General features: G+C 54.5%; 5 protein-coding genes and 1 pseudogene across 11 annotated transcripts; 3 read left to right on the forward strand and 3 right to left on the reverse strand.

Moving 5' to 3' along the window:
- Nucleotides 1–21,799: 21,799 nt before the first annotated feature.
- MICOS10 (mitochondrial contact site and cristae organizing system subunit 10) lies at nucleotides 21,800–60,588 on the forward strand. The gene is made up of 4 exons (XM_062190540.1): nucleotides 21,800–21,941; nucleotides 57,202–57,249; nucleotides 58,228–58,337; nucleotides 60,363–60,588. Exons 1-4 carry the CDS (start codon nucleotides 21,857–21,859, stop codon nucleotides 60,375–60,377), a joined length of 258 nt encoding a protein of 85 aa, XP_062046524.1. The 5' UTR covers nucleotides 21,800–21,856; the 3' UTR covers nucleotides 60,378–60,588.
- A 30,224-nt stretch (nucleotides 60,589–90,812) lies between these two features.
- Nucleotides 90,813–94,333, forward strand: NBL1 (NBL1, DAN family BMP antagonist). The gene is made up of 4 exons (XM_062190541.1): nucleotides 90,813–91,414; nucleotides 91,556–91,743; nucleotides 91,836–91,947; nucleotides 93,006–94,333. The coding sequence occupies exons 1-4, from the start codon at nucleotides 91,274–91,276 to the stop codon at nucleotides 93,231–93,233; spliced, it is 669 nt and encodes a 222-aa protein (XP_062046525.1). The 5' UTR covers nucleotides 90,813–91,273; the 3' UTR covers nucleotides 93,234–94,333.
- Nucleotides 94,334–101,138: 6,805 nt separating this feature from the next.
- HTR6 (5-hydroxytryptamine receptor 6) lies at nucleotides 101,139–115,879 on the forward strand. The gene is made up of 3 exons (XM_062193127.1): nucleotides 101,139–101,858; nucleotides 114,514–114,672; nucleotides 114,821–115,879. The coding sequence occupies exons 1-3, from the start codon at nucleotides 101,139–101,141 to the stop codon at nucleotides 115,262–115,264; spliced, it is 1,323 nt and encodes a 440-aa protein (XP_062049111.1). The 3' UTR covers nucleotides 115,265–115,879.
- A 1,128-nt stretch (nucleotides 115,880–117,007) lies between these two features.
- On the reverse strand, nucleotides 117,008–217,870 carry TMCO4 (transmembrane and coiled-coil domains 4). Of its 7 annotated transcripts, none has more exons than XM_062190543.1 (15): nucleotides 217,825–217,870; nucleotides 209,549–209,696; nucleotides 202,128–202,305; nucleotides 188,557–188,731; nucleotides 187,221–187,248; nucleotides 173,703–173,835; nucleotides 164,306–164,403; nucleotides 163,923–164,066; nucleotides 162,563–162,682; nucleotides 158,874–159,038; nucleotides 157,999–158,135; nucleotides 151,538–151,622; nucleotides 128,194–128,311; nucleotides 121,383–121,500; nucleotides 117,008–118,087 (listed from the first exon to the last, which is right to left on the reverse strand). In XM_062190543.1, exons 3-15 carry the CDS (start codon nucleotides 202,295–202,297, stop codon nucleotides 117,725–117,727), a joined length of 1,854 nt encoding a protein of 617 aa, XP_062046527.1. In that variant the 5' UTR covers nucleotides 202,298–202,305; nucleotides 209,549–209,696; nucleotides 217,825–217,870; the 3' UTR covers nucleotides 117,008–117,724. The 7 variants fall into 7 exon arrangements, with proteins under 7 accessions (XP_062046527.1, XP_062046528.1, XP_062046529.1 ...); XM_062190544.1 differs by lacking the exon at nucleotides 217,825–217,870 and adding an exon at nucleotides 215,427–215,466; XM_062190545.1 differs by lacking the exon at nucleotides 121,383–121,500 and having other exon boundaries at nucleotides 117,950–118,087.
- On the reverse strand, nucleotides 124,780–124,861 carry LOC133761225 (U2 spliceosomal RNA; annotated as a pseudogene).
- A 17,860-nt stretch (nucleotides 217,871–235,730) lies between the features above and the next one.
- Nucleotides 235,731–236,946, reverse strand: RNF186 (ring finger protein 186). Its single transcript, XM_062193129.1, has one exon. The coding sequence runs from the start codon at nucleotides 236,781–236,783 to the stop codon at nucleotides 236,109–236,111; it is 675 nt and encodes a 224-aa protein (XP_062049113.1). The 5' UTR covers nucleotides 236,784–236,946; the 3' UTR covers nucleotides 235,731–236,108.
- Between the last annotated feature and the right edge of the window lie 44,330 nt (nucleotides 236,947–281,276).

Raw genomic sequence — 281,276 nt, forward strand, 5'->3', positions numbered from 1 at the left:
CGCACGGAGTCCATGCACTGAGAACGAACTGCACAGGTTCACAGGGGGTGGGGCGTGGGGGGGCTAGGGGAAAGCGAGGAAGAAGCCGAGGAGCAGCGAGGGGACCGCTGTCGCTGCCGTGGAGTGGCCCGTGTGGCTGAGAGCAGGCCGGGAGCAGGGGAGCGGCGGGGGCGTCAGGATCCGGTTGGCTTTGGAAGCAGGCAGCAGAGTTTCCTGGCCCATCAGCGTGGGGAACTTCTGGGCAACTCAGAGGTTTTTGCTGGGCCGTGGGGAGGAGGGAGGCCTTGGGGACGGGGCAGGAAAGACCTGGAATTTGGTTTGGGGCAAATCCGAGATGGGTGACTGCTCTCCCCGCACTGCTGGAGAAGTAGCATTGGAACGGCCAGCTGGGCAGACGCACGGAGGCTGAGCAGCCCCCAGGGCACCTGGGCAGGCCGGGAGCTTCCTCTCCACAGCCTCCCACCCACCGAGGGGTCGGTGGACGTGGGTAGAAAAAAATTCCACGTTGCGTCTTCACTGGCCTTGAGCTGGAACTTAGTGCTTCCTTTCATTGCAAGCGAGAGCAACCAACCCCAGCGACCCGACAGCACCGGCCTCGCCACCGAGGGCACCTCCGGCAGCGTCACTTGGTGCCACCGGAGCTGCGGGGCACCCGCATTGTCTTTCACCCTCGCCGAGTCTTTCAATTTAGGGGAGCTACTGGACCTGCTGCTCAGCCTTCTGGTCTCGTGCACGCACAGCTCGTCTATTGCCGTAGCAGAAACCGGAGTTTAAAGCCTTCCTGAAAGGGGCTGGCGTGAGGGCGCACAGGTTAAGCTGCTGCTAGCAGCGCTGGCATCCCATATCGGAGCGCTGATTCAAGTCCCAGCTGCTCTACTTCTGACGAGCCTGGGAAAGCAGCAGAAGATGGCTCCTGCCATATTCCTGACATGGATGGAGTTCTGGAGTCCTGGCTTCGTCTTGGCCCAGCCCTGGCTGTTGTGGCCTTTGGAATGAACCAGTGGATGGAAGATCTCTCTCTCTCTCTCTCTCTCTCTCTCCTCCTCTTCTACCCTTCAAGTAATTAAAAAAATTAATCTTTAAAAAAATTCTGAAAAAGTACGTCACTATATTTGGCTTCCTTTTCATGCTATGTATTTTATTGTTTGTATCTAAAATCAGTATTTTGGGAAAGGATTTATCAGCTCCCACAGACTGTCAAAAGGGGGTTCATAGGGGCTGGTGTTATGGTGTAGCCGGTAATGTCGCTTTCTCTGTCACCAGCATTCCATTTGGGCACCAGTTCGGGTCCCGGCTGTTCCACTTCCTTTCCAGCTCCCTGCTATGGCCTGGGAAAGCAGTAGAAGATGGCCCACGCGCTTGGGCCCCTGCCCTCACAGGGAGACCTGGAAGAAGCTCCTGGCTCCTGGCTTCGTCCTGGCTTCGTCCTGCCCATGGTGGCCACCTGAGGAGTGAGGCAGAGGATAAAGATCTCCCCGTCTCGGCCTATCTCTCTGTAATTCTGATTTTAAAGCAAACAAATATTTTAAAAACGTTTAAAAGGAGGGGTCCATAGCACCCCTGAGCTAAGCTAAGAATCCTCAGCAAGATGGGAGGGAAGAAGAGCGTTGCTAAAATGTCTTAGTCCGTGCCCGGAACTCGGCCAGGAATGTTTCGCGCCTCACTCACTCCCCGTGTTGCAAGGTGGACATTATTCTCATTTGATGGCTGAGGCATCGAGCCCCAGACCGGGGAAAGTTACCTGACCAGTCCGTGGAAAATAGGTGCTCAAACTCGGGGCTGTCTGATTTTTTTTTTTTTTTTTTAAGATTTATTTATTGGGGCAAGCGTTGTGATGTACCGGGTAAACCAGCGGATGGAAAATCTCTCTCTGTCTCTGTCTCTCCCTCTTTCTTTGTAAATTCTTTAAAAAAAAAAAAGACTTATTTATTTGAAAGTCAGAGCTAGAGAGAGAGAGAGAGAGAGAGAGCTTCCATCCATTGGTTCAAGCCCCAGTTGCCCACAGCAAGCCAGGGACGGACCAAGCTGAAGCCGGAACTTGGAGGTCAGTTGTGGGCAGCAGGGACCCAAGCACCCAAGCACTTGAGCCGTCACCTGCTGCCTCCCAGAGTGCAAAACAGCAGGAAGCTGGACTTGGAAGTGGAGCTTGGACTTGAACCCTAGCCTCTGACACAGGTTGAGGACTTCCCATGTGGTGTCCTAACCGTTGTGCCAAATGCCTGCCCCTTCTCATACATTTGTGACATTAACCTCTTTTTTTTTAAGGTTTTATTTATTTATTTGAGAGGTAGAGTTGCAGGGAGAGGGAGAGACAGAGAGAGAGGTCGTCTATCTGCAGGCTCACTCCCCAGATGGCTGCAATGGCTTGAGGTGAGCTGATCTGAAGCCAGGAGCCAGGAGCCTCTTCTGGGTCTCCCACGTGGATGCAGGGGCCCAAGCGCTCGGGCCATCTTCCACTGCTTTTCCAGGCCGCAGCAGAGTGCTGAATTGGAAGAGGAGCAGCTGGACTAGAACCGGCATCCACATGGGATGCTGGCACTGTGGGTGGAAGATTAACCTACTGTACCACAGCACCAGCCCCGTAACCTCTTGCCAATTTTAGGCATTACCGGTTAACTTGCAGTGTCATTAGTTAGGCAGAATTCCTTAAGTTTGATGTAAACAAATTCACGAAGCTCCGTCCTTAGGAATTTGTGCTTTGGGGCCGGCACACAGTGCAGCAGGTTGAAGCCCGGCCTGAAGCGCCAGCATCCCATATAGGCGCCGGGTCTAATCCCACTGCTCCTCTTCCGATCCAGCTCTCTGCTGTGGCCTGGGAAAGCAGCAGAAGATGGCCCCAGTCCTTGGGCCCCTGCACCCACGTGGGAGACCTGGAAGAACCCCTGGCTCCCGGCTTCAGATCGGCCATTTGGGGAGAGAACCAGCGGATGGAAGACCCCCCCACCGTGATCCTCACCTAGGCGACCTCCTGCATTTTGTTCCTCTGCTGAGTGTGTCTTCTCCCTTCGTAGCTTTTCTCCTTCTGGTGCCTGCTTGGAATATGGGTGCTCTGTGGGCACCCAGTCTCTCCCTCGCTCCTCTGCATAAGGAGCCAGTCCCCCTGCCCCCGGTGTTCTGCCCTCTGGCTGCCGCCTGCACCACTGGCCCGAGGATGCCACCTTTGTGGAGTCACTGACTGCTCGATATTCTTTCTCCATAGCTTTGCAAGAATTCTCAGGGTGGGCGTTTAGCCTACAGTTCGGATGCCCACGTCCCCATTGGGGTAGCTGGGTTTGATGCTCAGCTCAGGCTCTTGGTTTATTTTGCAAGGCACAGTTACAGAGACTGATGAAGAAACAGAGAGAGAGAGAGAGAGAGAGAGAGAGAGAGATCTTCCATCTGCTGGTTTGGTTCACTGCCTAATTGGCCACAACAGCTGGGTGTGGGCCAGGCCGAAGCCATGAGCCAGGATCTCCATCCAAATCTCCCCTTTGGGCAGCAGGGACCCAAGTTTGCAATCACCTGCTGTCCCCCAGGCACATTAACAGGCAACTGGAGTGGAAGCAGAGACGCCAGGACTCAAACCAGCATCCAGATACAGAATATGGATGTTTCAAGCAGTGGCTCAACCTGCCTTGCCGTGATATTGGGCCCCTATAACTTCCCAGTTTGTTTGTTTGTTTGTTTGTTTCTTAAGATAGAGTTAGAGAGAGAGAGAGAGAGAGAGAGAGAGAGAGATAGGATCTTCCATCTGCTGGTTCACTCCCCAAATGACTGAAATGGCTGGGCCCAATCCAAAGCTAGAAGCCAAGAGTTTCATCTGGGTTTCCCACGCTGGTGCAGGGCCCAAGCACTTGGGCCATCTTCTACTGCTTTCCCAGGCGCATTAGCAAGGAGTTGGATTGGAAGTGGAGCAGCCAGGACTTGAACTGGTGCCCATATCGATGCCTGTGCTGCAGCCACAGCACAGGGTCTTACCCAAGGCTCCAGGGTTTTATCCACGTTGGGTTCTGCAGCCCTGGAGCTTCCGCCCAGCTCTTGGGGCTGTCATGGGCGGAGAGATCATCACCCTCTCCCCCAGTAATGGAGCGGCTTTACCTGTGACACCTCAGCACCAGCTCCAACTTTCCGGTTTATAAAGGCAGGTGAGCTCAGGCCCTCACGAAGGGAGCTTACTCTTAACTTTTGGGATGGGCAGTGGGGGAGATAGTGCCAGCTCTCCATCCACCATGATCCCCTTAAAGGCCCAGGGCGGCATATCCAGGCCGGTGCAGGGATGAGTTAGGTCAGCACAGCATCCCCAGTTTGTCTCTGGAATCCTTCCAGACCACCTCCTGTTTTTCCACCCTCCTACTCCTTGTTCGTCAATTTCTTGGTTCTCGGTTCTCTTTGTCTTGGCTTCATACGATGGTTTCTCTCCTCCGCCCGCTGCCTTGCTGGACGATCCTCCCGGCTTACTCACACTTCTGGCTCTCCACACATGGACGGAGCCGAACCATGGATTCAGGGTTTGTCCGGTCTCCCACAGGGCTCCCGAGGGAGGAGGCTGCCCGTGTGTGGGATCCGCAGGACGTGGCCCATCTCTCGCCAGGACCGCGAGGGTAGTGGCGGTGGCCTTCCGATTTCAAGATGGCAGAATGAAGCCACTTCTGCCCCATCTTTAGAAATCACCCCCAAGGGACCAGCGCTGTGGTGTAGCAGGTAAAGCTTCCACTGTGGCACCAGCACCCCATACGGGTGCCAGTTGGAGCCCTGGGTGCTCTACTTCCGATCCAGCTCCCTGCCGGTGGCCTGGGAAAGCAGTGAAGGATGGCCCAAATGCTTGGGCCTCTGCACCCACGTGCGAGACCCAGAAGAAGCTCCTGGCTCCTGGCTTCGGCCTGGCCCAGCCATGATCGTTGTAGCCATTTGGGGAGTGAAACCAGCAGATGAAAGACCTCTCTCTCTGTCTGCAACTCTGCCTCTCAAATAAATAAATAAATCTTTAAAAAATGAAAACAGAAGCGTGACTTAGGAGACCAGGAGACAGCCGTGGCCCCTGAGAGAGCAGTCAGTGGACAAGAGGAGGGCCTTTGACTCCATGTGGTTCTAGTGGCTGTGGGCTTTAGGGTCCTCGCCCAGAGACCCCGGACCAGAACTTGAAGTCAGTTCCTCTCGAGTGTTTCTTCATCCTCATTGCTTAGCACGAGACTTGGCCAAACCAAGCCCTCGGGGAGCAGTAGGATGAATGACATCCCTTTGTCTTCCATTCTTTCTGTTGGGGAGAGGGCTCTCGCACCCGTGGGCCGAGGAAGGGAGTTGTGAGCCACACCTTTGCCCCAGTGCCCAGCAACTCATTGCTGCAGAAATGTAGAGTTTTGTGAATTCACAGAATCTGTTCTTTCACTGGGTCAGGTTTAGTATTTCATTAGTGTAAAGTGAACTTGGTTCCTCTGGCGTTCGGGACATGATAATTACAGTCAGCCTTCGGTAATTCTCGGTGAGGCACCAGGTAACAGCACCAGCATCCACTATTTAATTGGTTTTGATCGGCATTAATTAGTCACAGATGCACACCAGATTCCTGTTTAATTCAATACTCTTGGGAGCACACTGTGGGCTCAGGGATTCTAACCACATCAAAAAGTCAATGTTCAGCTTTAAACGCTGGGCCCTGGAGACCCAGGCATCCACGGAGAGGAAATGCCAGATGTCGAGCAGTCTCCTCTCCTCAGAAATAAACCTCCTACGCCTCGGTCCCTGGAATCTAAAACCTTAGCCCTTCTGGAAACTTCCAGGCTGCAGTCAGCGGCTCCCTCTTGAATCATCAGCTTTGCTCTCACTGAATCATTCCCTTCCCGTCCACATGCAAACGTGAGTAATTTCCCCCATCCTAAAAAACCTGCCGTGGACCCCACCTCTCCTCAAGCTATTGTTCCTCTTCGCTGTCCCTGTTGAGAGAAAAATGCCTGAAAACCACAGTGCAGGGGCGGCCTTGGGTGAGCTGTCACTCGCCAGGCCGGCATCCCGTACTGGAGCACCGGTTCCAGGCCCAGCGGCTGCACCGCTTCTGATCCAGCTTCCTGTTAACGAGCCTGGGAAAATAGCAGAAGATGTGGGAGGCCCGGTGGAGTTCCTGGCTCCTGGCTCCTGGCTCCTGGCTCCTGGCTCCTGGCTCCTGGCTCCTGGCTCTGGCTCTGGCCAGGCCTGGATCTGGCTGGTGTGGCCATTTGGGGAGTGAAACGATGAATAGATTTCTCTTTCTGTCTCTCTCTCTGTCACAATGCTTTTCAATGGAATAAATAAATAAATCTTGATGGGGGGGGCAGAGAGATGGAGAGAGAGAGGGAGAGATGGAGAGAGAGAGAGAGATGGAGAGAGACTGGTGCACTTGCTGTTGACAGTCTCTCCCACTCCAAGTGTCTTCAGGCTTCATGCCAACCACTCCAGGGAAACCATCCTCGTCGGTATCACCAACACCGCCTCCTGGATTTCAACTCCAGTGGCCGCTTCTTTTTTATTTCCTCTAGTTAATCTTGTCCTCCTTCTTGCAATGTTTTCTTCATTCTTTCCCCATCCAAAGTCATCCCTTCTCATTCCCCCTTCACTGATTCTCCCTTGGGTCCCCAGCCCCTACATACTGGAGGCCCCCATGGCAGAGCCCCCTGACCTCTGCGTTCCCTCCCCCTCTGCCTAGGCTCACCCCTCAGCGATCCCAGCCTAGCAGACCTGTGCGTTTAACTCTTCTGGTTTCACATCCAGCCTTGACCTTCCCTGCTTACTCGGCATTTCCACTTGGATGTTGACTTAGCCTGGGTTCCTTAGAAATCAGAGCCTGAGGCCAAGCTCACACACTCAGGCTCTGTTGAAGAAGAGGGAGGGGGAGAGGAAATGAGGCAGGGAGGGAGGGAAAGCAAACATAGGGAGGTGCATTAGGGAGCGAGCTTCAGATGGGGCTCTTCCAAAAGTTCATGAAAAATGGAATTAAAAGATAAGTTTATCTTGATGCCAACAAAATTTTAGATCCATGCATATGAGGAGTCTTTGAAAAAGTTCTTGAAAAATCCCTGTTATGAGAAAAACTATGCTTGGATCTCATTACATTTTTTTGCACCAAAATAAACATATCCTTGGATTCCATTTTTCCACAAACTCTTTGACATACCCCTGTATTCACAAGAAAACATTGCTGGGTGCTTAGTCACATGGGGGCATCTCCAGAGACCCAGGGCCTCTCGGGAAACACAAGTTGTATTTCTGGCCTGCAGAAGGAAATAGAATTTATCTGTTGACCCCTGGGGCGGTAGAAATTGATCTCTGCACTTCTGAGTTGTGTTCCTGGGCTCTTTGGGTTCCACTGGGGGTGCCAGCTTCCCCAGCCCCAACTCAATTTAAACTGAAGGGGCCGGCGCTGTGGTGCAGTGGGGAAAGCCGGCGTCTGAACACCAGGTGGATGCCAGGTTGAGTCCCAGCTGCTCCACTTCTAATCCAGCTCCCTGCTAATGCACCTGAGAAAGCAGCGGAGGATGCCCCAAGTGCCTGGGCCCTTGCACCCACATGGGAGACCCGGAAGAAGCTCCTGGCTTCTGGCTTCGACATGGCCCAGCTCCAGCCATTGCGGCCATTTGGGGAGTGAACCAATGAATGGAAGACCCCTCTCTCTCTGTGTAACTCTGCCTTTCAAATAAATCAAATAGACCTTTAAAAAGAGAAAAGGAGTTAATCTGGGTTTAGGAGCCTCATGACCCAGTCATTTGGGCCTGGCCTTGGGATCAATGTTTTAAAATTATTACTTTTATTTATTTGGCAGGCAGAGAGGGGAAGAGAGAGAGAGAGAGAGGTCCCACCCATTGGCCAACTCCTCCAATGTGCCAGGAATTCAGTCCAGGTCTCCCACGTGGGTGGCAGGACCCCCACTGCTTGGGCTACACTGCTGCCTTCCAGAGTCCGCATTAACAGAAAACTGGAGTCAGGAGGCAGAGCTGGGCATCCAACCCAGGCACCCAATGTGGAACACGGGTATCTTGACTGATGTCCTGTTAGGCCAAACGCCTGCCCAGGTCCTGGGACCTGTTACAGGTCCTGTAGCAGTGGGCATGAAGGGACCCTGCTGGAGCCTGGCACATATCCTGGCAGAGCGGGAAATCGCCTATGTGACCAGGACCCTTCTTTGAGTGAGTAGTCATTGAGTTGGGACAAGGAGAAGAGGGCTGAGCAAATGCAGAATAGGACATAGGGGTTGGTGCTGTGGCCACCACCTGCAGTGCTGGTGTCCCGTATGGATGCCGGTTCAAGTCCCAGCTGCTCTGCTTGAGATCCGGCTCATGCTATGGCCTGGGAAAGCAGTAGAAGATGGTCCAAGTGCTTGGGCCCCTGCACCCACATGGGAGACCTGGAAGAAGCTCCTGGCTCCTGGCTCCTGGCTTCGGGCTGGCCTAGCCCCAGCCATTGCTGCCATTTGGGAGTGAAACAGCCGATGGGAGATTGCACTCTTTCTCCTTCTCTCTGTGTAATTTTGCCTTTCAAATAAATAAATAAATCTTTAAAAAATGGGGCGGGACATAAAGTAAGTCGAGCAGACATCTCCAAACTTAACCTCACCAAAATGGAATTCATGGGTCTGCAAGCCACCCCCTCCACTGAACTTCTTTCTCCCGGCTTTTCCCATGTCACTGTCAATTTTATGTTTCCCTTTGTTCCCAGCAGAAATCTTAGGGCCATTTTTAACTCCTTTCTCCCCCCACCCATCTCGACATCTACGAGCAAATCCCAACAGCTCTGCCTTGCAAGGATACCCAGACTCTAGTCGCTTCTTCGTGCTAACTTTTCCGTCATTCTTGGCTGACTAACAGTCTGGCTCTCTGCTTCCGCCCTTGCCCCAGGCAGTCTCTCCTCTGTGCGGTGGTCAGAGGGGTCCCTGTCAAACATAAGCAGGGGCAGGCGCTCTGCTCGGCAGCTGAGATGCTATTTGGAACACTTGGTGCCCATATCAGAGCGTCTGCCTTGTTTGAGTCCTGGCTCCTCTGCTTCTGACCCAGGTTTCTACTAATGTGCACTCTGGGAGGCACCAGATGATGGCCCAGGTACTTGGGTCCCTGACGCCTATGTAGGAGACCCAGATGGAGTTCAGGGCTCCTGGCTTCGATCTGGCCTTGCCCTGGCTGTTGTGGGCATTTGGAGAGCAAACCAGCAGATGGAAGATCTCTGTCTCTGTGCCTTTCATAAAGGTGAAATAAGTGAGATGGTATCACGTATCCCTTCCAAATCCTCTAATGTCTTCCCATCCTACTCGGAGGCAAAGCAAACTCTTTCCCAGGATCTGTACAGCCCTGTGCCACGTGTTTCTACTGCCTCTCTGGTCCTCTCTGCTCCAGCCACCCTGGGCCTCTGGCAGCCAAGCCAACTCCCACCCCTATGGTCTTTGCCCTGCTCCTCCCTGTGCCTGCAGGACCCTCTCAGTTATCTGCATGGCTCTCGTCCTTGGTCCTTCCAAGCCGTCAGCCTCCACGCCCACTGCTCGTTCTCAGCCCGAGAAGGCTCCGTGGAGGAAGAAGGGACTGAAGGCTGGGAAAGATAAGGAAAACAGGAAGGATCAATGACTTCTTCAAGAACTGATTGGAAAGTCCGTTAGGCGTTTGGCCTAACGGTTAGGACATCAGTCAAGAGACCCGTGTTCCACATTGGGTGCCTGGGTTGGATGCCCAGCTCTGCCTCCTGACTCCAGTTTTCTGCTAATGCGGACTCTGGAAGGCAGCAGTGTAGCTCAAGCAGTGGGGGTCCTGCCACCCACGTGGGAGACCTGGACTGAATTCCTGGCACATTGGAGGAGTTGGCCAATGGGTGGGACCTCTCTCTCTCTCTCTCTCTGCAGGAATAGTTTAGCCAAGAAGGAGAGCTTGTGTGTGGAATAGCACAATTGTTGAAGGGAGGCTAGAACCATCCTCAGTTAAGGAGCCAGATATTTACTCCACAGGCATGGAATTAAAGTCCATTCAAGTTTTCATGGAAAAATGTCTTCCTAGGGCCCGTGCTATGGCACAGTGGGTTAAGCCGCTGTCTGCAATGCCAGCATCCCATGTTAGAGTACTGGTTCGAGTCCCAACGGCTCTGTTTCCAACCCAGCTCCCTGCTAAGGTACCTGGAAAGGCAGCAGAGGGTAGCCCGGATACTTGGGCCCCTGCCACCCATGTAGGAGACCTGGATGGAGCCCTGAGCTACTACTGGCATTGGCCTGGCCCAGCGCTGGCTGTAGTGGTCATTTGAGAACTGTACCAGTGAATAGAGGATCTCTTCCTCTGTCTCTCCCCCTCTCTGTCATTCTTTCAAATAAATAAATATATCTTTAAAAAAAAAAAAAAAAGAAAGGAAAGAAAAACATCTTCTGGCCAGGACATCTGAATGAATGTTTATTCTGGCAACCTAAAAATGTCCGTGAAGGAAGCGAGGGAAGCCAGCACTGACAAGGGAGCAAGCACAGCTTGGAAAAACACGTGTTCCTCGGAGCCTCTTCCAGGCCTTGCACAAAGCTGATGGGGCCACTGCTTGAGAGCTTCTGCAGCCCCTGGTGTGACCCCAGGGGCTGGAGGTCCAACCGGAAGAGCAGGAGAAGGCCGCGGTGCTCCTTTGGTGCCCCCTGGGGCCAGGGCTACCCCTGGCTCTACCTCCTGAGTCTTGGTAACCAGTGCCTTGAGGTCAAGGAGGTCAGTGACCATAGGCACCACTGCCCTCTGCTGGAGGGACTGGCATGCTCCCCAAGACTTGCACTTGGTCCCAGGTCAACAGGTCTTAACCTTCTTAACCTCCTGGGTCCCTTTGAGAATCTGAAGAAAGCTGTGGACTTGTATATTAAGAATTCCAGAGGGGCTGGCATTGTGGTGTGGTGGGTAAAGCATCCTGTATGGGCGCCGGTTTGAATCTTGGCTGCTCCACTTCCAATCCAGCTCCCTGCTGATGGCCTGGGAAAAGCAGCAGAAGATGGCCCAAGTGTTTGGGCCCCTGCCACTCGCGTGGGAGACCTGGATGAAGCTCCTGGCTCCTGGCTTCAGCCTGGCCCAGCAGCCATTTGGGGAGCTAACAAGCAGAAGAAAGCTCTCTCTCTTTTGTTAACGTTAATTTTCAAATAAATAAATACATCTGAGAGAGAGAGAGAGAGAGATCCAGGGATGTATGGACAGGCTCTCTGAAAGATTATCATCTTCCCAAGCAAAGATATGACTTTGGAGATGATCAAGGCTCACTGCTCTTTGAGGAGCGCAATGTCCACCTTGCTAGGTGTGAGACAGGAGAGAAAGCAAGAGGCGACCCAAGCTGCTTCCTGCCAAGAGTGGCTTTTCCCTCCTTGGGGTCTATGTTTTATAATTATCTCCTCTACCAAACAGATTACATTAGCTAAGAAAGCAATTGGGGCCGGCGCCGTGGCTCATTAGGCTAATCCTCCGCCTTGCGGCGCCGGCACATCGGGCTCTAGTCCCCGTCGGGGCACCGATCCTGTCCTGGTTGCCCCTCTTCCAGGCCAGCTCTCTGCTGTGGCCCGGGAGTGCAGTGGAGGATGGCCCAAGTGGTTGGGCCCTGCACCCCATGGGAGACCAGGAGAAGCACCTGGCTCCTGCCATCGGATCAGCGCGGTGCGCCGCCCGCAGCGCGCCGGCCACTGCAGCCATTGGAGGGTGAACCAACGGCAAAGGAAGACCTTTCTCTCTGTCTCTCTCTCACTGTCCACTCTGCCTGTCAAAAAAAAAAAAAAAGAAAAAAGAAAAAAAAAAGAAAGAAAGCAATTGGGTGTATCCTAATTTTTTTTTTATTAACCAGGTAGAACAGGTAAGTGACAGCCAGTTACCCTATCATGGCTGAATTCATATAACGCAGGCCAAAAACAAAGCTAACTTGAGGGGTGGGTGTTGTGGCACAGCGGGTTAAGCCGCCACTTGGGGCGCCCACATCCCATTCTGGAGCGCTGGGGTTGGAGTCCCACTCACTTCTGACCCAGCTTCCTGCTGCTGCACTCCCTGGAAGGCAGCAGGTAATGGCTGCCACCCTCATGGGAGACCCGGATGGAGTTTCTGGCTCCAGGCATCAGCCTGGCCCAGCCCCAGCTGTTACAGACATTTCTGGAGTGAACTAGCGGATGAAAGATCCTGCTGTGCCTTTCAAGTAAAAAAAATAAAACTTTTTTTTTTTTTTTTTAAAAAGCTAACTTGCCATTAACTGAGCCTGGGGAGCTCTGTTGTGGACAAATCTATGATTTGGGTTGGCCTTTGAGATACAGAACATGCAAGCTATGATATTTAAACTCACATTGACTCATTCTAATGCCCAAGTAATTCAGGGCTGCTATAGGTTCCAATCTCATGCCATCTTCCAAATGTATTTCTATGCAGCTTGAGTGCTTTAGCTGGAAGTAAATGCAGAAATTCCACCTTCACGCATACTTTTCTAAACCTTTCCTCATTTTCAAGCTCCATGATCAAATGAGGATATTCACTGACCACAAAGCCACAGTTAAACCCTTCTGGATCTTATGCTTTAAAAAGGAGTGATTTATTTATTTATTCGAAAGATAGAGCAACACACACAGACATACACACAGACACACACAGCGAGAGAGAGAGAGAGAGAGAGAGAGAGAGAGAGAGAGAGAGACTGACTCACGTCTTCTATCTGCTAGCTCATTCCACAACACCAGATTTGGAACAGGCCAAATCTAGGATCCAGAAACTCCATCTATGTTTCCCACATGGGTGGTTGGGGCCCAAGTTCCTGGGACTTCTTCTGTTGCCTTCCCAGGTTCATTAGCAGGGAGCTGGTGGGAAGCCTGGTAGCCAGGATTCCAATGGGCACTCTGATATAAGATACTGGCACAGTGAGCATCAGCTTAACCTGCTGCACCTCAGTGCCAGCCCCTAGTTCTTGCTCTTACAAGCGTGTCCCACACTGCACTCCTCTGGCTTTAGAAGTAGGGCTGTGTGAGAACACGGAACATCAACTGAGCACCCCTGAGTACCTGGCACGCCCAGTGCTGCAGACCTAAAAGAGCAAAATGGCATCATTGCTGTGTCTCATTCATCCACCATCCATCCATCCATCCATTCATTAAGAAATGTTGTCTCCACTGTACTGGACACTGCGGGAGACACTGGGAAGGGAGAGGTCCCTGTCTTCATGGGGCCTCCAGACTGGTTGGAGAAACAGGACGAGGAAGAAGCAAGCAAAGATGCCTGCAGTCCGTGGTACGAAGCATGAAGGAAACCGGGGCGTGTGGCTGGAGAGGGTGGGGTTGGGGCAAGGGCCTCCCCAGGCTTCAGCAGCCAGGCAGCGGCACACTCAACCTGGGACGTGGAGGGGAGTTCGACAGAAGGGCTGCTCACAAAGCAAGAGGAAAGAACGGCCCATAACCCTGCAGCTGCTACCAGCGGGCTGAAGCCCGAAGGCACAAGAGGAGGCGGCAAACACTGCTGGAGCCACCAGTTAGTGGCAGAGGAGGGCTGGGATCCTGTGGTGGTGAGTTTCCAGCCCGGGACGCTCCAGGGGGCATTCCCTAGGCGGTCATAACCAAGTACCCGCCCAGTGGGTTTACAACCAGAGGAATGTGGTCTCTCTCAGGTGTGAAGGCTAGAAACCCAAAACCCAGGTGTCAGCAGGGTTGGTTCCTCTCCAGGGGCTTGTGGGCGGCATCGGTTGCACACCTTTCCCCAGCCTCTGGGGATTGCTGGCCGTCCTTGCTGGACCTTGGCTTGCAGCTGTGACAGTCAAATCCACCTCCCTCTCTCGCCTTGGCCATTTTCCCTCTGTGTCCGTGTCTCTTCTCTTCACACGGGGACACGGGTCATTTTGTTTATCAGTGTGATCTGGTTGTAACTAGTCTGCAACCACCCTGATGCCCAGTGAGGTCACATTCTGAAGTTCTGGAAGGGACACAGATTGTGGAGGACAATTTTCAACCCCGTACACCTGCTTCAAGTGAGTAGGGCATGGAGATAGTGAAGTGTCTGTCAGCTTCTCCTCTCCTCTTTCAGACTCTGATTCAGCGGGGATCCCCACTCCTGCTACATTATGTATTTGAAGTTCAGGGTCTGGTAACTTAATCCCATGGGAGAGCAAGGACTGCCCCCGTGAGATACCACGACACACCTACCAGATTGGTGACAATATTCAAGTATAATTAAAAGCCAACGGTTGGGACAGGCTTTTGACTCAGGTAAGATGCCTCTAGGGTTGCATCCTTCATCCGGGTGCCCAGGTTCAAAGCCAGGCTCTGCTTCCAGTTTCAGTTTCTTGCCAAAGAGCACCCTGAGAGGCAGCAGTGATGGCCCAAGCACTTGGGTCCCTGCCACCCATGTGGTAAAGACCTGGGTTGAGTTTCTGGGCTCCTAGCTTTAGCTTGGTCCAGCCCTGACTGCTGTGGGCATTTGGGGAGTGAACCAGTGGGTGGACGATCTCTTTCTCTCTCTCTCTCTCTGCCTTTCAAATAAAATGAAAATACCTTTAAAAATTTAAAAACCTTCTTTATGAAAAACAAGAATAAACCCCTAACTGTTGGCGAAGATGTGTAGTAAGAGAAATGGCCTTACACCACTGATGAGGAGTTAAGCTGGTGCCATCACTTGGGGATAGTCGGGCAATCTTGAGCAAAGAGCACCACTATTGTCCCCTTGGTTACAGTCATATGTCCTATGGAAGTATGTGACAGCGTGTGCCAGGGTACACGTACTGTGGGCCACAGTCCCAAACTGGAAACAACCCAAATGCAACTCAAGGTCAGAAGAATAAGCAGACTGTGGATAGAATATAGTGGAGTACAATACAACAATGGAATAAACTAGAGCCACACACATCACGGATGATTCTGAAAACATCTATTATTATAACCAAAAAGAAGTCGAATGCCCGAGACTGTGGGTCGTGTGATTCTGTTTCTATAAAGTTCAAAGCCACACAATTTCATCACAATTAAACCACACCAGTTAAGGATGTATACTCAGCCGTAAGAAAGCGGTGATGCCGGCAGGGAGGGAGTCGCTGCGATCTGGCGACAGACAGACAGACAGACAGGGAGAGAGCTGCTCAGGCACTGGGAAATCTCCACCTGACAGCAGGCTGTCCGAGCCACACTTGCGTTGTCAGCACCTGTCCGTGTGCCTGCTCTATTTCACACTTCCATCCCTGTAAAAGAGGGGAGTGGCCCCTGGGCATGGGAACCAAACAAATAAAACAACAAATGTGACTCAGCTATTAAGAAAGGAATTGGTTTTTAATTGAGGGGAAAGTATGAAAAAAATCACCTGCATCTGAAAGAGCTTTGTTCTTGCAGGTGCTGTGCTATAAAACACTCTGCTCGGTGCTGGCAGCCAGGCTCAGTTTACAACCTGGTAAACTGAACAGGGGCTCAGGCTGAGCGGACGAACCAGTTGAGGCCAAAGCTGGTGTTAAGCGGCAGCTTGCTTGCTTGCTTGCTTTTCACTCCAGTGTCAAGAGGCAGGCCCTCCTGTGATTGTTCTTGGTTTTCGCCTTTGGAAACGCAAACTTCTATCTTTGTGCAACTTGGTCCAGACTTCTGAGAGGAGTGGCACAGCGGGTAAAGCCACACCTGCTCTGGCATCCCATAGGGCACCAGTTCAAGTCCCGGCTGCTCCGCGTCGGATCCGGCTCCCTGCTAACGCTCCTGAGAAAGCAGCAGAAGATGGCCAAGTGCTTGGGCCCCTGCACCCACTTGGGAGGCCCTGAAGAAGCTCCTGGCTCCTGGCTTCAGATCAGCCCAGTTCTGGCCATTGCAAGAGTGAACCAGCAGATGGAAGATCTTTCTCTCTGTCTCTGTCTGTCTGTCTCTCTGTAGCTCTTTCAAATAAATAAATAAATCTTAAAATAAAAAGAGATAACTACTTACACCAAGTTCCAGTTAGGAGCCAAGCACTATTTTAGGCAGTGTGTATTTATTAAAACATTTCAACATCACTGTCGCCCTTTGGGACGTCCTTACTTTGTGACTTGGATCTTTCCTCTGCCCCAGCCCTGGTCCTTTAAAAGAGAATGGTACTTAGAAGCCAAGAGCTAAGATCTAGACTTGCTTATTGCTAAAGGTGTGTCATTACTTTCAGGCCATCACAGCAGCCAGGATCAGGAAATGTCCACACTCACACACATGCACGCACCCCTGTGTGCACCTGCATCCATTGTTTTTTCTAAGAATTTTTAAAAAAGATTTCTTTATTCATTTATTTGAAAGAGTTACACAGGGGAGAGGAGAGAGAGAGAGAGAGCGAGAGCGAGCTATCTTCCATCCCCTGGTTCACTCCCCAAATGGCTACAAAGGCAGGGGTTGGGCCAGGCTGAAGCCAGGAGCCTGGGACTCAGAGTCTCCCATGTGGGTGGCAGAGACCCACCAATCTGAGCCGTCACCTGCTGGCCCCAGGATTTGCACAATCAGGAAGCTAGAATGGAGATCCAACCTGAGACTTGAACCCAGGCATCCCAAGTGGCAGCTTACCTGCTGTGCCAAAATTCCTCTGTATCTACTTTTTTTTAAAACAAAAGAGTTATTTTTATCTATTTGAAAGGCAGAGTTACAGAGAGAAGGGGGGATAGAGAGAGAGAGAGAGAGAGAGAGAGAGAGAGAGAGAGATAGTTCTTCCTTTTCCAGAGGCATTAGCAGGGAGCTGGATTGGAAGTGGAGCAGCCGGATCTAGAACCAGTGCCTATATGGGATGTCAGTGTTGCAGGTGGAGGCTTAACCTGCTGTGTCACAGTGCTGGCCTCTGTATTGTTATAAGTTTATTAAACACCATGAGGTCATTCTGACTCCTTCCATTCTACTTCTACAGCACAGAACCCTTTCAAGCTTCTCCCTCCCCGTGGTAACAGCTTCAAGCTTGAGAAGCCCATTTATTTAAGGCAGAGAAACAGAGCTCCCAGCAACTGGTCCATTTGCTAGGCCCTCCGTGGCCTGGCTGCTGGGAGGGGAGCGGCTGGTGCTGGGAGCTAGGAACCAGTAGGTCACACATCCACCCTGAGGAATCTATTTTTTAATAATATTGACTGTAACTAATTTTATAATGGATGTATTGCTGTTGTGTTTTTAAAAAACACACACACATTTTTCTCCACTTGTATTGATCTTTGTTCTCCAAGAACTATAAAAACTCCAGAGTGTGTGTTCATTTTATTCAGTCAACCAGTAAATATTTTTGAGGCACACCTGATGTGTGAGATAATGTTCTAGGGCTGTGGATGCATCAGTCGGCGAAACACCACACTGGGGAAGGAACGGTGGAAAGAACGAAAGACGCATGGCTAGGAAACGGTAAGGCTGGGGTCTGCGGCCAGACAGCCTGGCTCCGGAGTTCATGCTGCGTCTGCCTCGATCGCTTTTGTAATCTGCTCTCCACCTTCTACAAGAGTTTACGACTCTTGTGAATCCAATAAAACTGCCTCTGTCGGTTTCCAGATCCGCACCACGCAGGGCTTTCTGCGTCTTCCACGTTAAGTTCCCTGAAATTCGATTTCCAAAGCTGTGAGTTGGTGAAGACACCAACCTCAACCTGCGCTGAGGATAAATGAAATCACATGAGGGGCCTGGTGCCTCCTGACCCATCATAGGTCTCCAGAGACATCAACTTCTCTGTTCTTTTCCAACTCAGACTACATTGTGGTTTTCCCAGAACAGACTTTTTCCCCTCTGATTATTTCAATCGTTCATTTATTAATTTTTCCACCCATTCGACAAGCATTTATCCTGCATCCATTCAATGAATATATTATTTTTGTTTTTTGACAGGCAGAGTGGACAGTGAGAGACAGAGAGGCAGAGAGAAAGGTCTTCCTTCTGTTGGTTCACCCTCCAATGGCCACCGCGCTGCGGCCGGCGCATCGCGCTGATCCGAAGCCAGGAGCCAGGTGCTTCTCCTGGTCTCCCATGCGGGTGCAGGGCCCAAGCACTTGGGCCATCCTCCACTGCACTCCTGGGCCACAGCAGAGAGCTGGCCTGGAAGAGGGGCAACTGGGACAGAATCCGGCGCCACAACGGGACTAGAACCTGGTGTGCCAGCGCCGCAGGCAGAGGATTAGCCTAGTGAGCCATGGCGCCGGCCTCAATGAACATATTATCCAGTGTACACCAGGCCCTCTGCTAAGCACTGGGGACACAGAAATGGCACAGCCTCCATTTGCTCTTTATCAAATCAAACCCAAGGACACACAAATAATCCAGTACAACCTAATAGGTCAGGCGAGAACTAGACAGGTGGGCGCTGGAGGCTCCCTGAAGGAAGGGACACTGTGGTGGTGACGTAGGCAAGGAGGCAGCCAACAAGGAAGGAGCCGAGTCCACAGCGCCTCCCTAGGACGGTGCCTGCTCTCCCAATTACCCTCCCTCTCCCTTTGTGCTGTGTCCTCCATCCAACGTCCCGCTAATGCACAACCTGGGAGGTGCCAGGTGGTGGCCCAAGTCCCTGGGTTCCTGTTGGACCTGAGTTCCCCACTCTTCCCTCTGGCCCGCCCCAGGCCAGGCTCTTACAGGCGTTTGGAGAGTGAGCCAGCAGACGGGGGATCTTTCTCTGTTTCTCTGCCTTTTAAATAAAATAAGTAAAAATTATTTTAAGACTTCTACTGACTGTGGGCGGCATTGTGGCACAGTGGTTGAAGCCCTTGCTGGCAAAGCCAGCATCCCATACAGGAGCCTGGGCAGCTCCGCTTCTTATGTAGCTTCCTGCTAACGTTCCTGGGATGGCAGCAGGTCCCTGCTACCCACATAGGAGACCGGGACGGAGTTCCAGGCTCTCAGCTTTGGCCTGATCCAACCCTGGCCGTTGTGGCCATTTGGGGAGTGAAACAACAGATGGAAGATTTCTTTCTTTGCTCCTCTCCTTTTCTGTCACTCTGCCTCTCAAATAAGTAAGTAACTCTTTAAAGACTTACTGATGTAGCCGGCGCCGCGGCTCACTAGGCTAATCCTCCACCTTGCAGTGCTGGTACTCAGGGTTCTAAGTCCCAGTTGGGGCGTCGGATTCTGTCCCGGTTGCTCCTCTTCCAGGCCAGCTCTCTGCTGTGGCCCGGGAGTGCAGTGGAGGATGGCCCAAGTGCTTGGGCCCTGCACCCCATGGGAGACCAGGAGAAGCACCTGGCTCCTGGCTTCGGATTAGTGCAGTGCGCCGGCCACGGCAGCCATTGGAGGGTGAACCAACGGCAAAGGAAGACCTTTCTCTGTCTCTCTCTCTCTCACTGTTCACTCTACCTGTCAAAAAAAAAAAAAAAAAAAAAAAACCCAAAAAAATGCTAAAAAAAAAAAAAAGACTTACTGATGTTGTATGTATAGCACACACCTTACTAATAATAATACATACTGTTTGGGGCAAATTCCATGTAGTCAATTGGTTCTCACAAAATGCTTTCCTTGATTTCACCAAATTCAAATATATTTGTAGCCAGCCTAATGTTGTAATTGAAGAGCAAGTGTAGCTCTGATGTGAATGTTGGCTGATGTCACTCACATTAACCAGACAAAAATAATACGAGGAACAGATATGTCATGACTTCACTTGTTAACGAGTGACTGATTCAATCAGAAAATAGCTTTCAACCATTTTCTCAATTGTTGAGACTGCTTTGTCAATTTCCGTGCTAGTCAGAACATAATGGCTACAGATAAGACAAGCTTCTAAAGCTAACCTGTGTTACTTTTCTATCACTTTCTTGTGTAGGCAAGAAAACAGGCAGGTCCTGGTCTGTGGTATAAACGCCCAGGGCGCAGCTCTAAGCCGTCAGAGCAAGCTTCCCGCAGCGAGCGCGGGTTGGAGTTTGGATGGATCCAGGATACGGAGGCGGAGGCCAGTCACCGCCAGTCACCCACAGTCCCTAGTCAGGAGTAACACGGTCAGAGCGTTACACACACACACACACACCCTGCACTCTCTCTCCACACACACAACACCCTGATCTCTCTGCACACACACACACACACACACCCTGCACTCTCTCTCCACACACACACACACCTTGCACTCTCTCTCCACACACACACACACCCTGCACTCTCTCTCCACACACACAACAGCCTGATCTCTCTGCACACACACACACACACACACACCCCGTACTCTCTCTCCACACACACACACACACACCCCACACTCTCTCCACACACACACACACACCCTGCACTCTCTCTCCACACACACACACACCCTGCACTCTCTCTCCACACACACACACACACACACACACCCTGCACTCTCTCTCCACACACACACACACACACCCTGCACTCTCTCTCCACACACACACACACACACCCTGCACTCTCTCTCCACACACACACACACACACACCCTGCACTCTATCTCCACACACACACACACACACCCTGCACTCTATCTCCACACACACACACACACACCCCGCACTGTCTCTCCACACACACACACACACCCTGCACTCTCTCCACACACACACACACCCCGCACTGTCTCTACACAGACACACACACACCCTGCACTCTCTCTCCACACACACACACACACCCTGCACTCTCTCTCCACACACACACACCCTGCACTCTATCTCCACACACACACACACACACCCTGCACTCTCTCTCCACACACACACACACACACCCTGCACTCTATCTCCACACACACACACACACCCTGCACTCTCTCTCCACACACACACACACACACCCTGCACTCTATCTCCACACACACACACACACCCTGCACTCTATCTCCACACACACACACACACACACCCCGCACTGTCTCTCCACACACACACACACACACACCCTGCACTCTCTCCACACACACACACACCCCGCACTGTCTCTACACAGACACACACACACCCTGCACTCTCTCTCCACACACACACACACACACCCTGCACTCTCTCTCCACACACACACACACACCCTGCACTCTATCTCCACACACACACACACACACACCCTGCACTCTCTCTCCACACACACACACACACACCCTGCACTCTATCTCCACACACACACACACACCCTGCACTCTATCTCCACACACACACACACCCCGCACTGTCTCTCCACACACACACACACACACACACCCTGCACTCTCTCCACACACACACACACCCCGCACTGTCTCTACACAGACACACACACACCCTGCACTCTCTCTCCACACACACACACACCCCGTGCTCTCTCCACACACACACACACACACCCCGCACTGTCTCTCCACACACACACACACACACACACCCCGCACTGTCTCTCCACACACACACACACACACACCCCGCACTGTCTCTACACACACACACACACACACACTGGCCGGAGTTTCTCTCTCCACACACACACACACACACCCCGCACTCTCTGCACACACACACACGCACACGGCAGAGCGCAGGGAGCCTTAGGAGCCCACATTCCTCCATCAGCTGCAGGAGGAAACGCAGGCCCGGAGGAGCCAGAGGAGGAAGGGAGCTGGGGGGCGGCCAGGGGAGGAACAGCTGCGTCGAATGCTGCTGGGGTCACGAACGCGTCCGTCTGCCTTGGCAAGGCCGTAGCCGAGCAGTGTCGGCCGGGGAGGGAACTCATCTAGCACGCGGACACGGCGAAGGTGAGCGAACGCCTCTCGCGCGCGTCCAGGGACTTCCGGGGACGACGCCGTCCAGACAGGGTTCTGGCTGCCACTCGGGAGACCTCGCAACCTTTAGGCGGAGCTCCAAGGTCAGGGTCACCTCCGGCCTCCAAGCAAACCGTCACCTTGACGACCGACGACGAAAACCGGAAGCGACGGAAGCCGTCGGATCATCTCGCGATATCTGGAGCGCCGGCGCCGGCCTGCCAGGCCGGGACCCGCGACCGACTCTCGCGAGACTTGCCGGAGTCAGAGAGTCTGGGGGCCGGCCGCAAGGGAAGATGGAGCCGCGGGTGGGGAACATGTCCGAGTCAGACATCGGCAGGAAGTGGGACCGGTGCATGGCGGATACGGTCGTGAAGATAGGTAAGGGGCTTCTCGCCCCTGGCAGGCCCGGGCCGGAACGGAGCGGGGCAGCCAGCTCCAGGCCCGGTGGCAGGAGCGCGGGAAGTCGGGCCGCCCGGCCTGGCCCAGCCCCTCCGGCCAGGCCGACCTGCCTGAACCCGCGCGACCGGAGGTCACTCGGGCGGCGGCGGGGTGGCGCGGGCCGGACGACCCAGGTGGAGACCTGGGGTTGCACCCGGAGGAGGGGTCGCCGAGGTCTCCAGGGGGAAGCTTCGCTGGCGCTTTCCTGCGCGCGCCTGGGCATTGCCCCGGGGGCTCGGGGCGCGGCGGGGCCCCGGCGGTGACCCTGCTGGCCCGCTGGTGCAGCAGTGCCCTTCGGAGGAGGCCCTCGCCTTGGGGACCCCGCGGGGCCCCGGCATGGCTCGCGGTGTTTCCCGACTCGGCAGCCCGGTGCGCTCAGCGTGGCCCAGGGCCCGGGGCCGGCGGGGATCTGAAGTGCGAATTGCCCTGGAGAGAGCGAGCGAGCTCGGTCGCCGTGCAGCTCCGACTGCACCCCGAGTGGCCTTTCCACACGTGCTCAGCCAGTGACGACACCAACTGGGGACCTCGCCGCGTGGGACGGGGGGCGGAGGCCGGGGGACCGCGCTGGGCGGCGGGGCAGCGCTCCGTGCCGGTCGCCCAGCCCGATGCCTCCTCCACGAACAACCCTACAGGTCATGAAATGCAGAGCCGGGCCCCCCAGCTGACGCGCCCAGCGTGGGGGAAGTTAACCCCGCTGCGGTCCAGGCCCGGGCTCTTTTTTTTTTTTTTATACTAATCTTTATTATGCAGATGTGGCGTTTGTGCCTGGACTTTCCTGGGGTATGCGGGAGGATTGAGGGTCGTGTCCTGGAATGAAAATGTTGGGAAATAAAATTGAGAGCAAAGGTGTTTTCTGGCTTATGCACTGCCCTGACCTCGCTGCCCCCGCGGGGCTCTGCCAAGGGCCATTTGGAAACTTTCAGTGTCATGTGTGGGCCGTACAGAATTATCAACCTAAAAAGTAGCCTGCCATAGATCTGTTGAATTTAGAGCCCTGCCTGTGTTTGCCTTGGCGGGCTGCACGGTCCCTGGCCCTGCGGAAGAATGTTTAATAAAAACTGCTGAGAATGAGCGAGTCAATGAAGTGGTTTGTCGCAGGTGCCACAGCGTCCCCGAATCCAGTACTTACCCTGTGCGGTGTGGACGAGCTGTGTGTAACCTCTGCCTGTGTTCATTGGTAAACAGCGGCAATACTAGCTCACAGGGTCGTCGGGAGGCTTGAATGAGTCCAGGCCAGTCTTTGGGAACCGGCTGTTCTACACCTGACCTCTCCCCTCCCCCACTACAGAGTTTGTTACTGTTAACAGCTTGTGTTTAAGAGAGAAAGTTCTAACGCATAGATGTGATATGGCCAGAGTGACACTAAACCATGATGCAGTGGTGGTGCGTGGGTTTTAGGGGTGGACAGAGCCGAGTTGGAGTTACCCCGACTGGGTCTTTTTTTTTTTTTTTTTTTTTTGACAGGCAGAGTGGACAGAGACAGAGAGAAAGGTCTTCCTTTGCCGTTGGTTCACCCTCCAATGGCTGCCACGGCTGGCGCGCTGCGGCCGGCGCACCGCGTTGATCCAAAGGCAGGAGCCAGGTGCTTATCCTGATCTCCCATGGGGTGCAGGGCCCAAGCACCTGGGCCATCCTCCACTGCACTCCCTGGCCATAGCAGAGAGCTGGCCTGGAAGAGGGGCAACTGGGACTAGAACCCCGTGTGCTGGCGCCGCTAGGTGGAGGATTAGCCTGTTGAGCCGCGGCACTGGTTTTGTAGCTCTCTCAGTGATGAAGTGGGGATAAAGAGAGATATCTACAGGGATTAAGAAAACTAAGGACAGAAATATATGCAAGCTGCTTAGCATGGTGCTGCCTGGCCTTTGTTGTGTAGTCAGGAGATGGTGGTTGTGGTTGTTGATGTCGATGTTGTACCATGGTTGACTGCCTGGGTCACTCTCATGAGTGGGCCTACACAGGTGGAATAATTAAATGGAGCAAGTTCATGTATGATCACAGGTGGAAGTTAAAACATTTCAGACTCTGGCTGGCGCCGCGGCTCACTAGGCTAATCCTCCGCCTTGCGGCGCCGGCACACCGGGTTCTAGTCCCGGTCGGGGCACCGATCCTGTCCCGGTTGCCCCTCTTCCAGGCCAGCTCTCTGCTGTGGCCCGGGAGTGCGGTGGAGGATGGCCCAAGTGCTTGGGCCCTGCACCCCATGGGAGACCAGGAGAAGCACCTGGCTCCTGCCATCGGAACAGCGCGGTGCGCCGGCCGCAGCGCGCTACCGCGGCGGCCATTGGAGGGTGAACCAACGGCAAAAGGAAGACCTTTCTCTCTGTCTCTCTCTCTCACTGTCCACTCTGCCTGTCAAAAAAATTAAAAAAACAAACAAACAAACAAAAAAAAAACATTTCAGACTCTGCTGTAGAACATCTCTCTCTCTCTCTCTTTTTTTTTTTTTTTTAAGATTTATTTTATTTTACTTGAAAGAGTGAGAGAGAGAAAGATCTTCCATTCACTGGTTCATTTCCCAGGTGACTGCAGCAGTCAGTTCTGGGCAGGTTGAAGCCAGGAGCTGCATCCGGGTGTTCCATGTGGGTGCAGGGGCCCACACAGCCCATCTTCTGCTGCTTTCCCCAGGCCATTAGCAGGATTGGAAATGGAGCAGCCAGGCCACGAACCACCACCTAGATGGGATGTTGATGTCACGGGCCACAGTTTTAAAGATTGATTTTATTGGGCCAGTGCTGTGGCATAGCAGGTAAAACTGCCACCTGCAGTGCTGGCATCCCATATGGGCCCCGGTTCCAGTCCTGGCAGCTCTACTTCAGATCAGCTCTCTGCTATGGCCTGGGAAAGCAGTGGAAGATGGCCTAAGACCTTGGGCCCCTGCACCTGCGTGGGAAGACCCAGAGGAAGCTCCTGGCTCCTGGTTTTGGATTGGCATAGCTCCGGCCATTGCGGCCAATTGGGGAGTGATCCAGCGGATGGAAGACCTCTCTCTCTCTGCCTTTCCTTCTCTCTCTGTGTAACTCTGACTTTCAAATAAATAAAATAAATCTTTTTTTTTTAATTAATTTTATTTGAAAGGCAGAACAATACACATGGATCTTCCAGCCACTAGTTCACTCCCCAAGTGCCTACAACAGTCCCGGCTGGACCAGGCCAAAGCCAGAAGCCTGGAACTCCTTCTGGGCCTAATGCATGGGTGGCAGGGACCAGAGGACTTGGAAGCAGAGCAGCTGGGGTTGAGCTAGCCCTCTGATATGGGATGCCAGCGTCTGGCATCAGAGGCGGGGCTTAACCCTCTGTAGGACAACTGCCAACCCCCAAGTTGAAGTTTTAGGAGGAAGAAATTGTAGCACAGAGAGGTTAAGTAACCAGAAACGGGGCTTGGGTTAGAACTGACTCTCTGATGCTACAGAACAGGGAGTAGGGTGGGGTCAGACTTGTGAGATGTCTTTAGAGAGGTTCCTTTTTGTCTCGAAGGTGGTTGAGTTGCCTTGGACTTTTTCACATGTGTTCTGCATACTCAGCACCTCTGTCTAATCTATTGCTTCCAGGGCTCACTGTGCCTAGGCTGGGTGGGGGGAATCGAATGTTTACTGAGCTTGAGCCAGTCAGTGGGCAAATAGAGACGCACAGGCGTTTCATTGCCCAACAGGGAACTGATGGGAGGCGAATGGCTTCTTGGTCTGATTGTTCTGGCACTGTGTTGTACAGAACGGCTTGGTAGGAGAGGAAGCTAACAGCACTATGAATATAGAGATAAAAGTCTCAACTGTTGGGCTGGAAAGCAGTGTTTACATTTGAGACGCTTCAAACATTTCCCGCATTTATAGTAATGTCCGTCTCCTAGGCCAGCACAGCGCCAGGTCCAGGGTCAGAACTCAGCAGCTGCCATTTTCTTTACCTTCTCCCAGTCGGTTACTTTGCCACCTCGTTATTTCTCACAAAGCCCACCCCAGGGTTAGAACGTGGTCGTGCCGACGCCGTTGCTCAGCGTTTGGATGTGAAGCAGAAGGGGCTGTTGTGATCCTCCTTCATGCCAGCCAGCGTGCAGGACTTAGTAACTGTCTGTGTTAGGTGGGAGGGAGGGAGAGTATAGTGGGGAAAAAGGGGCACGTCTGGTCACTTTTCTTCGCATGTTGAGTTTGAGAATGATGACGGAGAAGTTGCCGGGAGGGAGAGGAGTTCAGATGTTGAGGGGGCTGCCCCGTTAGTCTGAGTGGTGTGTGAGACACCCTCTGGTAGTGTGTGGCTTCCTGTTGCCACCGGTAGTGAACACCTGGCACTCTACCTCCGTGGCTGTTTGCTTCTCTGGTGTTTCGTGAGATAGGTGTGGTGATGGTGAAGGCAGGGAAGGAAGGGCCCTCGCCAGCTCCCAGCTCCATCTCCATTGTTTCGGCCTCTGCCTCTGCAGAAACGGAAGCCATGGCCAGCGGACAGCAACCGTCTCTGCTTGCCTGTCTTACCCCTGAAGTGCTCTTGTCTTTTTCCCCCTGGTTTGCTGAAAGATGACTTTCAATTTTTATTTTATTTATTTGAAAGGCAGAGAAATCTTCCATCTGCTTGTTCACTCCTTAAATGCCTGCAACAGCCAAGACTGGGCCAGGCCAAAGCCAGAGGCGCAGAACTCAATCCAGGTCTCTTGCGTGGGTGGCAGGGACCAGGTACCTGAGCCTTCCAGGGCACACGTCACCAGGAAGCTGGACTGGAAATGGAGTAGCTGAGGCTGGGCCAGGCACATCCAGTATAGGGAGCAGGCGTCCCAAGCAGCAGCTTAACCTGCTCCGCCAGAATGCCTGCCCCGGATGGCTGTTGTAACTGCTCATGTTTAGCGTAGACGTTGTACCGCTGAGTTAAATACCTGGCATAGCATGTACTTAAGGCAGTGATTTGCTGACGTGTTCATCATGGATCTTCTTACTCTGGGTAATATCTTAATAGAAAGTTCTCATATGATTTGTTCTATAGGCAGAGATGCATTTATGAAATATCTTTTCCCCCATTGCTATATTAAGAAGAACAGTTCTTGGGATGGTCATTCAGCCAGTGGCTGACTTACCAATTGGCATGCCCACGTCCCATGTCCGAGTACCCGGCTCAAGTCTGGGCTCAGCTTCAGCTCCAGCTCCCTGCTAATGTGCAGGGAAGGCAGTAGGTAATGACTCATGTACTTGGGTCCCGCCACCCATGTGGGAGTCCCAGGATGAGTCTGGGCTCCTGGCTTTGGCCTGGCCCAGTCTAGCTGTTGCAGATATTTAGGGAGTAAACCAGCAGATAAAAAAGTCTCTGCTGGGGCTGGCATTGTGGTGCAGCAGATAAAGCTGCCACCTGTAATGCTGGCATCTCATATGGGTGCTGGTTGGTGTTCTGGCTGCTCCACTTTCTATCCAAGTCCCAGTTAATGTCCTGGGAAAAGCAGCAGAAGATGGCCCAAATGTTTGGGCCCCCACCACCCACGTGGGAGACCTGGATAAAGCTCCAGGCTACTGCCTGGCCCAACCCTGGCCATTGCAGCCATCTAGGGAGTGAACCAGTGGGTGGACAGTCTCTCCCCCTTTCTGAAATTCTGACTTTCAAATAAATAAATTGAATCATTTTTTAAAAAGACCAAAGTCGGCAACTGGGCAACCAGTTCAGGTCTCCCTGCGGTGTCAGGTGGCCACTGTCCGAGCCCTCACTGCTGCCTCCCAGGGTCTGCGTTAGCAGGAAGCTGGAGCTGCAGTTGCCGGTCAGACCATGTAGCCCAGTGTGCATGAGGACCTCTTAGTAGACAACTTTTAACTGCTGGGCCACACATGCACCCCTTGAAGCATCTATTTATTTTGTGTCAAATACTGTGATAGGACACATGATTTCTGATGTGGTTTGATCTGATAAATCAAGCTTGTGCCTCAAAAAAAAAAAAAAAAAAAAAACCACAGCAGTTCTTGATCTCAGGGAGCTGCTGGGTGTTCTGCACACAGGCCTCTGTCGGTTCCTGTCTGCTTTTCTCTCTTGTTCCTTCTCCCCCTCACAGTTTTCTTTCTTTCTTTTTTTTTTTTTTTTAAAGATTTATTTATTTTATTTGAAAGGCAGAGTTACAGAGAGGCAGAGGCAGAGAGAGAGGGGTCTTCCATCTGCTGGTTCACTCCCCAAATGGCTGCAATGGCCAGAGCTGCGCCAGTCTGAAGCCAGGAGTTTCCTCTGTGTCTCCCACATGGGTGCAGGAGCCATCTTCTACTGCTTTCCCAGGCCATAGCAGAGAGCTGGATTGGAAGTGGAGCAGCCTGGACTCGAACCAGTGCCCATATGGGATGCCAGCACTGCAGGCGGCAGCTTTACCTGGTGCGCTACAGCGCTGGCCCTGCCCTCACAGTTTTTTACTCTTCCCTTCGGCCTTGTTATTAGTGTTACCACTGCTAGCATGTGCGCTGCCCAGGTCATTGACAAAGTTTTGAGATTAACATAGTTTTTATCCGCGCGCCCCCCCCCCCCCCGAAACTCTATTAGCAGTTAACACATCCCCAGATGTCCTTTTTATACTCTGTCAAATCATTCATTTTTTATTTATTTTTTTTTAAGAAAGCAGAGTTAGAGAGAGAGGTCTTCCTTCTGATGGTTCACTCCCCAAATGGTCACAATGACCATGGCAGGATCAGGCCGAAGTCAGGAGCCAGGAGCTTCTACCGAATCTCCCACATGGGTGAAGGGGCCCAAGCTCTTGAGCCATCTTCCGCTGGTTTCCCAGACCATTAGCAGGAAGCTGAAACGAAGTGGAGCAACCGGGATTTGAACTGGCACCCATATGGGATGTGGCGTCATAGACAGTGGCTTTACCCGCTATGGCGCAACGCCAGCCCCTCAGCATTCATTTTTGTTAATCACACATATCATCATCTGAAATTTGCAGTTTGTTTCTTTATTAAATTTTTCCTTCCAGCTAGAATTTAAACTTTGCAAGAATCAGAGACTGTTTTGTTTACTGTTGATCTCAGCCCTGGTGAAGAGAATAATGTGGTTATTGTGCAGTGAGTGACATGCATTGCGATTGTGTAGACTGTTCTCTGCCCGTATTTGCTACTCTGTATGTTTGTTTGCTGAAAGAATTAGCATTTAAGAGAAAAAGCTCAAGTAAAGTAGCTCTTATATGAATTCCTGCCAGCTCGCATGTTTGACCTTGTGTCCTGTACATTTGGGACTTTTACCAACTTCTTAATTTCATCCAGGGATGTAAATTAATGTCAGTAAATCTTAATAACAAAATAGTATTAGAAATGTTTAGGAGTAGTCAAGCAAGTAACAGAAACCAGAGAGTACTTTTGTATTTAAACAAGCAGAGGTGTTGTTGGTTTAAGCGGTAGTGCCAAAACCTCATTGCAGGAAATTAAAAAGGAGTGAAGAATATTACATTTTATGAATGGCATGTTCCGGTAGTTTTATGTGAATGCGTCAATAATGTTTTTTGCTAATTTTAAGTTTTACTGGATTTATTGACTGCTCTGGGGTTCTTTCTCCATTTAGTTCACGAGCTGTGCCATTTATTTCCCTTGCATGCACTGAATAATTTGTCTTGTATGCACCCGCGAGCATGAGTAAGTCACACATTTCCTGTTAATGAGGATAGAAGGCCTAGTATCTTGTTACCGCAGGAGGCTTAATAGTTCTGGTCTCTGCAGAGCTGATGCCCCTAACTTGGGCTTAACACTCTGGACTGGATCAAGCTTGTGTCTTTTTTGTCTGTTTCCTGTGGGAAATAAGATTTTAGAGGATGAGAAAAATCACAGTTGGGAGGCTTCCAGAAGCTGCTTCCCTGTGGTTTCAGAGTTTCTGGGCCCTGCCTGTGTGGGTCATGGAAGCACTGTCCTTGCCCTCAGAGGCCTGTCACCACTCTTTTTTTTTTTTTTTTTTTTTTTTTTTTTTAAGGATTACTTACTTATTTGAGAGGTAGAGTTATAGAGAGAGGGAGAGACAGAGAGGTCTTCCATCTGTTGGTTCATTACCCAAATGTCTGCAACAGCTGGAGCTGGGCCGAGCTGAAGCCAGGAGCCTGGAGCTTCTTCCAGGTTTCCCACATGGGTGCAGGGGTCTAACTCTTGGTCCATCCTCCGCTGCTTTCCCAGGCTCATTAGCAGGGAACTGGATCGAAAGTGAAACAGGTGGGACTCAAACCGGTGCCCATATGGGATGCCAGTGCTGCAGGCACAGAGGCTTAGCCTACTACGCCACAGTTGTCTGTGTGACAGTGCCAGGACAGGTTTGCCAGAGGACTCTGTGGAACATGAGATTCCAGTACTGAGACAGAGGCCTGGGAATCCCTAATATGACTTGGGAGGCTTTAAAATTGGCTGTGTCCATTTTCCCTTCATTTGCTCCCATTGTGAGATCAGAGTAAGAAATGCCTAGTTTTTTTTTTTTTTTTTTTTTTTTTTTTTATTTTTTGACAGGCAGAGTGGACAGTGAGAGAGAGAGACAGAGAGAAAGGTCTTCCTTTTGCCGTTGGTTCACCCTCCAATGGCCGCCGCGGTAGCGCGCTGCGGCCGGCGCACCGCGCTGTTCCGATGGCAGGAGCCAGGTGCTTATCCTGGTCTCCCATGGGGTGCAGAGCCCAAACACTTGGGCCATCCTCCACTGCACTCCCTGGCCACAGCAGAGAGCTGGCCTGGAAGAGGGGCAACCGGGACAGGATCGGTGCCCCAGAAATGCCTAGTTTTAATAACCCACATGTTGGACTGAAATGAGGAACCAGGGACCCAGTCACCTGTGCTACCACCGTTGCCTCCCAGACTCATAAGCAGGAAGCTGGATCAGGAGCTGAGCCTGGAATGGAGTCTGGGTACCCCACTGTGGGATGTGGGTGCCTCAGCCAGCAGCCCAGCTGCTGGCCAGACGTTCCTCTGAGGTCCTTCTTTCATTTTTTCTTAAAGATTTATTTATTTGAAAGGGAGAGTGACAGAGAAGGGGAGAAAGGGGGACAGAAAGAGAGAGAGAACGAGAGATTGATCTTCCATCCGCTGGTTTACTCCCCAGTGGGGTGAGAGCTGGACCAGGCTGAAACCAGGAGCCTGGAACTCCATCTGGGTCTTCCAAGTGTGTGGCAGACCGCAAGTACGTGGGCCGTTAACAGGGAGCTGGGACAGAAGTGGAGCAGCTGGAGCTCAAACCTGCACTTGGATATGGGATGCTGGTGTCGCAAGCCCCACAATGCTAGTTCCTCACAACCTTTTTAAAATAACTGCTGTATTGAGATATATTTCACATACATAAATTCTCCTATTAAAGTGTGTAATTTTAGTGTGTTGACAGATCTGTGAGCAATCATTGTATTCTAATTTTAGAGTACATTCAGTTTCCCCCAAAGAAATGCCAGGCACCTTCTTTCCATTCCTGAACCCCACCCTACGCAAGCCCCCAACACCCACTAATCTGCTTTCTGTCTCTGCGGGATTTCCTTTTCTGGACGCCCCGCGCAGGTGGGAGTTTGCATTGTCTGTGTGTCAGGCCTCTCACATAATGCTTGTAAGGCTCCTCCATGTGGTGGTGTGTATCAGTGCTTCGTGCTTTTTTGTTGACAAATACTAGTCTGTGGTATGGCCGGCCCCACATTTTGCTTATTCATATGTTGGCAGTGGACATATAGATTGTCAACACTTTTTTTTAAAGATTTTAATTTATTTACCTCAATATACTCAAAATATTGTTTCAATTGGTAATTAAGGTGCAATTATTAATGTGCTATTTCATATGGCTTCCATACTAAGTCTACAAAATATGGTGTGTATTTTGCACTTACAGAACATCTCAATTTGTGCTGACCACATTCCAAGCCCTCAATTATCAAAATGGTTAGTGGCTCCCATATTAAGCAATGCAAATCTATGTAAAATTGTTCACACTTTTGACCATTATGAATAGTGCCACTGTGGTCAAGTGTACAAGTTTTCATGTAGAGCCATTTTCAGTTTTCTGGAATGTGTGCATAGGAGGAAAACAGTTGAGGTATGGGGCATTTTTCTTTAGCATTTAAGGAAATTCATTGCGTATTAATTAAGCTGAAGAGTGACATAGTTGAATTTCTGATTTCAGCAAGATCATTAGAGTGGATAAGAATGAATCACAGGGAGCAGGGAGATAGTTCAGTGCATTTTACAAAGTCATGTCCAAAACGAGATGATCAGATGGGGGGAAGCCAGAGCTAAGACAGGCGCAGACGGGGTAGAAAGGAGGCAGGTGTCCTGGCGCCAGGGCAGAGGTGGTGTTCACAGAACTCGAGTGTAGACTCAGGAGCAGTTGCGTGAGGCCAGCCCCTCGTAAATGGGAGGTCTGTGCCTGTGCCCCTGCATCTACATGGGAGACCCAGAAGAGGCTGGCTTTGGCCTGGCCCAGCCCCAGCTGTGGTAGCTATCTGGGGAGTGAACCAGTGGATGGAAGACCTCTCTCTCTCTCTCTCTCTCTCTCTCTAATTCTGACTTTCAAATAAGTAAATAAGCCAATCTTGAAAAAAAAAAAAAGTAAATCTTTTAGAAAAAAAGTTTTAACTAGCAGATATCGTGTGTTCATCTAAAGAATTAAGTATAGTTAAATTGTTTAAAGCCATTTTAACGTTAAAAAATATTTTACTGTAAGAAGCTATTGAGTAAAGTCATGAGGAAAAAAACCCAAATTATTATGTTTCTTTAAGTATCAGTTCATTTGATAAGTGTGGGTTACCACAAGCAAGGGCGGCTCACCCAGTGGTTGTCTTATGGTGGTCTGTGTTTGCAGGCTGATGTCTCTATTTTGTGGGGCAATATCACTTGGCTAAGCTGAAATACTTCCGAGGTTTTGGGTTGTGTGTTAGTTTGGGTTTCAGATTAGTACATATTAATTGTTGAGTTGGTGGCCATGATGTGCTTGTTTTATGTGTTTTTAACAATGTGAGCAAAAATGCTTTTTCCATCTGTGGTGGCACTATGAATAATGGGCCGCTGGGATCTGGCTGGAGGAGCGCTTTTTGCTGGTGTTACAGAAGAACAGCATTAGGCGCTATATGGACGTTGAAAGCGTTTAAATTTTTGTTCTGCCTGTGGTTTTATGCTTCCCTCAAATGTGGCTGAAGCCGTTTATTAGTAAATATGCTGAATTGCTTTCTTTGGCAACTGTATTTTAGTATTGACTCCAAGTAAAAACACAAATATTTACTTACAAAAGTCGTCTGGTGTGCTAATATTTTTACTATGTCCATTGACCCACTAATGAAATATTAGGGCATCGCTAGATTGGCTCCTGTTTATTTAAAGGCAAAGAGGAAAAGAGAGTAAGCAAACATTGATTGACTAGCTGTTAATATGCCACTGTATTCGGCACACTAATACGTTATCCTTTTTTTATTTTCCTCGCCAGTCAGTGAGGAAGTTTATATTGTTTCTGTTTTTCCAACAAGAAGAAAAATGCTCAAACAAGTTTATACAAATTGAGAAACTGATTTTTAAGTGAAAATGTAAACAACCAAGAGTAGCCAAAGCGATTTTTTAAAGAACAAAGTTGGGAAACTTACATTACCTGTTTCAAGACTTACTGCAGGGAAGTGTGGTGTTGGAAAAAGTAGATGATGCTATGAAACCTCAGAAAGCATAGGAGAAAAAGCTTTGTGACTTCAGGGTCAGAAAAGATTTTTTAAGATTCCAAAAGTAAAATTATAAGGAAAAATTTAATTCACTATTGGATTAAAAAAAATCGCTCTTTAAAAGACACCATTACGGGGCCAGTGCCGTGGCATAGAGGGTTAAGCTGCCACCTGCACTGCTGGCATCCCTTATAGGTGCCAGTTCGAGTCCCAGCTGCTCCAATTCTGATCTGGCTCCTTGCTGATGCACCTGGGAAAGAGCTGAGGATGGCCCAGGTCCTTGGGCATCTGCACCCATGTGGGAGGCCGGGAGGAAGCTTTGGCTTCCCCCAGCCCTGGCCTCTGGCCATTTGGTGAGTCAACCAGTGGATGGGGAATCAATCTTTCTGTCTCTGTCTCTGCCTTTCTCTCTCCTTCTCTCTCTCCTTCTCCCTCTCTGTGTCTCTGCCTTTGAAATAAATAAATAAATCTTTAAGAAAAAAAAAAAAACACCATTAAGAGAACATAAAAGCAAACTGTGGATGGAAGAAAATATTTACAATACAAATATCTGACAAAGGACTTGCTTCCAGAATATATTAAAGAGCAGTGGGCATTGTGGCACAGTAGATCAAGCCGCTGCTGGCAATACCGCATCACATGTCAGAGTGCCAGTTCAAGTCCCAGCTGCTCTGCTTCCCATCCAGATTCCTGCTAACGCACCTGGGAGGCAGCAGTTGCTGGCTCAAGTGCTTGGACCCTTGCGACCCATGTGGGAGACACAAATGGAGTTCTAGGTTCCCGGCTTTGGCCTGGCCCAGATGGGACGACGGCAGACATTTTGTGAGTGATCCAGCAGATGGAAGATCTCCCTCTGACTCTTTGTCTCTTGCTCTTGCTATGACTTTCAAGTAGATGAAAATAAAGAAAAAAAAATAAACATTAAAAATATATTAAAGAATTCTTAAATTTAATAAGATGATTCATGGATAACATGTTTAAAATGACTTAACAAAAGAAAATGTGAAAAGACGGTCATGAGGGAAGTGCAGATCAGGTTCATGATACCCATTCACACCCATTAGAATCATTAAATCAGGGGCTGGCGTCCTGAGTTAGGCTGCCCCGGCAACACTGGCAGCCCACATGGGTGCCAGGATGAGACCTGGCTGCTCTGCTTCCCATCCCGCTCCCTGATAACGCACCTGGGAAAGCAGCAGAAGATTGGCCCAAGAGCTTGGGCTCTGCACCCTCGTGGGAGACCTGGAAAAAGTTCCTGGCTCCTGGCTTCGGCCTGGAACAGCCCTGGCTGGAGAGTGAATCAGCAAATGGCAGATCTCGCTCTCGCTTGCTCGATCTCTCTCTCTCTCTCTCTCTCTGTGTGTGTGTGTGTCTGTCTGTCTGTCTCCCTATCTCTCTGTAACTCTGCCTTTCAAATAAAAAAAAAAAAAACTAAATCTTGGAAAAAATAGTTAAAATTAAAAGACAGTAGTTAGCATTAAGTAAAATGCAGAGCAATGGGAGCGGTTGGTAGGGATGTAGAATGTTAGAACCACTTGGGAAAACCGCCAGTTTCTTACAGAGTTAATCGTAGATGGGCCGGCGTTGTGGTACGGCAGGTTAAGAGCCGTCATCTGCGGTGCCAGCATGCTATAGGAGCACTGGTTTCAGTTCTGGTTGCTCCACTTCAGGCTCCCTGCCAATGTGGCTGGGAAGCCCTGCAACCCACTTGGGAGATCCAGATGGAGTTCCAGACTCCTGGCTTGATGTGGTCATTAGGGGAGTGAACCAGTGGATGGAAGATCTCTCTTTCTCTCTCTCTCTCTCTCTCTCTCTCTGTCTCTCTGTTTTTCTCTCATGGCCTTTCAAAAATATCAATAAATCTTTTTTTTTTTTTTTTTAAGATTTATTTGAAAGAGTTACACAGAGAGAAGGAGAGGCAGAGAAAGAGAGGTCTTCCATCCACTGGTTCTCTCCCTAATTGGCCACAATGACTAGAGCAGCCAGGAGCTTTTTCTGGGTCTCCCTTGCAGGTGCAGGGGCCCAAAGGTTTGGGCCATCCGCTATTGCTTTTCCAGGCCTTAGCGGAGAGCTGGATTGGAAGTGGAGCAGCCAGGACTTGAACCTGTGCTCATATGGGATGCAGGCACTTCAGGCAGCGGCTTTACCTGCTACACCACAGCACCAGCTCCATAAATAAATCTTTTTTAAAACAAGAGCAGGAACAAAGTTAAACACACATTTTAGCCATTCTAATTTTAGGTAAGTACCTAAAGAAAAAAACCCAAGAGAAATGAAAATGGGTCCACACAAAGACTTGTGTGTGAATGTTTGTAGCAGCTTTATTCACAATATCCCCCAAACTGAAAACAACCCCAATGTCTATTGACTGGCAAATGGATAAACAAAATGTGAACTGTCCTTAGAATGTAATATTCAGTAATAAAAAGGAACTGGCTACTGATAGATACAACAGCATGGATACATTTCAGAATCATTTTGTTGAATGAGAGAAGGTAGACATAAAAGAGTACGTACTGTGTTTCATTTATGCATAACATGCTAGAAAATACAAGCCAATCACTAACGACAGAAAAGAGGTAAGGGGTTGTTGGGAGCGAAGGGTGGAGGGTGGAATGGACTGCGGAGTGGCACAGGGGGATTTGAGAGTGATGGCAGTATTCTGTTTCTTGATTTTGTTGGTGGTTTCACAGGTATGGACATGTGTCAGAATTCATTGATTTGTATAATTTAAGTGGATAGAGTTTATTCTACATGAATTATACCTTTAAAAGTTACTTAAAACCAGTATATCTGGGGCTGGCGTTGTGGCATTGCAGGTAAAGCTGACACCTGTGATGCTGGTATCCCATATGGGTGCTGGTTCGAGTCCCAGCTGCTCCACTTCCAATCCACCTCCTTGCTAATGTGCCTGGGAGAGCAGCGAGGGATATGCTTGGGCCCCTGCCAACCATGTGAGAGACCAGCTGAAGCTCATGGCTGCTGGCTTCAGCATGGCTCAGCCATGGCCATTGTGGCCACTTGGGAAGTGAACCAGCAGATGGAAAACCTCACTTTGTCTCTCTCTGTCTCTCTCAAATAAATAAGTAAATCTTTAAATATTATATATGCATATATAATATCTGCCAGAAAGTATATATAAAAAATGAACAATGACATGGAAACAGGCCGGCACTGTTGCGTAGCAGGTAAAGCCTCTGCCTGCGGTGCTGGCATCCCATATGGGTGCTGGTTCGAGACCCGGCTGCTCCACTTCTGATCCAGCTCTCTGCTATGCTATGGCCTGGGAAAGCAGTGGAAGATGGCCCAAGTTCTTGGCTCCTACACCTGCATGGGAAGACCCGGAAGAAGCTCCTGGCTTCTGGCTTCAGATTGTCACAGCTCCGGCTGTTGAGACCATTTGGAGAGTGAACCAGTGGATGGAAGACCTCTCTCTCTCTCTCTCTGCCTCTCCTCTCTCTGTGTAACTCTGACTTTCAAATAAATAAATCTTTTTTTTTTTTTTTTAATTTTTAAAATTTTTGACAGGCAGAGTGGACAGTGAGAGAGAGAGAGACAGAGAGAAAGGTCTTCCTTTTTTGCCGTTGGTTCACCCTCCAATGGCCGCTGCAGCCAGCGCACCGTGGTAATCCGAAGCCAGGAGCCAGGTGCTTCTCCTGGTCTCCCATGCGGGTGCAGGGCCCAAGCACTTGGGCCATCCTCCACTGCCTTCCCGGGCCACAGCAGAGAGGTGGCCTGGAAGAGGGGCAACCGGGACAGAATCCGGTGCCCTGACCAGGACTAGAACCCGGTGTGCCGGCGCCACAGGCGGAGGATTAGCCTATTGAGCCGCGGCGCTGGCCTCAAATAAATAAATCTTAAAAAAATAAAAAAGATGAAAGATAGGAAGTACTAGTGAAGATACAGAACAACTGCAGTTCAAACACTGCTTATGGAGCTATGAATTGGTGCAACCTCTTTTGTTTGTAGATTTATTTAGTTATTTATTTGAAAGGCAGAGTTAAGGTGAAGTGGGGAGAGATTCTTCCACCTACTGGTTCACTCCCCAAATGGCTGTAACTGCTAGAGCTGGATCAGTCCAAAGCCAGGAACTTCCTCCCGGTCTCCCATGTGGATGCAGGGGCCCAGGCGCTTGGAGCATCTTCTGCTAGTTTCCCAGGTGCATTAGCAGGGAGCTGGATCAGAAGTGGAGCAGCTGGGACTCAAACCGGCATCCATATGGGATTCTGGCATCAAAGGTGGTGGCTTTACCTGCTATACCACAGTGCCAGCCCCAGTACAACCACTTTTGAAAACTGGCAGTATCTACTAAAGCAACCATATGTGTGCCCTGTTACCCAGGGATCTATGCCTAAATATATAGCCAAGAGAAATGCATATACCTGTTCACCAAATGGCTTACACTAAAACATTTAAAGATGTATTTATTTGAAAGAGTTACAGAGAGGCAGAGAGTGAGAGAGAGAGAGAGGTCTTCCACCCATTGGTTCACTCCCCAGATCAGCCATGCTGATCAGGAGCTAGGAGCTTCTTTCGGGTCTCCCACATGGGTGCAGGGGCCCAAACATTTGGGCCATCTTTTTCTTTTTTTTCTTTTTTTTTTTTTTAAAGATTTTATTTATTTATTTGAGAGACAGAGTTACAGTCAGTGAGAGGGAGAGACAGAGAGAAAGGTCTTCCTTCCGTTGGTTCACTCCCCAAATGGCTGCAATGGCCGCAGCTGCACCGATCCGAAGCCAGGAGCCAGGTGCTTCTTCCCTGTCTCCCATGTGGGTGCAGGGGCCCAAGGACTTAGGCCATCTTCTACTGCTTTCCCAGGCCATAGCAGACAACTGGATTGGAAGTGGAGGAGCTGGGACGCAAACTGGTGCCCATATGGGATGCTGGCGCTGCAGGCGGCAGCAAATAAAGTTTTAAAAACAGGAGAGACTGCTTTATGTTTTCAGAAGTCAGAACATGATTATACTTGGGTGGAGGGCTTTGCCCAGGGGGCCCAAAGCCATCCTCCAGGGGTATTGGTAATCTGCTGCTGCTTGAGCTGGGTGCTGTGTTTAGTCTGTGAAAATTCACAGAGCTGTACACTTGACTGTGCACCTTTGTGTGGGCAGGTGATATTCCCAGTAAAGTTGTCAGAGGACATGTTCTGTCACAGGAAGGTATTCAAGTTGTAGAAGGTCTTGTGTGATACATGATCCCCTCGATGTAAATGCAGTAATCAATAGTAACTTAATCCAGATTACCCCCAGGGAGTGATGACAGTGCTTGGTGGGGAGGATTATTAGCTTTGCTACTTTTATAATTCAAGAAAATACACAAATGAGAACTAATTCTGTTAAAAAAATTATTTCCTGAGTTCATTCGGTTCCTCTAGCTAAAGATTATGAATGATCCTAAATAAGTAAGTCTAGTTTTGTGATTTAGTGAGTTGGTAAAGCAAAAAGTTTTTGCCAACTGTGAAATTACGTTGGCACCCATTAATGAAGTTTCTTACAGGTTAATGGAATTTGCCCTTGGTGGAATATGATGTTCTATTGATGAATAACCTCTGTAAATTCAGACTCAGGATAATAGAGTATCAGGGCTGGAAGGAACCTTAGGGATTGATTTGGTCTGGTGGTTTTATAATGTCTTCAGAGTACCCGAGGGGTTGGCGCTGGGTTTGGGGAGGTAGCGGAGGAAGGTGAGAGGTGGCAGGGAGGTGGGTTCCTCTTTCCTCCTGCTCCCAGCAGAGCAGCCCCACTTTGATCTGTTATGTATCTGTTTGCTGTGTAGGATTTTATTTGGAAAATAACATTTCACTGCTTTGGGGAAGCAAACAAATGCATAATTACCACTGTTTCCCTCTCGTTTCACAGATTAGAAAATTGATCCCTGAGGGTGGGATCCATGCAGGGCTGTCTGTGAGACCATCTCTTGAGTCCTAGATGGTGGATGGTTTTATCTCTGCTGCTCTTCCCATCCCAGCTGATACTCCTCCTGAATTTCTCCAGCCCTTGGCGTCCACACTCTCCGCATACACGCATACACCCTCTCACCCTCTCTGTTCCTACCTGCCCCCATTTGCAGCTTGGTTTAAGATACCATTTCTACTGAGTGTGGTTGGTTTCCATTTTAGTCCTTATGGTTGTAACAGAGACCATCTCTGACAAAGATGGCTGCTGGGGCAGATTTTGGGCATAGCAGTTAAGACAGCTTGGGCAGAGTGGGGCCCCTGGTTTGAGTCCTGGCTCAGCTTCCTGCTAGTGCACACCCTGGGAGGCAGTGGGTGATGGCTCAAGTGGCTCGGTTCCTGCTAACCACGCAGGAGACCTGGACTGAGTTCTGGCCCTTGGCTTCAGCCTGGCCCAGTCTGGCTGTTGTTAGCATTTGGGGAGTGAAGCAGTGGATGGGAGATCTGCATCGTCTGTGTCTCTGTCTCTTAAATTAAAAAGAAAAAAGAAGAGTTGGCTCTTTGAAATCATGTAACTTGAGGGAGGTCATGAAGCCCATGTGTCCAGTCAGTGGAGTCCTAGAGCTGGTAGGGCCCTGTGGGGCACGGATGGTTCCCGAGGTACGGCCGGGATCCTGCCTGGCCTCTTCCAACAGCAGCTTAGGTTATGTCCGTTGGTACGCACGGAGCTTCCGCTGAAAGGAAGGAAGGGAGCTGTGACCCGCTGACTTGATCGAGCCTCTCTTGAATTTGAGGAACCTGGAGTTCCACCCTTACATCCTTTAGCTGGAGAAGCCTTGTGGGACAGTGAGAGAAAGGGCCTGGAGCCCAGGAAGCCTAGGGCAGCTGTTTGCCTTTGAGCTCCATTTCTTCTGTTAATTTGGGGTCCTCATCTCTGTAGTTTTGAAGAGGCCCAGGACGAGATAATGAACACGAAAGCATTTTGTAAACCATAGACTGGTGATTCTCAGTTGGAGCTGATCTGCACTCTGCCGCCCCTCCCTCCCACCAAGTTTGGAAATGTGTTTGGTTCTGGGCATCGGGGCATTGTGGGGGTGCCACGGACATCTAGTGGATGGAGACCAGGGATGCACAGGGCGGTGTCTCCCGCAGAAGGAATGATCTTACCTCAAATATCAATTGTGCTGCGCTTGGGCAACCCTGCCCTGGACAAATGGGACTGCCCACATCTCGAGTGAACACAGCCCTCGCAGACAAGCACAGCACTGGGGCACGTGTGCTCTCAGCAGTGAAAAGCAAAATGAAGAAGAAAAGAAAAAGGCAAAAAAAAAAAAAGCCCATGATAATTAGAATGATTTTAAAGAATGCAGATCCCATAATTCTTTAAAAAAAAAAAAAGTATGCTTGTAAAAAAAAAAAAAGACCCAAAAAGAACTTTTTCAAAAAGTGACAGTCTGTTGGAATATAGATGCTGTTAGCAGTTAACAACTGAACTTGTCATTTTTAGAAGTAAGAAGAGAAAGTTAATTTAAAATGCTCTTTAGATAGCATGAAAGGAACAAAATAAAGGATAAACAAGTACAGACCAGAAGGGCTGTTGGAAGTCTGTCGGTTGTTAAGTGAGACTCTTGGCAGGTGGGAAGGTGGTCTTAGACAAGAGCTAAAGGTAGTGGTGGAGATACAGTGGTTGGACTGAGGGACAGAGCAGGCAACAGGCAGATCACAGAGTGGCTGAGGTGCTTGTTGAGAATGGTGTAGACTTTCCAAGATGCTGCTCTTATGTATCAGCAGGTGGACTGTTAAAGCTGTTTGATAAATAAGGAGCAGTGTATTTGGGAAGAATTAAAATCCATTGCTTTCACTTCAGTTCTCTTTATCCAACCTAAACCGTGCACAGGATGGTTGGAATGCCTCTGATAATTCATAATTATTGTACCACTCTGACATAATTGGTGACAGATTAGTACTTTGACAAATGTTTGCGAGTTAGAACAAATGTTTCTGATTGTTTGTCAGAACCTGCACATATAAACCACTCAAAATTCCTGTTGGATAGATTTTCACATGATTAACTGAAGCCACATAATTCACCTTTCACTAGGAAGGTAGTTCTGAGAAAGCTGCTGGTTCCTTGGCATCATTTCAGATGACTCCACGGAAATCCATTAGTTGTAGAATTTTTTTAAACCACTGCAGAATAGGCCTGTTGTGACAAACCCTGAGCTTGTGAGCTCATAAATACCCCATTCTGATTAGAAGTAAAAATATACCACTGCTCCAATCATGTATTTTGTCTCAGCACTACGGTAAATGCTGCTAATCTCACATGCTCCCAGGAGACGTGTTCTGTGACCATTGAAAAGTCACAACCGATTTTTCTCTTTATTCCAGCTGCAACCTGAAATTTATTTCAGTCCATAATTTCTACTTTAGGAGACCTTTCCCCCCTTCATTTAGTTTATGAAAAATTAAATTCCTGGTTTCTTAGTGCATGCTAGTCTGGTGGTTTGGAGAGGTTTGTTACGGGGCTTGATAGAGTGGCGGTCTCTAAGGAGGACAGTCAGCCCAGTGCTGTTGCCCGCCTTAGAGTTCACCCTATCAGAGCCAGATTTAACGGCAATGAAAAGCGGCTTCTCGCAGCAGGCAGGCAGTGTGCAGATGCTGGCTTGGGAAATACTCATCATTTGCATCTACATTATCTTAAGTTCAAGGAAGTTGACTACTTGAAAAATATTTGGCCTCCTTTTCCACCCCCATTTCTCTTTGTCTATGAGACTCCCTTTTCTACCTTTACCTATTGATCCCATAGCTGGAGCCATCACTAAGGGTGGTTCCTTCCACCCCTCGGAAGTTTCCAGTCCTGGTCAAAGCCTTGTTGAAACCTGTACTGCCTGTGTTTAATGCCGTCTCTTTGGGATACAGGAGAGGTGGAGGGAGGGCTGTTGAGGAGTATGTGAGGTGGCATTTCCTGTCCTGGCTGGGCCTTGCCCTGACGCGGGCCACGGCAGTGGCTTCCTTCCATGGTGCCTTCATCTCTGATAGAGGACTCTTCAAATCCATCCCCACGGCGCCACAGGGAGCTCTGCTGAGTGCACATCTGATGTGTGGCTTCCCCCTCCTTTCTGTTATTTTCCTGTCACTTGTAGGATCAAGGCCAGGTATTTCACTTTGTCTCCCATCTCACAATAATTTAGCCAACAAAGAGAAATTATAGCCCATTTCTCTGCCACCTTCCTTCCCCATTGCTTCTCTAACCCTCCATGGGGATTTGCTGTCTGTAGTTCCCAAGACATGTTGGCTCCAGCAATAGAGAGGGGACTTAATTCAGAACTTAGAATTCTCCAGGGCTTAGCATAGTGCCTGCACACAGCAGGAGCTCAGGGCATGTGATTGAGGAGATGCCCACACATAGCAGTTTCCAGAATGAGCCTTAGAGGTGTTTAGTCTCCTTTCTGTACCAGCTGGGAGGCTACACTGGAAGCAGGGCAGTGTGGCCGTGACGGACCAGGCCTCTGGAATCTGGCTGCCTGGGTTCCAGTCCCAGGTGTGTGCCCCGAGGGAAGTTACTTGCCTTTTCTGTGCCCTGGTTTCTTCATCTGCAGAACTGGGTACATAAATGATCAGATGAGAACATTTAATCCTGGAGCCTTAGTGCCTAGTGAGTGCTTTTCACTTTACTTACTGGTATTTTACTGGTACTTTACTTATGGTATTTCCTGAAACAATGTAGATTTTTTTAATCAACTTATATTTTAGATTGATTAAAGGAATTTCACATTCAAAGGTCTTTGTGTGTCATGTAAATAGCACCCACGTTTCCCTAGTCACCCGTGCAGAAGTTCTCCGCAGGTTCCCTGACAGCCTTCCCTCAGTGCCCCCCCCCCCACCCCCAACCCAGCCGCTGATCCACGCACTCAATCAGGATCTTGTCCGGAAGTTCTGCCAGCAGAATGTCTCTTCCCAAGTCATGGCGTCAGTGTCACGTCCTCCCAAATTCTCTTCCGGGAAGCCCACTGCTGACCAAACAACACACTGCGTGCACCCCTTGGCCCGGTGTCTGGTGCCTTTTGCAGACTGCCCCGGTGGCTTCTAGCCTCACCCCTTGCTGTCCTCCTGGACGTGCCTAGTGCTCCAGGCAGACAGGCCGCTCCGTGTCCTGGTGCTCCAGGCAGACAGGCCGCTCCGTGTCCTGGTGCTCCAGGCAGACAGGCCGCTCCGTGTCCTGGTGCTCCAGGCAGACAGGCCGCTCCATTTCCCGGCACAGCCCTGTTCCTCTGCCACTGCGCCAGCGTGTTCGCCGCACCGTGGCTGGTGAAAATCAGCCCTTCCTCTCAGCAGCCCCGCACTCTCTCTGTGAACAGGCATCGCAGCCAGATGTATTTCTGTCCTGCTCCCTACGCCTGCAGCGCCGCCATCCCTCTCCTGGCACGGAGGCTCTGCGTGGCTTGGTTTTCTGGGTGCCCCATTTCTTGTCTTCCCTGCTGGCTCTTACCCACCCCTGACCCTTGTTGATGCCAGCACCCTCCTTCAGTGCTCAGTAGCTTTCAGTTTGTTGTTGTTGTTGTTGTTGTTGTTGTTTTTGACAGGTAGAGTCATAGAGAGAGAGAGACAGAGAGAAAGGTCTTCCTTTCTGTTGGTTCACTCCCCAAATGGCTGCCACAGCCGGCGCTGCGCCGATCCAAAGCCAGGAGCCAGGTGCTTCTCCTGGTCTCTCATGCGGGTGCAGGGCCCAAGCACTTGGGCCATCCTCCACTGCCCTCCCAGGCCGCAGCAGAGAGCTGGACTGGAAGAGGAGCAACCGGGACTAGAACCCGGCACCCATATAGGATGCCTGCGCCGCAGGCGGAGGATTAATCAAGTGAGCCACGGCACCAGCCCTCAGTTTGTTTTTGAGATGCTGTTTGTGAGGATGAAGGCCAGTCATCGTGACTGTGCAGTGCCTGTGTTCTTGGTGGTCTACACATCTTATTCTCACTGTTCCCCAGTCAAGGATGGACACTGTGAGGATTTCTTCTTTCCATATATGAAACTGTACCTAGAGAAGTTATCTCAAGTTGTCCAAGGGCTGAGACACACCACAATAAGTAACCTCACCAGCGTTCTGCCAGATCCATACAACCTCATGACTGGAATATAACCACGCTGCAATACTTACCGTTTTTCAAAGAATAAGCACTATATACTTGACTGAAGTGCTCCAAAAGAAAAGAAAATTTTCCCCAGTGCCTTTCTTTTTTTATAAAGTTAACCATTGACTATATTTTTTTAAAGATTTATTTATTTGAAAGTCAAGAGTTACAGAGAGAGAGAAGGAGAGGCAGAGAGAGAGAGAGAGAGAGAGAGAGAGAGAGAGAGAGAAAGTCTTCCATTTACTGGTTCACTCCCCAATTGGCCACAGTGGAGAGAGAGAGAGAGAGAGAAAGAGAAAGTCTTCCATTTACTGGTTCACTCCCCAATTGGCCACAGTGGCCAGAGCTGTGCTGATCAGGAACCAGGAGCCAAGAGCTTCTTCTGGGTCTCCCATGCGGTTGCAGGGACCCAAGGACTTGGCCATCCTCCACTGCTTTCCCAGGCCATAGCAGAGAGCTGGATCGGAAGTGAAGCAGCCAGGACTCGAACTGGCGCCCATATGGGATGCCAGCACTGCAGGCGGCGGCTTTACCCGCTGTGCCACAGTGCTGGCCCCTCCCCAGTGCCTTTTAGTCAATGCTAATAAGTGTTCATCAAGTCAGTGTGTGTAAGGAAAAGAAATGATTGGCATATTTGAAACATATGACTAAAGTATACTGTAGCAGCTATAGTGATGTTTGAATATGGTATAGTGATTTTTTTTAAAAAAAAATAGATTTATTTTTTTTGAAAGGCAGAGTTATAGACAAGCAGAGGCAGAGAGATGGGGGAGTCTTCCATCTGCTGGTTCACTCCAAGATGGCCACAATGGCCAGAGCTGCACCAATCTGATGTCAGGAGCCAGGAGCTTCCTCCAGGTCTCCCATGCGGGCGCAGGGGCCCAAACACTTGGGCCACCTTCTACAGCTTTCCCAGGCCATAGCAGAGAGCTGGATTGGAAGTAGAGCAGCTGGAACTTGACCCAGCGCCCATATGGGATGCTGACACTGCAGGCTGTGGCTTTACCTGCTACGCTACAGAGCCAGCCCCCGAGTGTAGTGATTCTTCTCTGCTTTCACAAGGGTGAGAATCCCGTTGGGGGAGAGGGGAGGAGGCGTGAGCGAAGCTGGAGATGCTTTGTGCAGTTTATGTGCCTGACCGGTGTGGCTTCATTTGATGTCTAGCCAAGGCACAAAGGGAAGCACTTCCTGGCTTGATTTGTTGCTGATTTCTCTTTGAATCTAAGAAATTTCAGGTTTTTGTTGTCATTCCTCATAAGCCAAACATCTGTGGTTTCAGTTCTTTCCTTGAGGGACTGAAGAGTGGCACAGTCCTGAAGTGTCCACGTGCAGTGTTACAGTTCTGAGAAGTGTTTTGTTGTGGTAGGTAATGGTAGTCATTATTCTTTTTACATAATAATTAATGGGCTGAGGGGGGGAGGGCGGGAGAGTGCTCTTGCATCCGCTGGTTCACTCTGCAAATACCTCAGTAGGCAAGGCTGAGCCAGGCAGAAGCCCCGAGCTGGGGGAACTCAATCCAGGTTTCCCACAGGAGTGACAGGGAGCCATCACCTGCTGCCTCCCAGCTCAACCCTGGCACTCCAATATGGAATACGGGAGTCCCCAGAGGCATGGTGAGCACTGCACCAAGTGGCTGCCCTACCAGGCAGCCTTCTGCTGTGCTGACCCCTCCAGAAGATCTCAAGTCCTTTGTGTGGCTGAGAGTCCTGGCTTTGGTGTCAGCCAGCCTGGGTTTGAATTCCACATTTGTAGTTGTGTATTCTTGGGTCAGTCACCTAACTTCTCTGAATTGTTTCCTGTTCAATAAGGTGGGATTCTAAAGAGCCTCAGAGGTGCTCCAGTGCCTAACACTGTGACAATTAGTGTCTTGAAGCACCCCCCATAAATGTTATGTGGATCTTTCATTGTTTATCTAAACTGAATAATTTGGCATCTTTTTTTCCAGTCTCCCTTTAATAACTTCAGAGCTGCTTGTTTTCCTGCACACTATGCCCACATGTGAATTAACTAGCTCTATTTCAGTAAAATGTCTGCAGCCATGTTTCTTGTTTCATGCATTCTTGAAAGTTGTACGGCTGTCAGGATTCTGAAAGTTGAGTCAGTGCTGTTACGTACTCGTTAAAAGGACCCTTTTGTGAGCTTGGCTTTTCCGGAGGCAGAGCACGACATAATGACTTCCACATTTACCTTCCGCATCTTCCTCCTGCTGTCTGGTTTGCTTGTTCCCACCGGAGTCCTGGTCGTTGATGTCCACCCGAGAAATTCCTACAGGTGTTCCAGCCTCTGTCTTGCCCGGATAGCCACAGAAACGTTAAGGTCTTGTAAAATAGCCTCCTTCTTACTCTATTTCCTGTGCACCCTGCAGCAGTATTGACTTTTGAGAAGCCGATGAGCACAGACTAAATGTACCGTCTCTGGGTCTTGGGTCTGGCACCCTGCCGTGGTCTGTTCACGTGGCTTGGCGTTCACACACGGACACCTGGGACACTCTGTCTTTACCTCAGAGGAGTAAGTAACCCAGTTTGGAGCTGACTTAAACTGATTGTTTTCCTCATAAATTAGGCCCTGAGCACCTTTCATAGATCAAGAATGTTTCTGGGGAGCATAATTCCCACTAAACTCAGTCCCAAGTGCTCTTCTGTGGAAGCGTCTGGTTCCTGCTGTCATAATGAATGCATTCGATGGTTGTAGTAGCGCTGATAGAAACGCGATTGAACAGGGAGGCTTCCTGGTACAGATTGGCCAGTTTGATATTCACCCAGGTTTGGAATATAAATATAGCTTTGTCAAGCATAAGACAACTCTAGGAAAACCTTTATGATGTTTTAAAGCAAAATAGTGGTTCAACAATAAGTCTAAAGGAATCCCCTATTTAAAAATAAATTCATATTTATGGTATATTTATATAAACAATTGCTAATGCTGGTGAAATATAGTTACAAAGAACAATAAAAAAAAGTTTCTGATTTTCAGCTGTGGCTCACCCACAGTGTGATCCTACACCTAGCTAGTGAGCTGTATTTTATTTTATTTTTAAAAATTATTTATTTGAAAGGCAGAGAGAGACAGGGAGATATCTTCTGTCTACTGCTTTACTCCCCAAATGCCCATAGCAGCCAGGGCTGCACCAGGCTGAAGCCTTGGAGCCTGGAACTCAATCCTGGTCTCCCACTTGGGTGGCAGGGGCTCGGCATTTGTACCATCATCTGCTGATAACCCAGGCAAGTTAGCAGGGCACTGGATAGGAAGTGGAGCTCATATGGGATGCTGGCATTGCAGGCAGTGGCTGCATTTATGCTACAATGCCAGCCCCGTGAGTTGTTTCTTAATAGAAATATTAGATTTTCATTTTCGCTGCACCGTGACCCTGTAAGATTGTTTTTGCTCTACAATGAGCAGGTTGAAGCTGCATGAAGTAAAGTAATTGACCTGAGGTCAGAGAGCTGGCTGCGAAGCACAGGGAATCAGGCCTAAGGTCTTACTGCAACTTCAGTGCCCCCCCCCCCCCCTTTTAAGACTTACTTGTTTGAAAACAGAGAGAGGGAGAGAGTCTCCCATCTGCTGGTTCACACACACACACACACACCCCCCCCCCATGGCTGCAACGGCCTGGACTGTACCAGGAGCCAGGAGCTTCTGGGTCTCCCACCTGGGTGCAGGGGTCCAGGGACTTGTGCTGTATTCTGTGACTTTCTCAGGTGCATTAGCAGGGGGGTTGGATTGGAAATGGAGCAGCGCCCATATGGGATTCTGCACCGCAGGCCATAGCTTAACCTGCTGCAGGATAGCCACGGTCCCAGCCTCAGTACTCTTGTTTGTCCACTGAGCAGGAAGGCACACTGCTCATTTTCCAAAGCCATATCCTTTCTTTCAGGCATTTAAGGATGAAGAAGTCCTAGGATCTTCTGGATTTGCTGGAAATTCCTGTAGCTTCTCATTTTTGTAAACTGCTAATTAAGTATGGAACTTGGGGTTTTGCTCATACATTTTTAAAATCTATTTTTTTTATTATTTCATTTGAGAGTCAGGGGAGAGAAAGGGAGATGCAGAAAGATCTTTGATCCACTAGTCCACTCCCTAAATGTCCACAATAGCACATACCAGGCCAGGCTGAAGCCAGGAGCCAGAAATTCAATCCAAGTCTCTCACATACATGTCAGGGACCCAACTACTTGGACCATCACCTGCTACCTCCAAAGGTGTGTGCCAGCAAGAAGCCAGAGTCCAGCAGAGCCAAGGCTCTGATACGGGGTGCCAGCATACCTAGTGTGTCCTAACTGCTGTGCCAAATGCCCACCTTGGTGTAACTTACGCAAAATAAAATGGGTTGATTTTTGCATAGTTAACTTTAGATGTGGATTAAAATTTAGCATTGATAACCCTTCTTTAGGCTTATGATATAAGTCTTGTTTAAAATGTGAAATGTAATCTGGAGTGAGATATGCGTAGCTATCCTATAATGCATTAGTGATCCATGAAATGGATCTGCAGCCTTTTCCCCCACTCTGATCCTTTATAGAAATGTCTCAGAATGAGTTTCTGCATGATTTTGTTTTCTGTTCCTCTCCAAATAATGAGTTGTTCCTCCTGATTGAGAGGCCATTGGCAGTTGCAGCTTTTGCCAAGTTGATTCTGCAGGAGCGTGTATTGCTTCAACTTGTTCTGTTTAGGGCCTAATATCCAAAATACATTTCCACCCTAAGACCACAATCAGATTATATAGCCTGCTTGTTAATTCCTGCTGATTATGTTTGCTTCTAATTATTTGCAGTGAAGTAAAGTTTTATGACCTGTGGCCTGGTGAAAGCAAAGATTTTTCTAAGTGTAAAATAAAGTTGTATTGGCCGGTGCCGCGGCTCACTAAGCTAATCCTCTGCCTGCGGCGCCGGCACCCTGGGTTCTAGTCCCGGTTGGGGCGCCGGATTCTGTCCCGGTTGCTCCTCTTCCAGTCCAGCTCTCTGCTGTAGCCTGGGAAGGCAGTGGAAGATGGCCCAAGTGCTTGGGCACCTGCACCCGCATGGGAGACCAGGAGGAAGTATCTGGCTCCTGGCTTCCGATCGGCGTAGCGCGCCAGCCGTGGCAGCCATTTGGGGGGTAAACCAACGGAAGGAAGACCTTTCTCTCTGTCTCTCTCTCTCACTGTCTAACTCTGCCTGTCAAAAATAAATAAATAAATAAATAAAGTTGTATTAACTAGAAATTGTCCATAACTGTAACTGCCATCAACATATATTTTGTCCCCCTTTCTTACCAAAAGGAGGCTTAAGGTGTACACTTCTGCTGAGTGTAATCTTTTTAAATTTATTTTGAAGCCCTCAAATTAAGGCAATGTTGTATATGCAGTTGGGGGAGCAGAGTTCTCTGGTTTTTTGTTATTAAAATAGTGTCACCTGAACTGTTAAGGGATTGTGCCTTCACTCATTAAAAATATGTGTTTATCTACTAGCCAGTTTTATAATGTCCTTTTGGGCACTAAGCATGCATTAAATTGCATGGTTAGATTGATTTGGAATCATTTCTTTTTAAAGAATTTGTGCCAATTCTTTTTCCTCTCCAAAAGAGTTGGTTTCAGAGCACGGGCTCTGTGCCTAATGTCAGTTCCATCAGGCGCCTCGTGTGTGTGTGTGTGTGTGTGTTTCCTTTCCTCTGCTCCCCCCACCCCACCCCACTGGACTTTGCCATGAGGAAGATATGTACCTATAATCAGGCGTTTCTTTACTTTAGAGTTATTTGTCATTTCAGACAACACGGACTTTTGAGAAGGAGTTTGAGGTGGGGGAGGTGGAGTTATGTAAACCGTATTCATAGTTAAATATTTGCTTCCAGGGAAGGTGAAAAATGCTCTGTACTTCTCCCGTTGGCTTTTTTCTTCCCAAAGAGCTTGTCATGCAGCAACAAGAAAAAGTGGCCAAAGGCAGAGAAAACTCTTCTCTTTTCCATGTTGGTTTGTTTTTATTGTAAGACAAACCTTTCATGTTTTATTGTTGCAAAGTTTAAACCTGGCCTAGAGGTGCCAATCTTTAGTGGAAACAGCTGCAGAGCTGGTGTCCCCTGATCAGGTGGGACTTTCTTTGAAGCAACATGTTTCCTTTTAAAAGAGAATTGAGCTTGTGAGAACTTGAATCTGTAAAACTCATCAGCAGTCTCACCATTGTTTATCTCTTAAATAACCAAGATAGCCAACTTTTGGTAAAATGTTACAGTTAAAAATCATTTTCTGAACTCTTTCCTTTCTAAAGAGAATAGTCTTGTGTCTTAAAAATATCAAAATGGTGGGAAGAAAATTGCCCTTGCCGACTGAGTGCAGCCCAGCTTAACTAAGACCCTAGCGTGCACTCCTAGGTGTAACTCCTTTTGGTTACCCAGAACGGTGATTTTGAGCTCATATTTCTAAGTGCAGATAAACGCCTTCAATAGGAGCACATGTAGGGTTTGGCATAAATTCTGGAGATTAAGAATTTTCTGCTCTGTATTGATATTGGAATGTTGATGGACCAATACTGGTGGTAGTGGACTTCACATCACTTTTGGTGTCTTTGCTAGGAAAAGTTGAGCATCAGAGAGCTTTCTTTCCTTGGGGAAAAATAGAAGAGACAGACATGGAGTCAGAGGAACCAGAAAAATTCTGAAATATTTTCCTTTTGGGCTTTTGATTTCTTTGCCAAAAAATTGCCTCCAGATGGAGAGGGGGAAGGCTCTGATTGTACACCATTATGTTTTTACTGGCCTCCTCCCCACCCCGTTGCCTGGTTTGGAATCTGTAAGCCAGTCCAAATCATGTACCTCATTTTCTAGTACCAATTTACTGTCTTACTCATCTTCCAGCTGCAAAGGGTGAGGCAAGTGACCTTGAAATTGAACACTGTGCCATTTTACAAACCAGGAAACAGCAGATTCTTGGCCAAAGATCATCAATATCAGTGGTTGCTATTTTCTCTGAAGTTCTTGAATCACACCCACCAGGTAGATTTGGGTCTGTCTGTGACCTGTGTGGTAGGATTAGTCTGCGAATGAATCTGAACAAGCCCTTTGGGCGTTGTGTAGACTTGTTCTATCCTGGTCGCCTAGCATTCTGAGCTGTTGCATGGGGAGCACAGTTTGTTTTTTGACTGTATCTTCCTCCACTGGCAGTCGGCATCTTGGCACTCAGATGGAGTCTGGCCGAGTTGAGCCGACTCCACTGCTCTAATTCCTTGGACAAGTTACTTTCTGTGCCTGGGAAATGGAGGCTGATACCATGTCACAATGTTCAGTTTAAATGTGAATGCTGGAGGGGATGTTGGGTCCTCAGGGGAAATACTCAAAGGTTAGTTCTTTTTCTGTTTTCATTATGCCAGCCTTGGTTGTGATCTGGGAACTGGCCACTTTTTTGCCATTTTACTACATGGAGAGGGGATGATATAAATGATTAAGTTGGGCACTAACATTGTACCTAACAGGGTAAATAGGATAGGGCAAAGTGGATCATTTGTTATTAAAATTCATAATTGTACAGGGTATAGTCATATGCGCAACCATGCATTGCTTAGTGGTAAGAGTTAAGTTCTGAGAAGTGCATCGTTAGGCTGTTTTGTCACTGTGCAAATGCCTCGGGCTGCCCTGATGGAAACCCAGCTGATTTGGGCTACAGGTCTGTAGTATTGCGTGTTACTGTGCCGACTGCAGTAGACAGTTCTAACATCTGAACATATCTGAACGTAGAAAAGGTATAGTAAAAAAGATAGCATAAGGGGTTTAAAATTGGTCCCTATGTTTAGGGACTTATCCTGAGTAGAGCTGGCAGGACTGGAAGTTGCCCCGGGTGAGGGCGGGAGTGAGCAGGAGTGAAGGTGAAGGCCTGCGACGCTAGTGTCCACCCTGCACGCTCAGAGACGCTGCACACTGGGGCCTCACTGAAGTTTTAAATCCTGGTTTCTTTCTTCAGTAATCATCAGCCTTAGCTTACTGTCACTTCTTTACTTTATAAACTTTTTAATTTTTGAAAATTTTTGGCTCTTTTTTTTTTTTTTTCTAAGATTTTATTTGTTTTGAAAGAGAGGGAAAGAGAGATATGTCTTCCATCCTCTGGCTCACTCCCCAGATGGCCACAATGCCCAGTGCTGGGCTGGACCGAAGCTGGAAGCCAGTAGCTTCATCCAGATCTCCCACAGGCTCAAGCACTTGGGCCATCCTCTTTTGCATTTTCCAGGCCATGAGCAGGGAGCTGGATTGGAAGTGCAGCATCAGGGACATGAACCGGTACTCACATGGGATGCTGGCCATAGCAGGTAGCAGTGGACTTACCTGCCATGCCACAATGCCGGTCCCAGACTTTTGGCTCTTATAACACTTAGCTTAAACACATTAAATAGCTGTGCAGAAGTTTTTCTTTAAACCTTTAATCTGTAAGCTTTTTTGTATATTAAAAAATTATCTTCAGTTTTTTAGCTTTTTCATTAAAAACTAAGACACAAACACACACATTAGCCTAGGCCCACACAGGGTCAAGATCATCAGTATCACTGTCTTCCATCTCTCCCTCTTGTCCCACCGGAAGGACGTGAGGCCCGGTGACACCTGGGAATCAGTGCCGGCCTCCTGCAGGACCTGCCTTGGGCTTTGCCTGAGGAGATGCCTCTCCTTCAAATCCATGTCCGTGGTGGTTTGCTTGCTTTGTTTCTTTATAGCATCATAGATTTGCTTGTAGGCAGATAATGTACCATGAACATTCCTCTCTGTTAATGAAAACCTTTTGCTGTTGGGAGTCATGTTTTCAAACTTTCTAAAGAACCCATTGAGGTCTGCAGAAACTTCTGCTAAACCCGCACTGTGGATTTTCTTCGGAGTTCTCTTCTGTTTCTTTGGCAGTTTCCTTTCTTTGAAAACAACAACGATGACAACTTTTATTTTATTTCGTTGAAAGGCAGAGAGGAGAGAGCACACGAGCGAGCGTGTGCACACAACAGCCAGGGCTGGGTCAGGCTGAAGCCAGGAGCTGAGAATTCACATCTCCCATATGAGTGGCAAGGACCCAATGAATTGAGCGGTCACCTGCTGCCTCCCAGGGTGTGCATCAACAGGAAGCGGGGGTGGAGAGTGGAGCTGGGCCTGGAACCCAGGCTGTCTGCTGATGGGACCGCTGCACCGCACGCCTGCCCCTCCTGCTGCTGCGTTAGCCATGCCTCCCGTTCTAGCTCCATTGTGAGCTGAGGGTACCACCGTCGTATGTGCGGCCCGTGGTTGACTGGAACACTGTTATGTGGTGTGTGGCTGTATGGGTGTGTATGAGAGGAGCGTGTCCGCACGCGTGTGGCAGGAGAGAACGATCAGAAGCCATTCTGTGGGAAGGGCGTCCGCAGCTTTCTCCAGGCCAGCATCGCCTGAATTGTGCAGAGCTGCAAGGATTACTTTGATGGAAGAAGATAGAGAACAGCTTGCTTGCTCATGACACAGGTTTCTGTGTTTGGAATGGAAAGTTCAGCTTGGCTGACTGAGAAGTATTTTGAATTTTTACACTGCATTAGCCTGAAATCATGATTAGACAAAGGAGAAACTCTTGGAATTCCATCAGCACAAATTTTGAAACTATTAAGGCAAATGAGAACTTTTATGTGTGGTGCTTAAATCAGATTTTGGCTCTCTTCTTTGACATGTATAATTTTTTTTTTTCCAAAGATTTATTTATTTGAAAGGCAGACTTAGAGAGGGGGAAAGAGAGAGCTCTTCCATCCACTGGTTCACTCACCAAATGGTCACAACAGCCAGGGCTGGGCCAGGCTGAAGCTGGGAGCCAGGAGCTTCATCTGGGCCGAGGGTGGCAGGGGCCCCAGTACTGGACCATCTTCCACTGCATGCCTGGGCACTCCTGCATTGCAGGGAGCTGGGCTGGAAGTAGAGCCACTAGACTCGAACTGGTGCCCATATGGGATCACAGGCAGTGGCCCAACCTGTTAGACCAAAACACTGGCTCCTAGGTTTGTGTGTGTGTGTGTGTGTGTGTTTAAAGAATGACAGAGAAATGAAGGGGGATAAACAGATCTTCAATCTACTGGCTCACTCCCCAGATAGCCGCAAAGCCAGGAGCCAAAAACTCCATTTAGTTCTTGCACTTGGGTGGCAGAGGCCCAAGCACTTGGGCCATCATTTGCTGCCTCCCAGGTACATTAGCAAGGAGCTGGATTAGAAGCGGTGACAATTCAAAACCCATGCTCCAATATGGAATGCCAGTACCACAAGCAGTGGCTAACTCATGGCACCACAGTGCCTGCCCTGGTTGGTTGGTTTGTTTATTTTATTATGGAAAACTAAGTTTATCTTAAAGTGCATGACAATTTTTGAAGTGACACTAAAGATATTTTCAATAAACTTTGGGAAAAAATAGCCTAGACTTACATCTATGATTATACCAATGTTATTGTTTAAGTTAAGGCATCAGGGCAAAATGTATTAAATTCATGCTTTGATTGTTTAGTTAAGTGAGTCCCTGCTACCCACATGAGAGACCTGGATGGACTTCCAGGCTCTTAGCTTTGGCCTGGCGCAGCTCCAGTCATTGCAGACGTTGGGGAATGAACCAGCAATTGGGAGCTCTCTGTCAGTCTGCCTCTCAAGTAAATATAAGTAAATAAATAAATAAGGGAAAAGTGATTATGTAAACAAACTTGCAGGTGATACTTAGGTTTGGAAATTCCAAAGGTGGCACCAGAATGACCAGGGTTTGAGAAACACTTGACAAAAATGAGGATCTGGGTTTTTGTTGTTGTTGTTTTTAAAGATGTATTTATTTATTTGAAAGTCAGAGTTACACAGATAGAGAAGGAGAGGCAGAGAGAGAGAGAGGGGGGTGGGGGGAGGTCTTCCATCCGCTGGTTCACTCCCCAATTGGCCACAACGGCCAGAGCTGCATTGATTTGAAGCCAGGAGCTTCTTCTTGTTCTCGAATGTAGGTGCAGGGGCCCAAGGACTTGGGCCATCTTCCACTGCTTTCCCAGGCCACAGCAGAGAGCTAGATCAGAGGTGGAACAATCAAGACTTGAACTGGCGCCTGTATGGGATGCGCTGCAGGCGGCGGCTTTACCTCCTACGCCACAGAGCTGACCCCTGTTTTTTTTTTAAAGATTTATTTATTTTTATTTGAAAGTCAGAGTTACACAGAGAAAAGGAGAGGCAGAGAGAGAGGGAGGGAGAGAGGGGTCTTCCATCCGATGGTTCACTCCCCAATTGGCCGCAACAGCTGGAGCTGCACCGATCCAAAGCCAGGAGTCAGGAGCTTCTTCCAGGTCTCCCATGTAGGTGCAGGGGCCCAAAGACCTGGGTCATCTTCTACTTTCCCAGGCCATAGCAGAGAGCTGGATTGGAAGTAGAGCAGCCAAGACTCGAACTGGCGTCCATATAGGATGCCAGCATGCAGGCGGCGGCCCCACCTGCTACGCCACAGCACTGGCCCCCCCTGGTTTTTTTTTTTTTTTAAACTGAACCTTCGTGCATCCTGTATCAGAGGACCAGGGTCCAATAACTGGCTCTAGTTCCTGACTCTGGGTTCCTGTTGCCAACACGAGGGTCCTGAATTGACTTCCCAGCTCCTGGCTCTGGCCTGTTGAGGGCATTTGGGAGGGAAATCTATGGAGGGAGGTACTGGCTCTGTGGCATAGTGGGTAAAGCCACCGCCTGCAGTGCCAGCATCCCATATGGGCGCCGGTTCGAGAACCGTCTGCTCCACTTCCAATCCAGCTCCCTGCTAATGCTCCTGGGAAAGCAGCAAAAGATGGCCCAAATTCTTGGGCCCCTTCACCCACGTCAGAGACCCTGAAGAATCTCCTGGCTTCCACTTGGCCCAGATGTGGCTGTTGTGGCCATTTGGCGAGTGAGCAAAGGATGGACAATCTATATATCTCTCCTTCTTTCTCTCTGTAACTGACTTCCAAATAAATATAGTAAATCTTTTTTTTTTTTTTTTTAAATCTGGTGGCTGCCCTCTTGTGTGCTTGCTTTCTCTCAAATTTTTAAAAAATAATTTTAAATTAAACCCAGAACCTTCATTTTTACAAGTTAGGTTGCTTAGGTTCCTATGAAGTATGATTTAAAACTGGGCATTTCCATGTTTTCCCCTCCCAGAACACAGAAATTAGGCTTGTGTTTCTCTGATTCCGAAAGGTGGGCCACCCCTGTGGAGTGAAGGCCAGGACTCTGCGCCACACTGGGGCTCCGGGCAGTGTGCGTCTGCTGTCTGGACTCTGCCCTGGGAGGACGCAGCCTTGTGATTGTCCTGGGTTCCTTCTTCCTGTCTTGCTCAGAGTTCTCGGCACTCAGGTGCTGACGTGGCCGCTTCCTGCTGCCACTGTTGTCCCTCCTGTAAGATGGGCAGGGCCCCGAAGAGCGTGTACTCTACAGCAGTCTTGTGGCTGTTCCCCCGCACACTGGCTGCCCCCTGCCGAGAACAGATGACGCGGGACCCACTGTTGGTGTCCTGTTGTGGGCACTGAGACCAGCGGCATCTAGAAATCTCTGGTGATTAAACCAACTCTGGGCCGAATTGTGGGGAGAAGGTCTGTTTTAATGATACTCACATTTGCAAAATGTTGATATCGTCTTTGTCAGGTTGCTGTTAACCTATTGTTTTCTCCTTTGCAGGTACTGGTTTTGGATTAGGAGTCGTTTTCTCACTTACCTTCTTTAAAAGTGAGTGTGCCTGCTTACCTCTCAACACAGTGTCGTCGTGTACACACACACGGGACACTGGCAGATGCGTCTGTTTGTGGGGCTAGGCAGGCCATCAGAAAATGAGCTAGACAAAGAATGTGTCCTGGAAAGGGGTCAAAATGGGTTGGGCACCTCCGGCATTCCCCTGGGGCATTGCGTCAGGGTGCCTGATATGGTCACTGTGATATCATTTCCAAAGCCTGCACTTCATGCCAGTGACTCCACTCAGCCAGATCATGCTCACATATTTCTAATTAATTATAATTTTTTCTAAAGGAACTTGAAAATGAGATTCCTGCTGGTTATAAGAGCAAGCGGGCCAGAAACACACATGCTTCTTGGCCAAAAATTCTCCTGAGCAAAGGGCAGGCAAGATCCCTTTTCAGTCAGTGGAAGGACTTCTGAAGTTTGGGTGTTGAGTAGAAGCCCGGAGGGTCCCTTTGGCCACTCTCCCTGGAGAAATGTCAGGGAACACGTGAGAACCGTGACCAACCCGCGCTGCTGATGGGAATGGGTCATTTGTAGGTTGGCTTCTGGGAACCCCGTGGCTGATTGTAATAAGTCCGTGGATATGGGTGAACTTCTTACATGTTTTAAAAAAACCCTAGCTCCTTACTGAAAGGTAGTATTACTGTCTGTCTTCTGATAAGGTTAAGAAGCTAGTTAAACTGAGCAGACGATGTATATAGAGCTGAGCTGTAGAAAGATGTTAAAAAGGTTGACAGTGTCTACTGTTTTCGTATTGTACCAGTGGAAGTGCTTAATACATTTGCTAAGTGAATGGATTTGCTGATTAACTCCCTTGGTGATGAAACACTGACAGTAATGGCTGCATTGCAGTCATTGGTGTGTTGTCTGTCGGGTGCTTGTTGAACCCTGAGCGGGTCTGGTTAAGGGGGTTGGAGGCTTTCTCTTCTCTTACTCATTCCCTTTTGGGACTTTCCTTTTTGCTCATAGGAAAATCGTGGCCTTTAGCCTTCGGTTCTGGCATGGGCCTGGGCATGGCCTATTCCAACTGTCAGCACGACTTCCAGGCGCCCTACCTTCTGCATGGGAAATACGTCAAAGTACGTATGTATGGCAGGGAATTGAGAGCTCTCAGAAGAGGAAAAGGTTGCTCCTGAGCCCCTGAGTCATTCTGGAGAGTGTTTACCACCGTAAGCTGTGTCATTGTGGGCCTCAGGGATGCTGGCTGCTCCTGCCTTTCGTGGTGTTGACATTGCTCTGGTGCCGGAGGTCTCACTGTGCCTTCAGGTGGACAGGCGTGTGTTAGGTAACTGTACTTGATGGACCTGCCTGAAAGGCTATCATCAGGTGGATTTGTGTTAACGTGCCGTGTCACCCAGAGGGCCCTGTGAGCGTCTAACGCATGCTCAGGCTAAACCTGAGACCTCTGGGATGTAGCCATTATTCTGCTTTGTGGTCATTAATTTTTAAATTATGTTTTATTTATTCAAGAGAGAGCTCCCATCCACTCCCCACGTACCTGCAGTGGCTGGGGCTGGTTGGGGCCAGGCCAGAGCCAGGAGCCAGGAATGTACTCCAGGTCTCCTGTGGGTGCCAGGGACCCAGTCACTTGAGCCATCACTGCAGCCTCCCAGGGTCTGCACGCACAGGAAGCTGGCACTCCAGTGTGGACATGGGGGTTGGAACTGCCAGGCCTGGCCCCTCCTCCCTGGGGCATGGGGGCTGGAACTGCCAGGCCTGGCCCCTCCTCCCTGGGGCATTTCCCCTGAGGGAAGCAGGCCGGAAAGTGGATAGGCACCTGCGAAGGGAAGAGGGCGGCCTGCTCCCCACGGCTTTCTGGTGCAGCGGCCTTTCCCTGGGTGCTGGGCGATCTTCTGTTGTTGGCTGCCACTTTCCACTCCCGCAGTGCGGGCCATCAGGCCATCACTTCTCCCTAGAGGGTGATGTAAGGGTTGAGTGTGAACATGTTTGGAAGCTACGTAAATAGACACATCGCTTATTGTAGCTGAGGCCAGCCAGAGGGGTGATTGACTTGTCCATTGTTCTGCCATAGAAACAAGTAGAGTGGAAAACGTGGCACAACCCCGTGTCCTGACTCTGGTCAGGAGCTGTGGCCACAAGAATCATCCGACCTCAGATGCCCGTGTCCCCCACAGCTCAGCAGGCCGCATTTAGAGCTGCCCAGGCTGTCAGCCGCCCTTTCCCCAGCCGAGCTACGAGAATGGAGCGTGGATGGCTGGTGCTCGGAACCATCTCAGAAGCAGGGCGAGGGCGAGGTCAGCAGAGGGGCAGTGCGAGGGGAGGCACAGCTGCAGGCACCAGGGCTGACCACAGGCCGTTTCCCCTGTGCCCTGACGCTCCACTTTCCTGGCACCGCAACCAGAGTTTGGGGGGATCCAAAAGCAGGAGGGAGAAGAGCTCCAGGTCTTCTCGTTGTTTAAAATGTTTCCATTGTTGGGAACTGAGTGGTGGATAATGGCTCAGGGGTGATTCTGTGTATGCACAGTATGTGTTTAATGGCTGGGAGGTACTGTGGAAAATATTGTTACATTTTTTACAACCTGGCGTGTCCTGCTCCAAAATGGCCCTGTAACTCTATCTGAACTTGAGCCTGTGCCTCAGTGTTGTCATCCTCCACTCTCAGAAAAGAGGAGCAAAATCCCACTTGGGCCTCGTCCACTGCAGTCCGCAGGCAGCTGCTTGCAGAGGGCCAGGCGTGCCTGTGGACCGTGCCCGGTGCTAATGGCCATCTCTGCAGACCGCTCTGTGGATGTCAGAGAGCCTGATCGGCCTCCTCCGGCCGCTGGGAGAGCAGCACCTCACTGCGGGGTGGAGACTTGCCCTGGCATTTCGTTGGGAGGCTGTAGGTTCAGCCGTGCTCTCTCCACTCGCCTGTGAACAGGGGGACAGGGACCCACATCCCTGTCTGCTGCCTCTGAGATGGGCCCGCTCTGGGCCGGGTGGGCTTGTCCAGTCTTCTTGCAGGGTGGTTTCACGGCACGTGGTGCGGTGAGGTTCCGGCTGCACGCGTCCCTCCGTGTGACCTCACGGGGGCTGCAGCGGCGCCTCGGAGCGTCGTGGCGCTGCCATCGCACTGTGCTGAGCGGCGTGCCCTTGCCTTGCAGGAGCAGGAGCAGTGAGGCACACCGAGAACGCCCCGGAGGGAGGAAGGGAGGAACCCGCTCGCTCCTCAGGAACACCGCGGTCCCCAGAGTCGCAGCGGTGCGCCGCGGCGCTTCCAACTCCAGCGCTCTGCTGTGTCCGAAACCAGCCTGTTTCTTGTTTTGTATTTTCTCTCTGGAAATTGTAAGGAGATGGTCTTAAGAGAAATAAATTAAACACAAATAGGAAGCCTGGTGCTTGGCCGTCGTCTCTGTACCTTTGGTCTTTAAGCACGAGGAGGATGGCTGGGCACACGCGTTCTACCCCCTCCCAGTGTCCTCTCAGCCAGAGCCAGCGCGCCAGCCTCCCCGCACGCCCCTCCAGCTCACTCGTGGTCTGACGCAGCTGCGCCTGCACAGCGGCTGGACGTGGTGGGGAGGGCACCTTGGCTGAAGTGAGCACCTGGCTCACTGCACTGGTGTCAGAGCCTGCAGCTCCCTGGAACCTGGTGCGGTCCAGCCGTGGCCCTGGGGGCTTCTCATGGGATTACCTCTCACAACAAAATGGAAATGGGGAGCCTTGGTCTCGTGTGCCCCTTTATCCTGGAAATGTAGGATTCGTGTCTGTTTGAGAGGCAGGGTGACAGCACCCATCCACTGGTTCACTCCCTGTGTGACCGCCACACCGGGCTGAAGCTGGGGGGTGGACACTTGACCCATCACTGCTGTGCCCCAGGGTCTGTTAGCAGGAAGCTGGTGTCAGAACCAGAGCTGGACATCGGAGTCAGACTCTGGGATGTGGGCGTCCTCGCTGCTAGGCTAATGCCCACCCCATCCTGTAAGCGCTGACAGCGTCTGCACTGAGCCAGCTGAGGTACAGGCCCTGCCTTGAAGGAGCTTAGCGTCTGATGGGAAGACAGACACGCAAAGGGGAATTGTTAGGCCAGGGAGGAAGTGCGGGGAGAACCAAGGAGAAGGAGCAGCCAGGTCTGCGGCGGTCAGGGTGAGGTGAGAAGGAAGGTGGCTTCCGAGAAGGCCCAGAGCTGTGTGAGTGCTGCCCCAGCTGGGAACTGCTGGTCGTGCAGTGTGCCCAGCGTGTGCCGGTGAGGGAGTGGGCACCAGGGCGGAGCCAGTGTCTGACCTTCGTTCCTGCAGGCACTGTAAGAGTAGATTCAGAGTTGCGAGTTCCCTCCCCCCTCCGTTCTCCCTCCTTCATCCTTCACCCCGCTCCTCTTCCAGACAGGTGTGCCGGCTCTGGATCTGAGCAGGCCGCAGTGCCGCCCTGCCCCGCAGCTGTCCCGGCTGCTCTGCTCTCTGGGCTCGTTGGTGCCTTTGGATCCTCTTGAGGCCCAGGATGGGCCAAGCCAGGACCTCAAGGCCTGTCCATGGCTTGCCACAGCCTTTCAGCTGTCTTTTTTTTTTTTTTTTGACAGGCAGAGTTAAAGAGAAAGGTCTTCCTTCCGTTGGTTCACCCCCCAAATGGCTGCTACGGCCGGCATGCTGTGGCAATCCAAAGCCAGGAGCCAGGTGCTTCCTCCTGGTCTCCCATGCGGGTGCAGGGCCCAAGGACTTGGGCCATCCTCCACTGCACTCCCGGGCCACAGCAGAGAGCTGGCCTGGAAGAGGAGCAGCCGGGACAGAATCCGGCGCCCTGACTGGGACTAGAACCCGGGGGTGCCGGCACCGCAGGCGGAGGATTAGACAAGTGAGTCCCAGCGCCGGTCCTCAGCTGTCTCTTTCGTTTGGCTCTCCTCATTCCATGATGAAGGCAACCCATGTAATTAAGAGAACAATAACCATGCAACCTGTTTCAGCCCTTCTTCTCCATATTTTAGTAACCCCGGGGGGTAGGCACTGTGGTGCCGCAGGTGAAGCTGCTTGCAATACTGGCATCCCATAGCAGAGTGCCCGGTTCAAGTCTCAATGCTGAAGAACCCCACACTTCTTCTTGGGCCCCTGCCATTGCCATGGGAGACCAGGATGGGGTTCCTGGCACCTTGCCTTGCCCTAGATTTGCTGGATTTTGGGAGAGTGAACTAACAGATGGAAGATCTCTATTCATATATTCATTCTCTCTCTCTCTCCCTCTCTCTCTCTCTCTATCCCCCCCCTCACTTTCACTCTGCCTTTCAGATAAATAAACAAAAAACAAAAAAAGTGTCCTTCCCACCCTAATTTTTCCATTTTCAGGCCGAGAGAATAACAGGTGTCCCTTCTAAAACAGAGAAGAAATGGACCCACTGGTTTCTAGATATAGAAAAACGTGGAGCAGAGAGCAGCTGGGAGTCAGGCGCCTGTCTCATGAGCAGTCCGGTCTCGGGCATTTATGGGGCTGGATCCTGGGCCCCACAGAGCAGCCCCAGCGCACGGCTGCGGTCCTTTGAGAGCCGGGGCAGCTCTGTCAGGGAAGAGTTCCAGGCCAAGGCCGGCTGAGGGAGCGCTGCTAATTCCAGAGTCCGTGGTGGTCCTGCCTCGTAGCCCTTAGCATCACTGCCCAAAGCACAGCGCTTGATCTTGTCCCCGCCTCCCTGCCCCTCTCCGGCCTTCAGACTGGCAGCTTGCTGGCAAACACACGCCTTCTGTTCTTTAAGTTTCATTCGAAATTCAAGTCCTCTGGGGCCCGGTTCCCTCGGGGTTGTGAAATGTCGCTCTTGTCTGCCCTTCTGGAGCCGAATACAAGGGAATCTTGGGTCTGGGGAGAGAATGGTGGGAACCCAGCTGGGCACAGGATCCTGGGGAAAGGCTGTGGCTCCCCGAAAGCAGCTTGCTCTGCCAATGTACATAAATGCTGACAGTCTGAGCTGGACGCCATGGGAGTTGACCCAGAACAATATGTATTTTGAACTCATTTAGGCAAATGACTTTGGCATTCCCAGTGCGCACAGGGGGAGCCTCCTCAGGCTGCCTGTGGCTGGTTCAGCACCACGCTTTGTTCTGAGATGGCCGCGGGGCTCACTGCTGGGCTGTCGCCTCTCGTGAGCTTCATGCCCTTGTCCGTTTCTAAAGACCAAGGAGGCTCCGGGAAATGCGATCCGGGACGAAGGAGATGGCCATGGCGCTTTGAGTGTTCCCAAACATCACTGTTTACAGCTTGTTATTTTTATGTAACCGCCCATAATTGCATTTTACTTGTCACGGTTCAATCGGATTGCATTGTTGAACTATTTTTGAAGCTGTCCAAATAAACTCTGTAAAGTACTTCCACAAGGATGCCCGGGGCTGGGCCAGCCTTTGTCCCGAAGGGCACCGGGACACAAACGGGTTCCTGTGGCATGCTTGCTGCTTACAAAAACGCAAAAGGGTGGAAGGGAGAAAGTGGAAATTCTAAGTACCAAAAGGAATGTTACATTTAGAATAATAAGCTCATCTGGAAGCGATCACCACTCCGCGTGCTGCAAGCACCAGGTCACTCAGGACTGGAGGATGGGGTTGGGGTCCGTGCAGACCTGGACAGGCGCAGGGAGCAGCCGCCATGCGGAAGGAGCGGGAGAGGGGTGACTGTTGGAGCAGCAAAGGCCTTGAAGGGAGGGGACGGGGCAGGGGAGCAGGGGAGGTGGGTGTCAAGTTCCTGCTCCACCACTGACTTGCCCGGGGGGGGCTCGTGGGGGCTTCCTCAACCTCTCCAAGTTTCAGTTTCCTTACCTGTAAAGAAGGAAGACAAAACTTCTACCCTACAGACTTTGAGGTCCAAATATATGTGCTTGCATTCGGGTTTTGCTGTTTTCTTAAAAAAAAAAAAAAATATTGGGACCAGTACTGTGGGGTAGTGGGCTAAGTCTCCGCCTGTGATGCCGGCATCCCATCTGGGCCGAAGGAGGAAGCTCCTGGCTCCTGGCTTCAGATCGGCTCAGCTCCAGCTGTTGTGGCCATTTGGGGAGTGAACTGGCAGGCAGAAGACCTTTCTCTCTGTCTTCCTCTGTCTGTAACTCTACCTCTCAAACAAATACAATCTTTAAAATTTTTTTTAAATTTATTTTGAAATCAGAGTTACAGAGAGAGGAGAGACTGGTGCCCATATGGGATGCTTAACCCACTACGCCACAATACCAGCCCCATAAACTTTGCTAGCACACCTGGGAAGGCAGCAGAAGATGGCCCAAGTACTTGGATCACTGCACACATGCGAGAGACTTGAATGGAGTTCCTGGCTCTTGGCATCAGCCTGTACCAGCCAGGCCATTGCAGCCACTTGGGGGGTGAGGCAGCAGATGGAAGATCTCCCCTCCATTGTCTCTCCTCTATCACTCTGTCTTTCAAATAAATAAATCAAAGATTTATTTATTTATTTGAAAGTTACACAGAGAGAAGGAGAGGCAGAGAGAGAGAGAGAGGTCTTCCATCCATTGGTTCACTCCCCAGATGGCCGCAATGGCCGGAGCTGCGCTGATCCGAAGCCAGGAGCCAGGAGCTTCTTCCAGGTCCCCCACACAGGTGCAGTGGCCCAAGGACTTGGGCCATCTTCTGCTTTCCCAGGCCATAGCAGAGAGCTGGAGCAGAAGTGGAGCAGCCAGGGCGTTAACCTGCTGTGCCACAGCACCGGCCCCCAAATAAATAAACCTTTAAAAAGAAAATTTGCTGCTGGAATGAAAACGGCGCGTGGTGTTGATGGTCGTGATGGGGACCATTTCAGAGCACGGAAGGTGTAACCGTGGGCTCGGGGAGGCGGCTGTTAGGGGTGAGGCCAGCCAGATCTGGGGAAGCAGGGGTGTCAAACGCGTTCCTGGTGGTAAAGCCTCCGCATTCTTGGGGAAGTGCATCTTCATAAATATTAGTGTCATTCATTTTCCCTCTGCTCCACCGAGATCTGAGAAAGGCCACAGTGGCTTCTGTGCTGAAAACCACCTAGTGTTTTAGTTTTTTTTTTTTTAAGATTTACTTATTGATTATTTATTTGAAAGGCAGAGTTACAGGGTGGAGGTGGTGGTCTTCTATCCGCTGGTTCACTCCCCAAATAGCTGCAACTGCAGGGGCTGGGCCAGGCTGAAGCCAAGAGCCTAGAGCTCCATCCAGGTCTCCCACATGGGTGCAGGAACCCAAGCACTTGGGCCATCTCCTGCTTTCCCAGGCAAATTAGCAGGGAGCTGGATCAGAAGCGCAGCAGCCAGGACTTGAAGCCGTGTCCACATGGGATGCTGGCGCTGCAGGTTGCTGCTTAACCTGAGGCACCACAGCTACAGCCCCCTCTAGTCAGCGTCTTAGCCACTGGACCAAATGCCCACCCTTAGGACTGACCCTTATCACTTTAGCTGAATCAGTAAGAACAGTTCGTATTTATTGGGCACATACTGTGTGCTAGTTCCTCTTCCAGGCTTCACATGTGTCATGACACCTAACTTTTGCTACACCTTCATTTTATAGATGAAGAAATGGATCGGACAGGCAGGTAGGAGGTGATGCGGACGGGGCCTGCAACCTGGCCCAGACTCTGCCCTCCTCCCTATGCTGGTCAAAGCTGTTTAAACTGGGAGGGTTATTTCACAGTGGTTTGACTCAATTTAAACCTGATTTGACACCCTTAAACTAGCTGAATTGATCAGAACCAGTGTCACTGAGTTCAATTTGATACATTGATTCTGTATTTATAAACTGTAAAATTTACCCATCACTAGGGACAAATAGAAAACCCTTTTCAGGGACCGGTGTTGTGGCACAACAGTTTAGGCCCTGGCTTGTGACCCTGGCATCCCATATTGGTTCAAGTCCCTGCTGCACCACTTCTGATCCAGCTTCCTGTAGCAGAAGGTGGCCCAAGGACTTGGGTCCCTGCCAACCACATGGGGAGACCTGGATGGAGTTCCTGGCTCTTGGCCTCAGCCTGGCTCAGCCATGACTGTTACAGTCATTTGGGGAGTGAACCTGTAGATTAAAAAAAAAAATCTCTCTTTCACTCGCTTGCTCTCTGTTGCTCTGCCTTCAAATAAATAAACAAAAGAATAAATCTTAAAAAATTGAGAAAATGCTTTTTTTATAATACATACTGGTAGTATGAGAGTACTTCAGAAAGTTTATAGAAAATCAAAAGCTAAGTTTATTTTGGTGCAACAAATTGTTTAGGTTCAGGCATGGTTCTTATAGTATGCAGTTTCCTTGAACTTTTTGAAGGCCCCTCATATTTGCTACCTTTATATTTTATTTTAATGGATTAAATATGTTGTAGTTTTTTTTTTTTTTTAAAGGATTTATTGTATTTATTTGAAAGAGTTACGGAAAGAGGTAGAACCTCAGAGAGAGAGGTCTTCCATCTGCTGGTTCACTCCCCAGATGACTGCAATGGCTGGAGCTGCATGGATCCGAAGCCAGGAGCCAGGAGCTTCTTCAGGGTCTCCCACGTGGGTGCAGGGGCCCAAGGACTTGGGCCATCTTCTACTGCTTTCCCAGGCCACAGCAGGGAGCCGGAGTGGAAGAGGAGCAGCCAGAACACAAACCAGTGCCCATATGCGAATGCTGGCCCTGCGGGTGGAGGCTTAGCCCACTACGCCACAGTGCCGGGCCCTGTTGTAGCTTTTGATGTTGACATAAGTTTACCCTTACAGACAAGTTGTCGAATTCCTTTGTACCTTCTGTGTGTGTTCTCCAGCTGTTCACACCCCCTCCTGTTTTCTGTATCCTTTTGCACATCACATAAGAGATGAGGCCATCACTCCCATTTACCCCATGTCCCCGATATTTATTATCTAGGAATATGGACAGACACAATACCTGTTGTGCACTGTTGGAGAATTTTATCCTTTCTTTCTCCCTCCAGTTCAGGATTATGCATTGTAGTTAATTGTTAGGTCTCTTTAATCTTTTTTTTTTTTTTTTAAGATTTATTTTATTTGGCCGGTGCAGTGGTGTAGCGGGTAACGCTGCTGCTGTGGTGCCAGAATGCCATACGGGCCCCGGCTCGTGTCCCGGCTGCTCCTCTTCCAATCCAGCTCCTTTCTAATGGCCTGGGAAAGCAGTAGAGATGGCCCAAGTGCTTGGACCCCTGTACCCGTGTGGGAGACCTGGAAGAAGCTCCTGGCTCCTGGCTTCGGATCGACTCAGCTGTCTGCTGTGGCCATTTGGGAATTGAACCAGCAGATGGAAGACCGATCTCTCTCTCTCTCCCTCTCTCTCTCTCTCTTTCTCTCTCTCCCTCTGCCTCTCCTCTGTAACTCAAGTAAATAAATAATCTTTAAAAAGGATTTATCTTGGCTGGCGTCATGGTTCACTAGGCTAATCCTCTGCCTGCGGCGCCAGCACCCCAGGTTCTAGTCCCGGTGGGGGCGCCGGGTTCTGTCCCGGTTGCTCCTCTTCCAATCCAGCTCTCTGCTATGGCCCGGGAGTGCAGTGGAGGATGGCCCAAGTGCTTGGGCCCTGCACCCGCATGGGAGACCAGGAGAAGCACCTGGCTTCTGGCTTCGGATTGGCATGGTGCGCTGGCCGCAACGGAAAAAGGAAGACCTCTCTCTGTGTCTGTCTCTCTCACTGTATAACTCTGCCTGTCCAAAAAAAAAAAAAAAAGATTTATCTTATGTATTTGAAAAGCCAGACTGACAGAGAGAGAAAGGGAGGTATCTTCCATCTTCCATCTACAAACGGCTTCAACGACCCAGGGCCGGGCCAGGCCAAAACCAGGAACTGGGTCTCCCACGTGGATGGCAAGGGCCTAAGGACTTAGGTCATCTGCTGTTGCTTTCCCAGGTACCTTAGCAGGGGACTGGATTGGAAGTAAAGCAGCCAGGACTCGAACCAGTGCTCCCAAATGAGATGCCAATGTTGCAGGTGCAGCTCAACCTAGTGTGCCACACACTGGCCCCCTCTTGAATCTTGAAAAGCTCTTTGGCCTTTCTCTTCTTTTTTTCAAATATTCTAAGTTTACTTGCAATCTTGGCTAGTAGGCTGTGAGTTCAGAAGTTTGATCCGTGTGTCCGAGAGCCTGCACCTCTTCCCTTCTGTGCAGTGGGTGGGCTACGACGTCCTTGGGGGTCTTGGGATGCACAAAGGCGCGGCTCATCCAGACACAAAGCGCAAAGTCATCGTCACGAGTAACCACCGAAGATGGCAAGGTCTTGCCTGGCTCCTGCCGGCCGAAGCAGCTGGGAGCCTTGGTGCTGCGCTCAGTATGGACGGGGCTGCTGGCAGCTCTGCACAGGTGCAGAGACAGAGGTGAAAGAGAGCCCCTTCCTGGCCCCCCACCTTGACATTTCTGAAGAGTCCAAGCGGGCTGGTCTGTAGAGCATCTCTCGGGTGCTCCGCTTGGGCCGGTCGGGGTTTCCTGAGATGCGATTCAGTCTTTGCCATCTGGGCTGCGGTGGTGACTTGGCAGCGCCTCCTGTTGGGAGGTGCCCGACCTCCGTCTGTCCCAGCGTCAGTGACGTCACCTTGGGCCTCTGGGTGAGGGTGCTGTTGGCCTGGCTTCGGCGTTGTAAATGTGCTGGTTTTGTCTTGGCGATTAATAAGTAAATTACAGGGAGCTACTTCCGGCACTGTAAGCACCCCACTCCTCACCCACTGACGACTTTCTAAGTCCATTACTCTGTATTTCACTTATTGTCCATGAGGAAGAACTTTGCTTCCTCCCCCACTTACCGCAGTATCGATGCATAGATTCTTTTAGCCCATTGATTTTACTATTGGTTATCGATTGCTCACATCATCCAGGCTTGTCCAGTGGGAGCTGTTTCGAGCTCACACCTGTACCTTTTTTGACTTATCCACTTCATTCCAGACACTTCTATTTGCTGTGCCCGGGCCTTAGAAACAGCTCTGACACAGGTCACAACATAGAAGCTTGAAAATACTGTGTTGGGGCCGGTGCTGTGGTGTAGTGGGTAAAGCCGCTGTCTGCAATGCCAGCATCCCATATGGGTGTAGGTTCAAAATGTGGCTGCTCCACTTCCAATCCAGCTCTCTGCTATGGTCTGGGAAAACAGTAGAAGATGGCCCAAGTGCATTGCATAGGAGACCTGGAAGAAGCTCCTGGCTTCAGATTGGCCCGGGTATGTCTGTTGTGGCCATTTGGGAAGTGAACCAGTGGATGGAAGACTTCTCTCTCTCTCTCTCTCTCTCTCTCTCTCTCTCTGCTCTGCCTCTCTGCAACTCTGACTTTCAAGTAAATAAATAACATCTTAAAAACGATGTTTAAAAATAAATTAGATGGGCGGGCTCCTGTGCGAATGCACAGTGACGTAGGCTCTGTCCACGTGCATGTTCTCCGGTCTCGGACGCTGTCTCTCTGCACACACCCCCTGGTATCCGTCCCCCCACCCTCAGCCTTTTCTGCCACCAGGGGCTCTGACGGCCATCGAGACCCAGAGTACGTTGTTACTACAGTATTTGTGTGATAGCTTCAGCCTTACGACTTTTCCGGGCAGAGGGTGAGCTCAGTGCTGTCTATATTTTTAAGCCCCCTAAATCTACTTGCTCTTTTAGCGGTGGTGCCATGGGTCAGTGACTTGCAGTCGGAGGAAGGCTCCCCCGATTCCTGCCGTAGAGCATCCCCTGTTCTGCAGGCTTCCCCGGGTCACCGTGTAATCATGAGACCGTCGCCGGGGCTCTCTGGGTCTCACTGTACCACCATTGCTGTGGTCCCTCTTCCTGTTACGCAGTGCACACGTGAGGTCAGACGCTGAGTTGTGAGGAGGAAGGTGAACTGTGTCTCGCTTATAGTATAACCAATGGTGTAAGGAGTCATGATCAAACGGACCCTCCCCCATCGGAACTGGAAGTTTATCAGTCGTGATATCGTGATATCAGGAGACAGAGTCTATCGCAGAAATGAGGGGCCACTCTGCTCCAGACTTGACTTCCTTCTGCCTCCATGGAGTTCATGGATGGAACCCAGGTTCGACTTGGTTTACCAGGAAGATGTTTCCTTAACCCACTTAGAAGACTGGGAGAAAGGGGCCAGCGTCATGGCACAGGGGGTTAAACCGTTACTTGCAATACCAGCATCCCATACGAAACTGGTTCAAGTCCTGGCTGCTCCACTTCCGATCCAGCTCCCTGCGAATATGCCTGGCAAAGCAGCAGAAGATGGCCCAAGGGCTTGGTTCCCTGTGCCCGTGTGGGGGACCCGGATGGAGTTCCAGTCTCCTGGCTTCGGCTTGGCCCTTACCCTGGGTGTTGCAGGCATTCGCAGTGAATCAGTGGATGGAAGATGTCTCTCCTGCTCTGTGTCTCTCTGCCTTTCAAATGAATAAATTTTCTTTTAGATTATTTATTTGAAAGGCAGAGAGAGAGAGAGAGAGAGAGAGCAAGCTTCCATCTGCTGGTCCACTCCTCAAATGGCTGCAACGGTCAGAGCTGGGCCAATCCAAAGCTTCTTCCAGGTCTCCCTGGTGGGTGCAGGGGCTCAAGCACGTGGGCCATCTTCCGCTGCTTTCCCAGGCACATTAACAGGGAGCAGGATCGGAAGTGGAGCAGCCAGGACTCGAACTGGTGGCCATATGGGATGCCGGCACTGCAGGTGAAGATACCATAGCGCCGGCCCTAATAAATAAATCTCTGAAAAACCATTAGACTGGGAGACAGAGTGCTAGCAGGCAAAGAACACAAGACTTTGATCAGCAGCCACATCAATCATGATTTCTCCACTCCTCCCCGGCCCCAACACCAGCTGTAAAACTGCTTGGCCTGCAACGCCCCAGGTCGGTGGCGAACGGGGAAGCCGGGGGGCCGGCATCAGCCGCCACGGGGCGCTCTCCCTCTGCCCGACATGTCCCAGGCCCCTTCCCCTCGGAGGGCAGCTCGCCCTGCGCCGGACACACGCTCCCGCGGGCGGACACAGCAGCTCCTGCCCCGGCCCCAGTTCTCCGCAATCCCGCCCTGCGTGGGAGTCGGCCGCTCTGCTTCTCAGTTTGATTGGCCCGGCCCGGGTCACGTGTCAACCTGGGCCCAATCCCCTTTGGCCAGGAGGGCGGGTTCATGGAGAACAAAGATGGCGGCGGGGTGCCCTGGCCAGTGGCTGGTTGTCTAGGAAGAGGACCGGGCAGACACACACGCGTGAAATGACTTCACGCCCTCTTTCCCTTGCAACTCCCACGTTCCTAAAGGGGAATTTCCCCAATGAATGTATCTGGAACGGGAGAAGATGCTGTTCAGTGGGCTCTTCAGCAATCACACAAGGCAAATTCTCTCTGTGGTGTGTGGGGGCGCTGCAGAAACAAAGCGAGTGGAACCCCGCAGGCAGCATGAAGGGCTCCATTGGCCCAACTTCCAGCCCGAGTGCTTTTGCTCCTATCCCGCCCACAGCAGCCTGGTTCTTGGGCTTCACCCCACAGCGTGGCCATGGGTTCCTGAGGGATCTGGGCCCCTGAGGGTGTCACCTGGCCGACCCCAGTGGAAAGAAGCAGAGACTTCAGCCCCGTGGGGCAGGGAGAGGAGTGGGGGAGAGGGAAGCAGGCCAGTGCGGGGGCAGGGCGAGTGGTTGGGGACGGGCCGCCTCCCTCTCCAGCCCGTAGCGCCCCATCGCTGTCACTGTGTGGCAGTGTGTGTGTGGTCATTTTTACAGGAGAGGGAATTGCCACAATTGTCGCCCTCCACTGTCTCTTGCAGCAGAAGGGCTGGTCAGCTGTCCACCTGGCTCTTCCTGTAGCTCCCCGCTTCCTAGAGAGGGGAATCTTCACCAGCCAGCACGGGACCAGACCAAGACCAGGGCCTGAGAATCCAGTGCGGTTCTGCCACGTGGGGGGCAGGGACGCAGGTACTCGAGCCATCACCCGCTGCCTCTCAGGGTGTGCATTTGCAGGAAGCTGGATTGGAAGCTGGGATGAGGACCCAGGCGCCCCATTAAGGGGGGGGTGACCCCGTCCCAAGCAGCAAATGCGCACAGCACCACCCGCCCCTTTCTCAGCACTTGACCCCTCATCTTGAGTGTTGGTCTCCTAGCCCTTAGGGCCTCCTTACTGCCTTCCAGTCCAGGCCAAGTCCTCGCTCCCCGCGCCCTGCACAGCCCTGGAGCTGGGAGGATGGGGTGGTTGCTTTCTCCTCCTGCTTCCTCCGAGCCCATCAGGAGGAAGAAGCAGGAGGCCACAGGGGAGGTGGATGGGCTTCGAGTCAGCACATCTGGTGTTGGTCCCGGGTCTGCTACTAACTTGCTGAGTGAACTTGGGCAAATCCTTTTCCTCTGTGGGAAAGAACACAGTTCAACAATAGTAGCTACCATCTCCGAGAGCCAGAGCCCGCGCCAGGCTCTGCTCCAAGCGCACGTCTCTGTGACTTCCCACAGCAACCCTGGCGGGCCTGGGGTGGGGTGGGGGTGTGTGTCCACTAAAACTCCTGCCTTCCAGATGAGGAAACCCAGGCGCAGCCAGTGCATGCGCGAGCAAGGTGAGCACGTTCTGTGCTGCGGCCTGGATTCGACCCAGGGACTCTGACTCCAGTGCCTCTCCTGTGCTGGGTGCACAGCCTTCATACACGTGAAGCCTACCCAGCACGTGCTGCTACCCAGCAAGTGTGCAGAGCACCTGGGGAGACAGGGAGCTTAAAGGGCTCTGCCAATAATGTAAAAGGCTGCATGGATCCAGTCCAGAAACAAGCCTTGTCATGCCAAAGGCTTTATCTGTTCATGGGGAAGACAGGTTCGGACGCCAAGGTTGACACAGACGGCCAGGTGGCCACTTTATGGTGGTCAAATGCCCGTGACCAGCTTTGGGACTGTGGTGCAGAGAAGCAACTCCCTGGCCAGGCCGTAAGATAAGGGCCTTCTCTGTCCCAGAGAACTTTCTGTCCTACAGAGAGCCCCACTACCAGGCTCCACTGCAATCCTTCCCCCTCCTGGTTAGCAGGAGTTCCTGTCTAGATAGATATTATCTAGATAGTTACTGCTCTTGCAGTAAACTTTGCTGTTTAATTTTTTTAAAGATTATTTATTTGAAAGGCAGAGTTACACAGAGAGGAAGAGAGAGAGAGAGAGAGTGCTTCCATCTGCTGGCTCACTCCCCCAAATGGCCAGGGCAGGGCCAGGCTGAAGCTAGGAGCCAGGAGCTTCTTCTGGGTCTCCCAGGCGGGTGGCAGAGGCCATCTTCCCCTGCATATTAGCAGGGAGCTGAATTGGAAGCAGAGCAGCCAGGACACAAACCGGCACCCCTGTGGATGGCTTAGCCCACTCTGTTAGCTTTGCTGAGATCGCCCCGTCTACTCGTTCATCGGCCTCACACTTCATTCGTCGCGAGAACACGTCCCCGGGGTTCACATCAGATGCAACACCTGCACCCATTTATCTCCTTGGATCCTGGCTCCTCCTGAAAGTTCCCTCTTTGAGACGTCTCCAAGGCTCCTCAATCAATCTGTCCCCTCCCCATCACATCACCCACTTGGGCTTAATGCCTAACACATTTTTTTTTGTTTTGTTTTGTTTTTTACTTGAAAGGCAGAGAATCAGAGACAGATGGTGGCAGATAGAGACAGAGATCTGCCGCCTGCTGGTTCTTGCCCCGAATGTCTGCAACGGCTTGGGTTGGTCCAAGCAGAAGCCAGCAGCTGAGAACTCCGTCCTGGCCTCCCGCCTGGGCGGCAGGGACCCAGGTACTTGAGCCAGCGTCTGCTGCCTCTCGGGGTGGGCATTAGCAGGAGGCTGGGTCAGAAGTGGATTTGGGACTGGAACTCAGGACTCTGAGATGGGATCCAGGCATCCCAAGTGGCATCTGAAGTGCTGTGCCAATACCAGCCCCCAACACTTTTATTTTTAGAGATTCATTTATTTGAAAGCAGAGAGACCTTTTTCTCTCTCTCTATCTCTCACTGTCCACTCTGCCTGTCAAAAAAAAAAAAAAAAAAAAAAAAAAAAAGGCCGGCGCCGGGGCTCAATAGGCTAATCTTCCGCCTAGCGGCACCGGCACACCAGGTTCTAGTTCTGGTTGGGGCGCCGGATTCTGTCCCGGTTGCCCCTCTTCCAGGCCAGCTCTCTGCTGTGGCCAGGGAAGGCAGTGGAGGATGGCCCAAGTGCTTGGGCCCTGCACCCCATGGGAGACCAGGAGAAGCACCTGGCTCCTGCCTTCGGATCAGTGCGGTGCGCCGGCCGCGGCGGCCATTGGAGGGTAAACCAACGGAAAAGGAAGACCTTTCTTTCTGTCTCTCTCACTGTCCACTCTGCCTGTAAAAAAAAAAAAAAAAAAAAAAAAAAAAAAAAAAAAAAAAGAGAAAAAGAAAGCAGAGAGAGGGAGTTCTGTCTTCCATTCCCTGGCTCACTCCCAAAATGGCTGTAACAGCAGGGGCTGGTCCAGGCCTAAGCTAGGAGCCTAGAACTCCATCCAGGTCTCCCATGTGGATAGCTGGGGCCCAAGCACCTGGGCCATCTTCACAGTCACATCCCCACTGGGATGCACCGTGAAGAATCGGAGCTCTTTCCGCAAGCCCTCCAGGAGAAGCCCCTGGTCCTTCTGTGCCGGTGGGACTGGCCGGAATGTCCATTAGAAGTTGGGGAAGAGTGGCTACCAGAGGGAAGTAGAAACTAGAACAGCATCTTACAATTGGATCTGTTTTGTAGAAGGGAGGGCAAATGGTGTGAAATCCCCCACGTTCAGAACTTTGCATTGAGGGATAATCCTCACAGGCGTCAGAAATGTTGGCTAAGTCCCCAGCTACTGGCAGCTGTCACTTCTGGTCCCGCTGTGGGAACGCATCAAAGGGGACAACCACAATTCTAGAGGCTGGCCCTCCTGCCTGTCCACCTGGCCCGGAAAGACCACAGGCCCAGGAGAGGAGAAGGCTTGCCCTCCTGCTGCTGCTTGGAGAAGCCCTCTCAGGGGAGGGGGCCCTTCTCCTCCCCCTCTGCTTGTCCCCTCTACCCAGAGCTGCCTCGGGCTCCCTTCCCTCCTTGGCCTCCTCCCCCGCAGAGGAGAGTGGACCCGAGACGATGTCCCTTACAGGAAAGGCCAAATGGGGAGTTTGGACCGATTCAAGTGCGGGTCCCTTTTTCCCTTCAGGATTTAGAACCGATTAAGGCAAAACTAGGTAAATCTCTGATGTCCCGGACAAATACATTGGGGCCTTTTCAAACTCGACACAGGTATTTGAGTTAACCTGGAACAATGCATTTTTGCTCTTAAATCAGACTTCAACTCACAATGAAAGGGAGGTGGTCTTCGCGGCTGCTGTGGAGCTTGGGGATACCCTGTATGCTTCCTGGGGGGCCACTCATTTGGATGATAGCGGCGCCCGGCTCGTTATGCCAACCGGCAAGCAATTCCCCGTGAGGATCCAAAGCGAGAGACTGTGCCAGTCCCTGGGGAACGTGAGGGTGTGGCATCTGCAGACTTGCAGACTCAGAGGGTTAAGGAGGACGAGGATCACGTGAAGTTCTCCACTCTGGCCCACACAAAGGAGGAGAGCCCCTCGGCTGTCTTAGAGAGGCTCAGGGAAGCCCTGGGCAAGCACGCTCCCCTCCGCCCAGCATCAGTGGAAGGGATCTTGCTTATGAAAGATAAATGTATTTATCAGTCTGTTCTGGATAATGTGGTAGAAGCTGCGGAAGCAGGCCCTGAGACTTACCAAGACCCTGCAGGAACTGTTAAAGGTGCAGCCTCAGCCCTGTACGGTCGGGATCAGGAGGAGGCTAAGGAAAAGGCATAGCTGCCCCCTCCCCGGGAACCCTAAGGGTGCTCCATTAGGCTGCTGTTATTCCCGAGAGCACAGGGGCCCTAAGAAGACCACCCCAGGGAACCTGTCCTACATAGCAAGAAAGACACTCGAAGGCACCGGAAGGCAGATTGCCCCCAGGAACAAAGGCCCCAGGGACCAGCCCCACCCACTACCATGGCCCAACAGAACCTGGAAGACCAGGACTGAAGGGCCCTGGGCGTGGGCGCCTGTGCGATGACCCTCCAGCAGCCCCGGGTAGCTGACAGTGGAGGGCAAGGGGATGGGTTTTCTCCTGGACACAGGAGCTTCTTTGTCCTTCACTGCAATCCAACACTGCCCCCCACCCCAAAAGTGCAACTGGTATGATAGGGAAACCCATGGTCCTGCATTTCAGCAGTAGACTGAGCTGTAGCTGGGGACCCTGCCCTTTTTATTTTTTTAAGATTTATTTTATTTCTTTGAAAGACAGAGTTACAGAGAGAGAGAAGGAGAGAGAGAGAAAGAGAGAGAGAGAGAGAGATCCTCCATCTTCTGGTTCACTCCCCAAATGACTGCAATTGCCAGAGCTGAGCTGATCTGAAGGCAGGATCCAGGAGATTCTTCTGGGTCTCCCATGCTGGTGCAGGGGCCCAAGGACTTGGGCCATCTTCTACTGCTTTCCCAGGCCATAGCAGGGAGCTGGACAGGAAGTGGAGCGGCTGGGACTTGAACTGGGGCCCATATGGGATACCGAGGCTGCAGGCTGGGGCTTTAACCTGCTGCGCCAGAGTGCCAGCCCGACCCTGCCTCTTTACTTGTGCTTTCTTGGTTATGCCTGAAGGCCCCAGGCCCCTCCTTTTATCCTGAATGAGTACCACTGTCCTCATAGCTCCAGGACAATTTCCTGTCCTAGCTTTCACGCGACTGAGATTGAGCCCAGGTACAGGGCACAGAAGGGAAGACAGGTCAGGCTTCTACTGCTGCTCTGTAAAGATTACCTTAAAGACCCTACCTCTTTTCCGTGCCAGCGACCATACCCTTTAAGGCCTGGACGCCATAACCTCAGATCTCAGGGCCTTTGAAAGCCCTGTAGCAGCCCCTATAACACCCCTGTTCTAAGAGCTCAAAAACCTAACGGGGAATGGAGGTTAGTCCAAGACCTCTACTCATAAATGAGCCAGTGTTTCCCGTCCATTCAGTAGCCCCCATCCCTGCTCCTTGCTAACGCAAATCCCTGAGGATGCTGAACACAGTATCAGACTCAGCGGATGCCTTCTTTGGTACCCTGCACCCTGCACCCTGCATCCTGCATCCTGCACCCTGCACCCTGCATCCTGCACCCTGCATCCCAACACTCGATTCGCATGATAAGGGTTGAAGTTGAAGTGCTTCAGTCGGTCACAGTAATTACTGGACAGTCTCTCACCTGTTACACTATCATTGCCCAGAGACAGAAGGACCAATAGCATAAATACAAAATGAAAATGAGATAGACCAAGGGACCAAACGTTTATCTGCCTGGTAAAATCTAACTGACTGGACTCAAAACATAATAAAGATTTCAGCATTGGCAAATTACAAGCCACTGTAACAGATGCCTGAACGTACAGCTGCACGAAGGGGCAAGCGTGCCACTGGCGGCATCTTACCAGTGGGCGGTGCATCCGTAGCCGTAGACACTGGGTTAATTCTTTAGCCTCCTCGGAAAACCTATGGGTTCATCTAGCCACCAATGTACAAAATACAAGTAAAACCTCCCTCTGTGTTTGAGAACGATTGGATGCCTCACTTAGTCACTTCACAGCTGTCACTCAGCACAGTATTTTCTCTCTGTCGCCTTCCAAAACACCACTTAGGGTTTTCTATGCCTATCGTATTTACTCTATATGATGACTGCACTTATGGACACCCGAAGCATAGTTGTATTTCCATGACACCAGTAAATTACTCTAGTGTCAAAAATTATTCCTAAGGATTGGATCTTCCTTTGGGTGACATCTCACATACTGTTCTCCCAAAATCTTTTTTTTTCCCCTGTAAAATTTATTAATTTATTTGAAAGGCAGAGTTATGGGGTGGGGAGGATATCTTCCATCTATTCGTTCACTCCCCAAATGGCTGCAATGGCCAGGGCTAGACCAGGAGCCAGGAACTCCATCCGGGTCTCCCATGTGGGTACAGGAGCCCAAACACTTGGGCCACCTTCAGCTGGTTTTCCTGGTGCATGAGCAGGGAGCTGATCAGAAGTGGAGCAGCCGGGACTCAAGTTGGTGCTCATATGGGACACTGGCATTGCAGGGAGTGGCCTAACTCGCTTCGTCACAACACCAGCCCTGTCCCCCCCAATCTTACTCTGGCCTGTGTTCAGTGGGACGGGTTGTTCCTCTCATAGGCTCGCCCCTCACCAGTACTCAAACCCAGTGGAGCAGGCATTCCCTGTCACTTCCCCAGATTGGGACCACCATCTATCCCTGTGGGGCGTGACTAAAGCGGCAGCCTTGGCGGCCCTTGTTTTTCCCAGCCTTGGATGAACAGCACAGACTTCTAAGGGGGTCCATGCACGGCCTGTGTACATGCTAAGGCGACCGAAGCCACCACTATGGCTTTATCATAGATAGACGGCGAGTCAGGCCAGGTCCCACGAGGAGTCTTACAAAACTGAGCTCAAAAACAAGGTGGGGTGCTGGGAGCTAGCAGGAAGGAGTTGTTTCAATCTTGCTGCTAATTCCAATTTAATTCCAGAGGAGACTGATAAGGTACCTGAAGAAATAAACTCAGGGGTCAGTGTTGTGGCTTAATGTGGTAAGCTGCCGTCTATAAAGCTGGCATCCCACGTGGGCACCGGTTCGAGTCCTGGCTGCTCCACTTCCCATCCAGCTCCCTGCTAATGTGCCTGGGAAAGTAGCCGCAGATGCCTCAAGTGCTTGGGCTCCTGCACCTGCATGGGAGACCAGGAAGAAGCTCCTGCTTCCTGGCTTCGGATCCACCCAGCTCTGGGCATTGCAGCCATTTGGGGAGTGAACCAACAGATGGAAGACCTCTCTTTCTGTCTGTGACTCTGCCTCTCAAACAAATAAATCTTAAAAAAAAAAAAAGAAAAGAAATGCATGGAAAATTTATATAATGGAAAAGCTATGCATGCATGGATTTAAAAGTTTTTTTTTTTTGCATTAGAATAAACTTATTTTTAATCACATTTTCCTTGGGCTTTCGGAAATACCCTCAAGGTAGGCACAATAAATATTTGTTATAGGAATGAACAAGTCCTGGCATCAGCTCTCGGGTCCACACACCTTCACCAACCGCATTTCGCAGGTACAGAAACCAAGGCTCGGACGTGAAATGCAGAGTTCTGAGCCGCTAGGTGAGGGAGCAAGGGGTCAGCCCCAAGCCGCGAGCCCAAGAACCCTGCCTGCCGAGCCCCGAGAGCCACTCCCAGCTCCAGACCTGGCCATGGGGATGCTCTTGGCCGGATGGAGGGACCGGCCCACCGCGGGCTCCCGGGCTGGCCTGGGAAGGGAGGCCTTTTGCTTGTTTTTACTCTTTCTCCAGCGAGAGTGCAGAGGCTTGGACCCCTGTCGAGGCCAGACTGACGGGATTAGAGGAAGCAGCTGGCCGCAGCCTGTGCCCTGCGGGAGGGCCTCCAGCGCGGGGCAGCTCCCCACAGCCCCGTCGCATTCCAGGTCAGTCATTTTCCCGAGCCCAGATGTTCGCTAATGAGCTGGAGAGAGGGGCTTTCAGCCCTCAGCCCCAGCTCTGGGCCCCACATTACCTTGGCCCCAAGAGGCTGGCCCAGGGCCAGTAGGCTCTGGCCTGAGGCCCGTGCCCTGTGCCAGCCAGGCCTGTCGGGGCAGCTGGAAGAGTGCTGCCAGCCAGGTGCATCTCCTCGAGCCTGGAGACTCTGACACAGCAGGTCTGCCTTCCCCGCTGGGCCCCACCACTCTGGACCCACTGGCATGCCATCCCCACGGCAGCCCCATGGGCAGGGCACTGAGGTAGCCAAGAGGGCGCCGTGGGTGCAGGAGCCCAGGTTTGGGAGTGGATAGGTCTGAGAGTTCAAGTCCAGGTTTTGTCCGTCACTACCTATGTGATCCTGGGCAGGGCACTGGACTTTCTGGAGCCTTGATTTTTCTTGCCTGTAAAATGGGAACAAGGATGGGATTGTGATACGGGTTAAAGGAACACAGCAGACATGGTGCTTAGCATGACTCCTGCCACAAAGTGGTAGCTGTGGCCGGCACAGCAGATCCCTTGGATAATCCTCCGCCTGCGGTGCCGGCATCCCAGGTTCTAGTCCCAGTCGGGGCGCCAGATTCTGTCCTTGTTGCTCCTCTTCCAGTCCAGCTCTCTGCTGTGGCCCGGGAGTGCAGTGGAGGATGGCCCAAGTGCTTGAACCCTGCACCCCATGGAAGACCAGGAGAAGCACCTGGCTCCTGGCTTCAGATCAGCACGATGCGCCAGCCACAGCGTGCCGGCTGCAGCGGCCATTGGAGGGTGAACCAACGGAAAAAGGAAGACCTTTCTCTCTGTCTCTCTTTCTCTCATTGTCTAACTCTGCCTGCCAAAAAAAAAAAAAAAAAAAAAAAAAAAGGTAGCTGTGGCTTAGGTATGGTCAGAGTCACCTTCCAGGCCACCTGCCCACACTGGGGCACTCGCCAGGTAGATGTGACTCAACTCCTAACCCCAAGTTCTTGACTAGGCGGTTTTGGGTTGTTCTAGAACCTTCCTATGAGTGGTGGCTCCCTGTGCCATCTGACAAGCTTACTGGGCTCCGCAGCTGGCTTCCTGACTGTGGGAATGGGCCCAGGGGCTGCGCCGAGAGTGGGGGTGGCGAGCCTTAGCTGCAAAGACATCAATATTTTTTTTAAATGTTGGTCCAAGCAATTTATTATTTTTGTTAAGATTTGTTTATTTATTTGAAAGTCAGAGTTATACAGAGAGAGAAGGAGAGGCAGAGAGAGAGAGAGAGAGAGAGGTCTTCCATCCTTCCATCCACTGGTTCACTCCCCAGTTGGTCGCAATGGCTGCGGCTGTGCTGATCCGAAGCCAGGAGCCAGGAGCTTCTCCCAGGTCTCCCACGCGGGTGCAGGGGCCCGGAGACTTAGGCCATCTTCTACTGCTTTCCCAGGCCATAGCAGAGAGCTGGATCGGAAGTAGAGCAGCTGGGACTTGAACTGGCACCCATATGGGATGCTGGCACTGCAGGCGGTGGCTTTACCCACTACGCCACACATCTGCCCCAAAGCCATCAGTACTTCCCACGTGCTCACCGTGGCCCACGAGGCTGGTTTCTGTGGCACGTAGTTCTCTGCCAGACGTCAGCCGGCACCCTGTGTGACTTCAGGCAGGCCACGTAGCCTCTCCCTCTGGGCCTGAACTGTCTCATGGAACGGGGACAGCGCTACTGTTCGTCGGCAGGTTTATCACGAGTGGGAAGTGCTCTGACGGGACGAGGCACACGGGAAGTGCTTGCGTGCCCGTGCGCTGTGTGACAGCTCGTGGGAAGACTTTGAGGGCGGGACCTCGGTGCTGTGCTGGAGACGCCCCATCCCACATCAGAGTCCCGCCTCTGCTCTCTCATCCAGCTTCCTGCCGATGTGCATGCCGGGAGCAGCAGGTGATGGCTCGAATTCTTGGCCTCTGCCATCCACTTTGGAGACTTGGATTGAGTTCTGGGCTCCTGACTTTGGCCTGGCCCAGCCCCAACTGTTGCAGGCATTTGGGGGAATGAACCAGTGGATGGGAGCTTTCTCTCTCTCTCTCTCAAATAAATGAAAATCAACCAATAAAAAGAAGGTATTGATCTGTGCTACAACGGTGGGGGACAGTCATTACCTCACTCAACCTAACGCACTGTGCACCTTGCCTGGTCCCACCGTGAGCCCCGAGCACTGGGCAATAAGCGCCCCCCCCCCCCCCGTGCCTTCTAGGAGCCCAGGCCGGATGGGAGAGCGGCACACTTCCGGGGGGCAGGGACCCCTGCCCCAGGACCACTCCAGACTTCCCAACCCGGTGCTTGCAGAGGGGGTTCCTCGGGTGGGAGGGAAGCGCAGGCAGAGGGAACAGCGTGTAGACAACAGCTTGGAGGCCTCGCGATGCCGGCTGAGTTGGAGAGGGCCCAGCGGAGGGAGTCACCTGCAGGCCACCAAAGGAGCCAACCATGGTGCTCAGCAACCTCGCGACACCGGCCGAGCAGGGCTGCGCCCACCAAGCCGGGTGAAACACATGGACACGGCTCAACCGTGCCACGAAAACAACCCCTCCCCCCAGGCCCCACAGACGGGGCCCACGCGGTGTCCCTGCGCTGCCACCGTCACGGGGCAGAGCTGGTGTCTCGCCGGGTTGGGATCACAGCACACACGGCCCCTTCGCTCTTCTGCGAGCCCCGGAGGAGGTGAGTCTGCTTCCTGGCGTTCCGAATAGCATCGTGCCTCCCGGGGCTCCCAGATCCTTCTCCTGTCTTGGCACGGCTAAGCCAGCGCCTGGAGCCCATCGGAAGCCCAGTGACAGACTCCGGCGGAGGCCAGGCGGCCCTGGGGTACAACGGGGCGCGCGCTGGGGGGAGCGGGCAGGACGGGCGCGCCGCAGGACTCCCCCTCTCCCCCTCCGGTAGGCCGCGTTCCCAGCGCCCGGAACTCGGAGGGCCGCGGCTCGGGCCAAGACTGGGGTGCCCAGTGCCCCTTAAAGGGGCATCTTGGTCACCACGAGGCCTGGCACGACGCACTCGGGAGAGGCCGGGCGGAGGGAGGCCGCGGCGCAGACACACTCGGGAGGCAGCCTCGGCACCGGCCGCGGCGCCCCGCTCGCTGCCCCGGCCCTGGGGCGCTCCTCCGCGCCGTCGGACCGCGCCGGAGCCGGGCCGGGGCCACGGCGGCCGCGCGGGCCCCTCCTGCGCCGCAGCCCGGAGGGAGCGGCCGCGCGCGGGGCCCGCCCGCCCTTTCTCCTCCGCGTCCCTCCCCTCGCTGCCCCCGCCCTCGCTCCCTATTTGGAGCCGAGACTCCCTGACGTCGGAGCCGCTCGGCTCGCAGCTCCCCCGCACCGCGCGCCCGCCCGGGCCGCAGACGGCGCGCAGCGCAGCCCAGCCGAGCCTCGCGGGGCCGCCGCCAGCTCCGCCGGCCGCCTCGCCCAGCCTCCCGGGGGCGCCCGGGCCTGCGACCCCGCGGCCCGCACCCGCTGCGCAGGACCCGGCGGGCGCACCCGCGCTCCTCCTCCGCCGCCGCCGCCGCCGCCGCTGCCGCGCGCGGTAAGTCCCGCCCGGGCCGGCACGCGGGCGCCCGGCTTCCAGAGGCTTCGGCCGCGCCCCCGGCCGCGAGCTGCGCACCCCCGCGCGTCGGGCGGCCGCGGGCACCGTGCGGAGGCGCCGCCGCCGCCGAGCTCGGGAGCCCGGGGCCCGCCGGGCGCGGGGGCCGGGGGCGCGGGGGTGGCCGGGGGGCAGCGCTGCGCCCGGAGCCCGTCCCCAGACTCGCCTCGGGGTCCGGTTTCTCGGTCGGAGTTCCCGCGGCCCGAGAGGAGCACGGAGGGAGATGCGGAGCCGGGCGGGCCGCGCGGGCGCCGGGGGCAGCGCCCGGGGCTCGGCCGCTGGGCTCGCGCGTCCCCCGGCGCTGCTCGGGCCTCCGGGCTCGTGGACGGCTCGGCCTCGCTCTGCGCCCCTCTCCCCTCCCGTGGTTCCCGTCGCCCCGTTTCCGCCCCTCTTTCCGCGCCCCCCCACCTCCGTGTTCTGCTCCCCGGGGCTTGTGGCTCTGCCTTTATGTCTCCTCCTCCCCGTCCCCCCGCGCCGCTCCCCCGTGCTCCCGGGCCCCCGCCCTCCAGTGCAGGCATCCCACGGTGTTGGAGGCGCCCCCCCCCCAAGTCGGGCTGCTAGATTGTTTCCCGGGGCCGGGCCAAAGAGCAAAACCCTCTGCCCGCGCCCGGGGCCTGGCCTGGGTCGTCCCCACCTGGAATTGAGTCTGGGGCCGGGAGATCCCGCCTTTCCGGGGGCTGGTTGTTGTTTTTTTTTATATGAATTCCACCCCCGCGACGCTGTCTGGACAGCAGGGCCCTGCTGCCGGCCACCTGCCCGCCCGCTCGCAGGGCGGGGCTGTCGCTGAGCCTACCCCAGCCGCGGTGGAGGGCAGCTGCCTGCCTTGGCGTGGCCAGGGGCTTGGCGGACCTCAGAGGTCCAGGCCGCGTTTGCAGGCTTTGGGAGACCCTCGCCCAGCTGTGGACCCCCAGCCTGTAAGTGGGGGCGCCCCAGGGAAAGAGGGACCAGGCCCTGGCTGGGTGGGGGTGGAGGAGCCCCTCACCCTTTGTGGCTGTCTAAGCTGTGACCTCCTGAGCCTCCCCCAGGGCTGGGGCTGCTCGGGTGTGGTTTGCCTCAAGAATGGGGGCCACAGATGAGCGGCCCCTTGTTCGCCCACCCCTGCAGGCTGCTGCCTCTTCCCGCTGTCCCCCGGGACCTGTGTGCTGCAGGCCAAGACAGGGGTGTGGGTGCCCCGTGTTAGCCAGCGATGCGGCCTCATGGTTTTACAGGGAAGTTTCAGACTGAATTTGGCTTCTTCCCCTGCTCCGTCCGGCCTGCAGCCCCAAGGGTTGGAGGCTCCTGCGGCGGGCAGGGCTGCGGTGGGGTGTGCGAGGGGCTTCTGCCCAGCAGATGTGCAGGCCGGCCCTGCGGCAGCTCGGCAGCTCGTTAGCGTGCATTTGTTTCTTCCGAGGCTGTTTTTGGCCTGTGGCAGGAGGGCTGTGGCCCTGGGCTGGGGGGCTGGCACCGTGGTTAGTCACAGCCGGAAGCCGGAGCTGCCTGGCAGAGTGGCATGGGCTTGGCCCTGCGTGTCCGCCCGCTGGACACTTGCTCATCTCTGCCTGTCCCAGAGCCTCCCCCGGGGCCAGGGGAAAGGCGCCCTGGGGTGAGTGAGCCTCAGGTCCTGGAATCGCCACAGCCTTGAGCAACGCTGGAGCCAGACTCTGCCCCGGGTGGGTGTGCTGGAATGGACGGTCCCAGGCAGGATGCTGACGCTGCAGGTGGCAGACGCGGGGGCTGTGACCCTTAGACTGTCCTGTCTCTGGGCACACGTCGAGCTCTGCCCAGACCTCATCCTCAGAGCCCGAAGTGCGCTGGCGGGGCTGGGGCCTGGCCTGGGGGCTGGGGATCCACAAGCTTGACCCTGCCTTGCCGAGTCCCAGAGGGACATACTGTCAGTTGCGCCAGTCGAGGAAGTCCCTGTCCTCATTCCAAGACCTAGAGGGTCACCCCCACCCTGCTGACCTGCAGGCCTAGGGCTGCGGCCACAAACGCCACGCCCTCGGTGCCCTGCGGCCACTCAGCCTGGTGCCCGGCTCTGCCTGACCGCTCATGGTGGATTGTGTGTAGGCGGGGCTGGTCTCCCCGGGACCCTGCCTTCTTGGTGTCCCCCCGCCAGGTTGGAGTCGGTGTGGACCTCCTCTGGGCTCCTGCCCTGGCAAGCCCACGTGCCGGGCAGTACTTAGCAGTTGCTAAAACCCTTTCCCAGCCATCGTCTCTGCTTGGGTTTCCCCTACATCCAGCGTCATCAGGGCGGGAGGCGCGCTGGGGACCGCCCAGCTTGTGGTGGGAGGGAGGAGCAGAGGGGAGTGGCCGAGGACAGGGAGGGTCTGAGCCCAGGGCTCTTAAACTCGGGACTCGACCCCCAGCGGGCAGCTCTCCGGAGGTCTCAGTGCCGCTTCAGCTGCCCTGGAGGTAGGTGCCCCAGAGGCACTGAAAGGTGCCAAGTGGCTGAACCTGGATTTGAACCCAGGTCTATCATAGATGCAGAGAATGGGGACAGGGCCAGACAGGGTCCTGGCTCTGTGTGTGTGTGTGTGTGTTCCCAGGCGCACAGCTGGGTTTGGGTTACCTGCATGTGTGTGTGTGCATGTGCCGGGGCAGGGTGTCTCCCCTGTACCTTGAAATTCCTGGTGTGTTTGATTTGGGGCCCCCGCATGTTCAGATTTCCCCCAAGAGGATGTGGGAAGCGATTGTCCCCTTGTTAGGCAGAATTCCTGGTGGATGGCAGCGGTGCTCCAGGAGGGGACCTGTGCAGCCCCTGTCAGCCGGGCCGTTGTGGGGTCCCCTTTCCTGGGGTGCTTCAGCCCCTGAGTCGGCCTCAGAATCCTGTGAGTGGGAGGCGCACGTAGTACAGAAGCCAGGGCTGCAGCCGGGGGTCGGACCGGGCCTCTCGGGGAAGGCGCTGGTTCTGGTAGGGGGCGGAGGACCCCAAAGCCTGACCCCTGAAGCCTTCCTGGCCTTCCCCCCAGGGACCCTCTGGACCCAGGCCCCCCAGCCAACCTCCAGGGCAGGTGAGCTGGCTGGCCTGTTGCCCATGTGGGAGAGATGGGCCGGACACTTCCTGAGCTTCACGCTCCACGAACCAGAGGAGCTTCCTTTTCCGTGTGAGTGGCAGCTCCCAGGGAGCCACGGAGCCGCCGCGGAGCGAGGCCTTGGACATGGGGGTGGGCGGTGGGTGGGAGTGGTAAAAGGACACCATGTTCCACCGCCCTGTGCCCAGGGACTGGGTACAGCGTTTGCTGGGCTGCCATGGCCACAAGCTCGGCTACAGGAGCTGAGTGGGGCATCAGCTCTGCTCCGCGGGGACCCCAGGTCCTGCCCAGGGAGGGCGGGACTCCAGAGCCAGCGGCGCGGTCCACGGGGGCAGCTCAGGCCTCTCCCCAGCGCCACGTGTCACCCCTGGCTTCCCTGGGCGCGTCGCCCTCCACTCCTTGCTTCTTTCTCTTCTCTGACCTTTTTCACCGGCAAGCGTCCCTGTGGCTCCCCGGCCACTGCCCAGGTGCAAGTTCTGGGTTCCCCTGTGGGCTGTGCGTTCTCAAAATCTCATCCCTCCGGGGCCTCAGTGTTCTCGCCCGTGATGTGGGACAGCAGACAGGATCTGTGTTGCCGGGTTGTTGTGAGTTCCGGAGAAAGAGAGAGAGAGAGCGAGCGAGAGAGCCAGTCTGGTTCCTGGGAGATAGGGCACTCCCGGCCTGGGCTCCTGCAGCTCCCCGACTGGGACCGCCTTTCCCCTAGCCATCCTGTGTCCAGTCCAGAGTTAACCTCCGCTCCCCAACCGCCCCTGATCCCGCCCTCCAGGCTGTGAGCTCTGGAGTGGCAGGAGTAGGGTCTGGGGCCCCTGATCCCTGGCCTGCTCGAAGGCGCTGGGCCGGTGATGTCCACGTGCCGTTACTGCGTGGCCGGCGAAGGGCGCTGCTGGGCCTGACAGGCGGGGGGCGGCAGAGGGGGCTTGCCGGGGGATGGGGTGTCTGCGGCTCCCGTCCTTGCCCTGGTGTTCTGGGAGCCCTGGGCCGTCCCGAGGACAGGAGGAAGACGAGCGAAGAATCTGGGTGAGGCACTGAGGCTCAGGAAGGGAGGTCCAGCTTCTGGGCCACTCGCACAGGGAGCAGAAAGGCCACCTGCCGGCGGAGAGCCCACCCGCGGGCAGCGTGGGTTATCAGGGCCGGGCTGGGTGTGTCCTGGTGCGGGAGAGACTCCGGTTCCAGCCCAGCCTTTCCCATGAGCCCCTGGTGGACAAGAGCCGGGCTGGGCTGGCGCCTGCTGGGTACTGGGCGCCGTCACCGACCTCCGGAACCTGTCCCAGGGAGACGCGGGTTCCCTGTTTTCGGGTTGCTGGAGGGAGGTTCTGAGGGGTGAGCTTTGTTTCTGGGGGTCTCACCGCTCTGGGGGGAGCCTGGGAAATGTGCAGGAGCCCTGCCCGGGGAAGCTCCGCGTGCCTCCCACGCCCTGCTCCCCGAGCTACCTGGGCTGGGCTACAGCGCCCCCCGGCGGGCGTGGCGGGCACTGCACAGGGCAGTGGTCTTCTGCCTCAGTTGCTCTCATTTCTCCCCCGCCTCCCTGTTTCGCTGGCTCCCAGTAGACCAGGGTCTGAACCTCAGCCGGCACCGTCGTGACTGCTGGTGTCAGCTCTCAGGTGCACATGCAGGCTCCCAATTCCGAATCCTGTGTGACCCCCCCGTGCCACGCCCTGCGACGGTTACCTCCCTGGCTCCAGCTGGCCCGTCCAAGGGCGGCAGGGTCAGGTATAGGACGAGAGTCCCCGGGCCCTGTGTGGGCGGCAGCAGCCGGCACAGCCCAGGGGCCCTGGCGGTGAACAGGCCTCCCGGCCCTGTCTGGTGCACAGTGGTCAGCCCCTGACTCAGGCCGGGCCCCGCGCGAGGGCAGAGCCTTGTTGGCGCGAGGCGGGTCCCTGGAAGCTGAGCCTGCTGGGGAATTGTCAGGTTGCTGTTCTGATAGGATGTGGTGACTGCGGGAAGCATGGCTCTGCCCTGGCGCTCAAGGGCAGGGCTGGGAACAGGTGGGTAAGGGCCTGGATCGCCCACTCCCCCTGCCCGCTGGGCCAGGAGCAGGGCCCGTGCAGCCCACTGGGGTCCAGGAGCTGGGGAGCTGCAGAGGGGAAGACAGGAGCTGGGGAGGCACCCACAGCCCCGCGGGTGGCCACTGGTCACTGCCCCCCACCACACACACAGGCCCTCCAGCCAGCCCATCTAGCCTTTCACTGCGGGAGCAGGCAAGACCCCCCTTGCAGACAGAGTCCCCACATCACTGTCCCTCCCTGCACCCGAAGACCCCCAGCACCCCCTCCCTGCACCCGAAGACCCCCCAGCACCTCCTTCCCTGTACCCGAAGACCCCCCCAGCACTGCCCCTCCCTGCACCCGAAGACCCCCCCAGCACTGCCCCTCCCTGCACCCAAAGACCCCCCCAGCACCCCCTTCCCTGTACCCGAAGACCCCCCCAGCACTGCCCCTCCCTGCACCCAAAGACCCCCCAGCATCTCCTTCCCTGTACCCGAAGACCCCCCCCAGCACCCCCCTCCCTGCACCCAAAGACCCCCCAGCACCTCCTTCCCTGTACCCGAAGACCCCCCCAGCACTGCCCCTCCCTGCACCCAAAGACCCCCCAGCACCCCCCTCCCTGCACCCGAAGACCCCCCTAGCACCCCCTCCCTGCACCCAAAGACCTGAAGCACCCCCTCCCTGCACCCAAAGACCCCCCAGCACCCCCTTCCCTGTACCCGAAGACCCCCCCCAGCACTGCCCCTCTCTGTAAAGCCCCCCCAGCACTGCCCCTCCCTGCACACAAAGACCCCCCCCCAACAGTGCCCATCCCTGCACAGAAGGGCCGCCTCTGCAGACAGTCCTGGGTAGGATGTTCTGGGCGGGAGGCCCAGACCCAGCCATCCCCACCGCTGGCGCCAGGCTTCTGGGGAGCAGTGGGAGCTGTGCCTGACCCCTCCTGACTCAGCGCCCCCAGGCCCCTCCGGGGAATGTCCCAAGACCCAGAATCCCAGCTTGTTAAAAGTGTGGACTCACATCCCGCCCAGGACGCGCTGTCCTCCAAGCGCCCCCACTGAGAATCCGGAGGATCTCAGGTTTGGGGACCACCCATCTCGGTCACCTTCACAAGTCGGGAAACAGGCCTGAGTTGCCTGGACAGCACGTGTGGGTCCTGTGCTTTCTCCCAGTCCACTCATTTCCAGATCTTTCTGGAGCCTCCCTCCCCTGTGTTGTTGAGGTGTGGGAGTTGGTGAAACTTGCAGAAGATAAAGTTGGGGACTGTGCCAGGGTCCCCGCTGAGCCGACTCTGGCACACCCAGGCTCTATCCTGCAGCGCCATCTACTGGCCGGTTCTGGTACTGTTGTGGTGTCTCGCCATATCCTGCCATGCCTGGGAACTTAAAAGGAGTCAAGTGCTTGGCTTCGACTGTCTTCTTCTGCCCCCAGGGGTCACGATGTGCACAGAGAGCCCCGGTGGGCTTGAGGCATTGATGGGAAGTCCTATAAAGGAAAAACTGACTGGTCCAGGTGTCCAGGTTCATTATTTTGCCTGAGGTCTGGCCAGCCCGGTGGCACAGGAGTTCACCAGGCCATGCAGGTGGAGGTTGGCTCTCGCCAGGTCAGAACCCTGACCACTGTGGCTTTCCAGGGGCATGGTGATGGCCAGCCCCTTGAGGGCTGTGTGGACAGTGTTTTTTTTATTTCCCTGGAGGACACAAGGTGTCCAAGTGAGACGGGAGCTGGTGACTGCGGGGCACCCGTGAGGACTTGGATGCTTCTTGTTTAGCTTAGTCATGGCACTGATGCTTTGCCAGGCCGTGTTTTTTATTTTTTAAAGATTTATTTACTTATTTACTTGAAAATCAGAGTTACAGAGGTGGGGGCGGGGAGAGAGCATGCGTACTTCCATCTGCTGGTTCACTCCCCAAATGGCTGCAACAGCTGGGCCAGACTGAAGCCAGCAGCCAGGCGCTTCTTCAGGGTCTCCCAAGTAGGTGACAGGGGCCCAGGGACTTGGGCCATCTTCTTCTGTTTTCCCAGGAGCACTGGCAGGGTGCTGGATTGGAAGTGGAGCAGCTGGGACACAAACGGGAGCCCACGTGGGAACGGGATGCCAGTGTCGCGGGCAGCGGCTTAACCCATCACGCCACAGTGCCAGCCCCACCCCGCCTCCCTTTCTTCGATGAAGAAATCTAGGCAGAGATAAGAAGGAACTTGCTCAGGGACTGGTGTTTTTGTTTTTAAGATTTATTTATTATTTATTTGAAAGAGTTACACAGGAGGAGAGAGAGAGAGAGAGAGAGAGAGAGAGAGAGAGAGAGAGAGAGAGAGGTCTTCCACCCGCTGGTTCACTCCCCAATTGGCCGCAACCATCCAGAGCTGAGCCGATCTGAAGCCAGGAGCCAGGAGCTTCTTCCGGGTCTCCCACGTGGGTGCAGGGGCCCACGGGCTTGGGCCATCTTCTACTACTTTCCCAGACCACAGCAGAGAGCTGGATCAGAAGTGGAGCAGCCAGGACTCGAACCGGTGCCCATATGGGGTGCCGGCACTGCAGGCGGCAGCTTTACCCGCTACGCCACATGCTGGCCCTGGCTGGTGTGGTCTTGCAGCAGGTTAAGCCCCTGCTCAGGGTGCCCGTGTCCTGTGTCAGAGTGCCCGTTCAAGTCCTGGTTGTTTGAACTTCTGATCTAGCTTTGAGAGGCAGTGTACGGTGGCCCAGTCTTTCCCCTTCTGTCACTCTGCCTTTCATATAAACAAAGAGTTTTTTTAAAGTAACTTGCTCAGAGCTATGTAGGATGGGGGTGGCGTTGTGGTGCAGTGAGCTAAGTGGCTGCCTGCAGTGCCAGCGCCACCCCCTGTGCCAGAACATGGGGTTCAAGTCCTGGCTGCTCTGCTTCCAACCCAGCTGCTTACTAATGTGCCTGGGGTGGCAACAGAGGACAGCGAACGTGCTTGGGCCCCTGCCACCCACATGGGAGACCTGGATGGAGCTCCAAGCTTCTGGCTTCAGCCTGGACCAGCCTGAGCCGTTATGGCCATTTGGGGAATGAACCAGCAGAAGAAAGATCTCTCTGCGTCTCATTCTGCCTTTCACATCAAGAACCCTTTATTTTAAAAAAGCTACCTGGGATGGTAGAAATGGAGTGTGCTTTCTGTGCTAGGCTCACCGAACGCCTCACTTCATCTTCCCGATGGCCACCTGGTGCAGGTGCCATTAACGGCCCCATCTGCGAGCTTCAGAGAGAAGTGGAGCGAGCAGGGTTCTGTTGGGTTAGTGAGTGGCAGAGCTGGGATTCCAACCCAGGCGTCAGATGCCAGGAGCCACGCTCTGACGTCCCCGCCCCCCACCATGCCCCCGGGCCCTGCCGCCCCTCGCCTGCTCCCTCACCAGCCTCCTGTGCTTGCCTCCAGGGCTCCGAGGCCACGGGCACAATGCTCAGGGTCCTGGTGGGGGCCGTCCTCCCTGCCATGCTGCTGGCCGCCCCCCCGCCCATTAACAAGCTGGCGCTGTTCCCGGACAAGAGCGCCTGGTGCGAGGCCAAGAACATCACCCAGATTGTGGGCCACAGCGGCTGCGAGGCCAAGTCCATCCAGAACAGGTGGGAGCTGGGGGCCCTGGGAGGGAGGGGAGGAGGACCAGGGTGCGCCCCGCCCCTCTGTGACCCCGGCGCGGTGCCGTCTCCTCCCGCAGGGCCTGCCTGGGACAGTGCTTCAGCTACAGCGTCCCCAACACCTTCCCACAGTCCACAGAGTCCCTGGTGCACTGTGACTCCTGCATGCCCGCCCAGTCCATGTGGGAGATTGTGAGTACTGCTGCCCCTCCCCGCCCCCCCCTGCGCAGGGCGCAGGGCGCAGGGCGCAGGGCGCAGGGCTTGTCCTGGGGAGGTGGACAGGGCTGCCCTGGGTCCGACCCCAGCTTGTTCAGGACGCAGGGTCTGCCTGAGCTCTGCCCCAGTGCCACTCCTGTGCTCTCCGCGTCCCCACAGTCAGAGGCCGGGAGCAAGCCTTGGCCTTGCCCGGTGCTGCCCGCCGTCCAGCGTGGTCTTTACTGCTGTGCCCCCACCTTCCCTCCGAGCTTGGCACCCGGCACCAGCTCGCCTGCCACCTGCTCTGCTCGGGGCCCTTCCCTGCTGGGCAAACCTGGTCAAGTGCTGTTCACTCTGCCCTTGGCTTAAGCACCGCACTCTGGGGCCCCTCCCTGGACACCCCCGCCCCCACCCTGCGCGCGGGTGGCTCTCGGAGCCCCGAGGGCCTCCCTGGAGCTTGTGGTGCAGCCGCAGGCTTGCACCTGCACCTGGTGGGCTCTGCAGGCTGTGTGCCCCACCAGACTCTGCGTTCCCTGAGGGCGTGGAGCAGGTGTTCTGGGGCAGGAAGGGGGAAAGACGGGCAGGCAAACAGCAGGCTCGTCAGGAGGGCGAGGGCAGGAGGCCCACGGGTCTCCTGCGGGGTGAACCCCAGCAGGCTGGGGCCTTGGCCCGGGTCCCCTTTGAGGAAGGAAGTGGCATCTGGGCAGGGCCAAGGCTGAGGGAATCAGCTGGGCAGAGCTGGGGCAGTGGCTGGGCCAGAACCTTCCTGGCAGACGGAGCAGCACGTGGAGTCTGGGGGGAGGGCCGGGCAGGAGGTGGCGGTGGGGAGATCAGCTGGCTCAGCCCGGAGCCCTTCCCTTTCCTGGGGGCCCTGTGGCTGCTGTGGGGGGATGGACAGGGAGGGGGGCAGGGCCGGGAGTGAGGAGACAAGTCCTATGGCCCCTGCAGCGGGCTCAGACCCCTCCCGGATGGGCCCCCAGAGCTGCCTCGGGTGTCTGGTCCCACGCGGAGGTGTGGCCCGGCCTCACACACACCCCTGCCCCCGCTCTCCGCAGGTGACCTTGGAGTGTCCTGGCCACGAGGAGGTGCCCCGGGTGGACAAGCTGGTGGAGAAGATCTTGCACTGCAGCTGCCAGGCCTGTGGCAAGGAGCCCAGTCCCGAGGGGCTGAGCGTCTACGTGCAGGGCGAGGACGGGCCCGGCGCCCAGCCTGGCGGGCAGACCCCCGAGCCCGAGGAGCCCCCAGGCGCCCCCCACACTGAGGAGGAGGGGGCGGAGGACTGAGGCCCCCGACTCTCCCTCCCCTCCCCACCGGGACCCCCTGTGGAATGCTGGATCTCACCCCCTCCTGGGGAAGAGTGAGGGCAGAGGCTGAAGCCCCCCTTTGGCACTGGATGGACTTGGATTCGGACTTGGACTTGGACTGCTGCCTGGTTGCTGTGGAGATCTGCAGGGGAGGGGTGGAGCCAGGCTGCACAATTTAATATATTCACGGGTGGGGGGAGGAAGCAAGGTCCTGTGGGGTCTTTATTTGCGGGGGGGTCCTCTTGCTTTCTGCCTTCTAGAGGTGTGCTCCTGGGAGGGGGAGGAGGGGGTCCCCAAGATGGAGCACAGGCTAAGGCCCAAGCTCTCGGTGGGCAGGGTCCTGGGGGTGCAGATGGTGTAACGGGGGTGGGGTAGGGCCCCTGAACGAGGGTGGGCACTGTGCCCGCATCTACCCTGACTTTGGAAGCTCCAGCCCTGCCCCCGGGTTTCCTGAGCCCTGTGGCTCCCTTCACCCCCGGGGAAGTCCCTCCCATGTGCGCAGGTGCCTCCCTCGCTGGGGGGTTTGGGAGTCAGGCCCGGGCAGGGCCCAGCTGACTCAGCGGCCCCAGAACCGGGCACCAGGCTTTCTGGCCTTTCTCCGGCTTCCTGGGTTGGCCTGGTGCTCGGGGTGGGGAGAGCAGGCAAAGATGGACCCTCCCTGGGCCAGGGAGGAGCGCACCCCACCCTCTTCACCTTGGGGATCTGGCCCCTCCCACTGCCCTCCAAGTCCGAAGGCCTCGGGAAGCTCCATCCTCTCCGGGAGGCAGGTGGGGGGCAGAGGGTGGCCTGCCTTGGGTTGGGGAGGGGCGAGCCTGGCTGAGCCTGAGGCACTGCAGTGTGGGTGCTGGGGCTGACGTCTCTGCAACCCCCACCCCGCCACCCCTGGCTCCCAGCTGCACTTTAACCTCCGGAGTGGGGTGGGACCCGGGGCCAGGAAGAAAGTGCCTTTGTCCCAGCACTGCGTGTGCCCAGGGCGATGCTGGTCGCCGCCCCCGCCCCGTGCTGGACCTTGTAGCCAGTAGATAGACGCCACCTGACAGCTCTGCGCCTCCTTGGCAATAAACCCCTTCCACACCTGCCTTCTCGTTGTCGTCCTCGTCGGCTGCGCTGGGGGAGGGAGGGAGCTGTGTGGAGCTGCAGGTGCCGAGGGCTCCCTGCATCCTCCTGTGACCCGCCCACTTTCCCATGGCGGGAGGGGGGGGAAGCCATCCCTCCTGCTGTCCCCCACCCACCGTCTCCATGGTTGCCACCCCCTCCCATGGCCGCTCCTCTTTGGCATCAGGTACACCCAGGGTGGGCTTCTAGAACCACACCCGGCAGATGTCCCGCCCTCGGTGCCCTGGGCTGGCCTCAGGCCATCTCCTTTTGCCTTCACGGTGACTCCTACATCAGCCCTGGCTGGACCCCAGCCTGGCCTGGGCCTTGGGACAGGGGAAACAGAGAGAACCCAGGCCACCAGCAGCGAATGAATGCAGCCCGCCCGCCTGGTGCCTCCTCTGCTTGCAGCCAGCTGCTGGCCAGGGTATTTGAACAGGCACAGGGAGTGTGTGCACAGCGCCCCCCGCGACTCCAAGGCACACACTCCGTACGGGGAGTTGTGGATGCGGTGCTAAGGGGTCAGCAGTTGTCCCAGGGTCGTGCAGGTGAGGAATGTCACCGACAAGACTGAACGTCGTGGCGTAGCAGGTAAAGCTGCCACCTGTGACACCTGCAGCCTGTGTGGGTGCCAGCTGCAGTCCCGGCTGCTCCACTGCTGGTGCAGCTCGCTGCGAAGGCGGCTGGGAAGGCAGTGGAGGAGTAGCACCTACATGGGGGAAGAAGCGCCTGGGTCCTGGCTCCAGCCTGGTCCTGCCTTGGTTGATGCAGCCCCTTGGGGAGTGAACCAGAGGATGGAAGAGCTCTCCTCTCTCTCTGTCTCTCTTTCTCTCTCCTCTTTCAAATTAAAAAAAAAAAATTAAAAAAAAGGACCAGAACCCAGTCTGGCCCAAAGCCCATAGTGAGCTGGAGGAGACCAACGCCCAGGGCCATCCGATAGTGCACGGGGGCCGCTTTTCATGAGCAGGAAGCCCAGACTCTGGCACAGGGGACTCCCCACGTCCGCTGACGTCACACCCGGACACTGAAGCCTGGCGGTCAGGACCCCAGCAGTAGGGTTGGGTGCTTGGCACGGCGGTTAAGGCACCACGTGGGGTTTCTGCATCCTACATCGGAGTGCCTGGGTTCCAGTCCCAGCCCTGCTTCTGATCCCAGCTTCCTGCTCATGCACACCCCGGGGAAGCAGCAGGTGATGGCTCAAGTCCTTTGGTCCCTGGCACCCTCTTGGGAGACCTGCACTGGGTTCCCCACCCCTGGCTTCAGCCTGGCCCAACCCTGGCTGTTGTAGGCATTTGGAGAGTTACCCAGTGGGTGAGAGATCTCTGTCTCTCTTTGCCTTTCAAATAAATATTAAAATAGATAGAGCAGCGCAGATGTGTGGTCCCAGTGGATTTGGTGCCCAGCACTGTCTTGGTCAGGGGCTGTCTCTGGAGCAAGGCAGGGTATAAAGTCACAGCTGCATGTAGAAAAGAGCGAGGGACTGTTTGGGAATGAAGCACGTGGGACTGGGGCTGGCGCTGTGGCACATAGACTGAGCCTCCACCTTCGGTGCAAGCATCCCATATGGTCGCCGGTTCGAGTCCCGGCTGCTCCTCTTCCGATCCAGCTCTCTGCTATGGCCTGGGAAAGCAGTAGAAGATGGCCCAGGTGCTTGGGCCCCTGCACCTGTGTGGGAGACCTGAAAGAAGCTCCTGGCTCATAGTGACCATTTGGGGAGTGAACCAGCAGATGGAATCTCTCTGTCTCTCCCTCTGTCTGTAACTCTACCTTTCAGATGAATAAATAAAATCTTAAAAAACAAACAAAAAGCAGATGGGAGTGTCGGCGTGGCTGCTGGAAGGCCCGGGGAGGCTGCCAGAGTTCTGACGTCATTCTCCGTCAGCAAGGAGCCCTGGAGCGGACAAGGCCACACAGAGCTGCATCTCAGCGATGCTAAGATGGGTGGAGGTAGGGGGAGGCTGGAGACCATCGGGGGTCACAGCCATGGTCCAGACATGAGATGGTGGGCGCCAGAGTTGGGTGAGAGCAATGGGGTTGGAGAGGCTGGACCAGGTCAGAGAGGCAGGGCTGTGTCACGGAGGCAGGGCCATGCGGGAGGTGTTCTGTCCTCTGATGAGGGAGCCCAGTGAAAGGGATCTGAGGGGCTGGCGCTGTGGAGGAGCAGGTAAAGCTGCTGCCCTCAGTGCTGGCACCCCATATGGGCGCCGGTTCGAGTCCTGGCCTCTCCACTTCCAATCCAGCTCTCTGCTATGGCCTGGGAAAGCAGTGGAAGATGGCCCAGGTCCTTGGGCCCCTGCACCTGCATGGGAAATCTGGAGGAGGCTCCTAGCTCCTGGCTTTGGATTGGCACAGTTTGGGCCATTGTGGCCAGTTGGGGAGTGAACAAGCGGACGGATGACCTCTCTCTCTGCCTTTCCTTCTCTCTCTGTGTAACTCTGACTTTCAAATAAATAATTTTTTTTTAAAGAAAGGGATTTGAGAGATGACAGGTTCAGGGGCATTGTTAGCTGTGCCAGGATGCTGGTGGTGGTGATGGGTGTGTGTGTATGTGTGTGTGTATGTGTATATGTGTATGTGTGTATATGTGTATGTATGTATATGTGTGTATGTGTGTGTATATGTGTGTATGGATATGTGTGTGTATGTGTGTGTATGTGTGTGTATATGTGTGTATGGATATGTGTGTGTATGTATGTGTGTGTGTATGTGTGGGGGGTGACTTCTGAACTTTTGTTTTGGCCGAACTCAAACTGAGCCACCCTGAGAGCCTAGGGGACGCGTTGCAGCCCCCTGCCCCCTTCCACGAGGGTGGATGGCCTTGGGATGTTCCCAAGGGATCGATGCTGACACCAGCGGGGTGCACACAGCCATGCTCTGGGTGGCCGGGTACTTCGCCCCAGCTTCCCTGCCTAGTGTGCCTACGTGGAGCCAGCTCGCCACACCTCGGGGTGCCCAGTCTGCTGGACCGGGCCACTCCTAACTGGAATCTTGAGCAAGTCATAGGTTCGTGAGGCTCAGTTTGCCCAGGTGTGAAATGGGCAGTAAGGGATGAGCCCAGGCACAGCGAGCTCTGGCCAGAGCCTGGCGTTTAGCAAAACCCTGGGGAACAGCAGCCACAGCTGCGGGGGCTTTTGCTCCTCCCCTGCTGACCAGCTGTTCATTGAGCACCTACTACGTGCCAGAGACACAGCCGTGAACGAGACAGAGAGCCCCACGCGCCACGCAGCCTTCTCCTTGTCCTCAGCCTGCTGGCAGGTGCGCGGGCCAGGGTGCAGGGCCTCAGCTGCCCCTGGCGCATCAGCTGTCTCCTCCAGAGGGGAGCTCGCCTAGGCTGGAAGTCTGGGACTCAAGTTCAAGATAACATGTACGACCACAAGGTGGCACCACCACCCTGGCCCCGATTTTTTTTTTTTAAATTAAAATTCTAGCGCAGTACCGATGGCAGTGTTGCACTTGTGACTTGATTACCCAGAATGAACACGCGGTAGCATGATTGTCAGGGCCGGGCTGTGCTGCAGTGGGTTAGGCCACTGCTCGCAGCCCGTGTGGTATGTGGGAGTGCCCGGGACAGAGTCCTGGAAACTCCTCCTGCAAGGCAGCGCCGTCCCAGTGCAGCCTGGCTCCAGTGCTCCGGCTCCTGCTGCCCCCATGTAAGACCCACAGGGAGCCCCTGGCTCCTGGGCTCAGCCCGGCCCAGCCCTGGCTGCCGCAGGCATTTGGGGAGTGAAGCAACAGAGGATCTTTGTCTTCCCTCTCTCCCCTCTCTCTGTTGTGCTACCTTTCAAAGAAGTAAACAGATACATAAATCTTTAAAGTTCATCATCATGTTTTCTTTGCAGAGAGAGAGAGAGAGAAAGAGAGAGAGAGAGAGAGAGAGAGAGAGAGGTCTTCTATCCGCTGGAAGTGGCCGCAATGGCTGGAGCTGTGCTGATCCAAAGCCAGGAGCCAGGAGCTTCCTCTGGGTCTCCCATGTGGGTGCAGGGCCCAAAGACCTGGGTCATCTTCTGCTGCTTTCCCAGGCCATAGCAGAAAGCTGGATCAGAAGAGGAGCAGCTGGGACTCGAACCGGCATCCATATGGGATGCTGGCACTGCAGGCGGTGGCTTTACCCGCTACGCCACAAGAGGAGCCCCTGGAATGCTTTCAACATTCATTCTCTTCATGTCTCCACCACCCAAACTTCAGAACAGCAGAAAACTTTGTTTTAAAAATTGTATTCTTAGTCTTTTTTTTTTTGACAGGCAGAGTGGATAGTGAGAGAGAGAGAGACAGAGAGAAAGGTCTTCCTTTTTGCCGTTGGTTCACCCTCCAATGGCCGCTGCAGCCGGCGCATCTCGCTGATCCGAAGCCAGGAGCCAGGTGCTTCTCCTGGTCTCCCATGCGGGTGCAGGCCCCAAGGACTTGGGCCATCCTCCACTGCCTTCCCGGGCCATAGCAGAGAGCTGGCCTGGAAGAGGGGCAACCGGGATAGAATCCGGCGTCCCAACCGGGACTAGAACCCGGTGTGCCGGCGCCGCAAGGCGGAGGATTAGCCTGTTAAGCCATGGCGCCGGCCTGTTTTTTTTTTTTTTAAAGATTTATTTTTATTTATTTATTTGAGAAGTAGAGTTCAGATAGAAGCAGAGACAGAAAGAAAGGTCTTCCGTCCACTTGTTCACTCCCTAAATGGCTGCAGCAGCCAGAGCTGGACTGATCTGAATCCAGGAGCCAGGAGCTTCTTCCGGGTCTCTCGCGTGGGTGCAGGGGCCCAAGCACTTGGGCCGTCCTCTGCTACTTTCCCAGGCACTTTAGCAGGGAGCTGGGTCAGAGTGGAGCGGCTGGAACTCATCCCAGTGATCAGATGGAATGCTGGTGCCGCAGGCAGCAGCTTTACCCACTGAGCCACAGCACTGGCTCCCCAGGGCTGCCGGCCTGAAGTCCTCAGGGTGCTAAGCAGTGGAGCAGGGAAACCCGGGGCAGGGCTCTCTGGCTCTCAGTCTGGACTTGGGCCTGGGGCATTGCAGCAATCTCCCAGGGGTGGGGTCTGGTGTCTGGGGGTGGGATAGCAGCTTGGGGTGGGGGTGGGGCCTGTAGGGTTAGTTAGAGAGAGAGAGAGAGAGAGAGAGCAAGCGAGCGAGCATTTTCCATCTGCTGGTTCACTTCCCCAAATGGCTGCAACGGCCAGAGCTGGGCCAATCCGAAGCCAGGAGCTTCTTCCAGGTCTCCCACACAGGTGCAGGGGCCCCAGCACTTGGGCCATCTTCTACTGCTTTCCCAGGCCACAGCAGAGAGCTGGATTGGAAGAGGAGCAGCTGGGACGCCAACCAGTGCCAGCATTGCAGGCGGCGGCTTCACCTCCTGGGCCACAGCACCGTCCCGAATTTTTGCCTTTGTTGCTGCCGTGTCCTTACGGGGCCTGCCACGCAGCAGGTGCTCAGTACGGCTTTGTGGAGGGGATGCAATGCATAGAATTGGTCTGGCAGGAGGGTAGGTGCCCTTCTCAGCAAGAGGGAGAGAGATACATGATGGTGACACCCAGGGGAGCACATCCCACTTCAAACAGACCAGGAGACACCCAGGCCCCCGGTTGGGAGCCCACAAGTCAGGCACCTCCTCCTGAGTGCCCGGAATGTTTCTGCTCACAAGACCTGGGGTGGGTGAGGAACTATTAACCCATTTTGTAGATCAGCAACTGAGGCCCAGATGGTGTTAAGTGTTTTGCCCAGTATTTCCCAACTGGCTCCTCGTGACCCTGCGCGAGTGGGAAGACTCCTGCTGGGGAGCAGTCTTGGTGAGAACCAGGTCTCCTGTGCGGTTCTCACGTAGGGCTTGGGGAGGGGCGTACGGGGGTGTGGCAGCTGCCACCGCCAGGGAGGCGACCCGGTGCAGCTGGGGCGCTCCGATCTCCCGATCTCCCGTTCTCGGGCCTGGGGTTTGGGACCCCCGCTAGCAGGCGAAGCTGGGGTTCGGCTCTCCCCGCCCACCGAGGGGCGGGGCGCACGCTCCGCGCCGGGGACCGCGCGCTCCGGGCAGCACCGCCAGCTCCTCCGCGCCCCCTCGCAGCGCCTCCCGGGCTCCGCTGCCCCCGGCCAGCCGGCCCGCGCCGCGGCTTCCTCTCGCAGCCCCGCGGCGCCTGCCGCAGTCGCCGGCCGCGGAGCAGTGCGGAGCGCCCAGGTACGGAGCGCGGGCGGGAGGCGCGCCGGCGGCCGGGCGGCCGGGCGGGAGGGGTGCCCTTCTAGCCCCACGGGGCCTGCCCGGCCCGGCGCCCTCCCGCGCGCTGCAGGGGCCGCGTGCGCCCGATCCCGGGGGTGCCTCTGCGCCCTCCACGCCGGGGACCTCGCTTCCACCCCCAGGCCATCACCTAGCGGCCCCGAGCGCTCCAGCTCTCCACCCGGTGCCTCCCACGCCCGCCCACCGCGTTCCCCTCCTGCTTCCACCCCCCACCCCGGGCTCTGCCCCAGGCCAGGCGCCCCCTCCTCCATCTCCCGTCCACGGCATCCGGGGGTCTCTGCTGCAACCGATGGAGCCCCTCCAACCTCCTAACTTTCCGCCTCTCCCCTTAGAGGGGACGTGGCTTATCAGGTGCCCCTCCCCAAACTTCCCATCCTTTGCTCCAGGTGTTCCTGCCCCCACCCCGAAGGCGTCCCCGGGATCCCTCTCAGTCTTCCTCTGGTCGCTGCCCTTTGACCTAGCGCCCCACCCCCACCCCATCCCACCTGCTAACCTGGTGTGTGTGGGGTGGTGGTGTCTGTGCCCATCCCGCCTCTGCTCTGCACCCTGACACGTCCTCGTCCCCTCAGCCGCGTCCCCATGGTCCCAGAGCCCGGCCCTGCCAACAGCAGCACCCCGGTGTGGGGGTCGGGGCCGCCGGCGGCCGCGGCGGGCAGCGGCTGGGCGGCGGCCGCGCTGTGCGTGGTCATCGCGCTGACGGCGGCGGCCAATTCGCTGCTGATCGCGCTCATCTGCACGCAGCCGGCGCTGCGCAACACGTCCAACTTCTTCCTGGTGTCGCTGTTCACGTCGGACCTGATGGTGGGGCTGGTGGTGATGCCGCCCGCCATGCTGAACGCGCTGTACGGGCGCTGGGTGCTGGCGCGCAGCCTCTGCCTGCTCTGGGCCGCCTTCGACGTGATGTGCTGCAGCGCCTCCATCCTCAACCTCGGCCTCATCAGCCTGGACCGCTACCTACTCATCCTGTCGCCGCTGCGCTACAAGCTGCGCATGACGCCGGCGCGCGCCCTGGCCCTCGTGCTGGGCGCCTGGAGCCTCGCCGCGCTCGCCTCCTTCCTGCCCCTGCTGCTGGGCTGGCACGAGCTGGGCCACGTGCGCGCGCCTGCCCCGGGCCAGTGCCGCTTCTTGGCCAGCCTGCCCTTCGTCCTCGTGGCGTCGGGCCTCACCTTCTTCCTGCCGTCCGGTGCCATCTGCTTCACCTACTGCAGGATCCTGCTGGCTGCCCGCAGGCAGGCCCTGCAGGTGGCCTGCCTCACCACGGGCACCGGCACCGCGGGCCACGCCTCGGAGACACTGCAGGTACCCGGGGAGGGCTTGTGGGCGGGACAGGAATGAGCAGCCAGCCGCCGGGCGACCCCCTGGGCATCCCCTACTTAGTAAACTCTGGGCCGGCGCCGTGGCTTAACAGGCTAATCCTCCGCCTTGCGGCGCCGGCACACCAGGTTCTAGTCCCGGTTGGGGCGCCGGATTCTATCCCGGTTGCCCCTCTTCCAGGCCAGCTCTCTGCTATGGCCCGGGAAGGCAGTGGAGGATGGCTCAAGTCCTTGGGCCCTGCACCCCATGGGAGATCAGGAGAAGCACCTGGCTCCTGGCTTCGGATCAGCGCGATGCGCCGGCCGCAGCGGCCATTGGAGGGTGAACCAACGGCAAAAAGGAAGACCTTCCTCTCTGTCTCTCTCACTATCCAAACTCTGGCCGTGTCTGGCACTGCCCCGCCCTTCTGAAGCCCTGACTCATTGCCTCTCTGCCCACAGGACAGCTCCATCAGGGCGGGGTGGGGGGTGGCCCGGCTTCTCCTACATTAACAGGTGCAGCGGAATTAGAGCGGGCTCCTCCCCCGTGTGCTCCTCCCCTAGCATCCCCCTCACGGTCAATGGCACTGGCAGGCGCTCCAGAGTTTTCTCCCTCACGCTGGTGCTGCTCATTAGCCAGGCCTGCTGGTGCCACCGCCTAAGTGGGTGCTGTCTCCATTACCACCTCCTCATTAAGCCATGTGCATTTCGTACCTGGGGGTCTTGCATAGACTTCTGCTGGCTCCCTGCTTCCGCTTCAGATCCACTGCTCTCTGATTTCTGAACGGGAGCCAGAGCAATTATGAAAAAAAAAAAAAAAAAAAAGGTGGTGGTAGGGGGTTGTGTTGTTCCAGCTTCAGACCCTACAGGGGCTGGAGATAAGCAGCAGGCCTGTGGGGGTCCAGCCCCGCCAACCTCCCCCACTTCACCTCCCTTCTCGCCCCTCTTCCTGTGGCCCTAAGACAGTTCCTGGAGGGCACGCGGCTCGCTTCTGTGCGGGGGTCTTTGCACCTGCTCTCCTCTCTGCCTGGCGCGCTGTGCCCCACAGCTGCACTTGACTCCTTCCCGGCTCACCTGTCTTCCCAGAGGCTGTCCCTGAGCACCTGCAGACCCCTGCACACCCACTTCCCTGTTGTTCTTCATCTAATTTGTTTTTAAAAAGCTTCATTTATTTATCTGAAAGGCAGAGTTACAGACAGAGAGGGAGAGGCAAAGAGAGAGATCTTTCATCTGCTGGTTCGTTCCCCAAGTGGCAGCCATGGCTGGGGCTGGGCCAGGCTGAAGCCAGGAGCCTGGAGCTTCTTCTGGGTCTCCCACATGGGTGCAGGGACCTAGGCATCTGGGCCATCTTCTGCTGATTTCCCAGGAGCATTAGCAGGGAGCTGGATGGGAAGTGGAGCAGCAGGGACTCAAACTGGCGCCCACAGACATGCTGGCATCACAAGCTTAACCCACTGCGCCACAGCGCTGGCCCCTCCATCTGATTTGTTGCCTTGTTCATTCTGTCTCCCCGACTTGACCATAAACTCTAGGTGTATCTAGGCCAGTTTTGATGCCCACTGTGTGCAGTAGGTACCTGGTGCTTACTCGTGAATGGGCGGGTGCTCTTGGCCCAAGGCCTTGGCGTGTCTGTAAGAGGAGTGGCTGCCCTTGCCACCAGGCTGAGCTGGGCTTGTGTCCTGTTGTCCGCCCCGAGGGGTGGGGGTGTGGGCTGATGGCAACTGGGCCCCGCAGGCTTGGGTCACAGGCCACGGGGAAGGTCCCAGCTGGGCTCTCCAGGCTCGTTTGGGTCGGGGAGGCTCCTGAGGGCTAAGGGGTGACTGGTGACCCAGGGGAAAAAGGCTCATGGCCCTCTCACAGCCCCTCAGAGTAGCAGCTTGTGGCAGCCCGGCTGGAGGCCCAGAGCTGCACCTGGTCCCCCAGTGAGGAGGGCGCAGGTGGCTCTACTGCCCAGCCTGTGCTCCCCCCAGCCCAGACATTCTTGAGTCTCAGGGGGTGGCTGTGTCCCTGGCTTGCTTCTCTAGTGGTGGGATGGCTGCCATGGCTGTCTGCACACTCTCTGGGGGACTTATAAGAGACTTTACGTAGTCTGGAACCCCTGGGGATGCCTGCCGTACCACCTCTCCACCCCTAGGCCCATGCATCCCTCAAATGTATGAAGGCACTTCCAAAGTTACTGGAAAATGTGATTTAAAGATAAGTTGTTTTTGGTGCAAAAACATTTTATTTATTTAAAAGGCAGTGATGGCTGGCGCCGTGGCTCACTAGGCTAATCCTCTGCCTACGGTGCCGGCACACCGGGTTCTAGTCCCGGTGGGGGCGCCGGATTCTGTCCCGGTTGCTCCTCTTCCAGTCCAGCTCTCTGCTATGGCCCGGGAAGGCAGTGGAGGATGGCCCAGGTCCTTGGGCCCTGCACCTGCATGGGAGACCAGGAGAAGCACCTGGCTCCTGGCTTCGGATCAGCATGATGCGCCGGCCGCAGTGGCCATTTTGGGGTGAACCAATGGTAAAGGAAGACCTTTCTCTCTGTCTCTCTGTCTCTCACTGTCCACTCTGCCTGTTTAAAAAAAAGCAGTGACGGAAAAAAGCAGTGACGGAGAAGGACAGGTAGAGAGGGAAGGAGAGCTTCTATCCACTGATTCAATCAATCCCCAAATGGCCTCAAAGGCCGGGGCTGGGCCAGGCCAAAGCCAGGAGCCAGGAGCTCCATCTGAGTCCCCCACATGGGTGGCAGGTGTGTCCGTCCCGCAATCGAAGGCCACCACGAACCCAGCCTCAGTTATCAGGGAGCTGGATTGGCAGGGGAGTGGTTGGGACTTGGACCTGTCCTCCAAGGTCGGATGCCGGCATCGCAGGCGGTGGATTAACCCGCTCTGCCACATACGAGCTCCACAGAAACATTTCACCTTTTTTTAAAAAAATTATTTTCATTTTATTTGAAAGAGAGACAGAGATCTTCCATCCTCTGGGTTGCTGCCCATATGCCTGCAACAGCCAGGGCCAGGCCAGGCCAAGACCAGAAGCCCAGAACTCAATCCAGGTCTCCCTCGTGGGTGGCGGGGACTGAAATTCTTGAGCTAAGACTTGCTGCCTCCCGGGGTTTGCATTAGCGGGAAGCTGTGTTGGCAGTGGAGAGCCGGGACTCGAATCCCGTGCTCCGCCCACGTGGGGTGCAGACATCTCAAGTGGTGATGGCAGCTGCTTTGCCCAACGCCCATCCCACACGAAGCATTTTGGAATCTGTGCTCAGTTTCTTCATAATACACAGCTTCCACGGACTTGTTGAAGATCCCCACGCTCAGCCTTCGTGAAAGATCCCGTCACTGGGAAATCCGTGTCCTTAGCACAAAGGCCACCACAAACCGGCTTCGATGCAGGTGGAGACAGCGCGGCCGCAGTGCTGCTCCGGGTGGCCGCAGTGCCGGAGCCTGGGGTCTGCTTGCTCTGGGCGGGGCATAGGGGACGGCAAAGGCTCGGTTGCATCCATGGCAGACTTCCTGTTGACATCAGCGGATCTAGAAGAGAACTGTCCAGACCCCCGTCCTCACTCTGTGACTCCCTGCTTTTGCGGTTTGTCTGTTTAGCTCCCACAGTCTCGAGGGACTAGGATGTGAGTCGGCTGGTCTGGGTGAGGTCAGAGTGGCACAGGGCAGGGTCCCCAGGGTCTGAGTCTAGTCAGCTCCTACTGCCTGGGACGTGGCCTCAGAACCTGGGGAGGGGTCTCCCGGGCCCCACACTCCTTGAGTGCTCCCTGTGCACCAGGCATCACACTAAGCTCACTCCTGCAAACAGCTGTCAAGGCGAGCACTGCCATCGTCCCATTCGGTGGCCAGGGAAGCAGAGGTTCAGCAAGAAGGGAGGTAGTTTGCCCAGGGTTCCGTTCAGTGCCTTGGTCTGAGCTGGTGCTGCCTGTGCCTGGGGACGCCGCGTGGCCCTGTACTTCTGAGCCGCTGTCCTTGGAACTCCCCTCTTGTTTTCCACAGGCGCTCCCTTCGTGATCTCATCTTGGGTTACTGAGGTCACTGCCCACACCCAGCTGATGGCTTCCAGCCTGCCGCTCACCAAACGCGCCCCAGCCCCAGCCCCCTGCAGGCTTCCCTGTGGGCAGCCTGGAGGCCTCTCTTTTTTTTCCCACACTCCCCAACCCACCTTCTGGTCTCCACCTTCAGAACCTCTCATCTTTCTACAGTGACCCTCAGGGCTGAGCCCCACGGCAGGCAGCCGAGCCTCGTGTATTGCAGTCACACCCCGACTCTCAACTTTGCACACGAGTGGCAGGTGCGGGGGCGACCGCTGTAGAGTGTGAGTCCAGTCGCTTCCTGCCTCCCTTGCTCTTCATTTCCCTGCTACTCCTGGAACAGACCGGGCGCACTGCAACCCCAGGACTTTGGCACGTGCTGCACCTGCTCCCTGGAGTGTCTTCCTCACATCTCTACCCCTGCTCCCTCTTGCCCACATCGCTTCCTTCTCTCCATCCAGAGTAGCAGCTGCCGCCCCTCCCCAGCGCCTCCAGTCCTCCTCTCCTGAGTTATTTTTTCAGCAACACTTATGTTAGGCATAGCCACTTAAGCATTTGTTGATTGAGCACTTACTTCCTGCTGGTCAGAGGTTACAGGGTCTGTGATGGGCAGAACTTGTCTTTTTGTTTACTGCTATCTGAAGTAGTGCCTGGCAGGTGGCAGGTGCTCCCTGCGTTGTTGTGGGAGGAGTGAAATGAACACAGCGCTCCAGAGAGCCTGGGGTCCCCCCGACCCCGTTCACATGGCCGCCCCCCCTTCAGGGCTCCTGCTAGTGAGTGGTGGGTCCCAAGTGTTCTATTGCATGAATGTATTTGCTCTGTTCAGTGCTGAGTGCCTACTGTGTGCAGGAGCTGTGGACATGGTGATGAACCAGACGGGCCAGGTCCTGCCCTCTCGGCACCTGTTGTCATCAGGGGCACTAAGACGTCATGAGCCTAAGACGCCGTTGTCATGAGGGTTACAGAGCCTAATGAGAGAAGCCTCGCTAGTGCCCGTTCAGAATCTACGGTTTACTATGCATGTGTTTAAGCAGAGAGTCGCAGTGAGCCCTAAAAGCAGCAGGGAGTGGGCTTGGCAGGAGGGCCTGGGGCCTCTCAAGCCAGCAGTGCAGCTTGCATTGTCCGGCTTTGTGGTTGGATGTGGCGGTGTCAGGCCCACCCCAGGCCCAGCCCCCACAGCACCTGGCTGGGATGCAGGCCTTCTGCGCACCTGTGCCCTGGGGCCTGCAGTGCGCCCTGCATTTGGGGAATTGGCCTCTGCTCCCGTCACCTGGGTCAGGACCGCTACCCTCCACCCCAGCCTAGGGCGCTCTCTGCTCCCCTCAGGACCTGAACAACCGCAGGGGAATGAGTAGCACAGGAGAGGGGGGTCTCAGCCCCCTTGCTCCGGTGCAGTCTCCCCAGGGTGGGAACAGGGCCCTTCTGGGTTCTGGGAGGCACTGGGATCCAGGAGGCACTGGGATTCGGGGGGCACTGGGGTCCGGGGGCACTGGGATCCAGGAGGCACTGGGATCCAGAGGGCACTGGGATCTGGAGGACACTGGGATCCAGGAAGCACTGGGTTCCGGGAGGCACTGGGTTCTGGGAGGCACTGGGATCTGGGAGGCACTGGGTTCTGGGAGGCACTAGGTTCCGGGAAACACTGGGTTCCGGGGGCACTGGGATCTGGGGGGCACTAGGTTCTGGGAAACACTGGGTTCCGGGGGCACTGGGATCTGGGGGGCACTAGGTTCTGGGAAGCACTGGGATCTGGGAAGCACTGGGTTCTGGGGGCACTGGGATCTGGGGGGCACTGGGATCTGGGGGGCACTGGGATCTGGGGGGCACTAGGTTCTGGGAAACACTGGGTTCCGGGGGCACTGGGATCTGGGGGGCACTAGGTTCCGGGAAGCACTGGGATCTGGGAAGCACTGGGTTCTGGGGGCACTGGGATCTGGGGGGCACTGGGATCCGGGGGGCACTGGGATCCGGGGGGCACTGGGATCTGGGGGCACTGTGTTCCATGAGGCACTGGGTTCTGGGAGGCACTGTTCCTCTGGCGTTGAGCGCATGGGAGCTGGTGAGCTGTGAGCATTTCCACCGTCCTGCTGTCCCCTCCATGTTCCGGGGCTTGAAAACTGGCCCTCTGGCTGACTCCATGGTGTCCAGCAGGCCTTCCCGGCAGCCCCGGGGGCTGGGAGAAAGGGTTCCTGCTTGGAGAGCTGGCAGGGGCTGCAGGGAGGGCCAGGGGCAGGCGGTGTGTGTGTGTCCATGTGTGTGCACACATGTGTCCATGTGTGTGTCCATGTGTGCACGCGTGTGCATGTGTGTGTGTGTGTGGAAGGCAGGTGCCCAGACTGCAGTGGTGCTCAGCCTTGAGTGATTCTGGAGGGCCCAGGGCCGTGTTGGGCAGCACTGGAGACCGTGTTGGCGCCCCAGGGCGCTCAGCTTAACTCAGGGACGAGGGACCCCGCTGGGTGACCCCCTGCCTCCTCGGCCTCTCCCCTGCTCCCCAGCATCGCTGTGTCTCTGTGGGCCGCAGTCTTGGCCTTCCTCTCCCCTCTCCCCCTCCTCTTTCCCCTCCTCCACTTCCTCTCCCTGCCTGTTCTCTTCTTCAGCAACCCCCCTCCCCCTCTCCCGCCTCACCTCTTTCCCCCTTGCACCCCAGCAAGGCATGCATCCATCTGTCATCCACCTTCCCCTCCATCTCTGCCCCCTCCCCCAGGCTGTGATTCCAGAAATACCTGCGAGGGGGTGGAGGGGGCAGAGCTGGGAGGGGCTGGCGGGGGCCGTGCGGAGCAGGCACTGGGGCTGCTGCTCCCAGAGGGTGGCCTGGGGTGCAGCCAGGGTTGGGGCGGGCCCCTGGGGATGCACTGGCCGTGGTTCAGATCTTGCCTGTTTTCTGTCCCAGCTGGACGACCTGCATAAATCATTTCACCTCCCTGTGCCCTGGGGTAATATTTGTTTAGAGCCCATGAGATGAGACACAGAGTGCAGGCACATAGCAGGTGCTCAACACAAGCCCTGCCTGTCACCTTCCCTGTCGGTGGTCAGTGTGCGCTTCTGGGGCGCTCATTCATTTGCACCTTTCCTTTCCAGGGGAACATCTCATCATGGTGGCCGGCGCCATCGTCGCCATCAGAGGCAGAGCCAGCGGCTGGTGCTGTGGCACAGCGGGGCTGAGCTTCCCCTTGGGAGGCCCACAGCCCATGCTGGAGTGCTGGGCTCGAGTCCTGGCTCTTCCGCTTCTGACCCGGCTTCCTGCTGAAGCACCCGGGAGGCAGCAGATGGGCTCAGCTGCTTGGCCTCTGCCACCCATGGGAGGCCTGGATGGAGGTCCTGGCCCCTGGCTTCTGCGTGCTTCATCCTTGTCTGTCTTGAGATCATTTGAGGAGTGCATCAGTGGATGGAAGAGTCTCTCTCTCGCTCTCGCTCTCTGGCTCTGCCTTTAGAGGAAATAAAAATAAACATTAAAAATAGCAGAAGACACTGCAAACACAAAGCAGCACCCCAATGGCTAAGACTGAGGCGGTATTTCCTGTGCCTAGGCACTGTTCTTATCGCTCCTTGCATATTATCTCATTTAATCCTCTATACCATCCTGTGCGGGAGATGTTAACTTTGATTGCCATTTCTCAGAAGGGAACACTGAGGTACAGAGCCAGGACTCAAAACCAGGCAGTCTGGTTCCAGGGTTTGTCTTATAACTTTCACACTATGATTGAGTGATTGAAAAATTGTGAGTTACACATGGGAATACATGAGCAGCCTTTAACATCAAAATCCAGGGGCCAGCGCTGTGGTATAGTGGGTAATGCTGCCTCCTGCAATGCTAGCATCGCATACGGGTGCTGGTTCACATCCTGACTGTTCCACTTCCAATCCAGTTCCCTGCTGGTGGCCTGGGGAAGGCAGCAGAGGATGGCCCAAGTGTTTGGGCCCCTGCTCCCATGTGGGGGACCCAGATGAAGCTCCTGGCTCCTGGCTTCAGCCTGGCCCGGCTCTGCCCATTGAAGCCACTGGGGAGTGAATCAGCAGATAGATCTCTCTTCTCTGTTTCTCCCTGTCTCTCTGTGGCTCTGACTTTCAAATAGATAGAAAAATTTTAAAAATAAATAAATAAAATTAAAAATCCACAAATAAGGTAAAAGACCTCCTGGGTTCTGTCGTGGCACCTTCTGTTCCCAGGACTAAGCATGAAGTTGGAGTATGTCTTCAGTCCTTTTTATTTTTTTAAGTTTAAAAAATGATGATGATGAGAGAGAGAGAGAGAGAGAATGAGAGAGAGAGAGAGAGAGAGAGAGAGGAGCGAGCTTATCTGCTGCAGGGCTGGGCTGAAGCCAGGAGCCTGGAACTCCATCTGGGTCTCCCATGTGGGTGACAGGGACCCGAGTACTTGAGCCATCACCTGCCACCTCCCAGGGACTGCGTTACCAGGAAACTGGCACAGAGCTGGGACTCAAACCCAGGCACTCCGATCTTAGATGCAGTTGTCCCAAGTGGCATTTAAACTGTTAGGACAAACTCCATCCCTCCCAGTCCTCTTTTCTACGTGTTTACACGTTTGTGTCGACATGGAAGGGAGCGCAGGTGCGATGCGTCTTTGGCTTTGCAGCCGTCACCGCCCCTTGGTAATAGGTCCTGGCGCTCTTTCCATCCAACCCGATGTTCTTTCAGAATCTCTGTGTGGTTCATGGACATTCAGGCTGTTGTTGTCTGTACCACCAGGGCCCCTTGGTGAGAGGGGTGGGCTTTCTATAACAACTCCCCCCCCCCTTAACTGTGACCCATGGGTGCCATCCCTGAACATGAAAGCTGCTTGGTGAAGTGGGAAAATGCAGTGTCTGGGGCCAGAAAGGACTGAATCTCCAGTCTGGCGCTTCCCTACTGTGTGGCTCATTGTCCCTCTCCGAGCCTCGGTCACCTCCTCTGTAAAATGGGGCTAATAACACCTACCTCCCTGAGGGCTCGAGGGGCTTAGTGAAGACCGAGTGCTGATGCGTAGTAGTTCAGTAATGGGGGTGATCGTGCCGACAGAGGATTTGGTAAGGGGCCCTGTGCTGGGACGGGGGAAGGTCCTGCCCCTCTCTGAGCCCCAGGCTCCTTTTTACTTTCTTTTTTGTAAAGATTTTACTATTTATTTGAGAGGCAGAGTTAGAGAGAGAGAGAGAGAGAGAGAGAGAGAGAGGGAGGTCTTCCATCCTCTGGTTCACTCCCCAAATGGACACAATGGCCGAAGCTGGGCTGATCTGAAGTCAGGAGCCAGAAGCTTCCTCTGGGTCTCCCATGCAGGTGCAGGGGCCCAAGGACTTGGGCCATCTCCTACTGCTTTCCCAGATGCATTAGCAGAGAGCTGGATCGGAAGAGGAGCAACTGGGACATGAACTGGTGCCCAAATGGGACACCGGCGCCGTGGAGGCTCAGCCCACTATGCCACAGCGCCGGCCTCTTGACTGTGTTCTTGACAGCTCTTTGGAAGAGAAGAGAAAAGGAGACCCAGGGCTGTACCAGGGAACACTAGAGGGGTACAGCTCCGCTTTGCTCCTCCTCTGTCCCCAAGATCTCTGCTCACGAGCTTCAGCTCCCCCACGCCCCAGAGCTCTGACGAGAGCAGGACTGACGCCTGCCTCCCCTGCCGAGGTCACAGGGGTCGGGGGTTGCTGTGTGTCTCTCCCTCCTCACACTGCCTGTCCCCATCAGATGGCAGCAGTCTAAGGCCCTGCAGGTCACAGGAGCCTCCTCCTCCAGGCTGACCACAGGGGCTGCAGATGCCATGCAGAGTCCACTCTGGAGGAGAGAGAAGTAGAAGAGGAGAGAGAAGAGCGAGCGAGTCCCCTCCCTCTCCCCTACTGGCTCGGGCCAGACTTCAGCAGACTCTTGTCTGGTGGGTGTGGAGAGGGAGACAGCATGGCAGACCTGGGCTACTGCAAGGTCAGGCAGGCGTCTGTCCTGCAGTCGGTGCTACTCTGGGCAGGCCGGAGCTGCTGGCAGGAGCACAGGGCCCCGGGGTGCTCAGCCACCACAGCGGCACACACACATCACGGAGTCAGTGTTACGGTTGCCAAGGGTTCAGCACCTGCTCCAGGCCCTGCACCTTGCAGTCTACCCATGGCCTCACTGCGACTGTAAACTGTGTTCATTCCTCCCATTTTACAGACAGGGAAACAGAGGCTCTGTTAAGACTACAGAGTGGGCTGGTGGTAAAGCATGATCTGAAGCCAGAGCACCTGTCTTCAAAGCCCAGCTTTCGCCTTGGTACCAAGCTGCCCCACCAAGATGGGGAGACAGCAAGGTCCTCTTCTAGGTTTCTCTTGTGTGACTTTCTTCTTGATATTTGGGTTTTTTTTTAAAAAAAGATCTATTTATTTGACAAGTAGAGTGACAGAGAGGGGAGACAGAGAAAGATCTTCTATCTGCAGGTTCACTCCCCAAATGGCTGCAATGCCAGAGCTGGGCCAAGTTGAAGCCAGGAGCCAGGAACTCCATCCTGGTCTGCCATGTGGGTGGCAGGGACCTGAGCACTTGGGTCATCTGCTGCAGCTTTCCCAGGTGCATTGGCAGGGAGCTGGATGGGAAAGTGGAGTAGCTGGTTATGGGATGCCTGCATCCCAAGCAACAGCCTCACTCACTGTGCTGCAGAGCTGGCCCCCTGTTCTTGAGACTTCAGATTTCATCTGGGTGAACACATTGAGGGGTAGGAGTTACCACGTGCTCCGGGCACCCCCACTCCTGTGTGGACAGATAACAGGTAGCCGGGTTTCAGCACCATGGACAAGACACTGACTCTGGAAGCTGGGAGGAGGCAGGGAGGGAGAAGTGGGCTTGGAAAGAGGCCCGTGTGCAAGAGCAGGGTGGGGGCCGCTGGCTTCAGTGCTCCCTGGGGCTGACACATCTTGTTTTTGCCTCCTCCACCCTCTTTCCATCTGTGAAAGGTTGCCTGGGAGTCTGATTGCCTCCCTCTGACTTCATCTCCTTGTACCCAGCCCACCTCTGGCTGCTTCAAGAACTAAGCTGGGCTGTCTTGCAGTTTAGCAGGTGCAAGGCAGATCCCTGGCTCCAAGGCCCAGGCACGTGCCCAGGCAGCACACACCCCCTTTGCTTAGTTCGTGAAGAACTATGCACACCATTGCACACTGGCAATACATAAATTCTAAGTGCAGGCGGGTCTCCCTCTGTGTGAATCCGACCCGTGAAAACCTGATTGATCACAGCACACAGCTTGGAGCCATCAGGGACCCCTCGAGCTTCCCGAGTGGAAACCTGGACGTTTCCAGGGGTCTTGGAACCCTCTGAAAATATATGAAAAAAATTATTTTTCCTTTTGTATGTTACATGCTTCTATTTCCTGGTAAGAGATTTTTGTAGGTTTCATTACATTTTCAAAGGACTCATAAAGTGAAAAACAATAAAAAAAAAACACTGGGCTACAGGATGGTCCAGTGCAGAAGGCCTTTGAATGTTTGAGCCTATTGGTTGTTGGCTTCAAGGTCAAGCCTTACCTCGCTGTGCCCATGACCCTTGGTGGCTGCTGGGGAGCAATCTCTTTCTTTTCCTTCCCCCTCCGCCCTCCCCTCTTGCACCCTATGCTGAGAATGGAGGTGCTTGCCAGGCCACGGCGTAACAGAGTTGTAAAATGCAGAAGCCACTTGCACTCCTAGTAATCTATAAGAGCTTTAATTGCAAACATTTGCTTTGCTCACACATTCTCAAGAAAAGCGCTTCTGTTTTGTGGAGGAGGAGGAGGTAATTGAACAGGCAAAAAACCATTATCCCCAAACGGGAAGAGAAGTCACTAAGCCCTGGACAGCAGCTGCCCTCAATCTTGAGTGCCATTCAGCGGTAACTGATTCCTGTGTTGCAGGTGACAGAAGCGGCGGGGCTCCTTGTGATGTGTGCTGGCTTGTGTTGGGGGTGGTTTTTCCAGGGATGGAGGTCTTTTCTTGAGATTTACTTATTTAAGAGGCACAGGGTGGGGGAGAGGAGGGAGGAAGGGAGGGAGAGAAATCTGCTACCTGCTGCTTCACTTCCCAGATGACTGCAATGTCCAGGGCTGGCCAGGCCAAAGCCAAGCTTCTGGAGCTCTATCTGGTCTCCCACGTGGGTAGCAGGGGCCCAAGCACCTGGGCCATTATCCACTGCCTTCCTAGGTGCATTGGCCGGGAGCTGTATTGGAAGTGGAGCAGCTGGGGCATGAACCAGCACTGATACGGGATGCCGGTGCCCCAAGGAAGGCCCACCTGGTTGTGTGTGGGTAGAGCGCCTCTGCTCCACTGTGTCCCTGGAGCATCTTGTGAGACTCTGGGTGAGACTCAGGATCAGGGCACGGTCTCTCTGGGGTAAGGGCTTAGCATGGACCAGGATCAGGGCTCCATCTGGGTTCCAGACCTTGGCTGCGGAGGGCTCTCTGGTAAATGTCAGGGTTCAGTCTGGGACCACGGTCAGGGCTTAGTTTATTGTCAATGTCAGGGCTTGGTCTGCAGCCGGGGTCTGGAGTCGGGGCCAGGCCGCAGTCTAGGACTCCAGCTGGGGCTCACTCAGGGATGCAGGATCCGTTTATTGCAGGTACGAGGGCTCAGCCTAGAACCAGGGTCGAGGCACAGCCTGTGGCCGGGCTCAGGGTCCAAGTGGGGCTCCTCAGCCGGCTCCCACAGCTTTCCTTCCGCAGGTACCCAGGACCCCACGCTCGGGGGTGGAGTCAGCTGACAGCAGGCGTCTGGCCACCAAGCACAGCAGGAAGGCGCTGAAGGCCAGCCTGACGCTGGGCGTCCTGCTGGGCATGTTCTTTGTGACCTGGCTGCCCTTCTTCATGGCCAACATCGTCCAGGTAACGCCAGAGCAGGGGCAGGTAGGGGAGGGAGCCGGCTGCGCTGGCTCTCACGGGACACGGATTTGCGTCTGTTCCATGGGGGCAGTCTGCGTCCCTGGCCCTGGCCTGGCCTGGGCATGACATGTCCCTCCTCCCCTCCCCCCAGGCTGTGTGTGACTGCATCTCTGCCAGCCTCTTCGACACCCTCACGTGGCTGGGTTACTGTAACAGCACCATGAACCCCATCATCTACCCGCTCTTCATGCAGGACTTCAAGCGGGCCCTGGGCAGGTTCCTGCCTTGCCCGCGCTGTCCGCGGGAGCAACAGGCCAGCCGCGCCTCCCCGTCCATGCGCACCTCCCACAGCGGTGCGCGGCCAGGCTTGAGCCTGCAGCACGTGGTACCGCTGCCGCTGCCGCGAGACTCGGACTCAGACTCCGACTTGGGTTCCGGTGGCTCCGCGGGCCTGCGGCTCAGGGCGCAGCTGCTGCTACCCGGAGAGGCCACCAGGGACGCGCTACCGCCTGCCAGGCCCGCTGCCGTCAATGTCTCCGATACTGATCCCACGGAGCCAGAGCGGCGGCATCCACTTGGCACCCCCACGAACTGACCGCGGCTTTCTGCTGGCCGGCAGGGAGCTGGAGCCGGCGGGACCAAGCTTTGAGGCCTTGCACCAGCTCTTGGCTAAGACCAGGAGGCTCCAGGTCTCCTGGGAGCCCTCTGAGCTCCAGGCCCTCTGCCCAGAGGGAGGAGAGCTGGCTTGGATGGAGGTATCTGCAGAGGGTTCCATTGTTGTGGTTGGTGTTGAGGATTGTGAAAAGGCTCTGGGGGTTGGGCAGAAGGACCTCTGGGCTCCGAATAGGATGACACGCCCGTCCTTTGCCCATTTGGAGGCTGCATGGGAGGGGGGCCCCTCCATATGTGGACAGGGGTCAGTGCTGGGCCTGTTCTTATTCAGCCCGTGGGCCACTGACATCATTGTCACCTCCAGGGAGTTTGTTAAAAACCTGCACACCTGCTGGACCAGCATGCTTGTTCACAAGGCCCCCGGTGAGCTGTGCACACGTCCAGCCTGGGATGTGCTGGCTTAGAGGCCCCTTAGCCTGGAAAAGGACCTGCAGCAGTTTGGTGTGAGATCTGCCAGCTCCCAGGATGTGCGTGGCAGCCCGGGAGCCAGGCAGGCGCACGGCTGAGCCTCTGCATTGCCGCGTACCAGCTCCGGGGCCTGGCTCGGGTTCCATCGCCGGAGTCCCAGTTATCACATGTGTAAAACAGGGTGATGCTGCCTACCTCGTCGGGTTGACCGGGGATTAGGACCACGCATGCAGAGTGCTCAGTGGTCAGCGATAGGTTGTTCTCCACCCAGGGCTCCCTTGGACTTGGAAAGGGATCAAACCAGCCCCTGGCCCCCTGCCTCCTGGCCTCCGCTGGCGTCAAGTGTGGGACCAGGGGCGGGGGCTGCAGAGGCGCAGGCCCTGGTGTGGAGCGGGCCGCAGGCAGGCAGGTGGAGTCTGGCACAGGGGCCTCATTCCTTTTGGAGGGGACAGAGCCCTCTTGCTCCCCATGATTCATCCACAATAAGTTTCTTTTCAGCCCAAACTTTTTCTGGAAGCTCCCCAACCAGATCCCACCGACTCCGTCCTAGGGCTCCCTGGCCCTGGCCCGGCACTCTCCTTGGTGCTGATCAGATTTAACCCCGGCTCTGGCCGCTGGCTGCAGTGGAGCCACGGTGCTTGCTGGGGTCCCCTGTGCCCCCAGGCCTTCTCAAGGGCACTCTCAATAAACAGGAGCTGACACGGTGAGTGCGGTGTGCACTGGATTCGACCCAAGGCCACTCAGGGCTCAAGAAAGCAGCTGGTGGGTGGGAACAGACCCTGGCACAGGCGTCCTGGTTCCGACTCTGCCCCCATTGGCTTTCGGGAGCCCCGCAAAAGCACTTCCTTTCTCAGGGCCCCTTGTCCCCCACGTGACGTGAGCCGCCTGGGGCCAACAGCAGCAGGAGTTGTGCAGCTGTTGAATGAACAAACACACACAGCAGCCCAGTTCCTGTCCTGCGCGACTCTGCTGCTGTGCCCCCCTCCACCCCCGCCCCGTCTGTACTTCTGCCTGGCCTCGGTTTCCCCATCTGCACAACGGGGGAGGTGTGTGGGGGACAGTGGGAGGAAGGCTCCCGTGGCTGCGCCTGCTGAGAACCCGGGCTCCGGAGCCCCGGTGACTGCGGTTCAGTCGGCTCTGCCCTGACCAGCTTATGACCTGTACTCAGCAGCTCCCCTGAGCCTCAGAGCTTCCAAGGGAGAAGAAAAGGTCAAATAAGGTTGTGAAGGTCAAGTGGAAGGCTAAGTCCTCAGGCCCTGCTAGATACACAGCTTTATTGTGATTCACTGTGGTTATCATCCTTGTCCCTGTCTCCTGTGTAACCCACTGTTGTCCCCGGGCCCAGGTCCCAGCCACATTGAGCGCTGACCCAGCATTTCTTCGCCATGCTCTGTTTCACCGATAGCTGGGGCCACCGTGTCGCACAACTTCGGAGGGTACCATTCGCATCTGTGTGACTGCTGTTCATGTAGTTGTGCAGTGCACAGGCTGTGCATGGCAGATCAGATCGGATCTTCTAAGAGCAGAGAGGGGAAGCTGTCTCTTTTGCACTTGCCCTGCTCTGCAGGTGCCATCAGCAGGGCCCAGGCTGGTGGCAGCCCTGGAGTGTGAGTGGGAGGATACACAGACAGCTGGCTTCCCCGAGGCCAGGGACAGGCAGCGTGGGCGTCTCCCAGATGGTCCTCCGGCCCGCCCGATGGGACCTGTTGGACAGGGAGCCTCAGGCAGGGTTGGAGGCCCGGAGCTCTGCACTGCGCTGGGCTCACCACGCAGGTCCCAGGCCTTGCTGCCCCCGGGAGGGAATGTTGGCTCCCAAAGCTCCCTTCCCCCCAATTCCAGTTCCTTCCTTCAACCTAGGGAAGGTACGTGCGGGAATCTGCACTGTCACAGCTCCCAGTGGGGTGGGGGGATGGGAACAAGTGGTTAAGAAACAGCTGCTGTAGCAATCCGCGAGGGCGTCTCAGGTGTGCCGGGGTCAGTGCAGCCCTGGGCAGGGCCCCTGGGTCTCCTGGGCACAGTTGGGACAGCCCAGTGGGTTGCTTTCCACGCCGTGGCTGCAGATACAGGGGCTGGCGGCAGCAGGCAGGGAGTCCCCTCCAGACTGGTGCAGGCCCACTGGCGCCGGTGCTTGGCTGGGGTCACTGGGAGTGTCTCCAGCTTCAGGACCCTTTGATTTTCCATCCTGGTGGCTGATCCCACTGGCCGAGGCAGTGGCAGAGTGGGGCAGGCTGCTGGGGGCCAGCAAGAGCCCCTTCTCACCCCAGCCCGGCCTGGTGCGCACGCCCACGGCCTTCAGGATGTCGTCCATCTGCTTGGCATAGTCCAGGTGGCCGCTGACCTGCAGGAGCACAGTGGGTGAGGCCCAGGGCCCGTGGACGGAGCCAGCCCTCCCCGGGGCTCCTGCCTCTCTGCAGCCCAGCCAACAGCCACCAGTTCCATCGCTCAACCCTTCCTGTGTCCCACAGGCAGAGCGGGCTGCAAGGTGCCAGGAGCTCAGAAGCACCCACCCATCCTCAAAGACAAGGACACCCCATGTTTTTGTGGGGGTGCACAGGTACGCGAGAAGCAGGGGCCTGACTGGATACCCTGGGCCTCACTGTAATAGAGACAATGCCCCGCACACAGTAGGTCCTGTGAACACAGTAGCCAAGGGGCTTTGGGGCCACACTCCACTGACAGGTGGGGGCTGCTAACCACCGAGAGGTCAAGTGACTGGGACAAGGCCACACAGGCAGAACCCATCAGCGGATCCGAATCCAGGGCTGCTCCTAAAGTCTGTTCTCTACATGGAAAACCATTAGCACTTTTCAGAAGAGGAACTCGGGCACCCAGCCCTGGGAGAGCTCGGCCTCGGGTGGTGCCTGAGGGGCCCCTGGGCTCAGACCTCTCTCCCCAGCACAGGCAGGTGCAGACAGGCGCAGGGCGGAAGGCGAAGGTTTCATTGCAAAGGAGGACAGGAGAGCCCCGGGGAGGCTGCCCCATGGTGGCAGGGAGGTGGCCGGCGAGCTTCAGGGACAGCTGCACCGGCTCAAGTTCTGGTCTCAGCTCATCTGTGCTGGAATGCCCCCGTGTGCCCATCAGTCAAGTCTCCGGGCTGGTGCTGGTGCTGGGGGCGGGTCGTGGGGCCCAGGTTCATCTGCCATCCAGTGCACTGATGGGGGGTGGGGGTGGGGCAGGGCCCCCCAGAGCGCAGGAGTCTTAACAGGCATCGGGGGATGGCTCGGGTCTATCTGCTGTCACGCAGGATGGTGCCACTCAAAGTGTCACACGGAAATCGGGTGCCAGTACTTGAAAGACAGCAGCTGACAAGGTAGCAACTGGCCACCAAAGTGGGCGTGGTCCCAGGCCCCTGGCACGGCCAGGGTTTCCCTGGCTGCAGTGTGCCTGTGGCCCTCCCCGACCTGGGGATCTACCGGAGCCGGGGCTATGTCCCTTGGCTTCAGATCTAGCTTTGAGTCCCGCTCTGCCAGATCCCAGGGGTGTGGTGTGATCCTGGCAAGCCCCCCCCCCCCCCGCCCCCGCATCCTGCAGCCTTGGTTTCTCATCTGTGCAATGGGGATATGGAGGACTGTAAAAGGCTTAGGGCAGAGCCGGGCACAGACAACACCACGCCCGAACCTCCCCGTGAGAGGCCTGGGGCCGGTGGACAGGCATCTTTAGGGGATCCAGAAACTCAGACTGGGTTGGCGGAAGCTGTCCAGGCAGGCCCCGTCTCCCTCCATCCCCAGTGAAAATCTTTTTAAGTGCGTGCCTTTTAGCCCCACCTCCTGTCAGCGAGGAGGCGTGTAGGGGCAGGTGCAGCTGGTTAAGCCACTGCTTACAATGCCAGCATCCGCTACTGGAGCTCTGGTTCCAGTCCCCGCTGCTCTGCTTCGGATCCAGCTCCCTGCTAATGCACCTGGGAAGGCAGTGGACGATGGCCCAAGTGCTTGGGTCCCTGCACTCATGTGGGAGACTCGGACGGGGCCATCCTAGGAGTAGACCAGCAGATGGAAGATCTCTGTCTCTCCCTTTCTTTTTAACTCTTTCAAATAAAACAAAATAAACTCTTTAAAGAAATAAAATGCAGGGACCGGAGCTGTGGTGCAGTGGGTTGACGCCCTGGCCTGTAGCGCCGGCATCCCATAAGGGCGCTGGTTTGAGTCCCTGCTGCTCCACTTCCGATCCAGCTCTCTGCTGTGGCCTGGGAAAGCAGTGGAGGATGGGCCAAGTCCTTGGGCCCCTGCACCCCTGTGGGAGATCCAGAAGGAGCTCCTGGCCCCTGGCTTTGGATCGGCACAGCTCCAGCCGTTGTGGCCAATTGGGGAGTGAACCAGCAGATGGAAGACCTCTCTCTCTCTCTCTCTCTCTCTCTCTTCTGCCTCTCCTCTCTCTGTTTAACTCTGACTTTCAAATAAAGTAAATAAATCTTAAAAAAAAGAAGAGATAAGATGCAGACTCAGGCGTGCACCGGCTGGGCAGTTCAGACGCTGCCTGCGGCCGGGCCCCGCTCCGCGTCAGAGTGCCCGGGCTTGGGCCCAGCTCCAGCTCCCGATTCCGTCCTGCTAATGCACACCCGGGGGCAGCAGTGACGGCTGCAGCCCCTGCCGCCCCCATGGGAGGGAGACCGAGGCTGAACTCCAGCACCTGGCTTCAGCGTGGCCAACCCCGGGCTGGTGCAGGCATTTAGGGGAGGGAAGAGGAGGATGGGAAATCTCTCTCCGCCTCTCTGCCTTTCAAGCAAAATGAGAATAAATAAATAAATAAATAAATAAACAAACAAACACAGGGGCCGGCGCTGTGGTGCAGCGGGTTAAAGCCCTGGCCTGAAATGCTGGCATCCCAGATGGGCGCCGGTTCGAGTCCCTCCACTTCCGATCCAGCTCTCTGCTATGGCCTGGGAAAGCAGTAGAAGATGGCCCAGGTGCTTGGGCCCCTGCACCCACATGGGAGACCCAGAAGAAGCTCCTGGCCCCTGGCTTCAGATTGGTGCAGCTCCGGCCATTGCAGCCATCTGGGGAGTGAACCAGTGGATGGAAGACCTCTCTTTCTGTGTCTCTACTTCTCTCTGTAATTCTTTCAAATAAATAAAAATAAATATTTAAATAAATAAATACCAATGTAACATGCTGATTGCAGACTCTGCCCTCGGACGGCCATGGAAGGTCTGGGCTGGGGCCCCGGGGGCCCCCCTTTTACACAAACCACTGGCCTTTCCCTGCCAGGTGCTCCTGCCATTGGTCTAGCCTGGGCCCTCCGCCTGTATCCTCTGCTCGCTCTGATTACTTCCAGGAGGAATAAGGTGGGGGGAGAGTCCTGGGGGAGCACTGAAGTGGGGGTGTCTATGTGGCACCGAGAGGTCCAAATCCAGTCCTGACAGCTGTGAGAGGGGAACTTTCCTAACCTGTGAAACGGGGACAACAGTGCCTGCCCTGGGGGTTATGTGATCAGTGATGGCAGGTGTCAAGGCGTCGGGACAAAGCCCCACACGGCGCAGGGGCCAGCTAGATAGGGGCTACCCCGCCAGGGAAATCCCTATGACCACCCCCTTCCCCCCTCCCCTCCCCTGCAGGCCAGGATGGGCCAGGACCACTGTGTCCAGGGCCCGGGGTAGGTGGGGCAAGCCACCCTGGGAAAGACGGGTCACTGCTCACCATGGAGGTCAGGTCTATGTTCTCCATCCGCCTGTCCTGCAGCTGCACGGGCTGCAGGCCGGCGACGTGGAGCTGCACGGAGGACGTGCGGTACACGAAGCTCAGCAGCCAGTCCCCCCTGCGGAGTGAAGGCGAGAGTGAGGTCAGTCCCGGGCGAGCACGGGCCTGCCTGTCCCGGGGTGGGGGTGGGGGAGCCTGGTGGGCCTGGAGCTTCTGCAGGGCCCCTGATTACCTCGCAGGGAGGAAGCAGCTGCAGGGGACACCCGCAGCAGGCCTGGGGCCCAGGGCTTTCCCAGGCTCCCTGGGAGCGCCAAGAGGCTGTGTGCTTCCCTCCCTGCTCGGTCCCCAGAACCCAGAGCAGAGTCTGGCCCGCAACGGACGCCTATCTGGGGTGGGGTGGGGTTGAATGAATGCAGCTCTCCACAAGTGAGCTCCGGTGAGGGAGGGGGCTGGCTAGGGCTCCCTGGGAAAAGAAAGGCAGGGAGAGGTCTCCTGTGCCACCACGCCTGGCCCCTGGGTTTTCTTTCCGTAAGGGACACGGGGACAGCGCTACTCCCTCCATGGGGCTCCCAGAGACTTCGCGAAAAGCCCAGGGACGTGACTGCCTTTGCAAAGGACGGCTTCATGAAGGGACACAGTTTGGTCCTGGTGGTCTTAACACCGCCGCCGGCCACTCCCATGCTCACAACTCCAAGGCCATTCACGGGGCGGGGACCCGCACCTCTGCTCTCCAGAGACCTGGCTCAGGGTCTCACAAGACAATGGGAGACCAAGCTTATCAGCCCGGGGTTCTCGGCAGAACAGGTGGGTTCTTCCGCTATCAAAAGCACCGAAAATCCTCGCGCTCTGCGGATGCGCCCAGTAGTCCACGCCTGGCACCTATGAGGTGCCACCCTTTCCCGTCGCGATCCCAGGCAGGAGGGACCGTGATTCCCAGTTTATAGGCAGGGGGACTGAGCGACAGGGAAGTTCTTTGTCCAAGGCCACTTAAGAGGTAAGCGCCTGAGGCAGGATTTTATGCCCAGACTGGCTGACAGCAACGCCCTGTCCAGTCCATCCCTTTTATTCTTGTCAAGCTGTCCTTCGTTAAAACCAACCAAGCAACGTCTCTGCGACCCCCTGTGCCCGAGGGAACATGGTCAGCCCCTTTCAGTTCTTCTAGAGCTTTCTGTGCCTCTCTGGACGTAGGTGGATACACGCATGCAAACGTTTTTCCCTCCTAAATGGGATCATACTATTAACAAATTGCACTGGCTTTTCCCCTTAACTGTTCCCTATTTATGATCATTTTGGCTGCTTAACATTTTTAATTATAATGAAGCTGCCATGATCCTCTTTGTACACATGTCTGAGTATCTTGGATTGCAGGATCCTAAACGTCAAAAAGTGTAGACTCAGCAAATTGGCACTTCAAGATTCTGATGGAGGGACTGGCGCCGTGGCGTAGCAGGTGCAGCTGCCACCTGTGACGCCTGCACCTCTGCTGCTCCACTTCCCATCCAGCTCCCTGCTAGTGTGTCTGGGAAAGCAGGGGGAGATGGCCCAAGTGCTTGGGCCCCTGCACCCACGCGGGAGATCCTGATGAAGCTCCTGGCTCCTGCCTGGCCCAGTCCTGGCCATTGCAGCCATCTGGGGGCTGGGGGAGTGAACCAGAGGATGCAAGTTCCCTCTCTCTTTTTCTCTCTCTGTAACTCTTTAAAAATCAATCAATAAATCTTAACACAATTTTTGATAGATATCGCCAAGTATCTTACAAAACAGTCACTAAACCCAGCTGCCACCCAGAGTGTGCGACACGCTCGTTTTCCACATCCTCACCAACACCAAATGCTACTCACGTTTCAAACCTCTGACGAGCAGATTGGTAGGAAACAGGAACTCATTGATTTAAGGATGAAACCTGATGAGGCTGGACATCTTCCAAAGGCTCATTATCCTATATGTACTCTATGAGTTTATGCATAATTATCATTTGGTCATCTCCTTATTAGGTTGGATTTATTTATTTATTTTTTGACAGGCAGAGTGGACAGTGAGAGAGACAGAGAGAAAGGTCTTCCTTTACCCTTGGTTCACCCTCCAATGGCCGCTGCGGCTGGCGCACCACGCTGATCCGAAGCCAGGAGCCAGGTTCTTCTCCTGGTCTCCCATGTGGGTGCAGGGCCTAAGGACTTGGGCCATCCTCCACTGCACTCCTGGGCCACAGCAGAGAGCTGGGCTGGAAGAGGGGCAACCAGGACAGAATCCGGTGCCCCGACCGGGACTAGAACCCGGTGTGCTGGCACTGCAGGCAGAGGATTAGCCTATTGAGCTGTGGCGCCGGCCAGGTTGGATTTTTTAAAAAAGATTTATTATTTATTTGAAAGGCAGAGAAATGGAAAGAGAGAGAGAGAGAGAGAAAAAAAAAATCTTCCTACTGCTGGTTCACTCCCCAAATGGCCTGGGCCTGGGCCAGGTCTCCCATGTGGGTGCAGGGACCCAAGCACTTGGGCCATCTTCCACTACTTTCCCAGGTGCATTAGCAGGGAGCTGGACTGGAAGTGGAGCAGCTGGGACTGGAATTGGCACAGCGTTACAAACAGCGGCATAACTCCCTGAGCCTCAATGCCAGCCCCTAGATTGGATTTTTATTCTTGATTTGCATGGGATGTTTATATAATATGACTCTTTTGTCCTTTTTTTTTTTTTTTTTTTAACTTATTTATTCGAAAGCCAGAGTTACAGAGAGGGAGAGGAGAGACAGAGACAGCAAAATCTTCTGTCTGCCTATTCACTCCCCAAATGGCCGGGGCTGGGCCAGTCTGAAGCCAAGAGCCAGAAGACTCTTCCAGGTCTCCCATGTGGGTGCAGGGGCCCAAGCACTTGGGCCATCCTCTGCTGCTCCCCCAGGTGCATTAGCAGGGAGCTGGATCAGAAGTGGAGCAGCCAGGACTTGCTTGAACTGGCGCCCATGTGGGACGCCAGCACCTATGATTTTGGGCCTATGATTTTGCTGCATCCGATGCAAAGCTGTCGCTAACTCACCCTTGGGCCCTGGCATGTCGCTCCTGCAGTGGACTCCTGACAACTCACCCTTGGGCCCTGGCATGTCGCTCCTGCAGTGGACTCCTGACAAGTGAGACCCAAGAGGTCAAGTCCAGGAGGCAGGGGTTTTGGTCTGGGTCAGTGTCGGCAGAATGGAGGGAGGTGGGCACACTGAGAAGATTAGAAAGGCCCCCCGTGCTTGGTCCCCTGCACTGTCATGGAGGACCCAGAAGAAGCTCCTGGCTCCTGGCATTGGATCAGCTCAGCTCTGGCTGTTGTGGCGACCTGGGGAGTGAACCAGCAGATGGAAGACCTCTCTCTCTCTCTCTTTCTCTCTCTCTCTCTCTCCCTCTGTCTGTGACTCTTCCTCTCAAATAAATAATAAAATGGGATTAATAATACTGACACCATAGATGGTACTACACTTGATCTTAGCCAAAAGGCCAAGAAGCGACACCGTATATGGTTACGATGGGGTCTCCCAGGTGGTAGGAGTGCAATGCTTGTTGCCATGGTCCAGACGTGGTTTGTCTCCTTGGTCCACGTGTTGGGGGGTGGGGCCCTGGCGTGGTGACGCTGGGAGGCAGTGTGGCCCAGGGGGCAGTCCTCAGATCACTGGAGGCGTGGCCCTGGTCACACTGGCTACAAAAGCCTGAGCCTGACCCCCGGGTCACTTCCTGCCTCCTGGGATGGAGATGTGAGCCCCTCCTGCTGCTTGCGTTTCCGTCACCTGCCACGGGGCCCTCGCCAGGGTCTGTGCCGCATGGTTTGAATTTTCAGCCTCTGAAACTGTGAACTAATAATTTGTTTGTTTTTCTTGTTCTGTCTCACGTATGTGCTTATAGCAACAAAAACCGAGTAGTACACTTATTACATGTCCCCCGGTCCTCACTGCCACATTTTGTCATTTTAGGTTTCTTAAGCCACACTTCCAGGAGATGTGAGCTCCTGGCATCTGGTCTACCTCAGTATTCCCAGGCCCTGCACAAGGTCTTGGGCACTTGCTCTGTGGGACACCTTTCAGGTGCTCCTAACCTCAGGCTGGAGCCTCTTCCTGCTCCCCTTCTGTTTTTTTTTTTTTTTTAAAGATTTATTTATTTATTTGAGAGGCAGACTTACAGACAGAGAGAGGGACAGACAGAAAGGTCTTCCATCTGCTGATTCAATCCCCAAATGGCCCCAACGGTAGGAGCTCAGCCGATCTGAAGCCAGGAGCCAGGAGCTTCTTCTGCGTCCCCTCACAGGTGCAGAGGCCCAAGCATCTGGGCCATCTTCTACTGCTTTCCTAGGCCATAGCAGGGAGCTGGATCAGAAGAGGAGCAGCCGGGACTTGAACCAGTGCCCATATGGGATGCCGGCACCGCAGGCAGCGGGTTAGCCCACTAGGCCACAGTGCCGACCCCTCTGCTCCCATTCTAAAAGAAATTCCTTGGCACTGGGACTCCAGCACTTGTCTCCTCTGCACTTGGCCCTTCCAGTGGTCTCCCTGCCGGCGCCCTGGCTTCAGCGGAGGCCCAGGAGCTGCCAGGCTCCCCAGCCCTTGCTCCAGTCATGAGTCTGCCCAGAGCTCTGGTGCTGCCGTTCCAGCCTCCACAACCCAGGAGCACCTGCCGCCGCCCCAGGAAACCCTTCCTCCGTATTTGGATTTTGATTGGCAGCCAACTTCCAGGGAAGCTGTGCAGTCATTTCCTGCTCTCTCTTTGTGGACCTCCTACAATGAACTACCCCACTTTATTATTTTTAAACTCCAGACTTGATCTTCCGACCTGGGCTTAGAACAGCCCCTTTCCTGGGGGACGGGGTCAGAATCCTTCGTGCGTCCACAAATCCGGGTCCCTTGTCCACAATCTACGGGGCTCTCCTGTGTTCTGGAAGCCACGGTGTTTTGGATTCTTAGGAAGGTATCTGGCATGCAGCGTGTGTTTCATAAAATATTCCTGTGAAGTCTAGGGTGGTGCCCTGGCCACCGAGCCCGTGAGCACAGTGGAGAAGTCAGGTCTATTGTCGCCTCCCACTGGGTCACTTGCACTCAGCCTGGGGAGCAAGCCTTGGGATTTAAGAGCCTCTGGGGTTTTGGCGTCACTGATAAGCTCTCGTGCACTTGCCTGTGGTCACCTGTTTTCGTGCCTCTCGGCTCTGTGGGATGCTGGATCTCAGGAGGCTGTGGTCGGGTCTCATCCTCTGTGGCAGCCCCACCATGGTGCCCAGCATGAGCTCGGCACTCATTAAGTCATGAATATCCCAGGTGACTGATGAGCCGGCGCTGTGGCATAGCGGGTAAAGATGCTGCCTGCAGTGCTGGCATCCCATATGGACGCTGGTTCGAGTCCCGGCTGCTCCACCTCCCATCCAGCTCTCTGCTATGGCCTGGGAAAGCAGTAGAAGATGGCCCAAGTGCTTCTCGGGTCCCTGCATCCATGTGGGAGGCCCAGAAGAAGCTCCTGGCTTCTAGCTTCTGCCTGGCCCATTTGGGGAGTGACCCAGTGGACGGAAGATCTCTCCCTGCCCCGCCTTTGCCTCTGCCTCTCTGTAACTCTGCCTTTCAAATAGATAAAGGAATCTTAAAGGTAAATAAACAGTGGGTATCAGCCCCTGTCACCTACAGGAAACGTGCATTCCATGGGCAGCCCCAGGCAGTGCCACGGCAGTGACCCCTCTGTGCTGAAGGGGAAACTGAGGCAGCAGTAGGCCCCAGGCCTGTGTGGTTCTGGACCCCCGCTGTGGCCTCGTCCGCTGCTGACCATGAGGTGTCTTCTCAGGCCCGAAGGCTGCTCAGTGGCGCCGGGGCTGTGGTCTTAGCTGAGACCCCCACAAGTCCCCTTCTCAAATCCCACACGAGGGGGCTTCCTTTCCACCCCCACAGCTGTCAGACTGCGCCTCCTGCCGTCGCTCTGAGCTGCTCGTCTGTCACCTTGGCCCCTCCCCTTCCAGCACGGGGCTCTGAAAGCCAGGCCTCGCCCCTGCAGCCCCTCCTTCCCCTGCCGACCAGGAGCATAGGAGCTCCTGAGTCTGCGCTCACAGACGCCTGCTCTGGGGCCTGGTCTCTGTCTGCCAAAGGTCTCAGTGCGTCACCTCGCCCAGCCAGCCCTGCCACCCTGGCACCCTGCGAGCTGACCCGAGGCCCGTCTCAGCGACACCTATCCCAGGACTTCCTCCTGCTGTCAATCATCCCAAGGGCTTGAATGCTTCCTGGGCCATAGGACCTTGCTCCTAGTGGTTCCTGGGATCATCGGGGCCAGGGGCCAGGCCTCAAATATGTGCCTGCGCACAGGACCCGGGCATGCCAGGTGCTCAGCAGTGTCACCCCCCCTGCCCCCAGAGCCAGCTGTGCACAGACCTGCAGTAGCCCCCCCCAGCCAGCTGTGCACAGACCTGCAGTAGCCCTCCCCACCAGCTGTGCACAGACCTGCAGTAGCCCCCCCAGCCAGCTGTGCACAGACCTGCAGTAGCCTCCCTCCCCCCCAACCAGCTGTGCACAGACCTACAGTAGCCCCCCAGCCAGCTGTGCACAGACCTGTAGTAGCCCCCCCACCAGCTGTGCACAGACCTGCAGTAGCCCCCTCCCCCCTGCCAGCTGTGCAGACCTGCAGTAGCCCCTCCACCAGCTGTGCAGACCTGCAGTAGCCCCCCCAGCCAGCTGTGCACAGACCTGCAGTAGCTCCCCCCCCAGCCAGCTGTGCACAGACCTGCAGTAGCCCCCCCAACCAGCTGTGCACAGACCTGCAGTAGCCCCCCCCAGCCAGCTGTGCACAGACCTGCAGTAGCCCCCCACCAGCTGTGCACAGACCTGCAGTAGCCATTGACGATCCTCCCGGACACCACCTTCCGGAAAGGCTCCCAGTGCCGAGCCTCTCCCTCCACCGGCGCCCCCAGCAGGACCACGTCCTCGATGATGCCCTGGCAATCTGGTGAGAGACCCGAAAATGTCTGTCAGTGCCCTGGCCACAGACGCTCCAACAGTGGAGGAGGAGGTGAACGTCATACACTTGTACGCACATGAGAACATGGACACACATGCACACGGAACACAGGAACACAAGCACACAAGGAAGGTGTCTCGGCCACGGCCACAGCTCGTGTGAGCCGCGTGGCCGGCGGAGGGGCCTGGGCCCCGCCTCGGACCAAGTCACTTGTTAGCCATGCGATCTTGCTCAGGTCTTTGGTTTTCCCTCAACTCCACAGTGGCAACCGGGATGCTGTAGGGGAATACAACAGGCACACAGGGTCTGGGACTCGGTACTGTGCAGTGTGTGTGTGTGCATCCGGGAACACAGACACACATGTACATGGGAATACACATGTACACAGAATATGGACATGCATGCACACACAGGAACACAGACACATGGGGACATGGGGACACAGACACACTTGTACACAGCACATAGACACACACACGGAGCACACACATGCACACGGGGACACACACATGTACACAGCATGTGGACACACACACGGAGCACACACATGCACACGGGGACACACACATGTACACAGCACGTGGACACACACACGGAGCACACACATGCACACGGGGACACAGGCACACATGTACACAGCACATACACACACACACAGAGCACACACATGCACAAGGGGACGCAGGCACACATGTACACAGCACGTGGACACACACACGGAGCACACACATGCACACAGGGATACAGGCACACATGTACACAGCACGTGGACACACACATGGAGCACACACATGCACACACACACTGCACAGTACCGAGTCCCAGACCCTGTGTGCCTGTTGTATTCCCCTACAGCATCCCGGTTGCCACTGTGGAGTTGAGGGAAAACCAAAGACCTGAGCAAGATCGCATGGCTAACAAGTGACTTGGTCCGAGGCGGGGCCCAGGCCCCTCCGCCGGCCACGCGGCTCACACGAGCTGTGGCCGTGGCCGAGACACCTTCCTTTAGACAGACTTCTCAGCCGGGCGGCATCACGCTCATTGGAGTGGAGGCACCAGTGCCGGCCTCTGCTACAGCCTCCCCGGCTCTGTGCAGCCTGGCAGGGACAGGTGGGTCCCCCGGGCAAGAGCGCACTGACCTCCTGGGTCAGAAACAGTTCCGGCCGGACCGCGGACCAGGGCCTTTGCGGGATGGGAAAGCGGCACCTGGTGGAAACCAAACGGGCCCCACCTGGGCGCACAGACGGCGCTTTGAGAGCTGTCGTCTGCCTCAAGTCAACAAACGAGAGGCTCACGCGCCCCCTGCCCCGGCACCGTCCCCCCACCTTGGCTTTTCCTCCTGGTCACACACGGATTCTTTCTTGTCTGGCTCCTCCGCTCACGTGGAGGTTCGGTGAGGGCAGGCGCTCGAGCTGCCTCCGTGGCCGGTGGGCAGGGCCTGGAGGGGAGCCTGGTGCGTGAAGGTACTCGAAGGTACTCGAGGAAGACCTGAGCGAAAGCCGTGGTCAGGCCTTGCCGCTGGGCGCGAAGCCCAGCTGAGCTACTTCAGAGCTCACAAGTGGCTTCACCCCTCCGAACCTAGCCGAGGACGGGGACAGCGGCCTCGCGGGGTTGCTGTGAGGGCTGTGCCAGTGGGAGATCGTCACAGGAGCAGCGAGGCTCAGAGAGGGGCTGGGACCTGCCCAAGGCCACACAGCAGACTGAAGATGGGAGCAGAACCCAGACTTTACAGAGAGCTGAGAGTTCCAGGGCCATTCTCTCTGCTCCTGTAACACCACGCACGGCGAGCACGGGAGGGTCCTCGCTGCTCCCAGGGTGCCCCAGGGCTGTGGACCAGAGCCAACCCCGGCCAGCAAGAAGCCTGCCTCCCTCAGGAGCTGCGCAGCCTTAGAGCCCAAGCCTGGAGGGTGGGGACCCCTTGTGGCCAACGGTGGTAACAGCTGCCATTCCGGAGCAACTGTGGCTCACCAGAAAGCTGTGAGCAGAAGCAGGATGGTAGCTGCCTGTGACCTTGACCTGAGGCGAGGTGTGGACCCTCACACCATAGCCCCAAGTGCACCAAGCCACGTCTGGATGGGCAGGGAGCTCTCTGAAGCAGCCCTGCACGCCTCCCCCTTGGCACCCTCACAGCACTGCCCCCTTGCGATGCACTCGGGTAGTTTAATGGGGGGTTTGCTCGGTCTGGCAGCAAGGCTGGACAGAAGCTGCGCGGTGGGCTCGTAGCAATGTATGGGTGTTAGCTGCAGGACGCCAGTGGGAATCACCTAGGCCCGCCCATGGTGGGTCGGGCAGGTGGGCGCGAGGGCGGAGCCCACTGCCTCCCTACCCGACTCTTCCTGGAGATGGGGTGGTCTGGGATGGGACACGCTGGCTGCTGCAGCAGCTGCTGCAAAGGGAAAAAAGCCAAAATCCACTGTTGGTGCCAAACCTTGTAATACCAGGCCCTTTCAAGCATCTAGGCCAAAGACAGGAAGTCCCCGTGCAGGAACCACGGTTAGCGCCAGGCGGCCCCTTCAGATTGTCACGAGGATCCGGTGCACACGACCAGCAGAGGCCGGAGCGTGACAGCTTCACAACCACCCGTGGGAGAAGACCTCAGGGTCTCTCGGCTCGGGGGCGCTGAGTTTGCTGGGGCTTGTTGGGTGTACACCTCCGGCGCCACCGGCGGTTCTTCTCCCGGGTTTTTAAGGCACTGAGACAGCCCTCTGGCTTTACTCGGCCTTGGAGCTTTCACACGGAAGAGGCCAGGGGTCATCTTCAAGCTCAGGGGTCGGAGAGGCACTGGTCTGCTGCGAGAGCTGGGGCTCACTGAGCAGGCTCCAGGTCGCCAGCGGCTAGACAGGAACAGCTGTGTCGGCCAGGTTTTCCCTCCTCTGCTCGGGGGGTTGCCATTCACACACGCGGGTAAAAACGGTTCCTTCCAGCACTGTCTTTGCTCTGCCTCTTATCTTTATTCTTTTTAAAAATATTTATTTATTTGACAGGAGAGAGAGAGAGCGCTTCCATCCACCGGTTCACTCCCCAAATGGCCACAACAGCTGGGGCTGGGCCAGGCCAAAGCCAGGAGCCAGGAGCTTCATCTGGGTCTCGACTACGTGGGTGCAGGGGCCCAAGCCCGTGGGCCGTCTTCCGCCGCTTTCCCAGGCCATTAGTGGGGAGCTGGACCGGAAGTGGAGCAGCCGGGACTGACACAGGCGCCCACATGGGATGCTACCAGTGTCGAAGGTGGCGGCTTTACCAGCTACACCAGAACTCCAGTCCCTATTCTCCGTGTTTTTGGCAAAGCTTTCTTTTTCTATTCATGCTGGGCAACCATTTCTCTTCTGCGATGCGGGTTTGTTGCCACGGTCCTCCTCTGTCTTCCCCCTTCTCCCCCACAGGCTCGAGGCTCAACAGTGGCCTTGCTGGCATCGCCACCCTCAGCCAAGGTGATGGCAGCAGAGCCATCTTCTTCACCTGCCCCTCAACGCCCGCCCTGTGACGCTGTCCATCTCACCCCGGCCCGCCACACCTGTGTCACCTACTCTGCACGGACGAGTGCTTCCGAAGGCTGAGGGGACGGAGGGTCTCCGGTCACCTCTGCGGCTTCTTGTAACCCTTCCTTCCACTGAGCGAACCTTCACTGTCTCCATTCCCGGACAAGGCGGCCTCCTCTGGCTAGAGCTGAGCTTTGTGGCTGGCCAGCCGCTTCGCTAGACCCTGGGACAGCTTGTGTGGGGTGGGGGTGGGGCCGCGGGAAGGGAAGGGGGTGACGGGGCAGCAGCTTGGGCTCCTTATCTATTCCTAACACAAGAGCCAGAGTGGTCTGAGTCCGGGGCGCGCGGCGTGTTCCCAGGGTGATGGAAATGCTCCAGAAGCGGCTCCCGGCGAGAGCTTGCCCAGCTCCGTCCACTCAGGAGAAATCCCCCACGCCTGCACTTCCAGCGGGTGGATCTAGTGGTCTGCAAATCCCTTGCAGGGGAGTGGGGTCGTGTCACCCCCATGCTCCAAAGCCCTCCCTCGCACGGAGTGGAAGTCAAAGCCCACCCCGCCCCTCACTCACTGGGCTCCAGCCAGCCCGGCCTGGCTGCCCCCTCTTGCGGCTGCTCCTCCCCCCCAACCCCCAGCTCTGCTGACCTGGCCCCGCAGCCAAGCTCAGTGCACTCTCTGCACCTGCCAGGGCCCCGCCCCCTACCTGCTTGCTTTTCTCCAGAGCACTTGCCAGTCTCGGGTGTACCCCCTGCTCTGCTCCCAAACGGACTGCTAGTCCATCTCCCCTGGAATGCAAGACGCACAGGGCTGGACTGTCCCTGGGGCGTGCTCTCTGGTCCCCAGTGCCCAGGACGGCACAAGCCTCCAGGGGCAGGGTCCTCCTGTCTGTCCTTTCCTGGTCTCTGCCCCTTCTGCCCAGCAGTGATATCAGGGCCCCTGAAGCCCGGATCAAAGCGAAGGCGAGCAGGAGCACAGAAGCACCGCCCAGCCCTTCTCAGCTCCTCCACCGCTGCCCCCTACAGTCCGGTTCTGGGGGGGGCGACGCCCCCGAGAGTGATGGCAGCGTTCAAGGTTAGAATAACGAGTGGGCCTTCCGGTCCCAGCCTCTTCCCCACCCCTAGCCTCAGACAATGTGATCCCAAGGCCCCCAGGGTGGGGGGGCTCCCAAGAAGCACCCAACGCTGGCTGTTTACTGAATCCTACAGAGAGGAGGGTGGGGTGATGGCTCACGTGGTGGGGTCCCTGCACCCCCATGGGGGAGACCTTGATAAGTTCTTGGCTTGTGGCTTGGGCCTGGTTCAGCTCCAGCTATTGAGGCCATTTCGGGAGTGAACCTGTCTATCTCTTGATGTGTCTCTAACAAAAAAATTGAAAGGCACAGAAGAAGACTCAGGGTGTCCAGCAGACCTCTCGGCTGACTCCTGGCTCAGCTCAGGGTCCCCATCGCTAGGGGCAAAGATGCAGGGCGAGTTACAGCCACACAGTGCGGTGGATGCTCCTGGGCTCACCATCTGCTGCCAGGGTTTCCAGGCTGTGCGCAATGCGGCCGAGATGCATAGAATTCCTGGATTCACAGGGACGTTTGATCATCCGTGTTTCTCTGTTAGCAGACGCTGGAAGTCTGACTCCTACAGCGTGTGCTCTGTGGAGAAGTGGGTGGGGCCGCCACCTGTGGTACCTTGCATCTCCTATGGGCACCGGTTTTTGTCCCAGCTGCCCCACCTCTGATCCAGCTCCCTGATATCGGCCTGGGAAAAGCAGCAGAGGATGGTCCAAGTGCTTGGGCCCCTGCCACCCACATGAGAGACCCAGCTGAAGCTCCTGGTTCCTGGCTTTGGCCTCGCCCAGACCTGGTCATTGCAGCCATCTGGAGAGTGAATCAGTGGACAGAAAATCTTTCTCTCTCTCTCTGTAACTCTGACTTTCAAATAAATACATAAATCTTTACTTATTTATTTTAGGATTTATTTGAGAGGGAGAGAGAGAGAGAAAGAGAGAGAGAGAGAAAGAGAGAAAGAGAGAGAAAGAGAGAAAGAGAGAGAGAGAGAGAGAGAGAGAGAGTCTTTCATTGGCTGGTTCACTCCCTAGATGGCCACAATGGCCAGAGCCATGCTGATCTGAAGCCAGGAGCCAGGAGCTTCTTCTGGGTCTCCCACGCGGGTGCAGGGGCCCAAGGACTTGGGCCATCTCCCACTGCTTCCCAGGCCACAGCAGAGAGCTGGATGGGAAATGGAGCAGCTGGGACTTGAATCAGTGCCCGTATGGGATGCCGGTGCCATAGGTGGAGGCTTAGCCTGGTACGCCATAGCGCTGTATACCCCCCACCCCTGTAAATCTTTACACAAGAAAAAAAGCAAGGGTCACACACTCAGTGAGGTTGGGAGCCACCCGTCACCTGGAAATGGCCTGACCTTTGGCACTAGAAACCTGGCTGCACCCTCGTTTTGCCAGGGTATGAACGGATGGAGTCAGCTCTTCATTAACGAGGGGCTCGGCTTCCTCCCCTGTTGACGCCCAAGGGCAAGGGCACCGCTGTGTGGTCAGGGCTGTGTGAGGCATGCTGGCCAGTGGGGGCTGCTCCACTGTCTGCCCACAGACCACCCACTCGGCAGTCACGTGGAAGAGGTGTGTGCGGAACACTGGGCAGGCAGCTGCTCACCGCAGCCCAGCAGTGGTCGGGGTGGGGGTGGGGGTGCCCAGCAGGGGGTGGCAGTGACCACAGCCATCTTCTCCGTTATAGCAGAGAGGAGAGCCTCCACAGGGAAGCAGCCCAAGAGCTGCAAATCACGGTTAAACATTTTTCTCATTTACTTGCTTGGTTTAAAACAATTTTTATTTAGGAGCCAGTGTTGTGGCACGCTGGGTTAAGCCCCTGCCTGCAATGCCTGCATCCCGTATGGGCACTGGTTCCAGTCCCAGCTGCTCCAATTCCAATCCAGCTCTCTGCTACTGTGCCTGGGGAAAGCAGCGGGAGATGGCCCACATGCTGGGCCCCTGTACCCACGTGGGAGACCCTGATGGAGTTCTAGGCTCCTGGCTTCGACCTGGCCCAGCTCTGGCCATCGCAGCCATTTAAGGGTGAACCATAGAATGGAAGAGCTCTCTCTCCCTCTCTCTCAACAGATAAATAAATCTTTAACATTTTAAAAATTTATTTTTGAGAGACAGAAATGTCCCATCTGTGGCTGACTCCCCAAATGCTTTTAACAGGCAGGAGCAGAGGTGCAATCCAGTTATCCCAGAAGGGTGACTGGCAGGGAGCCAGTGGCTGGAGCCGTGTCGGCTGCCTCCCAGGAGCTGTCTTAGCAGGAAGCTGGAGGCAGGAGCTGCAGCCCGGAATCAAACCCAGGTGTGCTACTGTGGGACGCAGGTGTCTCGATGGGTGTCTTTACCACCAAGATAAATGCCTGTGTCAGCTTTTCAACGCTAGTGTGGTAAAACACACACAATTACATCCTCTCTTAGTGCACAGGCGCCTCTCTCGTGCAGGTGTCTCGGCAAGGTTTATCCGACAGAATGTGGATAGATCCATTCGTCGGAAAGCTGCTCCTATGAATCTGGCTTGCCCTGCTTTACCTGGGACTCCTGCCCAGCAGCCTGGGGTCTCCTCTGCTTTTCCCCACATGTAGTGAGCTGGGCACAGCCCCCCCACCTCCACCCCAAGAGCCAACTTCAGTTTGCACGCCAGCCTTGGTCTTGAAAACTGTGCAGGAGCTGAGTTTTTGCAAAAACGGTACACTCTTCAGATGTGCCCAGGGGGCCCAGCGATTCGAAAGCATCTCACAGAGATCCTGCAGGGAGGGCCCAGGGAAGAGCCATCCGGAGCCCCACCTCTGTCACCGTGCCCTTCCCCGCAGAGCCAGGCAGGGCTGGGAGCAGCCTCCCATGGGAGTCACGTGGCCAGCCCCGCGACCGCAGGCACTCCCACATGCCCGGCACGTCGTCGGCTTCGGTCACGAGATCCTCCCGGGACGGAGCAGCAGGAAGGACAGCGGCTCTCCTGCCTCCTGGCAGGGGCTCGTGTGTGCAGCGAGAGATAAGGCAGGACGCTAAGGAGAGGAGTTATCTCCCGACTGCAGGCGCAGGAAACCGACTTTGGAGGAAATGATGAACATGGCACCTGCTCCACGGCGGCTCAGCGGGAAGATGCACGCACGGCGACGGCACAGAGGGAAGCCACAACAGGCAGAGGGACAGTGGGGGTTGAAAGGGGGCTTTGACCGCACCCCGAGGTTGGAGATGAAGCCTTGGGGGGTCATTGCAGTTCCGCGGAGGAGAAGTGCATCACGGGGAAGTGAAAGGGCCGGCATGATTTTCGGCCCAAGAGACTGGGCCTGGGGTGTGTGAGCGCGAGGAGACCCCGCCTCCGTCATCTCACATGGGCGGCAGGGCTGCTAACTTCAGAGGGGCAGGGAGCGGCACCGAGAGAGGTTTTGCCGCGACGCAGTTTTTTAAACAAAGTTCTGGGGTTGTATTCCTTGGCCCTCTTCTCTAACAGCCCCTTCATCATCGCAACCCACACGGGACAGGCTCAGAGCATCGCGCTTTGCACACCTGCTCTTCTGGCAGGGAGGCCCGAGGGGGCACAGCAGCTCCGTTCCCCGGGAGACCCTGCGCAGAGGCAGTAAGCAGCCTGTTCAGGGCCACACAGGATGTGGCAGGGGATTTGCTTATCCCTACAACTTCCCTCCCATTCTCTGGTTCCACTTCCCTTTAAACATCTCTCTCTCTCTCTCTCCCTTTTAAAGATTTATTTATGGGGCCGGTGCTGTGACACAGCAGGTACAGTGCCTGCAACACTGGCTTCCCATATGGGCACGAGTTCCAGCCCCGGCTGCTCCACTTCTGATCCAGCTCTCTGCTAATGCACCTGGGAAAGCAGTGGAAGATGGCCCAAGTGCTTGGGCCCCTGCACCCATGTGGGAGACCATGAGGAAGCTCCTGGCTCCTGGTTTTGGATCAGCCCAGCTCCGGCGGTTTAGACCATTTGGGGAGTGAACCAGCAGATGGACGAGCTTTCTCTCTCTGTCTCTCCCCTTCTCTCTTTGCAACTCTGCCTTTCAAATCAATCTAAATAAATTAATAATCTAAAGCATTATTTGTAAGCAATCCTCTTTTTTGCCTTTTAAGATTTTATGGTTGTAGTTCTGCAATGTAATACTTTGTACCTTCAGGTACAACATATCTACCTTAAGACTTACGTTCCTTGAATCTCAGGAATCAACCTGGGAAATTCTCAGCCATTTTTTTGTATCTCTCCTCTGTCAGCTCCTGTTGGGATCTACAGCAGGCACTTGTCGAACCCTGGCTTCTGGTTCCTACTTGCCCCTCATTTCTCTCTCCACGATGCGTCACGGTAGCCCTTTCACATGATCTGGGTTCTCTCTCCTTCTGTCTTCTGTGTCCAATCTGCTGTCTGACTCATCCAGGAAGGCTTTCATTGCAATGACTTTTTTCATTTTTAGATTTTTTTTTAACTTTAACAGATTCAATACAGTTCAGATACAATTCTTAATGCTTTTCCCTCCCTCCCATTTTCCCTTTTCTTTTCTTTATTTCAAGATTCATATATATATTTGAAAGGCACAGTTACAGAGAGAGACAGAGAGAGAGAAGGAGAGACAGAGATCTTTCATCTGTTGGTTCACTCCCCAAATGGCTGCAATGGACCAGGGCTGGGCCAGGCCGAGGCCAGGAGCCTGGAACTCTGTCCAGGTCTCTCATGGGTGGTAGGGACCCAAGTACTTGAGCCATCACTGTTGCTCCTGGGATTTACGTTAGCAGGACCCTGGAATCAGAGTTGGGACTCGAACTGGGCGCTCTTATATGGGACAGAGGCATCCCAAGCGACTTCTTAACCACTGTGCCAAAGGCTTGCCCTGTACTGTTTTTGTTGCTAATTAATATTTAAAAGATTTATTTATTTGTTTGAAAGTCAGAGTTACACAGAGAGAAGAGAGAGAGAGAGAAACAGAGAGACAGAGAGAAGAGGCAGAGAGAAAGAGAGGTCTTCTAACTGCTGGTTCATTCCCCAACTGGCTGCAATTGCTGGAGCTACTCCGATCCGAAGCCAGGAGCTGGAGCTTCTTCCAGGTCTCCCACGCAGGTGCAGGGGCCCAAGGATTTGGGCCATCTTCTACTCCTTTCCCAGGCCATAGCAGAGAGCTGGATTGGAAGTGGAGCAGCCGGGACTTGAATTGGCGCCCATGTGGGATGCCGGCACCATAGGTGGAGGCTTTACCTGCTATGCCACAGTGCCGGCCCTGTTAATTAATTTTTGAAAGGCAGAGTGATAGAGAGGGAGAAAGAGATACATAGATCAATCGATCGCTCAATTATCTTCCATTCCCTGGTTCACTCCTTAAATGACTGCAATGGCCAGGGCTGGTCCAGGACCAAGTCAGGAGCCCGGAACTCCATCTGGTGGCAGGGGCCCGAGCACTCAGGCCGTCGTCTGCTGCCCTCCAAGGTACATTAGTGGGGAGCTGGATGGGAAATGAAGCAGCCAGGACTGGAAGTGGTGCTCCGATGTGGGATACTGGTGCCACAAGTGCCGGCTTCAGCCGCTGTGCCAGCCCCAATCTGTTTACTTTGTACTATTCCTGTTATTTATGACAAGCTGCACCGAGGTGCTATCTCAGGGAAAATTTCCCCTTAGAATAATCTGTATGCAGAGACCAGGAGTTGATACAGAAGTAGGGACGAGGGGCCTCTCTGGTAAGGGGCAGTGATGTCAGCCATGATACTACAGGAGCCCGGTGAGCGATCCCACCTCCCGGTGTCTGTGGCTACTGGTCACGTGGCTCAGCGTATCTGAGTCCACGTGGCTCCTGGTGGTCTCATGACCAGAGCGTCAGGATTGCTTCCTGGTGGCCCAGCTGTTGTAAAACCGGTCACGGACCCACTTAGGCTGGGAGCTACTCCAGGTGCAGTGCGACTTCCAGCTGCTCCCCGGCCGCTGCCTGGAGCTGCAGCGCCCTGCACTGCACTCCTGAAGCCAACAGCACAGCCGCGGCTGGGGAGGGGCCCCCAGGACACAGAGCTCCCGGGGAGGGCTGGGGCGATGGGGCTTCATGGCCAGCTCCTGCATGAGCAGCCCCGGTGAGATGCACGGCCCCGGATGGCGGAGTGGCTGAGATCCGGCGGCAGCCGGCGCCTTTGAACGTCCTCGTGGACCCGAGTGGGTGTCCAGGTTACGCCTTGGCATAGGTGACTGCCTCGAAGCCCAGGTAGAACAGAATCACACTGTGAGCCTGCTCCCGGCTCTTCCTCCTCTCTACCCCGATCGTCCCCACCCCCGGCCGCCACGTGGCGGGAGCCTCCTGGTGCTCTGGGACGCTGAGGAATTCTCCAAATACAGCCCATTTATGAAAAATAAAAACGAGGGCCGTGTGACCTGATTTTGTATCATTTTGGTCATGAGGAAAGCCAGGATGTCTGATGGAGGCCCCTACGATAAGGAGATGCAAATCACCCACCTGGGGAGACCCCACGGACTGTAGAAAGCTCACCCCGAGGAACCAGTGCAGTTCCACGTGTGCGCCTTGGGGTGTGGACAGTCTCTGCCACTGCTCCCCTGCAGGCGTATGGCAAGTCACCCCAACTAAGAAGGGACTGCTGTTGGGGCCGGTGCTGTGGTGTACAAGCTTAAGCCTCTGCCTGCAGCACTGGCATTCCGTGTGGGTGCCGGTTCATTCCGGGATGCTCCACTTCCGATCCAGCTCTCTGCTATGGTCTGGGAAAGCCACGGAAGATGCCTCAAGTGCTTGGGCCCCTGCACCTGCATGAGAGACCTGGAAGAAACTCCTGACTCCTGGCTCCGGATCCAATCACCTCTGGCAGTTGTGGTCAACTGGGGAATGAACCAGCGGGTGGAAGACCTCTCTCTCTCTCTCTCTGCCTCTCCCTCTGTCTGTAACTCTGCCTCTCAAATTAAAAAAAAATATATTTTTTAAAAGACGATGGCCCAAGTGTTTGGGCCCCTGCACCTGCATAGGAGACCTGGAAGAAGCTGCTGGCTCTTGGCTTTGGCCTGGCCCAGTCCCAGCTGTTGTGGCCATTGTGGGGTGAACCAGCGGATGGAAGACCTGCCTCTCCTTCTCTCTCTGTGTCTCTGCCTTTCAAATAAATAAATAAATCTTTAGGGGAAAAAAATGGCGCTGCCGCTCCGAACATGGCGCAGCAGCTGCCAGGCCCTGCCTGCCCGGCTTGCCCGGGGCTTCCCTGCAGCCTGTTCCAATGCCTAGCTCTGCTCTCTGTGTGCTCTGGTGAATTCTTTCTCCTCGGTCTCCATCGGCTGCTTCCCACGACACTAATGGAATCAGATTTCTACTTTGTCTTTTTTAAAGTAAGAAAATCCTTGAGTAGACTGTTTCTCCCTGCCTCGGATCTGGGAAGGCTGTCATGGAAATAGGCTTACTTCCGGCAACGGCCGCTGGGGGGCGCACCTGCGCTCGGGCAGGCGGGAGGTCACCTCCAGGAACATTGGAGCTGGGAAGCACCCGGCTGCTGGAGAGGCCCCCACCCCCAGGATGACGCCCGCCAACACCTTTCCCGGGCACTGAGGAGGAGCCCTTCTCCCTGGAGCCTAACACATGCTGATCAAGGGAGATGAAAACAAGAATGCAATCGGTGGCACGGACGCTTCTCAGGAAGTAGCAGCGGCTGCAGAAGCCCCAAGGAGAGGCGCGGCAGACCCCTCCCCAGCAAGCACCTTGTGGACACTCACTGTGGGCTGGGCTGGGCAGCCCGTGCTCTCTGGAGGCTGCCGCGAGGGGGCGCTGTGGCAACCACGGGAGCTCCGGGGGTCTCCAGAGCCGGTGTGTGTGTGTGTGTGTGTGTGTGTCTCCAGAGCGGGGCCCTCCTCCCGGAACTTCCAGAAATGCCTTCTGCTTGGAGCGTTGCAAGTGGCCGGCAGACCACACCCCAGGGCACCCGCTGCCGTGACCCTAACCCCTAACTGGCTGAACAGACAAAGATCTCCAAGGGGCAGCAAAAAGAACCCAGGGTGTGGGACGGGTGCAGGTCCCTCCCTTGGCGACTGTTGCTTATGAGCTGTGTGACCACGAACAGATCCCTTGAGCTCTCTGAGCCTGTGCTCTGGAACAACGGAGACAGTGACCACGTGCCTCCCTCCTGCCCGGCTCCAAGCTGGGGAAGGGGTGCGAGGGGCAAGTGGTGTCCAGCTGCAGGGAGGGCGGGGCCCACACGTAGGGGCTGTGTGCACAGTCTCCTGGCCTCGTGGGGACGGAGTCTGCCTGTGGCTGTGCCCTGCCCGGCTGCCCGGGCAATGTCTGCTGGCTCGTGGGCAAACACGAAGGTGCCTCTGAAGTTGGAGGGTGGGATTCAAAGGTAAGAAGGTTTTGAACACCACGCGTGGGTTTTTCCGTAACCCGTGTTTTCCAGAAACTCGCCGTCCAGGTGTCTGCTCTCCTGTTCCTCTCTCACCCCGTTCTCCCGAGTTCCTGGCGGAAGCTGTGGTGCAGGGCGGGGTGGGGTGGGGCGGGGGGGGGGGGGTGCGGAGCCTTGTGGTTAAGACGCCCGTGTCCCTGAGTCGCTGTCGGGCTGCTCCTGACTCCAGCTCCCTGCGAGTGCAGTGGTCATGGCTCCAGGATCTCCTGGGAGATCTGGATCGCATTCCTGGTCCTCCTGGCTTTGGCCCCGGCCCAGTCTTGGCCGCTGTGGGCGTCTAGGGAGTGGATGAGAGCCCTGTCCCTGCCTCTCAAGGGACAAGTAAATAAAAGAAACCGTGGCTCGGGTCTGGGGTCCTCCCTGGGCAGTCACCTCCCTGCTCTGGATCACGGCTGCTGCAGGCCCCAGAGCTCAGGCCCCCTGCCTTCCTTGCAGCCTCTCGGGATTTACCTGTTCTTCTACACCTGCCCCCTCCTCCCAGATGCCTTCCTTGCCTTCCCGTCTTCCGGCTGCAGCCCTCCCTGTGCGTTGGGACCGGCATCGCTGCTGGTAAGGCTGGCGTTTTCCTTCCTAACGAGGTTGTCAGCCCTTTGAGGGAGGGCAGCAAGCTGTGTCTGAAGAGGCAGCGTAAGAGAAAGGTTAGAGCCAGAGCAGCTGCATTAGAATCCCTTGGCCAAGTTACCCAGCCTCCCCGGGCTGGGGGGTCTCCATCTTTGAAAAGGGAAGATGCAGCACCTGTTTCCGGGTCTAAGGGTGGCCACACCTTGCAAGGTGCTGGGAGAGGAGCAGGAACTGGCTTCTGTACCTGCCGGGCACACGGCAGGCACCCAGTACGCACCAGCTTCCCACTGCTCTCTGAGCCCGTGACCCAGATACAACAGAAGCGCCTGCTCACGCATAAAACGCCAAGCCACCCCAAGGAAAACCTAGCCTGAGAGCTGTCGCCTAATGAAGCCGTCAGAGTGCCCAGCCGTGCACCGGCGTGGAGGAGCTGACCACCCGGGAAGGCTCGCGGCAGCCCTCCCGCTGCCACCTCCCCTGTGCGCTCAGGCAGGGGCCTGGGACAGATCTTCCCACCCATGACCTTTCCCTGATGGCTCCAGCTCCGGCCCCCTCAGCCCCGACCTTTGCAGCCAGTCCTGGCTGCACACCTGAGGCCTGGATGGCTAATTAGGTCTGAGCCTGGGTGCTCAGCACTCGAGAGAGGAGGGTGCAACTCTCGGTCAGCAGAGGTTAGGCTGAAATACAAGGACTCGCTGCCTGTGGAGCTGGCGTCCCCTCGTCCCCTCTTGCGCTTGACAGACTGGCAGCTGACTCTTCGTTTTTGCACTGATGGCGGACAAGCTTTGAGCTGGGTCCACAGCTCGGCTACGGCACTGGGTAACAAGTGAAAATACAATAGGACGGGCAGGTGCTGTGGCGCAGCGGGCTGAGCTGCTGCTTGGGGAGCCCAGAGCCCACAGCAGAGCATCTGGGATTGTCCACTTCCCACCCAGCTTTCTTCTTCTTCTTTTAAAAAAATATTTATTTATTTATTTGAAAGGCAGAGTTACAGAGAGGCAGAGAGAGAGATCTTCCATCCATGTTTCACTCCCCAAATGGCTGCAACAGCCAGGGAGCCAGGAACCGGGGGCCAGGAGCTCCATCCGGGTCTCCCATGTGGGTGGCAGGGGTCCAGGTACTTGGGCCATCGCCTGCTGCCACCCAGGTGCATGAGCAGGGGCTGGGTTGGAAGCGGAGCAGCTGGCCCTCCGGCAGGCGCTCACACACAGGAAGCCGGCATCACCGGCGGCGGCTTACCCCACTGCACCACGCCAGCCCCGCACTCAGTCCTCTCACTGTCCATGAAGAAAGTGTTTTAGACCCATTGCCCAGGCAAGGAGACCAAGTACACGGCGCGTCTGCTCAGCCCGTGAGTCAGGGGCTGGGCTAGAATCCAGGCCCGGGCCTGGCTCCTCCGTGCAGCTTTCATATCGCCTATTCCCACGGATGTTTTCCCTGGTCCTGAGGTTTTACGGTTTTTAGTAAGTTGTTGGTGGCTGCACTTCCTGAAACATTCTTTGAAGATGGGGCTTTGTGTAAGTAAATAAACGGGCGTCTGGGTAAAAGACGGGAGGCAGAGGGTAACAAAGGACACGGCAGAAGGCCGTGGGGCTCACCGAGGCACAAAGCCTGGGGCACGTGCCCACCTGCGGCAGGTCCCTGTTATCCTCCACTCTGCAAGGCGGCCTTGGGAATTTTCTAGAAGGCCATGGGTTTGAGGATCCTGGCTAAGCAGGCGTGATGACTGAGAACTGTCAAAGTCAAGGGCAAGAACCCAGCTTCTGTTCCAGAACGCGACAGTGGGGTGGGGTGGGGGTTCAGGTGTCCTCTTCCCTGGCCAGCACTCCCCTGAGAACCCGGGGAATGTCCCTTCACCACAGAGGGGCGGGCTCTTCCCCGGTGACGGTGTCAGTGGTGTTAGCCAACCGCAGACCCCAGCAGGACACATGTTCCCGCAGGACCGTGAACAAAGGGCCGGGAGGGGGAGGGACCCGAGAATGGTCCCTGGGGAGGGGATTTCTCTCTGCACATGGGGTGGCCCTTGATGCTGTTAAGGCTGCAAACCACCTGCTGTCTAGTGGAGTTAGCCTGGCACCCAGCATGTAAGTAATTTTATTTAATCTCTCAAGGTGAGACTCATTCCCTCTGCTTGGCCGATGAGGATGGCTCAAAGAACTCTGTGTGGCTTGCACGGGGTCATGGAGTTGACAAGTGGTTGGCCAGGCTTTGGAAGCATCTGGAAGCCCTGATGCTGACCCTATGATCTTAACCATGTGGCGCTGAGAACCGTGGCCTTCTGGGTAGTCACTGGCAGGCTCTTTGCCTTGGCCATATCCTCATCCTGCACACAGGAGGGGACTTCAAACAGGTCCTACAACAAACAGGCGAGTTTTATTTGGCACAAAAAACCATGGGAAATCGAGGTACATGGTTTTTTTCATCATGCACATTTTGACAAACTCTTCAAAGACCCCTCGCACTGTAGAGCTGGGAGGAGGAAGTGTGCTCACCCGTGGCCAGGTATCAGGGAAGATGGGAACGCCGATGGTCCGGGGGTGGCTGAATGTGGGCACCAGCTCTGGCGCCGGAACAAGGGGGCCTGGGTTTCGTCCAGTCTCAGCTGTGGGAACAGTGTGTCCCCCAGCCTCCCTCCTCTCACGCCAGCTCATCTCTCGGCCTACCTTCTTCCTGGGCCTCCCACCACTGCCCCGGAGGGGAGCGGGGGTGCCGCTCTGATCAGCCAAGTGCACTGGACCACACACACCAGTGGGCGGTGGCCAAACCCCAGGCTCTGTTCCCTGTCTCAAGATGGCCACTTCCTCTCTCCCTGGCCTGATCTTCATCCCATGTTGGGGAGGGTCCTTCTCTCTCTCTCTCTCTTTAAAATATTTATTTATTTATTTGAAAGTCAGAGTTACACAGAGAGAGGAGAGGCAGAGAGAGAGAGAGAGAGAGAGAGAGAGAGAAAGAGAAAGAGAGAGAGATGGAGATCTTCCTTCTGCTAGTTCATTCCCTAGTTGACTGCAATGGCCAGAGCTGTGCTGATCCGGAGCCAGGAGCCAGGAGGTTCTTCTGGGTTTCCCATGTGGGTACAGGGGCCCACAGACTCGGGCCATCTTCTACTGCTTTCCCAGGCCATAGCAGAGAGCTGGATTGGAAGTGGAACAGCTGAGACTCGAACTGGCACCCATTTGGGATGCCGGCACCGAAGGTGGTGGCTTTACCCGCTACACCACAGCACTGGCCCCTCTTTCTCTCTCGACTTCTTTCTCCCATGATGAAGCCAGAGCTCCCATTTGAGGCTTTTGCATAGAGCTGACAGTGGGCTCCGGCTCTGGCACAGCTCCCTCTCTGGGGGCTGCTGGCCACCAGCCAGGTTGGCGCTCAAGTGGCGGGTACCCTGCTCACCAAGGAGCTGGAGCTTGTGTGTGCATCTCTCTTGGGAACCCTGGGGCTGGAGGGGGAGTGGTTTCCAGGGTTACAACTTGGGCACTGTTGGGTTCCCCCAGCCACAGCAGCCTCACACGTCCTACGCCATCACCAATGGTGGCTGCTTCTCAGAGCGAGTGCTCAGGGAGTGAGCAGGTGCAATTCAGCACTGGCAGCAGCTAAAGTCAAGGCCGTCTGCATCCCCCAGAGGAAGCACATGCCTTTCAAAGGAGTTGGCATGACCTTCACCCAAGACCCCTGGGGTCCATCAGCTTTTAGTTCCCATTAGAGCAGAGGTGAGACCAGTCCCTGTTCTGCTGACTCATGCCTGTCCCGAGAGCTGCCGTCGGGTCTAAAGATGTTCCTGTTGGGTTAGTGAGCCCAGAGGCGCGGAGTCCTGCAGCCTTGGAAAAGCCCAATTGGATAAGTAATGGAGACAGGGAGGAAGAAATTCTTTCCTGAAGCTCCAGTAGGAGCCACACACCGTGTTATCACATGCGCCCTAGTGGACGGCCAGCTGTATGGTCAGACAGCCCAGAGTTGAATCCCGGGTTCTTCCAGGTGCCAAGTCCCACGCTGGGGGCTGCCGGCAGAGGGGAGAACGAAAGGCACACAGTCCCCACCCTCAACCCCTAGAGGCAAAGCAGGCCACCAGCCCCTCCGTTGTAGGGTTGTCGTGTATTAAATGAGAGAAACGAGGCCGAGGCCTTGGCGCCTTGCCCGGCACAAGGTGGTCATGAATGACGGTTCTTCAGTCCCAGACTAACCCCCGAAGGCATCAAGATGGCCGGAATCTCACAGAGGTCAAGTGGCTTGTCAGCCCAGGGGCACCGTTCAGATTGAACAGGACTCCTGCAGACGTCGAACCCCAGGAGTCTTAACGCTGACGGGTAAGGGTGGAGACTTGCAGCAGGTGCTGTGGTGCAGTGGGCTAAGCCACCACCCGTGACACCGGCATCCATGGGTGCCGATTCGAGGCCCAGCTGCCCTGCTTGGTCCAGCTCCCTGCTAATGCGCAGAAAGCAGCAGAAGATGGCCCAAGTGCTTGGGCCCCTGCACCCACGTGGGAGACCCAGGTGGAATTCCGGGCTCCTGGTTTTAGCCTGGCTCAGCCCTGGCCACATAGCCACTTTGGGGAGTGAACCAGCAGATTGGAGGATCTCGCTCTCTCTCGCTCTCTCTGCTTCCCCCCCCCCCCAACTCTGCCTGTAAAATAATCTTAAAAAAATAAAAATAAAAAGGGGTGGGGACTTGCTCTGATTATGGCCAGGTGGGCCTGGTGGAGGTCTTCGGGTCACTAAGGGCTTGGCCTCAGGTGGTCGGTCCTGAGAGAGAGGGCTGATTTTACACCTGTGCGAGCTTCCTGTGTGTCTGTCACACCATGTGTGTGTGGCCCCTCTGCCCTGCAGACTCCGGACTAATGGGGCCACCTGACCTTGAACTGTGGACTCCAAACTCTGAGCTGAAATGAAGCCCTTCCTTCCCAAGGAGCTCGGCTCAGTGAAACAATGCAGGCCGATATAGGCGCCCAGACACCGCTGGGCAGAGCCCGGATCTGAGCTCAGATTTCTGGACTCTACATCCAGTGCTCCCTCTTGCACATCAATCTCAGCTGGTCGCCGTCAGCCCTTGCATCGTGAAGGCACCGGGCCAAGTGATCAAGGGAGAGCCCCCCCGGCAGGCGGCAGAGGGTGGGGAGCAGAGCTGATCTAATTAGTGGACCCCAGTGCCGAGGCTGGAGGCCATGCAGACTTTAATTTGCGGAATGAACAGAGCCAGAGGCCAGCTGGCTCGGCTGCTGCCGCCTTACCCGCTGCATGGCAGGGAGACCGGCAGACGATACCCACTGCGCTGTATGAATTCCCTCCCAGTCCTTTCGGGACGAAGAGGAGAATAAATGCATAACTAACCCGAAGCAGCAACCACCTTCGGTGGCCGTTTTCCGGTGCAGCCAGCTACTCGGAGCCAGACTGAATCGAGTTTGTTTTCCAACTGCTTAGTTTTTGAAACCCTCTTACGTCAAATACAATGACAGGGTGAACATTATAATAAGATCCATTATGATCTGGGGTCTAGAGTCTCCTAGTGCTTACCCAGAGAGTGGTTCTTCCTGGCTGTGGGCACCTGGACCTGCCCCTACCCCTGCCACCTGTTGGGGCCAGAAATATCCTTGGCCAGAGGGTCAGTCACTCCCAAGGCCAACTCATGCCCTTGGCTGGGAGACGGACGGTCGCTGGAGGGGGACTGGTCATCCCTGGGGATCCTGGCTATGTTCAGCTTCTGCCCACGTGGCACCACCCTTTGGCAGGTGCACATTCTGTCTTGGTTTTGAGTGGGCAGGACCTCTGTCTATGCCAGATCATGCCCGCCGGGCAGCCAGGGACAAAGTGGCCTGAGTGCAGCCAGGTCACCGGGAGCCTTTGGCGACGTGTCAGCCAGCTGGGCCTGGCCTCGTGGGCTGTGTGTCACTCTGCCAAGACAGAAAAGCCTCTGCCTGCCCACAGGCCTTGGCCATCGTCCCTGCCCATGGCCCCCATGAACAGATTAGTGGCTAATGTACTTGGCACCTCCTCTGTGCCAAGAGCTGGTGGCACATAGGTGACAAAGCAGACAGGAGCTGCCTCACCCGACCACCCTCTAGCAGGAATCGGGACCTGTTAGCAGAGGTTGTGTTAACGATACAGGGGAGGGGCCGGAGCTGTGGTGTAGCAGGTAAAGCTGCTGCCTGCAGTGCCGGCATCCCATATGGTCGCAGGTTCGAGTCCCGGCTGCTCCACTTCCCATTCAGCTCTCTGCTATGGCCTGGGAAAGCAGTGGAAAGGGGCCCCCATGTGGGAGACGTGGAAGAGGCTCCTGGCTCCTGGCTTCGGGTCAGCTCAGCTCCAGCTGTTGCAGACGATTAGGGAGTGAATCAGTGAATGGAAGACCTCTCTCAATCTCTCTCTCTCTCTCTGTAACTCTGACTTTCAAGTAAGTAAATAAATCTTAAAAAAAAAATCAATACAGGGGTGTGTGGAGATAGATGGGGAAAGCGCCAGGCAAGGGAGCAGGGAGGCGGCTGGGCACAGCAGGTGACCCAGGTGTAGGGGGTGAAGCTCAGCTCTGCCACCTCCCAGCTCTGACTTTAGGCGAATCCCTTTGGCTCTGTCTCCTTGTCTGCAGGCCCATGAGATGGGCTGAATAACATCTCACAAGAGGTTGCAAGGAGTAGGGTACATCACAGTCATCATTAGCTCCAGGCGTGCGTGCCCCACCCTGCCATGACGAACACCAAGAACAAAACCAACCCACACTCGGCCCTCTGGGACACAGCAACGGGGCCGCGTCTGGTTGGCTCCCACAGCGCGTGAGGAGGCACTGCATGCCCCGTGCACCCACAGTGACCGCATGGGGACGTGGCCTGCTTCTCCCCCAGAACTCAGGCAAACTCCAGGACCTTGGCCACCACAAGGGTGCGTCTCCCCTCTAAGTTCCTGTGTGCGTTTCAGCTGGCAGCCTGACAACTTTGTCCCTGTTTGCAAGAAGCAACCTTCCCAACTGCTTCTGAGTCGGGGGGCTCCCTTCCATGTGGCGGTGAGGAAGGGGCGGGGCCCTGGCGTGAAGGGTGGCCGGGAGCAGTCTGGACAGAGACAGGTATGGGTTGCCCCGAGGTCTCCTTGTGCCAAGGAGAGTTCGGGGTGTGGCTGACAGAGGGCAATTGATGGAAACCACGGGGACTTGCACAACAAAACCTGAGCGGTTTGGCCTCACCCTCAGCCTCTGCTTCCTGCGTGAGATAATGATTGTGACCTTAGGCTGCAGTGAGGATCAGAGAGCAAGTCGTGAGTAGGCACGCGGGCCAGCCACTGTGGATACAAACTCCAACCTCATCACTCCTACCCCCAAAACCACGCACTAGTGACTTCCCCCTGCCTCAGTTTCTTCATCCAGAAAATGGGGACAGTAAGAACCTTGAGGACTGGTGCGAGGTTACACAGGACGAGCAAGGTGTCCGGCCGCACCTGGCACAGAGTCAGTGCCCAGTAACTGCTGGGGTTGGCGATGTGAAAGAATCAAGCAATCAGACGGCCAGGCCGAGGGGTCTCAGGAAACCCCAGTGGCGTGTGGGCCCCTTTCTGTCTGAGGAATTCCTCAGTGACCTCCAGTGTTCAAAATACTCAGGGAGGGGCCGGCGCGGTGGCACAGAGGGGCAAGCTGCTGCTTGTGACGCCCACATCCCGTATGGGTGCCGGTTCAAGTCCCGGCTATTCTGTTTCCCATCCAGTTCCCTGCTGATGGCCTGGGGAAGCAGTGGAAGATGGCCCAAGTGCTTGGGCCCCTGCACCCACAAGGGAGACCTGGATCGAGTTCTAGGCTCCTGGCTTTGGCCTGGTCCAGTCCCCATCATTGGAGCCATTTGGAGAGTGAACCAGCGGATGGAAGATCTCTTTCTCTCATTCTTTCTCTTTCTGACACTCTGCCTTTCAAGTAAACAAAATAAATCTTAAAAAAAAAAAATGAAACTCATCCAGAAGGCAGGGGATGCTCACTGAGAGCCCGCCCAGCGCAGAGCCACAGCCTGCAGGGCCGAGGAGCCGAGGCTGGGGAGACCGGTGGCATCCGTGGGCTTCCCCCTGTGGGCCTGGGGGTCCCAGCTGATTTTCTGGAGCAGGAGGGGGTTCCTGCCTGACTTGCTCTACCTCTGGGGTGCAGGGGAGGGAGAGACTGTCTAAGCAAAGGGAAGGTCCCTTCTTCTCCATGGCAGAAACTTGCCTGTCCCCAAATTCATGGCTGCCACCCTGGTGGTTTTAGCCTGACCTCTGACATCGGCCTGGATTTTCCTGACGAACTTGGCCCTGACCTGGCTCCTCCGGTCCTGGTGCGTGGTCGTCCCCATAAATGGGACAGAGGTGCCTCCTGACTGCCCTCACTGATGTGGACAGAGCCAGGGGGAGACGGAGGCTCCTGAAAGCCTACAGGGAGTGTGGGGAGGCGGTGGCAGGGGGCATGGAGACAGGAGCATGGCCCTTCCGCAGTCAGCCAGTGCCAGGGACGCATGTCCACCTGCTTGGTAACCAGGGAAACTACCCTTGGCCTCGGTCCACGGTGAGGGTGGGGAGACAGTTTAGCAAGGGTCTGAGCTCCAGGGTCTGCGCCCTCTGGCCCACCAGGCTGGGATGAGAGCAGCCAGCCGCTGTGTCACTGGAGCGTTCAGGACCTGTCAGTGGACACCGTCCCCACCCCCTTGTGCTGCACCATCTGCCTGGCTGCCAGAGGACAGGCTGCCTCGGACAGACAGCTGTCAGGTGACAGCCGCCAGCTGGCGTGGCTCAGTGGGGTCTGGAGTTGTGCACAGAGACAGGGCCGCCTCCCCTGCTCCTCAGCAACCCCATGTGGCACTGGGGGGTGGGCACCAGCTCTACTTCGCAGGTGGGGAAACGGAGCTCAGAGTGGCACTTGCTGAGCCCTGAATGAGAATGGGGCTGACACTCCAGCCCCTCTCCCGCCCCTTGCTGCGCCCCAGCTCACGGGCTCCTCTGGGCTTCTCAGCCTGTGGCCTCTCTGCTCTGCCAGGAATGAGGGTGTTTCCCATCCCCGGAACATGGGGACACCCCAAACGCCAGCTCTGCACCTGACTCTCCCAGCCAGCCCCTCCTGCAGGCCACCTCCGCGGACAGGTGCGTCAGAGCTGGCATCCAGCCCTGGGACCCCCCTCCCCACGGACATCTTCTGCTGCCTCAGCACGGCGCACTCTCAAAGCTGTCCAAAGTGGGTTGGTGCCCCCCACCCCACCTCAAATATAGGTCCACCCAGGACTTGCGAATGAGGTTGTTTGGAAAAAGGTCTTTGCAGATGTAGTTAGGGATCTTGAGATGGGATCCTACTGGATCAGGGCAGACCCTAAATCCAATGGCACTGCCCTTAAGGAAGATGACACGAGGGACCAGGCCATGTGATGACCGTGATGGCCAGGGCAGAGACTGGAGTGAGGAGACCAACGGAGGCCGGATGCTGGCAGCCCCCAGGAGCCGGGAGGGACAGCCAGAGGCAGCGTGGCCCTGCCCACCTCTGAGTTCGAACACCTTAGGCCCCTCCCTCCCACTCGAGAACGTGCATCAGATCACGGGGACCAGTCCACAGCGATGAGCCTGTCTGTGTCTTATCCACTCTAATTTGGGTACAGACAAATCATTTTCCAAATGCTTTAACTATTTTTTTTTTTTCTATCTTTAAGCTATTTGTATCTTGCCCCTCTTATTTCTAGGAACTCAGAACATACTTTGCAAGGCTCACGACTCCTGGCCCAGAACCTCTGGCCTGGGGGACACGCCTCGGGGCAGGTAGAGGCTTTGGTCTGTGACGACGAGCCGGACTTACCTTTCTCCTGCGCCATCTCTTGCAGACAGAAGTAGATGACCCTGGCTCCCAGGCTGAAGCCAATCAAGGTGACAGGTCGTCGGCCCTGGGGGGCAGGAGGGGGGCAGACACAGCATCTGAGGAATACAGCCAGATCTAGTGACGTGGGCCGCAATGCGTGTGGCCTCTGCACCCCCCAGGACCTCCCTCGCACTCCGTGAGTCATGTCCGTGCTGGCCCGGCCCACGCAGTCTTCATCGGGGAGTCAGCGCCCTCATTTCTGCAAGCGTGCACCTGCTGCTGGAACGGGCTTTCTCAAGGCCAGCAGGCAGCCCCGGGCTGGGTTAATTCCCTTTCATCCCAAGCCATCATCAGCCACTGTCTCTTCTTCCCCAGGAGACGGGGTCAGGCAGTTACAAGAGCTCCTTTCCCAGGACTCCCCTGCCGGTGGCAAATGCCTGCAGTGATGTGAGACTGTGCTGGATGTGGGCAGATTAGAAGGGGGCACCTCAGGTGTGACGGTGGCAAGGCAAAGGGTGACATGAGACAGACAACTGTTCTGCTTCTGGACAGGAAGCTGGCTTTAAATGCCAAGTTAAGGTAGAACGTCAAGTGCATGGGGTGGGTCTTGTGCCACAGAGGGTTAGGTGGCTACCTGGGACACCCACAGCCCACATCAGAGTGCCTGGTTCAAGTCCCGGCTCCCCTGCTTCCTGCTAACACATCCTTGGAGGCAGCAGACCCTGGCTCAAGTGCAGGGGCTCTGGTCACCTCTGTGTGAGACCCGGATGGAGTTCCAGGCTCCTGGTCCAGCCTGGCCCAGCCCTGGCTATTGTGGGCATTTGGGGAGTGAACCAGCAGATGGAAGACCTCTCTCTGTCTTTCTATCCTTCAAAAAGATGAAAATAAACAAATAAACATAAAAAGTTCCAGAAAAGGCAACTTATTATTACAGAAAGTCTCTAACATAAATGAAAGGAATCTGGTGTACAGTTGTTCCTCAGTATCCTTGGGGGGAATTGGTTGCAGACCCCCAGGGACACCTCAGTCTGCGCTGCTCCTCCTAGAACGTGGTCGAGTATTTTGCACACAACCTGTGCAGTCTTCCCCTATACTTTGTATCCTGTCTAGATTACTTATCACACCTACCGCAAGGTAAGTGCCATGTAAATAGTTGCTACATTGTATCGCTTAGTTGCTACATTGTATTGCTTGAAGGAACAGCGACAAGGAAACAAATGTGCACAGAGGCCACCACCGTAGGCCTGTTGACACAGGACGCACCAGCAACAATGGAGCCTGTTCCCCCCGGATATTTCTCGTCTGTAGTTGGTTGGATCCAGCAGATGGGAACCTGTGGACATAGGTGCTGACTGTACGTGGGTAGAAGGCTCCACAGACAAAGAAGGAAGGGGCACATGAGCTCTGGAGGCCCAGTCTGGTTTATGTGAAAGGTAGAGTGACTGACAGAGAGAAAGACAGAGAGAGAGAGAAAGAGATCTTTCATCCTCTGGTTCACTCTGGGCCACTGCCCCAGGGTGAAGCCAGGAGTCAGGAACTCCACCCTGGTCTCCCATATGGGTGCAGGGGCCCAAGCACTTGGACCATCTTTTGCTGCTTTCCCAGGCACATTAGCAGGCAGCTGGATTGGAAGCAAACTGGCACTCCAATATGGGATGCCAGTGTTGCAAGTGGTGGCTTATCCCATTGTACCACAACGCCAGCCTCCTTCTCCTTAATTTTTCATCAATACAGGTAGTCCAACCACTTCCCCACTCCATTTCCTACAGTGGAAAAATCCTCCAAAAATAGAATTCGGGGGCAGGTGTCTGTGCAGTGATTAAGTTGCTGTTTTGGATGCCTGCATCCCACATCGCAGTGCCTGGTTCAAGTCCTGGCTGCTCTGCGTCTGACTCGGTTTCCTGCCACTGTGCGCCCTGGGAGGTAGCAGGTGATGGCTTAACTAGTTGGGTCCCTGTCTCCCACGCAGGAAACCTGGATAGAGTTTTAGGCTCTGGGCTTCGGCCTGGCCTAGCCCTGGATGTTGTAGCCATTTGAGGTGTGAATACCCCCAGCCCAGGTTAAGCATTTTGAAATGCGGAGCATCATTGTGAAATGATTCTCTGGGTTACAATCACACGGGTCCTTGTAAGAGGGAGGCAGGAGGACCAGTTACCCAGATCAAGGATGACAGGGACAGAGGAACAGGAAGAGGCGTGAAGATGCCGCCCTGCTGGTTTTGAAGACGGAAGAGAGCAGCTAGGAACCAGAGGACACAGGTGGCCTTTGGGAACTGGAAGAGGCAAGGACACGGACGCCTCCTGGAATCCCCAAGCGCAACGCAGCCCTGTGGATGCATCTGATCTTCTTCAGACCTATGAGATGAGTGATCTGTTTTTTAAAGACTTACATTACCTATTTGAAAGGCAGTTATATGGAGAGGGAGGGAGGGAGGGAGAGGGAGAGGGAGAGGGAGAGGGAGAGAGAGAGAGAGAGAGGGAATCTTCCCTCTATTGCTTCCTTCACTCCCCAGATGGCCTCAATAGCTAGGCCTGGGCCAGGCTGAAGCCATGAACCTGGAGCTTCATTTGGGTCTCCCATGTGGGTGCAGGGGCCCAAGCACTTGGACCATCTTCTGCTGCCTTCCCAGACACAGGAGCAGGGAGGCGGATCAGAAGTGGAGCAGCTGGGAGACAAACTGGCACCCCAACTTGGGATGCCAGCATTGCAGGAAGACGCTGGCCCCAGGAATTTATCTTTTATTTATTTTTAAATTTTGTTTATTTGAAAGACAGAGTTACAGAGAGAGATAGAGACAGAGAGAGAGGTCTTCCAGCTGCTGGTTCACTCCCCAGATGGCCGCAAGGGCTGGAGCTGTGTCCATCCGAAGCCAGGAGCCAGGACCTTCTTCCAGGTCTCCCACACGGGTGCAGGGACCCAAGGACTTGGGCCATCTTCTACTGCTTTCCCAGGCCATAGCAGAGAGCTGGATCAGAAGAAGAGCAGCTGGGACTAGAACTGGCGCTAATATGGGATGCTGGTGCTTCAAGCCAGGGCTTTAACTCGCTGTGCCACAGCGCCGGCCCCCCTGGAATTTGTTTAAAGGCAGCACATTTGGGTCATTCATCCAAGCTCGTGTAGGACATTGACACACATTACTGAGCCCTGGATGCTGGCACCCACACTGTGACATGGGAGGGAGTGAGCTTCCTGCTTGGTCAGCCAACACCGCTCTGGTCCTTGTCTTACAGCCAAAGCTGTCAAAGGCCATCTCGGGCTTTTTTTTTTTTTTTTTTTTTTCCAGCAGATACGGGGGTTGGGTGGCAGATGTTGCTGCTCAACCCTGTGTCGGGCTTCCCTTTTCCCCAGAGTGCAGTGGGTCCCTCTTACCCACACTTTCACTTTCTGTGGTTTGAGTCACCCACGGCCAACTGCAGCCCAAAAACATTACATGGAAAACTCCAGAAAGAAGTAGTGCCCAAGTTTTAAATCGTGCCCTGTCCCGAGTGGCAGGATGGCATCTTAGGCCACGCTGCTCTATCCCGCCCAGGACGTGGAGTGTCTCGCTCGCCGTATCCACACCGTGTATGTTACCCGCCCATCAGGCACTCAGGAGCCGTCTCGGCTATCAGATCGACAGCCGTGGTACTGCAGCACTGGCGATCAAGCCACCCCCGTAGCAGTCTGTGCTGTGTCAGGACTGTATCGTCTCACTTCAGGTCGTCACCCAGGTAACTGTGTCACCTCCCATCACCACAGGCACGGTGACTACGGCACAATAAGGTATTTCCAGAGGGAGACCACATGCACCTACCTCTTACTACAGTCTATTGTTATAGCTGTTCTATTTTGTTACTGGTTATCGCTAATCTCTTACTGTGCCCCACTGATAATGTAAGCTTTATCATGGGTATGGTTGGGGGGAGATTCACAAGGTTCATAGACAATGGAACTAAAAGATAAGTTTACGGCCGGCGCCGCGGCTCAATAGGCTAATCCTCCGCCTAGCGGCGCCGGCACACCGGGTTCTAGTCCCGGTCGGGGCACCGATCCTGTCCCGGTTGCCCCTCTTCCAGGCCAGCTCTCTGCTGTGGCCCGGGAGTGCAGTGGAGGATGGCCCAAGCCCTTGGGCCCTGCACCCCATGGGAGACCAGGATAAACACCTGGCTCCTGCCATCGGATCAGCACGGTGCGCCAGCCGCAGCGCGCTACCGCGGCGGCCATTGGAGGGTGAACCAACGGCAAAAGGAAGACCTTTCTCTCTGTCTCTGTCTCTCACTGTCCACTCTGCCTGTCAAAAATAAAAAAATTAAAAAAAAAAAGATAAGTTTACTGTGGTGTAAGAAATCTTGAAATCCATGCCCATTCATATGTGTGGAAAAACACCCAGTATATGAGGGGTCTTCAAGAAGTTCGTGGAAAATGTGTATTATGAAAAAAATCTTAAAATTTTTTTATTTACTCAAGAGCAGAGAGACAGATGGAGAGAGCTGTCATCTGCCGGTTCACCCCCATGTGTCCACAACAGCTGGGGCTGGGTTCAGCCTGAAGCTGGGAGCCAGGAGCTCCATCCAGGCCTCCTACGCGGGTGGCAAGGGCTCAGTTCTTTGAGCCATCACTACGGCCTCCCAGGTCTGCCCTGGTGGGAAGCCAGGGCTGGAACTGAACGCAGACACTCATGGCGGGGGGAGGAGGGTGCAGGCATCCTCCCTGCCAGGTTGAACACCCACTCCCTATCCTTGTCTTTTAATCCCATGCTTCCACTCTCTGGAGGGCCCTCGTACACGGGCTTCGGTACTGTCTGCAGTCCAGGCACCCAGCTGCGGCTGCTGCGGGGCACCCACCGGAGGACAATGGGCGACTACGGTAACTGGATGTCAGCTGGTTTGATTGCCACTCACAGTAAAGGCTGCACCCTGGCTTCCGTGGCCGCTGGGACATCGGCTCACAAGCATGGACGCTTGGCTCCTCCTTCTCTGCTTCCCAGAGCTGAGACGCTGCTGTCCCGGAGCAGGTGGCCAAGGCCGCCCTGGGCAGAGCAGCGAGACCCAAGGAGCCAGGGCCTCCATACCGTGCACGGCACCTGGGAGTGGCACGGTGCTCCCCGGCCTCTCCAGGCCTAAGAAACCATTAAAATGTTGGTCTCTGTTTACTCAAAGTGACTAATTTTTAAATTTCTGGACTATATCCTTCATGTTTAGCCTTTTAAAATTTATTCTTATTTATTTGAGAGGCAGAAATACACATGTATATGAAGAGAGAGAGAGAGAGAGATGGGGGGAGAGGGAGGAAGACAGAGAGAGAGAGAGCAAGCTCCCATCTGCTGGTTCATCCCCAAGTGCCCACAATGGCTGGGACTGGGCCAAGAAAGGGCACTCAAACCAAGTCTCCCAGGTGTGCGGTCGGGACTCAGTTCCCCGAACCATAACCACTGCCTCACAGGTCTGCCTCAGCAGGAAGCTGAGTCAGGAGCCAGAGCTGGGCCTTGAACCCAGGTTCTCAGATACGGAAGGCGAGGGTCGTAACTGCCTGGCCAAATGCCTGCCCTCTGCTCAAGCCGATTTTGAAGAGGGAGCTTCGTCTCCTCTGGGAGTTTATCTTTCTTTCTTTCTTTTCTTTTCTTTTTTTTTTTTTTTTTGACAGGCAGAGTGGACAGTGAGAGAGAGAGACAGAGAGAAAGGTCTTCCTTTTCCGTTGGTTCACCCCCCAATGGCTGCTGCGGCCGGCGCACTGTGCTTATCCGAAGCCAGGAGCCAGGTGCTTCTCCTGGTCTCCCATGCGGGTGCAGGGCCCAAGCACTTGGGCCATCCTCCACTGCACTCCTGGGCCACAGCAGAGAGCTGGAGTGGAAGAGGAGCAACTGGGACAGAATCTGGCGCCCCGACCGGGACTAGAACCCCATGTACTGGCGCCGCAGGCGGAGGATTAGCCTATTGAGCCGTGGCGCCAGCCCATCTTTCTTGCACTCAGATTTTAAAAGCTCTGCGGTGATTTGTCATCCTAACCATCATACTCGGGGTTGGACCACAGCAGACTGCCTCGGGCGGTGGCCTCACAGCCTGGGGTGGCGCATGGCACGGGCCACTGGCACCTGGCATCCAGCTGGAGGCCCGTGGAGCCCCGTGCTCTCAGTCTCTTCATTGGCCTCGCTGCAACCTGGCTCAGAGGTCTCTGTTGAGAGACCCAGAGGGGCCCGGCCAGGACCACTGGGGCCTTTGGAAGCCAACACGCAGGAGCCACTTCCCTTCCACCTGCATCCCCCTGCCCTGCCCAGGGGTCTCCATTACTCAGTCCTCCCCCAACTCCCTGCTTGAGACACACAGTCTACACCGTATGCGTTCACCCCAGGAAGCTGTCAGAACTCGGACGAGCAGGGCAGCCACCCACCCTGCCCCCCAGCGCCACTGGGCCACCTCCAAGAGGCGGATGTCTGGGCACACACCCATCCCCTCACTTCCCTGCTCACAGCCCCGCCCAGGTACCTGCTGTCGGGAGAGCAGGATGTGAGCCAGGTGCTTGCCAACTTCCGCTGACCGATGCAGACACACCCCCCAGGGGTTGTCAATGACATTGGCCACACTGAGGAGCGAGGCTGGCCAGGTCAGGGCGGCCACGATGCCTGGGGAGACAGGAGACCAATGAGGGTGATGGAGGGCATGGGCAGGGCAGCTGACTAGGGAAGTGATTGGCTAACGGATGCTCTAGTGGCCGTGCAGCGTTTTGAACCCGGAACCTGCACGTTTCCCAAGTACTCTCAGACCGCTGACTAGCAGAGGGGAAACTGGGACGCATGCATTTCTGATATGTGCACCAAACCCCTCCGCTCAGGCACTCGTCACGTGTGAGAATCCAAAGATGGCCCCTATCCGTCACCACCCAGGTGTTCCGCCTGCTCAGCGGTGCCCCTTGCCACAGCCCATTGTGCTCAGGGCTAGCCTCCCTTGCATTTCTACCAGGGGTATGGGCTAGCCTGCTGACCCCGGGGCAGACGGAGCAGAGCCAAGTTGCTCTGGCCAGCCCAGGTAGGGCCGGCCTACCCACAGAGGCAAGATGAGCAGGCCCGGCTGAGATCAGCCAACCGCACCAGAGCTATCACAATAAGGATCGCTATTTTAAGTGGATAAGACTCGGGGTGGTTTGTAACACAACAGCTAACAGATACTTCATTCGGTGGATGGTCCACCTGCTGCCTCTCCCTGCAAAGACCCCTCAACTCCTCTCTGGCAGGAATGCAGCCTTGCTCTCTATGTCCCTAGGGTCTCGCCCGGTGCTTGGGTCCCCCCGGGTGGAGGTGGGCTTTGGTATGCAAAGGTGTGGTATCTCTGGGGCTCGTGGTTGGTGGTGGAGGGAGACTCACCAGACAGCACGGTGTACTTGAGGGCCTCCTGGGCCACTACGTTGGCGAGGCCACTGAGGATGGTCTCCAGGGCGTTGCCAAGCTCCATCAGGTACTTGGCCTCCCAGGCCAGGCAGTACTGCTCGCGGCTGTGGGCCAGGGCAGCCCACGGGGCACTGAAGGTGCCTGGGGAGAACACAGGTTGGTGGCGTCGCTCTTGTCTGTGGCACAGGATGCCCCACCCTACCCCCATCCCAGAAGGGCAGTGACAGAGGACTGCACACCCCCTGCCTGTGAGCTGCAGCTGTCAGCAGAGCGTGTGGAGCATGGCCCTGTAGCTCCAGTGCCAGGAGTGGGGTCTGAATCCCAACTCCTGCCTTTGTTAGCAGCCGGGTGACCTTGAGCACATCCCTATATGACCTGGAGCCTCACTTTGCTTATCTGTGAAGTGGGGAGATGAACACTTAGCTCCCTTCCTAGGGTAGCTGTAAGAATTAAGTGTTTGAGCTATTCTATAGGTGAAGAAATATTTTCTCACCCCCTGGCACGAACCTGCTGCCCACGCAGTGGGGACATGTGATGGGATGAGCCGCGTGGCTGAGTCAGCAGCGTCTTGGTTCGACAAACACAGACGGGGAAGAGCAGGATGTTGGGGAGGATCACTTGAGACCCGCCCTGCCATGATCTTGCTGGGTCATCCCTTTGTCTAGGGCTCAATTTTCTCAGGTAGGACATGGAAAATGGCCTCCTTGGAACCATTGTGGCCAGCGTCAGGTAGGAGCTGTGGCTGCCTCCCCCTCCCTCCCCTCACTGCTGCCTGCAGGTCAGGATCAGAGTGGCTCCCAATAGGGTCCCCACGGACCCCTTTCTGCCCATGGCCCGCGGGATCTTTTCAAAGCGTGAATCTCCTTCTGCCCCTGCCTGGGTTCCATTCTGGTTCACTCTCCTGTCCCAGGGGAAGCCTTCCCGGCCCCTCTGTGGGCCAGGGCGCCTTGCACTGTTCCCTGTAGGCTCTCAGCACAGGCAGCGGTCATGCTTATTGTCGCATCCTGTTTGACGAATGCCTCTCCTCCGGCCTGCCGAGCACCGTATTGCCCAACCTGTGATGCGACCGACCGATGCTTGGAGGCATCCCGGTAAGCACGATGAGAAACGAGGGGAAGTCGGCTTCCCAGAGCCCTCAGGTCCCAAGCAGCAGCGACCTGGTGCTACCTGACCCCAAGGCCTCATCCTCACCAGTGTGGTGCCACGTAGCTGACACGAGCACAGCTCTGTAGCACCTGCTGCCCCTCCCACGGGGACCCTGTCTCAGCAGGAACTCAGCAATCCCCTGTCTCTAACGAAGGTAAGGTGACAGCCAGCCAGCTCTGGGAGAGGCGGCAGCACACAGCAGGCAGGGGACACGGCTTGTTGTCATGTCGGCTGGGATCTGACACCCAGCGAGGCACACTGCCCTTCTGACCGTCGGTCTGTGCGAGTGGGCTCCTAGCATCTGGCTCCCTGGTGTGCTGAGGATACCAGGAGATGGCGAGGAGCATTTTACTGAGGTTAGGTGCTGTGTGGCACTGCCTTGCCCTGGGGCTAGGAACAGGGGCCGTGGAGCCAGACTGGTGGGGGTGACGCCTGCCTCGGCACCACAGTTTGCGCATCTGCACAAGGGTGCTAATCACACTACCTCCTGGGCCTGACGTGAGGAGCGAGTGAGCCCACGCAGGGGTGGCACTCGGCTCGGTGCTGGCTCCTGGCAAGCGGTCACCGGCTATTCTTCTTCTACATAACCACGGTTATCCTAAAGGTGACCAAAGAAGGTGCAGGTACGTCTACCACCTGTACAGGAGAGCCCGTGATGACCACCAGGGTCCTTTACTGGCTGTTAAAGACACAGGAGCAGGTGATTCTTTTTCCTTCTGGAACTTTCTCTGTCTTGGTTAGACAGGTTGCATATGCCTTATCCTAAAATGCTTGGAACCAGAAATGTTTCTGGTTTTAAATTTTGGAATATTTGCAAAGATTTTACCAGATGAGCCCCCTAATCCAGAAATCCCAAATCTGAAATGCTCCCGAACCCACAAGTGCTGTGGTGCTGGGCTGCCTCTCCGAAGGCTTCAGATTCTGGGGCATTTTGGATTTTAGATTTCTGGATTAAGGATGCTTGACCTGTGTTTCTTGGAACCACCATCTCCTGGGTGCGCCATGGGGTTAGACTGCTGGAGGATCACAAACACAATTTGCTTCCCCCAGATGAACTTGACCTTTGTCCTGGGGCAAACTGAGCAGGCCGAGGTACGGCAAAGCCAGGGATTTGCTTTCTGTACCGGGTGGAATCGGCAATGCCTTTCCAGGGACCCTGGCTTGAATCTCTTCCTCCCTGGAGCACAGTGCAATGAGGATAAACAAAAAAGAACCCCTGCACTGTGTCAGCAGACCTGGGTGCAAATCCTGCCCCTGCCTCACGGCACACCAGGGTAACAACAGCTCCAGCCCTCAGAGGTGGATGCCTGCCACGCCCCTAACGTGCATGTGGGTGCTCAGTGAATGCTGAGACCCTCTGGGTGGGGACGGGCCTGGCGGTCACACACCAACAAGCCTGGCCCCCCAGTGTTTCTCATGGCATCTCACTTGCTTTCTTCCACGCTGGTTAGTGGAGCTGTGGCGCCGCTCTCAGATCTGAGGCTCAGGCCCCCAGGGGGCTCTCAGCACCTGTGCCTGCTGGGACCGTGGGGAGCCCATGGCCTGCCTGCTCCGTCTCTTGATGGTGAACTGTTGGCTGATTCTCACACTGGGGACCGTGGTGTGAGTCCTCCAAGCCACCCTGGTTAGGGTCCCCCCAAAGGTGCACATGCAAAGTACAGCAGCGAGGGGAACAGACGCTACGCAGTGCCGATGAGCGGCAGGTGCCTCCCACGCATTATAGACTACTTTAGTCTCTGTAGCACCCCTCGAAGGCAGGGACACGTGTGTTCCACTTGACAAGTTAAGTGGCTGAGGCACAGGGAAGGTAAGTGACTTGCTTGAGATCACCTGGCCAAGTGCACTCGCCCACACGCGGTCTTGCCCTGGCTCTGTGGACAGATTCAAAGCCCTTGTCACAGCCCCAGGCTCACGCATGGTGCGGCCCTGCCCCCACTGCTCCCTGCGGCAGCCACCTTAGGCTCCTGCTGATTCTTTCCCACCCCTGGGCCTTTGCACTTCCTCTTTGCTTAGTAAACACTTTGCTTCTTGTTCCTCAGGCTGACTCCAGCCAGCCCTCAGCCTCAATGCCACTTCCTCCGGGAACCCTCCCCAGAAACACCCTCTGCTGTGGCATCCGTCAAGTGCCCCTATGATGATGTCGTCTGTCCTCTGTCTTGTGCTGTGTCGTCGTCGGGAACAGAGCCATGACGGCGCTGCTCACTGAACTCCTGGGCCTGGCTCCGTGGACAGCACATGGCAAATGCAGCCCTCTGGGAGTCTGTGGCTGGGTGGGCAGGTGGACGGCTGGGTAGGTGGGAGGTGGCTCTGCTGTGGTATGGACGGGTAAACAGGTGTACGGGTGAGGGGTGAGTGGAAGCTCGGACGTGTGGGTGGGAGATGGATGTGAGCTATGGTGACCTCGCCTCTCCGAGATTCAGCTGCCGCCTCTGGCAAATGGTGGCCCCACACCCACACCCAGAGACACACAGCGCAGAGCCGGCCCCCCCGGCCCCAGCCCTCCCCGCTCCAGTCCTCACGGTATTTGCCGGATGCGAGCCACCCGGTGATGGCGATGGTGATGTGCAGCTGCCTGCCCTCTGTCAGGGGCAGGAACGTGAACTCCTCGATGGCCCCGACACGCTTCTTCATCTTGTATCCTGTGGACCAGACGCAGGGGTGAGTGCGGAAGTGACCCGGCCCATGCGGTCTGCCCTCGCACCATGCGGTCAGCTCACACACGGTGGCTGTGCTCACACCCGCACTGTGGCTGTCTGTTCACACTCATACAATAGTTGCTCACACGCACACTGCGGCTGTCTGCTCACACCCACACCGCGGCTGTCTGTGCTCACACCCACACAGCGGCTGTGTTCACACTCACACTGCAGCTGTCTGTGCTCACACTCGCACAGTGGCTGTGCTCACACTCACACTGTGGCTGTCTGTGTTCACACTCACACCACGGCTGTCTGTGTTCACACTCACACCATGGCTGTCTGTGTTCACACTCACCCAGTGGCTGTGCTCACACTCGCACTGCAGCTGTCTGTGCTCACACTCACACCATGGCTGTCTGCGTTCACACTCACACCACGGCTGTCTGTGCTCACACTCACACTATGGCTGTCTGTGCTCACACTTGCACTGCAGCTGTCTGTGCTCACACTCACCCAGTGGCTGTGCTCACACTCACACTGCGGCTGTGCTCACACTCGCACTGTGGCTGTCTGTGCTCACACTCGTAGCAGCTGTCTGTTCACACCTGCACCACGGCTGTGCTCACACTTGTGCAGCGTGTGCCAGTGGTGTGCCCCACCTCTGGACAAATGTCTTTTGTTTCTGAACTCATTGCAGGAGGTGCCATTAGGGTCCCAATTACAGAGGAGGGTAATGGCCACTGAGGCCAGCCAGCCACCGGGGGCAGAGCTGGGATTTGAACTCAGAACTCAGAGCCCAGGCTTTTCACTGCTGCTCCACCCTGCCTCTCTTCCCTTCCCTGGGCACCTAAGTCAGAGGGGACGGAACCCAGCAAGACTGCACAGGGCAGTGAGCTCCGCCAGGGGAGTGGAGCTGGGACTTCAGTGTGTATGTGGGGACTGTGGACGCAGCGGAGGCGGGCACAGGGAGGCAGCGTGTCCCCTGCACACAGGCGGCTCACCAGACACCTCCCGGACGGTGGTGTGCATGAGGTAGACACAGGGAGAAGCGGGGTTTTCAGACTTGGCCCTCAGGCCCCTGGCCGGCTACCCCAGGTCCCCGTGAAGTGGCTGCAGGTTGTGGCAGGGCTGGGAGAGCCACGTGTCCTCTGCTCCTCAGGGAGCCATCGCTGCTGACAATCTTCGGGGTGGACCACCCAGGCTGAGTCCCTCCTAGCCCTCCATTCCCCTTGACCCTGACCTGTGAGGCCAGCTCCAGCTGCTCCGAACAGCGAGGTCATGATGGCTATGCCAGCCGCCGAGCCCAGCGCCGCAGCCCCGGCACTGCCGATGATCGTCGCAGCTCCGGCAGCAACAAGTGGGGCGGCCAGACCTCCGGTCACACCTACAGGGAGAGCAGTTTGCAGCGGGTAAGGGTCGGAGGAGGACTGCCACCGCCTTCTGTGGGAGCACCTAACCAGGCTGAGGGCACAGTCACTACCGACGGGGCACCTGGCGCCTGCCCGGGTCGCCTCCCAGCCTGGCCGCCGCGCTGCACCCTCACTGTCCCCTCCTCCCCCCAGCCTGGAGCACCCGTGGCTCCGCAGGCCCCAGCCCTGGGCCGCCCTCTCCAGCTGGCCTCACCGATCACCGTCCCGCCACCGACGGTCGCCAGGCCTATCAGGAGATAGCGTTTCCACTTCCTCCGGTTCTCCTTCTTCTTCCGGGACGCCTCGGCTGTCCTGGGAGAGAAAACGTTGGCCTTTAGGGCCAGCTGTGTCCGGGATCCCTGGAGACCTCCCCGCCTCACCAGTCCCCAACCTGGCACCGGGCCGGGCAGGTGCTGTGCCATGCAGTCAGGCACCAAAGCCACCCTGGGCCCAGGGATAGTTTTTCAAAGGCTGAAGCCCAGGCAGGGATCTCAGCAGTGGGTGGTGCTACTTACCCAATGGGTCCATCCTAATAGGGTTGCAATTTGAATAATTGAAAAGACAAAAAAAAAATAGTAATAGCAAGAGACAAAAAAACCCAGATGGAACCCAAACAAGTACAACATGGAATTCCAGACCCAGGGCCTCTCTCCTTCCCTCCCTCCCTTCTCCCCCCAACCCCCCAGTCCTATCTCCCCCCCAGGACATGTGGCAACTAGTGTGTTTCAGAATCATCACTGTGAAGATGGGCTCGAGAAATGTCAGCATGGGACACCTTGACCTTGAAGCAACAGCTAGACTGGAAATGCAAGCACTGTGAAATCAGGCGAAAGGGAAGTGTTTGGAGGGAGCTGGGGTCAGGAGTCACGGAGCCCCAGCCTCCTGCCTCTTGGAGGAGGGCCAGAATGCGAGAGGAGTGGGGTGCGGGATGCACGGTCATTAAGTAGGAACTCTGGACTGCAGCTCGGGTTTTGACAACACGAATGCAGAACGGTAGCTAATGAGGACAATAAAACCAGAGAAAATGGTTAATATTTAGTGAGGGCTTCCTCTCCACCAGCCACTGGCGCACACATCTCCAGCTTTATCTTATCCTAAGGAGCCGCCTGGCTACTGACCTGCATCCCAGATGGAGTAAAGGACCGTACTAGCGCCTTCCTGATGGCTGTGGCAGGGTTCCTAAAGGCCATGGGGGGAGCATTTAGAGTAGGGGCTGGGTCGCGGCACGTGTGGAGCAGAACTGTGGCCCTCGTGACCATGATACAGCATCACCTGGGTCTCCGTTGGCTCTTTTGTATAATGGGGATAATAACACCTACCTAATGAGACGGTCGTTTTGTAGGGACCAGATCCACTCCTTCTTCATCTAAGTAATCGGTAAGCTCTTTAAAAATACTGTGTTTATTCATTTAATTTTTATTTGAAAGGCAGAGAGAGAGAGAGAGAGAGAGAGAGAGAGAGAGAGAGAGGCAGGCAGCAATCTGCTATCCACTGGATTGTTCCTTAAATGGCTGCACCAGCTAAGGCTGGGCCAGGTCAAAGTCAGGAGCCCAGAACTTCATCCAGGTCTCCACCCCAGTACGTGGACCATCATCTGCCATCTCCTGCAGTAGCAGGAAGCTGCATCGTAAGTGGAGAAGTCGGGACTCGAACCCATGCACTCCTATCTGGAGTGTGAGCATCCCAAGCTGTGACTTAACTGCTGTGCCAAACGCCAGCACCAATCCAATCAATGCAGTTCTGTTGAGAATGGACTCCATGTCTGCGTGCAGAAAAACGCATGGGCTCAGCCAAGACTGTTTCCTTCCTCCCGAACCACATCATCATCTTCTTAAAATTTAAAAAAAAAATAGTTGGGAGACAGAGAAAAACAGAGAGAGTAAGACAGATCTAGAAATCAAGAGGGCTTCTATCCACGGGGTCACCCTCCAAATGCCAGCTGGCTGCGGACGAAGCTGGGAGCAGCTCTGGCGCGTGGGTGTCAGGAACCCCATCGCTATCTCCGCACGGAGACGTCCCAGGATCCTCTTCAGCAGAAAGCTGGGGTCAGGGCAGAGGGCGGGCATTGGACCCAGGCACTGTGGTATGGGAGGGCGGCGTCTTCACTGCTAGGCCAGATAACCCACCCCCCCACCCAAACAGCACCTTTTGTTGAGAAATAGCTCATTCCCCAGCCAGGTAAAAGGAAGGGGACCTGAGCTGGGATTCGAGAATCTGCTTTGCCTTTCGGCTCCTGGCTGGCTCAGCTCAACAAACCCACGTCTTCCTAGGCACCTCCTGTGTGTGCAAAGCATGGCACTTCTCAGAAGCTTCCCAAGCGAGAGGCAGAACCCACAGTACCAAGCCCCGTGCAACCACAGGTGCCGGTTTTCCACGACCTAAAATTCAATGCAGCATTGGAGTGGGATGAGGCTGAGCCGCGTGCCTCTCGCTAAGTCCAAGGCGGGATGGTGACTGACAGTGAGGGTTCTGATGCCGGGGTCCAAACTCTGCAAACGTGGGCTTGGCTCCCACCCTGCTCTGGTGTAGGCTGTATCACTATCAGTTAGCCCTCCCCATGGAAGGCGGATGCGGCCCCCTCAGTACCCTGCAGGACACCACAATCTGAGGACGCTCACGTCCCTTAGACAAAGCAGCACCGTGTCCACATACAACCTACGCACAGCCTCCCATATACTTCAATACATACGTATTGATTTTTAGTTTATTGAAAGGCAGAGAGATGGAAAGAGAGAGAGAGAGAGAGATAGAGACCTCTTCTATCTGCTGGTTCACTCCCCAAGTCCCCACAACAGGTAGGGCTGGGCCAGGCTGAAGCCAGGAACCCAAAACTCAATCTGGGGCTCCCACATGGATGGCGGGGACCCAAGTTCTTGAGCCATCACCACTGCCTCCCAGGGTGTGCGTTAGGAGGCAGCTGGATCGGAAGTGGACGAACTGGGACTTAAACAGGTACTGCAGTAGTGACCTGGGTGTCCCAAGTAGTGACTGCACCACATGCCTGCCCCTTCTCATATACCCTAAATCACCTCTAGATTAATCAACCCACCTAACAGAACATAAATAAAGTACTTGTTACACTGTATCATTTAGGGAGCAACAAGAACAAAAAGTGGCATGTGCTAAGTACAGACAGGATATTTTTTCCAAATATTTTCAATTGTGGTTGTAGGAAGTGGAACCTACAGAGAGCTGAGGAACTCAGTGGTCATGTGACCAGCTTTAGCCAATGAAGCGTAGCAGAAATGATGCCTATCATTTCTGGGAGGATCTAAGAGCAGGTGCAGGGGCCTGATTGGTCTCTTCTGCTCTGCCCTACGGCCAACATCCTTTCAATGGGGGCCACTCTATCAACCCGGGACCCAGAGCCCAGACAGCATGGGTGACAGCCACAGCCAATCCGTAACGCACTTGCAGGATGAACGAGAAATACGCCTTGGAGGCTGGAAGCCACTGAGGTCTGGGGCCCACTTGTGACAGCAGCAAACCCCGGCCTACCCTCCCACGCAGGGGCCCCTTCCTCGCTCCGTGACTACCCACAAGTCCTTGCCTTGTCTGACTTTTCCCACCCAACAAACAGGGGTCATAAGAGCTTGGTCTCTGAGCGTCTGGTGCCAGCGATCGTTCAATATGCGGCTGCTATCATTTTTTTCATTATTGCGCTAATCTCTTCAGTGGAGGCTGGGGGAGACTTTGACCCTTCACTGATAATCCTTAATTTAGTTCAGAGAGGACGGAGGGACATTACCGGCTTTTGACAGAGTTCAAGACCTGAGAAAGACGTCCGAGCGGCTGTCAGCACAGACCAGGAACAACACGTGCCGGACAAGCACGTGGCTGTCAGTCGGCAGCAAACACCAGCCAGGAGAGCTGGACGCTGGGGAAGATGCACTTGGGCCCGGCTCTGCCGTGACCTTGCTCGGGTCACCCAATATTTTTGAGGCTCTGTTTTCTCACAGAGGAATTGTAAATGTCAAATGACCCCTTGGAGGAAGGAGGAGACGGCCCCACCACCGTGGCCAGGTCATGTAGGATGGTGTTAAGGGTGGCTGCCTGCCACCATCGGGCCTCAGGGCCATGTCCCCTCCCCAGCCTGACCCTCAGGGCCGCCGTGCCTTGGCCGCTTCCATCTCTAACTTCATCCCCCATTGCTGCCCAACTTAGCCTTTGCCTTCCAGAACCAAAAAACTGCCGCCACACCACCTCTCCCTCGTGCCTGGGCTCCCTCGGACTCTTGGCCAGCCAGGATCTTCTCACCTCTGCTGTGGACTCCACATTACTCACTCTTGGTGTGTGAGCCGCTGAGTAACACCTCCTCCGGGAAGCCTGCCCCCAGCACCACCCTGCCTTGGGCCTCTCTGACTCTGTGTCATGTTCTTCCGGGATTCTAGATCAGTGGTTTTCAGAGGGCGGGCCTCCGAATCACCAAAGGTACCTGTTAAAAACCTACTTCCCGGGCCAGAATCTCTGCCAGGAGGGGGAGGAATCTGAAACAAGCTCCTCCAGGGGTCCTGTTCTATCTCACGTCGCAAGATGGCTGGGCCAGGCCTCCAGGGCACAGCCCAAGCTGGCTCTGGCTCCCCACCCTCTGCAGCTTGCCCTGTGCCTGGAACCCAGGGGCACTGGGAAAAGTTCTTGAGTAGAACTCATTTACACCAACAAGGCCGGGGTGGTGTGGTGCTGTCCCATGGCAGAGATGTGTCCCCTGTTCACTGTCCACGTCTCTGAACGTCATAGGGCACAGAATGCACAACCCAGCGCAGTAAAAGTGGGAAGTCTGGGGGAGGTATTTAGCCTGGTGGTGATCAGTGCCACGCCCCACACTGCAGTGCCTGGGTCCCAGCCCTGGCTCTGGCTGCTGATGCCGGCTTCCTCCTAAGGCGCACCTGGGAGGCAGGGTGATAGCCCAGGTAGCTGGGTCCCTGCCAATCACGTGGGAGATTTGTGTTGTGTTCCCAGACCCTGGCTGTAGCAGGCATTTGGGGAGGGAATCAGCAGATGGGAATTCTCTCTCTGCCTCTCAAAAAACAAACAACAAAAAAACAAAAACAGGCCGGCGCCGTGGCTCACTTGGTTAATCCTCCACCTGTGGCGCCGGCATCCCGTATGGGCGCTAGTCCCGGTTGCCCCTCTTCCAGTCCAGCTCTCTGCTGTGGCCCGGAAAGGCAGTGGAGGATGGCCCAAGTGTTTGGGTCCCTGCACCCGCATGGGAGACCAGGAGGAAGCACCTGGCTCCTGGCTTCAGATCAGCGTAGCTCTGGCCATGGCGGCCATTTTGGAGGTGAACCAATGGAAGGGAGACCTTTCTCTGTCTCTTTCTCTCACTGTTTAACTCTGTCAAATAAAACAAAAACAAAAACAAAGGGGGCTGGTGCAGTGGTGTAGTAGGCCAAGCCTCCACCTGTGGTGCCGGCATCCCATAGGGGCGCCAGTTCAAGTCCCGGCTGCTCCACTTCCAATCCAGCTCTCTGCTATGGCCTGGGAAAGCAGCAGAAGATGGTTCAAGTGCCTGGGCCCCTGCACCCTCAAGACCCATGGAAGAAGCTCCTGGCTCCTGGCTTCAGACTGCCCCAGCTCTGGCCATTGCGGCCATTTGGGAAGTGAACCAGCAGATGGAAGACCTCTCTCTCTGTTTCTCCTCCACTCTGACTCTCAATAAATAAATAAATCTTTAAAAACAAACAAACAAGAAAACTCCAAGTCACATCTATCCAGAATACAAACCAATCACCACCCGCATGGAAGTGGATATTAGAACAAATCTGAAATGCCAGACACTTGTCACGACGCCGGCAGATCTATTATTATTATTATTTTAATTTTTATTTTTTTTTGACAGGCAGAGTGGACAGTGAGAGAGAGAGACAGAGAGAAAGGTCTTCCTTTGCCGTTGGTTCACCCTCCAATGGCTGCTGCGGCCACGCATCGCGCTGATCCGAAGCCAGGAGCCAGGTGCTTCTCCTGGTCTCCCATGTGGGTGCAGGGCCCAAGGACTTGGGCCATCCTCCACTGCCTTCCCAGGCCATAGCAGAGAGCTGGCCTGGAAGAGGGGCAACCGGGATAGAATCCGGCGCCCCAACTGGGACTAGAACCCGGTGTGCCGGCGCCGCAAGGCGGAGGATTAGCCTGTTAAGCCACGGCGCCGGCCTTTTTTTTTCTTTTCTTTTTTTTTTTATTATTAAGAAAGGAGTCAAACACTTGAGTTAGTGCCACTAGACTTTGTGGGCATCAGCTGCTTCTAGATTCTTCCTAAAGTGACACCTGCCCACCGGTGATCTCAGGGCGTCCTCCCTTTTAGCTGAGTTTGGTGGAAGGGGAGACTTGTGGCCTAGCAGAATAAAACAACTAAATGTAAATACAGTCTTTGAGGGCTGTGTTGTTTAGATGCATCAGCGTTCACTCAGCAAATCATGTTTACAAAAATTAGGCGGATGCTACGCTGTAATCTCTGGTATTCTGCAGCACAGGGGTGACGTGTGCTCTGAGTCACGTCTGGAGTGCGCCTCCCTTTTCCTTGGAAGAGAAGACTCACGGAGCAACGGTAAATCACAAGATGATGGATCTGCTCCCAACGCGGACTTTGCCCGCTAGTTAGACACAAAGGCATCCAGAACCTCATGAGCAACTGTTGGCCACGTGCACATCCTCAAGCGCCAGCGAGGGACCTGGCTGGGCGTTCCACGCCGGCCTCCCAAAGCCAGAGGCCGGGTCCCAGGCTGAAGCACTTTTTTTGTTTTAAAGCTGCATTTATTTGAAAGCCAGAGTCCGAGAGAGAGAAAGAGAGAGAGAGAGAGAGAGGGAGAGGTGTCTTCCGTTCGCTGGTTCACTCCCCAAATGGCTGCCTTAGCCAGGGCTGGGCAAGGCTGAAGCCAGGAGCTTTGTGAGGGTCTCCCATGTGGGTGCAGGGACCCAAGCACTTGGGCTATCTTCCACTGCTTTTCCCGGGCCACTAGGAGGGAGCTGCATGGTAAGTGGAGCATCCGGGACTTGAACTGGTGCCCATATGGGATGCTGGCATCACAGGCAGCAACTTGACTTACTTTGCCATGATGCTAGACCCTAAAGACATCTTGAGAAGAGTGAGAAAGGCACACAGCTCATCTCCTGGGTCACAGTAAGTTCTCCCGGCTGCCACGGCGTCTCCCCTGTCTGAACCGTTCCCAGCAAGGCCTTCATTTCTGAAATCCCCTCTCGCGTTAACAGGCAGGGGGCGCTGTCTCTGAGCGGCGTGCTGGAGGCCTCCTGGTTGCATCTGGGAGAGGCCCAGGAAAGAATTCTCTGCTTTCTTCAGCATTGACAGGGAAGCTGGGATCGGCGCCCAGGCCTTGAGGGATCCTGTAGGTGACAGCTGGGATGGGGAGAGGGCTTGAACAGATGCGCCCACCCGCCGTGGGACCTGGGGTGAGTGATGTCACCTGTCTGAGTTTGTTCCTTCATCTGCGAGACCCACGGGGCACAAGCACTCACCGCAAGTTAGATGCTGCCAGCGCCACAGTGAGGGGGCAGTGGTGGCCTCCTGCAGCGTGCCAAGCAGTACGCCGTAATTAATGTAATACCGGGCCGGTTAAGCTGCCGCCTGCGATGCAAGCATCCCAAGTGAGTGCCGGTTCAAGTCCTGGCTGCTCTGCTTCCATCCGCTTCCTATCCAGCTTCTCGCTCATAAGCCTGGGAAGGCAGCACAAGATGGCCCAGATGCTTGGGCCCCTGCCACTCATGTGGGAGACCTGGATGGAGTTCCAGGCTCCTTGATTTTGGCCTGGCCCAGCCCCGGCCCATTGCAGCCATTTGGGGAGCGAAGCAGCAGAGGGAACATCTCTCTCTCTCTCTCTCTCTCTCTCTCTCTCTCTCTCTGTAACTCTGCCTTTCAAATAAATAAATGAGTGAATCTTTAAAAATTGATTTAATCCTCCCAATAACCAGGGATGTGGATATGACCATCACCCCCTCGCTAGACATGAAGGAAGTGAGGCCCATGGTGGTGAAGTCACCACACACGTGCAGGATTCGTAGGTGGCCCCAGGGTACGTGGTGGTGGGGCCCAGGAGCAGAGGGGCGCATAGCACACCCCAGGCTCGGGCTTCAGAGCGATTCGCTCACCTCCCGGAAACACAAAACCTCCGAGTTACAAGAAATCTACATAAAATTCAAACCCCCAATATTATAGCTTAAAAAGAGCTGGTGCTGATGCCCAGAGAGGGGAGGCCATGTGCCCAAGGCCCACAGAGAGCTGGGCACACAGCCCACCTGAGCCGGGTCTGCTGGTTGGATGGCTGCTCCGATTCCTCTCCGGGTCTCAGATCCTTCCAGACCACAGACGGACACCACGAGGTCTCCGAAATAATAAACACACGTGGGAAGCCTGTGCACGGCGGTAACAACGCAAGCGCAGCAGCTCGGCTGCCCCCGGCACGTGGGCACAGCTGTGCCCTTCGTCCCAGCCCACGTGAAGCCCGGCACAAGTGGGAGCTCGTGGGGCCCGCGAGAGCCCTAGGAGGAGGCTGCTGCGGCTGCCCCCGTTCCTTAGGTGAGGGGAGTCAAGCCCCTCCCCCGGTCAGCGCCAGGGCTGGGCTGTGCTGCACCTCCCGCTGGCCGCCTGCCTGTCCCCCTCTGGCACTTCTGGCGTTCTAGAACACTCAGCGGAGCACCGCGCTTCTTTCTGACACTGAGATTTCCACACGGCAACTACGAGGCTCCGCAGCTTCAAGGCCTGTGGGACCCCGCGCGTGTCCAGCGCACGGGAAGAAGCTGGACAGCCCCCAAGACAATGCTCACGGCGTGGAGCCAGGGTTTCTTGCTGACACAGCTCTGGGAGGCTGAGCCAATGTTTTCAGATGATTTCAACACCACGTTCTCTCCTTTCTCAAGGAAACACCCCTTCCCTTTGCCCCACAGACTCTGGCCGGAGAGCGGCTCTGGCTCTGAAGTCGGCTTCGGGATTGAACTTCCCACGGGGCCGATCCGGTGTAGTGGGGCTGTTTAAACGGTCACCATGGCTAAACGAAACCTAGAGGCTGGGAGACGTGCCTGGGGCCCGGTTCCTGCAATCAGCCTGTGCCTGGGGCTGATTTATTGCCCTGGGATTAGCTCCTGTGGAGTGACTTCCTCTACACACTGCCCAGCGCCCACAGAGAGTGAGGCTGCTGCCCGGCTGGGGGCAGAGGGTAGAGCGGGGCAGGGGAGCCTCCCTGTGCACCAGCCCCAGGCCAAGCACTTGCTGACGCTTCTGCATCCCCTTCTCCAGCCACTCTGGGAGGGCGTGATCCGTAGTCCTGCTTTCCAGATAGTGCCGCCTGCCCAAGGTCACACAGCGCATGGGCGCCAGAAATGGGATTTGAACCCAGGTCACTCGGGACTGTGGACAAGGGTCGGAAGAGCCCGAGGTCAAGCAGGGCCATAGGACATTCAAGCCACAGATCTGGGGCCCTGGCAGGTGAGGACTGAGGCCCAGAGAGGGCAGGTGACTTGCCAAGGCCGCACAGCAAGTCAGGATGCAGCAGGGACCCCTCGTCCAGTGCTCCTTCCACCCCACATCCTCATCTCTCGGCGGGAGGAGCAGAGTCCTGTCACCAGCGGAAGCCCTGGCCCCTGGCCGGGGTCTGGGGCTCTCTTACTCAGACTCCTCCTCTCCGGTTTCCTTCAGGCTCTCCAGGAACGTCTCTTCAAGGAGCTCCAGCTCCTGCAAGGGCACCTGGAGCAGGGAGCTCAGGTGACGTACGAGGACTCTGGCCCGGGCATCATAGCACCCTAAAAAGAGAGAAAACACGGCGGAGCGTCAGGTCAGGCTCTGGGCTCAGCGACTTTCATAGCAGTGGCACCGGCCAACCCCACATCCTGGAATCGCCCACCGTGGCTGGGCCCGCGGGCGGCAGTCTGGGGGCCGGGGGAATGTGACACAGCCACAAACACGCCACTCGGCAACACGAGGACGGTGCGTCCCACCAGCCACGTGACAAAGATCAGTTGTTTTAAATTCCAAAGCAATGAGGGAGATGATAATAATGGGGGCGCATAGGGTTCTCTGGCGGGCGTGTGCAGTGTGCACTGGGGTCAACTTTCTGGAGGGTCACTGACAACACAAGGAAGTGTCACAAACTTAAAAAAACACACACACAAAATCTGCATCCTGGGCGAGGCACCTGCAGCACAAGGTTCAGATGCCTGCGTGCCCACGTCAGAGTACCTGGCTTTGATTCCCGGCTCCGGTTCCTGATTCTCGCTTCCTGCCAATGCGTGGTGATGGCTGAAGAACTTGGGTCCCTGCACCCACACGGGAGTCCTGAATTGCCTTCAGAGCTCTTGGCTTTGGCTGGGCCAAACCCAGGCACTCAGGGAGTGGACCAATGGATGGAAGCCGTCTCTGACTCTCTGTCTCTACCTCTCTGCCCCAAGTTACGGAAAAAGCTTGTACTGCCTTTGCCTCAGGAATTTAACTTTGAGAATTCCAATCTTTTTTTTTTAAAAAAATATTTATTTATTTTTTTGAAAGTCAGAGTTAGACAGAGGAAAAGAGAGAGAGAGAATCTTCCATCTGCTGGTTCATTCCTCAAATGGCTGCAATGGCCAGGACTGGGCCAAGCTGAAGCCAGGAGCCAGGAACTCTGCCTGGTCTCCCCCAAAGGTGGCAGGGGCCCAAGTAGCTGGGCCATCCTCTGCTGCTTTCCCAGGTGCATCAGCAGGAGCTGGGTGGGACGTGGAGCAGCCGGGGCCTGAATCAGAGCTCTGATAGAGGATGCCGGCATTGCTGGTGGCAAGCTTCGCTCACTGTGCCACACATCGGCCCACACAGGATTTTGTCTCCTTTTCAAAATTATCCATAATGAACGGGTTACTTTTATAATTGGAAAAATTAATTGATGCCAAGTTAACCAAAAGCATCTGTCTCCACTCTAATGATAAAGCCCAGCAGTTTCTAAAGTCAATACGCGTTAGGGGTGGGGATTCAGAGCGACAGAATGAAGCACCCCGGGGCAGGCGCTGTGGCCCAGCAGGTGAAGCTGCCTTCTGTGATGCCGGCATCCCGTATGGGCACCAATTCGAATCCGCTTCCAACCCAGCTCCCTACTAATGCACTGAAAAGGCAGCAGAAATGGCCCAGGTTCTTGGGCCCCTGGCACCCACGTGGGAGGCCTGGATGGAGTTCTAGACTCCCGGCTTCAGCCTGGCCCAGCCCTGGCCATTGAGGCCATCTGAGGGCTGAACCAGCAGATGGGAGATCTCTCTCTCTTCCTCTCTAACTCTGCTATTCAAATAAATAAATAAATCTTGAAGGAAAGAACAGACCCCACCCCATGGAGTGAATTCTGTCTTTGGGTAGCAGGGCGATGAACATGACCCCATGCAAAGTGTCCCTCTTCCACCAAGACTCTGACTTCATTTCCAGCCCAAGCTGCAAAACTCCACCCCATGTGCCCGGCAGGGGCCCCCACGTGGCATAAAGGACCCTCCAGGTCTCTTCTTGGGTGACCTCAGAACATGACACCACCGGCCACCCAACACCCACGCCAGGAACCTCCATGATCCCCCCTCCCTTGCTGCTCAGATGCGATGCTCTGACTCTGTGAGCTTCTTTCTAACAACAGCCCTGCCTCTTCCATTTCACTTCTTCCCATCTCTACAGCTCCCACCAGGGTCAGGCCCTCAGTTGCCAAGCAAATATTCACAGGTTCCTTCTGCTCCTGAACCGTCCACACCTCCTGGCTGCGTGGAACGTGGGGATCATCTCATCTAAGCCTGGCTTCCCTTGGTCCCCAGCAGGCCGGGCTGGGCTGGACCTGCATGCCTTCAAGATTGCTGGGCCTCCTGGTGGCTAGGACTGTTCAGCCCCAGTTTAATGCCCTCTCTGGCTCACTTGACTCCTCAGATCCCGAGATGACAAGAATCAATCATTTTCTTCATGCAAAATTAGCAGCACTAGTGTCCTACTGTGGCTTCAACATTAACTGACCAAGTGACTTACGACAAACGTGTTATCTTATGGTTCGGGAGGCCAGAGTCTAAAATCTAGGGCTTGAAAGGCTGTGTTCCTTCTGGAGTGCTGGGAGACAATCTGTTTTTTTTTTTTTTTTTTCTTCCTTCTTTTCTTTCTGCATGCCTTGGCTTAAGGCTTTTCTTCCAGTCATGTCAACCTCTATCACCAGGGTCCCCTGTTCTACTCTCAGACCCTCCCGTCTCCTTATGTCTTTAAAATTAATTAATTTACTTGCAAGGCAGAGTGACAGAAAAAGTAGGAGAGAAAGGAGGGGGGCGAGAATCTTCCATCCACTGGTTCACTCTCCAAATGGCCATAACAGACTGAAGCCAGGAGCCGGGAACTCCATCTGGGTCTCCCACATGGGTGCAGGGACCCAAGCACTTGGGCCATCTTCCACTGCCTTCCCAGGTGCATTAGCAGGGAGCTGGATCAGAAGCAAAGCAGCCGGGACTTGGACTAGGGGCTGAAATAAGCCTTCCTCCTTCCCAAGAAGCTGCTCTCCAGTGTTCAGTTTAGGCAGTGGGAGCCGACTGATACAGTCCCCATCTCAAGATGCGTGGCACAGCGACACCCGCAAAGTCCCATCTGCCACGGAGGGCAGCATTCACAGGGCCCAGGGACTCAGACGTGGACATCTGTGTGGCCCGGGGACCTTGGGTCTGCTCCCACGATGTGGCTCAACCATCACCTCCACCCGGAACCTCTCTGATCACATCTTCCCTTGGGGTCTGCGGTTCCCTACTGGCCTCTCCTGGCCCCTTGCCCTCTGTATCACGCCCGATCTCAACTTCCTCATCTGTCCATCCACACCCAGCACTTCCCCACCCACCCACGGTGCGGCTTGCCACAACAGCTCAAAACGTGTCGATTCAGTGAGCAAACAAATCCTGCCGATTCTGAGGGCAGAGTCTCTGCCACCCAAGCCCCATGCCAGCCTTCTAAACTGGACCTCTGGGACACAGAGAGACAGGCCCAGGCCTTGGCCTTCCGCTGGGCTGCACTAACCACCCGTGTGGGGCGGGGCCTGGGAGACTCGAGCCATCTTAAGGGTCCATTCCCAGATGCAGCTGCCTGCCGGCCTTGGTTGGGTCTCCCGAGTCCTCAGATGTGGGACCCTCCCTTCCATGACCTCAGGGCAATGTCACAGGGCCCCCGAAATGTTCAAGCCGGAAGTCTCAGCTTCTGCAAAGGCCATGGGCTTAGTGCAGGGCCTGTGGTGCGAGGGTTGGCTTCTGCCAGCTGCTCCTGACCGACTTCCTGGAGGAGAGCCTGCGTACGTGCTGGGGAACAGACCAGCGTGTGGTGTGTCTCGAAGTCACTAGGTTAATTAAAGCACCTGCAGACAAAGGCGCAGAGCCTGCTGCGGCCAGGTGATAACGGGGCCGTGCAATCGAAGGCTGGGCGCGGTGATTAATGGGTGGCAATCACGATCCATGGCTAGCGCATGCCCATCGGTCAAGGCTGTGGTGATAGCTGCCAGGTGCACGGGTGATTAACATTCCCGAGGTGACCTCAGGCACGGGCTTGGTATCCCGGCCTTGGGGAAGGGTCATTCCAAGGACCTCATCTTGCCGCCGAGACTTGTTAAGGAGGCGGGGTGGGGCACGAGTCCTGGGCTCCCCAGGACAGGGTTCTCTGGTCCCAGTTCTTGTGCCAATTTGCAGGTGGCCAACTTACCTGGTGAAGGCCTGTCTGTCCTGGCTCAGTAAAAGGTGCCCCATCCACCTTGGAGCTTAGGCCGAAAGCCCGGGCCTTGTTCCTGGCTCTTCTCTCCCTCTCCTGACGCCCAGCCCACCAGCTGGCATGGCAAGTGGTGCCTCCAAGGTAAATCCTGGTCTGACCCCTGTGACCGCCTCGCTCCACACCCTCCTGCCCCCCACTGGCTTCTCAGCTGTCCTTCTCTACCGTGAACACCATTGGCCGCACAGCAACCAGAGGGTTCTGTAACGTCACCAGTCGTGTTCCCACGCTGGCTTAGAACTCTCCAATGGCTCCCTAGTGCTCTTAGCATCAAACTCACATTTCTTCCAAGGGTCTGCAAGACTGGGCTTGCACGGCCCCTTTGGGTGGCCCTCCTCCACCGCACCTTCTCCCCGCCCCTGTACCATGCATCAGCATCTTCCCTGTCCAAAGTCAAGCTCATGCCTGCCTCTGGGCCTTGGCGCTGGCCACTCCTGCAACCTGGGAAGCTCTGCCCCCGGAATTCTGCCTGGCTGGCCTTCCCCATCAGGCCGAGTCTTAGCTTACAGCTCGCCTGCCTGGAGAAGCCAGTGGCTCTGCATTTAGAGCTGCCCACCCCCCAGTCCCCTGTCCTCAGGACCTGAATTCTACCGTTGTATCTCTGTGCCACATCTGGCTCTCCCCGCCAGATCATCGGGGGTCTCTGCCTTGTTCCCTGATGTCTCCCCGCGCCTGGGACACTGGCCGGCAGTCAGCAGGTGCACAGTGCCGACGTGCTGCCTCGGGAACTCACTGACTGCAGCACTGCCCTGCCTGCCAGGGTTCCCTGCTGTGCCCACTGCCCCTGCTGCTGCTTCTACCAAGACACTCTTTCTCCACCATCCTCCATGTCACGGTCCCTCTAGGCGTAAAGGAAGAACTGGTTCAGGCCTCTCCCCCCTTCTGAGTGGGGACGCCTCTTACAGTGGTGAGTTATCCTTAAATGTCAGAGTCCGGGTAACGTCTGAACTCTCTCCTAGATTTGCCCATCGCGCAGTTCCTTCCTCGAATGTCACCTCCTAGAAGCCCTCCCTGACTTCACTCCACTGCTTTCTAGTCCCTTATCAGGAATCACATACCACCACCGAAAACCGCACAATGATTGTCTGTCTGCTCTCTAAAATACAAGCTCCAAACTCTGCATCCCAGGGCCGAGCGCCAGCACCCCGGGAGGAGCTCCCACTCCTGACAGCTAACCCTCCCCATGGCCTGAGGCGTGGGTGTTCTGCCGCCCCACTTTGCAAACGAGGGAAGAACAGGCACACAGAGGCTAAGACACGTCCTCAAAGCCACGCAGCGGAGAGAGGGGGAAGCTTGGATTATAATCCAGATAATCTGATGCCAGGGATTCTGCTCTCTGCGCTGGCTCCTTTACAGGCAAATCCTCTACTCCTGAGCGAGTTTGGGGAACCCGGGACAATCTCACGTGGCCAGATCAGAACTCTTAACTTCAGCGCACACAGGGCTTCTACACAAGCTCAGGGACAGCCCTTGGCCGTGGGCCAGAGGGCCACCTAAAAATGACCTGTGCCCTGGGTGTGCAGTTCTTTGGAAATTCCTGTTGGGGCGAGGGTGGGAGAGGGCAGCCAGGGAGCTGGGCTCTGCCCTCAGGAGGCAGGGGTGTGCCAGTTACCTAGAACTGCAGGAAGGCCCGAGGGTTCACCCCAGACACACACACACGCTACAGGAGCCCTTGGAGCCCAGCTGGCCCCCTGGTTTAGGGGGCACGCCCGGAGTCAGCCTGTGCATTCACACGGAGCTGGGGCCTGAATCCACAACTCTGGGCTCTGTCCCCATCAACATCTCTCAGTACAGACACGACTGCATTTTCTATCTCCTAATCCAGCAACGTCTCGTGCGCTGGAGGATGAGCTGCACCCCTGGAGCTGGGGACTGAGTGCCAGCTGCCAACAGCGACTCCCTCAACTCTTCCAAGTGGGCCTCGGTGGGGCAGGACAGCCTCCTGTCGCAAGGCATTGAACCGGCCTCTGCTCTCAGTAACAATCCCACCTCTGTGGGCCTGCCGTCGACCTTGTACCTGCCAGGAGAGCCCCAGATGGAGCCCAGGCCCTTGGGGATGACATCATGACCCATCCCTTCCCACTGGCGGCTGCCCTCTAGACCGAAGGAAAGGAACCAGGGGCAGAAACGTCAGCCTTTGCCACACAGGCTATCTGCTAGCTGACACTGTCTATGAGCTGAAAGGCTTTGGGCAAGTCTTAGCCTGAGCCTCAGTTTCTTCATCTGTAAAATGGGAACAGAGCCTTTTAAATCTGATGAGATGCAATATGCTGAGATGTAGTATGTTCAGCACTGGGGACATGAAGTGATCAACAAGGGCAGTAGATGCTACTCTTCTTAAGGTAAATGCCGTATTTCCTGCATCCCCTCTGCTAAGTCACGCTAAGATGCCATTCTTGGGGCCGGTGCTGTGGTGTAGTGGGTAATGGGACGCCAGCATCCACATGGGCGCTGGTTCGAGTCTCAGCTGTTCCACTTTCGATCCAGCTTCCTGCTAATGCACCTGGGGAAGCAGCAGAAGATGGCCCAAGTGCTTGGGCCCCTGCACCCACATGGAAGACTGGGAAGAAGCTCCTGGCTCCTACCTGGCCCAGCTCCAGCTATTGTAGTCATTTGGGGAGTGAGCCAGTAGATGTAAGCTCTCTCTCTCTCCTTTGTAACTCAGTCTTTCAAATAAATAAAGAAAAATATTATTTAAAAAAATGCCACTTGGGATGCCTGCATCCGCTGTCAGAGTGCCTGGTTACTTCACTTCTGGTCCAGCTCCTGCTGATCCACCCTGGGGAGGCAGCAGGTGACGGATTTTACTGGGGTCCCTGCCACCCATGACCCAGATTGAGCTCCTGGCTCCTGGTTTAAGCCTGGCCCAGTTCTGGCTGTTGTAGGACTTGAGGAGTGACCCAGCAGGTGGAAGATCCCCCTTTCTTTCTTTCCCTCCCTCTCTGCCTTCCAAATAAACAAGTAAAAGAGATTATAGAAAGAGAATTATGCACAGAGCTGAGTGTACACAGCAGGTGCTCATTTCCCGTCTGCTGAGTGGATGAGCCGGGCTGCCTAGATACTGATAAGCACAGGAACCCCAAGGAGGCTGGCAGAGAAGCCAGCAACCAGGTGACATCTAGCATCTCCCCAGGGCCAAGACAAACAGCCCCAGGGTGGCTGACTGGTGGGGAGGCGGAAAAGGCTGCCGTGGCTCCCATGTGCCTGTGTCCCCGTGGCCCAGAGTTGGCCTTCCCTTTAGGACCCCAAGTGCAGAAATCACTGTTCAGTTCAAGTTGCCCAGGCGCCAACCCAGAGTTCATGGCGGGCTGCACTTTGTCTTAAATGGATTCTGAAGCTTTGCAGTGGAGCCCTGGGCTGGGGGCTGGGGGCTGGGGTCCGGGGGCTGGGCTGGAAGCCCGAACTTCTCCCTGGAGGTGGTGTGAGCAGCACCTGATCACCAGTCTTAGTAGCTGATCTGAGGGTTCTATGCGGGTGCTTCAAAAAGTTCATGGAAAACAGAATTAACAGGTGAGTGCCCTCCTCAAAAAAAAGCACGCATAGCTTTCAGGACACACATTTTCCAGGGACCTTCTGAAGTGGGCTCCGCCCCTCTGCACTAATTCCCACTCTACCTGAGGGCCCCCGCACTGCAGCTGGCAGGACCCTGTGTCACCAAAGGCAAAGGAACCGGAGCCCCCACCCCAGATGGCCGGATGTTTGGTTTGTCGCCTGGAAGGCATCTAGTGAGGTCTGGGGACACCGAGAGATGCAGAGATGCGTGACCAGCACCTGGCGGGCAGGAGTGGGGTGGGGGCTGAAGGCTGAGAATGTGCTGCCTGGAGGGATGCGTGGGCCCAGCTCAGTGCAGTGGCCTTCCTGCGGGCGCTCAGCCACCGATAAACAGATACGTGCAGAGACTCCAGCCCGCTGGCCACCCACAGGTCTGAGACTCCCTTGCTGCCTCCAAGCTGACCCAGGCGGTGGGGGGCAGAGAGAGAGAGCGTGCCAACCCCACTGGGAGAGAGCCAGCCAGGAGGAAGGCGGTCAGATGCACAGACCCCTGCTGGGGGGCCAGCTGTCCTCTGGGGGAGGCCCCTCCCCCTCGCCAGCAAAAGCTCAATGCCCACTATGGGGCTGCAGACACTGGGAGTCAACCAGCAGATAGGGCCTTGCCCCTGTGCGGCTGGGGGGAGAGGCAAGGACCACTGGCTCATCGGAGACACCAACCCGCTCCCCCAAGATCCTGGGCGTGTTCTTAGGCTCAAAGACAGCTCAAAAATCCACCTTCTTTAAACGGCGCGTGTGGCCCCTGCCCGGCACTTGTATCAGAGACCGCAGCCCAGGGCAGTGACGCAACAGCAGGAGCATCCCAGAGACAAGGCGAGAAGCCGGGTGTCCCGATTTCTAGGCTTTGCCCTCTCACCCCGACCATGCTCAGTGTGTGGCCCCTGCAGCCTGCTCCTCACCCTGCGGGGTCCCGAGCAGTCCACCTGCGTCGTCCCACTTCCACACCTCCACCGACAAGGTACGGGCGAGGACACCGAGGCCCAGAGACACCACTCGGTCCCTTGCCACGGGTGATTTTGAATTCTAACCCCCAGGACCCATTCTCTGGGGTCCTTAGTTATTCGTTGGTGTGGTTGTGGAATCAGACAGGACAACTGTTAGCAAGCCACTGCCCCTCTGCACCTCAGTTTGCTCATCTCTATGACCTCTGGGGACCTTTGGACGCCGGCACCTGCTCCCACGGGGCGCCCAGTGCGCTGTGCAAGCTGCTCTTAGCTGCCAGCACCTGGAGGGGCCGGCAGATACACCAGGGCACCTCCCAAGCTGCTGTCAGGGACTGGAGCGACTTAGGGAGGAGGCGGGGCTTTGCTCCTGGGACGTATGGGGCCTGGGTCCAGGATCAAAATCCTCGGTTGCTGGAGTCCCTTACAATAAATGGCAGGGCACTGGCAATGACCTCTGCACAGTCCCCTGTACACTGTCAATCATCTCTGATGACTTGCGACAGCCCTACAATGTCAATGCTATGGAAACAGCTGTTACATCGCAGTCCTCAGGGACCAGTGACACGGAAAAATCTACCTATGTTCAGTACAGACGCAACGCTTTCCTGAATAGATCCTATTTGCAATTGGTTGAGCCCACAAGAGGGCTACCATAGCCCTATGGGGATGTCGCTGTCCTTGTGGGTAAAATCAGTTAATGGTTTCAAAGTATCCAGCTCTGCAACTTAGGCAAATCGCCTCCCCGAGCCTCAGTTTACCCACCTGTAAAGCAGGGACGCCTACATTGAAGGAGAGCAGTGGGGATGAAATCCAGCAATGACTGACGGGAGCAGGCAAGGTCACTAGTCTCTCACAGGTGATTAACAAGGCGCAGGAGCGCTGTAGAATTTAAGAGGCAATGCTGCCGCAGATGCCCAGTGCCGACAGGATGTCCCCAGGAGAGCACGAAGCACAGGCAGTGACCCCGCTCAGGCCAAGCTGCCGCCTGCAGGGCTGCCACCCCCTATCTGGGCACCGGTTAGAGTCTCGGCTGCTCTGCTTCCCATCCAGCTCCCTGGGAAAGCAGTGAACGGTGGCCTAAGTGCGTGGGCCCCTCCTACGTGGGAGGCCCACATGGAGCTCCGGGCTCCTGGCTTCAGCCTGGACCAGCTCTGGCTGTTGTGGCCATTTGGGAAGTGACCACTGCATAGAAGATCCATATTCAATCTCAATCTCAATCTCTCTCTCTCTATTTCTCTCTCCCTGCCCCCCCACCCCTTAGAATGAATAAACAAGTCTTCAAAAGAAAATAAAGGCCAGCCACACGGTCACTCACAGCAGAGAGAGGTGTGCTGCCAAGGGCCCACGGGTGCCCGCACAGCCTCTGGTTAGCAGGGTGAGTGCAGAGAAGGGGGGCAGGCTCGGGGCGAGGGCGGCGCCCCCTACTCAGTGAAGGGCACTGGGGGAGGTGCTGCACAGGGGACCAGAGGCTTCAGACCCCCAGTCCACCTCCGCCACTGCCTGGGCCGGCCCGGTCTTGGTCCCTGCTCCTGCCTAAAGGGGAGGCTCATCCAAGTTGATCTCCAGTCGCGAGCCCCAGGCCTGCAGAACAGGCCTGTCATCCCCCAAAAGCTCTCCAGAGCAACCCGGGCCTCTGCTCCCTGGGCAAACCCAAGCTCTCCAAGAAAGTCCCCGGGAGTCAGGTGTTCTTCCCCCCCTTCCGGTTAGAAAGTGTCACTGTCCTCCTGCCTGACGTGGAGACGACTCCTGGGGTTGCACAGCCCCTGACCACGTGAGCCGTGAGGGCACACAGGCAGGAAGCATCCCCAAACTGGGAGTCCAGGGACACCTCCCAGGAGGCAGCAGGCGATGGCTCAAGTGGTTTGGTCCCTGTCCCCATGTGTGAGTCCACAACGGAGTTCCAGGCTCCAGGCTTCTGCCTGGCTCAGTCCTGGCTGTTGCAGGCATTTGGGAACTGAAGCAGAGGATGCCTGCCTCTCTCTCTCTCTCTCTCTCTCTCTCTCTCTCTCTCTCTCTCTCTCTCATTCTGTGTGTGTGTGGGGGGCAGGGGGCCTCTGTGTGTGTGTTTCTGTTTCTCTCTCTCCTGTCCTCTGTCTTTCAAATAAATAACAGGGCCCGTGATGTGGTGCGGCCAGTTAAGCCACCGCCTGTGACACTGGCATCCATACGAGCGCCAGTTCGAGTCCCAGCTGCTCTACTTCTGATCCAGCTCCCTGATAATGCGCCTGGGAAAGCAGAGATGGCCTAAGTGCTTGGGCACCTGCCACTCACATGGGAGACCCAGATGGAGTTCCAGGCTCCTGGTTTTAGCCTGCTTAGCCCTAGCTGTTGTGGCCATTTGGGGAGTGAACCAGAGGATGCAAGATCTCTCTCTGTGTGTCTCTTCCTCTCTCTAATTCTGCCTTTCAAATAACTAAATCTTTAAAAATAAATAAAATAATTAACAAAAAGAGATGGGTGCTGTAAGGGGTGATCAGACAATGAGGGGCTAACGTAGCTGTCGTGGGCAGGCATTGGTTAGAGGGGAGGGGAGATGGGTTTGGCCCCCTCATGCTCTCTCCCTCACTCCCTCTCCTTCTTGCTCTGCCGCCTTCCAGTGTGAGACGACACAGCACTTGCCAGATGCCAGTCCCTCGATCTCGGACTCGCCAGCGTCTAGAACTGTCTGAACCGAATCAGCGCGCTTCCCGAGTGACCCAGCCCCAGGTGCTCGGTTACGGCGGCTCGACACGGGCTACGGCCAGCGCCGACCGTGTGCTCTGGGGCTGCGCTCACGGTGGCAGCACTGCCCAGACTATAGCACACAGAATCGCTCGCATTCTTGCTCATGCACAGATCCTGGGGCAGGGCGTTTGGGCAAGGCCTGGGGATCTGCATTTCCAACAAAGCCCCAGGGCTGCTGAAGCTGCTGGCCGCCAGTCACCCTGGGGGCGGCAAGGGCTTAGAGACCACCCCCCACGGCCCCCCTTTATTTTTTTTTTTTAACAAAGAAAGAAAATGTATTATCTTCTTAAGGAGAAGTCCCAGGGTAGGGTAAGCTTGTGCTTGGCACCCCTTGCAGAGGGGGACTGCGCTAAACCAACAAGCCTGCACGTCACTAACCGCTGTGGACTGCAGGAAGCCCCGGCTCCCTACTCCCCCAGGGTCTCTGGCCACCGCCTTGCATAAGACGGTCATGAGACACAAATTCCAGGATTCCTGAGACAGGACCCTGACACCTGGCGACCACAGTCCCAGAGCTAGATGTCACCTCTGAGTTCCTCTCCTCTGTCCCCCATCTGTCGACCGCTCTGTTGTCCGTTCCAGAATGTTCCTCACTCCTCTCCCCACTGCCCTCACCAAGCCTGCGATTCTCACACCTGTCCAGGTGAAACCTGCCCCGCCGGACTACAAAGTGCCTCCGTGGGCCCAAGGCCCTCCCTGGCCTCCTGCCCGGCTCTTTGCTTCCTCCGCCCCTGCCCTTCCTCCTCCTCCCAGTCACAAGTCGGCCGAAGTTGCCCTGTGCACGGTGTGAGGCCTGCTGCGGACCTCACCTCCGGTTCAGTGTTCCCGCTCCCTCCCGGGCCATCCAGACAAACCTCAGAGATCTCTGTGCCAAAGCCTCTCCCCAGCTCCGGCCTCTACAAAGCCACATATGGAGGATGGGGGCACCCAGGAGAGCGGAGGGGCTGGGCAGGCGCTCCAGAGGCTCCATGGGAGACGCCCCTCCCTCAAAGACACACCTGTGTCCCCAAAGCTGCGGATGTGACTTTAGTCGTTAAAGGGTCATTGCAGACGTCGTCAAGCTAAGGATCGAGGTGAGACTGCCCTGGGAAGCGTGTCCTGACAGCAAAGGGACAAGAAGACACCAAGGGAGGAGGAGAGTGGGGGCGGGGAGAAGCAGCCACAGGCCTAGAGCGGGCAGAGGCTGAAGGGGCACAGAGCATCTCCCCACCCCCCCTTTACCTCCCAGTCCCCACCCTAGAGCCTTCAGAGGGAGCTGGCCCTGAGGCACCTTGGTTTCCGATTTGTGGCCCCACTGTTTCTGCTGTTGTTTGTAACCCGTGCGGCCACTGGAAACTGACAGTCACTTATAAAGCAACCTCAGGGAGGCTGCCTAACCTCTCTGTGCCCACTGGGGTGCTAAGATCGACATTAATTCCTAGACTGTTTACCAAGTCGGCTATGTGTCAGGTGCCAGGGGTCAGGCTCTGGAAGCAAACACAGTCAGACCCAGAGTCCACTGCTTGGCAGAGACATCGGCTGCTGACCCAAGACTCGGGCAGCAGGTGCACAGCTGTCATCGCGGTTGGCACGGGCAGCAGGCTGGGAAGGCTTCCCAGGAGGGCCAGGGAAAGGGAGCAGGTGAGTGGGAGTGGCCAGGACAGGCCATGTGCACAGACGCCACGGTGCAGAGGGCAGAGTGCACTCCAGGACGCCGCAAGGGCCGGGGGCTGGAGCCACAGTGAGGGGCACGGCCGTATCGAGAGACGAGCCCGGGAGGGGAAGGGGGCCTCGAAAGCCATGTCAGAGGCACTGGTCCTTCTCTTGAGCAGTGTGGGAGCCACTGGCGGGTAGTGGGCAGGGCGGCAGCATGGTCAGATGGCCCCCAGAAAGATCGTTCATGTGGCCAGGTGGACAGCAAAGCGCTGGCCTGAGTGGCGGCAGGAAGATCCAGGAGTGGGTGACGGTGGCTGGGACAGGGTGGCGTGCGGAGGTGGAGAAGGGGCGGAGAAGAGCCCCGCGGCAGGTGCCGCCAGGGCCACTGGGAGGAGGAAGCCCCACGTGGTGCTTGGCACGGATGAAGCGCTCCCCAGTTCCCTAGCAACACCACGCTCCCTCTCCATCCTTGGCCAAAAGGCTGTTGGGGACTGGGCCACAGCTCCCCTGGGCCCCGGGGTCAAAGGGAACGCGCACAACTCCCAGAGCTCAGAAGATCGACTTACCATCCCGGAGGGAGAAGCTCAGGAGGTCCTGGGGGCGGGAGAAACAGGCATCAGTGACGGGGTGGCAGGCAAGCAGCCCGCTCACAGGACAGTCCACCCACTCCCACTCCCACTCCCACCCCGTGGCCGAGCACCTGCCCCCTATGCTCCGGGAGTGAGCCAGGGGATGAGCAAGCAAACCCGTGAGAGCTTCAGGCAGTGGAATAAAGGAGGGGAGGGGCTGCTTGGTTTTCCTTTTCCCCAGCCACAGCCCAGGCCACAGCTTCTGTTGCTTTCATGGCACATAGAGCAGGTGAGCGACAGGTCCCAGGGCACAAGCCAAGCTGCTGCATCAGAGCACCAAGGTTCAGAGCCTGGCCTAGCCACCTACCAGCTGTGTGACCGCAGGCAAGTTACTGACCCTCTCTGTGCCTCCCTGCCTCCACTGTAACACGAGGGTGATGATTCCTGATCCGAGACTCTGCACTCTGCAAGGCTCCCACACCTGACACTCTCAGAGCCAATCAGATGCCCCAGGTGGAAATTCTAGACGGTGAAACACTGTGTCATGCACCGAATGGTGACAAACATTGCACACCGGGGCTGGTGTCCTGGCACGGTGGGCTAAGTCCTGGCCTGAGATGCCAGTATCTCATATCGTGCTGGCTGGAGCCATGGCTGCTCCACTTCTGATCCAGCCCCCTGCTGATGTGCCTAGGAAGCCAGCAGAAGGCCCAAGTGCTTGGGCCCCTGCACCCACGTGGGAGACCCAGACGGAGTTCCAGGCTCCTGGCTTCAGCCTGGCCCAGTCCTGGCCATTTGGGGAGTGAAGGTCTCTCTCTTTTTCTACCTCTCTCTCTGTTGTTCTGCCTTTCAAATAAATAAAATAAATCTTTAAAAAAATACTGTATAAAACGATCTTCAGGCTATGAGTGTAAGACGTATTCAAGACAGAAATGAATTCTGTGTGTAGATTTGGTTCCTATTTCCAAGAGACCTCACTATGCAAATGCAAATATTTCAAAATCCCAAAAACCCCAAATCTGAAACTAACTCTCCTGGTCTCCAGCACTTTGGATAAGGGATGCTCAACCTTACTCCTGGCTCCTAAGGCTGCTTTGTGCACGACCCGAGCTCATCTCTGCGCAGCTCCAAGCACACAGTAAGCACCACAGGAGCGCTCAGTGCAGGGTGAACACTCACAACGATAATCACCGTCGGCTGTGATCACGTGACACCACGGCGCCGCACTATCTTGCAACGTCCCCACTCTGCGAGAAGTGCTTTTCAGCCCAATTTTGAACAGAAGCGGCTTGTACTACTTCCCCAGCAGCTGCCACTCAAGTGTCAGGTGTACCTGGGTGATCAGAGACGGGTTGCCCTTCAGGACGGGGTCCTTCGACAAGGTCTGGGCAAACATGTCTGCCCCTTCACCTCCCAGGCCGCTGGCAAAGGCAGTCATGGTGGGCAGGACGGCTTCGGACAACTCCAGCCACTTCACCAGGCTGGCTACGAACTCTGTGCAGAAGGAGCTGGAAGACAGACACAGCTGAGATCCGGAAGCTGCCTGGCCTGTGCTGAGGACAAGGTCGTGGGAGGCTCAGACACATCTGGGCCTGGACACAGGCAGCCCAGGGCACACGTGGCCTTTGGTGGCCGGGACCCCTGGAACACACAGAAGTTTGTTTGGCTCCTTCCCCTACCACGACTTTTCCCAAGGAGGCTGATGAGCCACAGGGAGGTGGGCAAGGAGCTGTGCTGACCACCGGCCCCGGCTCAGGCTCTGCTGGGGCTCTGGAGGTTCACGGGCGGGCGTGACTGCACCATCTAGCGTGGTGAGCAGAACAAAGAGGGAGCTGCCCAAGGCACCTGTCGATGTGGAAAGGTGCCCCAAGCAAAACAGGGCCCACTGTGCAGGGTGATAGCCGTGGAGAGCCCCCCACCCCCAACCATGTCTGTTGCCACAGGAGTCTCCGTCCAGGGCCACATTTGAGTGGAGCCCCACGGGAGCCCGGGGGGAGAGGAGGGCTGCTCTGGGGGAGCCAAGACACAGCCAGGAGCGCTGGCCCCTGGGGGCTGGGCAGAGTCCACTCAGGCTCCTGCTGGGGAGCCAGGCGGGAGCTGGGCGGGGGCAGAGGGAATGTGGAACAGGGGAGGAAAGTGGGAGAGGCTGGCATCCGGAAGGCCCACCCAGCTCCAGCGCTGGGGTGAGGCCCCCTCGAGCCACACTGCCCTGGGACCCAGGCTCTGCCCCCTGCGGGGACTATGGTCGTAGCAGGGGTGGACTGAGGCCTTGCAGGGACAACAGAACTCGGTGGTCAGGGTGGGGAGGAGCGACCTCAGGAACCCCCACCATGCAGCCCACCCATCCGATTCCCTAGACCTGCCGCCTGCCTGCCGAGTGGAGACCAGAGCCATGGACAGGAGTGGTGAAGATCTCCTGGCTCCAAACCCCTTTATGCTCAGAGCCTGGTGAGCTGCCCCAACAGAGACTGATACCTGTGGGAGGGAAGGGGGCTGGCAGGGCCGGGTGGCGGGAGCTGCCGAGCTGTGGTGTGGACTCAAGGAAGCCTCAGCTGGAGTTCTGAAGATGGCGAGAGGGCCGGGTCTCTACTGACTTATTTTTAAAGATTTATTTTTTAACTTGAAAGACAGTTACACACACACACACACACAGATCGTCCATCTGCTGGTTCACTCCCCAGATGTCTGCAACAGCCAGGGCTGGGCCAGGCCAAAGGAACCAGAAGCTGCATCTGGGCCTCCCACGCGGGTGGTGGGAGCCTAAGTACTTGGGCCATCTTCAGCTGCCTTTCCAGGTCCCTAGCAGGAAACTGTATTAGAAACGGAGCAAGGGCTGGTGTGGTGGCACAGTAAGTTAAGCCACCACCTGCAACACCAGCACCCCATATTAGTGCCAATTCAGTCCTGGCTGCTCCACTTCCTATCCAGCTCCCTGCTAATGTGCCTGGGAAAGCAGCGAAAGATGGCCCAAGTGCTTAGGCTCCTGGTACCCACATGGGAGACTGGGATGAAACTCTTGGCTCCTGGCTTCAGCCTGGCCCAGCCCCAGCTGTTGTGTATATTTAGGGAATGAATCAGCATATGGAAGATCTCTCTGTATGTCTCTCCCACTCTGGTTTTGTAACTCTGCCTTTCAAATAAATAAAATCTTTACCAAAAAAAAAAAAAAAGTGGAGCAGTGGGACTTGAACCGGTGGTGCCCTGATATAGGATACTGGCGTGGCAAGCAGTGGCTTGAGCCACTGTGCCACAACACCTGGCCTGTGTCAGCTCTTTATACTCCCATTATCAGCCGCTCACTGGATGTGGGTAGTCAGGAAGGGGACAGAACCTCAGGCTAGGCGGCTGTCTGTCGCCGAGGCAGATGCTCAGTGGGCCAGACAGCTCAGAGCCGTGCTGGCCACCCACCTTCACGGCTGGGAAAGTACCCTGACCTTTCTACACCTCTGCATCCCGATGTGCAAAACCAGCTAAAGAGACCAACTCCGGGGCCGGAGGAAGATCAAGCACGGAAGCGCCCAGAGCAGGGCTTGCCGAGCAGCAGGTGCCTGAACGCCAGCACTGCTGTTTCCATGTACAAGGTGACCCAGGGGGCCGTGGGGACCAGGGTCAAGAGTCAGACTGGGAGCCAGCACTGTGGCGTGGCAGGTAAAGCCCCCACCTGCAACACTGGCATCCCATGTGGTGCGGGTTTATGTCCCGGCTGCTCCACTTCTGATCCCGCTCCCTGCTAATGCACCTGGGAAAGCAGCTAAAAACGGTCCAAGTGCTTGGTCCCCTGCACCCACATGGAAGACCCGGATGAAGCTCCTGGCTGCTGGCTTCAGCCTCGCCCAGCCCCAGCCACTGCAGCAAATTGGGAAGTGAACCAGTGGATGGAAGATCTCTCTCTCTGTCTCTCCCTCTCTCTCTCTCTCTCTCTCTCTCTGTAACTATGTCCTTCAAATACATAAAATCAGAGTGAGACCGACATCCGAGCACCTGGCTGCATCCCGGCTCCCCAGGAAGCTGCTCTGTGTCCTCACCCCACCTCTCGGAGCTCCACCTCCCTCTGCTGTAAATGCAGATCACAGTTAGTGCGGAGATTAACTGGCACGGTCACAGGGACTGGCATCGGCAGGTAACCACTAATGTTAACTCCTGCCGCGCAATCAGTGTAACTCACCGCAGGGCGACTCCCTGGGGTGACTCGGGGGCGGCACGTGGGCGAGTAGGTGTGCACGGGGACAGGGGATGGCCAGGTGAGTCCAACATTCCGAGGGGCCAATTCACATGCGGAAAGGGCTCAGGGCCCAGGGCAGCAGTGGGGCTGGCCCTGCTGGCTATCGGAAAGGCTTGCACGTAGAGAGGCATCTCACAACAGCAGTACAGGGGTCAAGAGCACGGACTCAGGTTCAAATGGCAGCTCCGCCATAGCTGTGTGACCCTGGACGGGTTCCCTCACCTCTCCCCGGGCCTGTTTGTTTTTCTGTGAAGCAGGGATGATGACTGTTTGCCAGGGTTGTTGGAAGGATTATCCAAGTTAATGTTTGTCCTGTGCATTTACCAAAACGTGGCAGATCCGAGGCACCGTCGGTCTCTCCCGCGGCCAGGTGAGTTAATAAACAGGCCCGCAGAGTGCCAGTGCAGCACTTTGTCAGAGAATGAGTACGGCTGGGAGCAGCCCGGCCTTGGAAGTGCTGCTCACGTGGTGGCGGTCAGGTGGAAATTCACGGAAATCAACAGCCACGACGGCACAAAAACCAACTGCAGAGCAACACCGTCACCTGTGTGCCAAGCGCTTCAAACGCACTGGCTTGTTCATTTCCCCATGCAACCCACCAGAGGGGAAGGGATCGTTTTATCCCCTCCTAGAGGGAAGTCTGTCCAGATCAAGGACAGAGGTGGGGCCGGCACTGGGGCACAGCGGGTGAAGCTGCCGCCTGCAGCACCAGCATTCCGTATGAAAGCGCTGGTTTGCGTCCTGGCTGCTTCGCTTCTGATCCAGCTCCTTGCTGGTGCCCTTAGAAAGCAGCAGAAGGTGGCCCAAGTGCTTGGGCCCCTGCACCCACATGGGACACCCAGATGGAGCTCCAGGCTCCTGGCTATGGCCTGGCCCAGCCCCAGATTCTGTCTGTGGTCATTTGTGGAGTGAACCAGTGGATGGGAAATCTCTCTCTCCATCTCTCCCTCTCTCTTAGTTGCTCTGCCTTTCAAATAAGCAAACAAATAGATCTTTTTTAAAAAAAAATGCACTGAACCCACCTCCCCTACCACACCTCACAGCTCAGCCACACCACGCTGCACGTCCGTGGTGCCCCCACTTAGTCACGGCGACTGGGAGCTGTGCTCACGGCCACCGCCTGGCATCACGAGAGTGGACGGGTCGCATGGCGCTCCCCAGGAAAACACCAACATTCAAAACCTGCAGTGTGGTGCCGACTGGATGCAGTGGCTTCTGCGCCACTGCACTACCGGGAACTGCGGGGACCCTCTGCACCTGACACGGGGCGGGGCCCGCAGGACGAAGCGCAGTAGCTCACTTCCAGAAGTGCTTGTGCACACAGAGCTCTTCCCTGGGTGTGCACCTGTTAACCAGACAGGCTTATCAGGGCAGGCGAAGCTCCCAGATACGCACAGGTATGGGCTGTGCAGGAAGCAAGGCCCTGGCTTGCTTGGGAAGGAAATCTGAGGGCCTCCTTGCTACTTACGAGAACACGGACACCCGCCTGGGAAGGACTGTGTGTGAGGCTCTGCAGGGCCTGACACCTGCCCCGCTCACAGCTGCTCTGAGGGCACAATGCCGCTGCCTCTCTTCAGGAGGCACACCCCAGCTCCACTCCACCCCCCTCCCTTGCTGCTGAGGCCTGGGCATGTGACCAGATCCAGCCAAGCACACAAAAGGAAGGCATCACGGGGTATTCTGGGAAAGATGAGTGAGGGGCTGGAGGAAGACCTCTGCCCTGTGAAGATGTGATGTGTGGAGCTGCAGCAGCTCTTCTGTGCTCAGCAGAGGAGGGCCAAGCAAAGCATAGGGAAGCCAACTGAAAGGCCTACTGATGCACTACGTCAACTCTGCAACTATGGACCTTGGGCTTTTTGTTAAGTGAGAAAAACAAATCTGCTGTTTAAATCCCTTTTAGACCTGGGCGCTGCTCCTTGCAGCCGAGGACACCTTGACTGACAGTGTCAGTTCCTGAGTACCAGCCTCACTTTCTGGATGAGAGAGCTGGGGCAGGGGAAGTAGGACAGAGCTGGCAGGCCACCACCACGGCTGTGGGCATGTGCTCTGAGCTGGGCCTGTGCTGTGGCTTCCCTATGTCACCTCACAGGGCAGTTAAATAACCTGAGGTGGCGGGGTTAGGATTTGAACCCAGATCTGAATCCAGAGTTCATGAATCTCTTTCTAATAAAGTCAGTGGTTATTCATCGTGTCTTGTTACAATTTCTTATTTATTTAAAAGGCAGAGAGAATGAGAGGCTGCATAAAAGGCAGAGAGAATGAGAGACTGTGTGTGTGAGAGGAGGGCAGGAGGACGAGAGGGAGGGGGGAGAGAGGGCAAGGTGGGGAGAGGGGAGAGAAGGGGAGAGAGAGGGAGAGGGAGAAAGAGGTAGAGGGGGAGAGGGAGAAAGAGTGGCAGAGGGGGAGAGAGGGAGAGGGAGAGGGAGAGAGGGAGAGGGAGAGAGGGAGAGGGGGAGAGGGAGAGAGGGAGAGGGAGAGAGGGAGAGGGAGAGAGGGAGAGGGAGAGAGGGAGAGGGAGAGAGGACACACACTGCCCAGAAGTGTACGTCGCTTCTCGGCTCCTCCTTTTACTTTCGGTTCACCCGGCGAATTCACACAAGGGACTGATCATCCCGGAATTCGGAACCAAGTCATCTTCCCTCACTGAGAGAGGTGACGCTCCAGAGACACCATGTGGGCATGTGGCCTTGACCTAACGAATCCAGGAAGTCCCCCACTAAGCACAGGACATACGTATGATCTGATACACCACTGGCTGTTCGTCTAACATAGGGAAGCCCCTGCAGAATGCCATCAGCCGCTGAGGTGCTAGGAATTTGCTTTGTTATGGCAGCAGTGCTGTGCGTGTCTTTCCTTTGGCTAGAGTTGGCATGGCGCGCTGCTCTTAAGTGCTCAAACATGGGAAAGATACCCCCCTCTCAGAAGTGCACATAGATTACCAAACATAATGAATCTGTGAGTGATAAGAGCCTGACACTCCAGGTCCCTGTCTCACAGCCAACAGCTGATGACTTAGGGAGAGAGAGCTCCAACAGTGAAAATGATATGACAGCAGACAAGGTAGCAATGCCCGGTCAGCCACCCCCCAAATACCCCTAGGATGAACTTAGACGACCTCGAGGCAATAACCCATGCAAGGCCATCCCATCCACACCCAGTAAGGATCCCCACATTTGTGGTTGTCCCCAGGCACCCCAGGCTCTCAGGGCAGCTGCTAGACCCCATCCCACCTGCATGTTTGCTGTTAATGTAGGAGTGGACGCAGAATTGAGGCCCGGGATTCCAACGCCCATAAATGACCTTACAATGCCTAAAAAGGCTTCTCAAGAGTCAGGCCCCGACTCCCCCTACTCTGAACAGGCGCTCGCACCGTGGGCAGTGAACCTTCAGACTCATTTTGACTGGGTTACACTGCTCGAAGCGTGTTTGTCGAGACCACAGTTCTACAGTGGAAAGCCTCCTACCAGGAAGAGGCTGAAACCGTGGCGAGGACTAATGCTGCCTATGGAATAGCAGGGACCTTTGATGTGCTTACAGGCCGCGCACCTGCATGTCCTCATGAACAGGCCCGCATCGGAGTAGTTGCCGTTTTGATCAGGTCAGAGATTTGGCACTTAGAGCCTTAAAAGATATAAATCCTCCTAATTATAGTCAGCTCTTTAGAAACCTAGTTCGAGGCCCAGGCGAATGGTTCCCTAATTTCCTTGCCAGGGTCTTGGAGGCAGTAGAGAAAAGATCACCACCTGGCCCCGATCAAGACAATCTGGTCAAGCAATTAGCTTGGGAAGGTGCTACCAAAAAGGCAAAAGCTGCAATCGCCCCAGTCCATAATGAAGACATTTCTAAATGGACAGCAGCTACAAAAGACGTAAACCCTGCCGATACACCCACACAAGCCCTAACTGCGGCCATTAACAAACTGAACACAAGGAAGTCTAATGACCCTCCAGTTTGTTGGTGATGTCAGGAAACAGGAGACCTACGGTGAAACTGCCCAAACGCTGACAGATGGGGCAAGCCCAAACGCTGTGTCCTAGATGTAAAAAAGGCTTTCATTGGGCAAAAGATTGCAAGACCACGCCTTTAAACTCCCAGCGGGGTGACCCTCAGTCCAGCAAGTAAGAGGGAGTCCCACCACCATTAACTGGTCGATGCCCATCTTCAATCTGAGGCCAAAATTGACCCTATACTTAGATGACATTGCCTTTGTGGGTTTAATTGATATGGGGGCAGATGCCACTGTCTTAAAAGCTAGGGACACAAGAAAAATGCAACATTGGAAGATAGTACCCGAACCTGACCTCCAAGGTGTTGGAGGATTAAAATCGGCTGATCAGATCATCATGCCTGTAACGTGATGAGATGACAATGGAGATACAGGAACCATCTTTCCACTAATTGCTGAGGTTTCCATGACCTTAGCGGGGAGAGATGTGCTCTCACAAATGCAAGCGGTCCTTACTACAGATCACAAATCTCCACGAGCCAACAGCTTTAATGGAGAACCTACAAGTAAGATTCACCCCCAATGCTAGGGGCCACTGCTCACCTCATACAAAAGCCAGGCCCAATCCCCATTGAATGGGAAAAAACAGGAAACATCTGGGTAGAGCAGTGGCCAATATTACAACCCAAACTTGGCATCCTTAGAGAATTGGTACAGGAACAATTGGAAAAGGGACACATAGAGCCCTCCACGAGCCCTCACAACACACCCATTTTTGTGATACCAAAGAAACAGGGAAAATATAGGCTTCTACAGGATTTGAGAGCCATCAACAAAACCATAAAAAAGATGGGAACATTTCAGGCTGGCATTCCCCATCCAGGGGCCATTGCTAACGGATACCACATAGTTACCATTGATATCAAAGACTGCTTCTTTTCCATTCCCATCGCGGAGCAGGATAAGGCCTACTTCGCCTTTACAGTATGGGAGCCCAATTTTCAGCTCCCCGCAAAAAGATTTCAGTGGACAGTACTCCCACTGGCATGAAAAATAGTCCTGCCATTTGCCAAAGACACGTTTCTCATGTGACCAGCACACTTAAAGATCAGTGCTTGGTCATACACTATGTGGATGATATCTTACTTGCTCACAAGAATGCAGCAACTCTGAAGGCCTAAGTGAGACAGTAAGAAATTTACAATTCCTGGTGTGTCTATTGCCACAGGAAAGGTACAACATTTTCCTCCCTTTCAATTCTCGGGTTATCAAATCTCCTCCCGCATATCTCCAATGGGCCCAAACCTAAAAGTCAAGCATAAATACTCACTTAATGAACTTCAGCAACTATGTGGCCAAATCAATTGGCTGAAGCCCTTCCTTCCCCTAACACCTGCAGAGCTTAGACCGTTATTCGATTTACTGACCAAGAGGAACAACCCTTCTTCAAAAATCACATTGACACCAGCAGCCAAATCCACTATAGAAAAGATCCACACCCAGCTGTCAAATTTTAAAACCTTTAGATATGACCCTCAGGTGCCTCTATTTGCCATAACCATATCTACCCTCAAGGCCCCCTTAGGAGTTATTTGGCAACAACACGGACCACTTTTTTGGGTGCACCTAGCCTGGAGCGAGTGTTGTAAAACAGTTAACAAAGTAGATGCCATCCTTATGATGGGACTTAAATTAAGATATTATGCCAATAAGATATTTAACACAGAGCCAGACATAGTGGCTATACCCCTATCACAATTAGAACTGTCCACATTGATGCAGAATAGCACGCTCTTTCAAACGTTAATGATACATTTCCCAGGACAGGTTGATAATCACCTGCCATCGGAAAGGCTACTCCAGATGTTACAAACCTTAGAAATAGACTATCCAAAATGTGCCTTCCCTGCTAATCAACCTGTACCCATGGCACCATGTGCGTTTATGGATGCCGACAAGTTACTGTTTGGAGGCTGGCGCCGTGGCTCAATAGGGTAATCCTCCACCTTGCGGCACCGGCACACCGGGTTCTAGTCCCGGTTGGGGCGCCGGATTCTGTCCCGGTTGCCCCTCTTCCAGGCCAGCTCACTGCAGGAGTGCAGTGGAGGATGGCCCAAGTGCTTGGGCCCTGCACCCCATGGGAGACCAGGAGAAGCACCTGGCTCCTGGCTTTGGATCAGCGCAGTGTGCCGGCCGCGGCGGCCATTGGAGGGTGAACCAATGGCAAAGGAAGACCTTTCTCTCTTTCTCTCTCTCACTGTCCACTCTGCCTGTCAAAAAAAAAAGTTACTGTTTGGAATAGTGATCAAATCCTCCACAGAAAAAGATAAAATCCATGTAGAACCCCACAGGGATCAGTACAGTTGGGAGAAATAAAGGCAATAGTCAAGGTTCTACTCCTTAGCCAGGATGGGCCAGTAAATATATTTTCGGACAGCAAATACTCAGTACAGGTAGAAGAGATGATCCCTTTTGCAGTCTTTAACCCGACTAATAAGCCAATTGACCAGATGTTCACAACACTTACAGAGCTAACTGAGAACAGAAAATACCCATGGTATATATATCTCACACGTAAGATCACATACTGGGTTACCTGGCTTTATTTTCCAAGGCAACAAAAAGGTTGATCATCTTACCTCCTGCAACACGGCTTCCATTGGACACTTAGAACAAGCCCATATTCTACACCAAAAATTTCATATGTCAGCAAGTAACATACAATTGCTTTTCCCAGAGCTAACAATGAGCCAATGCAAACACCTAGTGCACTCTTGCAAGAATTGTGCACCCCTCGCCCCGTTAGGCCCACTTCAACAAGCAGGAGTAAACCCGCGAGGTCTTGCTCCTAATGAGCTCTGACAAGTGGACGTCACCCACATTAACTCCTTTGGTAAACTTCAGTTTGTCCATGTGGTGGTAGATACTTATTCAAAGGCTGTATTTGCAACAGCCCAATCCGGAGAAAAGGCTAGTAATGTGATAAAGGCCGTTAAGTCAGCCATGCTGGTCCTTGGTGTCCCCTGGATCATAAAGACTGATTACGGGTCAGCGTATACATCACAGGAATTTAATTCCTTCTTGAAATCCTGGAACATAACAGTCTGCTACAGGTATCCCATACAGCCCACAGGGATAGGCCATCATTGAAAGAACTCATAGGACGATTAAAGATCTCTTACAAAGACAGAAAAACAATCATATGCCCCCAGACCCACAGCTTGCTTTGACTGAGGTCCTTTTCACTATCAATTTTCTTACTTTTGATTCCCAAGGGAGCAGCCCAGCTTTTAAAGACTGGGATCCTTTCCACCCCAGACCCCAGCCCCTATGGTTAGGTGGAAAGACCCCCTGACAGGAGAATGGAAAGGACCACACCCTCTGCTAACCAAAGGTCGAGGATATGCTTGTGTCTTTCCAGAGAATGCGGGACAGCCCATTTGGGTAGCAGCCAGAAACATCAAGCCTGCAACTGACAGCCAACCAGAACCAGCTGAACAAGACCGAGACTCCGCCTTGTTAGCAGATGCACCTGCCCTATCATCCTACCCTGAGGAACTGCCCATAGCCATATCTGTTACTGTTTTGTACCCCACTAGCTCTGGTCAGCCACTCAAATGGCCCACAGCCTGTGTGTGGTCACGCCATTCCTGATAACCACTGTTCCTCATTCCTACCCCATCTGAGCAAGCACTCCTCTGGTCTCTCGATTTGAGCGCTGGTTAGTCAAAGACGGGTAAGATCCCCTGGGGGACAACCTAAGAGAGGCCCAGCTGCGTATGGAGACCACATGGAAATGGGGTCAACAATGGTGTGGCCAAGAATCATGCCTCCCGTTGCTCAAAAATAAATGAAAAGGGGGAAGTGTGGTGGGATGAGAAGGCCATGCCAAGATGGCTGCCAGCAACAGAAACTGCCTGACAACAGGCTGTGATTGGATGGCTTCAGAAACTGCCTGGCAACAGGCTGTGATTGGTTAGGGCATAGACCGCCCCTTGACCGGATTGGTTGGTCTTGGCTATTTAAGCTGCTGCAGCAACTGAAATAAGCGAGTTTGCGGGCTGCTCGCCTCAGGCCTGCTTTCACCCGACTCCGGGGGTCTGTGTGGTGACTCCGCGCCTCTTGCCCCCACCACGCTCCCCCTCCCAAAACGAATCCACAGCAACAGGAGAGGGAGAGAGAGGGAGAAGGGGAGAAGGGGAGAAGGGGGGGAGTGGAGAGAGAGCTCTCCCATCCACTGATTCCCTTCCTAAATGCCGGAACTTGAGCTGGGTCTCCCACAGGGGTGGCAGGATCCAACTGCGCCACCACCTGCTGCCTCCAGGGGTGCACACGAGCAGGAAGCTGGATCAGAAGCAGAGGAGCCGAGACTAAAACCAGGCCCTCTGATACGGCATGCGGGCATCCCAAGTGAGTGGCATCTTAACCAATACAAATGCCTGCCCCAACGCATCCCTTCTTCTCTCCAGCCTTTACGGAGCGTCCTCGCTACATGGGGCCGTGTGTCAGGCACGGGGGACTCGGACGTCAACAAGGCAGCTCCCGTCCTCTCGCTAGAGGCAGTGGGAGCGGGATGAATCCCAGCGCAGTGGGGCAACCGTAGAGAGCAGCAGACTGGGAGGCAGCTGGAGAAACCCCCTGGCCTGGAGTGCAGGTTGCCCCAAGGAGATGAGTAGGTTCCCGCATGCAGTCCAGCGGGAGAGACAAAGACAAAAAGCCAAAGCAAAGGCCTGACATTGTTAAGGCCATGGCGGGTTAAGTCGCTTCCTGAAACACTGGCATCCCACATGAGTGCTGCTTCAAGTCCCCGCTGCTCCACTTTGATCCAGCCCCCTGCTGATGGCCTGGGAAAGCAGTGGAGGACGGCCCAAGTGCCTGGACCCCTGCACCCATGTGGGGGACCCTGATGGAGTTCCAGGCTCCTGGTTTCAGTCTGGGCCAGCCCTGGTCATTGCAGCCATTTGAGGAGTGAATCAGCAAATGAGGATCTCTCGCTCTCTCACTCTCTTTCTCTCTCTCTGTAACTCTGCCTTTCCTATATATCTTCTTTAAAAGATTTATTTATTTATTTTAGAGGCAGAGTTACTGACAGACAGAGGGAGAGGAAGAGGGAAAGGTCTTCCATCCACTGGTTCACTCCCCAGATATCTGCAATGGCCAGAGCTGGGCCGATCCGAAGGCAGCCAGGAGTTTCTTCCAGGTCTCCCACAAGGGTGCAGGGGCCCCAACACTTGGGCCATCCCCCACTGCTTTCCCAGGCCATCAGCAGGGGGCTGGATCGGAAGTGAAGAAGTCAGGAGTAGAACCAGTGCCCCTATGGGATGCCAGCAACACAGGCAGAGGCTTAACCTACTACGTCACAGCACTGGCCCCCATATAAATAAATCTTAAAAAAAAAAAAAAAAAAAGAAAGAAAAATCCCCAAACAGTTAGGACCCAAGGCATGAGGGGGTCACTGAGCATTCATGTGTGGGGGGGGTGAGGGTCTTGGAAGCGCTGCAGGTACAAGAACTTCTCTTCATTTTCTGCCCCCAACCTGCTGCTCCCCCACCTTAGCAATGACACCTCTGTCTTGTGTGCACCACCACCCAAGCCATTGGGGCCACACACAGGTCCTGCTTTTGCCAACCCAACATTTGACCTGCTCCCAAGTCAACTCCATTCTACCCTCCTCCATTTTTTTTTTTTAAAAAGATCTATTTATCTATTTGAAAGGCAGAGTAACAGAGAGAAGGACACATACGCACACACACAGCTATCTTCCATTCACTGGTTCACTCCCCAAATGGCCACAATGGCCAGGGCTGGGCCAGGCTGAAGCCAGGATCCTGGAACCCCATCCGGGTCTCCCATGTGGATGGCAGGGACCCAAACACTTGAGCCATCTTCTGCTGCTTTTCCCAGGGCATTAACAGGGAGCTGGATGGGAAGTGGAGCAGGCAGGACTCAAACTGGCACCCTCCGTGGCATGCCAGTGCCATAGGCAGAGACTACCCGATACGCCACGATGCCCGTGTGTCTTAATTGGCATCGTAACCAATAAGTCAAATACCTCCCATATCCATGAACTTTTTGAAGACTTCTTATGCCCGTGGACTTCCATTTTTTCTGCACTGAAATAGACACCTTCAGTTCTGTTTTCCATGAACTTTCTGAAGTACCCTTGTATGATTTACACACATCTACCATGGATACTGCCAATGACAGACATGACATGTGACATGGAGATTAACCCTGTCATTCATCTGCCCCCACGGCACACCTGTGCAGGTGTCCAGTGACCCGTGTGAGTACAGCTACCCTTGTCTGCCACTTCGATGAGCCAGGGGGACCCCGCCAGGGCGCGCGCACTTTGAGGGCAGGAGCCAAGTCCTGCAGTTCGCTGTCTCCTCCACAGGGCTGTGCACGATACCAGCACGTAGTAGGTGCTCAACAAGGGCACGTTTCACGCGTTCACCCATCTCTTACCCCCTACCGGACTGTGTCCTACCTGAGAGAAGGGAAAGCGCCTGTCTCGTCTTATTCGCAGACGCCCTCCATGCACCACAAAGCAGGCCTGCACACAGTAGGTGCTCAAAAAATGCTGACTAACTGGGTGGTGGGCTGTCTTTTCCCCTTCCCAGCCTGCGAGCTGCTTCAGCCAAGGACACGGACTTGCTCCTCTGTGCTTCCCGCGGTCCCTGGCTTGGCTCCCCCAAGGAGCATGACCTTCTCTCCGGGAGACCCACGAACTCACCTTTGCTCGGGTTCTGGAAAGAGCTGAGACAGGGAGATGCCGCAGAGCGCGGCATAGGCGAAGCGGTTGGCCTCGGTCAGCTCCCGGCCCGTGGGCACGTGGGGCTCCCCCTGTGCGGTTGGCTCGGTGACCTGGGGCAGCCTCTGGTTTCGCCTGTCCCCTGTGGCCATCCCCAGCCCTGCAGGAAAAAAAAAAACCCAGTGAGAGATGCGTCCAGGGGAGGGTGCATGCTACTTACATGAGACATAAAAATCAGAAACCAGAAAAGATTGAAAATTAGGCTCCATTAAGACAAAGAACTTCTCTCCTCCACCTCTAGGAAAGTGAAAACACACTTCAGACACCAGGGTGGGGAGAGATGTTTTCAATACGTTTACCCACAAAGGGTTTGTGTTTGGTACCATTCACGGCCCCCCGAGCCCCAAGTCTGTGATGCTCACAGCGCTGTCAATCACACATCCTCGGTCCCGCACCCATGGATTCCTCATCCACAGGTTCTCCCAACCGCGGATCCAACACCTTGGAACAAATGCCGCATCTGTGCTGAACACGCACAGCCATTTTTCTTGTCATTATTCCCTAAACAACACAGTGGAGTGACTTTCAAGGCATTAGCATTGTACTGGGCTTTATAAGTAACCTGGAGATGATATGTAGTATCCAGGAAAGGGGCTGACGCTGTGGCGCAGCGGGTTAAGTCCCCGCCTGCAACATTGCATCCCTACCCCGTATCCGAGCACTGGTTCATGCCCTGGGTGTTGAGTTTCCTTCCAGCTCCCTGCTAATGCACCTGGGAAAGCAGTGGAAGACGGCCCAAGTCCCTGGGCTCTTGCCATCCATGTGGGAGACCCAAATGGAGTTCCTGGCTCCTGGCTTTGGCTGGCCCAGTCCTCACTGTTGCAGCTACTTGGGGAGTGAACCAGCAGATGGAGAGACAGAAAGAGAGACACACACACACACACACACACAGAGATAGAGAGAGAGAGAGAGAGAGAGAGAGGTCTTCCATCTGCTGGTTCACTCCCCAGATGGCCACAACGGCCGGACCTGCACCGATCAGGAGCCAGGAGCTTCTTCCGGGTCTCCCACATGGGTGCAGGGGCTTAAGGACTTGGGCCATCTTCTACTGCTTTCCCAGGCCATAGCAGAGAGCTGGATCAGAAGTGGAGCAGCCGGGACTAGAACTGGTCCCACATGGGATGCCGGTGCTTCAGGCCAGAGCGTTAACCCACTGCGCCACAGTGCCGGCCCCAAAATAAATCTTTAAAAAAAGTATACAGGAGTGTGTGCATATATTATATGCAAATACTGTACCATTTTAGTTAAGGGACTTGAGCACCTACAGATATCCATATCCATTGGAGGTGGCGTCCTGAGACCAAGCCCCTGTGGACACCGATGGATGACCACAGTCCCAAAGGGGACACAACCCACACGTGCACCCACCATAGCGTGCAAAGCTGCGTCACAGTCACACCATGGACTATCACACCGCAGAGAAAGAGAGTGACCTTGGCTAATCGCCACCACACGCATGTGTCTCAGACAACAGGAAACACAGAAAGGGTGTCTCCTGCACTACCTGCTTGAGTGGAGTTGAAGCGGTGATGGAAGGCAGGAGAGAGGTTACCTGTGGGAGCGAGGACCGACTCAGGAGGGACAGGGCAGGCTGGGCATGGCACTGTTTCTCATCTTCACCCTGGCGGTGGCTACACAGGTGCACGGCACAGCTCTCAGAGCCGTCTGCTTGAGATGCGTGCACTCTGTGGCTGCTGCACCCCCAGCACGGAAGGAAGGAAGGGAGGAGGAAGGAGGGAGGCAGGGGAGAGAAGTGGGGGGAAGGGTAGAGGGGAGGAGGGGGGAGGTGTAGGGAGGGGTACCAGCCTTGACTGCAGAGCAGTGCGGCTAGGAACACAGGCTCAGCACCAGGCCGTCCTGGGAGGAAGTCCAGGCACCTCCACTTAACAGATGGGGGACCCTGGGCAACTCAAGCTCTGTTCACTGAGCTTTCTCCCCGACCCACCCCCCCCCCCCCAGGAAGTGCGGTGTCAGCCAGCGGTGCTGCGGGCTACGCGCATCAGCGTTTGTGAAGCACTGAGACACAGCTGTGTAAATGCTTGTGAAAGAAACCAACATACAAAAGCATCAACCAGCACTTAGCAGGGGCCGCCTCTCACACAGGTGCAATAACAAGAACAAGAGCCAACAAGCCTCTCGGGGCGGGTCAGCCCTTCACGTCCAGAGTCCAGCGTGTGAGGGAGGAGATGGGCTCAGCGGAGGATGTGGGCCCAGGTCCCACAGCCAGCAAACACAGGACTGAGATAGCTGGGGCCAGAGTGCCGGGCCACCACCTCTGTTCTAATTCTCGTCAGGTGGCCCAGAGCTTTCTAGTCTAATAACCACGCGGCATGTTGTTCTGGGTCCACGGTTGGCGCCCATCCAGCTAAGGAATACACATTTTTGCCCTGGGGGCTGGCATTGGCGTGCAGTGGGTTAAGCCCTTGCCTGCAATGCCAGCTGCTCCACTTCTGATCCAGCTCTCTGCTAATGGCCTGGGAAAGCAACAGAAGATGGACCAGTGCTTGGGCCCCTGCACCCACATGGCCCGCCTCCAGCCATTGTGGCCATTTGAAGAGTGAGCCAGTTCACGGATGATCGATCTCTCTCTCTCTCTCTCTCTCTCTCTCTCTCTCTCTCTCTCTTTTGGGGCCGGCACTATGGTGTAGCGGGTTAAGCCACTGCCTGCAGTGCCGGCATCCCCTATGGGCGCTGGTTTGAAACCCAGCTGCCCCACTTTCAATCCAGCTCTCTGCTATGGCCTGGGAAAGCAGTAGAAGATGGCCCAAGTCCTTGGGCTCCTGCACCCGCATGGGAGACCCAGAAAGAACTCCTGGCTTTGGATCAGTGAAGCTCTGGCCACTGCGGCCAATTGGGGAGTGAACCAGCGGATGGAAGATTCTCTCTCTCTCTCTCTCTGCCTCTCCTTCTATCTCTGTGTATCTCTGACTTTCAAATATATAAATAAATCTTTAAAAAAATGTGTCTTTCGTTCTGAAAACGTTTCTTCTTTAGAGAGGGTATTGAAAAGCCTGCCTACAACCAATAAGAGGATGCTAAAAAAACAAAAACAAAAGCAAAAACAAAAAACTTGTGGGAAATGGAATGAAAAGATAAGCTTATTTTGGCAAAACCAATTGAAATTCATGTATAGTTTTTATATAATACGCATTTTCATGAAGATACTTCGCAGGCATGGATTTCAAAACAACTTTATTTTTGTCCCCAAATCAACTTATCTTTAGTTCCCATGAACCTTCTGGAATCCCCTTGTAACTCATTAACCCTGCAAACAACCTGGAGTTAGTTAAAAGCCACAGAGCAATGATTTCACAGCGCGTGACAGTTGGAAAAGCTCTCTCTAGTCCATTCCCTTCTGCTAAGTCCCAGGTGAGGGTAAGCGGCTGAGGACAGACTCGGCCAGACAGCGGTCTCCAGAGACGCAGCACGGGATGAGACCCAAGGCAGCCCTGGATGCTCGTGCCCATGCTGTCCCCTCGCTACGCCATCGTGGGTGTCCTCCTCCCCTCGCCTCACGTGCAGAAACACAGGGCCCAAAGTCACCCCCAAGAATGGCTGCTCCAGAACCCAAGGCTGTGGTCTGCAGTGGGTTTCCCCGCTCAGAGGCTCTGCCCGGACTCTGGTGGTGGAGAAGGGGAGAACTGAGGGCAGGCCGGGTGGCAGCCGCCGTGACGTTCCCACTACACTGCATCCACTCCACGGCTGTGCGTGGGAGCCCCACGTCAGCTCTTAGCTCTAGAAAAAGCAGGCTTCTCTGATCTGTTTCTAGCCCCCAGGGGGGCAGGGGGTGGGGCGTGCACTTGGCTCCCAGAAAGCTCAGCTCAGGCCATAGTCACTCTCATTCCACATAACTCACTCTTGCGGGCCTGCCCTGCACATGCTACACCACAGCCCGAGCGGCCTCTCGGTCACATACCCCCAGCATGTCACTCACCCGTGTAACAGACCCCAACCCCCGGATGACGGCCCACACCATCCAGTGCTGCACCACCCAGCCCGTGCCTGCCTCCGCCCTGTCTCCTGTGTCCATGCACACTGCCACACTGCCTGTCTTTCTGCTCTTAAATACACACCTGGTCCCCCCACCCCTGCCAGCTTTGGCACCTGCCACTCCCCCTGCCTGGAACATCCTTCCCCTAACCTTCCCGAGGGTCCCCTCCTCCAAGAGGCCTTCCCTGACCACCCAGGCTGGAGTAACTCTGCCCGCTATCTCAGCCCCCTGTTCTATTTTGAGAATACTTGTTGGCTTGCCTGAGAATTCAGATACAACAATAGGTGTCTTGAGGCAGCCTCATGTTGTTTCTTTCTTCTAAGCAAACTTAAAAATTTTTTTTCCTAGGGTTTATGTTATTTATTTAAAAAGCAGAGTTACAGAGAGAGAGAGAGAGAGAGAGAGAGAGAGAGACATCTTCCATCCACTGGTTCACTACCCAAATGGCTGCAATGGCTGAGGCCGGCTATGCTGAAGCTAGGAACCAGGTGCTGCTTCTGGGTCTCCCATACAGGTGCAGGGGCCAGGTACTTGGCCATCTTCCACTGCTTTCTCAGGCATATTAGCAGGGAGCTGGACCAGATGTGGAGCAGCTGGGACTCCAACAGGTGCCCACATGGGATGCCGGCGCTGCAGGCGGCGGCTTTACCCACAGCACCACAGCACCGGCCCCTCCAGGTTGTTGCATCACTGCTGTCTCCCTAGCTTGCTGTGCAGGCCCTGGACTCCTGCAGGCGTGAACAGACACTTGCTTGTTGGATGGAGAAGAGCATAAGACGTGGATGCCCTTAAATCAGCTCAGGCCTTCTTCAATCAGCTGATGTTCTGGGCCTTGGGGTTGATCAGGGGACCCAACTGACCATTCCTGCTCTGAAGGGGGATGGCAAGGCTGGTGCTGTGGTGCAGCGGGTTAAGCCACCGCCTGCAACACCAGCATCTCATATGGGCGCTGGCTCGAGTCCTGGCCGCTCCACTTCCAATCCAGTTCCCTGCTAATGTGCCTGAAAAAGCAGTGGAAGATGGCCCCTGCACCCATGTGGGAGACCTGGATGAAGCTCCTGGCTCCTGGCTTCAGCCTGGACCAGCCCTGGTCACTGTGGCCATTTGGGGAGTGAACCTGCAAATGGAAGATCAGTCTCTCTCTGTAACTCTGCCTTTCAAACAAATAAATAAATCTTAAAAACAGAAAAGTGTATGTGGGGAGATGAGCAATTCAACATTAGCACAGACCTTGGCGGCGGGGTGGCTACTGTGTGCCAATGAAAGGAGGCCCTGGCAGAAGCTGTGGGAGGCTGGGGGATGGTCCAGTGGGTTGGACAGGACAGGGTTATCCAGGGGCAGATACAGGCGAGTAGACAGACGGTGACAGGCCCGGGAATGAGCACTGTGATCGGGGAACACCGGAGGTGGAGGGACACTGAGAGGGTCCTGGTACCGGCACTGGCTCCCTGGAGGTGACAGTGATGCTCAGGCCTGGCGGGTACATGGGAGTGGCTCAGGCAGGGGTGTGGTGGGTAGGATGGGCACGTCCCTGGCACAGGGGACAGCATGTGTCAGGTCCCAGAGGCAGAAGAGGGGGCTGCTTCTGAAAAGCCAGCGGGTGTTCAGTGCAGCCAGGGCTTGGGGGCAGTGGGCAGGCGCGGAGGGTGAGTGCGGAGGAAGTTGCCCAGGGTTGCAGCACCAAGGGCCAGGTTGACCTGAGAAGGAGTAAAGACTTAGTTTTTAAATTGATTTTCATTTTATTTGAAAGGCATACACATGTACACACACACAGAGAGAGACAGACACACAGATAGATCTTCCATCCTCTGGTTCACTCCCCAAATGCCTGTAACAGCCAGGACTAGGCGAGGCTGAAGGCAAGAGGCAGAGACCCAGGTACCTGAGCCATTACCCCTTGCCTCCCAGCGTGGGCATTAGCAGGAAGCTGGACTCAGAAGCAGAGTTGGGACTTGAACTCAGGCACTCTGATGGGGGATACGGGTATCTTCACTGGTGTCTTCATTGCTAAGCCAAAGTCCAGCTCTAAATTGATTTTTAAGATTTCATTTATAGAGACTGGTGCTGTGGCGTAGCAGGTAAAGCCACCGCCTGCAGTGCTGGCATCCCATATCGGCGCAGGTTTGAGTCCTGGCTGCTCCTTTTGTAATCCAGCTCTCTGCTATGGCCTGGGAAAGCAGCAGAAGATGGCCCAAGTCCTTGGGCCCCTGCACCTGTGTGGGAGACCTGGAGGAAGCTTCTGGCTCCTGGCTTTGGATCAGCACAGCTTCAGCCGTTGCGGCCAATTGGGGAGTGAACCAGCAGGTAGAAGATCTCTCTCTCTCTTTCTGCCTTTCTTTCTCTCTCTGTGTAACTCTTTCAAATAAATAAAATTTTAAAAAAGAGATTTCATTTATTTATTTACTTATTTATTTGAAAGGCAGAGAGACAGAGAGAGAGAAATCTTACATACACTGGCTCACTCCCCAAATGAGTGCAACAGCCAAGGGTGAGTTAGGTGGAAGCCATGAACCCAGAACTCCATCTGGGCCTCCCACGTGGTGGCAGGGACCAAAGTACTCAGGCCCTCATGTGCTGCAGGCACAGTAGCAGGAAGCTGAACGCCAGGGTGCTAGAATTTGAACTGGAGCTTCAATACGGGTGACACCTGCCAGCTGCCCCACCCCCACCCCCAGACTTCTGGGGAGCTGCGTGAAGGCTCATGGGACCTTTCAGTACCAGTTCTCCAACTTCCTGGGTATCTCTGATCATTTTAAGACAACAGTTTAAAAAAACACCACCACAATAGGGTGTATCTAGAATGTTAAAGATTTTTTTAAGGCCTAAGCAAATTATAAATAACTATTCACCTCCACTACCAATTCACCAGTTATTAATCTGACAAAATGCACTGGCACCACGCCACCTGTTGGGGATTCAGCCTGACAGATGTCGGCCCCCTGCTGAGAGAGACAGGCAGTAAAAGAGGAAGTTCAGAGAGGAGACTCTTTTTTTTTGACAGGCAGAGTTAGACAGTGAGAGAGAGAGACAGAGAGAAAGGTCTTCCTTTTCCGTTGGTTCACTTCCCAGATGGCTGCCACAGCTGGTACGCTGCGCCGATCCGAAGCCAGGAGCCAGGTGCTTCCTCCTGGTCTCCCATGTGAGTGCAGGGCCCAAGCACTTGGGCCATCCTCCACTGCCTTTGCGGGCCACAGCAGAGAGCTGGACTGGAAGAGGAACAACCGGGACAGAATCTGGCGCCCCAACCGGGACTAGAACCCGGGGTGCCGGCGCCGCAGGCGGAAGATTAGCCTAGTGAGCCGTGGTGCCAGCTCAGGGCTCCAAAGAGGGAGAGAACTTAAATAACACTTACCCAAGTTTTGAGACACAACCGTGGGCCTCTCCTGCGTCTATGTCCAAAGACGGTGTGCTTAGCTTCTGGAGGTTCTTCAGAGAAATATGTAAATTGCTCTTGGGGAACAAACTGGAAAAACCAGCCATGGGTCCACAGGGTGTGGGACCTGGAGGAGATGAAGGAGCAGTTAGCCTGGGGCTCTGGGACGCCTGGCTCTGGGCTGCCCCTCTCTGCCACCCTGGCCCTGACTGTGCCAGCTCCTCTGCCGGGGACGCCTCTCTCAGCAGGGCCAGGGGCACTCACCACTGGCAGGTGCACCACGCCACCTCACCCCTCTGGACTCTCTCTTTGTTCCCTGAGCTGTGGTTACTGCAGGTAGCTCCTGGGTTTGCCTGGGCAGCAGAGGGCAGCCACCGCATCTCCCCCACTTCTGTATCCTGGTGCCCAGGCGGGCACCTGCCACGAGGTGGTGGATGCTCAGAGAATGCCGGCTATTCGCAAAAAGCAATGAACTAGTTTCCGGGCTTAAGCCCAAGCTCAGTGTCTCTGGGTGGTTCTTTCCCTGTTCATCCTCCAGTGCAGACCTGGAGGAGAAAGCAGGTGGAAAAGGGACCCACAGATATCCCAGGGCCCCAAACCAGGGTCAACCAAGACTTCAGACCATCTGAGCTTCATCTAGGCCGGGCCTGCGCTGCCAGGGAGCAGGAATCCTATGTTGCACCTGTTGATGCCCCGGCAGCGTAGTTGGTAAGTTACCAGTGGTAATGTTCTCCCCGGGGTTGTCACCATTCTCCAGAGCATGGAATATGCTTGTGCTATGACTGAAAATCAGAAATATTCGAACCACAGGCCCAATTGTGTCAGAAAGATGCACGCAGGAAAAAGGAGCGGGCTCTGACGTTATCTGTGAACGATGAGGCTTTTCTGTGGCTTCCAAATTCTCGGCCGTCGATGCGCACGGCTTTGGAACTCTACAGAAAGCTATCTGTGTGCTTCTGTCCCCGGACACAGGACTGTTAGGCTATGCAGTAGGATGAGGCCAAGCAGAGGGGATGGTAGTGATTTAAATTTTTCCCTTTGTGTTATGGGAATTCTCAATATTTTAACATCAAGATCAGGAAAAAAAAAAGACATCATTAAAAAGACAGCAGGGTTTGCTAGGACTGGCGCACACGAGCTGGTGAGAAGAATTCTGTGTTTCTCTGCCCAGCTCTGCGTCAGTGCCGTGAATTCCTGAAATTAGCACAGTGGGAATACTTAGGCTGCAGGAATTGACAAATGCTACGAATCAGGGATTTTTATGTTTTCTTTCCTTAGGGAGGTGGTGGGCTGGCATCCCACTGCAACTACAATGTAATTCCAGTTTTGCCTTTAAACAATGGTTCTCAGATGGGGCTGGCAGTGTGGCATCACAGGTACAGTCCCTGCCTGGGACACTGCATTGCACAGGGGTGTTGGCTCGTGTCCCGGCTGCTCCACTCCCATCCAGCTCCCTGCTGATGCACCTGGGAAAGAGTGGAAGAGGGCCCAAGGGTGTGGGCCCCTGCCACCAGTGTGGGAAACCCAGACAAACTTCTTGGCTTAAGCCTGGCCCAGCTCTGGCCACTGTGGTCCTTTGGGGAGTGAACCAGCAGATGGAAGATCTTTCTCCGTCTCTTCCTCTCTCTATACTTCTGACTCTCAAGTAAACAAGTAGAGCTTTATAAAGAGCTCCCACCTCCCATTTCCCCTCCCCTGCTTCCTTTTGGGAAAGAAGCAAACAAAGGCTCTGGGAGCACAGGGAAGGCACCAGGACGTCTACAATTGCTGACATTCGGTGCTGGCACTGGGGGACTGCAGGCGACTGGGCTTGGCTTTTTCTATTGTTGGCACTTCCATCATGAGCTTATTGAATTTTTGTCATTAAAAAATCTTGAATTAAGACCAATTCTGTCTGTTGATCTTGTGGGAGATAAGCTCACCTGAGACCACTTGCCCACTAAAGGCTGGCCTCAAACATGGAGGAAGCAGAAAGCGCGGTCTTAGCGAGGTGACCAGCAGGTGGAAGCAGGCCCACCCTCAGGCACTCAACTCCTTTTATTCCTACGACACAGGATCCCTTCCCCCAGTTCCTCATTGGCTGAGCAACTCGATTTAAACAAGGTTAAATGCCTAGAGCAAGGGGAGGGGGAGGCCGTGGGGCTGGGCAGGTAGGATGGGGGAGGGGGAGGTTACACATGGGGCCCCAGGCAAAAGCTTCTTCAAAAAGGAATCTAACAGCCTTGGGTGCAACCCAGCGTTTCACATCATAAAGTGCTGCCCATACCCAACAGCCCTGCAGAGAGAAGGGGGGAGGGGGAGAGGGGAGGGGGAGGGGGAGAGGGAGAGGAGGAGGAGAGAGGGGAGGGAGAGGGAATGGAGGGGAAAGAGGAGGAGGGAGAGGAAGAGGGAGAGGGAATGGAGGGGAAAGAGGAGGAGGGAGAGGAAGAGGGAGAGGGAGAGGAGGAGGAGGGAAGGGAGGGGGAGGGAGAGGAAATGGAGGGAAAGGAGGAGTGGGGGGGAGGGAGGCGGGGAGCCAGGAGCTGGGAATTCAATCCAGGTCTCTCACGTGGGTGGCAAGGATCCAAATACTTGAGCCACCTGCTACCTCCTAGAGCACACGTTAGCAAGAAGCTAGAATCGGAATAAGGCCAGAGCCAGGACTTGACTCGGGCATCCTGCTCCCATGTAGGTTGTGGGAGTCCCAAGGGGGCACCCCAACCACGTGCCACACCTGGCCCTGGCAGCTGAGCTTTAAGTGGCCCTGCAGTGCAATGAAATAACCACGAACAGGAAGACGGCTGCAGTGTCCAGGAGGCTGAAGCCTAATCGCCCTGGAGCTAAGGAGGGAGAGGGGTTTAGCTGAAGAAGCCCTTCACACTCAGAGCGCAGTGCCATCCTGGGGCCTGAAACTGAGGGCAGCGGCTGAACGATCAGACACACACACACACACACACACGCTCCCCTGCGAAACACACTCTGGAGAGGCTCCGAGGAGGAAGGCTTCTAGGGGGGCTTGGTTCAGCCCCCAGCCCCCCACCACACACACACACACACACACAGAATCCTCGAGGAGAGAAACCTGTTCTATCTGGAGGTCTAATTGGAAGCCAGAGGTTAAGTGAGGCATCTCGGGAGGTCTCCATGGCAACAGTCCCAACACAGAGGAACCCAGGTTTCGGACAATCACGTTACAGGACAGAAAAAAAAGAGAGAGATGCTGGTGCAGAAGGGTGCTCCCATCCTACCCACTTGAGCAGCCCAGAGGGAGGGTGGGAGGGTGGGGAGGCGGTGTGACAGTCTGCCACCGGGCAGACACCGGGCTCTGGGACTTTGGGGCCACGTTGGCTGCTGCCCCATCCTCCATGTGGGTCATGGCAGGTGTCTCCCCACGGTCTCTTGCCCCCTTCTCCTCACCCTTGGGCACTCACCAGGCAGCATCGAGTGTCAGACCAGAGTCTCTTCTCACCCGCCATCCAGGTCCTGACACGGCAATGGGGCGGCTCCTCCCCCCCTCCTTCTGCTCTGCCGCCCCCCACGCTGCTCCCTGCCCACTCCAGCATGCTCCCACCACACGGCCTTTGCACCGGCTGTCCCCTCTGCCGGGAGACACAGCAAACACCCTCACTCCTTCTCGTCTTCGCACAGGCCTCACACCTCAGAGAAACCCCTGCCCTGGGCCTCACCCAGCCCCTTCTCCCTAGGGCTCTACGTTGCCCACAGCACCCATCAGCGTCTGGCACGTGAGATGACTGGCCCGTGATGCTCAGCTCCCTCTGCCCGCAAGTGCACAGAGCATAAACATGTGGGGGATAATTAAAAAACACCTGCTTAGGAGAATGAGAAAATAACTCAAGAGGCAAATTGGCCTGGAAAGGAAGAAGGGGAGATGGAGAAGTCTGCATCAGTGCACCTGACCCCTGGTTTTCACACTGCTGGACACGGCTCCAGGCACTGCTCTTACTCTGGTGGGCAAGAGGAGACACAGTGTGAACACATGGTGTGAACAACCTAACACCCTTCTTTTAAATCACGACAGCAAATGATGCAGCAACGTCACTTCTGGCTCCACCCCAGGGGACCGACAGCAGGGTCTGAGACATCTGGACACCCCTGAGCACGGCAGCCCCATTCACACCAGCAGCCCCATTCACACCAGCAGCCCCATTCACACCAGCAGCCCCATTCACGCCAGCCGAGAGGGGGAGGCAGCCCAGCTGCCATCCGTGGGTGAATGGATAAACAGGCGTGGCGCCCGCCCGCGAGGGAACACTATGCAGCCTTGAAAAAGGAATTCTGCCGAGTGCTGTAAGGTGAATGAACCCCGAACACATGGTGGACCAAACCAGCCACAGAAAGATAAACACAGCATGACCGCAAGAATGTGAGGTGCCCATGGCGGTCAAACTCAGGGAGACAGGAGGCAGGATTATGAGGGACCAGGGCTGGAGGAGCTGTAGTTTAATGCGTGTGGAGTTTCAGACCTATGTATTGGAAAGTCCTAACATCAATGAACTGTACAATTAAAAATGGGTGAGACGGGGGCCGGCACTGTGGCACAGCGGTGCAGTGCACCAGCATCCTGTATGGGCGCCGGTTCAAGTCCTGGATGCTCCACTTCTGATCCAGCTTCCTAATATGCCTGGGAAAGCAGAAGATGGCCCAAGTGTTTGGGCCCCTGCACCCACATGGGAGACCTGGATGAAACTCCAGGCTCCTGGCTTTGGCATGGCCCAGTCCTAGCCATTGCAGTCATTTGGGGAGTGAACCAAAGATTGGAAGAGCTCTCTCTCTCTCTCTCTCTGCCTCTCCTCTGTAGTCCTGACTTTCAAATAAATAAATAAACCTTAATTTTTTTTTTAAATAGTTAAGCTGGCAAAGTCCACAGTATGTGCATTTTATCACAACATCCAACTTTTAAACATTTAACCTGTCACAGTAACGCCTGGTAAATGTTAGCCATGCGTCATCTTGCTTCTTCCCAAAATTCAAGGCAGGTACTGTTGGTTCCATTTTACAGACGGGAACAGAGAGGCCATGGGAAACTAAGATCAAGGTCACCACACTAGGAAAACCTGGGAACCCTGTACCTGGGTCTCAGCCCGAGGCGGCCACTGTAGCTGTGATGCTGTCTTGCTTCCTTGGTGGAGTTCACACTCCAGAGTGGCCCAAAAGGTTTCAGACTGGGTTTGAAGACCATGAGGCCAGTGGGGCCGCTGGCCCATTGTTCCCAGGCTCAGGCCCCTCTTCCCAGCCTGCTCCAGGCACCTCTGGGATGGGCCCAGCTGCCTTCCCCATCCCCTCCCCTCTCCCCATGGTGAACCACCCCCTCTCCCGTCCTCAGTCCACGCTACTCTGTGGGCCTGGGTCCCATGTCCCAGCGGTGCCCTTTTCCCAAAGCACAGTTTGATCTAACATCTGCTAGGGTTTCCTGGAGGCCCGTCCTCACAATCCCACCTCATGAGGAAGAGCCGGTCACTGTACCCATTTTTCACATGAAAAAACCGAGGCTCACAGAAGTAGAAGGACACAGATGACAACTGGCAGGCCCAGGACACACCCCAGGCCTGCATGACCTCACACACCAAGTTCTCTTACTAAGGGGCCTTGGGGTCTGCTACATGCCTTCCTGGCTTTGTCCAGCTAAAGCGGGGCGTGGCCTCCTCCAGGGCGTAACGTCCAGTTTGCTTCTGTGCTGGAGAGAGTCAGGAGGGCCCAGGCGAGAGTGGGTGAAGCATCGGCGTTCCCCCATCAGAACGCTGGCTAGTCATGCATTCATTCAGGGCTACACCAGCGGGGCCACCGCTCCCCCACCTCCCTGCGCTGCCGGATTTGCTGATGGAGCCGCCCAGCCCCTGACCATGCACGGCAGGTTTACCGGTCTACACTCGGTCTCTCTCGCTGGAGGAAGCTCCAGCACGGCAGAGGCTTTGGTGACGTATTCCCTGACGCATCCGGGACAGTGCCTGGCAGAGGAGACGCTCAATTCCTAGAGCTCTGTGAATGAATGAATGAACACCCATCTCGGCTACTGAGGAAGGCTCGCGGCTCACTCGCTTTAGAGAAAGCAAGCCCCCCCCCCCCCCCCGTTGGCTCACGGGGGACGCCCTGCAGGCAGATGTCACTGCTCAGCACACTGCCACAGCCCCGGAAGTCACGGGAGCAGTGCCGGGTACAGGCCAGTGCCGGGTACGCACAGACGTCGAGCCCAGCGAGTCCAACCTGGGAGATGCATGCCCGGGATTCGTGGCATGGGGTATCTGGAATGCAGATCTAGGCTGAGCTAAAAGCTGAAGAATGAGGAGGTACATACCTGGGAAAAGAGGAGGAGGAGGAAGAGTGGTCCAGGAGGGCAGGTGCAAAGGCCCTGGGGGTGGGGGGTGGGCTGCCTGGGGCACTGGGGTTCTTCAGAAAGGGTCTGAGCTGGAGGAGAGCACCAGGCACAGACACAGGGCCTGCCGGGGCACACGGAAACTCTGTGCTATTTACCCTCAGAAATGAGAAGCCATAGCAGGGCTTTAGGCAGAGCGTGGGACCGTCAGAGGGTCCAGCACCGGCCGGTTAGGTGGAAAGGGGGCTGCAAGCCCCGCTCCGGCCCCCTTCTAACGGCTGCAACATCTTCAAGGAAGTGAAGCCTCCCCCTCACCTGCAGCTACAACTCACAACAGCAGTGTCTACAAAAACACTGGCAGGAAGACGGCGGTGACAAACCACAAACCACTGGACCGGTTTCTCAGGCCCCACAACTGCAAGCCAAGGTGCTGCTCCACCTTGTAGTCCTGGGGTGGAGGAGGGAGAGTTTTAGCCTTAGAAGAAATCCCCCAGGCAACTAATTATTCAACCGTGTCCTTCCAGCCACCCCCTGGGCTCAGCACCGGGGTGGGGGGGTTCCCATAATCCCGTGACAACCTGGGAGAGAGGTATTTTACACCAGGGTGAGGGAGCTCGCCCAGGGCAGTCAGTGACACAGCTGCAAAGCTGGGACCTGAGCCCGCCTCTATGTGACATGGGACCTGAGCCCACCTCTGTGTGACATCGCTGAAACGCTGAGTGTGGGGCGTGAGCATCCCGCTAGGGGGCCCGGGCAGGGGACCCTGGCCTCCGTGCCTGCCTCTTGTTCTCTCCACTGGGAGCAGTAACAGGTTATCCACAGTCCTACAGCCCCTAAATAAACAGGCACTTGCCTATGACTGATCCGGCAAGGCCCAGGCACTTGCCTATGACTGATCTGGCAAGGCCCCCCACGGAGGCCCGGCTCTGGGCTGCACCTCACCACCTGCAGAGCATTCTGGGGGTCCCTGTCCTGTGACCAGCAGGCAATCGGAGAGGTGGAGGGACACACTCAAGGTCACACAGCTTGGAAGGGGCAGGTCCAGGCTCCCAGCTCTGCTGGCTCCAAGGTTAGCTTAGGGCCGCCTATGGACACTCTACCCACCTACCCTGCCCCTCCCCGACCCCACACGCTTGGGGGTGGGGGGAAGCACAGGCCAGCTGAGGCATCGGGGATGAGGCCCGAGAGCGCCCAAGCTCAGCCGGCCTGGGGACCTTCAGAGTCACCTTGTCACCTGAGACACACTCCAGGCCTAAACGGGAGCATACAGTAGTGGTGAACGGATGGGGCCCCACAAACGGAGAGGGGTGACTGCCCGTTTTCGGCAGGGAAATGACGGCTGAGTTAGGGACCGGAGCCCCGTGGCCCTGCTCTGGGTTAGGCAGGAGGGGTGCACCCCGTCCTCCCTCCGGGTCTGACCCGCACGGCTGGGCACGGTTGCGCAGGGCAAGGGCGCTGTGCCCCACACTGGGGTCACGCTCCGCAGGCAGCAAGCCAGGTTCCCGTGCCCCTCTCCTTCCTGCCGGTGCGCTCCTGGGGAGACCACTGCGTCTCTTCGAGCCTCAGTTTACCCGGTGGCACAACCCTCCCCGGCTGCAGCCACAGGCAGCAGGGCAGGACCGCGCAGGCCGGCTCCTCTCCAGGGAAGGCCGGCTGCAGTGCCTCGTGACCCTGCGTGACCTTGGCCAAGGCCTCTTCCTCCCCACTCCGACGCCCTCACTGACCAAGGAGGCGTCCTCTACAGGCTCACGGCCTCAGTTTCCCCGTCGGCCGCCAGCCCGCAGGACCTCTGCGGGCACTTCCGGCTTTGAAATCGAACCCGCCACCCCCGGGGCAGCCCCAACTCAGGGCAGCGCCGCCGGAGAGCGCGCGCCGCTTCCTGGGGGGTCCGCAGCCCGCGGGGGCGGGGACGGGCCCGGGGTCCGGCGGCTCCCGGCCCCCTTACCTGCAGGCGGCGGCGGCGCGCAGGCGGCAGCGCGGGCGGCGCGAGCTCCTCCCACCCGGCCCGCCCCGGCCCTGCCCGCCGCGGCTCCGGCTCCGGCCCCGGCCCGGCCCGCCGCCTGCGCAGCCCGCCCCGAGCGCGCCGGGTCGCCGCCGGCCGGGCGTGCGTGCGTCGGGCGCGGAGGCGCGGGGCCTTCCGGGCCTGGCTGCCCCGCGGAGCGTCCCCACGGGACAGGGCAGCCGGCGTGGGGAAGGGACGGAGTGCAACCTGCCCGGGCCTGGCCCCCATCTGGGTGGGAGGCGCTCACGCAGGGCCTGGGCCGGGCAGAGAGGGGAGGGCCCCCAAGCTTGGATGGAAATCTGCGAAAATACATCTTTTTGTTTTTTTTAATTGTTATTTATTTGAAAGGCAGAGTTAGAGAGAGAGACAGAGATAGAGAGGTCTTCTATTGCTGGTTCACTCCACACCACAATGGCCAGGGCTGGGCCACGCTGAAGCCAGGAGCCAGGAGCTTCTTCCAGGTGTCCCACTTGCCCAAGCACTCGGGCCATCCTTGTTGCTTTCCCAGGTGCATTAGCAGGGAGCTGGATCAAAAGTGGAGCCGTGCGTCTCCAACCAGCACCTGCTAAGCCACAACACCCCCACACCCCCGAAAATGCATCTTGTCAAGCTAAAGGACCACCGCGGAAGCCGCTCTCCGCCTGTGTAGACAGCACTTTGAAGTTCTATCCCTGACTTCTTTTTGATTTCTCTAACGCTGTGTTCTGTCCAGCCTCACTGGACTGGAGGGTCTCGTGCCTGGGACCCTACCCCCTGACCACCCTTTAATCCACCGCTGTTTCCTGATTTCCTTTCCTGTCCCCACTGGGAGCGACAGCGTGTCCAGTCGTTGCACCACATCCACTGTGCACCTGCTGCTGTGTGCTGGGTGCGTTCTAAGGGCCTTGGACTCGCACACCAGGCTTCCAGGCCTGATCCAATTGCAGCATTCTCCACTCTGCGATGATCCTGTCCATTTTCCTGTTCTCCAGGTCTGGTCTGCCACCCCCACTAGAATTTAAGATCAGCTCTGCTCCCCGCCCCCTGCAGAGTGAAGGCCACGGCTGCTTTGTGCTGTGCGCCTGCGCAGCCGCTGCCAGAGCCCATGGCTGGTTGGATCCAACACAGGATCTCTGCTCAGGATCACCCTGTGGGAGGAAGGATGGGTCTCATTCCCCCAGCAACCCTGTGAGTTTTCATCACCCGGGAGAGGAAGGAGAGGCTCGGGTCCAAAGCCACAGAAGAGTCAGCATGGGGTCAATGAGGCATGAGGGCCTCAAAGAGCTGAAGCCAGACCAGCGCTGTGAGTGGCAGGCGTCCTGGGCGGAGCTTGGCGCCTGGGACTCATGCACGTTGTGGGATCAGGCACCACCCTGTGGACACACCTGCCTCTGGACACTGGACCCAGTGACGGTTATTGCCCACCACCTACCCTTGAGCCCAGGCGCCCCCACTGCCCACCGGAGCTGGTGTGATAATCAAGGCTCCAGGTAGGGAAGGTGGAGAAAGTATGCTTATTGTTTGTGGCGGAGGCCTCGGAGGTTGGTTTTAGGCTGGGCATTGAACATTGCAGATGCATTTTCCTCATTTGTGACATCGGAGACGCCCGGCTCCCACAGCCCTCAGGAGTTGTCAGGGGGACGTGAACATATGCAGGCCGAGCGCTTTGAGCTGACACGCGATCAGAATTAGCTGCTGCTGTTCCGTGTAGAAGACACTTCTAATAAGATGCTTTTCTTTTCTTAAGTTTATTTTTCATTTATTTGAAAGGCAGAGTGACAGAAAAAGAGAGATCTTCCATTGCTGGTCCACCCCTGAAATGCCCACAACGTCCGGAGCTGGGCCAGGCCAAAGCTGAGTCTCCTATGTGGGTGGCAGGGGCCCGAGCACTTGAGCCATCACCTGCTGCACAGGCGACGCAGGGTGGTCCCAGGTGATGTCCCCTGAGATGATCCCAGAGAGCACAGTAGCGGGAAACTGGATCGGAAGCGGAGGTGGGGACTCCATCCCACGCACTCCAGGATGGGTGGCAGCTTAACCAGCTGCGCCACAACACCCAGCCACTCCCAATAAAACGTTTTCTTAGCAGCTCTCCCCCAAAGGAATGTTGAGGGGCCGTGTTGGAAGGGGGAGCCTTTTAAGTAGCCGTTGACTGGTCCACCAGGATTTACTGAGTGGGGTTCCAGGCCTCGAAGACCCATCCAGGGAAAGCGCCAGAGTTCTTTTGGCAGCGGAATCACGGCACTGTGGTTCGAACTGGGGCCCGGGCAGAGGAGAGGTGGGTAATAAACAAGCAACAGGCAGTGACTGACGCGTCATAAGGAAAACGCAAAGCAGGGGCGGGTGCTGTTGCCAATGAGGGGTCAGGGGACACCTGCTGGTGACCTTGAGGCAAGGGGGAAGCCACCGGGATATGGGGACAGAGCATCCCAGGCTGACCCAGCTGCAGAGGTGTTAAGATGCTAGGCTGGCGCCGCGACTCACTAGGCTAATCCTCTGCCTGCGGCGCCGGCACCCCGGGTTCTAGTCCTGGTTGGGGCAGCAGATTCTGTCCCAGTCGCTCCTCTTCCTGTCCAGCTCTCTGCTGTGGCCCAGGAGTGAAGCAGAGGATGGCCCAAGTCCTTGGGCCCTGCACCCGCATGGGAGACCAGGAGAAGCACCTGGCTCCCGGCTTCGGATCAGCGCAGTGTGCCGACCACAGCGCGCTGGCCGCAGCAGCCATTGGGGAGTGAACCAACGGTAAAGGAAGACCTTTCTGTCTCTCTCTCTCTCATCTCACTAACTCTGCCTGTCCAAAAAAAAAAAAAAAAAAAAAAAAAAAAAAAAAAAAAGATGAGACTGTGTGATGGAGAGTAATAGACGGGTTGCCATCAAAGGGCGGATCTTAGCGAGCTACTTACAAATGCTGATGCTTGGGCTTTGGGGTTAGCAAGTAAAGATAAATTGTTTTATTTGAATTACAGATACTCAGTGAATACATCCTTTAGTGCATTATGCCCCAGTTCTGCATGGTACTTACTTATACTAAACGATTATTCATTGTGTATATGAAACGCAAGTGGAATTGGCTGTCCTCTGTTTGACCTGGTGATCCTACTTGGGCCCTGCGCTGAGAGACTCTGATTCCATTGGTCAGGGGTCAGGCGAGGCACAGGTATTGGTCACAAGGCCATCAGGTGTTCCTAATGTGGGCCCCGAGTCGGGATTTACTGATGTTGAGCCTTGTCTGTCTGGTCAGGGCTAAGAGTGGAGAGGTGGAGAGGGCTCAGGGCAGTGAACAGACGGGATTCCTGTGGCTGCCATGGAGAGGACAAAGGGACAAGAGCAGAGGTCCCAGGGCAGGGCCTTGTGTTGGTTGAGTTCCTACCGTGGGATGGTGCAGCGGTTGGCACATGGTTTGTACCCTATGTTTCTTGTGCCGGAAGTTTGGTCCCCATGGGTGTGGTATTGGAAGGTGGGGGGCTCCAGGAAGTGGGCCTAGTGGGAGGTGACGGGTCACGGCTACCCCTGAGAAGGGGCTGATGCTGGCCTTGGGCGGGGTTAGGCCTTGTGGGAGTAGATCTGCCTTCTACAAGAGGGAGTTGTTCTGGAAGAGCAAGCCCAGCCCTCCCTGCTCTTGTTCCCCTCTCACCATGGCCTCTCCCCCATGCTCACTCCCACCACGAGATGTGTCCACCCTGAGGCTGTGGCCGGCGTCTGTGCCCTGCCGTGCTCTTGCACTGCCAGAGCTGTGAGTTAAATAAACCTCTCCTTGATAAACACCCGTGTCAGGTATTTTGTTACAGCAACACGGAATGGACCGAGACTGCGAGGCACAGTAAAAGGACAATTATAGTGGCGGCATTATTGGGTCCTGCCCCAGACCTACCCAATTTAGAGCTCCTTAGGGGTGTGGGAGCTGAGGGATTCATATTTTACACAACACCCCCCCCCCCCCCGGGATTCTGATGACCAATCAGATTTGGAACAACTGAGTATTGAATGCCCTTCTCCCAGAAGTTGTAGAAACTACCAGGAATACTATTTAGGAAATGTTGTCCTGGTGACAGCTCTATGAGCTTTCCGTAAGTACGTAAGATTTTATTTATTTACTTGAGGGGTAGAGTTGCAGACAGACAGAGGGTGGGGGGAGGGGAGAGAGAGAGATCAATCTTCCATCCACTGGTTCACTCCCCAGATGGCCACAATGGCCAGAGCTGAGCTGATCTGAAGCCAGGAGCCAGCAGCTTCTTCCAGGTCTCCCAGACATGTGCAGGAGCCCAAGGACCTGGGCCATCTTCTACTGCTGTCCCAGGCCATAGCAGAGAGCTGGATCAGAAGAGGAGCAGCCAGGACTTATCCACTGCCCATATGGGATGCCAGCACTGCAGGTGGAGGCTTAGTCTACTATACCACAGTGCCAGCCCCTCTATATGTACTTTTATATCACTGAATCCTATGCACCATATGCTATCATTAGCCCCATTTCTCAGAGGACAGAGTTGAGGCTCAGAGATGTTTAATAACTTAGCTGGGCTCACAGAGCTACAAGGTGGCAGAGGCAGGATTGAAACCCAGGTCAGGCTGATTCTGCTACCCTGCCTTCTCCCAGGCCTGAGTAGCCATACAGGGTCAAAGATAATCAGGTCAGTGGCAGATAATGGGTCCCCAGTGGGAGAAGCCGACTTTGCTCTGCCCTGTTGATGTCTGCTCTTCTGAGACCCAGGCGAGGCCTAGCCTGGGTGCTTGCTGAAAGGACACGGATTCTGGGGGTGATGTCATTGGAGGCAGCCCCATACCCTTTCCTGCAGCGCATCCTCACGAGGCCGTTGTTGAACTTGGGACAGCTTGATCCAAAAGGCCTCTTAGGATTGATTTCCTCACCACACAGACAGGGCTCCATGGGCAGAGCCTGGCCGCTGTGCTGGGGGCAGGCCAGGGTGGAGGGCGTGCAGAGGGTGTGTGCTGACTATGGATGTTACATTGCTGAGCAATCTCTTGTGTGTGTATCCAGGCCTCTTGGACCCAAAGAACTGAACAACTTTTTGATTATTGGATCGTCAGCTGCAACTGGCAGAGCTAAGTGGCGAGGGTTTGGCAAAGCCGTATGGGTTAATATTTCCCCCATTCTCATATGTTAAGTAATAATTTTGAGGTCCCCAACCTTATCTCTTACACAGAAGCTTGGGGGATGGGTTCTCCCTACTTCTTAGCTCAGCTTTGCACTTGACCCTGGTCTGTTAGTGCTACTGTGTGAGGCCTGTATTCCTGAGGAGTGCAAGATACCTGTAGCTGGTATGTGAGTGTGCACTGTACCACCTCTTGTCACACAGTGAGAACCTTACTCCCCTCGGTCCTTATTCTACTGACAACACAGTTTGATGCTATCGACTCTTTAAAGCTCCTCCAACATTTGCAATGCTTCCTTTTTATTTTTTTAAGTACTTATTTGTTTATTTGAAAGGCAGATGACAGAGAGAGAGAGGAAGAAAGAGGAGAGCTTCCATCCACTGGTTCACTCCTCAAGCACCTACAACGGCCAGGGCTAGGTCAGGCAGAAGCCAGGAGCCAGGAACTCCATCTGGGTCACCCAAGTGAGTGGCAAGGGGCTGAAGAACTTGGGCCACCATCTGCTGTCTCCCAGGGGTGTTAGCAGAGAGCTGGATCGGAAGTGGAGCAGCTGGGACTCAAACTGGCACCCATATGAGATGCCAGCACTGCAAGGGGTGGCTTAAATCATTGTACCACAGTGCTGGCCCCAAGTCTTCCTTTTTAATGAAGGGAAAGCAGGCTTCAGCTGAAGCCTTTGCTATTTAATATACTGATTTGGATCTAAGCATGCTATTTATTTATTTAGCAATCTTGGGAACTTTATCTTGGGAAGATTTTGCAATGATGGTTCAGAGAGTGCTTATCTAACCCTTTTTTCGGTTCCCCTCAATGTTAGCCTCTTAATGTAACTGTGACACATCTGTCAAGACTAAGAAATCAGGGGCCAGCGCCATGGCTCACTTGTTTAATCATCTGCCTGTGGCACCAGCATCCCATGTGGGCTCCGGGTTCTGGTCCCGGTTACTCCTCTTCCAGTCCAACTCTCTGCTGTGGCCCGGGAGTGCAGTGGAGGATGGCCCAAGTGTGTGGGTCCTGCACCCGCATGGGAGACCAGGAAGAAGCACCTGGTACCTGACTTCGGATTGGCGCAGCGCTGGCCGTAGTAGCCATCTGGGGAGTGAACCAATGGAAGGAAGACCTTTCTCTTTGTCTCTCTCTCACTGTCTATAATTCCTACCTGTCAAATTAAAAAAAAAAAGACTATGAAATCAGTAAGGGTATATTACTGTTAACTACAATATAGATTTCATCATCTGTTTTCTCACTAATGTCATCACTGTCCCAGAATCCATTGCATTTGGTGTTGTTCATTCTTTATTTTCAGCATTGATTTCATTTGTTATATTTTTAATTCCTTTCTGGAAGGACAAATGGTCCTGGTCCTCTGTTTAAGCATGTAAACACTATTTATTTATTTAAAAGGCAGAGCCGCAGAGAGAGAGAGGGAGAGATGGAGAGAGACAGAGAGAGAGAGGCCATTCCCCAAATGGCCACAATAGCCAGGGCTGGGACAGGCTGAATGCAGGAGCCTGGAGCTCCGTCCTCATCTCCCACATGGGTGGCCGGGTCCAAGTACTTGGGTCATCATCTGCTGCCTCCAAGGTGCATTAGCAGGGAACTGGATCAGAAGTGGAGAAGCCAGGACTTGAACTGGCGCTCTGATACGGGATGCTGGCGTCAAGGCGCAGCTTGACCCGCTGCACACAACGCCGCCCTGCGATATATCTCCCCTTGAAACACTAAGCGAAATGGCAGGACTTGTTAGTAAGAGTCATGGCAATGTGCAGATACAGTGACAAATCCTGCATCTCCTCTGGGTTGGATTCACCCACAGGAAAATCCTCCCATGAAGTGGGAAGAGGGTGAGCAGCCAGTCTGGGGTCTCAAACCAGTGATCAGAAGCTAAGAGTTGATTAGGATGGGCAGTCACTGCTGGGAATACCAACTGCTGACCAACAGAGGGGCCTAAGTCCTAATGACACGGGTGACTTATGGGACCCAAAGGACGGAGGTGAGTGGCTCCAGTGTCAGTGCAGTCTCTCAGGGGTGCCAGCAAGCACCTAAGCTCTTTTTTTTTTAAAGACTTATTTATTTTAAAGATAGAGATATAGAGAAAGAAGGAGAGAGAGAGAGAGAGATCGACATCGACCTTCCATCCACTGGTTCACTCCCCAAATGGCTGCAATGACCAGGGCTGGGCCAGGTTGAAGCCAGGAGCCAGGAGCTTCTTCCAGGTCTCCTATGAGGGTGCAGGGGCCCAACAACCCGGACCACCTTCCATTGCTTTCCCAGGCACCTTAGCAGAGATCTGGATCAAAAGTGGAGCAGCTGAAACTCAAATGGGCTCCCATATGGGATGCTGACGCTGCAGGTGAGGCTTAGCTTTCTAGACCACAGCGCCGGCCCCACACCTAAGCTCTGAACGTCTCTAGTTGTCCTCAGCACGTTGGCTGTTGTCCTTCATCCCATGGTCCAAGGACGGCTCCTGTGGTTCTGAGCGTTATCCCATCCAGTAGTTGTGTTCGAGAGCAGGACGGGAGGGGAAAAGGGGGTGCTCCTCACCTGCACGTCCTTGTGGGCTTTTCCCTCGTGGGCAGCAGGAAGTCTCAGAAGCCCACTGGTCTGGATCACATGGCCAGTCCAGCTCTCCAGGATCTGCAAAAGCAAAGACTGGGCAGAAGAGAGGGGCGCAGACGCCTGTGGAGGGACGAGGCCAGTCCTAACGTTTGCAGAGCTCGGGGCTGGGGAATGACCACGGAAACCTTGTCCTGCCCCGACAGGTAGACTTCCAGACCACCTGGAAGACCAGGTTGGAATTGAGAATCCTTCAGCTTTTCTGAGTTCTGGCCCCTGGATTACCATCCATCTTGCTTCTCTCCCCATCCTCGGCTCCATCTCACATGTGGGCTGTGGTAACTCAGGCCACATATCCAGGCCACATACCTACCTGCTGGGGTTTGGAGGTGTTGTGCCCCCCAAGGTTCATGTGCTAAGAGCTTGTTCTCCAGGGTGTCAGTACTGGGAGCTGGTGATCTTTAAGAGGTGGAGCCTAGTGGGAGGTCCTTAGGCCATTGGGGGCGTGGCCTAAGAAGGGATGTGGAATCCTAGCCTCTCATTGGCTTCCTATTTTGAGATGTGATCCCTTCCTGCCATGGGAGCTCCTGCCATTCACCAGAGCCACGCTGATGCACGCCTCATGCCCTTGAGTCTCCGGAAGTGTGAGCTAAATAAACCTCTTTTCTTTCTTTTTTTTTTTTTTAAAGAATCATTTTTTAAATTTTATTTATTTTGACAGGCAGAGTGGATAGTGAGAGAGAGAGACAGAGAGAAAGGTCTTCCTTTTTGCCGTTGGTTCACCCTCCAATGGCCGCTGCGGCCAGCGCATCGCGCTGATCCGAAGCCAGGAGCCAGGTGCTTCCTCCTGGTCTCCCATGCGGGTGCAGGGCCCAAGCACTTGGGCCATCCTCCACTGCCTTCCCAGGCCATAGCAGAGAGCTGGCCTGGAAGAGGGGCAACCGGGATAGAATCCGGTGCTCGAACTGGGACTAGAACCCGGTGTGCCGGCGCTGCAAGGCGGAGGATTAGCCTGTTAAGCCACGGTGCCGGCTTCTTTTCTGTATAAAAATCAGCCTTCCCCAGGGATTTTGCTATAGTAACGGGAAATGGACAACCAGCTGCCTCTTGGCACCTCCTTGAACCCGCAGTGAGCGTCCCACAGCACCCTTGGGAGAATGGGTTAGAGAACAGGCTCTTTCCTGCAGGGTGGGAATCAGCTTGGGGGCCGGGGGTGGGGGATTTAGGGTGTCAGGGAGGCAGAGTGCAGGTGTAGGTGGGCCATCCTCTTGGCCTTGGGGACTCCTGTCTCCACTGGGATGGGTGTGGCTAGAGGCGGGCCCACTGGTGGGTATTGCTTGGGGACCCGGCTGCAAGGCCAAACCAGCTTTCTCTTTAGGCTAAGATGGCATGGCTGTTGAGCAGGCGGCCCTCTGTGCTGCCCCAGCGTCGACTCAGTGGGGCCAAGAGACTTTCATCTTGGTGACCTTTTGTCTCTGTAGGACCCAACCCAATGCCTGGTGTGTGTAGCTACTCAATGCCTGTTTAGTTAATGAAGGAATGGATGAGCGAGCAAATTCACTCTTAGTGCCATTTGTCACCAGTGGCTGGATGCTTCTGGGCACCACAGTCTGCATGAGAAACCCTGGGGCAGGGGGTCAGTCCGGCATCCAAGGCAAAGCCGCAGCCCGGAATGTTCTTGGCACTTTCTGTGTTGGACCCACGCGCCCCTCTATGCTCACATGACCCCAATAGACACACGTTCCTGTGCCCTGCTGCAGACCCCTTGCCCCCTGCAGGGACTGCAATGCCAGTTTGCAGGCTGCTAGAGAACTCGGCGCCCACCTGAGCCAAGCCTTCCACATGTGCCGTGGAGCCCCCCCTGCCTCTGGCACACAGGACCCCACACCACTGCGCCTCTCCCCCCAAACCCCCTGCTGACACCCACTCTGGCCCTAACGCCTCTGTTTCCTTTGTGGGCTCTACGCTTCCCTCATACCATGACTGTCTTCTGGCTCTTGAAACCCAACCCCAGCTGCAGGGCCAAGCCGGTTCCCAGCTCCTTTGTGAGCCTTGCCCTGCTGCCACACCCCTTGCTCGTGTCTTCCCTGGGGAGTCACATGCCTGCCTCCAGACACTCTCCTACTGGATGCTCTGCAGACCCCGGGGGCCTCACGGTGCACCGGGGTCGGGAAGGGCATGGCAGGTGTCTATTGGAACTCCCGAGACAGCTACTTCATTTAAAGAGAGGGCTGTCATCATATACTAATAACACAGATCAAAAATAAAGAGAGCTTTATATTGAAGGGTAGGACTGGCATTGTCGTAGGCAGGGAAGATGTGCATGGCTACAGCTGGGCCCCATGACTTGGAGGTCAGGACCCGGGGCCACCCACTGTGCCGCTCAGGCCTCCCTCTGTCTTCCTCTCTATCAAAGTCATTAGTTTCTCTTTCCCATGTCCAGCCTCCTCCCTCTGACGTGCACACGGCTCCATGGGGGCTGCCCTCGCTTTCACTCTGCCTGACCTTGTAGCTCAGGCACCTGACAATGAGTCAGGGCTCCTTTGCTTGCAACTGAGACAACCCAGCTCGATGGTTGGTTTTAAGCAAAGGTAGGGAATTTACGGACTCCTACAACTATGGAGAAATCCAGAGGAGTGTTGGTTTCAGGCGTGGCCAGATCTAGGTGTTCAGAAAGAGATGAAGAACCTCTCGAGATGTCACCGGACTCAGCTTTCTTCTGGGTCGGCTTTACCCATAGGAAAAATCCTCCTGGGGGATGGGTGGCAGATGGTCACCAGAGGAACATTCTAGCTGCTCAGCAACTCTAGTGTGAGAGCCCTGCCTGCAGGAAGTGTCAGCAAGAGTCTTGGACAGAGCTGCCACCAGCTCGGCCTTGAACCAAACACTGTGGCTGGGAGACATGACGTTCTGATTGGCAGGTTTGGGACACATGCCCCGAAGACAAACATGGCATTGTTGCCATGAGAGCCCGCCTGCCCTGAGATTGAGTGGGAGGGTGCAGCCCCTCAGAGAGAGCCCCGATCAGATGGGAGGTGCACCTGTAATTGGCAGTGGTAGGGGCGGGGAGGGGCTCTCATTCGGGCTGCTCCCACAGCCTCTCTGTGGGGTGATCGGTTACTGCGTCTTCCCGATGCCCCCAGCACCCTCCCTTGTTGGAGAGCCTTCTCCTCCCCTAACTATGAGATTCTGTTGGAACCACCGGTCCCAGCCCTGTGGGGACAAAGGAAGGCCAGTGACGGAAGGGGAGCCATCAGAGTCCTTCCTGGGGGTCTTACATCATTTAATCAAAGGAAGAAAGCTTGCTGCTTTATTTCTGGAGGTGGAGGTAAAGCCAAGAGGACGTGAGTAGGAGTGGCCCAATTTCTGATCCCGAGGAAAAAGCCGCTCAGAGAAGACTACCACCCAAAGGCACGGGGAAAGGAGCCCAACGTGGAGAGAAACGTCTCGAAGATCAAAGCCCTAGCGTCGGCGCTGCGAGGTCCCGCGGAAAGCTGCCTTGGGCCGTTGTTCGGCTGAACCAGCCAATCTGTTCCTCTCTTTGCCTGCTAAGGCAGCTAGGATTTCATGGACACATCTTACGTGCCAGGCTTCCACAGAGGACCTCCTGGGATGCTCACAATTTATGATTATTTCTCCATTTTACAGATGTGGGAACTGAGCTGCGGAGATGTTAAGAGGCTTCGTCATGCAGCTAGGAAGTAGCGGGATTCAAACTAAACACAGCCACCTGCCAAGTGCTAAAGCCTTGGCGTGGATGGGGCAGGTATCTCAACACAGGATTAGCACCAGGTGCTGCAGGTTGTTAGCTTCTAGTACAGGTGCACCTTGACTGGCAACGGGTACATCCTGATAAAACCGTTATAAGCTGAAGATATTGTCAACAGAAAACACATCCAGTACCCTTCACCGACCTCACATCCTAGCTGACCTGGGCATCCTGCTCCTGGCCCTAGCAGCAGCTTAGGCTGGTTCTCGGGAGCGTGTGGAGGCGGGGGTCAGAGGTCCCCGCTCCCTGGCCTGTGGCCTTCCTTAGGCTACGCAAGGCCTGCAGTGCATGGCCGGGGGTGGGGGGTGGGAGTGGTTTCAGTAGCAGGGGCCTGGACAGCAATGCCATGGTCACAGGTGTTGATTGTAGGTAACCGGAACCCGTGATACTTGTTGGGATGGAACCTGAGGCTTTGCCAGTCAAGGGGGTGGGCAGCGGAGGACTCTAGGGGACTGGCTCCAGACCCAAAGTTCTGGAAAAGAGTGTCTGGCATCACTTAGATCAGGTGACCTAGATCACATGACGGTGCTGGTGTGATGGGGGTGGGGGCGCAGAGGAAGGACCAGGAGGCCCCAGCGGTTGCCAGTGCAACTCACCCTTCAGCGAGACTGGACACAGGGCAGCTTCCTCCGAAAGGGAGATGGGGGTGGGGGTGTGACTGCAGGCCACGGGACGGAGGGGCGACGTACGCGCCCTGCAGCCCCGTCCTCTCTAAGCAGATGAGCCCTGGCGTGGGGACCTCCAGGGTCTGGAAGTCAAGCTTGCCTGCCTCTCAGCAGACAGCAGTGGGAAGTGCCCGGAGCTTGGAGTCAAACAGACTCTGTTCACATCGTAGTTCCTCACCTGTTTTGTGGCCTTGGGCCAGTGCCTGGACCTCTGGGTGTTGACCTTTTCATCTGAGAACCGTGGATAACAAGTCGGCCATTCTGGTTTGTTTTATTTTGAGGATTTTATTTATTTATTTAGGCAGGCAGAGTGGACAGTGAGAGAGAGAAAGACAGAGAGAAAGGTCTTCCTTTACCGTTGGTTCACCCTCCAATGGCCGCTGCAGCTGGCGCACCACGCTGATCCGAAGGCAGGAGCCAGGTGCTTCTCCTGGTCTCTCATGGGGTGCAGGGCCCAAGCATTTGGGCCATCCTCCACTGCACTCCCTGGCCATAGCAGAGAGCTGGCCTGGAAGAGGCGCAACCGGGACAGAATCCAGCGCCCCGACCGGGACTAGAACCCGGTGTGCCGGTGCCGCAAGGCGGAGGATTAGCCTAGTGAGCCATGGTGCCAGCCATATTTTATTTATTTTAAAGGCAGAGTTATAGAGAGAGAGGGAGAGAGGAAGAGATGGAGAGAGAGAACTTTCATCCGCTGGTTCACTCCCCAAATGGCCACAATGGCCAGGGCTGGGCCAGGAGCCAGGAGCTTCTTCCAGGTGTCCCACGTGGGTGCAGCGGCCCCAAACACTTGGGCCATCTGCTGCTGCTTTCCCAGGCGCCTTAGCAGGGAGCTGGGTTGGAAGTGGAGCAGCTGGGACTCATTTGGGATGCCAGCATCCAACGCGATGCCTTAACCTGCTACACCATAGCCCTGGCCCCAACTCGGCCACGTTGCACCGACTCAGGATAATTTAGGGACCACAGACTCCAACTGCAGTTCCATCTGTAACGTACCAGGCATTTTGGGGGAAAGCACGGGGCTTCTCTGATCCTTGATTTCCCATCTACATCGCCAGAAGAAAGGCGGACTCAGTGTGAGTCAGACTTGATTCCGACCTGATGTTGTTGTGATCTGCTGTAAGAGTCTGACCCGTACTCAGCTGAACTAAAAGTAGCCCAACAGGGTGGATGTTGTGATACAGCAGAGTTAAGCTGCCAAGGGGGTGCCCGTATCCCATGTCAGAGTGCTAGTTCAAGTCCCAGCGACTTCGCTCTTCCAATCCAGCCAGGAGCCTGGAGCTTCAGCCAGGTCTCCCATGTGAGCACAGGGGCCCAAGGACTCGGGCCATCTTCTGTTGCTTTCCCAGGCCACAACAGAGAGCTGGATCGCAAATGGAACAGCTGGGACTCCAAGTGGTGTTCATATGGGATGCTGGCGTTGCAAGCGGTGGCTTAACCCAGCCCCAAAATGTCCCCTCTTTATGTCACCAGTTGTACCGGGTCAGGACCCACTCAGAAAGAACTCATTTTAACTTGGTGAGCTCTGTAAAAACCCTGTTTCTGAATCAGGCCAGGTTCTGAGGCCTTGGGGGGAGGAACTACAACTTCTCTTCCCTGGGGGCTGGGCAGGGGAAGTCAGCTCCCACCTCACAGCAGGTGCTCCCCTCTCACCAGGTGAGACGGTGACTCAGAGCAGGCCTCGTGAAGATCTGTGGAGTCAGTGACGGGATGGAGCCTGGTTGGTGTTTTTAATTCTTCAGCAAATTCCCTACGAATCCCAGAGCTGCCCCCGATCCTGGCTTCGGATCATCCCAGCTCCAGCTGTTGGGGAGTGAACCAGGAGATGGAAGACCCTTTCTCTTTCTCTCTCTCTCTCTTTCTCTCTCCCCTTTCTCTTCCCTCTCTCTCTCCCTATCTCTGCCTCTGCCTCTCTGTAACTCTGCCTTTCAAATAAGTAAATAAATCTTTTAAAAACGGAATTATCTGGCCAGAGCTGAACAGCATCTCCTGGCCCCCAGCAATGAATCAGGGCTTCAAGGGGTGGGACGGGCATGGCTTCAGGGCTTGGGAGACAGGTGGGTTCCAGCGGCCTTCGGCCCAGGTACCCGCCCCACCAGGAAACTGTAACCAAATGAGGGAATGCCCACCCTTAGTTCTCCACCCTTAGGGGAAGGGGTTCATATGCCTTGAGCATTTATGGTGTGCCCAGAATGTTCCATCTGGTACAGCAAAGTGACTCAGACTCCTGCAGTCTTCCTGTGGCATGGCCCTGGGCCTCTCTGTGCCCCAGGGTCCTTGCTGATGCATCTGGGGCCATGTAGCACCTACCTTACCTACAGCACATGTGATAACGGAGGTGACACACTTGGCACAGCACCGCCAGATGCAGTCAGCACACGTTGTTGTGGCAGAGCTGTTGACAGAGGAGCGGGCTCTGGGTTGTAATCAGAGTCTTATCACAGCCGTGCTGGTGCTGCAGGCCCTCAGCCCTGGCTCTCTTCCTGTCTCCTCCCTCTCTGCTCTACTTCCTTAGGATCCAAAGTGCTCCTCCGCCCACGGCTTTCGGAGTCCCCCAGCGACCCTAGGGGACTGGGACCCTAGCCGCTGTCTCGTGGGTGAGGGACCCGAGACTCAGAGAGGTGAGGCGAATCATCGGTGTTGGGAGGCAGGACTTCAGGCTGGGCAGATGGGTCTGGGGGGCGCAGGGCCGCCCCCTGTCCCTGCAGTTCCTCTCCATCCTTAGGAGCTAAACACGGGCTTCTCTCTGAGGTTGGCCTGCCCTGGACGAGCTGGCGCTCTGATGGCGTCAGCACCCTGGAGAGGCCCCGAGCAGTGCCTCCCCCAGGGCCAGTAGTGGTGATAAAGGCAGAGCCTGCGTGAGGCCCCAGGATTCCCACCCGCAGCCCTGGAGACCTCCCGCAGCCCCCTCCCCTGCCCCACGGGGGAGCCAGCTCAGGCTCTGAGAAGCCCTGCAGCTTCCTCCTGCTGCTGGGTCAGAGTTGGCCTCCAGCACCGGGCTGGCTTTCTGGACTCTTTCCCTCACATCCTCCGGTGGGGCCGCCTGGTCTCTCGGTTCCCCCCCAGCACAGCCTGGCCCCATCCGGCTTCCGGTGCTTTCTGTCCCACTGCTGCCGGGGGCCAGAAGATGGTTGGGATTGGCTGGGCTTCAAAGGACGGGGGTGGTCAGAGCAGTGTCCCCAGGGCACAGAGGCCACGTGCTAGGGATGATGCTAGGAGACTGATGGCTATAGGACCTCTCTGATTTCCACAAGATGAGGTTCAGGGAAGTAAGGTGACCATGTAAGGGCAAGGATGGGCCAGGCGGGGTCTCCAACTCAGAACTCCAATGTTCTGGCTCCCACAGCAGAGGCTGGGGTGGGGGTGGGTAGGGACAGCTGTCTCGTTATCACTCTTTTCTTTAGCAGAGAAGGTCCTGGGGCTCTTGGCCTCTTTGGAATTTTAAAGATTTATTTATTTATTTTGGAAGTTATTATGGAGAGAGAGAGAGAGAGAGAGAGAGAGAGAGAGAGAGAATGATCTCCATCAGCTGGTTCACTCCCTTCACTCCCCAGATGGCTGCAATGGCCAGGGCTGGGCCGGGCTGAAGCCAGGAGCCAGGAGTTTCATCTGGGTCTTCCACATTGGTGGCAGGGCCCAAGCACCTGCGCCATCTTCCACTGCTTTTCCCCAGGCCATTAGCAGGGAGCTGGGTCAGAGTGGAGCAGCCGGCCCTGCTAGTGCACCTGGGAAAGCAGCAGAGGGTGGCCCAAGGACTTGGGCCCCTGCACCCATGTAGGAGACCCAGACAGCCAGGCTCTGGCTGTTGCAGCCATTTAGGGAGTGAACCAGCAGATGGAAGATATCTCTCTATGTGTAACTCTGCCTTTCAAATCAATCAGTAAATATTTAAAACAAGAAAAATGGAGCCATTGGAACATGAGCCAGCACCAGCATCACAGGTGGTGGCTTTACCCGCTACACCACATCGGCTCCCTCTTCGGAATGTCGAGGTTCCTGGAGTTGGTTTCCTATTCCCCGTGGTGGCCTGCTTCCTGGTTGTCGTGGAGGTGCTGTATGGGGGACAGCACGAGGGGCAAGGAGAAGCCCTGGGTTAATCCCAGCGTTGACCGGCTGTGCAGGTCTAGGCAGTGGGTTCACCTCCCTGATCCTCGGTCTCCTCCTCTCTGTGAGAGTGTGAGAGGACAGTGATGGCCTCTGCTTTCCAGTGCGGTTAGGAAGCTTCCCTGAGGCTGGGCACGTAAAGTAGTCGGGCTCCGCGTGGCGCGCAGTGGGGGGTCGGGTAGCGGTGCACCTGCTGCGTGCGGGCTGAAGTGATGTCATCATTCGCACCTGACGCCAGCGTGCAGCTTTTCTTCTTGGCGAAGGGTTTCAGAAATAGAATGGGACCCGTCCTGCTGGCAGCCGTCCCAGACTGCACATGCCCGAGGCCAGCACAGGAAGTGGCGAACCATCCTCTCTCCTCTCTCCTGAGAGAGGCCCACGTGTCAACTTAAAATCATGGGCCCACTCTCACTCACTCTCCCTCTCACGCTCTTGCTCATTCTCTCTCTCTCTCTCTGTCTTTCTCAGCACCAGGAGTGGATAAAGCCTATGGCGTGGGGTCCGAGTCACCCTGGGTGACTTGCAGGACAAAAACCCCCCGATTTTGAGAGCAGTGATGTGCACATGAATGTCTGTTTTCTTCCGTGTGAGTTCACAGCAGGAGTGAGCCACATCCACAGTGCTGGGCCCTAGCCATGCCCTCAATTCCTTTGGCTTCTGGGGTTAGGGGATGATTCGGTTCAACCAGCTCATTTGGGGAAAAGGAAGCTCGGAGAGGGAAAGACCCTGCTGCCCAGGGAACCATGGAGCCGGGCTAAGGCCCCGGGGCTTCGGTGGCAGAGTTCTGTTCCCCCGTGGAACAAAGGCACAGTAGCCATGAGCAGAGCCCAGCCTGCTGGGAGGCAGAGGCACTGTGCCCCGTGGGCCCCTCTGGGCCTCCAGGCCTGGTACCAAATCCAGGGCCTTTGGATGGAAAGAATGTGTTGTCTCTCGCCCTCTGCCCCCTGGCCGAGCCCTGTGCCTGTTGGCCGTGGCACATTGTCACCTTTCTGGCAGACGCCTCCCGTGTGTTAGGAAGCCAGAAGGGTGAAGAGGAGACACAAGACCTTCCGGATGACTGTGGCGGGAGAGGCAGGAGGCAGAGGTTCCTGGTGAGGACGAGAACGGTTGCATTTATGGGACCTCTTATCTTTATGGCTGAAGCTCAGACGGGATGTGGTAACTGAGACAGAAGCAGCTGTAGAGATTAAGATCGGTAGTCTGGGCCTGTGTGTAAAATGGGCAGCTGGCCCCGCTGTGGGCTGGGGACAGTCCTCCAAACCCCAAGGGTCTCTGTTAAGTCAGGATCTCATGGTGCAGAGCTGGGGAATCCTGGGGGTGCGGGGATGCTGGGAGCAATTCCCAGAGCCTCCTCTTCCAGCCCTCCCCACTCTGCCGGCCGCAGGTGGGGCTCCCCCACCCCGACTCCACAGCAGCGGAGGCATCAGCTTCTCTCCTTCCCACCCTGCGGGTGACTCAGTGGGAGACCCAAACAACCAGGACCTCTGGCGAGGAGAGGGAGTGGGCACAATGGCCCACAACAGGTGCGGGGAGGAAGCAGAAGCCGACTCCCAGTGGGCGTCCCACTTCCCAAGAGGGAAAATGTGTAACGGCCAGCAATGGGAACAAAGTGCCATCAAACCAAACCGAATCAAACTAAAGCAAGGAAATAACACGGGCTACATCGGTTAAAAAAAATAATAAAAAGAGTCCCAGTTCTATTTTGCTCTGCAGCAGGACCAATATTTTCCATACTTGCACCAGGTTCTATAAAGAAAAGCCAGGAGCATTGGAATAAGAGGAACAGGAGGCCCCCCCTTGGAGCGTACAGGTGGTCGGTGCCTCCTCCCCACCCTGCCAGGTTAGCTGCGCTGTCCCCAGGGCAGGTGTGAGCCCATCAGCCCAGGGCGGCCTTGTTGACCTGATTTGGGCGTCTGGGCTTCCGTGTGCAAGTGCAGCTGGCGGGCGATCCCGAGGCCTCCAGTCTTAGCTCGCGGCCCCTTACCCTGTTCCAGAGGAAGTCACAGACCCAGAGCAGGCTGCAGGGGCTGCCCAGGCCGGGGCACTCAGGCGATGGAGGTGATCTCGCTGTGCTTCTGTTCTCCGCGGAAGAGAGTCCTGGGGGTGCCCAGGCTGTGGGGGTGGCAGCAAAAGAGCATGGACATCAGCAGGGCCAGGGCGATGATGAGCGCCAGCACCCACCGGATGACGCCTGGGTAGATGAAGGGCAGGATGACGAAGATGAGCAGGGCCAGTAGGAGCAGGTGCGCAGCCAGGCGCCGGGCTGCCACGCGGTTGGCACTCACTGTGCCCGGCCCGTCCTCTCCCACGGAGCTGGGGAGCACCGTGGCTGAGGCAGCTGGGCCTGTCAGCTTCTGAGGACAGAGCTGCACCTCGCGACACGGCTGGGCCAGCCATCCCACCACCTCTTCCTGGTTGCGCAGGCTACCGATGAGGCCCCCAGGCACGGCCGTGAGCTTTCGGCACAGCGGGCAGGTGATGGACCAGGTGTCTTCCTGCACACACAGCAGGAGCTTCAGGCAGACGGCGCAGAAGGTGTGCTGGCAGTTCAGCAGCTTGGGCGACCGGGCGAAGCTGTAGGGCTCCCGGCACACCAGGCACTCCAGCTCGCGCTCCACGGAGCCAGGGGGACCGCGGCTGAGACCTGTGGCTGCGACGGCCACGGAGGTGGCGCCTGCCAAGATGGCCCGGGGCTGCTGCGAGCCCTCGGCACAGGCCATTCTGGGCACGGAGCAGGCAGGTCGCAGCTGCTCAGCACCCGAGCATCCACCGGGAGCGTCCGCTGGTGTTGCTGGAGCCTGGAGGAAGTCCCACCTGGAGCTGGAGGTTCCAACTCCCCTCCGGCTCTCCCCCGGTGCCTGCTCACAGCAGCTGTCTGGCACTCCTCCGCTCCAGGGCTGCCCGGCTTGTTTCTTGGCATCTGTTGTTATTATTTCTCTTCTCCAGACCTAGGGTTAATCAGTAACTCGCGGGCCTGGAGACTTTGAGTTGCCTGATAGGAGGGCTTGAGGGGGGCGGGACTTTCCTGTTGGGGCCAGGTGCCAGGTGAGTGTCCAGAACACGTGGCCCCCGAGCTTTTGGATGCATCGGCACCCACTCTGCCTGCTCAAATGCAGATTCCTAGGCCTCACCCCAGAGACCGAGGCAAGGTCTGAATAGGATGGCAAAAAGCTACACAGTAAACACCGTGTCGCTTCTGACCTGCAGGTAGGTGGGCTGGTGAAGCAAGGAGAGGCGATGGAGAAAGAATTCTCCACCGGGCAGGGGCAGAGGACGTCCAGCCAAATCTAGAAAAACCAGACCACCCACAGCCCATGGGCGTTTAGTACCTTTGGCCCTTTGCGGTCTCAACATTGTACCAACAGGCAACAGATTCGCAAGCATCTCCCCGGAGCTTTGCTCTGCCTAAGTACTGGGTCACAGGTGCCATGTGCCATTTGTTTGGCGTGTGGGTGGGTGGGTGGCGCCACCGTGTCCCCAGCAGTAGGAAGAACAGCTGCCACCGTTTATTTGGGCCTATTTTGAGCCAAGCCATGTCCTCATCTGTGAGCTCCTGGAGGCCTGGCCCTGTCTGGAAGGCCTGGAGACGAGGGCAAGGTGTGGTCCGGGAGGCCGGCTGGCTGCCTGCCCAGAGGCCTTCCACAGGGACGGGAGCTTGTGCAGTCTCCCAGGGCCCAAGGTCAGGTTTGTGGTCTCCCGGGACTCCGTCTTCTTGCTCGTGCACAGGCCGTTGGCCTGCGGGCAGCTGACTCACGCTCACAGGCCCCAGCTGGGACTGACAGATGCGTGAGCCTGTTACCGTGCCTGAAACCCGGCCCGCGGGGGTGCCGTGCGTTCACGCCCTCCAAAGCCCCTCTCAGCTCGGCTCTCCTTTGCTGCTTGTGGCACCTGCTAAGGGTCACACAGTGTCCAGCCCTTGTCCTCAGCCCGAGGGGCAGGCACTGCGGGGCCGAACCCTGTGTGCTGGCGTGACCCCTTGATGGAGGCTTTCCCCTTTGTAGAAGGGCTTCTACTTTATTTTTAAAAGATTTATTTATTTGAGAGGCAGAGTTATAGACAGAGAGGGAGAGAGACAGAGAGGGAGGTTTTCCATCTGCTGTTCACTCCCCAAATGGCTGGGCCTGGGCCAACCTGAAGCCAGGAGCCAGGAGCTTCTTCCAGGTCTCCCACGCGGGTGCAGGGGCCCAAGCACTTGGGCCATCCTCCACTGCTTTCCCAGGTGCATTAGCAGGGAACTAATCAGAGAGCTAATCACACACAGAGCTGGATCAGAGCAGTGAGGACCGGAACCAGCGCCCATATAGGATGCCGGTGCCGGCCCCTGGACTTCCACCCCCACTCCCACCCCCACCCATAAACTCTCCTCCACCTGCAGCTCAGCTATGGGCTCTTTCTGCCCATCCTGGTTTCTTCCAGATGAGGCTGAAGGGGCTTTGGATCGAGCACTGGGCATCTGTCCCCATGTCCCCAACCCATTTCCTCCTTTCTGGGTAACATAGGCCTGCTTTCACGACAGTCAGCCACCACACCCCACTGCCATTCCGCACGGGCCTTTGGGGTCCATCTGTAGCTGCAGCCCTGTGGGAGGGGGTGTCGATGTGGTTCAGGACCTACTGCAGCAGCAGGTTCAGGCCCAGGTGTGCGATCCAGGCCCAGCCGAGGAGATTCCATTCTGAGACTTCACTTAGAGCTCTTGAGAAGTTTCTCTTTCTGCGGAGTTTGCAGGCTAAAGGATGGGACCCTGGGGGATTCCGGGACCACCGTGAGCAGAGAACCTGCCCAAGAGTGAGAGCAGCATCAAGGAAGACGAGAAAGGAGCCGATAAAGTCTGACGACCTTGATTGGACACCTGGATCCAGCTATGCCTGAAGCCAGAGATATAGCTTTAGGGTTTTCAATTATAGTAACCTCTAAAACATACCCCAGGGTGGGCATTGAGCAGTTACGACACCGACATCCCCTATCAGAGTATATGGGTTTGATGCCTGCCTCTGACTTCCGGCTCCAACCTCCAGCTAATGCAGACTGGAAGGCAGTGGTGCTGGCTCAAGTAACAGGGTTCCTGCCAGCCACGTGGGTGACCTGGCTGGAGTTCCCAGGCCCAGGCTGGTTTGGGCCCATTCTGGCTCTGCCACTCTGGGCAACTGGGGGAGTGAACTGGCAGATGAGCTCTGTCTCTTGCTTGGCCTCTCAGATAAGTCAATGAGGCCAGTGCTGTGGAGTAGTGGGTAAAGCTGCCATCTGCAGTGCCAGCATCCCATACGGACACTGGTTCATGTCCTGGCTGCTCCACTTCCCATCCAGCTCCCTGCTAATGTGTCTGTCTGGGAGAGCAGTGGAGGATGGCCCAAGTCCATCCTGGCTCCTGGCTTCGGATCGGCCCAGCTCCAGCCATTGCAGCCATTTGGAAAGTGAACTCTGCACTCCCCTACCCCATAACTCTGCTTTTCAAATAAATACATCTTTAAAAATACCTATTTAAAAATAATAATTTAAAAAACATCTACCCTGATTTTCATTCTTGAGTTGGCTTGGACTGGATTTCTGTGCCTTGCAGGTGACCTTCTGCGTGGAGGGAGACAGAAGCCTCCCCTCACTTTCTTACAAGGTCAAGCCTCATGCGACACTGAGACTGTCGGTGGCCATGACCTCATGTCTGCGTGTTCCTAGGCCATGCTTTCGCTGGCATTGTCTCCCATTCCTTTCTGTTTACCAGACTCTAAGGAGGCTTGGGCGATAAAAAGCAACTTGTCGAACCACATTCGTTTGTAACGAGAAAGAGCAAATTAGGTGGCGCGCGCAGTGGCGTGGTCGGCTAGACTGGTGGCCCCGTCTCCAGGAGCCAGCTCAGTGGGAAGCCAAGTTAGAGCAGGTTGCTGGGTGAGGATCGCTATGGGAGGGGAACGTCTACTGAACAGCCATTGGGTGTTGTTGGGCAACCAGCATTAGAAAACCTGTTGTCTGGAACAATCCAAATGTCACAGAAATGCATGAAGTAAGTGCGCATGATCCTCTTACTGTGACCCCTGAGAAGGACTCGCCGTTGACAGCTTCGTGGTCCTGTGGCCACCTTGGCCAGGGAGCCACTTTGTGTCTGAGAGGTGTCTCGCCTTGAGGATCACCGGCAATCAATGACCTCACAGTTGGAACTCCACCTCCGGTCACTTTGCTGGCGGTGTGAGCTCGGGCAAGGGTTTCAACCTCCTTGAAGCCGCTCAGCTTTTTAGTTTGAGGGAACAGAGACGGTAGGAAATGACCGAAGGTGACTGAAGCCTCCTCCCTCCATTAAAACTGGAGGGGAGGGGGTTAGGGAGGCTCCGTTGTTTATGTACCTTGGGGTGTAACTGACCTGGGTGTCATTGATCCCCTCCCAGGGACTCTTGATAAAGATACTCGAGTGGCCCGATCAGCCAGAACTTCTTAAGAGAAGTGAACTTGGGCGGGGCCAGTCTCTGGGGCCAGCACGGCAGGTCTCTGCAGCACCCCCACAGGGCTCCCTGGTCCCTGGTCTCCGTGTGCTCATGCTAATATTGGAACCCCGGCCGGAAATGAGTGCTTCCAGACCTCCCGACAACACATCTGTGTGTTTCAATTGCTGTACAAATACGAGCTCGCTTGTTTTCAGGAGAAAGATTATTTTATTTTATTTTTTCCTCTGAAATGCCATGTCTTCCCTCTCTGGCTTCTCAAGGCTCCAGGGGTTTTCAGGACTCAAGTTGGAGAAGCGGGGCCTCCAGGTGGGGGTAGAATTTCACATGCAGCCGCGGGTGGGGAAGCTGGAGCCAGGGCGGCCGAGGGGGATCGGCGTGAAGGTGACACCGCGCAGGTCACCGCAGAGCCAGGCCCCCAGGAACATGCTTCCGGGCTGAGCTTTAGGCCCTGCAGCCAGGCAAGGAGGTGGGAGGTGATGCCAGGAAACCCAAGTGTCTGATCCAACCCGGGTCTCTGTCGCTGGTCGGAACCCCCCGTCCCCCACCCCCACCAGTACTCAGGTGGCTGCAGAGAGCTGGGTCCCAGCCAAATGCCCCAGTGCTCCCCACCCCTCTCGGGGCCCGGTACCGGGCGGGAATCATCTTGGCTCCCACTCTGGCCTCGAAATTCCCGCCCCTGCGCACGCGCAGAGCCTGCGTGACTGTGCGGCATCCCCGCTCTCTCCGACCTACCTGCCTGTGGACACCTGCAAGGACGCCCAGCAAAGCTCCGAGGGGCTGAGAGGCACAGTGCGGGAAGCAAAGCCATGGCAATGTCTGCATTTGTCTCTGCTTCCCAGAGGCTCCCACGGATGTGTCTTTCGGGCTATTGTGTCGGCTTTCTTCAAAGGATGCTCCGGAGTTATGCAATTGTGTGTATTCCTGCGTGTGGCCGGAACCTCGGCCGTGGCTGTACTCGGGGTCACATATACACAGCAGGGAAGATTTGTCCTGGGGAGAAGCCCTGGGAAAGGCTTTATGCTTCCTCTGAGGGCAGATTGTGTCGTCCACACTGCTCAGGATTCGGAACCGCCTAATGGACTCTGTTTTCCATTTTTGCTTTGACCACCAGGAAGCTCAACCATAGAAACAATGAAATATCAAATTTGGCAGGTGGTGCTACATTCCATCCCCATCCTCTCAGTCTGTACCCCCCTTTTCTAGTTTATGGAGTACCTAGTCCTGCTGTCTGGTGGTTAATGTTGGCATTGATATTCCATGTACATGCATTTCCTTTTCAAAAAATTATTTGCTGGAGCCAGTGAGGGGCCAGTGATGTGGTATAATGGGTAAAGCCCTGGCCTGTAGTGCCGGATTCCATATGGGCGCTGGTTTGAGACCTGGCTGGTCCACTTCTGATCCAGCTCTCTGCTATGGCCTGGGAAAGCAATAGAAGATGGCCCAAGTCCTCGGGCCCCTGCACCCCCGTGGGAGACCTGGAAGAAGCTCCTGGCTCCTGGCTTGGATCAGCACAGCTCTGGCCTTTGCGGCCATCTGGGGAGTGAACCAGAGGAGAGAAGACCTCTCTCTCTCTCTCTCTCTCTCTGTCCCTCTCTCTCTCTCTCACTCTCTGCCTCTGCCTCTCCTTAACTCTGCCTTTCAAAGAAATAAATATATCTCAAAAATATACAGAGGAGAGGCAGGCAGACAGACAGACTGAAGCCTTCCATTTGCTGGCCTTCTCCCCAGATGGCTGCATCAGCCAAGGCTGGGCCAGGCTGAAGCCAGCAGCCCAGAAATCAATCTGTGTCTCTCATGTCGGGGGCAGGGAACCACGTGCGTGAACCATCACTGGGTGCCTCCCAGGGTGCACCGGTGCAGGCAGCTGGACCTGGAAGCAGAGGTGGACCCAAACGCAGCCACTACAATGGGGGATGCAGGCATCCCAGGCGGCGCCTTAACTGCTACGCCAAAGCCTGCCCTGCTCATACGCGTCTCCGGGACAGAATTCCAATGTTTTTCCGATTGTGGAACGCATAGAAGCAGCAACGCAAGAGCAAAGAAATGAAGGAAAGTACTGGAAGAGTCGGCAAACACGGGACAGAAGGCGGCGGTGGTGGGGAGTGTGTGGGCGCGCACCTGTCCCCTTGGCGTCCTCGGATTAACCCCCTGGGCTTCCACCCCCTCGGACTCGCTGTTCTGGGTCTCGCAGGCTCGGAGACGACATGTGCCCATCTAGGACACCTCCTCGCCTCTCCTCTGCTCGTCACATTCCAGGGAGCTCAGGCCTGGGCTTGGGCTCTGTACCACTGAACCGTGCAGAAATTCATCCTCCCACGCATGGCCAGTGACCCATTAAACTGCTCTCCAGGGAGATCAGCCCAAGGTCCGGAGGCCGCCAGGCATGCCTTGCTTTCCTCCCCAGATGGTCAGTCCTTGTCTTTGCAGAGGGCCCTGGAAGGAAGGCGCTGGGTCGGAAATAGCTGAGGGTGCCGAGGGCCTGGGGCCCCGAGTCGGGGCCGGGAGGGCTGGGTTTGAGTAGGCTGGCGGGTTTGCGTTAAATCTCAGCTGTGCATCTTGGGGTGACCCCTTGACTTCTCTGATTTCCCATTCCCTCAGCCACCTAATGGGGAATGCAAAGGTGCTTCTCTCAGGAATCCTTGGGTCCCCATAGCCAGAAAATTCGATGCAAGCTGGTGTAACCCACCAAGCAAGGGCGGTGGTTTTTTTTTTTTTTTTTTTTTTTTTTTTTAATTTTTAAAATTTTTGTTTTTGGCTCAAGTGACCAAGACGTCCAGAGCTAGCCCGGCGTCGGTGCGTTCAGACCAGGTGGCTCTCATGGAAGCTACCATTTGTCATGTGCTTTCCCGGATTGCTCATTTATTTACTCCACCCCACACACCCGAGAAGTAAACACCATTACTGCCTTACAGATCAAGAAACTGGGTCACACAGGAGACGTGCAGGGCCAGGCCGTGCAGTCAGGGCGCCGCCTGGGGAGTCCAGATCCCGAGCCGGCGCACTAACCACTCAGCTCACTGCCTCCTTGATGAGCGCCCCCCCCCCCCCCCCCCGGGCTGTGCGGCAGCTTTCCCTCCTGACCTCAATTTCTTTGTCTGTATTTTACAGAACCGCACCTGCCCCCAGGCTCGGCACAGCCGCCTTCCCAGGCGTGGCAGACGTCTGTGCTGCCCAGCTGCCCTGCTACCTGGGGTGCAGAGGGCGCCAGCAGGCAACGCTGCCTGGCAGGAACAATTTGCTCATGGATCCAGCTTGGAGCCCAGAGCTCTGTGTTAGTGATCACGCACCCTCGGGGTAACGAGGGAGCCCCGGGCACGCGGCACTGCCAGCATTGCCACCATCGGCCTGGAGCCCCCAGGACGCATCCCTTTAGGCACCTAGTCACGGCGTTGGGAGGTGAGTGTTGGGAGGTGACCACTCGGACTCCCGACTTCCAGGTCACCTGGGGCTTGCCCGTCTCCAGACGGCTGCAATGCACTCTGTTCCGCCCCCCTCTCCTGCCTCTCCCTGACGCCACAGACCTTCCACGGTGGCCTCTGCAGTTCACGGTCCATTATCAGTCAGAAGCCCCACACCCCGCTCTCTTCCCTGGGGTTCCCTCGCTCTCTGGTGCTCACACAAACTGGGCAGCCCCCGGGGCTCTGCTTGGCCAGCTGCCTCCCACAGCTCCTGTACCACGGGGCCTGGAGGTGACCAAGAGGCACCTTTACTCCTTATGGCCACATGCACACTGGTCTCCCACCCCTGAGAGAGAGAGAGAGGAGAGAGAGAGAGAGAGAGAGAGAGAGAGAGAGAGAGAGAGAGAGAGAGAGAGAGAGAGAGAATCTTCTATTCTCTGTTTCACTACGATAGCCAGGTGTGGGCCAGGCTGAAGCCAGAGCCAGGAGCTCTCTCCAGGTCGCCCACGTGGGTAGCAGGTGCTCAAGCACCCGCACCATCTTCATTGCCCTCCTGGGCACATGTAGCTGGATGGGACGTGGAATGGCAGGACTTAAACTGGCACTGCAACACGGGCTGCCAGCGTTGCCAGCTGCAGCTTCCTTGGCTGTGCCCCAGAGCCAGTTCCCATGCTTTGTCGTGACCGTAAGCATACGCCACAGCCAGTTTCATGCATCCAATTCTTGACCTACCTCTTCCTGTTTTTCTGCCTCATTCTTTTTGGTATGCAAACGGTGACGATCCTTGGATGTTGGAACTTCAGTGTTCCTATTGGGGGTTCATGGGCTCTTGTCCCTAATATCCTCCCTCCTCTTCCTCCCCAGCCGCTGTTCCATGGTCAATGAGCACAATCACTAGCAAGCAGCTGGATCCCGTCCTGCAGGTTTTCCGTGCCTGTACCAGCTGAGAACACACGACCACACTGAGCAGTCCGACGCCACAACCTCAACCTTGATCTTCCAGGGGCGTTTCAAAGCCCTCAGCGGAGCCCCCTCTTTGTCCTGGGTCATTCATTCTCCCTTCTCTAGGTGGAACAGGGCAGTTTCCTTTCCTCTGTTCTCTCCTCAAACCCCCACACTCCCTGGTTCCTTACTCTCACTGTTGACTTTGCTGTCCATTTCACTGAGATATTGAGACACTTAGAAGAGAGCTCGCCCGGTCTCCCTGCCCCCCTTCTGCTCCCACACTTCCCCCTTCCCTCCTGTTCCCATAAACGGGCGTCTGTGCTTCCAGTTAAATTGGATCCCCTCCCCTCGAGTCTGGTCAAGGACTTTGTGAAGGTCATTTTATCTCTTTTCTATAACCCAATTCTTTTGCTGTCTTCTGGATCATTCCCAGTGGTATGAAAACATTTATTACTTTTCTCAACTTTTCACATTTTTAAAATCTCATCTTTATTTGAGAGGCAGCGTCAGAGTGAGATAGATATACAGAGAGCGCCCCCATCCGCTGGTTCACTCCCTAAAAGCCTATAATGCTGGCCGGCGCCGTGGCTTAACAGGCTAATCCTCCACCTTGCGGCGCCGGCACACCGGGTTCTAGTCCCGGTTGGGGCGCCGGATTCTGTCCTGGTTGCCCCTCTTCCAGGCCAGCTCTCTGCTATGGCCCGGGAAGGCAGTGGAGGATGGCCCAAGTGCTTGGGCCCTGCACCCACATGGGAGACCAGGAGAAGCATCTGGCTCCTGGCTTCGGATCAACACGATGTGCCAGCCGCAGCGGCCATTGGAGGGTGAACCAATGGCAAAAAGGAAGACCTTTCTCTCTGTCTCTCTCTCTCACTATCCACTCTGCCTGTCAAAAAAAAAAAAAAAAAAAAAAAAGCTATTAAAAAAAAAGCCTATAGCCTGGAATGCAATCCAGGTCTCCCACATGGGAGGCGGGAACTCAGTTTCCTGAGCCATCACAGCTGCTTCCCAGGTCTTCACTCGTGGGAAGCTGGAATCAGACGCTGGAGCTGGGACTTGAGCCCAGGCATCCTCACCGCCAGCTAAATGCCCGCTCTCTGCTTAGCCTAGAGCCCCCACAAACAGACTGACCTAGACTCTGCTCCTGGCCATCTGCCATTCTTTTATTCTCCTTTGATCACAAATAGCCTCTGGTCCTTTCTTCTTGTGCTCTTTCCCCTCCAATATGTTTTATGAAATTAAAAAAAAAATACTGTAACAGATTTAGCTGGGAAAGGGGGCTATCCGCATGAAAAAGAATGATGTTCTTACCTAATGCTACCTATGCGAATTAACCTAAAATGGATCAGAGACCTAAGTGTCCCACCTAAGACCGTAAAATTCTTAGAAGGAAGCATAGGGTGCAAGTTTTGTGACACTGGATTTGGCCTTGCGCTCTTGGGTAAGATACCAACCCACAGGCGACAGAAGAAAAGGCCACTTCTTACCACAGAATGGGAGAAAGGACTTGTGGATCATATATCTGATACGGAATTAATATCCAGAATATAAAGAAAACTCTAAAAACTCAACAACAGCTAAACTGAACAGCCTGGTTCAAAATTGGGTAAAGAACTTTAATAGTTCTATTTTTTTTGTAAAGATTTATTTTATTTATTTGAAAGGAAGAATGACAGAAGGAAAGAGAGAGAGAGAGAGAGAGAGAGAGAGCAGAGAATGGGGAGAGAGAAACAGAGACAGAGAGAGAGCTCTTCTATCCCTTGGTTCACTCCCCAAACACCTGCAATGGCCAGGACAGGGCCAGGTTGAAACCAGGAACCGGGAACTCCATCTAGGTCTCCCATGTGGGTGGCAGGTCTCCCATGTGAAGTGATATCTCATTATAGTCTTTTTTTTTTATTTGACAGGTAGAGTTATAGACAGTGAGAGAGAGAGACCGAGAGAAAGGTCTTCCCTCCATTGGTTCACCTCCTAAATGGCCACTATGGCCGGCACTGCGCCAATACGAAGCCAGGAGCCAGGTGCTTCCTCCTGGTCTCCCATGCGGGTGCAGGTGCCCAAGCACTTAGGGCCATCCTCCACTGCCCTCTTGGGCCACAGCAGAGAGCTGGACTGGACTGGAAGAGAAGCAATCGGGACTAGGACCTGGCGCCCATATGGGATGCCAGCGCCGCAGGCGGAGGATTAGCCAAGTGAGCCATGGTGCTCGCCTGTAGTCTTTTTGTTTTTAAAGATTTATTTATTTACTTGGAAGGCTGAGTTACAGAGAGAGAGAGAGAGAAAGAGAGAGAGAGAGAGAGCTTCCATCTGCTGGTTCACTCCCCAAACGCCTGCAATGGCCAGAGCTGGGCTGATCTGAGCACTTGGGCCATCTTCCACTGCTTTCCCAGATGCATTGTCAGGGAGCTGGATGGGAAGTGGAGCAGCAGGGACTGGAAACTGCGCCCATATGGGATGCCGGTGCTGCAGGCAGTGGCTTTACCCACTATGCCACAGCACCAGCCCCTTGTTATAGTTTTGATTTGCATTTCTTTAATGACTAGTGATGTTGAGTATCTCTCCATGTGCTTACTGACCATTTGTTTATTTTCTTTGAAGAAATGTCTATTTAGGAGACCAATGTTGTGGTGCAGTGGGTTAATCCACCGCTCATGATGCCTGCATCCCATCTCAAACCGCTGGTTCGAGTCCCAGCTACTCCGCTGCAGATCCAGCTCCCTGCTAATGGTCTAGGAAAAGCAGCAGAAGATGGCCCAAGTGTTTGGGCCTCTGGCACCCACATGGGAGACCTGGCTGAAGCTCCTGGTTCCTGGCTTCAGTTTGGTCCAGTCCTGGGCAGTTGCAGCCATCTGGAGAGTGAACCAGCGGACGGAAGATCTCTCTCTCTCTCTGCCTTTCAAATAAATAAGTAAATAAATCTTTTAAAAAAAGAATTACCATGGGATCCTGCAATTCCGATGTTGAGAATATACTCAAAAGACTTGAAAGCAGGATCTTGAAGAAATATTTTTACATCCATGGGCTAATCGCAGCATCAGTCACAATCGCTGAAATGTGGGGCAACAAGCGCCCGCCAAGGAAGGGCTATGGAAGCCACCTGTGGTGTGCCCCTACAGTGGACTGCTGTTCGGCCTCGAAGAGAGGGGAACTCGCAGTCTGCCAGCACGGCTGAACCCCGAGGAGAGTGTGCTACGTGAAGTAGACGCAGATGCTGTGAGCTCTGTCACACAGACACTCGGAGTGGTCAGGTGCATAGACAGGAAACGAGGTGGTGAGTGACAGGGACTGTGGGTGGGGGTGGGGAGTTACTGTCTATTGGGTGTGGAGTTTCATGGGAATGGATGATGTGATGACTTTGCAACATTAGGAAAGCACTGAGCATTGGTGAACTGTTCCCTCCGAAGGGGTTTTTATGTTGCTCGCAGAATAAAAGAAGAGAGAAAATACCATAAGGTTGCAAGTACTTTGCAGTCAATACCAATGCCAATACCACTAAGTGCTCCATTAGTGTCTACCACCAAAATGCTACTGCGCTTGTGGTGTTGTGCATCTCACTGTGCATCCTATCCATCCACTGACTCATCTTATTTTTGTGCATTTCAAAGTAAACTGCAGGTATCAGTACATATCTCCTTAAATAATAGGAGCGTTATTACCTAGGCCATAACATTTCATTTTTTTAAAGAATTATTTATTTATTTGAAAGTCAAAGTTACAGAGAGAGAGAGAGGAGAGGCAGAAAGAGAGAGAGGTCTTCCATCTGCTGGTTTGCTCCTCAATTGGCTGCAACGGCTGGAGCTGCCTAAGCCAGAAGCCAGGAGCTTCTTCCGGGTCTCCCATGCGGGTGCAGGGACCCGAGGACTTGGGCCATCTTCTGCTGCTTTCCCAGGCCCTAGCAGAGAGCTGGGTCTGAAGTGGAGCAGCTGGGACTCGAACCAGGGCCCATATGGGATGCTGGCGCTGCAGGCAGTGGCTTTACCTGCTATGCCACAGCACCCGCCCCCATAATATTTCTGTAGTTTGTTTTCTTTCATGGCAAAATTTGCATGCAATGGAATGTTCACATTTTGTCTTTTACACCTGCCAATCCAGGCTTTCTCCCTCAGCATCCTACAAGGAACTTCATGTGACCAAATCCAATGGACAACCCCTTGTCCTTTTAAAAAATGATTTATCAATTTCATTGAAAGGCAGAGTGACAGAGAGAGGGAGGGAGGGAGAGGGAAGAGAGAGGAAGAGGTCCGTCTTCCATCTGTTGGTTCACTCTCCCAAATTCCCACAATGGTCAGGGTTGGTCCAAGCCGAAGCCAGGAGCCAGGAACTCCACCCAGGTCTCCCATGTGGGTAGCAAGGACCCAGGCACTTGGGCCATCTTCTGCTGCTCTCCTAGGTGCATTAGCGGGGAGCTGGGTTGGAAATGGAGTAGCTGGGACTTGAACCAGCACTCTGATAGGGGACCATGTTGCGTGTGGCAGCTTAACCTGCTGTGCCACAACACTGGGCCCCAGTCCTTGGTCCCTGATTTACTTGGCTAACAGAAGCAGCACTCGACCTGCCTGAGGGCTGTCTCCTTTCTTCTGGGAACTTCCGGAACACGTCTTCTCTTCTCCCTTCAGGCACTTCCACTGATCTTGCTGTGCCTTGGACCCTGATGTTGGAGGCCCCAGGACTCAGGACTGGCTCCCTTCACTGTCCAGCTGCACTCCTGCCTTGGGAATCTCACCTGTCCCGTGGGTCACCTGCAGGCCATCAGCTCCCATAATCATGTCTCTGGTCCTGATGCACGCTCATGAGCCCAAGATTTGTGCTTCCGACTGCCCTCATCTCCCTTGGAAGTCTGGTTGACCTCTCAGACTCAGGGTGTCCCCAGCTGAACTCCTCCAATCTCCATAAAACCCAGCCTATTTGTAGCCTCTCTTTTGTAAAAACAAAAACACTTAATTTTTTTAAATCCAGGCTCCTAGCAACATGAAGAGGAACAGAGACTTCCCATCCAGCTGCTGTGCTGCAGACACCCATGGCTTCCCCCATCATGAGCGTCCCCCGCCAGAGTGGCCCATTTGTTACCGCAGATGAGCCTAGGCTGAGACTCACCCGTCTAGCACCCAAGCTCACAGTGGGGTGCCCTCCAGGTGCTGGATCTTCTTCTTTTTTTTTTTAAAATCCAACCAGAACATTTTGAGCTTGCTTTTTTTTTTTTAAAAAAAATATTTTATTTATGTATTTGAGAGGTAGAGTTACAGACAGTGAGAGGAAGAGACGGAGAGAAACGTCTTCCTTCCATGGTTCACTCCCCAACTGGCCGCAATGGCTGAAGCTGTGCCGATCTGAAGCCAAGAGCGAGGAACTTCTTCTGGGTCTCCCATGCGGGTACAGGGGCCCAAGCACTTAGGCCATCTTCTACTACTCTTCCAGGCCATAGCAGAGAGCTGGATTGGAAGGGGAGCAGCCGGGACTCGAACTGGCACCCATATGGGATGCTGGCGCCACAGGCGGAAGATTAACCTACTGAGTCATGGCACCGGATCCCAGGTGCTGTATCTTCTAGGGACATTTGGGCAAATGTGGAATGACATGTGCCCACCATTGCGGCATCCTACCTGGAAATCTTCTGTTCTTTTCCAATTCCTTCCCTTCCCCAACCCCTGCAGGCATGGATCTCTTTACTGTCCTTTTTTATTCTTTCCTTTTAATTAATTTAATTTATTAAAGCAAATTTTTGTCTCTTTCCTGTCTTTATGATTTTGCCTTTTGAGGGCTTCACGTGGTTGGAATCAGCCACTTCGGGTTGGCACTGGAGTCTCCTCCTTCCCTTTTGGGCTTGGAAGCTCATTTCTCTGCAGTTTGAATCACACGCCCTTGTCCAGGTGGGCCACAGTTCGTCCATTCACCTACCAAGGGAATAATAATCTTAGCTGTTTCTGGGTTTTGGCAATGATGAATAAAGCTGAGACAAACATCGCTAGGTTTCTGTGTGGACACAAATTTGCAGCTCCTTTGGGTGTGTACCGAGAGCACTCTTGCTGGGTCCCATGGTGAGGGTGTGTTCAGTTTAGGGAGCAGCTGTCCCGCGGGCTTCCTAAGAGGCTGGACTTGAACACTTTGCATTCCCCCGGCAATGCGCGAACATTCCTGTTGCTCTTCTTCCCGGAGCCAGCGTTTGGTATTGTCAGTGTTCCGGATTTTGGTCATTCTACTAGGTGGGCAGTGGCATCTCATGGTCCTTTCAATTGGCATTTCTCTAATGGCCTTTGATGTGCAGCGTATTTTACGTGCTTATTTACTGCTTGGGTATCTGGTTATGGCCGTATGGGGAGTGAGCCAGTGGATGGAAGATCTCTCTCTCTCTCTCTCTCACCCTCTCACCCTCTCACACACACACACACACTCTCTCTCTCTCTCTCGTAACTTTAAATTTCAAATAAATAAATCTTCAAAAAAAGTAATAAAGTATAAGTCCAATGTGTCACCAAGTAGAGATTATGATTGTAAAGATAAAAATGTCAAAAAAGAACTAAATAGGAGTCCCAGGGTTGAAAAGTAAAATAACTGAAATGAAAAATTTGTAAGGGAGGCCTAATACTGATTTCAGCAAACTGGAGAAAGAATCAGTGAGCCTGATGATAGATCAATTGGTATGACCCAGTTGTAGAAACAGGAAGAACAAAGAAAAATGATTAGAGCCTTGCAGCTTCATGGGACATCGCAAATGTCCCAGTACTACTGCTTTCTGTAGTCATAGGTTCTGTATCTGTAAATTGATCCAACCATGGATCAAAGACTTTTTTTTTAAAGATTTAATTATTTATTTGAAAGGCAGAGTTACAGAGAGGCAGAGGCAGAGAGACAGAGAGAGAAAGGTCTTCTATCTGCTGGTTCACTCCCCCAGATGGCCACAATGGCTGGAGCTGCGTGGATCCAAAGCCAGGAACCGGGTGCAGGGGCCCAAGGACTTGGGCCATCTTCTATTGCTTTCCCAGGCCACAGCAGAGAGCTGGATCGGAAGTGGAGCAGCTGGGACTAGAACCGGTGCCCATATGGGATGCTGCACTGCAGGCAGGGCTTTCCCTGCTACACCACAGCACCAGCCCCCAAACACATTTTTTAAAAAAAATGTTGTGCTATGCTGAAGCTGCACACATGAAACGATGTGTAGACGCCTCTTGCTGTAGCCTTTTGTCTGTTACACAGCTCCTCAGTCTCCTTCCAGTACTGGTTGTTTGACATCATCGCCTTGCATCTCGTTCGTGTACTATGTCGTTAGGGCTTATGATGGCTGTGTCTACACTGCACGTGCACAGTCTTTTTTGGGTCATTATTTCCTAAACAAGACAACAATTTATATAGCATTTACATTGTATGAAGTATTATAACTAATCTAGAGGTAATTTAAAATATGCAAGAGACTGTGTGCAGGTTATATGCCAGCAATATGGCATTTCATTCCTTTTTTATTATTAATAACACACTATGACATTTTACATAAGGAACCTAAAGAACCTTTGGTTTTGGTATCTGGGGGGGCCCTGGAACGAGCACCCTGCAGACTTTCAGGGATGCCTAGAGAGTTCCAGAAGGGGAGGAGAGACAAGGGAAGCAAAAATACTTGAAGAAACTGATGGGAAACTCCTCACTTCAGTGTAATCTACAGATCCAAGGACCTCCTGAACTATGAGAAGGAGTAACACCTCCGTGAGCCACTGGGCAGCGACATGTGCCCTGTGCCGTGAGGTGGGGCTGCGGGTTGGGCCCTCAGCTCGGCATTCGAGGTCTCCAGGACATTCTCGGTCATCCGCCGAACTTCACTCTTCCCCCTGCCTCGATCTGTGGCTTTGTAAGCCTTTCTCTGAGCCTCAGTTTCCCCATCTGTGCCATGGGCCCAGTACCTATCCCCCAGCTCCCCAGGCTCCAAGGCACCTCTAAGGTACACCCTGGGCCCTCCCCAGTCCTCCCATAGTCCCCAGTATCTGCACAGCAATATAGATATGTCACAATCAATCTCCCAAAGCCAAAGACAAAGATAAGATCTTGAAATCAGCAAGAGAAAAGCTGCTCATCATGAATAAGGGATCTTCAACAAGATTAAGCCATTGATTCGCTTAAAGCACTGGAAGAAATGACAAGGGAATTGAAGCAACGTCACGAACATAATCTGTTAATCGCAGAAGAAGATGGTAATGGAGGAAAAGAGCAAACAAGTTCTGTGCATGTGACATGTACAGAACACACAGCAAGGTGGCAGATGTAAACCCTACGCCATTAGGAACTACCTGAAATGTCAGTTGGTTAAACACTGTAATTTTTTTTTTTTTTTTTTGACAGGCAGAGTGGATAGTGACAGAGAGAGACAGAGAGAAAGGTCTTCCTTTTTGCTGTTGGTTCACCCTCCAACGGCCGCATCTCGCTGATCCGAAGCCAGGAGCCAGGTACTTCTCCTGGTCTCCCATGCGGGTGCAGGGCCCAAGCACTTGGGCCATCCTCCACTGCCTTCCCCGGGCCATAGCAGAGAGCTGGCCTGGAAGAGGAGCAACCGGGACAGAATCCGGCGCCCCGACCGGGACTAGAACCTGGTGTGTCGGTGCCGCAAGGCGGAGGATTAGCCTGTTAAGCCACGGCGCCGGCCTTTGTAATTAAAAAAGCAGAAAAGCAGAGATTGGGACTAGCACCGGGGCTTAGCAAGTTAAGCCTCCGCCTGCAGAGCTGGCATCCCATATAGGTGCTGGTTCAAATCCTGGCTGCTCCACATCTGATCCAGATCCCTGCTGATGGCCTGGGAAAGCAGAAGATGGCGCAAGTGTTTGGGCCCCTGCACCTGCATGGGAGACCCAGAAGAAGCTCCTGGCTCCTGGTCATTGCAGCCATTTGGGGAGTGAACTAGCAGATGGAAGACCTTTCTCTCTGTCTCTCCCTCTCTCTGTTTATAACTCTGCCTCTCAAATAAATAAGTAAATAAATAAATCTAATTTTTAAAAAGCAGAGATTGGAAGATTGGATTAAAAATATGATCCAACTATGTGTTGTGTAGAAGAGAAACAATTTAGATTTAAGGACATACATGATTGAAAGTAAAAGGACAGGAAAAGATACACCATGACATAGCAGCTAAAAGAGAGCTGGAGTGGCGTGCAAATACCATGCCAACTATCCCTTAACGACTGTTACTCAAGACTGCAATAGAAAGTGGTCAATTCATCAAGACAGCACAATCATTATAAACATGTGCGCACGAACACAGCTCCAACTTGCAGGAAGCAATACTGGTCAGAACTGAAGGGAGAGATAGACAATTCAACAACGGCTGAAGACGTCAAAACCTCATTTTTAACAATGTGCAGAGTAACAAAACGGAACATCAACAAGGAAATAGAAGACTTGAATAACCCTTAAAAGGCCATTAAGCCAAACAGACATCTATAGAAGCTTCCACCCAATGACAGAATATAAATTCTTCTCAAGGGCATAGGGAATGTTTGCAGGAGCAGACCATATGTGAGGCTGTAAAACAGCCCTCAATAAATTGAAAGGGATTAAAATCATCTATGTTTTCTGAGCACAGTGTGATACAATTAAAAATCAGTAATAAAGGGAAATCTGAGACATTCACAAATATGTAGCAATTAAAATAGCAAATTCCTAAATAAGCAATGGGTCAAAAAAGAAACCATGGGAGGAACGAGGGACTTTGAAATAAATGAAAACAAGTCACTCAGCGTAATGGCATGCAGCTCAAGCAGGATTAGAGGGCAAATTATAGCCATAAACACCTGCAGGAAGCAAGAAGGAAGCTCTCAAAGCAATAACCTGACCTTCTTCTCCAAGAAACAGGGTCAAGAAGAAGAAAAAATAGTCGGGAAGGGGGAGGAAGAAGGGCAGGAGAAGAGGGGAGGAGGAGGAAAAACTATACCTAGAAAGAAATCAGAGTAAGAAAATAATAATGATTGAAGAAAATCAGTCAAAGAAAGGATAGAACAATAGAGAAAAACCAACGCACCCAAAAGATGTTTCTTTGAAAGAATCAACAACATTGATAAATCTCTTGCTAAACAGACCAAGTAAAAAGAGGAAAGACAAGTTATTTAAACAATGAATCAAAAAGAGGATACTACTACTGGCCTTGCCTTATAAGAGAACACTAAGAAATTGAATACTGGGGCCGGTGCTGTGGTGTGGTGGGTGGGGCCACTGCCTTTGATGCCGGCATCCCATATGGGTGCCAGTTCGAGTCCCAGCTGCTCCACTTCTGATCCAGCTCCCTGCCAATGGCCTGGGAAAAGCAGTGGAGGATGGCCTAGGTGTTTGGGCCCCTGTACCGACACGGGAGACCTAGATAAAGCTGCTGGCTCCTGACTTCAACCTGGCCCTTGTGGCCATCTGGGGAGTGAGACAGCAGATGGAAGATCCCTCTCTTTCTGTCTTTCCTTTTCTCTCTGTGGCTCTGACTTTCAAGATAAATAGATAAATCTTAAAAAAAAAAAAAGAAAAAATTGTATAATAACAAACATAGTAACTGTGATGAAATAAACAAACTCCTAGAAACATTGATTACAAAACTTACCCAAGAAGAAATAGAGGGTGGGTGCTGTGGCACAGTGGATTAAACCACAGCTTGGGACACAGCATCCTATATCAAAGTGCTTGTTTCAGTCTTGGCCCCTCTGCTTCCAATCCAGCTTCCTGCTAACACATCCTGGGAGGCAGCAGATGATGGTGCAAGTGCTTGGGCCCCTGCCACCCATGTGGGAGACCAGACAGTGCTCAGCTCCTGGCTGCAGCCTGACCCAGCCCTGCCTGTTGCGGGGTGTTTGGAGAGGGACTCAGCAGGTGGAAGATCTCTCTCCCCGTCGAGTAGGTGAAAATAAATAAACGCTTTTAACAAACAAACAAACAAACAAAAAATAGTAGGAAACCTGATAGACCCATAACAAACAAGGAGATTGAATTAGTAATCAAAAAATTCTCGGGGCCCACGCTGGCTGTGGCATAGCGGGTAAAGCCGCTGCCTGCAGTGCCAGCATCCCACATGGGCACTGGTTTGAGTTCTGGCTGCTCCACTTCTGATCCAGCTCTCTGCTATGGCCTGGGAAAGCAGTAGAAGATGGCCCAAGTGCTTGGGCCCCTGCACCTGTGTGGGAGACCTGGAAGAAGCTCCTGGCTCCTGGCTTCAGATCGGCACAGCTCTGGTCGTTGCAGCCAACTGGGGAGTGAACCAGCAGATGGAAAACCTCTCTCTCTCTGCCTCTCCTTCTCTCTGTGTGTAACTCTTTTCAAATAAATAAATAAATCTTTTAAAAAAAGAATTCTCACAAAGAGCAGACCAAGGACCAGATGACTTTATGGAGTAATTCTATCAAATATTTAAAGAACAGCTAACATCAGTCCTTCCCAAACTCTTGCAAAAAATAAAAGGGGAGGCAAACCTTCCCAACTCCTATTTCTTCTCTTTTCTTTCTTTCTTTCTTTCTTTCTTTCTTTGACAGGCAGAGTGGATAGTGAGAGAGAGAGAGAGAGACAGAGAGAAAGGTCTTCCTTTTTGCTGTTGGTTCACCCTTCAATGGCCACTGCGGTCGGTGCATCTCGCTGATCCGAAGCCAGGAGCCAGGTGCTTCTCCTGGTCTCCCATGCGGGTGCAGGGCCCAAGGACTTGGACCATCCTCCACTGCCTTCCCGGGCCATAGCAGAGAGCTGGCCTGGAAGAGGGGCAACCGGGATAGAATCCAGCGCCCCAACCGGGACTAGAACCCAGTGTGCTGGCGCCGCAAGGTGGAGGATTAGCCTGTTAAGCCATGGCGCCGGCAACCCCAACTCCTATTTCAAAGCCAGTGATGTACTAACACCAAAATCAAAGATGTTATAAGAAGAAGATGGAATAAGGCTATAGACCAATATTCTTTCTGAGTATAGATTCAGAAATCCTTGACAGAAAGTCAGTTGACCAAAGCCTGAGTAAAAAAAGAGAAAGAGAAAAGAGAGAAAGAAAAAGAAGAAGCATCCACATTTTGAAGAAGAAAGTAAAACTATTTCTAATTACAGGTGATGTAACCTTTTAGGATCCCACCACCACCACATATGAGGTTGTGTCAAAAAGCTCATGGAAATTTTGAACTAAAGTAAGTTCATTTTGGTGCAAATAATTCTGATGTCCATGCACAGTTCTTTAATTACTATCATTTAATTCTGATTGTCATAAACTTTTTTTTTTTTGGACAGGCAGAGTTAGTGAGAGAGAGAGACAGAGAGAAAGGTCTTCCTTCCGTTGGTTCACCCCCCCCCCCCCAAATGGCCGCTATGGCCGGTGCGCTGCACTGATCTGAAGCCAGGAGCCAGGTGCTTCTCCTGGTCTCCCATGTGGGTGCAGGGCCCAAGCACTTGGGCCATCCTCCACTGCCCTCTTGGGCCACAGCAGAGAGCTGGACTGGAAGAGGAGCAACTGGGACAGAATCCGGCCCCCCGACCGGGACTAGAACCAGGGGTGCTGGTGCCTCAGGCGGAGGATTAGCCTAGTGAGCTGTGGCACCGGCCATCATAAACTTCTTGAAGTACCCTCATATTCTATCAGATCTAATAAGAGAGGTCAGCAAGGTGCAGGCTACAAGATCAATATGCAAAATCAACAGTGCTTTTATACAGAAGAAATAAACAATCCAAAATGACATTTAAAAAATTGCATATGCAACAACACCACAGGAACGAAATAACTGGGAATACATTTAAAAGAAGAAGTGCAAAAACGTGTAGTCTGATTATTGAAGATAATTTCTTTTTTTTTTTTTGTTTTTTTTTTTTTTTTTTGTTTTTTTTGACAGGCAGAGTGGACAGTGAGAGAGAGAGACAGAGAGAAAGGTCTTCCTTTTGCCGTTGGTTCACCCTCCAATGGCCGCCGCGGTAGCGCGCTGCGGCCGGCGCACCGCGCTGATCCGATGGCAGGAGCCAGGTGCTTATCCTGGTCTCCCATGGGGTGCAGAGCCCAAGCACTTGGGCCATCCTCCACTGCACTCCCTGGCCACAGCAGAGAGCTGGCCTGGAAGAGGGGCAACCGGGACAGGATCGGTGTCCCGACCGGGACTAGAACCCGGTGTGCCGGCGCCGCAAGGCGGAGGATTAGCCTGTTGAGCCACGGCGCCGGCCTATAATTTCTTTTGTCATTAAGCTTTACCTTAATACATGTCAAAATTCTGTGACAGATTTTTTGTTCACATTTCCATTAAAAAGCGCAGATTTTTAAAAACTAAACTGAATACTGATATACATACATACATACACAAAAAATGGTTCACAAAATATTCTCCTTGTCTTTTGAAGGTTTCGTGATGCATTGTTATCGTTAACCAGTTTTTCATATTGAACTTAACTGGCCGATGGAGACCAACAGTTCTGAGGCTGCTCTTCTACCACTGATTACGACTGGGGTGGAAGCCATTAGGGATAAGACTCATCTGGTCCTCTGAGCTTTCTGGGCAGACGTGGTGACCCTGCCAGCTCCAGCAGCCTTCTTGCCCACTGCTTTGCCGACACCCATGACAGCTGTGTGTCTCAGAAGAACCCACAGGAAGATGGCCAGAGAAGCTCGCAACGCACACGGACTTGCCAGGAACCAATCTATGGTGGCAACATCAGCAGAATCCACGGATTCAAGGCCGTCCCAGCTTCTTACCAGAACAACAATCTTTTTTTTTTCCTTCAGCTCAGCCAACTTGCAGGCCACCTGAACTGTGTGACCGTCCAGCACCAGGGCATAAACCAGCGCTGACCTGGCCTGGAGGGTTCAGGTCAAACCGCCGAGCAGTGAGGCCAGCTGTTGCCACCAATGGGCTGTTTTTACCGTCACCAGCAACACTGCCACCGTGAACACCTTGGACAGACACATTCTTGACAGTGAAGCCCAGCTGATGATAGAGACTCCTGGCTAGGTGGACAGGGAGGGACCAGGGGGCCCCTTCCTCACCATCAGCAGATGGGGCTCAGAGGACCTCGGCAAAGTCAAGCAACCAGCTCCTGTGATTGGAGACTTAGCTTTCACCCAGTTAACCCATCAAAACCGTCACTTCTCACCGCTCCTGGACCAATTACAAGAACATCCCCTTTTACAGCCTATACAAAGCCCTAGACAACCAGCCCTCGACCGTTCCCTCCTTCCAGGACCCCTGCCGGCTGCTGGGAGCTTTTTCTCCCTTTCTTTCAACAAACAACTTCTGCTTTACACACTCTTCCTTGTCCCTGCTCCTAATTCTTTGTGGTCACGAGATATGGACACGGGGGATTAGAACCCTGATGTTCCTGTGTAAAAGAGCCGTAAAGATCCGATGGAAAGAAAAATCTGCAACAGTGTCGTCCCCAAGAAGAGCTTCTCTCAAAACTTCATGGTGCCTTCAACAGACTGGGCAGAGGTTGCCACCACGCCAGGTTCCAGAGTGCCTGTCTGCACTCAGCCCACAGGGACGGTACCAATGCCACCGCCCGGAGAAGCAGACGCAAAGGTTGCTCAGGACGAGTTGACGGGAGGATGCAATCCAGGGCTTCCAGCAGGGAGGTTCTGCTGGCGTTGCCACCTCTGTGGTTAAACCAAGGCGTGTTAGCACTTGGCTCTGGTGTGCTGTCACCATTCCAACCAGCATAAATGCTACTGTGTCTGGGTTGCAGCCAGTTTTCTTGACGGGGGTGCTGACTTCCTTAACGATTTCCTCGCGTCCTTTCTAACTGTAGGGTGGCTCGGCAGAATCCATCTTGTTGACACCGCCGGTGAGTTGTCCCACACCCGGGATGTGAGCCAGAAGGCCGTGCTCACGGCTCTGCGCACTCTGGGAGATGCCAGCTTCACGTTCCCCAGCGGCGGCAGCAGCAGTCCGGGCAGCAGTCAGCCTGGGACATGTCTGCACCCCTGTTTTTGGTAGAGTCTCTGTGTCTGGGGCATCAGTCATAGTCACACGATACTTGCTGGTGATACCACACTCACAGCTTTTGGTTTATCCAGGTCCCAAACACACTTGAAGGAGCCCTTGCCCATCTCGGCAGCCTTCAGGTTTTTCAATGGTTCTTTGGTTGGCGCCACTGTATTTGCAGATGGAACGGCAGGCACTGGTGGACTTGCCTGGATCTATGTGTTCAGTGACGGTGATGTTGATCCGAGTCTCTGCCTTTCCCGTTTTGGTTTTGGCTTAGTAGTGATTTTCACGACACCTGTGTTCTGGTGGCAAACTCACTGCAAAAAAGCTGTTGAAAATAATTAAAGAAAATCTATATAAGTAGAGAGGGTTCCTATTAATGTATCGGAAGACTTAATATTATTAAATATTAATGCTCCTGAAATTAATATATTGATTCAATGCATTCCTCATTAAAAAAAAAAAAACAAAACAACTCTAGTCCAACCTGCTCCCCTTTTTGTAGAAATTGACAAGCTGGTCTTGAAATTCATAATGGAAATTCAAGGGTCCCAAACAAACAGCCAAAACAGTTTTGGAAAAGAAGAGTAAGTTGGAAGACACACTTCTTTTCAAAATGCTTATTTATTTATTTGAAAGTCAGAGTTACAAAGAGAGAGGGGAGAGAGAGAGATCATCTATCTACTGGTTTACTTCCCTAGTGGCCACAATGGCCAAGGCTGAGCCAGGTTGAAGCCAGGAGCCGGGAGCTTCCTCTGGGTCTTCCAGTGGGTGGCAGGGCCCCCAAACACGCAAGCCATTTTCTGCTGTTTTTCCCAGGCCATTAGCAGGGAGCTGGATTGGAACGGCATCAACTGGGACACAAACCAGCACCCATATGGGACACTGGCATTGCAGGCAGTGGCTTAACCCGCTACATCACAGTGCCAGCCCCTCACACTTCCCAATTATAAAACTTACTGATGTAAAGTTACAAACCAAGACTGTGTGGCACTGAATACAAATAGATATATAGCTCAACTGAAAGTCCAGAAATGAATTCACACATTTATGCCCAGTCGATTTTTGACAATGATGCTAAGTCAATCCAATGGAGAAAGGGGAGTCTTTTCAACAAATGGTGCCAAAACAGCCAGATAACACTTTGCAAAAGAATGAAGTTGGGGACAGGCATTTGGTGCCACTGCTGAGACACTGCTTGGGCTGCCCACATTCTGTAAGTGGGTTTGAGTCCCGTCTCCACTTCTGATCCACTTTCCTGGGGAGAAGCCGGTGATGGCTCAAATACCTGAGTCTCTGCAACCATGAGGGAGCCCTGGATTGAATTTTTGGTTCCTGGTTTGGCCTGGCTCAGTTCTGACTCTGTGAGCATCTGGGGAGTGAATCGATGGATTCGAGATCTCTCCATGCGTCTGTCTATGAATCAGTCTCTCTCTCTCTCCTCTCTCTCTGCCTGTCAAATAAATGAAAATAAATTTTAAAAGATGAAGTTGGATATCATATACCAGAGTTTACTAAAATGGATCAAAGACCTAAGTGTAAGAGCTAAAACTGTAACAAAAATAGGTGTACAAATCATCATGATCTTGGATTAAACAATGTTTTTTTCAGATGTTACACAGAAATCATGAGTCATTGAAGAAAAACAGATAGAATGACTTCATCAAAAGTAAAACATTTTGTGCTTCAAAGATACTATCACAAAGGTGCAAAGTTAACCCTTGGCTGGCACCGTGGCTCAATAGGCTAATCCTCCGCCTGTGGCACCAGCACACCAGGTTCTAGTCCCGGTCAGGGCGCCGGATTCTGTCCCGGTTGCCCCTCTTCCAGTCCAGCTCTCTGCTGTGGCCCGGGAGTGCATTGGAGGATGGCCCAAGTGCTTGGGCCCTGCACCCACATGGGAGACCAGGAGAAGTACCTGGCTCCTGGCTTCGGATCAGTGAGATGCGCCGGCCGCAGCTGCCATTGGAGGGTGAACCAATGGTAAAGGAAGACCTTTCTCTCTGTCTCTCTCTCTCTCTCTCTCTCAGTGTCCACTCTGCCTGTCAAAAAAAAAAAAAAAAAAAAGTTAACCCACAGGATGGAAAAAAAATTGCAAATTCCCTATCTGATGAGGGTCTAGCATCCAGAATATATAACACACTCTGATAATTCAATAGTAAAAGACAACCCAATTTTAAAATGGATAAAGCATTTGATAAGACATTTATCCAAAGAAGATACATCAATGACCAATAAGCATTTGAAAAAGATGTTCCAAATAACTAATCATTAGAGAAATGCAAACCCAAACAATAATGAGATGTTATTTCATACTCAGTAAGATGACAATAATTATCAAGATACACAATAACAGATACTGGGGGAAATGTGGACTAATTGGAACCCTCACAGAAAGTGAAATTACGGCCCGGTGCTGTGGTGTAGCAGGTGGAGCCGCCTCCTGTGGTGCTGGCATCCCATGTGGGCACTGGTTTGAGTCCTGGCTGCTCCACTTCCGATCTGGCTCTCTGCTGTGGCCTGGGAAAGCAGTAGAAGATGGCCCAAGCACTTGGGCCCCTGCACCCCCGTGTGAGGCCTAGAGGAGGATCTTGGCTCCTGGCTTCAGATCGGCTCAGCTCTGGCCGTTGCAGCCGTTTGGGGAGTGAACCAGCAGATGGAAGATTTCTCTCTCTCTGCCTTTGCCTCTGCCTCTCTGTAACTCTTGCTTTCAAATAACTAAGTAAATCTTAAAAAGAAAGTAAAATTATGCAGCCACTTTGGAAAACATGTTGATAGTTTGTCAAAGTTTAAACATACTATTCCTATAGGACTCAGCAATTCCATTCCTAGGAATATACTTCAAAGACTCGAAAACATACGTACACATACAAACTTGCATGTGTTTGCACATTATTGATAACAGACAAAAGTGGAAACAATTCAAATGTCTATCAGCTGATGAACGGATCAATACAACGCCATATATTCTGTACAATAGTATGTTATTCATCTGTAAACATAAGTGAAGCACTGACGCGTGCTACAAGATGGATATGCCTTTAAGAAATTATACAAAGTAAAAAAAGACGGATACAAACAGCCACATGTGGTGTGAATGCGTTGGTAATGTCCATCACCACAAATACACAGGATCTGGGAGTAGATGAGTGGTTGCCAGGGGACTAGGAGGTCAGGGGGAGGGAGTAGGGGATGATTGCTAATGATTCACGGCTTCTTTTTGGAGTTCTGGAATCAGATAGTGGTGATGTTTGCACAATGGTGTAAATATACTAAGAAACACTGAATTGCATGCTTTAAGCAGAAGAATCTTAGGATATGTGAACTATGTTTTTTAAAAAAGAAAGACCCACTTTTTCACTGTTGGAGGAAGAAGATTTAAGTGCAGAAGGGAGAAGACCTCAAACTGTAGCTCTGAATTGGAATTGGAGGTTTGGGTAGGAATTCATGGCGCGCGCTCTCTCTATATATATATACATATATATATGTATAATATAGATTTGAATGTGTGTGTGCACCTGCCCATGCACCTGAGTGTACATTCCTTATCTTTGTCCACTGGGTCCTGGGAACAGTGACATCCCCCCAGTGATGAGCATGGTCCTCCTATCCAGATCCTGGTATCTAAAGACCAGTCCCCACTTGGGACTCTGTTAAGGAACCCGAGGAGCCAGGGCATCTCAGAAAAATGGCTGATTGCAAGGCTGGAGTGGAGATACAACATGGTCACTCTGAAACGTGTAAGGGGACAAAGAATTACGTCCCACTGTCCCAGTCAGGGACAAATTGGTATCAAAATCATAATGATAATAATGATTAATAATAAACCTTTGACTATAACGTAAATTTATTTAAATTGTGGTGTAACAGGTAAAGCTGCCACCTGCAATCCCAGTTTCCCAAATGGACCGTGGTTCGAGATCTGGCTGCTCCACTTCAGATCCAGCTCCCTGCTAATGCACCTGGGAAAACCAGCAGAGGATGGCCCAAGCGCTTGGACCTCTGTACCCACATGGGAGACCTGGAAGAAGCTCTTGGCTTTGGTCTGGCCCAGTCCTGGTCATTGCAATGTTGTGGCCACCTGGGGAGTGAATCAACAGATGGAAGATTTCTCTCTCCCTCCTTCCCTCCCTCCCTCCCTCTCTCTCCCCCTCTTCTCTTTCTCTCCCCCTCTTTGCCTTCCAAATAAATAACATAAACCTTCAAAATGTTATCTCAAAAATTAACAAATAAAATAAGTTGGAAAAATAATTCAAACTCATAGACTAAAACACTAAGCCACATCTATACAGATATAAACCAATAAAGGAATAAATTGAAAATGTCACAGGAACCTGGATATTTACATAGTTTTTTAAAGTACGTAACATTTTTATTGAAAAGATGATAAGTTGAGTACATTACAGTACCTTCACTACCCTGAAAGCATTTTCGTTTTTATTATCTTACAGTCCTCATACACATTAACAGACTCGGAGTGGCATTCCGTAACGAGCAGCGCAATATAATCACCAGTTCCCACACCCTAAGAACCGCCTCGAATTTTAAGTCCAGAAGACAAACTCAGAAACTTACCAAGATGAATATTGTGTAGGTAGGAAAGACCGAAGCATTTCAGCAGTTTTGACACATGCTTTCTCTCGGACAAAAAAAGGCACTACAGAGCGTGGAAGCTGATGGTCTCCAGGTCATGGGACGGGGAACTTGAACCAGAAAACACTAAAGAACTAGACTTTCCAAAACCTCCCAGTGGTCCTGAAGTTCAGACACAAGCAACCAGGTGCCCTTCGCACGTTTCAGACTCTCAGTAGTTGATTTAGTCATCGGCGATGGTGTCGTGCTGTGTACACTGCTGTCTTTGGGGTTTGTGAGAAAACTTGCAGGGAAGAGCTATGTTACACAAGAGCAGGGGAGCAAAGAAACAGGTCCCCGAGGAATAACAAGGCCCCAATACAACATTCCAAAGTACTTCCCTACACTAACTGCATGGTGGGAAAGCTTAGCACATACCCGCTTCATCAAGACCAGGGCCACCGACGAGGAGAGAGATCTAAACATCGCCCCACCAGTGAGGACCACGAAAACTCAGCAGCCTTCCCCAGGGTCCCTGCCGCTCCCACACTCGCTAAACAGAACCAACCACGGGGGAACAGCCAGTCCGGAAAGAAGAGGCAATTGTGCAGTCGTTGTTGCAATCTCGTCAGTCAAATCCATCAAGGGCAGGAATCTGAAATCTGGAGGAACTGCTGCAGACTTAAGGAGTCACAAGAGACCTGACGACGAGATGCAACATGTGGTGGTGAACACAGCCGGGACAGTTGGTGAAGCCTGGGAGGGGTCTCTGGGTTAGATGGTGTTAGTGTTCATTTCCTGATCCCCTCCTCCCGGTTTTGCTGTGGTTGGATGGGATTGTAGAACATCTGTGTGTGTGGGAAATCCTTCAGCATTTAGGAGTGCGGTGTCTGATGGGCAACATATCCTCCGACAGGCCAGGAGGGACGTTCCTCCTGTCGGTAGTATTCACATATCCCCAGCTCGGGGTTCCGTGATGTCATGTTGGCTGCTTGACATTCCCTGTGATGGGAGGACACTGGTCCCTTGGAATCCATGGGGCAACGACTCCTTGCTTCCTGTGCATAGCAGAATTTGTGGACTCTCAAGTTCCTTGCATAAATTGTGAGATATTTGTGCATTCTCCTGTGTACTGCAAGGCATTTCTAGATTACCCACACCTGTGACATTGTGGTCTATAGTCTGCTACACCGGACTCATGAGGGAGTAACGACAAGAACAAAGTCCGTACGTATTCACATAGAGGCCAGGTTTTTCATGAATATTTTTTCTCACCCACTTGAAAAGCAGAGAGGAGAGAGAGAGAGAGAGAAGAAGAAGAAGAAGAAGAAGAAGAAGAAGAAGAAGAAGAAGAAGAAGAGGAGGAGGAGGAGGAGGAGGAGGAGGAGGAGGAAGAGGAGGAGGTGAAAGGAGGAGGAAGAGGAAGAGGAGGAAGAGGAAGAGGAGGAAGAGGAAGAAGAAGAAGCATCTTCCATCTTTTGGTTCATTCCATAAATGGCTGCCATAACCAAGCTGGGCCAAGCCAAAGCCCAGGTCTTTCACGTGGGTGCCAAGGCCAAAGCTACTGATCTGCTGCTTCCCAGGAAGCGTTAGCAGGAAGCTGGGTCACACGCAAAGATGCCGGCACTCGAACGAGGCCCTCTGGCATGGGATGTGGTCACCTCCAGTGGCAGCTTAACCTCTGTGCCACAGCACCTGCCCCTGAAATATTTCTGATCTGCTGTTGGTTGAATTCATAACAGCAGGGCCCATGAATTTGGAAGACCAACTGTATTCACAGCATGGAAACTGGCAAATGTTGTCACTCTGGCTTTTTGTTTATTTATTTGCTTATTTATTTATTTGTTTGTTTAGGAGATGGCCTCTATTGAGTTTACGCACCTGACTGGAAATAACTGCACAAAACCAAACATTTGTTATGGTAACTTCTGCATCCCAATTCAAACCCAAATGACTTTTTTTTAACAGTCAACTCAAGGGAACCCACCATTTCAGAGTCAACAGCTGCACTGACGCCACAGTGACACTTGGCTATGGTTAAGACTTGAATCCAGAAATTTGGTTCGTTGGAAGGCTACTCAAACTTCCAACTCCTCCAAATTGAATCACAAAAAAAGGCAAACCCATGTTTTTCACAGAGGTCCAGGAGGTAGAATCAGCAACACTGGCAGCTGTTGGAGCACCTGGAGTGCTGGGGTAATGAGGACCCCGCTGAGCCTCCTTCGGACAGTCCCCTGCTGGCCCTTGTTCCGATGGGAGCCTGGTGGCCTCTAGAGTGACCCCACACAGCAGCTGTGGCCTTGACCACAGAGTCCCCTCCGCATCTCCACCAAGGGCAACTTGCAAGTGCCGGGGGTGGGGATAGCTTTGCCTTTAAGTCTTCTGATGCATTCCCTGCGGCGCCCATGCCCTGTGTGGCTGGACCCCAGGGTGGTTGCACTGTGCACAGCGGCCGTGGTGGTGCCCAGTGCGCGTGCTGGTGGTCAGCGAGGGCGGCCCGCGGGGAACCGCAAGCCAGCGCTTTGTGGGCGGAGAACCGGTCCGCTTTCTGTCTTGGCCTCTGGCTGCGGAGTCCTTCCCACCTTCGGAATTCTGCAGGTGCTGAACAAGCAAGGCGGAAAACCACTCATCTGACACTGGGCGAGCTCTAGTCCCGCTCCCTTGTGGCCCCGCACAGCCACCCCAGCTGCCCACCCAGGTTTGTTCAGCCTGCGTAGACGACGGTGACGCATTTGCTGACACACCAGTCCTTGGACCATCTTTCCGAATTTTTTTTTTTTTTTGGTAAATTTGCGATTACTTAAAAAATTAATTTGGGGTCAGCGCCGTGGGGTAGAGGGTAAAACCGTGCCTGCAGTGCTGGCATCCCATATGGACGCCAGTTTGACTTCGGGCTGCTCCACTTCTGATCCAGCTCTCTGCTGTGGCCTGGGAAAGCAGCAGAAGATGGCCCAAGTCCTTGGGCCCCTGCACCCGCGTGGGAGACCTGGAAGAAGCTCCTGGCTCCTGGCTTCGGATCTGCTCAGCTCCAGTTGTTACGGCCGTCTGGGGAGTGAAGCAGATAGAAGACCTCTCTCTCTGTCTCTCTGCCTCTCTCTAACTCTGCCTTTCAAATAAATAAAAAATTTAATTAAAAAAATAGAGGTTAATGAGTGACTACTGCAAACCTTTCCAGCAAGGCTTGCGATAAACACGATTCTTTGGCAGTGTTTAGAGCGAACAGAAATGCTTCTTTACTGTCTCCTCATATCCTTGGCGATTCTGAAAGGTAGAAATAACCACACTCCTTGAAGAAACAAGCAAGTTAAGACCTGGACAAGGTATGATCTTAAATTTTAGCACAGTGGCTCTTTTTATTCTTCTTTGAACTGTTTTGATTTCTTCTTTGCACTTGGTACTGTACTAACATATACCTCGGTGTATGATAATTGCTCAACAAATGATGGCTAAACACCAGTGGTAAAGGCAGAACTTACAAACCTTACTCTGATATATTTGCTTTCTAAGATAACTTTTTCAATATTAATTTTAAGTACACAGTGGTACATGAATGTGAGAGTATTACAAAACCTTTGTGGAAGATGCAATTAGAAGATGAACTTACTCATCATTGCATGTATGACTGATTTTCAAAATTAATGGAAAATGTGTGTTATGAGAAAACTGTGCAGGTATTTCAAAATATTTTGCACCAAAATAAATTTATCTTCCATTTAGTCTTTTATTTATTTTCTTCTTTATTTGAAAGGCAGGGAGAGAAAGAACGATCTGCCGTCCTCCCACTGGTTCGCCTACAACCACCTGGACTGCGCAGGTGCAAGCTGGGAGTCGGGGACTCCATCCGGGGCTTCCATCCGGGGCTTTCACTGAGTGCCGGAAGTGCCGCCTCCGCCATGTTCTCTCCTTGTATCTTCAGCCTGAATTTTCCTTGTCTCTGTCATGAAAAGAAGCTTAAAGTTGTCTCACCAGCAGTGGAGCCAGACCCTCTGCACAGAGTCCCTAAGATTTATTTCCCCTTCCTTGTAAGTCCTAGTGTGTAGTCTTGGTTCCTGGCCCCGTATCTCGGGAAAAATCGCCAGGGTTGTTGGGTTTTTCCTTGACAGTGGCCTTGTGCTCCTCAATAAACAGCCAGGACTGAAGGGAGGAGGAGGAGAGGGCAGATTTCCCAATGTTTGAAAGAACTGGAGGGTGAGGGGTAAGATTTGGAATATTTTCTTTTTAGCCTTCGGTTGGGACTGTCCTTATCCTACAAAGTCAGCATTCCTCATCCATCTTCAAGAAATCGATTTGCTTCCTAGAACAACTGAGCCAGCGACTGGGGAGACCTTTGTCCGGGTGTTGTTGGGGCCTGGGTCAGAGCGTGTGCTGTGGTTGGAAGGTGACTTTTTCTACTAGCAGCACAACCGGCTCAAAAGGCAAATGGAGCCGTTACTAAAATAAGAACCTAGGACTCAAATCAAGTAGAACTCAGTCTGAATTCACCATCAGACATGCGTTGCTTAAAAAGTGTGAAACACATTCTACCTGTGCAAATGTGGTAGTTTACTGAGATATTAATTTGCATTTTCATTCGCAAAATGGTAGATGGTCTCCCCTCCACAGCCTCCCCACCACCAAATAGCCAAAGCAGGAGTTTCCAGACTCCTTTACATCAGTGCCCTTTGCCCTCTGCCTCAGATGACCAGCGTGGGAAGGTCTGACAGGGACCAGGCCTTCGAGGACTGAGAGACGTGGAGCAAGCCAACAGCAACAGCTAGCAGGCAGGGGAGAGAGGTAAAATTAGGGATAGATCCCCAGAGAATAGGAAAGGTAGGATAGGATAGGGGGATGTTATGGGATCCAGAAAAGTGAAACTAGCAGGTCGACCTCTTCTTATTCTTCTTCTTTTTAAAAAGATTTGTTTATTTGAAAGGTAGAGTTACAGAGAGAGGGAGAGACAGAAAGAGAGGTCTTCCATCCACTCATTCACTCCCTAAATAGGCTGCAGCAGCGGGAGCTGGGCCGATCTGAAGCCAGGAGCCAGGAGCTTCTTCTGGATCTCCCAAGTGGGTGCAGGGGACCAAGCACTTGGGCCATCTTCTTCTGCTTTTCCAGGCCATAGCAGAAAGCTAGATCAGAAGTGGAGCAGCCAGGACACAAACCAGCACCCATATGGGATGCCAACACCACAGGTGGAGGCTTAGCCTACTATGCCACAGCACCAGTCCCTGGCAGGTCTTCTGTGGGCCGAGCAGAGGGAGTTGTGACTCCAGGTACAGAGACCCTGGGCCTTGACCAAGACCTCCTGTGCTTACGCTCACCTCCAAGGCAGCAGAAATTGCACCAGCAAGGCTGGCTGGGACCACGGATCTAGCAGAGTCCGGCCTGGGTTGACAATTGGAGGGTGTCTCCACCAGTATTCTAGACCATACAAGCTACCAAGAATCTCTGTGCAAACCTAGAGAGCAGAGGGTCTCCCAGACATGGCCGGAATGGGATTCTCCAGCAGCCAGGCGGGTGGGGCACATCAGTGGATTTAGCGAATGAGCATTTGCTTCTACCCAAGCAAGCTCTTAGGGAGTTCAATGCACACCCATTATATAAACACTGACTTTGATCCACATAACAATCTTTATCCTTCTTTTACTTTCAAATTTTATCTATATGGGTGTATTCAATTTAATAGTTTACAAGAGTCCGATAAAGCCTTGTCACATACAAAATCTCATTACACTTTGATGGCGACTATGGCAGGTGCTATCTGATTTGCTGAAGTCTTTTCACTGCCTGTTGCCATCTTAGGTGGCCTCGGGTGAGTCCCCTGCTGTCCCATGCAATCTCAGGATTGGCCACCAGCACTTCCAGCCTTAACATTTGTCAATATGTTGATTTCTCTAACTCTCATTCTTTTGATCTGCCTTGCCCCATGCATGCAAGGACACCCTGTGGGTGACCCTCATCAATACTCCATGTCTGGCTGAGCTCTTGGCTAATTCCAATCTTCTCAATATAGGGGCTCTTCTACTTCTTTGTTTCCATTTGTCCAGAATAACAAGCACATGAGGGTACTCAAAAAGTGCATGGGAGGCCGGCGCCGTGGCTTAACAGGCTAATCCTCCGCCTTGCGGCGCCGGCACACCGGGTTCTAGTCCCGGTTGGGGCGCCGGATTCTGTCCCGGTTGCCCCTCTTCCAGGCCAGCTCTCTGCTGTGGCCCAAGAGGGCAGTGGAGGATGGCCCAAGTGCTTGGGCCCTGCACCCGCATGGGAGACCAGGAGGAAGCACCTGGCTCCTGGCTTCGGATCAGTGCAATGCGCAGGCCGCAGCGGCCATTGGAGGGTGAACCAACGGCAAAAAGGAAGACCTTTCTCTCTGTTTCTCTCTCTCTCACTATCCACTCTGCCTGTCAAAAAAAAAAAAAAAAAAGTGCATGGGAAAATAATTTTAAAAGAGAAGTTTATTTGGGGGCAGAACAATTTTGAAATCCATGCATGTTTATTAAAGATTTATTTATTTATTTATTTGAAAGAGTTACACAGAGAGAGAGGAGAGGCAGAGAGAGGGAGAGAAGTCTCCCATCCGATGGTTCACTCCCCAATTGGCCACAATGGCTGGAGCTGCACCAATGTGAAGCCAGGAGCCAGGAACTTCCTCCAGATCTCCCACGTGGGTGCAGGGGCTCAAGGACTTGGGCCATCCTCTACTGCTTTCCCAGGACATAGCGGAGAGCTGTATTGGAAGAGGAATAGCCGGGCATGAACTGGCACCCATATGGGATGCCGGCACCCCAGGCAGAAACTTAGCCTACTGTGCCTTAGCACCAGCCTCAAAAAATCTCTTTCTACAGATGTGGAGATGGTGGAGTAGACAGACTGCCACTGGTCACTGGAGCTTCAGGGTCCTGAGTGGCCATCAGAGCAACCCCTGAAATTACAGAAGGGGACAAGTGAGCCCAGTGAAAGAAGATGACCTGTTCCTGCCACTCAGCCGGAACCACAGCCCTAGACTTTTTATTATCGTTATTATTAAAGTTTTATTTACTTATTTGAAAGTCAAAGTTACAGAGAGAAGGAGAATGAGAGAGAGAGAGACAGAGAGAGAGAGAGAGAGAGAGAGAGATCTTCCATCTGCTGTTTTACTCCCCAAGTGGCCGCAATGGCCAGGGCTGGGCCAGGCTGAAGCCAGGAGCCAGGGGCTTCTTCAGGGTCTCCCACATGGGTGGCAGGAGCCCATTTACTTGGGCCATCTTCAATCACCTTTCCATGTGCATTAGCAGGAAGCTGTATCAGAAGTGGAGTGGCTGGGATTTGAACTGGTGCCTATATGGGATGCTGATGTTGCAGGCAGTGGCTTTACCCAATATGTCACAATGCCACCCCTGTATTTTTTTTTATGAGAAACATCGTCCATCTGCTGGTTCACTCTCCAAATGCCCACAACAGCTAAAGCTGGGCCAGGGCAAAGCCAGGAGCCCAAACCCATCCAGGTCTCCTACGTGGGTGTCAAGAGTCCAACCACCTGAACCATCATCTGCTACTTTCCAGGATGCATTAGCAGGAACATGGATCAGAAGTAGAGCAGCAGAATCTAAACAAGCATTCTGGTATGGTATGTGGGTGTCACAAGTGGTGGCTTAACCCAGTGTGCCAAAATGCTTGCCTCCAGCCTCAGACTTTTTGATGCCTACTCCAAGGAGTGAAGCTAATTGAGATTTGGGAACTTCATATATTTCTCTCACTTAACTTTGAAGAAATACACTTGCACATTCACAGAGTTAATGTACTCTTCATTTTGTGGCACTGGTAACTCTGTAAAAGATGGGCTTGCCAGATTAAATCCAGGATGGATGGCTAAATTTGAATTTCAGACAAACAATTGTTACTTATATTAAAAAGCTATTCACGGGGCCTACATTGTGGTGCAGTGGGTTAGACCGCTGCCTTCCACCCCTGGCATCCCATTCAGAGCACTGGTTCAAGTCCTTGCTGTTCTGCTTCTAATCTACCTCCTGGGTCATGCACCTGGGAAGGCAGCAGAGGATGGCCCAAGTACTTGGACCCTTGCCACAACCATGAGAGATCCAGATGGAGTTCCTGGCTCCTGGCTTCAACCTGGCCCAGCCCTGACAATTTGGCCATTTGGAGCATGTACCAGCTTCCTATCTGTCTGTCTCTGCCTTTCAAGTAAATAAAATAAATTTAAAAGACTTATTTATTTATTTGAAAGACAAAGTTACAGAGAGATAGACAAAGAGAGAGAGGGAGAGAGAGAGAGAGAAAGAGAGAGAGGACAGAGAGAAAGAGAGATCTTCCACCTGCCACTCAACAGATGGCCACAGCTGCCTAGGATGGGCCAGGCCAAAGTTAGGAGTCGGGAACTTCTTCCAAGTGTCCCACAGGGGGAGACTTGGGTGGCAGGGGCCCAAGCACTTGGACCATCTATCCACTGCTTTTCCCAGGCCTTTAACAGGGAACTGGATTGGAAGTGGAGCTACTGGGACTTGAACCAGTCACTACATGGGATGCTGGTGTTGCAGGTAGCAGCTTTACTGGTATACCACAATCAAGCCCAAAATATTTTTTAAAAATATTTATTTATTTATTTATTTGAAAGAGTTATACACAGAGAGAAGGAGAGGCAGAGAGAGAGAGAGAGAGGTCTTCCATCCTCTGGCTCACTCCCTAGTTGGCTGCAATGGCTGGAGCTGCGTTGATCCAAAGCCAGGAGCCAGGAGTTTCTTCCGGGTCTCCCACATGGGTGCAGGGACCCAAGCACTTGGGCCATCTTCTACTGCTTTCCCAGGCCACAGCAGAGAGCTGGATCAGAAGTGGAGCATCTGGGACTCCAATCGGCGCCCACGTGGGATGCTGGCACAGCAGGTGGTGGCTTTACCTGATATGCCACAGCACCGGCTCCCCAAAATATTTTTAAAGCTATTCATTACTTATCTGTACTGTTATTTGCTAAATCTTACATTTTTGATCCCTACATGAGTCCAAAGGTCTATGGAAATATGCACTCATGGTGTAGTGGGAATCAAGGAAAAGGTGACACTGGGTTAATATCCTAATTTGACCATTTACAGACTTTGTGATCTTGGATGAGTTACTTAACCCTTCTGAGCCACAAAGAGATGTAGCAAGAATTAATTGATGTAAACATATGGGAAAACTGATAGCAATTACCTTATGTGTGGTTGACACCCAAAAATGGGCAATTACTATTATAATTTCTTAGAATAACACTCTTTCTAAGGTCCTTATCCTGGTCAAAAAGGGTAAGATTAGATCCTGGGTGAGTTACTTGCAAGTGTTCATCTGAATTGGGCACTTGTGCACTCCACTCCATTCTCCACTACAACCAGAAAAATTTGCGGGGCTGGTGCTGTGGCGCAGCAGGTTAAAGCCCTATCCTGAAGCGCCGGCATCTCATATGGGCGCCAGTTCAAGACCCAGCTGCGGACCGGCGCCTTGGCTCAATAGGCTAATCCTCTGCCTGCGGCGCCGGCACCCTGGGTTCTAGTCCCGGTCGGGGCGCCGAATTCTGTCCCGGTTGCCCCTCTTCCAGGCCAGCTCTCTGCTGTGGCCCGGGAGTGCAGTGAAGGATGGCCCAAGTGCTTGGGCCCTGCACCCCATGGGAGATCAGGAGAAGCACCTGGCTCCTGGCTTCAAGGGACCTGTGATGATTGCCTATCAGAATGCAGAACTCAGAAACAGATTCGTGTGTCTGTGGGAGGTTGACATATGTTACAGGTGGCTTCACAAATGAATGGAGAAAAGTGAGATTATTTAGTAGGTGGTGCTGGGGAAACTCACTCACTCTGTAAGAAGAATATAAAATTGGATCCTTACTTCCTATGATATGAAAAAATCCTCAAATAGATTAAAAACCTATCTAAGAAATATAAAAACTGTAAAACTAATAGCAGAAAAATGTAACATTATATCTTGGACATGTTGGCATGGGCATGAAATTTAAAAGCAAGAGCCAAAGATACAAATTTTAGGGGGAAAATAATGGATTTACTGACATAAAAATCAATATATTTTAAGTAAAAGATACCATGACCAAAACTAACAGATGGGTGGATCAGAGAAGACTTTTTTAAAAAAAATTCTTTATTTGATAATCAGACTTATAGAGAGGGAGAGGCAAAGGAAGAGAGTGAGAGAAAGAGAGAGAGAGAGAGAGAAAGGAGAGAGAGAGAAAGAGTGGTCTTCCATCTGCAGATTCACTCCCCAAATGGCTGCAATGACCAGGGCTGGGCCAGGCCCAAGCCAGGAGCCAGGAGCTTCACCCAGGTCTCCCACATGGGTGCAGGGGTCTAAGCACTTGGGCCATCTTCCACTGCTTTCCCATGCGCATTAGCATGGAGCTGGATCAGAATTGGAGTAGCTGGGACTTGAATCGGTACTCATATGGCTGCTGGTGCTGCAGAATGCCCCCGGAGAAGACATTTTTAACCTGAAACCAACAGGAAATTGCTCTCTAGAATCAAGAGCTTAGGCTTGCACTGTCCAGCAGAACTGCCGCCAGCCACACGAGGCTCTCTATGTGACCTCGCTCACGTTGAGATGCAATGCAAGTGTAAAATACACGCTTGATTCTACAGTCAGCATGTACAAAGGAATATAAAGTATCTCAACACTTTTGACATGTTTATTAGATGCTGAAATGATAATATTTTGTTGTTTTTTTGAGTGGGAGACAGAGAAACAGAGAGAGCACTCCCAGCTCAAGTATCTGCACCAGCTGGCTAGGTCCGGCCAAGGTCAGGGGTTGGGAACTCAGTCCAGGTCTCCTGTGTGGGTGGCAGGAACATAACTGCTTGAGCCATCACCACTGCCTCCCAGGTTCTGCCTTAGTAGGAAGCTGGAGTCAGGAGCAGGAGCTGTGAATTGACCCCAGGCCTTCTGATGTGGAATGCAGCTATTCTAACTGGAGTCTCAACTATTGGGGCAAACATCTGACCCCTGATAATATTTTAGATATTTTGGTTTAAATAAAAAACACTGTTTGTGCCAGGCATTGTGGGGTAGTGGTTAGGTTGCCACTTGGGACACCCACATCCCATACTGGGGTGCCTGGGGTCAAGTTCCTGCTCCACTTCCTATCCAGCTTCCTGCTAATGTGCACCCTGGGAGGCAGCAGTGATGGCTCAAGTGAGTTGATTTCTTTTTTTTTTTTTATTTTTTATTTTATTTTTGACAGGCAGAGTGGACAGTGAGAGAGAGACAGAGAGAAAGGTCTTCCTTTGCGGTTGGTTCACCCCCCCAGTGGCCGAAGGCAGGAGCCAGGTGCTTCTCCTGGTCTCCCATGTGAGTGCAGGGCCCAAGGACTTGGGCCATCCTCCACTGCCCTCCCGGGCCACAGCAGAGAGCTGGCCTGGAAGAGGGGCAACTGGGACAGAATCCGGCGCCCCGACCAGGACTAGAACCCGGTGTGCCAGCGCCACTAGGCGGAGGATTAGCCTGTTGAGCCACGGCGCCGGCCAAGTGCGTTGATTTCTAACACCCATTTGGGAGACCTAGATTGGAGTTCTGGGCTCCTGGCTTTGACTTGGCCCAGTCCTGGCTGTTGTGGTCATTTGGAGAGTGAACTAGCAAATGGAAGACTCTCCCCCCTCCTCCCTCTCTGCCTTTCAATATAAAAGCATTTCTTTAAAAAATATTGTTAAGGAAATGGCCTTGTGGCGTGGTAGGTTAAGCCACTGCCACATGGGCACTGGTCTGTGTCTCTGCTGCTCCACTTCTGATCTAGCTCCCTGCTAATGGCCTGGGAAAAGCAGTAGAGGATGGCCCAAGTGTTTGGGCCCCTGCCGCCCACGTGGGAGGTCTGGAAGAAGCTCCTGGCTCCTGGCTTCTGATCGGCCCAGGTCCAGCCATTGTAGCCAATTGGGGAGTGAACCAGCAGATGAAAGACCTCTCTCTCTGTCTCTCCCTCTCTCTGTCTGTGACTCTGCCTCTCAAATAAATAAAAATACTTTTTAGAAAAGAACTATAATCTAATGAACATCATTAAAAAAAAAAAGATTTGCTTATTTATTTGAAAGGTAGAATTACACAGAGACAGACAGAGATCCTCTAACCACTGATTCACTCCTCAGATGACCACAATACTTGGGCTGAGCCAGGCCAAAGCCAGGGGCCTGGAGCATCATTTGAGTCACCAACATGGTGGCAGAGGTCCAAGCACTTGGGCCATCTTCCACTGCTTTTCCAGGTGCATTAGCTGGGAGGTGGATAGGAAGTGGAGCAGCCAGGACTCAAACCTGTGCTTGTATGGGATGCTGGAGTCACATCCAGTGGCTTGACCATCTACATCACAGCACGAGTCCCTAGTGAACATCACTTCTGTGACCACTAGCCAGTTCAGCTAAGTAAGGGAGAGGCTCTGATGGGGCCAGATCTGGTGTAATGGGTTAAGCCTGGAACGTCATCTAAGTCACCAGCATGGGTGGCAGAGGCCCAAGCACTTGGGCCATGTTCCACTGCTTCCCCAGGCCACAAGCAGAGAGCTAGATCAGAAGAGGAGCAGCTGGGACATGAACTGGTGACCTTATGGGGTGCAGGGGCTGCAGGCAGAGGCTTAGCCCACTATGTCATAGCACTGGCCCCTAGATTATGGTTCTTGGCAACTTGGCTCTGCTTCCCACAAGGGCAGCCTGGGTGGACTCTGGGGCTGCCACATCTTTCTGATTGCGTCACTGGATGTCACCTGGCCATCTTCTCTGCAAAGGGGCAGGATGAGTCAGGGGTGTCCTTGGTCATTTACAGCCATCACCGCACCTCACAGGTGTCTAACCCTTGCACCGGTTGAAAGCCTATCTTTGGAACATTCAGTCCATTCTTCCTGACATCACGGAGAGAGGAGCACTTAGGAGGCAAGGAGCCAGCAGCCAAGGTTGGGTGCCAGCCCAGCCTTGGTTCAAATTCCAGCTCCGCCACTTATCAGCTGTGTGATCCTCTGGAGTTTACCTCCTGAGCATCTGGGTTTTCATCTATAAAATGGAAGGGAAAACCAGCTTCCTCTTAGGTTTGTTGTGAAGCTAATAAGAAGAAATAGTGCCGGTGCCGCGGCTCACTAGGCTAATCCTCCACCTGCGGCACCAGCACCCTGGGTTCTAGTCCCAGTCGGGGCGCCAGATTCTGTCCCGGTTGCTCCTCTTCTGGTCCAGCTCTCTGCTATGGCCCGGGAGTGCAGTGGAGGATGGCCCAAATCCTTGGGCCCTGCGCCTGCATGGGAGACCAGAAGCACCTGCCTCCTGGCTTCGGATCAGCACGGTTCGCCAGTCGCAGTGGCCACTGGGGGGTGAACCAACGGAAAAGGAAGACCTTTCTCTCTGTCTCTCTCACTGTCCACTCTGCCTGTCAAAAAAAGAAGGAGGAGGAGGAGGAGGAGAAGAAGAAGAAGAAATAGTAACAAGAGGAGCAAAAAGAAAACATAGAAGTGCACTTCAAAAAGTTCCTGGAAAATGGAATTAAATGATACATTTATTTTGATGGTGCAGAAGATTTTGAGATCCATGCCTAAGAGACATCTTCAAAAAGGTTTATGGAAATGTGAATTATGATAAAACATTGCATGGATTTCAATTTTCTCACATGAAAATAATCCTTTCTTCTAATTGCAGATTTTTTTTTAAATTTGAAAGGCAGAGGGTTGAGGGAAGATCTTCCATCCACTTGTTCACTATCCCAGGGCTTTCAACAGCCAGGGCTGAGCCAGGTCAAAGCTAGGAGCCCGGAACTCAATCCAGGTCTCCCGGGTGGGCGGCAGGGATCTGTCATCTGTTGCCTCCGGAAGTGCACACTAGCAGGAAGCTGGAACTGGGAGCAGAGCTGGGACTTGAATCCAGGCACTTTGATATGAGATGTCTGTGTCCCAAGTGATGTCTTAACTGTTAAACCAAACAGCTACCACATTTTTCCGTGAAATTTCTGAAGTCTCCTTGTATGTACAGGGCATAGCACAACTACTGAAAATCTGTATGTATCACGTATGGTAACAAAATCTGGAAGGAAACCTAAAATATTGATAATAGTCAAGTAAATACTAAATGAGAGAGATCCTGTAAGTTCTTGGTACTCGATAAGTACTCAGCAACTAGGGGCTATCATTTTCTATTACTGCTCCTTCGGGTGGGATCGTGAGTAAGGATTATCTTCTTCTCTATTATTGTTGGTATTTCCCCCACATTTTCTAAAGTGAAGGCGCTATGCTGTTTAAACCAACAAATATTTGCTCGAGCCCCTACTGTGGCCCAGGCACCATGTAAATCCAGGCTAAGATGATGTGATGGTATTTTTACTGTTGGTGCTGCTTTTTCCCCCTTCATTTATTTGAAAGGAGAGGGTAGAGAAAGAGAGAGGAGAGAGAGGAGAGAGGAGAAGGGAGAGAGAGAGAGAGAGAGGAGAGAGAGGAGAGAGGAGAGGGGAGAGAGGAGAGAGGAGAGAGGAGAAGGGAGAGAGAGAGAGAGAGAGAGAGAGGAGAGAGAGGAGAGAGGAGAGGGGAGAGGGGAGAGAGAGAGAGGAGAGAGAGGAGAGAGAGGAGAGAGGAGAAGGGAGAGAGAGAGAGAGAGGAGAGAGAGGAGAGAGGAAAGGGGAGAGAGGAGAGAGAGGAGAGAGGAGAAGGGAGAGAGAGAGAGAGAGAGAGGAGAGAGAGGAGAGAGGAGAGGGGAGAGAGGAGAGAGAGGAGAGAGGAGAAGGGAGAGAGAGAGAGAGAGAGGAGAGATAGAGGAGAGAGGAGAGGAGAGAGGGGAGAAGGGAGAAAGAGAGAGAGAGAGAGAGAGAGAGAGAGAGAGGAGAGAGGAGAGGGGAGAGAGGAGAGAGGAGAGAGGAGAGGGGAGAGGGGAGACAGAGACAGAGAGAGAGAGAGAACCCTAGAGAGATCTCACATCTGCTGATTCACTCCCAAAATGCCCTCAAGGGCCAGGCCTGGGCCGGGCCAGGCCAAAGCCAGGAGCCAGGAACTCAATCTGGGCCTCCCTCATGTGTGATAAGAAGCCGACTACCTGAACGGTTAGTCCCTGTGTACATATCAGCAGGAAGCTGGAGAGTGGAGCCAGGGCTCAAGCCCAGGCACTCCAATATGGGACGCAGGTATCTCAAGTGACGTTAAATCTGCACCAAGTGCCCGCGCCTATTGCCGCTCTTGTTCCTGCTCTTTATCGTACAACCTGTACATCAACAACAGAGACCCTAGGACGAAGCATCTTCCTCCAGGCTTTCGGATCATTCCTCACCATTGCACACCCTCTTTCTTTCCTCCTCACTACTATCCCTGGGTACAGTAAGAGGCATCAACAACTTTGTAGCCCACTCCATCAACCGTCGCAGGTAGAGACCAACCTGTGGCTTCTCTCCTCTCCCAGCACCCCTTTCCTGTTTCACCTACTCCCTCTTACCTCCCCTGCTATTCCACTCCGTTTTCTCCTGGCCGTACATGCTCGAGGTGAGCTTGTGGGGTGGAGGAATTTCCGGCTGCTGCTGCTTGCTGGGCTGCTGCCAGCCCTGGCCACGCCCGGTTGCAGGGACCACTCTCTGGCCTCCTACGTGGTGCTGTTTACTACCTCTGCATGCTTGCTCTTGCCCCCTGGACGACAAAATCAGGAGATAGAAAATACTCTGGCTCAAATGTTAAGAGTCCTCAAGTTCAAGTCCCCAAAGATCGATGATACTGGCTACAATTTATTCTGCATTTACTCCCTGCCCTTTGATATATTTTCTTGCTAAAGTTCCAGAAAACCCAGAAACATGTTTAAAGAGAGACAGGCATGTGTCTCAGTGACAGGGCTGCCTTCTGAGAACTGCGTCCCGAGGTGATATTGTCATCGTGTGGACCACATCCGTGTGCTCACACAGACCTAGAGGGGTGGTCTATTGCACCCCTGTACTGTTGCTACAATCCACTGCTCCCAGGCTACAGGCCTGTGCAGAGTGACACTGTGCGGTGATAGGCAGTTCTAACATCTGAACATAGAGAAGGTACTGTAAAAACAAAGCATAAAGAATTTTAAAATGGCCCATGTATAGGGCACTTACTGTGAATGGAGCTGGTGGGACTGGAAGTTGCCCCGGGTGAGGGAGGGAGTGAGCAGGAGTGAAGGTGAAGGCCTGGGACGCTAGTGTCCACCCTGCACGCTCAGAGACGCTGCACACTGGGGCCTCACTGATGTTATAAATCCTGGTGTTTTTCATTGATGATAATCAGCCTTAGCTTGCTGTCACGTTTTTACTTTATAAACTTTAAAACTTTTTAATGTTTTGACTATTTTTAAAAAAGATTTATTTATTTATTTGAAAGACAGAGTTACAGAGAGGCAGAGGCAGAAAGAAAGACAGAGAGAGAGAGAGAGAGAGAGAGAGAGAGAGGTCTCCCATCTACTGGTTCACTCCCCAAATGGCCGCAACAGGTGGAGCTGGGCCAATCCGAAGCCAGGAGCTTCTTCCGGGTCTCCCATGCAGATGCAGGGGCCCAAGCACTTAGGGCCGTTTGTACTACTTTCCCAGGCCATCGCAGAGAGCTGGATTGGAAGTGGAACAGTCAGGACTCAAACCAGTGCCCAAATTGGATCCCGGCACTGCAGGCGGTGGCTTTAATTGGTACGCCACAGCAGCAGCCCCAACGTTTTGACTTTTGTAACATTTAGCTTAAAACACATTGTACTGCTGTCCTGAAATATTTTTTCTTTATATTCTTATTCTATAAGCTTTTTATTGTGTTTAAACTTTTTATTTTGCAATTTTTCTTAGTTTATTTATTTGAGAGACAGACAGACAGACACAGACAGACACACACGCACAGAGTTCCCATCTGCTGGTTCACTCTGCAAATGCCAGCAATGATCAGGGCTGGGGCAGACGGAAGCTGGGAGCCAGGAACTCCGTCTGGGTCTCTCAGGTGAGTGGCAGGGCCCCAGACACGTGAGCAGCCATGTGCTGCCTCCCAGGGTCTAGGCTAGCAGGAAGCTGGCGTCAGGACCTCGAGCTGGGCGTGAAACCCAGGTACT

The sequence above is a fragment of the Lepus europaeus genome, chromosome 5 (assembly GCF_033115175.1).
Source record: "Lepus europaeus isolate LE1 chromosome 5, mLepTim1.pri, whole genome shotgun sequence".
Taxonomy (NCBI): Eukaryota; Metazoa; Chordata; class Mammalia; order Lagomorpha; family Leporidae; genus Lepus; species Lepus europaeus.

What these genes read in the sequence shown, in the direction of transcription:
- MICOS10 (XM_062190540.1), top strand. Translation starts at nt 21,857, where the DNA reads ATGGAGCCGCGGGTGGGGAACATGTCCGAGTCAGACATCGGCAGGAAG. An exon ending in GGATACGGTCGTGAAGATAG is followed by an intron (nt 21,942 to 57,201) that starts GTAAGGGGCTTC and finishes TCTCCTTTGCAG; the next exon opens with GTACTGGTTTTGGATTAGGA. An exon ending in CTCACTTACCTTCTTTAAAA is followed by an intron (nt 57,250 to 58,227) that starts GTGAGTGTGCCT and finishes TTTTGCTCATAG; the next exon opens with GAAAATCGTGGCCTTTAGCC.
- NBL1 (XM_062190541.1), top strand. Translation starts at nt 91,274, where the DNA reads ATGGTAGAAATGGAGTGTGCTTTCTGTGCTAGGCTCACCGAACGCCTC. An exon ending in AGCGAGCAGGGTTCTGTTGG is followed by an intron (nt 91,415 to 91,555) that starts GTTAGTGAGTGG and finishes GCTTGCCTCCAG; the next exon opens with GGCTCCGAGGCCACGGGCAC. An exon ending in GCCAAGTCCATCCAGAACAG is followed by an intron (nt 91,744 to 91,835) that starts GTGGGAGCTGGG and finishes CTCCTCCCGCAG; the next exon opens with GGCCTGCCTGGGACAGTGCT.
- HTR6 (XM_062193127.1), top strand. Translation starts at nt 101,139, where the DNA reads ATGGTCCCAGAGCCCGGCCCTGCCAACAGCAGCACCCCGGTGTGGGGG. An exon ending in ACGCCTCGGAGACACTGCAG is followed by an intron (nt 101,859 to 114,513) that starts GTACCCGGGGAG and finishes TTCCTTCCGCAG; the next exon opens with GTACCCAGGACCCCACGCTC. An exon ending in TCATGGCCAACATCGTCCAG is followed by an intron (nt 114,673 to 114,820) that starts GTAACGCCAGAG and finishes CCCTCCCCCCAG; the next exon opens with GCTGTGTGTGACTGCATCTC.
- TMCO4 (XM_062190543.1), bottom strand. Translation starts at nt 202,297, where the DNA reads ATGGCCACAGGGGACAGGCGAAACCAGAGGCTGCCCCAGGTCACCGAG. An exon ending in CAAGTACACCGTGCTGTCTG is followed by an intron (nt 158,136 to 158,873) that starts GTGAGTCTCCCT and finishes CTGTCTCCCCAG; the next exon opens with GCATCGTGGCCGCCCTGACC. An exon ending in AGAGATGGCGCAGGAGAAAG is followed by an intron (nt 128,312 to 151,537) that starts GTAAGTCCGGCT and finishes GTCTCTCACCAG; the next exon opens with ATTGCCAGGGCATCATCGAG.
- RNF186 (XM_062193129.1), bottom strand. Translation starts at nt 236,783, where the DNA reads ATGGCCTGTGCCGAGGGCTCGCAGCAGCCCCGGGCCATCTTGGCAGGC.